The 223,291-nt window shown below is 36.2% G+C and overlaps 15 protein-coding genes, 1 long non-coding RNA gene and 1 other non-coding gene across 28 annotated transcripts in view; 14 read left to right on the forward strand and 3 right to left on the reverse strand.

Annotated features, from left to right (window-relative positions):
- The first annotated feature begins 718 nt into the window (after positions 1 to 718).
- ttll6 (tubulin tyrosine ligase-like family, member 6) lies at positions 719 to 7,502 on the forward strand. Of its 3 annotated transcripts, none has more exons than XM_046853318.1 (15): positions 719 to 834; positions 2,033 to 2,188; positions 2,375 to 2,415; positions 2,543 to 2,661; positions 2,740 to 2,870; positions 2,973 to 3,129; positions 3,229 to 3,372; positions 3,571 to 3,656; positions 3,810 to 4,035; positions 4,179 to 4,357; positions 4,514 to 4,702; positions 4,803 to 4,959; positions 5,296 to 5,514; positions 5,792 to 6,074; positions 6,272 to 7,502. In XM_046853318.1, the coding sequence occupies exons 4-15, from the start codon at positions 2,641 to 2,643 to the stop codon at positions 6,517 to 6,519; spliced, it is 2,040 nt and encodes a 679-aa protein (XP_046709274.1). In that variant the 5' UTR covers positions 719 to 834; positions 2,033 to 2,188; positions 2,375 to 2,415; positions 2,543 to 2,640; the 3' UTR covers positions 6,520 to 7,502. The 3 variants fall into 3 exon arrangements, with proteins under 3 accessions (XP_046709274.1, XP_046709272.1, XP_046709273.1); XM_046853316.1 differs by lacking the exon at positions 719 to 834 and adding an exon at positions 1,649 to 1,802 and having other exon boundaries at positions 2,378 to 2,415; XM_046853317.1 differs by lacking the exons at positions 719 to 834; positions 2,033 to 2,188 and having other exon boundaries at positions 6,275 to 7,502.
- Positions 7,503 to 10,031: 2,529 nt separating this feature from the next.
- Positions 10,032 to 12,180, forward strand: hoxb8b (homeobox B8b). Its single transcript, XM_046853968.1, has 2 exons — positions 10,032 to 10,780; positions 11,029 to 12,180. The coding sequence occupies exons 1-2, from the start codon at positions 10,369 to 10,371 to the stop codon at positions 11,319 to 11,321; spliced, it is 705 nt and encodes a 234-aa protein (XP_046709924.1). The 5' UTR covers positions 10,032 to 10,368; the 3' UTR covers positions 11,322 to 12,180.
- A 2,565-nt stretch (positions 12,181 to 14,745) lies between these two features.
- LOC124388877 (homeobox protein Hox-B3-like) lies at positions 14,746 to 31,916 on the forward strand. 2 transcript variants are annotated; one of them, XM_046853965.1, is made up of 5 exons: positions 14,746 to 15,096; positions 26,302 to 26,390; positions 28,778 to 28,833; positions 30,381 to 30,811; positions 31,152 to 31,916. In XM_046853965.1, exons 4-5 carry the CDS (start codon positions 30,448 to 30,450, stop codon positions 31,778 to 31,780), a joined length of 993 nt encoding a protein of 330 aa, XP_046709921.1. In that variant the 5' UTR covers positions 14,746 to 15,096; positions 26,302 to 26,390; positions 28,778 to 28,833; positions 30,381 to 30,447; the 3' UTR covers positions 31,781 to 31,916. The 2 variants fall into 2 exon arrangements, with proteins under 2 accessions (XP_046709921.1, XP_046709922.1); XM_046853966.1 differs by having other exon boundaries at positions 30,381 to 30,769.
- hoxb6b (homeobox B6b) lies at positions 17,809 to 20,092 on the forward strand. The gene is made up of 2 exons (XM_046853969.1): positions 17,809 to 18,590; positions 19,000 to 20,092. The coding sequence occupies exons 1-2, from the start codon at positions 18,167 to 18,169 to the stop codon at positions 19,251 to 19,253; spliced, it is 678 nt and encodes a 225-aa protein (XP_046709925.1). The 5' UTR covers positions 17,809 to 18,166; the 3' UTR covers positions 19,254 to 20,092.
- LOC124388878 (homeobox protein Hox-B5b-like) lies at positions 20,386 to 22,565 on the forward strand. The gene is made up of 2 exons (XM_046853967.1): positions 20,386 to 21,111; positions 21,609 to 22,565. The coding sequence occupies exons 1-2, from the start codon at positions 20,523 to 20,525 to the stop codon at positions 21,854 to 21,856; spliced, it is 837 nt and encodes a 278-aa protein (XP_046709923.1). The 5' UTR covers positions 20,386 to 20,522; the 3' UTR covers positions 21,857 to 22,565.
- Positions 31,917 to 32,115: 199 nt separating the features above from the next.
- On the forward strand, positions 32,116 to 34,288 carry hoxb1b (homeobox B1b). The gene is made up of 2 exons (XM_046853040.1): positions 32,116 to 33,343; positions 33,460 to 34,288. Exons 1-2 carry the CDS (start codon positions 32,755 to 32,757, stop codon positions 33,792 to 33,794), a joined length of 924 nt encoding a protein of 307 aa, XP_046708996.1. The 5' UTR covers positions 32,116 to 32,754; the 3' UTR covers positions 33,795 to 34,288.
- A 6,403-nt stretch (positions 34,289 to 40,691) lies between these two features.
- Positions 40,692 to 65,071, forward strand: skap1 (src kinase associated phosphoprotein 1). The gene is made up of 12 exons (XM_046854574.1): positions 40,692 to 40,887; positions 41,633 to 41,738; positions 42,548 to 42,573; positions 42,782 to 42,895; positions 54,400 to 54,480; positions 54,584 to 54,667; positions 54,763 to 54,887; positions 54,994 to 55,057; positions 55,855 to 56,094; positions 57,389 to 57,442; positions 57,545 to 57,654; positions 64,615 to 65,071. Exons 1-12 carry the CDS (start codon positions 40,848 to 40,850, stop codon positions 64,705 to 64,707), a joined length of 1,137 nt encoding a protein of 378 aa, XP_046710530.1. The 5' UTR covers positions 40,692 to 40,847; the 3' UTR covers positions 64,708 to 65,071.
- A 1,634-nt stretch (positions 65,072 to 66,705) lies between these two features.
- On the reverse strand, positions 66,706 to 73,794 carry psme3 (proteasome activator subunit 3). 2 transcript variants are annotated; one of them, XM_046854892.1, is made up of 11 exons: positions 73,672 to 73,794; positions 72,497 to 72,529; positions 72,357 to 72,419; positions 72,178 to 72,282; positions 71,995 to 72,046; positions 71,780 to 71,898; positions 71,613 to 71,681; positions 71,332 to 71,399; positions 67,793 to 67,847; positions 67,546 to 67,632; positions 66,706 to 67,443 (listed from the first exon to the last, which is right to left on the reverse strand). In XM_046854892.1, the coding sequence occupies exons 1-11, from the start codon at positions 73,675 to 73,677 to the stop codon at positions 67,363 to 67,365; spliced, it is 738 nt and encodes a 245-aa protein (XP_046710848.1). In that variant the 5' UTR covers positions 73,678 to 73,794; the 3' UTR covers positions 66,706 to 67,362. The 2 variants fall into 2 exon arrangements, with proteins under 2 accessions (XP_046710848.1, XP_046710847.1); XM_046854891.1 differs by lacking the exon at positions 73,672 to 73,794 and adding an exon at positions 73,136 to 73,288.
- On the forward strand, positions 73,402 to 84,202 carry nbr1a (NBR1 autophagy cargo receptor a). 2 transcript variants are annotated; one of them, XM_046854889.1, is made up of 21 exons: positions 73,402 to 73,777; positions 74,356 to 74,418; positions 74,573 to 74,591; positions 74,739 to 74,761; positions 74,881 to 75,063; positions 75,318 to 75,395; positions 75,502 to 75,710; positions 75,835 to 75,954; positions 76,609 to 76,848; positions 77,110 to 77,269; positions 77,422 to 77,670; positions 78,715 to 78,840; positions 78,914 to 78,989; positions 79,104 to 79,214; positions 79,693 to 79,881; positions 79,978 to 80,112; positions 80,285 to 80,726; positions 80,820 to 80,902; positions 81,627 to 81,693; positions 82,971 to 83,073; positions 83,325 to 84,202. In XM_046854889.1, the coding sequence occupies exons 1-21, from the start codon at positions 73,676 to 73,678 to the stop codon at positions 83,502 to 83,504; spliced, it is 2,958 nt and encodes a 985-aa protein (XP_046710845.1). In that variant the 5' UTR covers positions 73,402 to 73,675; the 3' UTR covers positions 83,505 to 84,202. The 2 variants fall into 2 exon arrangements, with proteins under 2 accessions (XP_046710845.1, XP_046710846.1); XM_046854890.1 differs by having other exon boundaries at positions 80,294 to 80,726.
- Positions 84,203 to 85,625: 1,423 nt separating this feature from the next.
- On the forward strand, positions 85,626 to 92,007 carry tmem106a (transmembrane protein 106A). The gene is made up of 8 exons (XM_046854893.1): positions 85,626 to 85,876; positions 86,519 to 86,658; positions 89,602 to 89,665; positions 89,833 to 89,986; positions 90,400 to 90,540; positions 90,665 to 90,708; positions 90,864 to 90,917; positions 91,169 to 92,007. The coding sequence occupies exons 2-8, from the start codon at positions 86,547 to 86,549 to the stop codon at positions 91,284 to 91,286; spliced, it is 687 nt and encodes a 228-aa protein (XP_046710849.1). The 5' UTR covers positions 85,626 to 85,876; positions 86,519 to 86,546; the 3' UTR covers positions 91,287 to 92,007.
- Positions 92,008 to 95,196: 3,189 nt separating this feature from the next.
- On the forward strand, positions 95,197 to 97,447 carry arl4d (ADP-ribosylation factor-like 4D). The gene is made up of 2 exons (XM_046854894.1): positions 95,197 to 95,390; positions 96,178 to 97,447. Exon 2 carries the CDS (start codon positions 96,316 to 96,318, stop codon positions 96,916 to 96,918), a length of 603 nt encoding a protein of 200 aa, XP_046710850.1. The 5' UTR covers positions 95,197 to 95,390; positions 96,178 to 96,315; the 3' UTR covers positions 96,919 to 97,447.
- Positions 97,448 to 112,326: 14,879 nt separating this feature from the next.
- Positions 112,327 to 121,105, forward strand: dusp3a (dual specificity phosphatase 3a). The gene is made up of 3 exons (XM_046854660.1): positions 112,327 to 112,765; positions 115,431 to 115,663; positions 117,256 to 121,105. Exons 1-3 carry the CDS (start codon positions 112,596 to 112,598, stop codon positions 117,462 to 117,464), a joined length of 612 nt encoding a protein of 203 aa, XP_046710616.1. The 5' UTR covers positions 112,327 to 112,595; the 3' UTR covers positions 117,465 to 121,105.
- Positions 121,106 to 128,976: 7,871 nt separating this feature from the next.
- On the forward strand, positions 128,977 to 133,973 carry sost (sclerostin). The gene is made up of 2 exons (XM_046854565.1): positions 128,977 to 129,444; positions 131,607 to 133,973. The coding sequence occupies exons 1-2, from the start codon at positions 129,201 to 129,203 to the stop codon at positions 132,023 to 132,025; spliced, it is 663 nt and encodes a 220-aa protein (XP_046710521.1). The 5' UTR covers positions 128,977 to 129,200; the 3' UTR covers positions 132,026 to 133,973.
- LOC124389232 lies at positions 130,321 to 207,566 on the reverse strand. Of its 2 annotated transcripts, XR_006926536.1 has the most exons (4): positions 207,418 to 207,566; positions 183,363 to 183,538; positions 179,624 to 179,727; positions 130,321 to 131,185 (listed from the first exon to the last, which is right to left on the reverse strand). It is a non-coding gene; the product is annotated as an uncharacterized LOC124389232 (long non-coding RNA). The 2 variants fall into 2 exon arrangements; XR_006926535.1 differs by lacking the exon at positions 183,363 to 183,538.
- On the reverse strand, positions 169,488 to 169,559 carry trnae-cuc. Its single transcript has one exon. It is a non-coding gene; the product is annotated as a tRNA-Glu (tRNA).
- Positions 184,708 to 191,367, forward strand: meox1 (mesenchyme homeobox 1). Its single transcript, XM_046854564.1, has 3 exons — positions 184,708 to 185,657; positions 189,833 to 190,005; positions 190,512 to 191,367. Exons 1-3 carry the CDS (start codon positions 185,177 to 185,179, stop codon positions 190,632 to 190,634), a joined length of 777 nt encoding a protein of 258 aa, XP_046710520.1. The 5' UTR covers positions 184,708 to 185,176; the 3' UTR covers positions 190,635 to 191,367.
- A 9,143-nt stretch (positions 207,567 to 216,709) lies between the features above and the next one.
- Positions 216,710 to 223,291, forward strand: part of etv4 (ETS variant transcription factor 4) — a 24,416-nt gene continuing 17,834 nt past the window's right edge. The window contains exons 1-5 of one of the 6 annotated variants that reach the window (XM_046853371.1): positions 216,710 to 216,847; positions 217,413 to 217,520; positions 218,255 to 218,345; positions 218,545 to 218,592; positions 223,127 to 223,180. In XM_046853371.1, the coding sequence (XP_046709327.1) occupies positions 217,464 to 217,520; positions 218,255 to 218,345; positions 218,545 to 218,592; positions 223,127 to 223,180 (250 nt within the window). In that variant the 5' untranslated portion in view covers positions 216,710 to 216,847; positions 217,413 to 217,463. The other 5 variants (XM_046853372.1, XM_046853370.1, XM_046853373.1 and 2 more) reach the window with 5 other exon arrangements.

Raw genomic sequence — 223,291 nt, forward strand, 5'->3', positions numbered from 1 at the left:
TTAAATGTGATACAAAATCATCACAATTAAAACAACCAAAGACTTAAACTACTTCAGGCTGTGTGCATTAAATTTATTTAATACACAATTCACAATTTGAGTTGAATTACTGAAATAAATGAACTTTTTCAAATTTATTGGGATGCACCTGTATTTTTTTTTTTTTTTAATTACAAAAATTAATAAATAAATAAATAAATAAATAATATATATATATATATATATATATATATATATATATATATATATATATATATATATATATATAGTTTGTGACCTGAATATTGAAAGAAATAGTACTTAAACAGGATAGTGATTGCAGGATTTATTTTGTCATTATTATGAATCAACTACAATGAGTCGAATGGCAGGGGAAAAACGAGTCGGCTCATATAATCTGACTCAGTAAACCGGAATTCATTCCCATCATTAGTTCGCCAACTGGAAAGATAGAGTGCTAGAGTGTTAGAATGTATGTTTATAATATTTATATGTAATCAGTTAATTAATCCGTCATTTTGAGCGCGATTTGTGACCCATCCAATCAATCACATTCGGTCTCGGACATACTCAGAAATATTCACATTTTTCCTCTTCTCTCGTTATACTGTTTGTTAATGAAGTGTGTCAGGTTAGCAGCTAAACTTACCCTAACCCTAACCCTAACCCTAGCTGTTTAATAATACATTTAATACCGACATTCATTAGCTTTAGCTAATTCCAGGATACGCTGCTTACACCGCGTGGCTACGTTGCCATAGCAACGGTGAATACACGACAGTGCGTGCTATCACGGTGCGGTGTTTCCTTATTATGTCTCCGAATGTGATAGAGGTAGGTTGCTTATGTATATTGTAATATTTTTTTTTTTGTTTCTGTTCGTAATTATTTTACAATGACTTTATACACGTTATATATACACACGATAAAACAGGAACATATAACACATTATTGTTTGCCACATGGACTCTGTGAGTTCTTTGTTGGAAGTGACTTTCAAAGGACAAAACTACTTCACTTTAAGTCACCAGGTGTTTACCTATTTAGTAGACTGTTTAATATATTACCAGCTATATTACCAGATATGCACACTTCAGTATTTTAACTTTGTAAAAAAAAAAATAATAAAAGAATAATAATTGATATATCGTGGATTCTCCCTATTTTCTACTTTGTCTAGGTGTTTGTTTTTTGTGTCCTCCCAGTCACCTAATCAAGGCTATTTTATTATAAGTTTTATTCTTGCACATCCAAAATGAAGTACATTTTTTTTACTTTTGAGACGGACATGTGGCTCAGTAAATGTCTTCCCAAGCAGATACAATGACAGCATAAGCTGATAAACCGAATCAACAGAGGCTTGTCATTTTCCGACTGCCTGGAAGACCACTGTCTCCCTGTTCCCAAGCACTCAAGTGTGCAGTGTTTGATCATATGTTTGTTTAATTGAAAATGTTTTAGTTATAGAATGTACAAGTACTAAGCACCATGGGAATTCTACTATTTACATCAGTATCAAAGGGCTTATTGCTAATAAGTTGCAATGAATATTAATTGTGGCTTTTCCTTTTTCTAATAGATTGGTAATGTATTAGAGAGATCGGTATAGAAACAGGTTATACGTGCTTCAAATGAAGCAGGATATTCATCAGTAATATTACCCCTGTGTTAGGTCACATACACCAAGTGTCAAGGGCAGGGTTATCCAGATCACTGGATCGAGATACAGTTACCTAGCACCCAGGCCACCCACAGCTTGCTGGGATGTCCCTCTACAAACATTGTAACTGTAGTCAACTCAGGTCAAGATTACTGTGCTTGTTCATGTGCACCCTATTTTCTTTTGTTCATGATCACTCTTGTATGACTGTAACTTGTGAAAAAAGGAAAAGATGTAACATGTAACAATATTTTAATTTCTTTGTCAAAGATAAGATGAACTTGTTTATCATTAAGCACCTTAATCTTTATAAGAGTCTAAATATTTTTTATTATTTTTTACACTTTTTCTATTTTGCTTTTGGTCTCTAAGTATGGGCTCTGCTTTTGAGGCATCAGAAGCCAAGGACTCTTTTCAATTTGAGCCCAAAGCAGAGCAGAAGGAAGAGAGCTGTGGTGCTGACGTTCAAGTTGGAACCAGTACCACAACCCTTGCTGTAAGCAAAAAGAAGAGGAAAAAAAAGAAGAGGTCAGTTGTTTACATTACTGTAGGCTATTTTTTTTAAAGTTGCTGTGTTAAAGTGTACACCATGAGAAACAGAACAATCATAAGTATGAAAAACCATAGCATATCCTTGTTACTTCAATATAGAGTAGTTCTTTTTACCTAAAAAGTGCACAGGTCTGTCCTTTTGCCTGTCTCCTTTTTTTTCAGATGATTGTGGATCAATCTCACTAACTGTAAATATGAGAGTGGTAAGTTTCACTTTAGATATAGGAGAAAAATATACATTCATATATATTGTTCTCAGATTTTGCCAATAGCTGCTATAATGATAATGATCATTTAAATTGGGTGGCTGCTCTTTCTTATTACACTTAGTGCGTCGTGCTGCCTGCAGATATGGTCTGCGAGAGGCTGGCGAAGGAGAAGACTGGACTTTATATTGGACTGATTTATCTGTGTCTTTGGATAGAGTCATGGAAATGAAGCGATATCAGGTAATTACACTTAGATTTTGTCTTCTGAATGTCTTACTGGTTTTCCTTTACTTATATTACTAATACTTTATTATACAGAAAATCAACCATTTTCCTGGAATGAGTGAGATATGTAGGAAAGACTTCCTGGCAAGAAACCTGAACCGTATGTTGAAGCTCTTTCCGAAGGACTATAACATCTTTCCCCGCACTTGGTGTCTTCCTGCAGAGTAAGTGTTTTGCTTGCACTGTTACTTCCCTATCCATAACATCAGGGGACATTATTTTAGCATCTTAACAGCGCTTTATCATGTTTTACCCATATGTTTCAGTTACAGTGATTTCCAAGCCTACACAAGAACCAAAAAGTCTAAAACCTATATTTGCAAACCAGAGTCAGGTTGCCAAGGCCGTGGTATTTATCTCACCAAGTCCAGCAAAGACATTCGACCAGGTGAACACATGATTTGTCAGGTGTATATTTCCAAGGTACAACATGCATTCCAGGCCACATTTTTTATGCATTTGTCATTCTGTGAATATCCGTTTAAATCAAAGAGCCATTTTGTGTGACCTTTCATTCCACAGCCATTAATAATTGATGGATTCAAGTTTGACTTGCGCATTTATGTGCTGGTGACTAGCTGTGAACCCCTCCGGATCTTTGTGTACAATGAGGGACTGGCTCGTTTCTGCACAAACCAATACAGTGAGCCCACCAGTAACACCATGGTAAAAAAACACTGAGATTTCCCTGTGTATTTTCGAATAGATTGATCAAATTTATAATCATATTGAAAATAAAATTTTTATTAGATTTTATTTAAAATAATTAACTAATCACTAATATTAAGCATCAGGTATACCATAATTTTCAGCATAAATTGCTTAAGAAAGTTGCTCTCGGTCACTCGACTTTTGTTTTTAAAGGATGATTTTTACATGCACCTGACCAACTATGCCATTAACAAGCACAGTGAATATTTTGTCCATGATGATGACAGGGGAAGCAAAAGGTTGTACTTTTTTCCATAATAAATATTTGCATTTACATATACTTAAAAATTCTATGTGCATTGTTTGTGTATTTCTATGTGTATTCTGTCAAAATCTCACAATTTCCACATTTGTTTATTTATTTTTTAATAAAAATTATAATTCTCTCATAGAAAGCTTTCTGTCTTCAACACGTATCTGGAGTCTATGGGTTATGATGCAAAGAAGGTGTGGGAAAATATTGATGATGTGATCATTAAAACCCTCATCTCAGCCCATTCCATCCTGAAGCACAACTATCACGCCTGCTTCCCGAGTCATACATCAAGCAATGCTTGTTTTGAGATCCTGGGTTTTGATGTGCTGCTGGACCACAGGCTCAAGCCCTGGCTACTGGAGGTGGGGTTTCTATTGAATTCTATTTAACAGACATAATAAATAGAAATAATTTTAGCTGGCTTTGCCACAGTGCTATATTGTCTAGTTCTGTGAGTTTTTGTGTTTGTATGCCTATATGCATAGAAAACCATGTGTCTGTATAGGTCAATCATTCTCCTAGTTTCACAACTGACTCTCAGTTGGACCATGAGGTAAAGGACAGTTTGCTCTATGACACTTTGGTGCTGATTAACCTCGGGGCATGTAATCGCAAGAAGATCACAGAAGAGGAGAAGCGTAGGGTCAATGAAAGACTACAACAGAAGCATTCAAGAGAGGCCAGGTACTTCAATGTTAATTGGATACACTGCTTCTGTTACAGTAAACATCAATATCAGTACAGATGATATTCCATATATTCCACAATGCTACTAAATGACATATGCTGCATTTAACATATATTTACTTAGTCTTTGTGTATATTTTGTTTTGTTATCAGAAATGAGGAATTTCGCCAGATGCAGGCGGCCAATATGGAGCAAATGCAGATATATGAAGCCAATCACCTTGGGGGATTCCGTCCAATCTACCCCACAGAAGGAACAGAGAAATATGAAAAATATTTTAAACAGAGCAGCTCTCTGTTCCAGGACACAGCAGCCTCTAGAGCAAGAGAGGAGTGTTCTAGGTCTATCATCTGTTTACACAAGGAATCAATCATTTTTTTTAATTAGGAGTATAACATGAAATTACCATGTTAACTTACATGTGTATGTGTGTTTATCTAGGCAGCAGTTGCAGAAGCTGCGTATGATTCAGGAGAAGGATGATCAGAAGCGTAAAGGAAATTACAAACATCTACAAGGAGAATCTGCAGGAGAAAGAGCCAAACCACGCAAAGTGCAATCTCCCTGTGCACACTTATTACCAAGCTCTGAACAAGATGTAAGTCATTTTTTCATGCCTTTGTCTTATTTGTATAGAAAACTTTATTTAGTGTACTGTAGCCCTAGTAAAGTTAGTTCTTTTCTGGAGATTACATTATTTCATGGTATTTTTCTTTTTATTCTACTAAATCCGACATTGTATTGTTACACTAATCTGCCACTAGAGGGGGCGAACATGTTACCTTAGATGAGTGTCCCAATGAAGCAATGAATAAAAAAGAATGACATTGTTTTTGTTATTTAAATGTTTTTTTTTTCCCATTGCTTAAAACTAAAAAAATAAGTTTTATTTTAATCACAATTTAATGTCAATTCCTGACTTTTTTTTTTATAGCCACAGCCCATGCCACCTCTTCCTAATTCATCAGAAAAGACATCCTTGTGTTTGGACACTTTAAAAGAAGAGAAAGGGGAGGAAGTGGAAGAAGTGGAACGAGTTAATGCACTCATCCAACGAAAAAAAATGCTGCATGACTTGGGTGTGGTTGATAAGGTGTATCAGTTGCTACATGGTGCCCAGTCACAGTCTGATCCCAACAAGCAGCCACATGAGGTAAATGTTACACAACCCTTATGACAATATAAAAAAAAACATCAGAAATGTAGAATTCTAAATGTCAGTGATTGTATTCTAAATAGAAATGATGCATGGACCTATCAACAACATTAATTTGAGATATTCTTCTTCTTCTTCTTCTTCTCTTCTTCTTCTTATTATTTATGTTGAAGTTGTTGTTACTACCTTTAGTAGTAGGATTATGCATATTTTTCCTGTAGCTAAGCAAACATTCTATGACTTTGTGAAATTGATGTGAATTCTATATATCCAGTTGGGATCTCTGACAGAGCTTTGGAGGCATAAACTACCCTGTACTCTGAGACAGCAAAGAGTTCCTCCTGGCCACAAGTCATGCCTGCAGTATTTGCACTCTTGCCACATGCAGCATTGCACACCACTGATTTTGCAAGATTGGAGGCCTTCAAGGCTGGTGCTGAGCGAGCCAACGAGTTTCCAGCATATTGACATGGAAATGACAAGAGCATTAGATGTTGAGCAACAAGCACTTCCCGATCACAAGAAGTCTGCTAGTGCACATCGGGTACCTTGGACAAGTAAGTAAACCAATTGACCTTTAGGTCTGTAAGCAAGATTTTTATTTTGTTTTGCCACTGGTAAGAATTTCAATTGAAACAAAAAGCATAAAGATTTGTATTTATTTTACTTTATGCTTATACAGACTTATTATTTAATTCTCTCTCTCTCTCTCTCTCTCTCTCTCTCTCTCTCTCTCTCTCTTTCTCTCTGGCAGTAGTTACTAGCCCTCGTGCCAGGCATGGCAGTACGAAATCATGCTTTGTTGAGTCAGGGAACCGGGCTTCATTAAACACTATGCAACAGCTGGTTTCAAGGAAACTGTATTACACTCCCATGTCCCCTGACTGTAAAGCCTTGCAAAATCTGTTCGTCGTCTCTACTTCAGCCCCTTTTGTCCCACGTCCAGGCCAACCTTACACTCTCCATAAAGGCCACTGCAAGAAATCGCCACACAGCCACTGATGTGGGACTCCTGCTACTCAAGAGCCCAGCCATAGGGTTATCTCTGTACTGTATTTTAATTCCCAGTCAGTATGTAAATGAAATCATCTAAATGTGTTTCAATATACATGGAAGTCTGTGAAATTCTTTGTTCAGTATTAAAGTCTTGTGTACTTGTATAAGATGGTCTGTGAATGCCTTATAACCAGTATCAGATAAAATGGTTACAAATGGCTTTTTTTTTTTTTTTTGCATAAAATATAATATTTATTTTAATAGACTATAAATAATTTATAGGTGAGCCATCATAATATTCAGAGCTAGAAATAAAAGATATATAAATCATAATTAATTAAACTTAAAACTTTACTTATTGCAATATCTGAATGGATGTGTAGGTACTCTGATACTCTGACGTGCTTATTTATTTTTTGTTCTAACTGTCAGCTAACAAATAAGTTTAAGCAGTGACACTGTAATCAGGTACTTTAAAGCAGAAGTAATCATTATGTTTTGTTTCACCTTTCAGTGAATGTGTTTTGGTTGTTTTTGTGGCACACAATCCAACATTAAATATCACCAATATGAGATTAAATCTTTCTATTAGAAAATGATTATTCTAGCCACAAAACAACAACAGCCACAAACATTTAATAATATGTTTTCAAACATTTATTAAGGAAACCAACAACTTGGAATTTATTAATATAATTTTTTTTTATGTTTTTACTTTTTTTGGTATTGTATTATCCCACTTTATAAAACAGAAACAACTATCTAGCTTATTTTCCGTATTTTGATGCAGCATTATTAGCTTTCTTTCAGTGAAAACATTTTTGATTACATATTATCACTGTGATAAATATTGTTCATGTTATTAATTGTGAAATAAACTTAAACATTATATATTTTTCTGCCAAATTAGTGGGCCAAATTTACAGTTACTGCTGTATTGTTGATTCTTAGCTAATGATAAAAGTTTCCACTTTCTTTCTATTACATAAATAAACCTATTTCTCCTCGAGGTTGTAGTGTGCCTGATTTATTTTTAAGTTTTAGAAGCTAAAATGAAAATTAGAACCATTGCCTTTAGAACACGGAGATTAAATTAAATTTTAAAAAATCATTGCAGATGTTTGTCAGCTGTAATTTCTTGGCCTTTTTCATACACCCGTGTTAGTTCACCTTTTGCTTAACCATACCGGAAGCAAGATTAGATGAGTCTACACTAAGCGTTGTTAATGAAACCACTCCTCATTGGGTTAATTCCTATTTCATTTATAAATGCTTTGAAGCACTAGGCACGTCTTTTTTAATTTGGTAAAAATGAAAATCATTTTATAGTGCACCCACAGTGCACGGAAGTACACACCCGTAAAATCATCCCAAAAGCCCACTGTAAAAACAAGAGTGTCTGGCTTCAAATTTGTTTTAGATTTCCCCGTGGTGCCATGAACAGATCATTTAGTACTAGTCTTCATGTGTCTCTGATAAGCTTGTAGACTGCTTGGGGCTTTTTATCATCTTTTTAAATTGCGATTGTCTGACTAAATTTGACAGGATGATGTCGGCTACTGAAATAAACGCATATCAAGAAATTGTGGTTAACGAAATAAATTAAACAACAACCTTAATAATAATAATAATAATAATAATAATAATAATAATAATAATAATAATATCTAAATTATGCGATTAGTCTGAGTTTATTTATATTTTTAGGAAATCCATGTTTTGTCTCAATCCAATAATAATAAAATCTACACACATAAAACAGTTAACCAAGCAAATCATTTGTGTTTTCTGTTTAGCTATAAGTCAGCTTATTCGTAGCAAATAGATGTAAAAAAATGAATAAATAAGGAATAAGTTATATGTGGGGAATTATATTTTTTTATTATTGTTTTAAAACATTTGGATAATATACTGAAAGTAAATCACTGGTGAAAAAAGGCCTTTGTTGCATTTCATAGTAAAAGTGGTGTTTTATATATATTTTATATATAATTATATTGCTAATAATAATACTAGTTATAATAATTAAAATTAGATCTTAAATTCAGTGCGCTCAGTATGATCCATAACAACGTTGCGACTCGACACGTGTTTTATTTATTTATTTATTTATTTATTTTTAACGACGAAATGCTAAATTATGTAACATGAAATGAACAAAATGATGTTTATTCTTGCTCATTATCATACAGTAGAATACATTATGGAAATTTGTTTAGGGAAAACATTAGGCTTGATCTAAAAATGGCGTGTACCGTTTTGCAAACTAAATAACACATTAAAAACTGTAATTTTATTGACTATTCACTTCACATCACCTTCCACCAAAACTCGGGCCGCCACGCTGGTTGGGAGGAAATTTAAACTTCACCTTTCAGCAATATCCTGGAACCTCTATAGATGATACGACTGAACAAACAAAAACAAACAAACAAACAAACAAACAAACCAACACATAGTTGCTAGTAAAAGCACTTCTTTGGCAACTTCTCACAAATGTTCAATATAGGAAAATGCAATAAACCATACAATAAATTACAAATTGAAACAAAATTTATTCTTCGTTCTCATGATAAATGATTTTGTTGTCATGGATTTCTTGTTAGTTTTCACCACAGCATTAAAGACTTGTCTTCTCCTGTTCCTCACTGCATTTCCATGCTAGTTAGTTTTTACTAATTCTAGCTTTGATCTATGAAACTGCCATCTTTCTCAATTATAACCGTTTTTTTATATAGTCTGTGGCAAAACATAGACTGTGGTAAAATTGCGTCATCTGTATAGTGAGTTGGTTGTGTATTTCCAATCCGCCTACTGGATGCAATACCACTTTTGATCGCATAGCGGCAGCGTTGATCTAAATTCATGTTCAGAAATGAAACGTTTGTCGGATAAAATGTAGACAGGTTAATAGTGATGATTTGAAGATAGCAAATGAACATCAAATATGTCCTCAATTTCCTCTGTTAGTATACGCAGCAACAACAACAACAACAACAACAACAACAACAAAACAGATTTTAAAAAGTCTTATGAATGAATTCCAATTGGGACTATATTTTATGATGTTATTCTGTGAATTTGAACCGGTTATGTTTTTTACCAAACCGCAGGATAAGTATTAACTGAGCAAACAAGATCATTGTGATACTAAAAAAAGAACCGTCATTTCATCGTCAGCATCCTCATAAACGGTTGTATTAAACTGATTGTAATAGTTTCTTGGTGGAACCTGGCTTGGTTGAAATTAGAATGATCATTTTCCAAAACACCTCTGAAAGATCCGAAAGCCATGTCATGTCACGACTTTATGCGTTACTAAGGAGTACATTTGCAGCTGACCAGTCAAATGCATATAGTAGCATAGTTATGGTCTAACAACGGTTTTGTGGTTACAGTATATGTGTCGTATGAGCTCTCACCACTAAAATCGCTTTCCAGCAGTGTCATACCTCCCGCTACCTCCCCTGTACCCACACATCACCAACTCCTTGCTCGCTTTCCCATTTTCGCCCTGTTCACTCTGCAATCACCAGCGCGCGCCGTCGTCTTTTTGGAAATGACGGGGCCAAAAAAAAAGGCGTCAGTAATACTGAAAACGCAGAACTGTTCTGCACAGCTCAGCAGGAGGAACGAAAAACATTATTTTATGAAACCTCGCCACTAAAAAATGCTATTTGATTACACTCGCGGGAAAATTTGTTCAGAAGCCTGAATCTGCACGTGAATATATACGAAACAGTGCCCGATAATTGCGCGTTCCCGTAGCCCGTGTGACTTTAGCCGCTCCTAGAACGGGGCTGATGTAATTGAATGTTTTCATCGAGTTTTTTCTAAAAACAGGGTTTTAAGAAAATGAGTTCATATTTCGTTAATTCACTCTTTAGCAAATTTAAAGGGAGCGACACCATCCGTCCAAACTACTACGAGTGTTCTGGGTACACGCAGGAGCTTGCGGGCAGACCGTCAGTGCTGTACGGACACAGCACAGGATCAACATTTCAACACACTTCCCAGCTTCCGGAGTTTTATCACCACGGAGCCTCGACGTTCTCCCACGCACCGTACCAACACAGCCAGTACCACGGGGATTCCGCCGCGAACCTTCTCGCTCAGGATGCCTTACAGAGACAGACTTTCTTCGGCACGCAAGATGCGGATTTAGCGCAGTTTGGAGACTACAGTGTAAAAGCAAGCTACATTAGTGAGGACTTGGAGAGCGCAGAAACGTCCCCAACGCAGCTTTTCCCCTGGATGCGACCACAAGGTGAGCAGATACCACTGGAAAACCCCTTTTCTCTTTTGATGACACGTTAGAACAGTTGTAGGCCTGCTTATTACCCCCAATTAGAGCTTTTATGACAGGAGAATGAGGCTTTAAACCCCCATCTGGACAGATCGTCAGCTTTTGTTACGCAGAGCAAAGAAATCAGAAATGAGCACGTTTTGAGACATTTGAGAATATTTCAGTTCTTCTACGGCCTACATCGTGTTTCTCTTTTCTTTCTTCCACAGCCACCGGCCGAAGGCGGGGAAGGCAGACGTACAGTCGCTACCAGACTCTCGAGCTGGAGAAGGAGTTTTTGTTTAATCCGTACCTGAACCGCAAGCGGCGCGTGGAGGTTTCGCGAGCGCTCTGTCTGACCGAGCGCCAGGTGAAGATCTGGTTTCAGAACCGGCGCATGAAATGGAAGAAGGAGAACAACAAGGACAAGTTCCCGAGCAGCAGAGCTGAACAAGAGCAGATCGAGAAGCAGAGACGCGAATGCGTCGATTCAGGGAAACCCACGCCAGGAGAGGAGGACTAAGAGGACGCGGAACTCAGAACGCAGCGAAGCCGTGCTCCCATTAGCGTCGAAACATTTTCTGTAGTCCGCTAAAAAGAGAAATCACGTGATGTAAGCACTTGATCTCTAATTAAGAGATTTACCTTGTTTTGTCTAACAAAACAAGGTATTTCTCATTTCATTGCCACTGGGAGTGTAATAATACTACTACTACTAATAATAATAATCATAATAATAATAATAATCATAATAAGAAGAAGAATACAGTGACACTCTTTTTGTTGTTAATAATAAATTCACATAAGTGTAAATATTTGCCTATTTCATTCATTGTAACTCCAGGCATTTTACCTCAGAAATGCCAAGCGTTCATAGTTGGCACCTGTACAGTGTGTGTGTGTGTGTGTGTGTGTGTGTGTGTGTGTGTGTGTGTGTGTGTGTGTGTGTGATATTGGGGAAGTAAACCCACATCCCAGTTCTGTCTATTATGTAGATTATCACTCTAAAGATTGTTCGAGAGCTGATGCCTTTTCACCTTCTGCATGACGTTTCATTTAAATTACCGTAAGATTTTATTTACCACAGTTGTAGTTATTTTATTGAATATAATCAGGGAATAAATAGGCGCATTTACTGTAGTAGTATAGGCTACATAATATGCACTTGTGATGGCTGATTAATTAGAATAGTAATTTATCAGGCTTATCAAATGTCATAAACACTACCTATAAGTATTTTAGTTCATATTATTAAAAGGCAAATTTAATGCGTGACTTACTGTAAATATACCATACTCTGTTGAATATAGTCCTACATAGGATGAGGATATTTCATTGTTTTGAATGTTATTGTTATTTTAATTGTTTGTGGTTGAAGGTGTATGTGGAAAAAGTACAATAAAGATTCCATTTTGTTCATTGTTATTATTTTTGTTATTGCTAGCTCTTTCCCGGGAACAGATAACTCCAATATTTAAAAGAGGAATTGATCTTTAACTTTTAACTTACAACTTCAGAGTTATTATTTAGACCTGCAATTGAGTTTATTGGTTCACCTGTAAGACTTCTCGTCATTAAAAAGTGAATTTATTAAAAGCATCCAATGTATGAAAGTGGTGAAAATGCAAACTATTAATCTTAATAATAGACCTGCCATTATGAATAATTATGCTTTATGATATTTTTAATTAGTATAAATAGATCCACTATTACAATTCCAACTACACTTTTTAACATTACATTTATCTTCAAAACACTGTGCAAATCCCCTTATCCAGAGCGACTAACAAGTGCCTTTAGTTTCTCATATATCTATCATGAAAGTATACTTTGGTGAGTGTCTAAAAATACTCGTTAATTTTACTCTATTTTTATTGTCGTTAAACACAAGAGCTTCGAATAGACTATGATGAATTTTTAACCTTCCTTAAGTATAAAGCCCAAATGTTTAAGGAAACTGTCGGTTTAAACATTGCAGTAGTCTAAACTTTGAGACATTGAACACAAAATCTATCCACTTAGAAGCAGAAGTTTAAAAAAGAACATCACCCCTTACGAAAAGCATTATGTGGCAGAGTTCAAATTAGCAAATTAGCAAAGTTCTTCACAGCTATATTTTTTTCAGCATGTACTTACTTTGTAATATGTAAATATGTTTATTGAACAATGTCAGCAACGGCAACAGATATCACCAACCTATCAATAACTAAAACTATGAAGCTGTTTTATAGAAATGTTGGCTTATTGTTTGAAAAAAGAAGCAAAATTGGATTTAGATGTTATTGTATAAAATGTATTAGAGTGTTAACCTCTAAACTATATAACGTGCTTTCTTGACTGCAATTCTAGAATTTAACGAAAACTGTACTGTGATATTGCTACACGGATAGAAATGTAAAATAAATAATGTGATTAAACACTTTTAAATAAATCTTAAAAAATAGAATATATATGTGCATATATATATATATATATATATATATATATATATATATATATATATATATATATATATATATATATATATATAATTTATTTCTCTGCATATATATGCATATAAAATATAAAATCATTATTTAAGAAAAACTCTCGTCCCAAAGCCTTTATATTGTATTTATATAATCGAAATATAGTATCTAACCATTTCTTATTATGATACAACAAAAACGTGTAAAAAAAAAGTCTATACACTTATCAATTTTAATTGAGTTAAGTAACATTTTTATTTTAATATTTTTTTTACATTGTAAGAACACAGTGTACAAAAAAATATGTTTGAACGTGGATTTTATTTGGATAATACATATTGTTTACCAACCCAAAATGAAATGTTCAAAATGTTATAATCGAAATAGTAATCATCGAAATGTTAAATTTTTGTTAACTAAAAACAAAACTAAAAACAAACAAACAAAAAATGTGTTTATTAAGTCATAGGATATCTGAAGTCTGTTTTCAAATCTGCACTTAGCTTTCCACATTCTTAGAGATCTGTTGGAATTAAGATATAGAAATCAACCAAATACACGTTTGTTAAAGTGGAATTGCATTTAATGTAGGGTTTTTGGAAATTAAGTGATGTACAGTCAGTTTGCAATGCACAAAAGCTTTCATTACTACAGCTATTATACTGCAACCGCTTTCAAATATTTATAAAAAAAAAATACAATGTTCATTAATAAGTTACTCATTTGCCTTATTTTTTAGCCAATTGATGACCCTACACTTTGCGACAAAAAAGGATATTGCCTAATTTTGGAAGGCACTTGGATAGACTGCAAGTCGCTTTTGGGTTATACTGCTTTATTGCCCCAATAAATGTCGGAAATAGTCTAAGTGTTTATTCTTACAGGAAGTCATTGTTTCCGCCAGGCATGTTTAGAGCTATAAAAGGTTTACACTTTCCGTTTGTCTATTCCTTTTGTATAGGAGTCTGCACATTCTCTCAAACCGCACAATCGAATAGATTTGATATTAAACATTTTCATTCCTGTAACCAACTTAAATACCAACGTAATTATAAAGTTTATGTAAAATGCGTGAGACATGCACCAGGTTTATTTAGATTTAAAATTATTATTTAATTTGGTAAATAATACATATGGGATTTACATTATAACTATATATATACACACACTCATTCCTATGGGATCATTTTGTACCGACTCGATATGTCTTATGAATATCTTTTGATTAAAACGAAAAGAGGAAAGATTTCAATTTTAGTCTAGTAGTTTTTAAAACCAGCAGCCTATTTTCTTTCTTTTTTAATGAAAAAAAGATGGCGGCCACCAAGCTACTGTTGGAGCAAAGCAATAAACTCCCAGTTGTTTATGAAAATTTACAACTTTCTGCTAGAACTTTATGTGTGACTCTGCGACGGGATTGGGTAGACGTGGTCACGTGATCAGCTCCCTGTGAACATGAACTTTTTATGATTTCCCAAGTGGTTATAATGCAGCATTCTTTTGGTCAGGGCGCAGTCAGTAACACCTCTGTCTTCGTGTTTACGTTTTTTCGTTGTTACTATTTGGCAGTATAATAGAAATAGTAATTGAATTGATCGGACTGTGTTTTAAGATGGCTGGAGCCTAGCAAGACAGTGCTAGCCGCTTGATTCCTACAGAGAAGTCATGGAAGATTGAATGGATCAGAAATCACAAAACGAATACATATTTGGTCTTTCGTTTATTTGCTATATTTGGATCTTGTCGATTACACGCGGATTTGAAGAATCAAAAAGAAAACCCTGGTTACTTTTGGAAAGCACTCCTGCGAGCCGATGATAAACGACAAAGGTAAGACCTGCTCTAGTCTTCCTCATTGTGATGTTAACCAGTGCATGTGTGTGTTTTATGTAACCCACGATATGATAGGCCCACTATCTTGTGCAGGCATGCTTGCTGGAAAACACTGATATATTTGACTGGAGGTTAAGCAGAACAAAACTGCAGCTGAATTTGTAAAATGGGCTTGAAAGCTTGGACCTAATGTTAGATTTTCAGCAGAAAGGCATTGCATATTTGTAGTTGGGTGCATTATGGCTTTGGGATTGTTCAAATAAACAAAGACACTCAAATTAAATTAGTAATCTTTTTAAAGTTTTTGTAGTTATAAACGATAATGAAAAAGCATTACGGGAATGCCGCATTAAATCACTAAGCTTGATGGCTACTCACCCAAAAAAACAGAATTCTGACCTAAGTTATATCACCATTTAAATACAGACTTAATAAAACAAACAACCAACGAAGACAATAGATTTGAGCTTATTTTTTACAGCTGAATATGACAGATTATTTACAGCAGAGTGATGTGCTGTTGTGAGAAATCCGCGTGATCAAAGCTACAGTAGCCTGCTGATGAGCGGATCGCTGCTGACCGCTGGTGCATTATTTTGGAATGATTATTCGTCACATTAATGTCCCCTTTCTAGGAAAAATGAATGAATTAACGCGCATATTTAAATCCAAAATAATTAATATGGAATACCAGTACTATTTTATTGCTTAGTCACTATTAAGCATTCGGCTCGAATTCGAATATCACAGGATGCAGCCATTTTTTCACTAGTGCATTTTAAAATGCTCTTCATACACACACACACACACACACACACACACACACACACACACACACACACACACACATATATATGTATATATATATATATATATATATATATATATATATATATATATATATATATATATATATATATATATTATACTTTTATTTTCATTTTAAACGCACTAGTGAAAAAATGGCTGTTTTTTGAGGTAATAGTAAGGCAAGAAGTTATTTGGGCTATGAATACTGATACTGAAAACTTGATACTGATATATATATATATATATATATATATATATATATATATATATATATATATATATATATATATATATATATATATATAATCACGTTTCACTGAATTGGCACAATATTACTTCATTTTCTGCTCTTTGGTGCCATCTAGTGACGAAAGAATTGTGCGAATTTGCTCTGTAAAGTAATTGTTTTGTGACGTGATATGAATTTTTGTATTTAAACAACACTTATCCAAGATTTTGTTGTATCACAATAAGAAATGGTTAGATACTATATTTCGATTCTATAAATACAATATAAAAGCTTTGGGACGAGAGTTTTTCTAAAATAATGATTTTATATTTTATATGCATATATATGCACACAAATAAATAAATAAATAAATAAATAAATAAATATTTTTATATATATATATATATATATATATATATATATATATATATATATATATATATATATATATATATGTGTGTGTGTGTGTGTGTGTGTGTGTGTGTGTGTTTGTGTGTGCGAGCTGTTGTACTTTGAATAAGACATTTAATTTATCTAAGCGGTTTTGTAAGCTTCGCTGGCATTATTATGAAATTTAAATACTATTTGGATATTTAATGGATTATTAAAAGAGTCTTATTTGAATTTTTTTTTTTTTTTTTTACCGAAAATCCTTTTTTTTGTGTGTGTATCATTTTTGGAGACATACTGAAGAAACCCATTCTGAAAAAAGCATTTATGGTTAGAATGCACGTCTGATGAAAACGTTGGGGCCTAGGCCTGTTTGTAGGTCGTTGTTAAACTGTAGTTAAGGTTTTTATTACAGGTTATGCACTGTTAATGTAGACAAAATAGACAAAGAAAAGCTTTCGTTTGAGAGAAATAAAGTTATACTAATCCCGATCTGTTTAATATGTGACATTTTATCTCAGATCGGTCCAAATAAACAATATTTTGCTTATGTTTTGTACAGGTCTTTTTAGAGCACTTTATATGCAGTATTTTAATAATCTTCTAATGACAAGGACCTCAAGTAAGAATAAAATGATATCGCAAAGCTGGTTTAACTCAGAACAGTAATTGTTCGTAAAGCTATTTAAATAGATTAGTTTATTGAATTCCAATGCGCTTTGTGCCGAAACCTTAGTGCTGTGTGTATTTACTTTTTAAAGCTCGTCCAATTGTAAAGGTCTTAATTATTTGAACTGACGTTCAGCTAGAAACACGAAAGCCATAAAATACAATTCATAAATTGTTTCTGTGATTCGTGATGAAAAAACACCCAACGTGAGTTGATTGGTGATAGAAGAACCCTTTGTAAAGCAAGACATAGTAAAAGAGACAATCTTATATCCTGCATATCTTCCTATTGTAAATATTTAATTTATTTGAGTTTTTTATAGTAAGTGTTACAATGAACTAAATTACCTAAACACTACAATAAGTAGTTTTGTTCCATTCATATGATTTTATTTTTTTAATCTTTCTTGAAAAACAAACACATTTCTTCATTTCTATTTGGAAGAAATATAGCTTTATGAAGCAATACACTGTCAAAATAATAGGATATTTGCTGGCATGTATGTTAGATCGAAAATATGCTATTTTATGCCTGCTGAGAAGATTACTGAAAAATGTCCATCAGTAATCCACTTTTAGCATAGTGCTTGTAGTGCTTGCCTTATTATTTATTTATTTCAATTTTTAATATTATTTTTGTATGTGTTTATTTGCTTATTATGGAGCGGACACTTGATTACAACAAATGTAATTATACAAATATATTTCTATGGAAATGATAAGGGTTTATATGCACTGGGGACTTCATCCAGTGCAACAAGAGTCCCCCTCCCTAATGCTATTCTATTGGCTGAGATGCTCAGGATTGGTCAGACAATGATCAGCTGGTGCGTTTCCCTACTCGCTCACATTGGCACCTCGCCACCCCCCTTCGGCTAAAACCAAACCTCACATAAAGTAATGGCAAAACACACTTGGACTATAAAACGCAACAAATCATAACACTCGCACAATAACAGTGGCCACCCAATGAGTTCCTACTTCGTCAACTCAACTTTTCCCGTGTCTCTTGGCGGGGGACAGGATTCTTTTCTCAACCAGTTACCGTTATATTCTCCTGGATATACCGACACTTTGAGACACTATCCAGGCGCAACGTTCGGAGCGAGCAATGTCCAGGAAAAGGTGTATTCCAACTCATACTACCAGCAAGCTACCGGAGTGTTTGGGAGAAGCGGTTCAGGCGCTGCTTGCGATTACGCTGCTTCCAGCATATACAGAGAGAGCGAGCGCTCATCATGTCCTCTCGGAGGCTTGGAAGAGTCGCTGGCTCTCACACAGGGGCATAGCAAGACGGAGGTCTCGGAGCACACTTCAGACAATTACTCCTATAGCGAATCCAAGCCCTGTGCCCCTGTTTACCCGTGGATGCAGAGGATGAACTCTTGTAGCGGTAAGTCTATTCTACATATCGCTTATTTGGTCGTATTTCGAGTTCAAATAAACATCTTTTCCATAAACTTTGCCACAGAATGGCACAGTAAATGAATGTGCATCTTAATGTATTGTGAACTTTGCACTTCTAAACAAATTCAAAAGAATCGGCTAATTCTTCTGTAAATGACGAGTGTTTGATTTTTAAAATGTCTTTTTTAAGTTAAATTCAATATTTACTTTTAATGAAAGTATAGAACTGATGATTAAAAAAACAACACTAACAAATAATTAAAAAGCAAAAGCAACAACTATAACAAAAATAATAATCATCCTAATAATAATCATAATAATACTAATAATGTATTCCATTTCTTTGATTTGACTCTGTATTAACCTATTCCGTGTTTTCCACCTCTTTTTGACAGGCATTCCTGGAACCACTGGCCGCAGGGGTCGTCAGACGTACACTCGATTTCAGACACTTGAATTGGAAAAAGAGTTCCATTTTAATAGATATTTGACCAGAAGGCGCAGGATTGAAATCTCGCATGCTCTGTGTCTAACAGAGCGACAGATAAAGATCTGGTTCCAGAATCGGAGAATGAAGTGGAAGAAGGAGAATAAAGTGATGAACTCTGAAAAGACCAGCGAAGAGGAGGATGGTGGAAAGACGGGATAGACGATTTCGATATGCACTGTGTTGTAAATAATAAACAGGTCCAATATTTTTACCCACAGTACATAGGCTATTGTATTTTCATGTAGATGTACGAATGTACCCAAACAAAACGGTTATCTATTTAATGCTTTTTAAATGGCAAAAGCTAGAAACCCTCTCAGGGTTGTAAAACATGCATCTTTCTCGTTTCTGTAATGTTCACCCCGTTGTGTACTGTTTTCCGCCATTAGACAATTTGTTTATTACTTGGCATAAAATAAATGGCTGAATTTTGCACTCTTTTTTTCACAACCTAGAACAGGCTTATAGTGAAGGCTAAGGGTGACTGCTGACATGTTGGACATTCGTATGTTTAAACGTTTTCGTGTGTAATTTATTTTGTTTGTTACGTTTGTGTATGTGGATGCACTGATCTTTGTTAGCAATGCCAGTTTGCCAATAAAATATGTTCAACCACGACTTTTGTACTCGCTTGTTCGTGCTAAAATGTCAAAAAGCAATACTATTATGTAGGATAACACAAGATGTTTACAAATGTCAGATGTATAGTAGAGAAAAGGCAAATCTCGACCGCAGACTAGACGCGAGAGCGTCACTTCACACAATGGTAGAATTGCATTAAACTTAGACCAACTATATATATTTATTTAATTGTGTTTTTAGCGCATTTCATTATTTTTAAATGATTTGGAACACATGAAATACGTGAGGACAATATTGAGAGGCCACGGTTGTCACGGTTGTCAAAACATTCTCTTTCTAAATACCACATTTATAAAAAAAAAGCACGACCAGATTCTTACTGATAAAGAAAAATGTAAAAAAAAAAATAAAATAAATGTGCAGAATTGCACGAATACGTTGTAAAGAATGTAGCCTTATATATAAGTGAAGTGTGCCACTGATAACTGCAAAAGACCTCAGTGCAGGTGTTTGGGCATTTTGCAGTTCTCCCGGTAGGTGACGCCCTCTGCTAACATGGGATGCTGCGCGCAGTGGGGAGGCACCATTGAGTTGAATCTAACGATCATCATTTCGTCATCATTTGTAACCACAGAGCATGAATTACCTCTTGAAGTCATCAGAGAGAATTTACGACTGGTCAACAAAGGCACGTGATGCCCTAACGCGCTCCCATATTTGGCCGCATACTTGGCAAAAACGAAGTACAGTGCATTGCTATAATTCATTTTTACATCATAAATTGGGCTGCGCAGGATTTTAACGACCGAGATCTGCTCATCGAGACGGTTTTTAAAGAATATCCAAATGAGCTCCTATTTTCTAAACTCCTTCTCAGGGCGCTATCCGAATGGGTCCGACTATCAGTTACTAAATTATGGGACTAACGGCGCAATGAACGGCTCTTACCGGGACTCTACGGGCATGCATTCCGGCTCTTTCGGTTACACCTACAATGGGATCGACCTTAGTGTAAATCGCTCTAACAACAATGCCCATTTCGGTACGGTTGGGGATAACGGTCGTGCTTTTCAGAACCCGGGCACGGACACCCGGTACCGTCAAACGAGCTGCTCGCTTGCTTCTCCAGACGCTCTTCCTTGCACCAACAGCGACAGTCTCAACCTGAAAGGCACTACTGGCTCCTCTGACCAGACCACGACCGGGGGCAACAGTGCACTCACCACTAACAGCAGCAATCTCAGCAACAGCAACACACACTTTGCAGAAACGGACGAAGCAAACGTCTCTTCGGAGCCGGAGGAAGGCGCACAGCCTAACCATGCCACTTCATGCACTCAGAAACAAGAACCCGCTGCACCTTCCACCACAACACCCGGGGACGGCCAAACACCACAAATCTTTCCATGGATGCGGAAACTTCACATTAGCCACGGTATAACCATTTCCAATACTTAAAATTATAGATGAAAAATTATACTGAATGAATGGCATCCTGCTTCCAAAATTGAAAAACCAAAAAAACTTCAAATGTAGTTAATTAAAGGATTTATGTAAAATGTTTTATATGTGAATTGCATAAAATATCATATTGTAGCTACACGTTATCAGTTTCTCTCTATTCGCCGTTCCCTTGCAAATTTGCAGCTTATGTAGATGGTTAGAAAGAACACATAGCCTAATATTTGCAACTGTAAAACGTGCAAGCACGGAGAATCATAATATGCAGGAAACAGGTAATTGTTTCGAGGCAATCCCTGAAGTGGTGAAACAAGATTGGGAAATGACTTCTTTTGAATCCAATGTCCCATAATCACATTGCTGCTAAGTGCAGATGCGATAGCGACTCTTTCTGGAGTCTAGCACTCTCGATTTTTTGTTGCTTATTATAACTAAAGGGTATTGTCTTTTTTGTCCTTGTCCGTGCCCTAGATATGACTGGACCTGATGGAAAACGGGCTCGAACTGCCTACACACGCTATCAGACGCTAGAGCTGGAAAAAGAGTTCCATTTCAATAGGTATCTGACCCGGAGGAGGAGGATAGAGATAGCCCACGCTCTCTGTCTCACTGAGAGGCAAATTAAAATATGGTTCCAGAATAGGAGGATGAAATGGAAAAAGGACAACAAGCTGAAAAGCATGAGTCTTGCTACCGGTGGAAGCGCCTTTCAAAACTGATTGCATTTTGTTGAGAATATTCAACTACTGTTATAGCACTGCACCTTTCTGCTTGTCATTATCAGGCGTCATTTCTCTGTGTGACTGGTGTAACACGAATTGTCCACCGTTGAGTATTGTTCTATCTCATATGCCATAGGGCTTCAGTTAACAGCCGCCGTAAATTAAGTGTAAATGCTACGTATCAAGTTTATACTTTCGTGGAAGAAAGCATGTTCCATGTAAGCTATTTGTGCGCAACTTTAAACATGTAAAAGGAATATTGTACAGTATCAACGCGAACTACCTATATCATCTTATAAAAAAAAAAAACCTTTGTTGTATTCTTATGAACTCGTATAGGGACGTCAGTGAAGACTGTTTTCAGTTTTGCAGGACATTTATGCTTGTACCGCGTTTATTACTTTCTTGGATAGGATTGTTAAATCGCGAAAAAAAAACATCCTCTATATTCGCACTTAGGCTACATTTGTGTACTTTATGTTGCATCTAAACATTTCTGGACCGGATTTGGAGTCCATGACGAGTGAAATATGTTTGATGTACAGTTGTGACCAATATTTTATTTGTAAAATGTGAGTGGTGAACGTTCCGTGTTTGAAAAAAAAAAAAGCTATCAAAATGTTTTAACGTTGATATGCTGGGAATTTTGCCAGCCGGCATTTTTTTCTATTTGTGTCTCGATTAAAAATGGGTGATGATTCTAATTTGAAAAATAAAAGTTCTTTTAGTCTCAAGATGCTTTAGTGTCTTTTTGCACATCATTACACCTGTGGGATCGGTTGCCTTCACAGTGGGTCACCACTCGGTCAATTCACACTCCTACTTTACAGTTATTATCCTATTAATATAATCTTCGCAATCTATAGGCACATCAATGGCTGAAGCAGACTAGGGTAAAACAACAAGCCTTTATGTCTGAGTTATAACCTTGACATGGCCACAGGGCGCAGGATTTTCTTGTGTTTCCGATACTTTTAGACAAAACTTTTGCTCACATTGTCATATCACTGGTATATTATAACAAAAAAAAAGAGAAATATTCACAAGAAAATGATTTTTTTTACAGCCTGTGTCCAATAATGACTAAACCTGTGAACTTACCTCTTAAATGGTCAAATCAATTGAAGTATGCTCCTACAAATAGTTTATATATTGTAGTTATTACATCAGAAATACAGCCTCGACTTCCCTAAGTGATTTAATTTCGTGAAGTTTAGTCTATAACATAGACATGTCTTTCTCTGTATTGCTAAACAAGTCACGTGAGGTCCATAAAGTTAGTTTTATGGTTTTGGGGGTTGACAATGTGCGACATAATTCACATTCTTGAATGAAAGTGACGGTTTCACTGCTTCAGCGGGATTCTAAAGGTTGTGGACGGCATGTGATATGCTCTTAGTCAGTTACCTTCGGCCACTCAAAATGTCATACACTCACTTGGCTACTCTCTGTTATTTTCTATTGGATTGGGGCAAGACGTCTCAGAGTAAGTTTACCTTCATTCATTAACAGTCTGTTTGCAAAGAGTTGGATTGTTTTAGGTATTAACAACTGGGGAATAGCCTGTATTTTTATAGGCCCGAAATGTGTTGGTGCACATAGAATAGAAGACTTATTGTGGCATGCATGTCATGCATGCATTTGATGCCATGCATGTTGTATTTTCGTGCTGCGGATATCAGTTATATAATTTTAAATGCTGCGGATATCATAATTAATAATACGTGTTAGTGATGTACTTGTCAACACAGTATTTATCTGAACATCTGTCTCACTCGATTTTGTAAATAAATTGTCCATATGCGCGGGTAAAATGTTAACATTTTAGAAATTGTAACCTTTATCTATCTTTATCCTAACTCAGGTTAATTTAGTCAGAAACAGAAAATCAAAAAGCAGAAAACTTAACTCCGATTTTTCCTGTCAAAAAGGCTGAGTGAAATAACCAATAAGGCATTGACAAAACTTATTATTGTTTATTTATTTGACAATTTCCATTCGAGACTGTAAAAGAGGATAAATACAGTCTTGTATGTGTGTGTGTGTGTGTGTGTGTGTGTGTGTGTGTGTGTGTGTGTGTTTTGCGAAATGTGATGAAACTGAATGGGCAGAAAACATGATGTAACTGTGCCAAATTTCTCGCGATAAACACGGTTACGTGATTCATAACTATTAAAGTCTCATTGTACTCCAATAATGTGTTTTGCATATTGATAGGGGTAATCTGTGAACCGTTCTCATCAATTATTCATGGAGAGGGGATCACAGCGAGGTCAGGAGACTAGTGCTGCACACAGAGACACGCACAGTGTCAAGCTGCCATTACAATAAATGCAGGCTTAGAAATATATGCTTCCATCACATATACCGAGGTTCATAAGAAACCTTTATATTTTTGTTCTATTGTTCATATTTATTGTACAATTTATATTACTGAGCTGAAAATACACAATTTGTATTTTCAAAAATATATTTAATCAAGATATTTAAAGAATGATCGTTTATACTCGATCGTTGTCTATAGCAAAACTATCTGATGTTCATAAATAATTTATTATTTTATATTTTATACAAAACCTTTTACTTTAAGCATAAATCTTCATAATGTAACCAAAAAAACGCCAATGTAAATCAGTGCTAATAGTTTTGATGCTGTCTTTGAATGATGTAACGCTCCTGATTGACCAGCAGAGCTCGCCTTACTCCGAGGTCCCAGTCACTTTGTTTCTTTTTCACTCAAACACCGAGGATTTTGTTGCAGCAAATCCTATTTATATAAACCCAGGCAATTCCAATAGGTCCGGTTATCTGAGACGAGGAGACTGTAACTTAATATAACTTACACATATGAGTAAGTGAATTCATAATAATAAGGAAATTGTAACAAGAACAACAGCAATTAAACTGGCTCTATTATTTTGTATATAAAAAACAAGATAAATAATATTTAAAATGTTTAAGATACAAACAAAAATTAGACATACAGGATTTTTTAAACGCTCTTTTACTATCAGATTAATCTAAGCCACACTGCTCTGTGCATGCTAATGGGATCTGAGTTCAATTTGGGGTCACCTAGCGACTGCACGATTTTTTGCCACTTCACAACAAATGCACATACACACGTCAGATCAGTGAAGGCAAGCTTGAAGAAATATAATTTGTGAAAACTACAGATTTGTAAGACAGTTTTTGTATAAATATACTTTAAACTTTACTTAGGACGTTTTGGATCCCTTAAATTAACACATGATCCAAAACCTTATGCTTTTTGTATATAGCGTTACCACCGAAATAAACAATATCAAAGCGTGAGTATTTCGGATATCTGGATACAGTTGATCGATAATGTTTCGCTTTTTTGGTTGTCTTTAATTTTTTCCTCAATCGATTATTATCAAAAGGATCTCTAATGTTTCCAAAGCAACTCCGTGTGCATCCCCATCAAGATAAACACGAATCAAATAAAAAGAAGTCCAATCTAAATATAACATTGTGAAAATGAATATGCTCACACAGATATGATATTATCGAGTACTCTGATTGTCATTTCTAGCATTATGACCAGATCATTTAATATTTTTTGTTGTTGATGTTTATGATACAGTTATATCTATATATAAAACATAGCTAGGTTTGACAGCTATGTTACTATACTAATAGTAAAGAAATACAATACTAATAGCATGCAGGCAATGCAATTATAATTAAAGCGTCCGTTTTTATTAATGTTTTTTTTTCTGTCACTAACTCGTCACAGGTTTATATACCTCTTTTAGCATAAACTGTTTTGCTTTTGTCTTGCATACCATTCAAATGGATGGCGATATCTGTCATCTATATATACCCTGTAGATCCGAATTTGTGTGAAAAGATCTTTATTCGCAAATTCGTGTCTTGGGGAATATGTAGTTGATCTAAGCTCAGCGTCGAAGGAGGCTGAATTTATTCTGGGCTCTGCGAGTCATTTTCCCCATACATTTGGTTGAATTTGCTGGCTGGCAAGTTTGAAATCCAGTGAAATAAAAACCAAGTCAATTATTTAATTGCAATGTTTTTTATATACCATTGTAAGATTGCTGGGCTGGTGGTGCATTTTTTTTTCTTGTCTACTGAACTGAGCTTAAAGGAGAAAGCCATTACTGTCCAAACAGCCATTAACTAACCAAAAGCAGACATAATAGAGAGGTTGTATGGGACGTGCCCTTTTATTTAGATTTTTCGGTAGCTCATTTTCACTAGTTTGTTTTCTGTAAGTCTTTAAATTTCACCTGCACGTCTTGCTTAACGATAGCGTTAGGGTTTAAACTAGCTCCTCACTGGTCTTTGATTATTAAGTAAATATGAAGTAATTGGGAAGTAGATATTAAGTAATTGGGTTATATTTAGCATGCAATTATACATTTAAAGTTTATACATTCATTTTATACTATTTTTTTCAGGAAACAATTAAAGTGTGGAAAACAGGTGTGAACGATCCTACAAAGTCCCCCACCGAAAAAGAGAATAAGCGAGAAATGTTGCTGCGCAGGTACGTAATACAATTTGTAAATTAAAATTTATCTATCTATCTATCTATCTATCTATCTATCTATCTATCTATCTATCTATCTATCTATCTATCTATCTATCTATCTATCTATCTAGAGAGAAAATATGTATTTTATATATATATATATATATATATATATATATATATATATATATATATATATATATATATATATATGTGTGTGTGTTTTGTTTGCACACCTAGCAGAAATGAGGTGTCAAATTGGTCAAATTTGTTCTAAATAAGATCTGATAAGAGACTATAAAATGCTGGTGATAGCTGACAGTTTTAAAAACAGTAAAAACCAGAATGGGGTTAAAGGGAGTCATCTGTTTATCACGTGATTCGGGAGAATAGCGGATAGTTTTTCAGTTGTCGCTTGGGGAATTCTGAGAAAAAAAAATAAAAGATAATACCAAAAAAATTAAAAATAAAACGGTCAGGTGACCTGTGTGTCATCTGTAAAGGATGCTAGTATGAAGAACGTTTAAGTTGATCTCAGTTAGCAGACTGCATATAAAATATCGCATTTGAAATAAACAATAGGTTGTGAAGCTTACCTATCAACAGAGAGGTTATATGAAAACAAGTTTTATATTCCTGACTAATTACACGTTTTAGACTTGTAATGTAATGTAATTCTTTAGTATGTAATAATAATAATAATAATAATAATAATAATAATAATAATAGCAATAAAATCATTTTATATGTTATTATAACTAAAGTTACAACCACCGCACGATTTATTGCCTGAAACTGTATATTGTCTTTATGACATTTTATTCATTTTCGTCTAAATAAAAGTAAAAAAAAAAATTAAAAGAAGAGAAAAAAAAAAGAATAGGCAAAGGGAACAAAAAGTTTGGGAAGGTGTCGGGAGATATAAAAGGTTTGAATATTAATCATCAGGGGAGGTGCTGTTAATGTTTTAGGTCCAGTGGCTCATATCACTACTAGGATACAGTGACCAATACTATTTTAGGTACCACCAGTAGACTAATACTGACTAAAACCATAAAAAGCTTTAGTCATAATGAGAAGGTTTTAGACGGAAGATGGCACTCCGTAAATAGGCTCAGACTTAAAGGCAATGGATAATGTGAAGTCACCGAATTTTGATTAAGGTTTTTTTTCTTATACAGGTGTAAGGGAGTTCAGTAATCACAGAATAGGATTATGATTGGCTTGGTTAGGTATTAACCCCACGCGCAAACCCACAAACACTGTGGGTGCAGGAGAACGGAACGCAGGAGATTTACTTGAGAGATCAAAGGCCGCCTGTCCAATAACAAATTGATCTGAAGACCACCACTAGATTGCAATTACAACAGACTAGACATAGACAATTTCTGACAGATATCTGGTTCAACACTTTAAAACGTTTACTGATTTTTTTCCGGGAAGCAAATTTGTTCTGCTCAAATTACAGTTTTATTTGATAGACGATTGAATTTGTTTTTATTTTATAGACACTGATATTTTAGTTTGGTATCATTATTATTAGAGATTGAGATTATAACAGACATACAGACAATACTGAATTTACCTACTTATATAACTAAAAATGCACAATGGTGTTTGTTATTATCATCAAATTAAAAAGATAAATTTGGAAAAGAGCATGACGCTATGAATCTACAAGCAACATAAATTCCACGGCAAAACCGAAATTGTGACAAACAGATGTTCTATTCAAACAAAACAAATAAACAAACAAACAAACAAACAAAAACCTGATCACCCAGGCTACTTAAAAGTAAAAAAACATGATTCTACAATATGGCAATAGTGAGACAACGTGATCAGACAATCTCATAAAGCTGGCATTTTTGCAAACAGTCATTGCCTTGTCAAAACATCACACAAAAGTCTATCATTGCCTTGTCAAAATATTTGTTTGCTTCGTGTAAAGAAAAGGGTTTGGTAGTTTTGCTATATGTTCCAATCTGTCGATAGTACTTTAAAACAACCTCCTAATCTTGCTTAATTTTTGTTTGATTCGCAGTTCAATTTGTATCGATTGCTTACTCTAAGACACAGCATTATTTGCCTTGGTCAGCTCTTGCGCTTGAGGTCCTGTGCACCCCTCTCGGCTGTTTAACTATCTAACGATCTGCTATTTCCAGCCTGCTTCAGTGTGTGGAGTTGAAAGTAGCTTACATGAGCGACACATTTCTACCATCCAGTTCAACAGCCCAACAAATTTAGTGGGTGTCATAATATTCATCTAGGTTTTATCTTGTTTTCCATCCTTTGACTAGGTTTTAGTTTTGTTCCCTACATAATTTCAATTTTATGTGAAAACGTTAACATTGTTTAATAATATTTTGGATAACGTGATAAACAATGTATTTCTTTTTTAGGTACTATATTTTCTGTCTGCGGTTCCTCGCGAAGTTTCTGGCGCAGGAGTTGACTGGTGAGTAAATAGAAAGATTTTTATATTGAACTGATTTAACTAAGATGTATTTGCTTGCTACTGTAAGATGATAATTGGTTGTTGCTATTAAAGCTTTCCTGTTTCAGTTCTCCCAGGTGGCAGAGAAAAGATTGGAAAATGAAACCAGTGTCAAATTAAACGTTGTATCATTATATGAAGTTCAAAGAAAATTTTACGAGCAATTAAATAATTAAGTTTACATAATCATAAAGGTCTGTCAGCTAATGTACATTCTCTTATTGTAGTTTATGCAATATATGCAGATGGTAGGTTTAAGAAGCACAGAGAATACGAGGATTCGACTTTCAGGCTTTTTGATCCGACAAGAGATCCTTTGGCAATATTTAGTTTTCGTTTTGATCAGGCACAAAATAATGATGATGCTTAACACTGACTGCTTGTGTGGATTCAGAACAAACCCACAGAAGCGCAATAAGCGAGCAACACTGAAATAGACTCAGTCAGTTTGTGAATGGCGGATATGTCCGGGTGATTTATTGCCGTATTACTTGAGCACGGGTTCACGACGAGTTCAGCAGTCTTTGTTCCTCCTTCAGCGTAGTCGTTCTCTCGTTCTTTCTCCATTTGTCACATTACGACCGAATCTGCACAACTTCTGTCTCCATGAACACAACTGAGAATATGCCTGTCTAAAATGTTTTTTTTTTTTTTATATCAGGGTAAACACTGAATGATGTATGTTATATATATATATATATATATATATATATATATATATATATATATATATATATATATATATATATATAATATAATATAATATAACAACTAGGAATTCTAATTGTCCAATTCTTATTGTCCTTATTCATTTTGATTGCGATTTTAATATAAAGCCGGTTGTTGTGACATATAAACATAAAATATGATGTTAAACTTGATTTATATGCCTTTATAATTTGAGCCCACCTTTTAACTGTTTATACAGTGCATATCTATATCTATTTTTATTTTCGTTGTGTATCGAGTGTAAAGTTAAACATCTGCATAAATGTTTATTTATAATGCATTACTATACAAGATTCTGCCATTTAAAACATTTTACAATACATTATTAATGTAACATAATTTAATTAGGTAGTATTCTTTATTATTTTATTATGATCGTTAAATATAATTTTCGATTTACATGTACTCATTTGGCCAACGTTATGTTTCATGAGCTATAAAAAACGTAGACTGCAGTTTTTGACAATAGAAATATCCAAATAATACCGTAATTATCGTAAATAAATTAGGGATTCGTTTGTACAAAAATTATTGGCTTTTCAGTGAATTTCAGTTTAAGATTGACCTAGAATTATGATGTCTCAAATTTTGAAACAATCTACTTTATCTATTGACATATCTTTTCAGAAAGCATTTGGTATTATACTCACATCCTTGGCCTTTATTTTGTTTATTGTTAATTTATCAATATTGTAGAACAGTACAATATTTATATAAAAAATGTCTGTATATTTGCTCATTTTGTGGCGACATTCCTATGCCTTGTTGCGACCTTTTAGGTCTCCCACCAAGAGGCCTCTGTAAAGAATCTGTCACGTGACGCAAGTTTTCCAGAAGCTCTACACAATGCAGAACAAGACAGACAACATCAACACCTCATTATTGGGCAGTGACTCGTTTAAGGGTGACGACACATTTGGATACAGTGATACGACAGAAGTTTCACTCTCTGTGGAACTGCGGGAAAACGACAGGGGGATGAATGCTTGTACATTGCTGAAGACTGCGATGGATGACACTCGGGACTGCACTCCATGTGAACTTTATCGAGGCTGTACAGAATCACCCCTCCTATCCCCTACAGGACAAACATGCAGCTCCTCAACCGGGGACCTTACTATTGACGACAAGCTGATATTCCCGTGGATGACGGAGTCTATGAAAAAAGGCAAGCAGAAAAGTCATAGCTTCTGCGATGCATCCATTGGTGGTGGGTACACTCGGTTTGTTGTAGTAGGCTTTCTTTATCTCAAGACGTATCTTTATTTAACAATCATAGCAAGACACCACACAGCTCCAAAATGAGACATTCTATCTGAGTGAAATGATTTGATAAGTTTATGGCATGTCACATCACAATCAGGGATATTGGGTGCAGGGCATGAATCCCAGGATTGGACTTGATTGCAACATTCTTGGACTTTTTACACTTAAAAAAAATCAAAAAGACACACGAAACTTTAATTATTAATGATTGGAATGTCCATACGTGCATTTTTCCTTTTTTAATTGTAGATTAATGATTTCTTACTTCGTTTTCTCTGGAGCAGAGAGCCGACCCGATGGCTCAGGTGGCTGTAAAAGGACGCGCACGTCGTACACCAGCAATCAGCTGCTGGAGCTGGAGAAAGAGTTCCACTTTAATCACTATCTAGGCAAACCGCGACGCCATGAGATGGCCAACCTACTGAAGCTTAGCGAAAGACAGATCAAGATATGGTTTCAGAACCGCAGGATGAGACATAAAAAAGACACAAAATTGAAAGGCCCGCCCTCTTCACCAAATGCGTGCCTTCCATCGTCCCTGCAAATGGACATTAGTTCTTCACTTAAATCACCTACAGAGAATTACATGAATCCTCCTTCCGTTAGCAATAGCAGAAATGATGCATGCTGTATGAGCGAGATTTCCAGAAATTCCGAGGGTCATTGGTCCTACGTGCAAAAACACAGACCTTCAAATGACCAATATTCTGCAAGGCTAAATGATGGAAGTAGTTTCACCTTTAGTAGAGAAAGCTTTTATTGTAATGTTGAAGGTAACTGTGAGGATTTTATTGCGCTCTCCGAACCTCAAATTCGCAGACTTGGTTGTCTTAGGTCTCATAATATGACTGGTCAGCAGAGAGCAAGTCTGAATCAGAGAGCATGGCCGCTCACTTACCCCAGTGAACAGTGAAAACAATCATCCGCCTGAATCTCTTTTAGGCACACAAATGCACTTTATTTGCAAGCACAGGCTGAACGTACTTTCATATTACTGCTAACATATACATAAGACACACACACACACACACACACAAACACACAAACACACACACACACACACACACACACACACACACACACACACACACACACACATATATATATATATATATATATATATATATATATATATATATATATATATATATATATATATATATATATGAAAATATAGTATTTAAGGTGATTTCTATTGCTAACCACACCATTTCATCTTGTATTAATATTCGTCATTTAAAATTCGACTTATATGCGATTAAAAAAATTATTAATTATAGCTTGTTTCAATCTTCGTGTGGTCATTTAGTCGTTTGGATACTATAGAAAAATAAAATATCAACAAATATCTTGGATCTTTAAATGCTTTGCTGGACATGGTGCCTCTTGAAAGATTATCACTAAGTAATCCTCCTCGATTTTTTTAAATCAAGGAAATAAGTCTGTGATTGAAATGTTTACATTTGGGCAGGAACTTTTGTGGAAGCACTGTTTATCCACTATTTAACCTTTAATAGCCATTGATTGTTTATTACCTTCCCAAAAATCAGATACATTGTAATGTCGTAAAACTTTTCTCAGTGCTGTGATAGAAAATTTCATCAGGCATACCCTGCAAGTCTGCGTTATCTGATTGATGAGAATGTGCCATTCATGTGTTTGTCATGTAAATACGAGTTCACTTGATGGACACTCGCAACGCCCAAATTACCGCTGTAGGTCACAGACTATTGGTGGATTTTTGGTCACATGATCTGTCACTCAGTTGATATGTAGCCCGACAGAACTTTTGAGGTTTGACATACTGCTTAGAGGTGGTAGGGCACTGGGGTAACACGCCGAGGTTTATTGACCCCCTTTAAAACAATTACTGGTGGAGCATTGAAAATGAATTCGTACTTAGATTACACAGTTTACAGCCGTGGACCTAACCATTTAAATTCAAAAGTTGGATGTTTCGGCCTGGATCAAGAGTACATGCAAAGTGCTTGTGGGAGCACTAACAGTTGCATTGCTGAGGGGCGGCCAGTTGGAGGAAACTCGTTTACACCGTCGCTGCACGAAACTCAAGGCATGAACTATGCGCACCAGGCATCCCAGTCATGCCACATTAATCTGGATCTTGTTACAACAGGCCATCAAGTAAACTATGGCAAGCAGAGCCGATCTCACCTGGACTACAGCCATCAGGCCATTCTCAATCAGGGTGAACAGCACATGTATTTGCCGTCCCCTGGCTTTTCTGTGCTGAACATCGGGAACAACAGTGGGACAGCGGCCGAGTCTAGTTGCAGGCCAGAAGAAATCACTGTGAGTCAATATCCATCATATCCCTACGGAGAAAAAGATCAACAGCACCAGTACGGGACGTACAGCAAATATTCCGGCCTCCATAATGACAGTGACATAAAGAACAATTCCAACCAAGCACAAACTTTCGACTGGATGAAAGTTAAAAGGAACCCACCGAAAACAGGTCAGTTAAACCGTCTTTATTTATTTATCATTTGTCCCATCTGACAAGATAATGTTGTCAGTGGAACCTGTTGGTCGATCATGTGGATTAATAACATTGTGTTTTTCCTCTCACAGTTAAAGTTACTGAATACGGGAGCCATGGACAGCAAAGTATTATTCGCACAAATTTCACTACGAAGCAGCTCACCGAGCTGGAAAAGGAGTTCCACTTTAACAAATACCTCACAAGGGCGCGGAGAGTCGAGGTGGCTGCTACACTCGAGCTGAACGAGACCCAGGTTAAAATCTGGTTTCAGAATCGCCGAATGAAACAGAAGAAGCGCGAAAGAGAAGGAACAGTGCCAGTCATGAAACGAGTAACAGACTGCGCAGCTGGACAAAACTCGAACAGCTCCACCAGCTCATCTCCAGCTGCATCTCCGATCTCAGACTCTTCGAGTGGCAACTGAGGACCTTTAATAGCAAACATTCTCCATATTACAGTTCTAAATAATAAGCCATATTGTGCACCATGGTGTCCTCCAATTTAGCACGGCGTGTGATGTGAAATTAGAAAAGTGTTTTATACGTGCATTGTAAAAGAGCCTGCATGTTTGTATTGGTGTTGCTGAGGACGTCTACATAACTTATTTTTCTGTTACAGACCAAATGTAAAAAAAAAAATAATAATTTTGGTTTTTGTCACTTTTTCTTTTCTGCATGGACATTCTTACTTTTTCATGATGCATGTTACTGCTTCGCAAATGGCCAAAAAGTTTTATTGGATGTATTTAACTATGATGCGAAGCTCATTGTAACACAATTTGGCTTTTTTGAATGAGCAGTTTTATTATTTGCACTACAAATGTACTTTTGGACTCTCGTGTTATATATATAGGATCACAATATTCGTTTGACCTATGAAGTAGTAATAAATAAATAAAATTGTTTTATTTTTTCTGAACTCCTATCTATCATTCAGTTTTTTTACGCACACTGATCCCATGTTTATTGTTTTTGTATTTAGAAGCTATGGAGACTATCATTCTATAATAAAAAGATAGTGTCTTTTGTTAAAGGACATTTCAATTCAGTAGGGCTAATTTAAATCAAGACTAACCCAGTAGGTATAGTTTGACTAGAGGAATGTTGCAGTACACCCCGGGTGGCTTCCTATGACCTTTTCACCCTTACTGTGCCTGCAGGACTTCTAAACATGTAAACACTCCTGCTTGCTCAGTGATATAACACTGAATGGTATTCTCGTTTTACTCATATTTGCCAATGCATGCAGCTATATAGCTAATATTAAAAAAATAATGACTAATAATTGCATAAGAATTTAGTCTGAATCATGGGCATATATTGCTAGTTTAAATAATTTTGTTTCTAGTATATATACTTTTTAAACAATGTTTGATTGCACAATATGGAGCCTATCAAAACCTAGGATGAGAAAATAATAATAATAATAAAAATAATAATAGAAATAGAAAAGAATTAACCAGCCTTCTTTTATGCCTGAGATAACTAAGATAAGATTATAAGAATAAGTGACACCCTTTTTTACTGTTAATACAATAAAACATATGCAGGTATTCAATCTGCCATTTATTCCCAGAATTCTAGGCAGACTTAGATTTGAATGTTTATACTTGAATGAACACACAGTGCAATGCATTCTAGTATTACATGTATATTTATTTATTGGAGAAAATATACCAGTAATATAAAATAGTCATAGATTAACATTTAAAAATTATAAAAAAGAAAAGAAACAGGTACTTTATTGATAGGGCTTAAATGTATATTGGAAACCGACAACCCTGTTTCATTCACTTGATGATTTGATGGACTTGTCCAATATTTGCTCAGGGTGTTGGGTTTGCACAGTTCTTGCCCCAAAAGCATTGCACTGTCAGCACCCTCTTCACTGACCAGGTTCATCCAGAGTTCAGGCCTAAATTAATTCAGTAAGACTGCAGGCCAGTTCAGGAAGAGAGGAGAAGGGTGTCTGACCAAAGGTCAGGGATGATTTTATCATTCCACACCATTAATTCTGCATGTTTAATGTCAATCTTATGTTCATTACTGACATAAAACAGTAAGGCTTTAAAGATTCTGTTAGTAGTAACGTACATTCTACACAACATAATATATACAGTATGTTCTAAATTTATTAGTTAAAAAGTGTGTATAAAGGAAAAATACAAACTGCTTATATCTTTCATTACTGCACACATACACACACACACACACACACACACACACACACACACACACACACGTATATTAGGACTATAAAATGACACACACGTGTATATATATATATATATATATATATATATATATATATATATATATATATATATATATATATATATATATAATTACTATAAAAATAAACGTTAGTTAACTTGTTAAACGTGTTAAACATGTTAGTGCAAATTCATTTTAACAGCACTAATTTTATTCAAAATGTAAATAAATTAATATAAAATAGGCTACATTTTAAACTTCAACACATTTTTCCTGACGTTATTTCTTTACTCAGATATAAAAAACAACAATAAACTCCAATGAAAAATAACTTTTAATCTCTAAACATTTGTTTTACTAAGGAGCCAAGTCTCAAATCAAACAACAAAAAACGGCCTGATGCACAATTATCATTGCAAAAAAAACATGCCATTTATAATAATAAGTTTAATTTATATAGCACCTTTCCCAAGCTCAAGGACGCTTTACAAGGTACAATATTTCAATATATCAAGACAGATGAAATATAATGAACATACATAAACAAACATATTCGTCGGACATTTGCCCAGGACGAAGGATCACATGCAGCTGCATGAGTTAATAGCAGAGACAAACACAGACACAAAAACATACAGGACAAGAGATAGAACACTACATAGCACATGAAACATACACCACATTTTAGAAAAATTAAGGACTCCTAACACATATGCATTGACTGATAGTGGAGGTTGAAAAGGTGGGTCTTAAGCCTTGATTTAAATTCAGTCAAAGTGGTGATGGTTCTGAGTGCAATGGGTAGGGAGTTCCATAGTATTGGAGCAATGACAGAAAAGGATCTGCCACCCGCAGAGGATAGACGGTATCTAGGAACACACCGAAGTTCAGAATTTGAAGACCAAAGTGATCGTAGAGGAACATAGGATGAGAGAAGATCGGAAAGATAGGGGGGGAAAGAGCATTTAGTGCCTTATAAGTAAGCAGTATGATTTTATATTTTATGCGAGATGAGACTGGAAGCCAGTAAAGATCAAATAATATAGGGGTAATGTGGGCAGAAAAACTTGTTTGGCTCAGATGGTGTCCAGTGTGTGTGGCGACACCCTGGTTAGAAGGACCAAGAAGATTGTGTCCTGCCTACAGTCAAGCATGGTGGTGGTAGCATCATGGTCTGTTTATTGAGGGAAACATGGGTTCCAACATTAACTGTGACAGTCTGAAGCAGAACATGATGCCCTTAGATGCCTTTAGAAACTGGATAGAACTGCAGATTTTTAACATAATACTGACCCCAAACACATCCCCAAGACGACAACTGCCCTGCTGAGGGTGACGGTAATGGAGTGGCCAAGTATTTCTCCAGACCTGAACCCTATTTAGCACAATGGGTAAGTTGGAGTAGCACCATGTGTCTAACATGAGGATCCCAGCAACAACCTGTGCAGCTCTTCATACCCAGGAGAATAAAGAAGGATTGTCACTTGAGAAGATATACTATATATATTACTATGTTTTTGTTTGGTTTTTTGAATCGTATAGCTCTCCGTTCCCACTGGATCTGGGCATCAGAGTCAAAGACACAGCCCTATGGAGACTGATGCTCAGCTGCCTGCAGAAGAGGGATGCTTTTCAATAACCTGTCAGCATGCAAGGAAATCTCACACTGCAGTGTTGTATGGTGTGTGAAGACATGGGAAGGACAGTAGGAAGGCAAAGAGAGCAATATAAGCCAGGTTAAGAAGAAAAAAAAAACAATTATGTCAATATCAGATGACAGGGATCCATATAGTGGCTTTTACTTTTAGGTAATACATTGATAAGAGCCATTGGCAGTATTGAGTTTCTATTATGATATTGCGCACAACCCATTTTTCTGTGCACAACCCTTATTTTTACTGATGTATGTCCAAGCTGCAGTGTGTTTGTTTTCTCTGTCATTGAGCCATCGCTCATCACCAGTATAGACAATCTACTTTCTAGCTTTGTGAGATGCCGGGGACAGTCAACAGTCAAGCTAGAAAAGTCACAAAGGTGTTATCAGTGTGAGTGTTAAATTCTGTCAGGTAAAGCTACAATGCTGTGGCAGGTTGAAAATCCCTTGTGTGTTCTCCTGATCTTGCTGGGCACTGGTGTCACAAGGGTTTTTACAAATCAAATGCCTGGCTTGACTTCCTGAGTCTTGTTCAAGTCCTTCTGAAGCATGTCACTCCACAGGGGTAACTGAAATCAAAAGGATAAAAAGACCACTGTATGTTCTATTCACTGGCTTAGAAGAGTGAGTCAAAGGGACATTTTGTATGTCTTCATGCTTTTGACAGACAGTCTGATAAGTAAGGAAAGAAGCCTCATGCAAATAGCCTCCACCCATAGTGGAAATACACATTAAAGGAAGACTTCCTCCTACCGCTTTTTGCCGTCCCCCCTCCAGCTTGTGTTTAGGTGGCTCCGTGTCCTTATATGATGTCATTAACCCATCCCCTTGTTATGTTAGTAACTAATACTGACAAAATGTACAAGGTTTCTTGTATTGATTCTAAGAGTCCAAACTGCAGATGCCAAGCAACCACAAGTGAGAAGGGTGCATTAGTTTAGAAGCATTTGCAACAGGTTTGTAGAAACAGAGATACAGGATAAAGCAGTTGTTTCATGCAACAAAGAGAATTTCTGTCTTACAGGTTTAAACATTCATGTACTGCTTAATTCAAAGAAATATTTGTAGATTGCCATTGTAAAACCATTGCTTTGTGAATTTATTATAAATGAATAGTAAATAAAGTGAGTGTGTGGTAGAAAAAAAACTAATAAGTAATTATAGTTGGTCGAAATCACTGGTTGCCTCCCTAGTGTCTAATGCCAATCTGCCGAAAGAGATACAGGAAGAAAAAAGCCTGGCTCTACAATCAGCCCTTTTCTCTTTTTTTTGTTTTCTGGTGAACAGGGTCCAAATGTTTTAATGGCTGTCACTTTGACCTGAATCATAATTTTATTATATTATTATAGCAGAGCCTCAAATAAAGAATATCTCACAAATGTGTATATTTAAACAGTTATCATTATGGCTACAAGTATCTGATCTTACAATCAGGAAAAATAAAATGTTAATGCTAGCAAATCTTTTTATTATTTAAGTAATTATTAGTAATTACTTGTGTGTAAATATATATATATATATATATATATATATATATATATATATATATATATATATATATATATATGTGTGTGTGTATATATATATATATATATATATATATATATATATATATATATATATATAACTTACTAGCATTAACATTTTATTTTTCCTGATTGTAAGATAAAATACTTGTAGCCATCATGATAACTGTTTAAATAATGAAAACGAGGTTTGTACCATCTTTATATATTTAGATTAAAGACATAGTTCATTTGTGAGATATTCTTTATGTGAGGCTCTGCTATGATATAGATTTATACTTGTGATTTGTGACTCTTTAATTCCATGTCTCTTTTTTCAGCTTTATATATTTATTTAATAGTAATAATTTATTTTGGTGAGGAAATGAAATCTTAATGCAGAGTTGTATTTTTCATTGTAACTCTTGCTTGAGGTTTGGATATTGATAACAAAAACAAAAAAACTTTTTTATTTGCCACCAAGCCTCATAAACAGCAACTCCTTAGTGGAGCCTGTACATTTATCTTTAAGTGTTTGAGAGGTGGCTAATTAGCAGCAAACAGCAGTTTAAAGTTCAAAAGGTCAAGCTTGTAGCAAGAATGAGCCTAAAGCCCCAAATGCACTGAATAGCAAGGAGTGCATTGACATCTTTACTCTAAGAAAGGAGATCTTGAAAACAATTTACAAATAATAATAGCATCTACATATTGACAAGTATTATCCTTAAAGTCTGCCCCTGGAACCTTTAAACTGACCCCAGCTCTAGAGAGGGAAGCATTGCCGTGTTACAGTGTGATTTCTGTGGAGGAGGGTGGTTTACTCAGATGAGAGAGCCATGCCCCCTCCCCCAAGTGAAACGCAAATGAAAAGGAATGCCAAGATGAAAAAGCATGCGTCTCCAGATAAGCAAAGAGAAGAAAGGAGTCAACGAATGGCAAAAGAGCTCTCTTGGGGAGATGAGAGGTGCTGATGGCAGTGTTGGTGGTGGGAGATCATAGCAGGTTCCTCTCATCAGCCCTGGCCTGTGTTTGATACTGAGTCTTTGTCACCCTTTCAGCTGTGTATTGTTGGGCGGTGTAATCCTGGGTGGATTACAATGGCTTCTTCCTTTCATATGGCCATGCCCAGCAGGCAGGAGGCAGTGCTCATGGAGGGCTGGGAGGCCTTGCTCATTCCTTCACCAAGAGCTGTAGCTACAGGGACAGGGAGGAAGGGGTCAAACGGTCATGTCCTTCTCTAAGAATGCTACCCTCTTTGCTCTATTCAGTTTTGATTTACCACCCAGTATCCACTGTATACCTGCATAAAACACCTTCGAGCAATTCACAGTAGGCTTCATGACACAAAATCTTTACAGGTTTGCTGAATTACAAATAATGTTCTTGTAAGTTATAAAAAAACTAGAAAAATACAAAGCAATATAAAGAATACATTCTCACAACACTTTACATGGAACATTAAACAGTTGGTATAAAATAATTGGATTATATGTAGCATAACAGAAAAACAATAAACATGTCTAGACATTCTGGGTTATAATTAAAACACAAAAGCAAATAAATTAAACATAAAAAAAACATGTTGCTTTTATAGGCAACTTAAATAGAAAATGTTTCCCATAGCTAAAAAAGCTTTACATTTACAATAATGTTTCGGTAGAAAGGTTACTAGGTCACACTTGCAGTATGATACTGCTTTAAACAATTTATTTTATTTTTAAAATTACACATATTCTTTACGGTGCAGCATTTAAATACAATGTCATATCTAGATTAATATATTGCATTTAAAAATACCAACTGCACTTTAAGAAACAAATTAGAATAATTTATGTTTTAGCATTTAACCTTAGCTGTTAGCTGTTTAGCTGTTTGGATTTCCACATTTGTTTAACAAAACTAGTTTCAGTTTCAAACCACAGATGAAATGCTGTGCTCTTCCTTGAACACTCAGAGGATGTCTGTGTTGCCACACTGAGTAGTGCCATTTGGTAGATTGAAGAGACAGCATAGTTACTCAGAACTTATATTCTATAAAGAAATAAAAAAACACAGGATTATTCTTCATTCAATTTTTTCACTGGAGTTTGACATTCAGAGAATTAATGGGAACGATTTCTGATGACATCAGAAGGCTTCTCGAAGGTACTGCCTCAAGCGATTACTAGTGTTTTATGATTGTGCTTTTGTCAGTTTAACAAGTAAATATTGCACTTTAAAATTTGGCTTATCAGTGGGCATGATTTACATCTCTAATAATAAATGTTGTTATTTTTATTTTTATTTTTTTTTGCATTTGGTAATGCTGTGAATTGTTAAAAAACATTTACAAAATACACGAAATGTAAATTTTTTTTTAAACAATGCACACATGGAACATAGCAAACAACTTTTAGAAACTATTTTTTTTCTGACTAAATAGTTGATTAAATATTTTCTTTTATCTTTTATTTTATAAAAAAAGATTTAAATTAGGATAAAGCTGTTTAAACCCATCTTAAATGTATGGCAATGAGCCATACCGTGTTATTATTGGATATTAAAGAGGATTACATGTACAGTTCAGTTAGACCTTTACAGTTTGACACTTTAAGATTAATATCTTCCTCATTCAAACACAAAACCACTGTCAGATGCACACACACAATGGTATTTTGCAGCATTTGCATTAACCGGTTTTGGTAACGTGCTGGCTGGAAAGGTTTGCATATTTTCTAGAGATACTATATAAAGGCAAAAATGTATACCACATTGAAAACATAGTTTGCTTTAATATCAGCATTTCAAAATTGTGTTTTGTTTTGTGCCATCAGATAATCTGTGTATGTGTGTTTGTGTGTGTGTGTGTGTGTGTGTGTGTGTGTGTGTGTGTATGAATGGTCTTTTTCAGATTGTGAGCTTTTTGTCTCAGGTATTTTGCAGGATGAAAACCTCAGCAGACATGCTCAAGAAAAAAGAGAAATACTACTAAACAACTTTCGAATTGTTCACAACAGGTAAGACCTTTCACTGTATTGATCTCTTCTATCATCAACTCCCAATGAATCATATAAACGTGTATAACAAACTTTTTTCACCAACATGACCATCAGTATAAGGATCTAAAAAACTTATCATAACTTCAAAAATGTGTTCCCACTAGCAGTAATATGTTAACTCAGGAAACTCATATCTGGTATGTTTCTTGTAGAGTGAACATGCTTCACTTCCCTCTGCTAGCTTTGTGGTTTTGTTGCACGCAGGTAAAAAAAGCATGCTACATTTTCCACTGTAGCATGGTTCCACTAAGGCACTGAGTTTTACCCAGAATTAAGAAACAAATAAAACACTACACACTGTGTAATTATAACAGATGCAAAGCAATGAAAAGGACTAGTTCACAAGAATAGATTATATAAGATAAATATACATCACTGAAGCATCAACAGAGCGTGTTTATCACATTATTTTTTAAGTATTTAAAAATGTTTAAAATGTGGTTCAATTATTTCAAATAAGTATTAGTTTTATAGGAGTAAATAAAAAGAAAATTATACTACATAATATTACACAATTGCAAGAGAATGATCTAAAATAGTTCTAGATTGTATTTCTATGACCTTTCTGTTATTAATAAACCCTACATTAAATATTATTAATTGAATCAATAAACATTACAAGTCCGTTTAGACGATTTTTAATTATGATGACATATCGCTGTAAACTCATTTATTTAAAAATAATACCATTTTTTAATAATTGTGATTTAATATTTTTCTTCTAATTATTATCTGTAATTATCTTCAATTATTTCTTTTCCCCCCAGAAATCCTCAGGAATTTCCATACAGACGTGAGTTAGCATGTTTTGTCATACTTGTTTACATGTTTTTCAGACACAAAACTGTATAAACAAATGAAACGATGAAGATCATATAAGTCAGTATTGTAAAAAAAATCTATTAAAACTTGATTGATTCATGTTCCTCTTATTTAAGTATATAACCCATATGTTTGTGTCTAATCTTCTAAAAAATCTCAAAAAAGTTCTCTTTCTTCAGCTGATGTCAGGTATGAGGACAGTTCAGATGACAACCACAGTAGCTTGGGACGCTCTGCTCCTTCTGATGATCAGTCTGTCCATTCAGACAATCAGGAGGACACTGCGCCTGAATGTGAGTTCAAGCCTCTCCGTGTGTTTGTCTTTTCTTAGGCTTTATATAAAATTTATGACTCATATAAATGTGAGTTTAATGCTTAATTGTTTTTTATTTTAAAATTAAGCAATGTCCCTGAATCACCATCTCTCACAATTTTTTTGGGTTCTCACAATGTGTTCAGTTGTTTGAAGGAAGAATGCAAGAGCAGATCAGTTACACTAACAGACATCAAAACTGTATTGTTCTGTATTTAGTAAATAAATTACCCAACATCTAAAATTGATGTGAAAAAACTTTGAGCTTGCACTCTTGAAGAGAAGTTTTTTTTTTCCATTATATACATGCATGTGTTAAACTGCATGTGTAACCAGTTCATAATGGAAAAGTCGTGCAAAATGTGGCTAGTTTCTTTAAGAACTTTAGGGAGCAATATCTTTGAAGAATGTCAGTATTTCACTGGGCAGAGTGATGATAAACTACAGTGTGGCGGTGTGTTTGGTAACAGATCACCCTCTAGTGGATTCCCACGTCGGTGCTATGTGCCAGTTTACGATACGGAGAAGAAGATGTGGGGGTGGGGATGTGGGGGTCTGTCTCCATTGCCTTAGTTAGCCTCAACAGAAAAGGGATGCAGAGCATCCTCTAGTGGTAGAAAAACACAATCGGTGTGATTGAAGTCTTCTATCTGGCTCTTTGAATGCCAGTCCTTCCTAGGGCATGACCATGATTGTGATCAAATTCAAAGTGTAAAAGGTAAAGGTTATCATAAGCAATGCAGAGAAAGAATGATATAAAGCATTCTGGAAATTGTCAGGATGTTGCATCTGCCCACACTCTGGTGCCCTGACTGCTTTTTATCTCCAGAAACCAGTTTGCACCGTGGTTGCACTTTTGCTCCAGGCCAGAGCCATGACTGATCATCATCCCCAATTTCTCTCTTACCAGCTGGGCCTGAAACCCAACCCTATACCTGAGGGGCTGTGTCTGTTCCCCTTTTCCCGATCACTCATCTGCCATTGCTATTCTTTAAAAGGAGATGGTCGTTTCAGGGAGAAAAACATTTATTTCACTTCACACACTTCACTGTGTAAAAATATTCTCGCTATTACCAAATTATAAATTTGCAATAATTTGCAAATCTAATGGTCAAGGATTATTGTTTTTTCTTGTCCAAAAAAAAAAACTCATATGCATACAAAGTTCTGCTCACAGAAGACATAAAAAGTCTTTTTGTGCTTAAATATATATAACCTTATAAGCCTATAAAAAACGAATTAATTGAAGAAATATTTTTAAAGATCATATTAATTTAGTGCACCCATTTTTAGGAGCAAAAGAAGGAAACTATGTGATCTAATATGGCTGCAGTAAAAGGAGTTTAAGGGTAAGGGGACAAAGCTTACGTGGAGAATCACATCATGACACTCCTTTAATAAAGATAATGACCAAAGGGGGCAAGTGCAGTTCAGGGTTCATGTTTAGTTCACCAATGGGGACTCTTATTCCAAGACCTTTGAGGAAACACTGAATATTTCATTTGCTTAACTATGGGCCTTCAGCTCCATTTTAGTACTGAAATTCATATTCATTTAATTTCTCAGAGAGAATAAATAGGAAATTCCTTACATGCTTTTTATTTTTTCAAAGGAACATTAAATACATCAATAAGTGATATGAATTGGGTCTTATTCTTTAAAAATAAAAAGTTTAAAGGATTTAAAAACTCACTACAGAATGAGGCTTATATTGGAGAGTAAATATAATCCAGATATTCCATTCAGTGATGCCACTATGTCATTTGTATGAGGAGGAAGCTGAGAGAGTCTCTAAACCAAGGGGAGAAGGAGGGAGCTTGACTGACTGGCAGGAGGAGTCAGTGTTATTTCATTTAGCAAATACTGCCTCCTCATCTCCAGAGAGGATCCTGACACCAGATTTGTTATGGCTGACAGGAACAGATGGGCACTCCATTGTCAGGGCGCCTGTCTGTATGGTAATGTGAACTAAGTTTCACCCATAGACTGCACGTTTGACCCGGCTGTGCATGCAGCCTCTCCACAGACCTTGTCTGGATGACAGCAGTCATGCAGGCGTTTAGGGACTCTGTCATACAGTAGAATTTTAGCCAGACAACTGGCATATATTTGGGGACACTGTATTTTTATTTTTTATTTTATTCTGATCTGGAGATAATAAATTAAACATAATTTTGATATTTAAAATTAATTATCTAAAAATATGTTCAAATGTCAGCTTAATCTGTTTTTAAATCTTAAGATGATTTTTATACACTACCTATTTTGGATGGCAGTTATATGCCAGAATTAGTTTGTATGGTTAGAAACATTGTGGTCTGTGAGTAGAAATGGCTGGGTGGTATCAGACACCGCACATGGCCAGAGCTCTTTGTGCTTGCTGACTGATTTATGTGTTGAAACAAAAGCTTCTGCTATTGCTGTTATCTCAGCTCACAGTAGCCAAACAGCAATATGGAAGAGACCAATCAGAAGGTAGGAATGGAATCTCAGTTGTGCTAAATCTCTATCACAAATTAGATAGAGATGTAAATTAGATTTTTTTCAGGGCCATACTGGGCCTAAATTAATGAAGATATCGGCTAGTAGATTGACTTTTGTAATTAATCCTTAGCGAACTTAAGGAGGTTTTGTCAAGGTGTATTTGTTACACTTCTGTTCTTACAATTTTCATGCTGCTTCCCCAAATAGGTGGAAATATAATAGTGGATATTTTGCACCTTGAATGACCCTGGTGTGTGCTCATGCATAGTGTAGTAAACTTTAGTTGAGAGTGTTTATCTGCAGATCCTCAGCCTTTCAAGGTCTTATGTCAACCTTTAAAACATACTCTGTGAGTATCCAGACTTTGAGTGGAGCTTCCTCCCTTCTGTAAACTTTTGACCCCTTGTGTTGTGCTGGTCACTTCATGACCTGTCTGACTATGTGTGGCAGCATTATTGACTTGCACCTCTATATCGCCAGTGTAGGAATAGATACCCTTTTCACTAAGAAGTCATTTGCTAGACTGTAAAATTTCACCGCAGAAATTTTCATCTTTGCCATCATCCCACTATTTAGTTTACAAAAATTTCCCATACCTTAATGATACTTTTATGCTCCTATTAGCATGTTGGGCAATAAAAGCAAGCTGTTTCACGTTGTTTAGATATCTGTTTTTTATTTCAGACTATAGATCTGGAATCTAAAACACGTTCAGAATCTGAAATATTTTATGTATATCAATGCTCCTGCCACATAGGTTCAAAAGTTCAGAGGCTGTTTTGCTGGTAAAAATGTGGAAATTTCCCCTCCCTCTCTTTTTATCTTTCGTTCTCTCTCTCTCTCTCTCTCTCTCTCTCTCTCTCTCTCTCTCTCTTTACTTCCCTCTTTCCCACAGACACACACCACACACTTTTTCCGACAACTTCACCATTTTCTTTCCCCCACTCATACCCACACAAGGGGATTTTTAGAATGGAGGTGGTTATTGTTTTCATTAAGAAAATGAAGAATGGACATTTATAGAAATTCCTATTCATTTCAGTGGTTTCTTAAATTTTTTTGTATTTTTAGAATACATAAGATAAACTGTCCATTGTAAACAAATGTAAACTGTCCAATCCACCATCAGTGCCTAGCCTGACCCCTCCCCCCATCCCCCCCTTTGCCATCTTGCAAATGAGAATTTGATTTTTCTCTCCCTTGGATTCCATTTCTGGTGATTAATGAAGTTTCAATGCAAGGCCCAGGTGGCCTGATGCTTTCTTAGGGAAATAAATGAATACTGTGGAAGTGTGTGAGTCTTTACATACACTAGAAAGGCTCTGTGTTACCAATTTTCTCTGCGTGTCAGTTTTAAGTTTTTCCTCAGCATCACTATGATAGTCACTACACTGAGTTGAGATTGTACGGTCATGTTTCCAATTGTGGGTACTGTCTTTCATTGCATGCTGTTATGCTGTTCCTCATGTATGAATTAAGAATATATACTGTAATTTAAAGTACTAAAATATTAAAATGTACCAAATAAAATGTTCTCAAATTTGTAATAAGTCACAAAATGTACATTAGGTAAAACATTTTTTAACTTTATTCAGATAATGACTTCTATTCCAAAGTATAATCTAAGATGTAAAGAGACTTCTAAGAGGTAAAGAGACAATTATAGCTAAGGTCCCTGTGTTATTGAGTTTATTTACACTTAATAATACAGTATATGAAGGAAAAGACAGAAACTTTTTCATAAAAGTAATATGACATCATCTAACACTTTGTGCTCAGAATATTATAAATAGATTGCTGCACTGGAAATAGCAGGCTATGCCAAAATAGAATCAAAATATTTGGTTGTAAACCTCACTACGTTCTGCAAACCACGTCATGTGTGCTGTTTGTCAGAACATTCAGGACAATAGTATATGGGTTGGACGCCACCATGGTGGTGCAGTGTCAGTGTATTATTCTGCCATATCTTTTTTTGGACGAAGCATAGACAACTGTGAGAGACCGAGGTGAAAAAGTGATGGTAGTATCAGGCCTGAGGCTTTTTTCCGAAGAGTGATTCTTCATGCAGAGAGAATGGCTGGCTGCTGGCCATGAGCTCGACCTAGCCAATACAAACACTTCCTTGGAACTTCCCCATCCTCCTTAATATTTTCAAAGCAGCGCCAGTGGAAGCAAACTCAACTTGCCTGTAACCTTTCACATCTGTCCTGGAAGACAATAAGATACATGATATAACTAATGCATAGCCTAGTCATGAGTGGAGGATTAGCACTCACTTAGCGTTTCGTCGCTCTAATCTTAAAAGCAGCGCGCAGTTGTGTACATTAATGTTGACTGAACCTAAGCAGGCACCTAGTCAATAGTCTTCTGCCTTCTGCATGCATTAGCGAGCAGGACGGAAAAAAAGCTGCTGAATGGAGAAGAGTTTGAACAATCACCAGATTCTGATTATTTCGGCAATACTATTTCCACTGACAATGTCCTCTTGTTTCAATCAAATATAGGAATATTTTAAAATGACTAGAATAAAAGAATAATTATTAAAAGAGTAACTAATTGAAGTTCAAACGGTTTTGAATTCATTTAGAAAATGAACAAATGTATAAGAAAATGTAATAGGTCAATTATAAATACGTAAATATGACCAACATTTATTCAGATACAATCTAACATTAAGTGAAGTGAATAAAAACCCATTCTATAATTATCGCCGCAACTACAGAAAGAAGTGTTTTTTACACAGCTGCATGAATGTTGTGAAGTTCAGTGAAGGCTGAGCTGAAATTATAACCCGAAAACATTAGCATATGAAAAGGACTTAGTTCCGAATTGAGCTAATCGTCTTTGATGTTTTGTTTTAATAACAAAATAAACAGTAATTATCTGTAGAAATACTAAGGACCCTACTCAATCAACACTATTTTACATTATAGGATTTATTTTGCACGTTGATGACCCGCTTTTTAAAATAATGTTTTAACACAAATAAAATAAAAATAAATTTGTGTTACTAATGTTACTATTTGTTTTTATTTGCTTTATTACAATTTATGTATTATTTAACGTACTTATTATTATATATATATATATATATATATATATATATATATATATATATATATATATATATATATATATATATATATAATAACTACTACTAATACTTCTACTACTACTACTACTACTACTACTACTAATAACATTAATTGCACAATTCAAACGTTGAATAATACACACACACACACACACACACACACACACACACACACACACACACACACACACATATATATATATATATATATATATATATATATATATATATATATATATATATATATATATATATATACGTATATTCATTACTTTATTGGCACATTCCGGGTAAAATATATCTGGTAAATTTACGTGCTGGTCAATGTGCAAGGACGGGTTAGCAATTTATAATATCCATGCTGACCACATAAGGACGAAATTAAAATACTGTGTCGGTGGCCTTGAGCCGGTGCAGGCGCGGGCCAGCGGTCTGTCTGTTCCTCATCAGACAAACTGGAACGCGCAGGATGGTAACGGACCCGTCTCGCGCTCTGACCCCGACACACATTCCCTCCAGGATTATTGAGTGTTATCGCGTGTCTTTATTTACCCTCTACAGACAAGCGACACGCGCATGCAGGCTTTAGGCTCTGTTTAGTTATACTCTCACATAGCACTCATATTCCATCGTGTAACTATCATCTTCTTACAGGTGACAAAAAAAAACCGTGATCAAACACACACACACACACACACACACACACACACACACACACACACACACACACACACACACACAATACAATTAAATGATTTTTAGTTGATTTTACTGTGAATATCTTTTTCGTACATTCATGTTGAGCAATACCTGTTTTATAATTACATTTTGCCAATCATATTTAATGAACAAGTAACAGAAACAAACTCAATAGGTGTTAAATAGGTGACCTGACTACACCCCATCCTATGATCAACATAAACACTTCTGATAAAGCTGAATATAATGATTTGGATGACATTGTTTCAAATAATATACAAATAAATCAATAATAATATTGATGACGATAATAATAATAATAATAATAATAATAATAATAATTAATAATAACAATAATAATAATAATAATAATAATAATTAATAATAACAATAATAATAATAATAATAATAAGCAGAAGAAGAAGAAGAAGAAGATGGAGAAAAAAATTAAATAAAAACACCATATTAGTTTTCAATAATTGAACATTTTTAGACCTTTTAGACATTTTCCCTAAATGTCAAATTAAGGAAACATTTAATGTAATTTTTTTTTATAGATTTATAAATTGTAGTGAAATCAGAGTTGTTGTTTTTTTATTATTATTATTTTTAATATTGTGGACATTAAATTAATTCTACAGTTTTGTCAATTTTCCTGAATTTTGGAACATAAATCAAATTATGTAAAAGTACAGTGTGGTATTTGAAAGGATGGTATTACACATTGAATAGACATTTTAGGGCTTAATCTTTATTTGTGTGTGTGTGTGTGTGTGTGTGTGTGCCCTGTCATAGCTTAAAGTTAAATCTTTTTTATTCACCAAAAGCTGCGAGAGAAAGTAGTTTTGGCATTACAATGTTTAGGTGTGAAAATATTTACATTACTGTAATCTTAAGTTGGTCTATTTTTCTATTCTTGTTGGATCCAGACTTAATGATATGTGTGCATTATGTACAATGCATGCAAATTTGGTGAATAATATATTTTTCAGTCACAACACATCAGTCCATACTGACTTGGGAAAAAGAATGAAGATTACAAATACCTCCTGTTGTGGTTTTCATCCAGGCATTTATTTTTCTCCCCTTTATTATTTAATTTTTCTGTGTCCATCGCTGCTTATCTGGGCTCTGTGGAAGCAAAGCTCTGGGACTACAGCCTTGCATTTAATGAGAACAAATGTATCAATTTGCTCTTTGCTATATGCAGCTAGAGTATTGGCATTGGCGAGGGGATGTAAGGATGGCATGAGTGGATCCTTTTTCCTAATCAAGTGCAGTGCAGGAGAGTGCAGCAATTCCACTCTCTCTCTCTCTGATCAGCATTCCTCCCCAGCCTCTGCCTCGGCCTCTAGGGACCTCAGCGCCTTCTGTTTCACCTCATCACCAGAGTTCAAACTGAGGTCAGCCACTGGACCTGTACTTTCTTTGGACACAACTAAAGACACACAGAAAAGCCAGTGACTCGGTGGGGAGAACTACCCTCTGACTAAAGTTTGGGATATAGGATTTGTATTGGTTAAATTCCCTGTTTGAATTTAATTACAAACCTGCTTCAACTTAATTTAGTCATTTTATAAAATTAATTTGGGCTTTATCAGGTTGATGGACAGGAGTAAATAGACGTATACCATACTGGCCCACACAGGAAGACCCTCAGGCTCTACCCTCAGACTTTTATTAGATTGGTTTTCCTACATTAAACTCCTTGCTGATGTTCTGCAGTAATATAAATGTATTACACACAGCACAACTGTGACAACAACACCTCGTCAAATGATTAACTGAACTGTTACCTCTCCATATGTTAAATAGAAAAGTATCCTATTTGTAACCTTTTTTTACCTTCTAGTGACTGCTATGGTTTTTTTTTTATTGTGGTTTTTTAAATGATGTCCCAGTTCTATGTGTTGGGTGACTGTGGGGCAGTCCCTATCTCTTTCATTTAGAATGTCCTGAAATGAGTGTACAGCATGACTGTGTCATGTTTATCACATAATCTATTAAGATAAATATATAAAAGTGCTCACACCTACATCTTCCTTCCTTGGTTTAACACAGCCTCCTGATTGACTTGTAGCCAAAATGAAGTGGAAAGTAATGGCTAAGTATATTAACTTCCTCAGGTCACAATAACATCAATCACATTTTATAGCAGGATTAACAGCTGAGCTCATAACACCTTGCAGAGAGTATAATAATAAGTAGATGAGAAGCACTATTACATTTACAACTTAACTCTGCTGAGTGAATGCACCTCAGAGCTTTTCCAAAAGAACGTATTTGGTCTGCTCAAAATATGCTATTTACTGAAGAATTATGTTTCATAGATTTTGGTATCTCTCTTTGTCATTGATTGCATTTGCTTTTAATGCCATTTCATTCTGAATGGTCTATGCGCCTGAGTGCGGAATGAGTTCCTAAAGAACAATAACTGAGACGTAAATGCCAGGTAATTCATAATGGTATGATAGGGACGATGTGACTCAGAGCTGTGCTGCAGCTGAAAGGCCAGGCCACTGGCTTTAGCTTAGAGAGAAAGCAGAGCTCCACTAGTGCAGTGGCACTGATAAACGCAGCCCTGCGTGGCTCACTCGATGCCTTACCGCCACCAATCTTCCCCTGCCACAGAGCAGTAGCAGTGCCATGCATCACGTCGCCATCTCTGGCAGCAACAGAGAGTGCCCGCGGGAAAGTCATTAGCTTTGTCTCGCTCCCTCTCTTACCTCTTTCCTTTCCTCTTCGGTGCTCTGTTTATCAACCAGTGGACCAACAAACCTGCAGACAGTTCAACCACAAAAGTAGACGCTGGACTTAAATGAATATGTTATTATATAAATATAAGAAATGTATTCTTACTCTATTCTGAAATAAATTCTCACTTATTCTATAATTTTACATGAATTCAGTGTATAGGAATCAACTCATTTAATATAAGTAAAGCTCATGCAATTGTAACAAAATTAGAATACTATAATGCATTAATTTTCTAAATAAATATGAGACTGACTGCCATCTGACTTACATAAAGGTATTGGATTTAGTTTCACATAATGGAATAAAAATAAATTCAGGCCTTGCTGGATTAAAGTGCTGTTGAAAGCATTGATGTCCTGAAATATTAATATTTAGCCCTAGAATATTTTTAAGTGAAAAAGCTTAACATTTCCACTTAAAAATAGCCAAGACAGAGCAAAAACAGAGCACTGCTAGTGGTAAAATAATTATAAAACAACACTGTTCTGAATTATTTAATATGCAATTTATATTTAAAGTGAAATTATTAGGCACTTTAATTAATTTAATTTAAATTTTTTATGAAGTCTTATGACTTAGTTCTGCAGTGTGTGTGTATTTGTTTTATTTATTTAGTATTTTTAATAGTAAAGTCTTAAAACCTGAGTAATGTTATATATCTGGCCCTCATACAATCTTGTACTTAGCACTTGTATAGTTGGCTTTGACTGTTCTTTGTTGTCAGATACAAAAACATCACCTCTAATTGGTTTGTGAAGACTAGGTGTCTGAATTTGGATACTGAATTTAGCCAATGGGAATCTTGCATGGATGGGTGGGATCAAGAACAGACCACTGAGTCTTCTTTTCTTTTGTCTAAAAGCGAAATTTTAGGTTACACTGCTACCCTGTGGAAGAATAAAAGAACATAGGCCTCCACAGTCACCCCTCTCTTCTATCAACTGAAAAGACACTAAAGGATTTAGAATGCCCTAGCCCTTACCTTTAATTCATTGCTCGAGGTACAGGGTGCCACTGTATGTGCTGATCACTCTAGACTGTCTTGTCAGTGGGTGTGTGAAGATGAGAGACCTTTCCATGTCATTTTTAGCCATTCTCATCTTTTCTCTGTTTATACTATATCTGCTAAACTATTAACACCGCTTGACCCCTTAGATAAATGAAGAAGGGGAGGTGTAGATGGATGAGGGGATTAAAAGGTGTCAGAATAAAGGAACAAGAGGAAAAAATGAACAGAGAGGAGGATGGATCATTTGGTCGACTAAGGGCTCTTTTTGATGTTGATATATCAAGCTAGCTGTGACAAACATGTACTGCAATTGTATTTATGATGACATGGACATTGGTGTGTGTGTACAACAGGCTGATGTCTGAGTGAAGGTGCCTGTGAGTGTTCAAGTGTCAGGGAACTTTGTTTTCATCTGTCTGAAATCCAGTGCCAGTGAAGACATTTTTCATGAGACTATGTAATTGTGTCAAAAAAGGGCAGCCTTTACAGGTGTTGCGTATTCAGTTAGATGATTTTAATGTGTTAAATTTTATTTATGGAAACAATGAATATCACTTGGCCCCATGCCATCACCACAAGCTTATCGGGTTGATGTAATCTTCATTTTGACAAGGGATTTATTATGGGGATGTTATGAAGTTCACTTACCACCTACAAGTAACTTTGGAAGTGCAAGCTCTTTGAGGGTTTCTATAATACACAATGCACTATAACATTCAACATGTCACAGGTGATACATAACCCCCATTTAAAGAATAGTATCCACTGTCATATGTGCCCTAAAACATGGGAGCATTTAGAAATAGAGTTTAAATCAGTCTCATGTTCAATTCAGAGGCCCTCTGTGGTGGTCCGAAACTGATGAAAGGTAAAAACAAGAATAATTTTAGCTTTGTGTACCATCTGTTATTAGAAAGGACTTCTACTGTGTCTGCCCAAAAACATAAGATTGATTTAACACTATTAAAAAAAGCTATGTATAACACATGAACCAGATGAAATATTGAAATTCAAATATATTGACTGAAATATTAATATTAAAAATCACTATAAAATATTAGAAGTAGGAGATATAAGCATGCAGATATTTGATAAAGAATAGATCTCCTGACACTCGTACTGAATACTTCTTAATAACCGAAATTCCCACATTAATCCCCCTATAGTTGCTCAATTGATTACCTAGACTGGACCACTCTATATCTATTGATCCATTTTGTTTCCCAAAGCTGCAATAAAATCTCTAATTCCTGACAAGAAATGTGTTTACATTGTCTGAGTTCAGCTTTAGAGCTCTCTGTTGGCCTTCTACCAGGAGAGCATTGTGCTTGGAAATCTGACATAACAACTTCTGATGCACCATCTTGTTATTAATAGCATAAAAAATGCTGTTACATTAATCTTATTGAGTTTTTCCTACTCGGTTGTCCTCATTTAGATTTTGGAGATATTCCCATAGTGGCAGCACAAGATCTAAGTAATATTCTGAAGCAGGGCTATCTGGAGAAAAAAAGACGGGGTAAGAAAAAAAAAAATCACAGGATTGTCAAATAAGTGAGCGATTATGACGTTTGTTGAATGCATACTGTAATTTACAATTGTCCTTTGCATTCATTTACAAGATCATAGCTTATTTAGGATGGAGTGGCAGAAAAGGTGGTGTGTTCTGAACAATACCATATTTTACTACTTTGGAAGTGAAAAAGGTATGTCCATTTCACTCAGCTGAATTGTTTCGTCGTGATATTTAATGTGGTCATAAAGATTTTTATGTTTACTGTTACAAATTTTATAATTCCAGACAAACAACAGAAAGGATCGTTTTATATTAATGGCTATAGTGCAGAGCTGGTATCCAACTTGCGTAAAGACTCCAAGAAAAACTGTTGCTTTGAGATGAATGCTCCAGGAAGGCGTTCCTACCAGGTTTGTCCAACCACTCTTAAATGCCATTTTGTTTGTTTAGAGCTATGTTGTATTATTACAGTGAGGCCTGCTTATTTGCTCCTTCAATTGTGCCTTTTTTCTGCAGTTCACTGCTAGCAGCCCCCGTGAGGCAAGGGAATGGGTGGACCAAATAAATTTTGTCCTAAAGGGTAGGTTACACTGGGTGCATGATTCTCTTTTAACCATGTAAATACTCTACAATACATTATGCTGAATAATTTTGCTTGAATGCAGCACAGCCTTTTTATAAATTTTGATCAGGACAATTGTACAATGTCAGTGTTTAAAAGGGGATATGCTTTGCTTAAGACTGATGCTTATAAATACCTTTCTGAGCTCAGCCAATCAGGTGCTTTGTAGACCTCCTCATAAAGTATGTCATGCAGCTCCTGAGTCCCACGTGTTTCACTCTGCCTCCTCTTCCGCGTAGCACAGCGCTCTTTACGGGAAATTGATTAGGCTGTGCTTGGGCCATTTTTCATAGACATTGATCTGGCCCTGCTTGGCATCCAGGCAGTGAGGATGTGATAGCCTGTGTTACAGAGCTCAGTCACCTGCAATCAGGTCCCATCTCTATCTGAGACAGATCTGGAGCATGGCCACAGCTCTAAAACGGGCTCCTTGTGAGTCTCTGATTTGCGGGAAGTAATGAACACCTCTCAGATTGTTTATACTCTTCCTACTTACCTTGGCCATACAAAACTGTAATTTCTATCATTAACCATAATATACACCAGTATGTGTTGGCAAATTTGCTTTAGAAAAATATTACATGGTCAATATTTGTGACAATCATGAGAGACACCTCCCCTTTATTCAAAGAAGATATTTAAATATGTTTCAGGTGATTAACATTCCCATGATTTTTTCTGACAATTCTGAGAATTGTTTGTTGATCTTTTTTGATGTTTTATACTTTTCATCTTGTCTCTCTTTATAAATGTAGACCTGAGTTCCAGCTTTATCCCCTTTGATGATGATGAGGAAGAGGAAGAGGAGGATGAAGAAGAGGCATATGATGATATAGAAAGGGCAGGAACTCCACCACCACATCTCGGGCAGGTTTCTACTGCTGCCTTGCCTCCACCACCACCACCTAGTGGCCAGGAAGTGAAGAAGGACAGACCAGGGGCAGTAAGAGTGGATGAAGAAGAGGAGGAAGAGGACATCTATGAAGTGCTGCCAGGTACATAGCTGTTTCATCAGTGTGCTAAACCAATAGGAAACATTAGAACACTAATTACTCTTAAGAACCATATGAATGAAAGGAAAGGTTTTAGTTTTAAGGAACCCTATCTGAATAGCAAAAGGCTAACAGATCATTTGGCACCCTGTCACAGTCATTCCCATGTGCCAAACTAAATATGGGGAGATCTGCTACCCCAAGATGGGACCAGCAGTCAGACAGCACTTAGGGAGAGCCCTGAGCAGAAACACATCAGTCCTTAGTGCTGTCATTTTCACCTTTCTTAGCCATGTGTGTACTGGAACTGAGCTGCCCACAGATGGTGGATCAAATGACCATCTCTCTCACCCTTAATCCATCTCTCTCTTCAACCTCCTGTTCCTCTAGCAATGAAAGGTTTTACAGTAATATCTTTAAAAGATATTATGTTATGAGAGTGCAGTGTTTTTTCAAAGGACTAAAAGGTGTTGGAATGCTAAGCTATCTATTGAGCCATTTTGTTCAATGTAGTTTTTTTCTAGTTTAATTTATTTAACTGCACTTGAAAAATAAAATCTTGGTTGGTATCATTTCATAGATCAGGGGATTGAATTTACTCTACTGGCATTTAATACTACCAAATGGAAAGAATTGTAATTTTTATTGTAAATGTAAGCATATAATTTTGTTGATCTAGTGGCAAATTTTAAATTGATTTTTTAAATTGCACATTTTCAGCTTATATATTACAATAGAATGTAACTACATGATAAATTATTTGGTTTAAAAAATAAAGCTATATTTAATAGTCCAACTGTAAAAAAAATTCATGAGCGGGCATGAATTCTGCCCCCCCAACACACACACGCACACACACACAATTCCTGGAAGTGGAGGGCCGATTTGTGCTGTGGGAAGTATAAGGTTGCTATGTGGTGGCTTTATCGGCAGGCTGACAGGGTGAAGATAGATGTGGGAGACAGGCAGCAAGGCTATCATTGTCACTTCACAGACCAAGAGGTGCCACACCCTAAATCAATGCTCTGCCTTTCCTGACATACTAACTAAAAATTCAGAATGGCATCTTCCCTATCATCAAAGCTGCAAACATTTTTTGATAATTGCACTTTTGTTCTATAATTCCTATGGTATGGCAGGCAAGTACACTGTGGTGTTCAAGTAATTTAACATTAATTGACATGAACTGAATTTTAGTGTTAAACTTAAGAAGCACATATGGACCATTTACTCTTAAAGTTTGGTTATGGCCTTCTTTTCTCATTTTTTTTTTAAATGGCTTCTGGCACATTTTTAGAGGATGAGCTCTCTGACCAGTCTGATGAGAGCACGAAGAAAAGGCAAAGAGCAGGTGAGAAATGTTTATCATGCTGTCTAGACCTAGTGCCTTTACCAAAAAAATAAAATCATGAATGTGTTTTAATAGTTGTGTCTGTTGGTGTTTCCTCATCAGATCCATCATCAGATTACGCCAATTACTATCAAGGCCTGTGGGACTGTGAGGCAGACAAGCCAGACGAGCTTTCATTTCTTAGAGGAGACCTCATCTACATTCTAAGCAAGGTCAGTTTCTTTGCATTTACAAAACTGCATGCAAACAGATTTTGCACTTATTTTATTCACACATTAAACTCACTTATTAAAGCCTTTTGAGGCTTTTTGCTTCAGTCCATTTTATATATTATACATTCATATATATATATATATATATATATATATATATATATATATATATATATATATATATATATATATATATATATATATATTATATATAATATTATAAATTACTTTGTTTTAGGCACCTTAGCAACCTTATTTATTTCACTCTGGCAAGCAGTAGACATATGCTACATGGTTACCAAAATTAGTTTATTAGATTAGAAAAGATAATGGATATTTTTAATGTAATAAATTAAATTCATACATAAAAAACCTGTATGTACATGTACAAGGTTCTATGAAGCATAATATGTTGTGTGCAATAATATATATATTTTTGTATACACAAAATTTTTACTTTTTACATTCAACAGAACAATAATGTCATAAACAAATATACATGCTAAAACTGCAGAATAATATATTCTGCATGTGTTCTTGCAAGGTTCAAGCAAAAGCTTGTAAAGTCAGCACTTTTACCTTGTGTGCCATGTTGAGGTATTGTTGTGATAACACTTTTTTGTCACTGGTGTAATACTGCTCGATAGCTAGATTCCCAGTAATGGGCTGTTAATTCATTACAGGGGTTGTATCACACAGAGTCAAGTGTTTAGTCGTGCATGACTTCTTATTTAGTGCATTCAGCATCTAGTGTTCTATAAATCTATAGCTTACATCTTACACACGTACTGTCTCAACAGCATACACAGGCTAGCTATTTTACAGACACTGGAAATCAATGATTTAATTTCCCCCTTGACTCTCAGTAAGTCAAATGCACAACATTTTAGAAAAAAACATTATTTTCTTATTCAATAATATTGAAGCCTTTTGAATTATGTCAGGTGTAAGTGAACAGTTTGTGATGAATTAAATAGACACAATCTGTGCAATAATAATGAAACATTATAATACCTGACATCTACATAATATTAAACACAATGCCATATTTTATATGCACTCTGTTGCTTACCTGTAGTTCTCATTATCATGAAATAGTGCGTGTATGAGTGTAACTCTCCGATCATCCATTTGAATTAATTACCAGAGCCTATACAGATAATTTATTTTCCGTTTAGTTTATGCTGGAGTTTAGACTGTGGGATTGTTTCTCCAATCTGTTATGATTCTGTAAATGCATTTTCATGTAGATTTATGACATTCCACCTGTAATTGATCCCTGTGGTTCATCACATAATCTTTTATTAATGGTGATAAAGATCCAAACGACCAGATTATGATTTTTAGCAGCAATTCCTCGACCACACGAGGATTTCCTGCACCTCCGAGTTGTTTTAGACCAGGAAGGTTTGGTGTTTTTGTTTTACGAGTGCTTGCCTGGACCATTGACCTCAACACATGAATTATGGGCGACTGGCTAGAACTCCAGCTTACCTCTAACAGTCTCCCTCATAAAGCAGTGCATATAAAATAAGAGCGCGTAAATTCTGCTGTCCAGAGGCGTGGAGGGGAGGCCGTGTGTATTTGTGTCAACGTCGAGCGTAATTACGAGGTGCTAAAGACATGAGAAGTGCTAAATCACTGGTGCTAACCAACAGGTTTGTACTGTAGCGCTATGACTGATTGCGCAGAAGTAAAGCGCACCGAAGAAGCATCGAGGAGCGCAGTAGTAGTAGTTTTCTGACTTACAGCAGAGCAGAGAATGTGAACTCAACATGTTTTCTGATCAGTTATTATCGACTCAAATGTTTCTGCAATGCATGCGTGTCCTTAAAATGGCTGTGCCGCATCTGTAAATAGGTCAATAAAAGGGCGCGCGCGTAGAAAAAAAACTTTTTTTCACACCCCAGCCATTCCGCCATGATGAGTTCTTATATGCAAAAAAATATGAAAATGTTTTTTTTTTGTTTGGTTTATTAAAATTCGGCACAGGAGTAAAGGGTATTTGTTTAGAGAGGTTTTCCCATCTTTTTTTTCACTTGGAAATCAAGTGTATCAAACAGCGTCCCAGAAAATCGCGCGTAAGATGATAATTACAATTAGGCCTAAGCGCGTGCGCCTCTGTGTGTGTGTGTGTGTGTGTGTGTGTGTGAGAGAGAAAAAGCGGGGGTCTGTATGTTCAGCCCTCCGGCGTCGTAAAGTATACGAGCACGGGGAGCCTGCGGTGGCAGAATAAACAAACACGCCGAGCTGCTCGCTCATCTGCATCCGAGTTTCATTTTCAATCTTGCCCCGATTAATTCGCCGGAGTTAATTTTGCGCTGCGCTGCGCTGCTCAGGGCTGCTCGGCTGTAAGAGTCCCCGAGCTTCGCCTTCAGCGGCTCCCTCGCTACGGTACAACATGAAATAGTGGCCGAAACCAACATCCATCTGGCAGCGTTAAAGCAGCCTCGCCGAACCTCAGCACTGGAGAGAATGGCCACTGATGGCAGCAAAGCATGTTCAGGGCTTTTCTTCTCCCCACACTAATCACATCGCACTTGCGTTTCTAATCTACAAACGCGCTTTTATTTGTCCTTGTGTGATTGCAGTTAATTATGGCGCTCAATGGTAGTATGATTCATGATAAAAAAAAAGGATATTGCTAATTGCAGCACATCCTGCTAGCGCAGTTTTTATGGTATAAAAATCAATTAAAATGTAAACAACTATATAAAAAAAAAAGACAGAAGTTGGAAAAGTTTAAGGAAGGATTGTAAGGGGAGCATGACCTCACCGGCATTACTTTCTCTGTTCTTTCTACAACCATCCCATTCTCCAGCATTCCTGTCATCTAATTTATGTCTCCCAGTTTCAAAGTACACGACTTTAGAGGTCAGACTCAACACATGCCTGAGTTCCCAATGGAATTCCCGTAAAAATCCTGCAATGAGACATGCAAAGATTTATAGCTCCAAAGATGTAGGCCAAACTTATCCAGGAACTGTTTAACATGCAGGACACCTAACAGCACTCTCTTTCAGTTCCCCATGCCTTTTGAAGCATGCACTGCACTTTCACACCAACAATCCTTTCCACCCTCGAGTCATAAAATAGGCTGGAACGCTGGACTAGACAGAAGCCTTAAGTGTTAAGCTGCTCAAACTCTGTTGGCAAGACTTGTGTACACCAGTGACACCTTCTGGTTAAACATGGACATTTCCTTCACGTAACTCGTGGCATCCATTTACAAGTTTTACATAATTATTAGCCAATACGACAAATAAATAATACAGGTTTACCTCATTGTTTTATTTTTAAATTTCTTGCCAATGTTATTTATTTTTACAGAGAGGACAAATCTTACATTTATATTCAATCTACAAAGTACTCAATATGTTGTGTCCTATCCCTAAACCTCACCACAGAGCTAACTTGCAAAGCACGTGTATTATTTATTGGTATGTGAGTGGTCACTTCTCACTAACTGTGTCTGTGTGAGACTATTTTCTCCTCCCCAGTGGGTCATATCTTCACCAGCTGCAGAAAAATGGAAGCTCTTGCTGCCCTAGCACCCAGGGGGTCATTCCTACAAAATGTCTAAAGAAAAGGAAAAGGGTGCAATAAAAAGGAAGGAAAACCTAAGGAAAAGAGACAGGGGGCAAGCAATAAGACGTTGTGTGTGTCCACACCCTCCTCTTGCTTTTTCTCATTCCCTCACACACACACACACACACACACACACACACACACACACACACACACACACACACACACACACACAGACACACAGACACACACAAACAAACAAAAAAAACCCCCTGCTTTTATTATTGCAATAGACACCAAGCCACTATATAGACACATTGGGCATTCTATTTACCAGCAGAATCAGCTGGGGGTGAGTCTGGGGTTCTGGGGTCATGCAGAAGGCAACGGTCATCTCCCGGTCAACTACAGTAGGTCATTATTCAGCCTAAGCCAATAGTCCAGAACTGCATGGCGGCAGCCCCCTCCCGTTCTGCCTAATTATTATAAATGGAAGGCCACATAAACAGCCATCATTACAGGCACTCAGCAGCATACACAATCCACTTTAAATGCCTATTAAGTTAAAGAGCCATCAGTAATCCCTAGCGTACTTTTACAACAGCAGCTAGTTTATTTGCTCATCCACAGTTTTGATCATCATTTTGCACTATCTATAGTTGAATAGCCACGAATGTAATAGATTATAAAGATTGGCAGTTTTATCTAAAGTATGGATCGTTCTTTTAATTGTTGCTTATCAGTGCACACAAAAGGTGCCTACATGTGTAAAATGCTATTCTACATGTGTAAACTTTCACATTTTTAAATGTGGTAACTTGTTCTATCTGTGATTGGAACTTAACATGCATTGGTTACTGATTAACTGATTAGGATATAATTACATGATGAATGCTTTAAGAAACCAGGATATCACCGCAGGGTATTTATTTTGTTTGGTTTCACTTGTTCTGTGTCAAATATTGCGGCAGCGTGTTCATGCTCTTTATAATGACAGCTAGAGATGCTCTGCAGCCTGGGTGTGTGTACTGCTGATACACTCCAGTGCATGACAGCAAGAGAAAAAGGAGAGGGAGGGTTAGATGAAGGGGAGGGGGGAGCAGCAAGGCCTGAACGGCGGGTTCAGCGGCAGGGCAATGAGAGACTTCCTGCGCTCCATCACTCCCAAGGCGTACCTCAGTCAGCTGGTGGCCTGCGGCACAGGCCTCATGTCTCATTCTTATTAGCATCTCTCCTGCCTCCTAAGTGTGTATGTGTGTGTGTGTTGCTGAGTGCAAAACAGGCAGAATAGGTAAGAGGGAAAATAAAGTAAATAATTAAAAGATGAGAAAGAAAGGACACTTGAGAACTTAAGGTGCCAATGATAGAATTTAGGGAAGATGATAAAGAAAAACTGTAGAGAACCAATGAAAAAACACAAGAAGAAAAGAAAATGGATTAGATAGAAAATAGATATAGAGTAATGGAATAGAGGGATTAATAAGAAGTCTATAGTCCATATCTGGTTGTTTGGCTACATTAATGTTTTAAACACATGAGCTACTCTTCACCTTGTCATATGCCATATGACATTTCTCTAGTTAAGCCGCTCCTTTTGAAGGCATCATTAGCTGCCAGTCTGTTCCCCGGCTGCCTGAGAGTGATGGACCCATTTGAATACCAGCGCTCGCCAGCCCCCTGAGTGAGAAATAAATGATATCAGCCACACGCTGCAGACTGCAGGTGTTGCCATAGCAACACCCACTCTCTGCTGCTCCCCGTGCCAACCCCACCCATCTCTGAAAGAGCAGTCACACAGAGGTCATCGGCAGTGCTACACTGTTTCTTTCGCTCATACCACCCTAAGTGGCACACTGGCATTTTATAGTGTATGAGGTGTGCCTACACACAGGTCAAAGTGAAACACACCTCTCCTCCTCCACCACTGACATGAGGATGTGATGGATTTGTTCATAAGCCCTTCAAGCTTCTATCTGGTAGTAAATAACAATAGAATTACAAACAAATTCACATTAAGATGAGCCCATCATTCTATATTGTTTCTCACTCAAAAACCTCTTACTCTAAGATGTGTGCACTGTTTCCAGTAGATTAAAACAGTAGATGAAAAAAAGACAAAAATAAGACATGAAAGAGGACTAGCATGATTGAATACTGATAACTGTCAGAGAAATATAGTCTGTCTTAGCTTGAGTCTGCCTTAATTTGAGTAGTTGTATAAACCTGTGAAACCTCTGTAACAGAGGTATAATATAAATGTATATTAAAATGGTGTGGTTGATAATCAAAAATTTAAGAAGAGGTAAAATTAACTTTGATTCATGTCAAGACGGAGAACAGCCCTGCAGCAGCGCCTGAAAAGAGAGTGGGTTTATTTTTGTTCTTTTCTCTCAACTCTGTCTGCCCTGCAATTTCACTCACATTCAATCAACTTTGGTTAGATGCTCTGAAACAAAAGTCTCGAGTTCACAGAAGTCTCATATGCATAGGCAATGCAGATGCTGGTAGCCCCATTAGATTATTCCCCTGCTTGGAATTCATTCCTCCTGACATCATTAGAGCAGCTCGTCTACATGGGCTGAAGACTACATTAGGCTTGCGGCGCTGTGTGTGAGGAGATGGTAATTAGTTCCCACTCTCCTCTGCAGGCGCTGGATGGATGACAAGCTCATCACATCTAAATGTACTGCGTGTGCTTGTGGAATGCTAAAGCACTATGAACACAGTCTAAGTCTCTCCCTGTCACTCCATGTTTCCATGTTCACCAGCCATCACATTGATAATATCAAACACCTTTGTGTCCATTTGTCAAAAGCCTGGACTGGGACTCTGTCCACTAGTTGCTCATAAGTGCCAGGAACCTTGCCTTGCTGGAGTCTGATTAATAACTGGGGGAACACATAGCCTAGCTGGAGTAATGAGAAGTTTAAAGCCAATAACTAATTAGGTGATCAAACTGCTTTGCTCAGATGTTGCCCAGAGAATTTGTCTAGGCCATCAAACTGAAATAATTATAATACCATCCTAATATCACCATGCCTGCCTTGCATCACATTTCTTCTCACATTAATTCCCTGATGTGAAGTTTAAGAGAAAGACGTGTTGCTACATACATCTGGAGTAAAATCCATATTAGACAAGGCTGTATGTATAACTAAGTGTGTGCTTTGTTGTCATGACTAGCTCCAGTCTGATATGCGTTTCACAAAGGTCTGCCGCACACTGTTCATATATCATGGAGTATATTGCTAAATTGCCTGGTTTTCCTTTTGACAATACAATGCATGAGGCTCAATCCTGGGATTGATTCCTCGCCTTGGTATATATACAGAGATACACGCACACACACACACACACACATATATATATATATATATATATAAATAATTCACCTATATATTTACCTCCAGATGTGATCTGTTTCTTTTCTAGGAGTACAACATCTATGGCTGGTGGGTTGGTGAGCTGCATGGTAATATTGGTATTGTACCCAAAGACTTCTTGCACCCTGCTTACATTATTTAAATAGTTAAAGTATGTAAAGCCCGAGTTCTAAGTCATTGACCTTGGGCATTCTTAAAATCTTAAACATACAACGCAGATAAAATGTCACTGACAATTACTACGACCTATTGAACAGAAGGCCCAAGACACACAAGAATTCTAATAAACAGCATTGTCTGTGTTTGCAAACCAAAACTTTTAAATAAGTATGTAGTGACTATGATAGCCAACACCCTCTCAATACTGACATCTGTTGACAAAAGAAAAAATATAACAGCAGGAAGTAAATATTGAATTATGTCTGTTTTTTAATAAACAGTTTTGGTCCCAAAAACGGTGTAAAATTGTCTCAATTAATTATTCTCTTTTTTTCATATACATTTTCTTGAGAATATATTATTATATACAGTATAACTTCCATGTAGTATACCTCCTCAATGAAATGAAAAGGGGGGCATTTTGAAAGTGGATCCTGTGTGCTTCTGTTTATGAAGCTTATATGCCCCAAATTTCAACTTGTTCAGCATTCTGAAATTCTAATCATGGTAATAAAGAGTGCTTCCTGTCAGCTTAAACCAGTCTGGCTTCTTCTTCTTATATTGTTTTCATCTGCAAAACTGCTGCTCACTGATTTTTATTGTACCATCGTATGTGAAAACCCTAAACACTCAGCAGTTTCTAAAAATACTCAAACTGCTAGCTATTGTCAAAATCACATTTGTAATATTCTTATGTTTGATAGTTACGTTAATTACAGAAACTCATGACTTGTATCTACATGATGTCTGTGCTACTGTCTAATGACAATTGCACACATTAGGTGTGCCAGATATTACATCTCCTGATATAATTATCTACCAATGTATTATTATAATTAATTATAACAATTTATATATAATTTGCATATAAGCCATCAAATAAAACTTATATAAAATACTGTGCATATAATGCCATCAAACAGTCATCTATAGTATTTCTTTCTATAAAAAATTCTTTATATAATAACATACTATGCTAGTGGTATTTATGCCATCTACTGTCCATAAGCTGAATTGTTACATTCTGTTCTTGGCAACCGAAAATGAGCGCTTAAAAAATAGTTTAAAAATTATGGGAACCCTTAATTATCACATATAATACAATTTAGTTAAACTTCAGTGACGTTAATTTGTTCAGTTAGTAAGTATAAGCGATGGCATATAAGTTTCATCTGCTTTGGTGCAAATAAAAGTGCCAACACGTAAACAGCTAAACAACCCTCGAAGGCATTGCAGGTGGTGGCCACAAAATTGCAATCTCCTTATTCTTCCTCACGGATTTGTCTCTAGTTTTGCATTTTACTAGGATAATTGTCATTATTTGTAGCATGAGGCAGTACCTGCAACCCAATCAGGTAGCCCAGGTCCTCAAGGATGGCACATCCATACCTGCCAGTACAAGGGGGTTTTGTGCAACTCACAGCACATTTCCAATAGCATGCAAGAGATTCCACTGTTACACTAGAAGATATTTTTCCGTTTGTGTGCCCTGTTCTATGTATAAATATTAGACAAGTTGTGTGACAGACATGAAAGAGTCTGGAGTGAATGCAACATAGGTTCCTCCTAGTGCATTACAATATCCAGCCTCACATGGCCAGAGTATAGAGGCAAATTCTGGATGCCAAAGGTGTTGGTCATTGACTGGCCATCACATTGTTCACATATGAATTGCATTGAGAAGCACTGGTCAGGTCTGGGAGGTGATCCCCAAAACACTATCTGCTATCTTATTAGGAGCATACCCAGACATGGTAAAGGAAATCCATGCAACTTTAATTGTTGGTGTAATTTTGAATATTTCGTTAATGATAAGATCCAAAATGCAAAGTATAGTGTTCCCTCAATTGTTTTGAGCAGTATATTTTTGGAATGTTTTCCTTCAGCATGCTTGGTTGCAATCTTTAGTTTTAACAAATCCTTTTACTTACTATTAATCTGGTCAGGAACTAGCGACTATGTAATCAATAAAATCAACACATTGGAAAAAAAATGACATTTTTATTCAGCAAAACATCTTTTTAAACCAGACAAAAAATAAGAGCCATTTGAAGCTTTGGAATTTGGTGGGTCAATGAAGATGAAAAATAAAGTAAAATATACCTGCATTGCAGCATCATGAAATAAGATCTATATTCATGAATGTAAAATGATTCAGAAGTACAGCTGCTCATCTTAGACTTGAACAGAGTGAAATAAGTAAAATACAGCATTGATAAAAACTTCAAACTTCAGAACTCAACTGGAGAAACAGATTTGTGTCTTACATCCACATCAGTCACTAAACTGAGTCTAAAACATGTAAAATGCCTTAGAAACTCCATACCCCCAAACAGTGCTACTTTGCATTTGGTTTGGTGAAAGATAAAAGAAACCCCAACGTTAAAGATATTTGTTTAATTAAATAAGAAAAACAACTGAGGCAAACTCCTCATGATGCACATTCAGACTTTCCATACCTTAACACTGCCCACTTGGAAATGGATGGAGATTATTTTTTTTTAACGGTTTAAAATAATCTTATATTACAGTTCTGTTAATGGCCTGATTGAGCTGGCCTGGTTTTAAGGGGTTCATAGTGGCATCAGAACCAGTCCAAAAGGTTCCAAACTAGCTAGGAGATCAGATGGGGGCATTCTTAGTAGAGAGCATCTGTATTGCTGCTTCGTGGTCGTTTTATCTTCTCAATGTTCTTCAGGATCATGTCATGCAAAGTTACCTGTGAAACAAGTTTAAACTCTTTACTGGCAATGCACCACACAAAGCCACATCTTGAGCATGAAAGAAAATGCTTTTTGGTATTTATTTTTTCCTGACTTACATATTGATTTCTCAGTTCTGAGACTATAATCTTGAGACTGATGTACTCCTTCTCATCAATCTCTGTTACCGTGCGCCTGTAGTCCTCCTGTTAAATACAAACAAAAACAAAACAATATAGCCTGCTTACTGGTGATGCAGCTTCTGTTTTTATATGATCATTATCATTTTATCTAAACATTTAATAACATCAAATCACTTACACACCTTACACAGTTTATAAGAAAAAAAAAAAAGTTACAACTTACCACATGTGGATATTTAGCGATTTTGGAAACTAGCTTTGCTCTTGTGATGTAGTATCTGCATAAAAGAAAAATCAAAAGCACTGCCTGTTCAATTCGACCTTTAACTGTGACCAAAATTTCACAAAAAAAGTTCTTATTGTGGACAATTCAAATATGTGCATGAAAACACCACCAGCCAATTATACTTATATGAAAATCCATATTACAAATAAAATACAGTGGTACCTTGACCTACGAGTGCATTAATGTACGAGTTTTCCGAGATACGAGCGGTCACTCGGTAGATTTTTTGCTTTGTTATGCGAAAAAAAAATTGAGGTACGAGCTCGAGACGCCGCTGCTAAATGGCGAAGTGAAGCCAGAAAGCGGAGATTGTGACGAAAATTAAGATAAGCAAGAAAGAAAAAGTAAAAAATGTAAAGTTTATGGATACGTAGTGTACAGCAGTGATAGCAAAAAACGAGTTTTCCCTCCGCCTCCGCTTATAGCCTCTACAACCCCCATCCTCCCCCCTCTGCCAGCGTCTTCGTTAGCTCAAATCGTCTCATCTCCAAGGTAAATACACTGCGTAAAACCTTATTATATCTTTACATACTCTTTCCATTATGTTTTTTTTTTACAAGATTTGTTATTTAGAAATTTATTTTCCTAATTTAGACAGATGAAAAACAAAAACGGGGTGTCATTTTGAGGGTTGGAACGGATTTATGCCATTTTAAGTATTTTCAATGGGGAAAATTGAATTGATGTGCGAGCAAATTGAGATACGAGCTCGTCCACGGAACAAACTAAACTCGTAGTTCAAGGTACCACTGTATAATATAGTATCTGTGGTACTGTCACAAATTGCCTCAGACAATAGTTCATGCTACTAGCACTGAAAAGGAGATGAAATAATGACAGCAAAAACAAAGCATTAAATTAATAATAATCAACAGACAGTTGGGGGAAAAAATACAGAAAGAAGAGATTAGATTAAAACAATTCATTTACTACAGTATCTCACAAAAGTGAGTACCATGCCTCACATTTCGGCAGTCTTTAGTACAACTAAGGGACAATATCCAAGCTTCATTTATATAGAATTTTGAATATGTTTTAGAGTAGCAAATGTGCAGCAATACAGAATTACTGTCCTCTAAAAATAACAACATACAGCCAATATTGTGGAAATAACGGACAACAAATGTGAGTACACCGTAAGTGAGCATGTCAAAACTGTATCCAAAAGTGTCAATATTTTCTGTGAGAACCATTGCCATTCTTAACTGCCTTATCCTCCTAGGCATAAAGTTCACCAGAACTGCACAGGATGTTGCTAGATCCTTTTGTACTCCTCTATAATGACCCCATGAAGCTGCTGGATTAGACATCTGGCACTTCTCCACCTTGTGCCAATAGGGCCAATGGGTCTTTATTTTGTTGGAAAACTGCTGTTTGGCCCAGTTCCTAAAGAGAGGGCAACATGTTCTGCTTCAGAATGTCACATTACATGCTGGAACCCATGTTTAACTCAATAAACTGCAGCTCCACAGTACCAGCAGCACTCATAACTCCAGACCATGATTCTACTGCCACCATGCTTAATTGTAGGCAAGACACAATTATCTTGATAGTCCTCACCAGGGCGTTGTCACACATGCTGGATACCATCTGAGCCAAACAAGTTTATCTAAGTCTTATCAGACCACAGGACATGGTTCCAGTTATTCATTCTCTTGGACAGGTTGTCTTCATAAAAGTATTTGCAGGTTTTCTTGTAAGCTAGCTTCAGAATAGGCTTCCCTATAAGCCGACATCCATGCAAACCGACTAGTTGCAGTGTGTGCCGTATGGTCTGACTGACAAGCGGACCTTCTGCTGGCCGCACTTGCGCACCGGTTTTCTTTAAAGTCAGCTTCTGCACATGGCACACAGCACAAGGAATCAACTTGTGAGTGACTCAACTTTGAGAGACCCTTGTAAAGCCTGTCCCAAGTGGAACCCGTCTTGGAAAACCTCTGTATGACCCTGGATAATGTACTGTAACTTAGTTTCAGTGTGTAACTGATCTTCTTATAGCCTACGCCATCTTTGTAGAGAGCAACAATTCTAATTCTCAAATCCTCAGTTCTTTGCCATGAGGTGACATGTTGAACATCCAGTGGTCATTAGGAGAGCATTGAACTCAAAGCACCAAATTCTAACAGCTATAATACAAGATACACAAATTTGTATGGTCCTGTCCAGCAGACAAAAACATTGCATGACAAATAGGACATGTGGCTTTGCATGCATAAACAATGTACAGCTTTTATCACTTTGTGTGCACTCACATTTTCTGGCAGTTATTTTGACAATAATGGCTTTAAGCTTAGTTATTTTCAGAGGACAGTAAATCTGTACTGCTATACAAGCTGCATACTACTAAAAAATATTCCAGTTTTATTTCTACAGTATTGTTCCTTGAGAAAATATAATAAAATGAAAATGGTTGCTGTTCTTCACTGTATGTACAAATGAAGTGTTCTGGTTGCTTGACAATTGTATGCTGTGTGAGTAATTACAGGAACCAGGAAAATAGATATATATAGGCAATAGATTTTTTTCCACATAATTACAGAATATCTCTGTGGGTCAATGTTAAAACACATTGTAAAAGACATCTAGCATTTCCAAAAAGTGCATCTACACCTGAACTTTTCTTAAAACAGCTGCAAATATACAAATGGGATACGCAGAACTAGAGACACATCAGTGTTGTCAATGCAACAGCTACATAGACATTAGGCCATAGACAACAAATTGTCCATAATCATTACAGCAATTAACCTTGCTATCACAGAAAATACAGAAACCTGAAATATAGAATTAGGCACTCGAACATGGTGACTGTCACAGTGTGGTCCAGGACATTTAAAACTATTATTAATTTGTAAGGTTTTTTTTTAACACAAGTAATTATAACCCACCAGCTGATCAACAACCTGATACACATGCAATCACTTTATAATAATTAAAATAAAAATACAGAATACAGTAATCCTCTGCTTTACCGCGGTTTGAATTTCACGCCCCCGGTTTATCTCGGAATTGCATTTGCCACATAACTAATTTGTTTAGCTAATTTTCCCAGTCTCTCGCAGATAGCACGATAAACCAAAAAACTTCTAGGAAGTTGTTTTTATGGAGTAAAATTTTTACTCCATTTTTATTAACAAAAATATAATTATTAGTTATAAAATGAAGTAAAATGTTAATACAGTACAGTACTGTATACATAAAACAACATTTTTGGGGTGCCGTCTATTTATCGCGGGCGGTTTTAGAACGTAACGATAAACGGGGGATTACTGTATAAATCATTAAGCCTTAGGCCATTTACCTTCCAATAAATAGCCATAATGCAATGATAATGTTCAGAATGTGTTAGTTGGTTCAAATATTATAAATGGATGTTTGTGTTTTGGGGATTGTGACCTTTTTTTTAATCAGTAAACATTAAAGCAAGTGAGCATCTTTAGATTTAATCATAAACAGAAATAAAATTAGTCAAGTACCTCGATATCTGGTCCAGATAAGAGGCTGCCTCTCCCTCAACCGTTCTGAGCTCAGCCACAGTCTCCTCCTGTATGTAGTAATGCTAGTTAGTGAGTAATGACCCTTTCGAGGCACATCAGGCAAATTGTTTAATAAATTAAACTTACAGCATGCACATTCCACAATCAAACTATCTACACAACTGTAAAAATAGACTTCTGCATTACAATTAATTTTCTGTTCTACTAGTGCTGACCTACTCCATGTTGCATTAAAGAAAACCACAATGATTGTCTTATACCTGGATTGAAACACCAAAATTGTTGCCATCTTCTATTCTTGGAATCAGCAACTGCACCCACATCTTGACCTAAAACATACACAAGTAACATACAAACAGAATCATAGATTATTACACAGAAGCTTTTGTTATAATAATGTAAACTGCTGAAGAGAACATGAACCTACAGTGTTGCATTTCTCTATGAGGGTTCTGATCTCAGGCTTAACCTTCTCGATCAGCTCCACCAGCTTGCCATTGCTTTTCATCATTCCACCAGGCATTATATACACCTTGGTCCCACTAACTACAAATGAGAAAAGATTGAATGTTAGTTACAAGAGTAAAAAAAAAAATCCCTAAAAGAACCCCAACATCTCAGCTGTCACACTGCAAACCTCACCTTTGTCATCTCCTGGACCATCTTCAAGTTTTCTCTTTTTGGCATTTTGTTGCTGTTAATAAAACAATAAATAATTATTTCCTCTTGCAAACAATTAAACAGATAAACATCTACAGTGACTTTGTACATTTTCTTTTTAAAACTCTCAAAAGCTTGAAGAATTGAATAAACAAAATCTCTTACTCCCTCAAGTCCATCATGAATATCTGAAAGCAGAATTGGGTCTGGCACAGCCAAATTTATCTCTGAATGGATTTCTTTCAATTCACGGATATTTATTACAGGATCCTGAAAATGAAGAGAATTTAGAGTTATACGTTATTAAAGTTAAGAGCTTAACTTTACATATCTTAATATCTTACCTTTAGAAAATGGTCCAATTCTAATAATTTCTTAGGGAAGAAATTTGCCACCAGATCTTCTGCCTGAATTTAGAAATAAATTTAATGTCAAAGGCAACCAATAGAATATTTCCTTGTTATTCCTGTGATCTGGGACTTACCTCTGATGTGATTCGTTCCCTGAAAACATCAACCTATAGTGAAACATTAACGCATTAATACAAAGCATTAATGACAAGTTGCTAAATATAAAACAAATAAAAGATTAAAGTGAAACGTGGTTAGAATCTGTGTGTTCTGTCCGACCGGGAAGGCTTTATCTGTTTGGTCGACTTAATTGGTAGCTAAAAAACTCAGACTACATAGTGTACTTTAGTAGACTGTAACTAAAATCCAAATGTACGACTGGCTATCTAAATTAGCTTTTTTGACGACAGCAAATGAAGGTACAGCTTCGTTAAGCGAAGGGGCTAGTCAGCTAATGAACACCAGATGGGCTGCCCTGCTATACAGTCTTCATGCACAATAGAAATGTTTACACATTAACTCATCTATGCGACATCACAAATATATGGGTTTAGATACGATCAAACCCGCAATCTGGAATAGTTTATTTTTTTTAAACTAAACAGTTATTAATGATTGCCGGCGGGAAATGTAGCTAACTAGCTTTAGCTTGCTGAATGTATCACACGCACACCGGCTTTGCTTGCTACAGTTTGTTAGCCTGCTAACGGTCGACAAATATTCGGCTTAGCGCTTCAGCCTAAAATATATACAACTGAACCTGGCCGACTTACCTTTGATTTGATTTCACTGTCCACCTTTAAGAGTGAAGACATTTTTTAAATCAATAACGGAGAAAAGCTACAGATTGTCTTAACAGCATTAACGAACAGTGTGGCTTTTACTGCTGACTGTCAGCCACAAGGTAACTCATGCGCTGCGAGATGACGTTGAAAATAAGCGACTCGGCAACGAGGCGCGTTCTACGCATGCGCAAAGACGACAGCTCGTCTTTTTACAATAATTAGACCTTCACGTAAAGACATGCCAGATACAACTACTAATAATATGTACATGACATTATAACATTGTTTTTTACAGTGTCATTTCCTACCTTACGGTTCACTCTCGCATATAACGAAACAAAGAATAACGTAGGGAAGGAATGACATATTTCCTGTTACGTGTGCACGGGGGAGTGTACATGGTAAACGATGTAAACAACAAGAGAGAGACTAGACAGACAGGGCCGATTATAATGTTGGCGTTAACCATGTTTAATTAAATTGTTGTAATCACAAATTGGATATCTCGTGTCATTTTGACTGACCATCATGAATCACCCGGTTACCGTCAAAGTGAATTTCCGTGGGAGCGTGAAGAAGTTTCCCGTCGTGGATACAGACAAAGCGCAGTGGGAGACAGTAGAGGCCTGGGTAAGCTGTCTTCATGAACCTACTGTTTGTGCTCGGTTACGTATCTGAGACCACAAGCGAAAGCGCCTACTACCGTCCTACATGCTATATTATAATCGTGTATCACCGTAAATTGCGTATTATTTAGTACTGTTTAGTACTGTAGGATACATGTTTGGACGCAGTCACTGTCCTAGAAGGCCGAGACCGCGGTCTGCATAAACAGACTAGTATTCGCCTCTTAGTTTGGCGTGAAAACATGGAAAAAGGTTTAATTTGCAGTGTAAAGAAGTTCTGGAAAAATTTCCACGTAATGGCGTTTGCGTTTTTATTGCCATCTGGTTCGAGTCAAACTGATCTGATGACTACATAATCATGACTTACAGTAACTTGGATTGTTTATTCTAAATGCTACACATGTATATTGTAATAATAATAATAATGGTGATGATGATGATAATAATACACATCTTTCTTTTTATTTTCTGTTTGTATAGCATCTTTTGCAAGCTCAAGGTCGCGTGCAGAAATCAGTCAATAAATGGTGCTGATTGGTTACTTGCTTGGCTCATTCCACCATTCTTTTTTATTACCCTTAGATCAAAACAACTTTCGGCTTATGTCATTTTCAAGCTAAATATTTTGACGAGGACAATGAAGAGGTAAGCATTTGTCTAGTTGTTTCTGTCACATTTTATTATCCACAACATTTGTGATCAAGATTCCTTTCGTTGTCATCAAAAAGCAATAATTAATTTGTTATTATTGCATTGGAATGTATTGTCACTTAATATTCTTGTACACTTTATTTGACAGATATCCATAAACAGCCAAGGTATGTGAGTACACCTGGTTTGTATGTCTTTTAATGTAAAATGTATTTATTTTTTAAATGTATTTTTGTATGGGGATTGCTGAATGTATATATGTGTATATATAACGAACATCTATGCTAACAATGCAATGTTTTTTTTTCTATCAGATGAGTATACAGAGGCTTTAAAGGTAAAAACTGGTTTTATCTTGTTGCATTTCCTTTCAAATATCAAGACCATTGCATATCAACTTCTCTGAATAAGGCAACTGTCATTAAATTAATCGTACTTACAACATATTAAATTTAGAGTGCATTTAAGCAAGCCAACCAGCTACACATGAATGTGTATAAGATGAAAGGCCAGGCTGAAGGTGGGCCTGTTAAAGCTGAAGTTAAAGAACTCAGAATCGACCCCAGACCAGCTCCACCATATCGTGCCAGAGTAAAAATGGCAGACAAGGAAACCCAGGTGACCCCCGAGCGGGACTCGGTGAGAACTTATGATTTCTGCAGAATAAAGCTCATGTGTCAATTAAAAAAATTAATGTGAAACATTTTTTACTCTTAACATTCTAACATCTTGTTCTTTTTTCTGTAAATCTTACTAACACAATCTGTAATTATTCTGTCTTGTGTTTTGAATTTTTTGTTCATTTTGTTGATTAATCTTTGCATCCCCATTTTAAACTTTAATTTGACCATTCCAACAGTTTTTTAATACACTGATAATGTTACTTTTGTTAGGTGATTGTGAAGGAAAATAAAGTAAATAAAGTTGAAGAAGAAGCTGTCCCTGCATGGTTCAAATCTTACATGGACAGAGTATGTGCACTTTATTCATGTCTTTTCACATGGCTGTGATGTCACTATTCAAAATTTATATTACGTTAAATTGAATTTTTAACAATTTTCTTCCCGGTCTTCCCAGTTCAAAGATCAGGTAGTGAGGGAAGTTGTGGACAAGATGTGTAGTGAATTTTCTGGCCAGTGCTGTACACACAGAGCCTCTGATCCCCCAGAAGAGCCCAGAACTTCTGGGACTCAGATGGCTGTAGTAAGTTCCACAACACAGAGGACCTCAATACCTAACTGCAGCAGTTGCAAGGGTCCAGCCACTGGTGGAGGATATCACTGCAGGTGTGAGAGTATTCTCTCAAAGTCTTCTCTCAAAATATTTGTCAGAGTCAGCACTGTTTCTTTCTGTTTAAAGTGCCATTTAATCTGAGTAGAATAAAAGACCAATTTTTATTCATTTGTTTAGCGTGTGTCCCTCTTGCATCTTGTGTGAGCCATGCAGTCACAAACATGACCCCAGCCACAACCTGAAGAGAACACGGACCCCGTTGTCAGTCCCAGAACGTGGAGTAACTCCAGAGCCCAGGTCAGTTAAACAGCTCAAATAGCTCATTTTTTACAAGGTAGTGATTTGTAGAGGTCAACCGATTTTACTGATATTGATAGTTAGGTTGGATCGCACTTGCCGACAACCGATTGTTTTTAAAATAGATACTGGGCAAATAAAATAAACACACAACATTTAATGCAAATAGTACTGAACTTTTTCACAAAAATGAATAAAAAAACTACTGAATCATTAAAATGTGCTAAATAAAATATTGAAAATATTAATTATATTCTTAAACTTTTGAGGAAAATTGGACAAGTATTCAAACTGAAACTAAAAGAAACACTCCAAATAAAAATAAAATAAGCAAAAAAAAAACAAACCAGAAAGAATAAAAAGACTTAACTTTAACAGTACATGGTATCATTGACTGGAGGCTGCTCTCATTCTGTATAATGCAACTCAAAAAACTAAACTGTCGTTTAGATTTCTGCCGATCGTTCCAGCAATCAGCTATGGACAATTATTCTGCGAAACCGATGAATCAGTCAACCTCTAGTGATTTCCTTTCTTTCTGTCAGGGTTTTTGTAATAATAAAAGTGAATATATTGTAAAGGTATATCCTTACAGTTCTCATATGAGTAGTGATATGACCTATGAGTGATCATGTTTGTGCTTTGTTTTCACAGGTTCTTGCGGCGAGGAGACAGGACTGTCCGCAAGGCCGAGCGGCAGCGTCTGAAAGCTGAGCGTAGGCAGCTGAAGGCCGAAGTGAAGGAGATTAAGAAGAAGCTGCGTTTGGAGAAGAGAGGCCTGCTGTGGAGTGGAGCCACCAATGGCACTAGCAGCTCAGGTCTTGGCCCTGCTCCTGCCTCTGCTCCTGGTGCAGCTGCAGCCCCGGGCCCAGAGCCTCAGGCCTCCAGTCCAGAGTAAGGGCCATAGTGAGAGGGCTCAGGGCTGGGTGACCTACCGCCCCAGCCTAGAACAGTCTTTATCAAGATTATCTCATTGTCTGTTATAGTTGCGTTTATCGCTGGCAAGTGGATGGAACTACCTCAAATGCACCCGCTGCCTTTATTGTATTGCATCGTTTTTTAGGGAAAAAAAAACTTTTTTTTGCTTTGAGCTTCAAGAAAAAGACAGAAGCTGAGTCAAAGCTGTACTCACAATGCTCTGTACACTCAAACCAGGGGTCCCAAGGTCTCCTGCTCCACCTTGGTGCCCACAATGACAGCCTTGTTTCTGGATGAGAATCTACCAGACGGAACTTGTCTGGAGCCTGGCACCAAGTTCATCAAGTACTGGAAGATGAGGAATACTGGCAACATCAGCTGGACATCAGACACAAAGGTATGTTAACAATGAAATATATACGTTTAGTAAAACAATATCCATGATTTTCATATTGTAATGGTGCACATCACATGCATTCACTTGTTCTTGTGTGAGTTTTGTTTGTGTTGCCTTGCTTGCATGTGGGCCATGTATATTTGTCTTAATAGCTGAAGTTCATGTGGGGAAACCTGGCATTGGATTCACAAGAGCAGAAAGAGGTGGCAGTGCCCTTCCTCAAGCCAGACCAGGTTGGTATGGTGAGTGTGGCATTTGTGGCACCCATGCTAGAAGGCACCTACACCTCCCACTGGCGCCTGGCACACTGCGGGGTGCAGTTTGGCCCCAGAGTATGGTGCAGCATCGTGGTAGTCCCCAGCTCAGGCCAGAAACTCAACTCTCACTCAAGCAAAATATTTGTGAGTACTTTTACTCTTTCTTATTAACTTAATGAGGAACTAAACTGGGATCCAAAAGTCTGAGGCCACTAGTAAAAATGCTTCAACTTTAATGCAAAAAATTCTGTTCTATTTTAAATTGATTTCAGTTTATTAATAACATTTCCTTATTAAATAATTTTTATATTATTTCATAACACTATTTAAGGTAACAGACAGCAAGTGCACTTAACATCCTATCAAACTGCTAGCAGCAGATTAGTTTTTAGAGTATAGAATGTCCTTGTTTTCGACATGGACTAAATGGGCCATTGACTTGATAACGGCAATGGTTTTATCTAGGGCTGCAACTACGATTATTTGAATAATGGATTAATTGGACGATTTTTGTATCAGATTTATGCAGTGGTGTACAAAAAATATGCATTGGTGTACAAATGCATGAGCATTCGCTGAAAACACAACAGTGACTAAAAATGTAATCGTTTATTGCTGTTGTTATTTGCCGCTTTTAGATTTAGTGTTTGTTCGCACCATTTTAATTGAATCCATCACAATGTCACGAGCGAGGTGATTGCGCAACCTGATGATTGCAAGTCACAACAGAACAGATCCAGTGCGACTCTCCCGAAGTTAGCAAACAGTTACACAATAGCACTTCATTAAACTATACCATTTTCACATTTTCACATGATAATATGTTTCGCCTTAATCCGTGACACCAGTGTCTTTTCTCTTCTTGCTGCTGGTTAACCATATACGTTCCACCATTTTCAAGTGGCTGTGTAATCTTACCATCATGCTAAGCCATAACTTGAACTGCCCAACTAATTTATAACAGCAATCATTGATAACGAATTTCATTATCGATTATTATCGATTTTATCGATTGGTTGTTGCAGCCTTAGTTTTATCCAAAGATTTTACTGGATGCACCAAGATTAATAACCATAATTAAAGATTTAGCAAAATCATACAGTTTCCTAAACATTTTCCATTAATTTTATTGATGCAACAGTTAGTCCATGATTTGGCCAGTATTAATTATTTTTTTTTGCGATACAGATGAATAAACACAGTGTTTTAGGAATTGATGGGATGTGCTGGACTGGCTCTAGAGATGAAACTCGGGGGTCCTCCGGCAACAAAAGAGAGTACTACATTCCCTCAGTGGACCTTCTCACAGCACAGGTGTGTGATCACTTCTAAATCGGCTTCTGTCCATGTAATATTACTGTAATAAACAATTCTTCTTTTATTATAGGATCTGCTCTCTTTTGAGTTGCTGGATATAAATATTGTCCAAGAGTTGGATAAGGTCCCAGCTAACACTCCAGCTGGTATGCATTACATTAGTGATATTTAGCTATTTCACTGTGGGGTAAAGTAGAGGCTCTGACGGGCAACTGTTTTATTATGATTGCTAAATTTGTATTACATTTTTTGTTATATAGATATGACTCCATGCATGTCCCCAGTGCCACATTATGGACATACATTTGGAAAGCATGGACTGGGCTTGGTAAAAGAGAACATAGAATGCACAGGCACTAAAAAACTCCAAGGTAACGAAAGTTTTTATTCCTACTTGTAGTTCTCAGTTTTTATTCTTTCTTGTAGTTCTCAGTTTTAGTCCACAAGATGTCCTCCTTAAACATTTGCAAAGTTTAACAAAACCTTGTAATTTCAATATCCTATCATACAATTCTGAGATATGAATTCAACGAGACCCTCAATAAGATTACAAAAAATTAAAAATTAAAAAAATTATAAAAAATTATAAATATATATATAAAATGTTATTTATTTATTTATTTATTTTTTTTTTTTTCCCCATACACTTGTGTGTTACGCTTATGCTCATGAATGTGAATAATGAGTATCAAAATATATAATAAACATTAACTCATCATAACTCACTTCTGAAGAAAAAATGCCTAAAACAGTATTATATTTGTATGATCTCGATTAAATTTTCTGAGTTCTCTCAACATAAAGATAATGCTAAACATTGTCAGGGCACATGATTTGTGTGTTTGTTAGTTGTGCAGCCTCAGATACACTCTGACAATTTGGATCTTCAAGTTCATGATGAAGGTGATGATGACATCAGCGGGACTCAGTTTGTCTGTGAGACTGTGATTAGGTCACTCACGCTGGAGGAAGAGCCTGAGCTCAAACCTCCACGACGGGGTCGAGCCAATCACAACAGGCCTGAGCGTGAGAGCAAATGTGAATATTATATATCAAAAAGTAATTAATTTTATTCCATAATATCTGCTCAGAAGAAAAATACAAATATGTCTTTATTGTCTGACTTTCTTGCAGATCATGACCCCACACCAGTAAATGAGAGGTCCTTGATAGAGAGGAATGACAGACCCCTCTTGCCGACCATTAAGAGGCCAGAAGCTCCACCCCCAGTCCAAGTACCTATTATACTTGAGGAGCCTACTATCCCAGGTGAAAAAATATTCCTTCCATTTCACAGTGGGAGCTTGATTTCAGTTTTTCTAAAAATAATTATTAATTATGCAAAAATGCAGAGACACTCATTCTTAACACTTCATTCATTTGTCCTTTAAGTGCTTTTGATATATTTTGAAATAATTTATGTATTCTCCCAACAATGCAGCTTTTTCAGAAATGTTGATTGGCTCCAATGAAAACCTGTACACTGACCCTGCTGCTCTGGAGGAGAATGAAGGAAAAAAGGAAGATCATGATAAAGAGGAAGAGGCAGGAGAGTGGGATGAGGTGAGCAGCCAGGCATCCTCAGCCTCTTCAGAAGAGTACCTTGTTGTTTTGCCTGACTGCTTTGATACCTCCAAACCACTGGGAGATTCTCTGTACAGCTCAGCTGTGTCCCATCCTGGAAATACCTGTAATACAGAGCCTGAGAGAGCACAGGATCAGACTACTGCTGAGGGGGAGGCAGTGGAATCAACAGCCCTAATGCAGAAAAGCGTGAACAGGTTGCTGTGCACTTCTCAGCTACTGAACACTACTCCACTAATTCCTGAAGTGGCACCTGCACCTGTCTTTCTGTCACCACCCCCTACTCTTCGTACACACAGGTCAGAACTATGTGCATTTTAAGCTTTTCATTAGCTTAAATCAATGTACGTGACACTGATTTTTGTATATTGTTCTGATTGTTTTTTTATTAGGTCAATACAACCTTTTGTGACTGAGATTAGAACACTGGAATCTGAGGAGAACAGATCATGCCCACCTGAGAACAAAACAAATGGTCAGTTCTTGGATAAAAGCATAAGTAATAGCCTCTCTATGACTGTCTTTTTTATTATTATTATTATTATTCTTATGTGGAATCATTTATGTATTTAGACGAACATTTGTGGAACATTTTTTAACATCGTATTTCACTTTAGTTCCCATTTGCTGTTATATCATCCACTCCATTGGGCATTCCATGAGAGATGTCCCATTACTAGATTTTGGAGTGTGGTTTTGGAGATTTGTACTCATTCAGCTACAAAGGTGTTAATAAAGTCAGATACTGATGTAGGGTGAGGAGGCCTGGAGTGCAGTCAGCATTCCAAATCCACTCCAACTCCATGTAAATCTTAATTGAGAATGAAGGGAAATATTAATGCAACCAATCTAAAGACATCCTATACAACTGTGTGCCTTTAATTTTGTGATAACAGTTTGGGGCCGTGCCAAATTTGGCTGGAAAAGTCAGGTATACCAATTCTTCTGTCCATATATTGTATCTATTTCCAAGAATACATTTTCTACCATTTAATAGTTAATCAAACAAAAGCTTAAAAAGTGTAAATATTTGATCATTTTTGCCTTGATGAATCCTTACACTTATACACAAGATTACTTGCATTTATCAACATGGAGTTAAAATTACATTTTTGTGACACCTTTTTTGTAAGAACATTGCATTTTATGTTTGACTCTTCATAGTAATGTGTCTTGTGATTTATGTCTCTGTTTCTCAGGATTAGGATCAACACATCTGGAGTCCCATGCCAGTGCCTTTGAGTCCTGTAGCTCTCAGGATCCCAGGTAAAATTCCTCACCACTTACACTTTTATCAAGTAATTACATGATAACACACATATTATACCATAAAACATAATTATTCTTTATGGCAAATCCTCTCCAGCTGGTTTGGATGGAGACCATTGATGGACAGCCACATTCAGGTCTCTCCAGAGATGTTCAATAGGGTTCAAGGCATAGCTCTGGCTGGGTCACTATAGGACATTCACAGAGTTGTTCCCAATCCAATGCCTGTGTGCTTAGGTTTGTTGTCATGTAGAAAGGTGAACCTTTGGCCAAAGCTGAGGTCCTGAATGCTGTGAAACAGGTTTTTATAGAGGATATCGTGTTACTTTGCTCCATTCAGCTTCCCCTCAACCCTGACCAGTTGTCAAGTCCCTCACAGCATGATGCTGCCACCACTATGCTTCACTTTTGGGATAGTTTTGGGAAGGTGATGAGTGGTGCCTGATTGTCTCCAGATACATTTGGAATTGAGGCCAATCACTTCAATCTTGATTTCATCAAACCAGAGAATTCTGTTCCACACAGTCTGAGAGTCCTTCCGTTGCCTGTTAGCAAACTCCAAGAAGGCTTCCATTGGTTTTGCACTGAGGAGAGGCTTCTGTCTACCCACTCTGCTATAAAGCCCAGATCGGTAGAGGGCTTCATTGATGTTGTCCTTCTGGAACTTTGTAACATCTCCACACAGGATCTTCAAAATTCAGTGAGAATGACCATCTGGTTCTTGGTCACTTCTCTTACTAAGGCCTTTCTTCCCTATTTGCTCAATTAGACCGGGCGTCCTAGTTGTTCCACACATTCCATTTAAGAATTCTCGAGGCTACTGCATTTTTAGGAATCTTTAGGGTAGCAGCATTTTTTTTTTAGCCTTTTTCCAGATAGATGCTTTGCAATAATCCTGTCTCTGAGCTCTGCAGGCAGTTCTTTTGCAAACATTTCTAGAATTCTGTTTTTGCTTTGTTATTATGAGTATGGATTAGTGAGAAAAAAAGATCTATCTGAACGATTGTAGTATCTGCATAAACACCTGAAATACTTGTAAACCAAGTCCTGAGTTTGGGTTTGTAGCAGAAATGAAAAACATGCCTATGCGTGTCACTAATGCTTAAAAATAGAATGCAAAAAGGAAGTAGCTCCAAACTCATGTTCTTCCTGCATGCTATACAGACAGACATTTCTCAATACGAACACCACAAACTGGTGTTTTCTGTTTTTCTTAATTTTATACTATGGGTTGATGATTACTCCTTGTAAGTAATTGTTGCTTTTGTTTGAAGGCTACGTCACGGTGGCCTCACTGAAGGACTGGTCAAAGGGGCTCTCTCTGTGGCAGCATCTGCTTACAAAGCACTTTTCACAGGCCAGAGCAGTTCCACACAGGTACTTACATTCAGCAACTTGACACCAATTTGCATCTGTTTTCACTTTTTCATTTCTTATATCCACATGCAGAAATATGTGACAAAGTAATTAATATTATGACAAAAAAATTCATACTTTTAGGATTTATGTTTCCAAGAATTTTGTCTTTCTTAGTGTCCTTTGGATGAATACTTGCTTTGTTGACACAGGTTCCATGTACACTCTGTACCCTCCTTATGAATTACCTTTGCCATTTTTTTCCTCTGCAGCGGCTCAGTGCCGATCCAGCGTCTAAAGAAGCCTCATTGATAGCTGTGCTACAGGAGATGGGCTTCGGTAACAAGCTTCTAAACCAGAAACTGCTGAGGAAGCATCAGTACAATCTGTTGGATGTGGTCAATGAGCTAGTGCAAATGACCGACAATGAATGGTACACAAAACGCCATTAAAGATGGTAGAATTATAACCTCGATAGGTATGATACAGGAGGTGTCTCTAATATACTCAAGTTGAGATGTGATTCTTTTTTAAGTCAGGGGTTTAGTGGTTTAGTGTAGGACTGTTTTTATTTAACAGTCCATCCACAATTATCTATCAGAGCGACTATTCAGTTGTATAGTTTTCGATTATATGTTTTTGGCACATTATGAATGGAAAATCTCAGAAATTAATCTATTTGTCTGATTTATCTATATTTCTTCAAGCACAGTAATGTTTTAACACATTGGAAACTTAAATGTGCTTAATCACTTTAATAGGATACAAAGCCTAGTCAGAGATATTGCCTTGAGATTGTCATGTGGTTGGTAATAATACTTTTACAACTCTTTACATTTGGCAATCAGCTGTAGGATATTAAAAACATATTCAGTATTTTATGCGCTTTGTCACCGTGACCTCTTTGATTTCAGTTTGAGTAACACTAATTACTGTAATGTTTAACCATGTGACACTGAGGTGGTGGTTTTCCAACACATAAAATGTGCAATGACTTGTTGAATCATGCTTAACCTAGCCAGTGATTGATTGAAATTTTGCTAGACAACAGGTGTTGGTTGTCCTCTGTGTACTAACAATGTGATCATGGAGCTAATGGCTTAAGTAAATGTGGTTCTTGGTGTCCAGGAAATAAAGCATTCCATATTCATTTGGGGTCGCATTTGATTCATTTTTGTTTTACAAAATGAGGATCAACGAATGCAATATAAAGGAAATGATGCTGCTTTTTTGCTCTTGCAACAAAATAGTTTGTTTTCTTTTTTAAATATAGCAGTTGTTATTCTTAGTAGCACAGAAAAAAATTAATTAGTAGTTGATGTTCATATTAAAGACATGAAAGAATTATGCCCCTATGAAATGAAAGTTCGGGCTCATGTCTTTTTCCCCCTGTAGTCAGCTTCCTGTTTTAAATGATATGATCGTGTGTCCTGTTTTTCACTCAATTTACTTCACCCACAAAATATAGAGGAGAAGAGAACTGAAGTGAATTCTCGTTTTCTGCTGCTGATTGGGGTTTACTGTATTCAGTGTTTTATTTAATCAAATAGAGCTGCAGAATAGAGGTTATCATATAACAAGATTTTTTGCTTGATTTCTCTGTCCCAGTTATTTTTTACAGAATAAAGCACTTGCATGCACACAGACACTTCAATAATTTGTTTAACTGCTTTGAATCGTTTAACATTCAAACAATACCATGTGGCATAAATTCTGTGCAAGCCCATTTTATATTTTGATATTTTAAATCAAGATAGAAAGAAGAACCGAGTGAATTTGAAAGAGTTTTAGTTTTTGAACTGAATTACAAAAGTGTTGCATGTATGGTCAAACATATGACTAATCCTCATGCATTAGTGTGATACACAAACAAAACAAGAACTGTTTTCCAGGTTACTGTGAATAAACCATTGTATGCAAGAACAATCTGTCAATATTTTGATGAGAAATATAGTAAGGTTGTATTACTAGTATTAGTAGTTGCAATAGTACATGTGCACAGTTTGAAACCACATGCATTGGTCTACAGAGATGTGTAGAAAGCCGACATGATGAGACACACTTCACCTTGTTCTTGCAAAGTAGGCAAGTTGCATGTGTAATGTACACCAAGATAACAAAAGCCTGACTGCAGTGAGTGAGGCGGTATATTAGCTTGTTATCTTGTCTCTTAGAAAACTAATGAAGGAAGTGGTGGAAGTGAATAATTGATCACTTGAAAGGTGAAAATACCTCATGTGCTTTACCCAGGGGATAACTATAGGCAAATTCTTATACTACTATCCTCAGAGTAAGCACATCTTAACCCAACTGTGCTGGGATGTGGATGTGGAGACATGGCCTTGACGATTTTTCCATTTAAATTACACTTCTAGAGCATTTATGTGGGGTGAGGAAGACTGAGACTATGTCGAATTCTTCCTCGACAACCTCAGCAATTGGACTTTGCTTTAAGCACATGGGCATTTTTATGGCATGAGCTGAAACACATTTGAGTAAGTTCATTCCAATGAAGAGAAAGTATAATGCTACAGCAAATTTGGCAGATTTGAAAAAGTAACGTTTTTGAAAGTGGAATGAATGTAGTTTTGGCGAACATTCCGGAAATTGTGAGTAAGCAGTCATACTGAAAGCAGCCACGACGCGGCCACCAGTAAGTCACACAGCAGCACAAGTAGGAAGAGACTGCGCACTCTGAATCCGTCTGACAAAGAATGCGGAATAATTTAAATTTTCATGTAAACAGGAATAAAGTATGGGTTTAACCAACACTTATGACCTGTTTTGAAGCCAGCGGACTGTGTGTTTAAGAGCTGGACAAGCGGTGAGTGTAAAAGCTTGCAAGTGTTTAAACATAAGGAGATCATTCTAATGAAAACTGGCGTGTTAAATACAACGTTTAATACTGACAACATTATAACTTGTATTTTGTGTATAAAACAGCTTGACCTTCACATTCAGTATACTGTATCTTTAAAGGTTTTTTATGCTCCAAGAAACTAAAAACGTGATTTGGTCAAGTAGATATTTTGGGGTTTTTTTTTTTTTGGGAACTGAAACCTCGGGCTTTGTATTTACCTTAAAAACAAATTTACACAATGACTGTTTTTGCTTTTTTAGTATAAATTGCAATTATTCAACCAAGTGACTGTGGCTTGGTAGGCTCAAATATGCAGGTGGTGAAAATTTGATATTCTACAAAATGCAGTTCCATGCAGTTTAGGAGAAAAACAACATTAGTTAACCAGAGGTCAAAGTTTTCCACATTTCTAGATTTATAGTTGCCTGTAAACATTTTCAACTCATAGTCTAGTAATCTATATTTTTCACAGCCAAAATAAAAAAATGTTTTTTATAAAAAATAAATTTGAGGTCCAGGAAGTATGAACATTGTTTTCTGATGAATCTTTGAACATCTATTTCTTTGTAGACCACAGTTTTGTAAATTACAGTCATATTATTTCAGCCTATCTTCAGAAAATACAGCAGATATAATGACCCACAACAAACTGAAAACCTCCAGGTGGCTGGACTATGGCAGCGTCACAGCAGAACTCCACTGGGAAACGTGTCCTACCTGCCAAGGCTCAGGACGAATACGTAGAAGTATGCTCCAAACATTGTGTTTAGTAGTGTTTACTTTTAGCTTAGTATAATTTCAATATAAAGTTATGGTAATTAAAAAGCAATATTTTCCTGCAGAGTTCACAGTATCATGTAGGAGCACATGCAATCAGTATCATAATTATGAGTACCTTGGTTAATATATAGTTTGTATAATATACACACATACATACATACACACATATATATATATATATATATATATATATATATATATATATATATATATATATATACACACACACACTAACTAACTAACTATATATATATATATATATATATATATATATATATATATATATATATATATATATATACACACATGTACATACAGTGGGGCAAAAAAAAACAAGTATTTAGTCAGCCACCAATTGTGCAAGTTCTCCCACTACAAAGAAAAAAGAGGCCTATAATTCTTATCATATGTGCACTTTAACTATGAGAGACAAAATGAAACAAAATGATCACATTGTCTAATTTTTAAAGAATTTATTTGCAAATTGTGGCGCAAAATAAGTATTTGGTTAATAACAAAAGTTCATCTCAATACTTTGTTATATACCCTTTGTTGGCAATGACAGATCAAACATTTTCTGTAAGTCTCCACAAGGTTTTTACACACTGTTGCTGGTAGTTTGGCCCATTCCTCCATGCAGATCTCCTCTAGAGCAATGATGTTTTGGGGCTGTCACTGGGCAACACGGATTTTCTATGGGGTTAATATCTGGAGACTGGCTAGGCCACTCCAGGACCTTGAAATGCTTCTTATGAAACCACTCCTTCGTTGCCTGGGCAGTGTGTTTGGGATCATTGTCATGCTGAAAGACCCAGCCACATTTCATCTTCAATGCTCTTGCTGATGGAAGGAGGTTTTTACTCAAAATCTCACGATACATGGCCCCATTTATTCTTTTCTTTACACGGATCAGTTGTCTTGGTCCCTTTGCAGCAGGACAGCAAGCAACAGCCCCAAAGCATGATGTTTTCACCCCTATGCTTTACAGTAGGTATGGTGTTCTTTGGATGCAACTCAGCATTCTTTCTTCTCCAAACACGACAATTTGAGTTTTTACCAAGAAGTTCTATTTTGGTTTCATCTGACCATATGACATTTTCCCAATCCTCTTCTGGATCATCCAAATGCTCTCTAGCAAACTTCAGATGGGCCCGGACATGTACTGGCTTAAGCAGGGGGACACCTCTGGCACTGCAGGATTTGAGTCCCTGGCGGCGTAGTGTGTTACTGATGGTAGCCTTTGTTACTTTGGTCCCAGCTCTCTGCAGGTCATTCACTTGGTCCCTCCGTGTGGTTCTGGGATTTTTGTTTACCATTCTTGTGATCATTTTGACCCCACGGGGTGAGATCTTGCGTGGAGCCCCAGATCGAGGGAGATTATCAGTGGTCTTGTATGTCTTCCATTTTCTAATAATTGCTACCACAGTTGATTTCTTCACACCAAACTGCTTACCTATTGCAGATTCAGTCCTCCCAGCCTGGTGCAGGTCTACAATTTTGTTTCTGGTGTCCTTTGACAGCTCTTTGGTCTTGGTCATAGTGGAGTTCAAACAAGTGCCATTAATACTGGTAACAAGTTGAGGACAGAGGAGCCTCTTAAAGAAAAAGTTACAGGTCTGTGAGAGCCAGAAATCTTGCCTTTTTGTAGGTGACCAAATACTTATTTTCCACCATAATTTGCAAATAAATTCTTTAAAAAATCAGACAATGTGATTTTAATGATTTTTTTTCTAATTCTGGCTCTCATAGTTGAAGTGTACCTATGATGAAAATCATCTTTTTAAGTGGGAGAACTTGCACAATTGACTAAATACTAAATACTTTTTTGCCCCACTATATATATATATATATATATATATATATATATATATATATATATATATATATATATATATATATATATAAAATGTAAATAAAATGAAAGCAAAATGAAACTTTTTTCAATGAACACCATCAGCATGTATAGTGGAATCTGCATAAAAAGAAAAGCACAAAACCCACATAAACATACTGTTTTTCCATTGATGCTTTAAAGCTATGTTTTGGGACATTAAATGATTGCACTGAAGAAAGTATCAAGATCCTAAACCCTCTAGGCATCTGCTCAGGGGCCAAGTATTGACTGTATTTTATTTTTAATAAAAGACAAGGACCCCAGACATGCATTTAAAATAATAGACAAATATTTGCAGAACTACAAAATGATAATTTGTTGTGGACAGTGTCCACATTTGTTCTCTAGGGAAAACCTGAAATCTAAAAAAAGGGACTTTTAAATAGGTATGTCTAGGAATAAAAAACGTTCTTTCGGCTTCTCCCATTAGGGGTCGCCACAGCGGATCATCCGTATTCGTGATCCGCATGTTTGATTTGACACGTTTTTACGCTGGATACCCTTCCTAACGCAACCCTCCCCATTTATCCGGTTTGGGACCGGCACTAAGAGTGCACTGGCCTATGCAATTCTAATAAGTATGTCTAGGAATATTTGAGAATAATGAGCATAAAAATATAAATAATCTTTAAATATTTTCCACAGAGAAATCAAATATACTTTTAACAAGCATTTCATCTTAATATTTATTACTGAAAGGGACAGTAGATCTTATTCTCAAAAGGCTTCACCCAGTATAGGGCATTAAAATAGTGTAAAAATAAAACAATATGACATCCACATATATGAGACCATATCTTGTAAGCAATTTTATTCATTTATGCTTATTTTCATGATGAGTGCCAATAATTCTGGAGTTGATTGTATATATGTAATTGGACATACTTTAAATATATAATCACAAAACAGTGTGTGTAGATCTATGGGTAATTCGTTTTTTTTTTGTGTGTGTTAAAGAATAAATTTCTAATTTATGTTGAGCATTTTTTTAAATGTTTATAATCTCTGTGTTCAGGTGAAGAGGCTCAGCTCGTGGCAGTTATTCCATGCTCTGACAAAAGGCTGAAGCCTAGTCGTACGTGAGTGTCACATGAGGATTTGATATACCTGTTAATAATATTCACTTTTTGTCGAATGCACTAAAATAGTACAATAAATACATGTGTTAGCTCAAAAGAACAACTGTATTATCATAATATGCTTCCTGCATTTGGCAACAAGCTAATAATGCATTCTGTTTTTGCAGGAAGCTGTACGTGTGTATCTCAGTTGCGTTATGTCTTTTGATCTGTTTCCTGATCCTGTTCTTCTTATTCCCTCGGAGTTTGGTCTTAACTCCTGTAACTCTGCAGTCCGCTCTTGTCTATTTCACACCGAAAACTGTTCAGATGACTATCACAGTATGTAATTTTATTTTATTAACAGAGATCCCAAATTTAACTTTAGCTACATAACACTCCTGCCAGTGCATGGCATAACTTTCAAATGAAATAATTGTTCTCTCCACTCTTCTAATGAACCTATTCTTCTAATATGTGCCTAAAGGAAGGCACATGTTAGAATTATATGTACAAGTATATATCTTTGCTGCTGTAACAAAGAAATTTCCCCACTGTAGGACGAATAAAGTTATATCTTATCTTATCTCTTATCTTAAAGTGACTTGCCTGATTATAAAACAGTAACTATTCAAGTTTATGATGTCTGTTAATTATAATTAATAACTAAAATATACTTTCATTGTTACTGTATTTTTGTTTTTATGAATCATTTTGAAGCATAAGCACCTAAAAATCTGCTGTCCATTTTGTAGAACAAACTAAACATCAGCAATCAAAACTTTGTCAGCACTCACGCTCATGATCTGGATCTACAAATTTTGTTTAATGAAATTGTAGTTGGAACGACCAAAGTCGAAAATGTGACCACAGTTCTCCCTCGTTCACAGAAATCGGTGGGTTTTTCCTATTTAAAATACTTAAAGTTAAAACATTTACAAAACAAGTATTGAAAATATTGGCCATAAGCTATCATTATTATAACCATTAACTGACTTAAATCATTCTTCCCTTTTGCAGATTAATGTTGTGACTAGTGTTATCATTGAAGATGAAGGTCTGGTGTAAGTATTATATATTTATACATATTAATTATATATATATATAATAAAAAAACACACAAACAGACAGATGCATGTGGTCACATTCTCAAGCTGCATAGTGATAAAGTTGGTGACTGTAAAATATGATTTCTTTGTTATTCATTTTTTTCCCCCAGTTATTACTGTCAGCCAAGTTTCCTCCGTCCCCACACTTTGTATATGCAATTGCAGTAAGTATCCATTTTGCCCCCTTAGCATTGAATTTATGCACAGCTTCACAAATACTTTTTGAATTTGGATATTGCTTCTGGTTTATGATTTAAATTATATTTTGCACTATATAAATGACTGCATGTTCTGGGCTCATGTATATAGAGGTACTCTATGTTGTAAAGTGGTATAAAACAATAAATGTGGTAGCATGTAATCATGTGACATGCATGCAATAAATGCTTAAGCTGTAATTCTCTGTTCTCCACAGAATAACTGTAAAAGCCTACTACATGTCACATGAGGAGCAGCTCTCGTTGGATACATTTGAGTTTATAGATTGTGGAAAAAACACTACCATTCCTCATCCTATACAACAATTTCACTGACATACTGCCAATAAAGACAAATCAACATAACAAAACAAATGGCAGATCGATAGCAAATGCCTAAGATGATCTTAAAAATGAACATTTGGGATCAACCCTTTTAACTGATGTAGATTACACATGAACTTTTAAGTACAGTCAATTGTAAAAGGTGTATTTTCTGCTTCTGATGCTTGAGGACTTTACGTGTAATTAATCTTCATCGTGAAAGTGCCTGTGCTTATTGCACTTATCCACATACTGTCTTATAGTTAAGATTTACACATTTCATTCAGTGATTTATATTCAAAAGCACTGGTCAGAGTTAAAGTGATTCCTGGGAACATTGGGCACGAGGTGGCAATACAGTCTGGATGAAATTCCAGACGATCGCAAGATTTGCACTTTAAAATTAAGTCATTTTGTACAGTTCTTATTTTTTTAATTCTAAAGGAGATCAGACAAAATAATGACAGTGAAATTACATATTATAAGATTGATTCATCTTTAATAGTGTTAACATTGTTAGTAAAAAAAATATGTAGGCTCAAAACAGTTTTTATTTTGATTTATCTTGTTACATCTACATATTGTTGCTCTGGAACAGTGGTGAGATTGGTCCTCCACATCACCACTGTTGGGAATACTGTGTGGACTAAACAAAAAATACAGCCATTGTTTATATAGCCATTGCTTTTACAGATATTAAAAACTTATATGATTCATTAAATGCATGAATGTATTTAATTTTGTGGTGTTTAATTACAGTTACTCAGCCCCCTCAATTATGACGGATTTATAGGACACTTTATAAGTCAGCAATGATTAATTAGCTCTAATTCTGTAATCATAGCCTTATTGAAAACAGCATAACACAAGTAATGATTAATCTTACCGTGAATCTGTTTTCAATCTTGGTGCTATATTGCTCTTTTGCAGGTTGACAATGGCAGCTGATACTTTTCTCCACCACTAGGGGTTCAAAAAAGGCACATTTGAGTGTATTTTGCTGTTAGTCTGTCAGTTGCAGTAGTAAATTAACAGGTTCTCCAGAATTATTGACGAAAAAAAAACAATAAAATTTTGCTTTGTACACAATGACATTTAGAAATTTGCTCTAAACTGATTTTGAAGAACTTTTTAAAAAAGGAAATTTATAAATGCAAAAATTTTTTTTTTTTTTACCTATTCTGAGGTCATATGACATCAAAACATGCAATTTGGTTATGTTTATTTTTTTTTTTTTGTTGCATAAAGGAACTAAATACAAAAAAAACCGTGATGAATATGGTGGAAAAAATGTTTATTTGAGACTGCTTTGTGACTGGTGGTTTAGGGGATCATGAAGAGTAATGGCATCATGATTTATTTAAGGCTCAGGATGGTTCAGATCAAAAACTGAACCAAAATGTATCTTTTACTCGAATATTTTATTTCTAAATGTCAGAGTGGACCATCATCCCTCTACAAATATCTCCAATTGTTATACATTACGAGAAAAAACTGAAAGTGATACTATGGTGCACAGGTAGTTCATGAGAACAGAGTCAAGTAGCACTGCGACATCATACTGCATTCTGTATTTGCAAACCTGTCATATGCAGCGGTGCTGTTTTCACTGCTGACACTGAGGGTGTTAGATTAGTCTCCCTTGGTCCCTTTTCTGTAGCGCCTTGCTTCTGTCTGTCTTCCTACAGCACCAGCAAAAGATAGGAACCATTACTAGAACTGCATGCAAACATTTGACATCAGTCTTTACACAAGAGATCTACTTTTAAAGCCCTTATTATAGCTACACAATGTAATAAACATTGTGCAGCCCATACAGCATGTAATTGCACAAAAATTCAAGAAATTATCTGAGGACGTTATTCCACTTAAATGTAATAATTTAGTGAGACTATATTTCATGGCCACACTTTGTTTCTATGTTTGTATGCAGATATTATTTGACGAAACTAATAAGAAAAACATGTTTGATTATGTAGACTGAAGATCTCTTTTATAGCTATTAGAATTTGTTTTTAAACAGCTTACTGTGAGACACTGCTTGGCTTTAGTGGCCATCCTGCGGTCCAGCACCATCTGCCGGCGGCGAGCCTCCCAGTGCATCGCTGACATCTTACACCACCTGATGAAAGACCTGAGAAGGAGATTTATGTGACCAGTCAGCAGAACGTAACATGAGAGCTTCCCTTTTCTGATTAGTGTAATTCAAGCGGTGAGAGGTGTCCACAGATAGGACAAAAAAAAAAGAATAAAAAAACAGACTGAATTTTAGTTATCTGATAATTTGCCGACTCAGTGGAAATGTTTTAATTAATCTTAGGGAATCATTTACCATGGTTGAAATTGTTTTTATCTTGCGAACTTCAGTCACATATGAAGGCCATTACAGCAATTAATATAAGCAATAGGTCAAAGGATTTAACCCTTTTAGGAATTAGTACAGGCGTAAGTTAAGAAAGAAATGAGCATGCAATGCAGACTGCCATCTTTAATAAGCATTGTTTAGAAGAATAAAGCTTACCAACATTAGCCCTTGCAGAGACAACACACACTTTGGACTTCACTGACCTCAATGCTGCAGTGACGCCTGATGGCTTGTGCGTTCCCTAGCAACTTTTCTGCAAAACAGAAGAACTAGTGACACAGCAACTGCTATGCCACAAAATCCAATAAGTATAACAAGGAATAACAGCGTTAGTACACAGTCCAAAAGATCCACACTGATCAGATTTTATTAGAGAACTATACTAACTAGCAAAAAAACTATGCAAAAACAAACAAAAATGTCCATTTTGTCATGTTAATAAATCATTTGTATTGTTTTCTTTTTACTTTGTAATACATAATATATTTTCAGACCTGGTGATATGAATAAAAATATAAGATTCTCATATCAAGGACCATTATACAATATATAAAACATTTCACAATATAAGTTATCCAACAAGGTTACAGAACCTTACTAAAGTGCTGTATTGAAGCTTCATAAAGAATTGGTAAATTAAGTTTGATAACACTTATGTAATGTTTATAAAAACTATATTTTTAAACTAAAATAGAGGTTATGATATAAAAAATTCCAATAAATTCTGGTGCTTCCATTCAGGTTCATTTAGTATGCAGGTATTAAAAAAAGCTCTCACAGTAGATATCAAAATACTGATGTTTTAGAGAAAGTGTATAGATACTTTTTCACAAGGTAAAACTTATCATATAAGCCCAGCCCAGAGGAGGGACATGGGGTATATCAGTAGGAGAATGCTGAGGATGGAGCCACCAGGAAGGAGGAAAAGAGGAAGGCCAAGGAGGAGGTTTATGGATGTGTTGAGGGAAGACATGCAGGTAGTTGAGGTGAAAGATGCAGATGTAGAGGACAGGGGTATGGAGTATGGAGAAGGATGATCTGCTGTGGCGACCCCTAATGGGAGAAGCCGAAAAAAAAAGAATTAAGCAATCTATTGTTAATTTTTAAAAATGTTCCTCAAGCAAAACTACTATTATAAATAAAGAAACATAAAAATATAGCTGGATATACAAATAACTAGGAAGCAAGTAAGGGTAACAATTGAATCTAAAAATTAATCTTTTTAACAACATCGTGTTATTATGAGAAAACAACAAACAGATAAATAAATAAACAGGGGAAAAAAGCATACCAAATTAACAAACTTTCCAAAACCTTTTGATTAGATTTGTTTTAGAATCCCTAAATTAAGTATTTTTCTGAATTATAAAATAATGTTAACGTTTGTCGAAATTATTTTGACATTTTGAACATACAGTACACAACTAGCAAACATACACAGCTTGAATATTCACAGCTTGCAGATATACACGCAGCTACCTGCAGGAGGCGCAGTGGAGTTAGTTTTTGGTCGTTGAATCACAGAGAAATCAGTAGAGCGTTAGGCGGCGCTATGCAAACACATACAGTCAGTTGGCCTCCAACTGCCTCCTTCTGTATTCTCTCCTGACGGCCAGAGGAGCAGCTTATGCGCATTGAGGTGTACAGAGAAAATGACTGTTTTGAAACGAAGACTGGATTTGAATGTCAGCAGTTCTCTTGATTAACATGTCAATGCACGTGTCGTTCAGGAAATATTAACCGCAAATAAGGTAAGGAAGTGAAATCTGTAGCTTTGATTTGTAAAAATGCACGCAAAAAAACAGCGCATAGACTGAATTTAGCACTGCAGTGTTGTTGCGTCTGGACTATAGGATGTGATGAAAATCTAAATATTTACAAGGGGAAAATAAAATATCTAACAGCAAGCTCTGTGCCAATGTAATCTTCTCATTACGTGTACCAAGATAGAAAACTTCGAGACTTCCTTCAGTCTGTCTATGAGGATGATGAAATCCAGTCTCTGCACTCTGAAAAAAGCTGCTTCTAGGATTCTTTAAATGTTTCTCTCTCTCTCTAAACCGAACTTTAAACTAACGAACCTTTAAAGCTTTTTAGATATGTTTAAAAATGATATTTGGGTATTTTTTCTAAAAGTGCATGAAAAGTAAAACAGACAGTTCCTAGAGTCCCAAGGTCTGGTAGCAGTTTACATCTACAAGCAACCTACTACTCTGTGGGCTGTGTGGACTAAACCCACACTTTCTATATTATAGAGAGCTGTAAGTTGTGTATTTATAGCTTTAAGACATATTTTACATATATACATGAGACAATAACATAGTTTAGGCACAATAGACCATGTTTAGCCTAATTATTATATTTGTATTCTTTTTTTTTTTAAACATAAAAAGACTTAGCGTACAGATTTTCATAAAAAAAATTTGTATCTTGGATGAGTTTCAAATGTGTTACTCTTAATATTTAATTTAAAAGTCTGTTAAAAGCATATATTAAGTGCATCAGATTGTAACCAGTTGTTGTGTTTGCTTTAATCAGGTCCAACACTGTGCTTCAGGATTCATTGCACCGTCTGTCTGCTTCCAGGAGCTTTGAAGTAGGTGCAAATGCCCTACACTTAAAGCTTAATAGTCAAGTCTGCTACGTCTCACAGGATAGTGAGAAAATCTGACTGCAATGGGAAATCAGCTGACAGAAATGTCTTCTAACACTCCGTTTTTGCCCAACTTTCATTCCCTCCACGTGGTGGTCATTGGACTGGACTCAGCGGGCAAAACGTCCCTCCTTTACCGACTTAAATTGAAAGAGTTTGTCGATACTATTCCGACTAAGGGCTTCAACATGGAGAAGATTAAAATGCCGGTGGGCAATGGTCGAGCCATTACTTTCCAGGTATGGGACGTGGGTGGTCAGGACAAACTACGGCCACTGTGGAAATCGTACACACGCCGCACTGATGGCATGGTTTTTGTTGTGGACTCTGCTGAAGCAGAGCGTATGGAAGAGGCCAAGGTGGAGCTTCATAAGATTACACGCACGTCAGAGAACCAGGGTGTGCCTGTACTTGTGCTAGCCAACAAGCAGGATCTTCCGGTTGCCCTGCCTGTTACTGAGGTGGAGAAGGTTTTGGCTGTACATGAACTGAGCACCAATACCTTTCACCATGTGCAAGGGTGTAGTGCTGTGGATGGCCAAGGCCTTCAACTGGGCCTAGAGAAACTGTATGAGATGATCCTTAAAAGAAAAAAGGCGGTGAGGCACAGTAAGAAAAAGCGATAAGCAGCTTAAGGACCCCCATTAAGGCACAGTTATTTTGCTTGTGAACCTCCACAGCAGTTTCTGCTTTATTGGAGGATTTTGCTTGGAGCAAATAAGGCCTTCCAGATGGTCTTGGAGTGAAAATGGCTTTGACCTTTATCTGTCATGCAGTATTGAACTGCTTTTCATAGTATTTTCTGTGCAGCTGCTGTTTATATCTGACGATAACTATAGATTGAAAAGTCTAATATCAACAGAATTTAAGCCCAGGCCTTTTGCTCATAGGTGTTTCCTCCCTTTAGGAAAGTGACTGAATTCAAGACTGTCGTTTAGCAAAACATTGTTTTGCTTATAGAGAATTTTACAAAACAACTTTATTTCTTTGCTGATATAACAATTGCCATATTAAAATTTGTATTATGCTAGTGGACTCAATGTTCGACACATTCTTTTCCAGTGAAGATTTAGTACAGAAACCTATTTGTTTTTGCATTCTGTAAATAGTTTTTTTTGTAATGTTGAAGAATGAATAAATTATAGATGACTCTGCCCTGAGATATACATTGAAGAAATATTTCTCTTTGCAAGGCTAAACTTTTGGACTCATGCACGATGTACTGTGTGAAACTCTATAGGAAATTCTAAAGTTTGTAGTATTAAAAATATAAACTGAGCTTCTGGTCCGATGGTAAGCCAATGATCTGATGCGTCTCTTTATATACAGATTTCTATAAAATCATTAGACCTTAGATGTGCAGAAGTTATTTTTCTTGGACAGTGCCTTCAGCTTGGAACTTCATCCTATTTAAAACATTTAATAGATTAAGCCTAAATGCACTGGTGTCCCTAAGTAGAGTAATATTACAAAAATAGCAACTGTCCCAAATTTATTTATAGACACGGTGCTTGCGATGATGTAATTTATGACCTGTAAGTTTGTCACAAAAAACGATTTAAGAGATGCACTAATAATGTTTAGTGTCACCATATGTCTGAATGGAGACACTTTAAATCTCAAAGCAATATATTTTGTGCAAAATTATTAGATGGCAATAAACAAAGACATTAGATTACTCCATTTTTTTAAATGAATCTAGTATTACGTCTAAATGTTTAAAATATTGTGTTATATTTATTCATATACTGACTTAAATAAAATAAAAGCATGAAAGAACAGCAGCTGGATATTTCTTAAATAGGTGAGATATTACTGTCTTCCAATGACCATCACAGTATGAACAAATGGTGTGATGCCCAACCCCCATCAGAACATGGATAGACACTAAATCCATTTATTTAACTTCCAAGTGAAGCAGCTGCGTCAGGCCTGATTGGATTAATTAGTAATCTGGTTTTGGGCTAAACCAAACCGCAGTGGGGAAATAAAGCAAGATTGATTTATTGAAGTATGGCTTTGGTTTATTTGCTGAGGCAATGTTAACGGACGTCTTGGACCATTAAGCAAAGTGTATGTAACATACCATCTGGGTTTCTTTATTCATTTCCTATCTGAACATAAATTGCTTTTCCAAATCATATACTTTTAAGTATTTACACATGCCTTATGTACAAGGGAGTAGTTTTAATTTTTCTGTTTAAACATTTCAGTACAACTGAGAGTTTCTGCTATCACAGCATCACCTCCATCAATACCAAATAATCATCAGCCACAATGAAAGAAACACCCCCATCTACTGCTAATGTTTTTATTGATTGCTGCAATCTTTACCGCAACCTTTGTTAAAGCCAATTTTTGTGCGTCACGGTGACTTCTGGTTGTGGGAATTTAGAGGAGAAGGCAGCTGAAAATTGGTACTGCTAGACATAGGAACAATGGCATTTCACTAAACCAGTTCTCGCACCCAGCAATGTTATCTGAAGAATGTATGATAAGAGGCACAACACCCTGCAGAGCTGCTTAATTAAGAAGGACTGTAATGCTGAAAGAAACAGTGACACTTTCTGTGTTAATTTTGTAAGTTTTGCTCCAAAAAATGTAAATTAAAAAGCACTACAGTCATAAACATTATTCTGAAAGGTCTGAAAGATTAAGCAATACTTGATAGCAATTTCAGTTCCAGACTGGCCATAAAAGATATATAACAAATTCTTCAAGGGGCTTCCAAACAATTTGTGATTCCACAAGTCAGTCAGCTTTAAGAGTTTCATACGTACCCCCGAGGACTATTGTCTTAGCTTGACCAACATTTTCTGCGCTATTATACAAGGAATACTATGGGAGCTGACCATCAGTAACCTTGTGTAAACATTTTTTCAACAGTACAGCTGATAGCTTTGACTAATTGCTATGCAGAGGGGGATTGAAAAGCCTGGTAAAAACTCTGACCTCACTGTGGAAAGAGAGAGAGAGAGAGAGAGAGAGCATGGCATACATGAAAATCTTTCAATATATCAAAAGGCATGTCTGTCTCTAGTGCAGTTGGCTAGTGTTGCTCTTCACAGCTCTAGTGTCCCTGGTTCTGTCTTGAATTTATGTAATTGTCCACATGGAGTTAGACTTGTCTTTTCTGTATCAGCCTGGGTTTTCTCTAAGTTCAACACTTTTCTCTTGCCTTCACAAACATTCTGATAGGTGAACTGCTTACTTTTAATACCAGGTGTCACATCTATGGTGTATTTATGGTTGCAACACCATACTGACCATTTGTTCCTGAAGATACAAGTGATCTTAAATATTATCTTGATGGAGGGAATACAAATAAGAGAGGCAGTTTCTAATGGATTAAGAATGATTAAGATATTCAATCTTATTCTGTCATCTGTGGAAGATGGAGTCATTTGAATTTATGCCAAAGGGTTACTTTTTGTCTGTGAATTTTTTTTTATTGCTGTTTTATATTAACAAAGAAAAGCCTTCAGAGCTAAAATCCAGGCTTCACGTAGATTACAATATCACAAAATGAGTACATAGGTAATAATAGAGCTCCCATCTGCAGAAAGGTTATGCAAATGGCCTCAATGTAAACCTGTAACCAAGGGTGACCTCTAAGCTTTTCAAAAGTTGTTAATTGTCTTTGTGCTTGTGCAGTGGAGGACATAGTATATTGCAGGGAAATACTGACAGTTTCATTATACCTATTGAGGTCTCTCAAGGTAAAGTTAGTTTTACTAGACATGCCATGCATGCATTTGTATTTAGAAATATACCTTTAAATGCTGAAGGCTCCACATGAGTGAATAGGTGGATAAAAGTGGATGCTGGAAGGTTTATTGCTCTGCTGTTGCTGTCACATGACAGAGCCTTGTCTAAATAGTATTGTTTTCCTCAAAGCCATAAAGCTGCTACCGTAGCTGAAATGCGAGCTGTTCTGGAAACAGAAAAAGGCAATCAGTGGGAATCCCAAAGCCAGAGACGGTAGGTCATATATCTATGTGCCAAGGACCTGTTCCAGAAGTCCAATGCAAAAAAAGCCCTCTGCCAAAATATTCAGGCTGTGAACAGGGAACCTTAATCATGAGGTGGAGTTAGAGTGTTCACTGTATAATTACTGTGCACTAAAAGGAGAAGTTTTAGTATTGAAATCTAAGACCTACAGGGTGTGGCAGTCTGTTTCCTTGTTCTTTTTTTTATGTCGGGGATAGCTACACAAGGATAGGCTTTGGAAGCAATTTGCTTTCTCAATAGAAAGTAAATGCCTAAATGTAAACTACGTACTACATTAATTAATTGAATCTACAAAATCAGCAGATACAAAGTGGTGTTACTGTAGGTTTTTGTTGGCAAACCTCAGAGGCTCTATGAATAAAACGGCACTAGAGAATACTATTGTACACTATCAATAGACTGTGCACCTGCAGACTGTACTAATGTATCATAGAATGAAACTGGATTGCCAGCCTCTGAGGTTTCCTTTTGTGCTTTATGTCCAAATAGAACACAAAGCTGATTTTGCAGATTTAGCCCTAACATGGGGATGCCAATTATGTGACCTGTTTGAACATGAAGCACATTTTAAGCTATATTTCAAGACTTATTACAGAATAAGACTATGAATGTAGAAATCAATAAGTGAATGACTACATAACAATTACCACAAATACTTTAACTTATTCGATTTTTAAATATAAATTATGAACACAGATTGTGATTAAGCTAAATTCTTATGATGTGTTTGTGTAAATAAGGATTCTTACTTAAGAGTCTGAATCCTCATTAGTAGCGTTTCAACATAAATGAAACAGTGTCTGTAAAGACTTATTGGATTCATTAAAGCAATGAGAGCCATTAAATTTTAGCTGTGGGCCCTAAATAACCCGAGGTGAGAATCTGACTCAGCTGATCTTCAAGAATCTTAATGAAATAACCTTAATATGGGTTAGTATTGCTTTCCACTCTTACTATGCAGATATTCAGTGCACTATAAGAGAAGTCTGATAAAAACCATATGCATGGTTTATAATCCATATAGAATATGTTACTGCATAGGCCTTCCCATGCTAAACCCACCTCTCTGTCTGGTCAGCATTTGTAATGTGGGTGGGATCTCTCTCACTCCTCCACACTGCTCTTGGTAAAATGCCCCATACTGATAAATATGCCTCTGTGGGAGAGTGAAACACTCTTCTATCCTTGGCAGGCAGTTCCCTCCGCCCATGCAGTAAGATCCCTAAGTTTGCAAGTATACTGTACACTGTATTAAATCTGCCTTCATTACTCAGCCTTCCACAGGGACTGATGAAGCACATCATATATCATGTGACACCATGTGAAGAGAGAAGACAGTGTGTAATGCAAGTGTGTATCCAAGCCCATGTATGTGTGGGAGTTCAATTAGCATTATTTGCATATTCTCTTCTATAAGGGAGTATATTTACAGGGGAATAATGAACATTAACCTGTCATCTAAACAACCTCTATATAGTTATAAGCTTAATTACAGACTTCTGTTTAAGCGTAATACTTCCTGATCTCAATGAAGGAATTTTTTTCTAAGCTCAATTTTTCAGTCTTCAAACAGGTTTGGCCGAGAACAACAAGCACCCTCCCCAAAGATTCGATGGCTATAACATTTTTACAATGGCACTTGGCAGACTCACAAGGTGAGTGCTCAAGCAGTAGGGGGTGGGGGTGGAAGCTGGGGCAACCTGAATCCATTCAGTTTGCCTAGTCGATGTGCCTTAAACTAGATTTAGAGAGACAGTCATCTGCTTTGATTCTGGCCTGAGAAATGGCACCACCCTTTGAGTTCAAAGTCATTCACTGAACATGACTGGATCAGCTGTGGGCAATTATTTCTAAGGTTTCTTTAAATGAAGTAAACTTCAAAGCACAAAACATTACATTCATTCAACAGTTAACATTTCTTTAAACCCATTGATAGTAAACACATTTACAAAGAGCACCCATAAACCAATCACAGCAGTTTCTTTTTTGTTTTTTAATCACTTGGTTCTAATGCTGTCTATTAACACACGTTATACTGCTGCTGTTCATTTCCATTTTTTTGGGGGGGCAGCTCATTCTGCAAGAACTTACAAGTGTAGTTCATGATTCATACAATTGCTTTATTCTGTAAGTACCTGCAGGGTTTGTTTCAAGTCTGGCAATGTCTGTTGTTTATTCATTAAAGATGTGCATCAAATTATTCAAGTTGTTCTTGAGATCCTCAACATCAAGTTGAACATACTGTATAGAGAATAAATTCTCAGCAAGAGCAATATGCAAACTGAGAAACACTACTACACATGCTAAATAGGCATCCAGTAAAATATTTATTACTGCCAAAAAAATAACAGACTGGTATTTATTGGATTCATTATTCATTAAAATCTTATATGCAAAATATGACAAATATTTAAGCATTTCTATTTCAAATAAAGCAATAGAAAACTAAAGAGATACAAACTTCAACCAAGTCTTTAAAATACAAGTAACTTTAATAAGTAAGTGCTTCATTACTCTGAACAAACAATTCAGTATCAAAATAAAGACTCCAATCAGAAACAGAATCCAGAGTTGTAATGTCAAAACTTCAGGCTTTATTCCAGCAGAATCAAAGTCAGACCGTTCCATGGAAGTGTCCAAAGTTACAGCAAAAACACAACCTTTTTATACTTTCTTTTATTACAGTCTAGGTAACAACTCTCTTTCTTATTTGTCAATGGTTACCGCATATCATTTTCTATTTGACCACAGGTACATCATCTGCCACCATTATCTCCTAAATTTATTATGCTTTCTCAGTATAATGATTTAATGGTGGCAAAGCCCTTTCATCTTAAAGAAAAAAGAAAAGGAAATCAGGACGTGGCAGGCCTTGCACCTGCACTGGCCAGTAATTAAACGTATAAAACTAGAAACAGAACACAGTATTAGGCTAGCAACGGAATTACTGACGATAAATGAGACTTATGCTATCGGTCATTTGCACACATTAATCACTTACTGTAAATATACTGAGTACATTTTGTTCGGTTATAGTGAGTGGTGCAAATAACACAAAGTAATAAATAAACAAAAAGAAGTACCAATGTGAATGTGAAATATGATACAATAATTAATAAGAACAAAATTAAAATAAACAAAAGAAATAATAAAGGCTAGCAAATCTTTTTTTTACCTTCACATTTTACAGCTAAACCCACTAAGAAATCTTTGTCCAGTCTAATCCACACAGGTCTGGTATAGGTGCAGGTTTTCATTTCTGTCCAGCATTAACCACACCAGATTCCACTAGTTTAATCAGTTGATTTTAGTTTGGATGAAACTTGCTATATGAGAGGAACACTTCATATTATTTACGTTACTTTAATCAATTTAAGCTGAAACTTGTTACGTATGTCATTTGTTAATCATTTCATCACAGATAAAATAATTATAATTTTTACCTGTTGCAAATAGCAAAGGCATGTGACCCACCCGTTTGTACCTGTCATAGAAGTATGACATTAAAGTATGACATGCAGTTTGACATGCTTTAAAGTTTTAAGTATGGCCTTTTGCCTCATTCCAGGTTAGATCACTCTTTTTGTATCAAGAACATGTTTTGCCAGCTCTGCCCCCTCTCTTTTTCTCTCTCTTTCTCTCATTCTGGCTAATAACAGTCACTAAAAACGTAAATACACAAACAGAGACAGTAGGTGAGAATCCTCACATGTACCTGTTGGTTCAACCTGCCAAACCAACCACACTCCCACTTCCACAGCCACATATATAATTGCTGATTTGATTCTGAACAACAGCATCATTTTTTGGCTTAATGTTTTCTTTTTTTTATTTTATATAATCCTAGTAATTTATATATATATATATATATATATATATATATGGTTTCATTTCATCAATGTTATATTTTTTGGTTGCTGAAAAATGTATCAATTCCTAATTTTTTTTACGCATTGATTACTGTAATGCTTTGCTTGTTGAGGTTTCGAAATCTATATGAAAGAAATAAAAGGTTGTTCAAAATTCAGCTGTTGAGATTCTGACTAAGACCAGGTCTGGTGAGCATATTTCTCCAGTTTTGGAGCCATTGCATTGGCTCCCTGTCAGTTTCCGGATTAATTTTAAAATTCTAATGCTGACCTAAAAAGCCCTACATGGTGCGGCACCTCATTATTTGATGCAACTTTTAACTGTCTACACTCCAAGGCAAGATCTCCGTTCCTCCGATTCCGGTCTTTAAGTTGTTCCCCCTACCCCTTTATGCTCTATAGGTGATCAGGGTTTTTCCTCACATGTTCAAAAGCTGTGGAATTCTCTCTACACTGAGATTAGACAGGCCAAGTCTTTTACTGTAATTGAATCTGCTCTTAAAACTCACTTTTTCAGGATAGCTTTTATGTGACTTCTAATTTTTTGTGATGTATTCTGTGAATATTTAATTATTCTTCTTATAATAATTATTCTCTAATTATTTTTTTATTAATTCTCTTATTATTACCATTATATATATATATACACACACACACACACACACACACACACACACACACACACACACACACGTATATAATGCTTGAGATGCTACTTTTGAAGGTGCTATATAAAATAAAGATTATTATTCATATTCATATTCATATTCATATTCATATTCATATTCATATTATTATTATTATTATTATTATTATTATTATTATATTCATTTTTCAAACAGAATGTTTGAAAAATGAATGTTTTGCAATGATTTGCAGGACAGGAAACATTGTTCATGTACAAGCTCAAACTCTGTGCCTATGGTTCTAATTCTTGGTTGACATGAATAGAACCTGATGTGCTCTTCTGCTATTTTTGCGCACTATTCTGTGTAAATGCTACAGACTTCCAGGAGATTAGCAGTTTCTGAATGCTGCATGCTGCATTCGCATGGTGTTGATGATGGCAGAAGATTGGCTGATTAGATAACTGCATGCATGTGCAGGTGTACAGATAAGTGTATGCCGATTAAATATTTTGAATTTCTTGTATTAAACAGGACCCAGTGAGCAAACAACCTTGTACAGATAAATTTTACATTTAATTCTTTGTAACAATGTTTACAGATTATCTCTGTAGAAATTGTGAATTCTTTTTAGCATTTTTAATTTGTTTTATTTTTAATAAAATTAGGACATTTTAAACATCAACACAGGATGTTAGTGATGTCAGTGGTGCCACCAATCTCTATGACCTGCATCACCGTATCCCACTCCTCCTGCTCTGTTGGTTCAGTCTCCTACAGAATGTAGGTCAGCATTAATGTATGCAGCACCTGTGCCTGTAAGAGCAGTATTAGCCAGGTCAATACTGCTTTAAAACTGTTTTTATGTATGATTACACAAAAGAACATAGAAACTCAAAGTCACAGTGACACTAGCTCTGTTTAATGAGGCCAATAGCTTGCAGCTTCGATCACTAGTGTTTTAGAGGTGAATATAAAGGTCACTGGGGATTGTGAGATATTACTGAGGTAAAACACTGCCGTATGGCACAGTGAAGAAGAAACGAACAGCAGCACTAAAGTGTGCAGCTGAGCTCCCTAGGCAGCCTCACACACTGCATTGCAGAGAAAGGGGGGGAGGTAAGCACACACACTCAAATGCACTTCTCTGCCTCAAAATCAGCAAACCTTTTCATGCAAAATAGTGAATGCAATGCTTTAGTTAAATTATTAACACTAAGATTATTCAGAAACTTAGTGTTAAACCACTTGGCTTAAATCAATCATAAACAGTGATTTAATTGCTAAAAATACTTGAGGTAAAATATGAAATGTAAATAGGATGGTTTTAATAATTAACACTAATCAGTCAAGTCAAGTCAAGTCAAGTTTATTTCTATAGCGCTTTTCACAAAAGACATTGTCTCAAAGCAGCTTTACAGAAATCAACAGTCACTGTGAATGGTGTGCATTTATCCCTGATGAGCAGCCATGGTGACGGTGGCAAGGAAAAACTCCCTTAGATGTTATGAGGAAGAAACCTTGAGAGGAACCAGACTCCAAAGGGGAACCCATCCTCATTTGGGTGACATCAAGAGTTTGATCATAAATCTTTCAACAATACAGAACTCTGGAGAGTGAGAACTAACATGAGTATTGGAGTATAAGATTATAAGTAAATGTTCTTTCTACAGTCTTTGGTATAAAAGTAGGAGCTACTGAGCTCAACATTTGTGATCATCACAGATCCAGCAACAGCTTCTCCATGCCAGAGCCTTTAAACACTCCAGGCGGTCCAATGTCAAAACTCCACACATGTAGTGGGATCCAATTGGCACTGGTACGTCTCTAGATGGTTCAGGATGTTTGCGAGTTCGGCATCTACTTCTTTAAAGTCCATAATCTTCACGAGGTGGGACGTGACTGGAGCTGGCCAAACCTCAGGAAGCCTCGGGATGGGGAGAGAAAGAGAAGCAGTGGAGAGGAATTAACGTAGCTGCTGTTCATGATATTAACAGCACAAGTTGATAATGTGCATGTGATCAGATGTTCTGGAGCACAAGGTTATGATGTGATGTGTGTTATGTGTAGGCTTTGCTAAAAAGATATGTTTTTAATCTGCACTTAAACTGGGTGAGTGTGTCTGAACCCCGAACACTGTCAGGAAGAGTGTTCCAAAGTTTAGGAGCTAAATGTGAAAATGCTCTACCGACTTCTGATTGGAGATTTTCAAATGTGTGGAATTTCAGCAGAATTTTGGTGGATGTCTAATCATGACCTGAAACTCTGACCTTATTTAACACCCAAGAATAAGATTAAGCAAATGCAGTCCTGGTCTGTGTGCGAAAAGAAAAGATACACCCAGGGAATGCCTTTCGTTTATTGACTTTAGATAAGCTAAACATACCAGACTCATCCATTTTACTCCATCAAACTTGTGTCTGTTACTTGAGAAGTTGTTTTAAACACTTATTTTGGCATAACACCTACAGCATACAGTAAATAGATGGATTGGTCGGCTAGATAGATAGATAGATAGATAGATAGATAGATAGATAGATAGATAGATAGATAGATAGATAGATAGATAGATAGATAGATAGATAGATAGATAGATAGATAGATAGATAGATAGATAGATAGATAGATAGATAGATAGATACTTTATTTATCCCAATGAGAATTAGATAGATAGATAGATAGATAGATAGATAGATAGATAGATAGATAGATAGATAGATAGATAGATAGATAGATAGATAGATAGATAGAGACTTTATTTATCCCAATGAGAATTTCACAGTTTATGTTTAAGTTTAAGTTTAAGTTTATCCACAAACATGCAATAAGGCAAGCAATAATACTTCAAAATACTAAAAATGTAAAGGAACGTTAAAGAAAGGAGTAGGGAAAAATGCCTCTTGCTATGGATCTTTTCCAGAACAGGACTAAGGCAGGAGATGGAAAATCTTTCTTCAGGCAAAGTATAGTAGTAATTTATGCAGCAACAGAGGTCGCCCAGCTTCCCTTAGGTTGCAACTTAGTGCAGAACCATTCAATTACAATAAAAAAAAACATCTGACACGTGTCTCTCAGAAGAAAATGCCTATTTTCATCTGCTCAGTAACTGCAGTATGCATGTGCAAGTGAGCAGGGAGCTGGGAGACGTGGCAATGGCAGAGGAGTAAAATCTAAAGATAGGCACACCACAAGGTTAGCACACATACACACACTGCAGCTCTAAGACCTACTGAGTGGACAGAATGAGGGCTTTTACAAAAGATGCTGATGGAAAGACTGGGCTCTTATAGCCAGTGGCAAAATATAAGCAGAATTTTTATTCTCTCACTCAGTGAAATTACATGTTCAATATTTAACAAATCAGATTAGAATATATTAGATCAGATTAGATTAGATTAGATTAGAGCCATTAAGAAAAGGGAAGTTCATTTACTCAAGATAAGAAAAATAATACTATATTATAGAAAATGGCAGATGTTAAAGTTAAAAAGCTATATGTTATTATATAACAAATAAAGCTTTAACAAAATCAGTTTTGTTTAAAAGAGATGAAAAAAGACACATAAGTATATATAATGTGTAAAGATGATCATTGGTTTGTAATCTGCCCTGATTACCATGTTCATAGCATGTCTGCCAAGTTTTTAAGTTTTTAACCAGTTAACCACAGACCGCAACTCGGCTGGAAAATCTGCACTGCTCCAGTTTTGCCTACTTTGAACAGCATCTTCAGAACAATTTAGCTTTTTACTAAATCCTGTGTTTTAGTGCAATCAGATAAAGACAGCTGTGTTTGGATGGTTGTTGTGTCCATAATGGAAGAGCTAGTAATCTCTTTGGCAGTCTTAAACTCACTATGGTACAGTATTATGAAAAAAATAAATATCTAAATATACATTTATGTTTTCCACATTTAAAAATTGTGTTTACTTAATGTTCATCTGTTAAGTGTAAAAAAACAAAAAAAACAACTGTTGAGTAATATTTGAGTTCAAAATGTCACACAAAACAATACAGAACACAAGAAACACAATAACATTCTCCACAGTGAGAATCTTCATGAGCTCGGTCCTTGAATTACATAACATTGCTGTACTGAACCACTCACAGAGTGTTCAGGGTCAGTGATCTCATGAGGCTCTGCAGATGGGGCCACAACTTTGAGGCCAAAATGAAGGGAACCGTTTCTTGTCAGCTTGCTTTCAGTATTTATAGTAGCTTACCACAGTTCAGCACACAGTGATTAATGTCTTAACTGACTCCTTCTCATTTAAATCAGCATTTTAGTGCTGTAAATAATCAGACTTAAACTTTGATTTATGACAAAGAAGAACATTAAGACACCAGCACCCAGTGGATGCTGATATAAATGGGCTTGCTGGGATAGGTCCTGTGTCATTCAAGGATAAAATATTAAATTATATTATATATAACATATAATATTTTTAGCATTAAACACAATTTTTTCAAATGGATTCTTTGGGGATTTTTGTTCAAATCTGTCAGGTTCTCATAGAGTGCAACACACAGTTGGAAAAGTATTTAAAATGTATTTTGCTGAAAACAATTGTGGAGAACAATTAAAAATAGCATGGAAGTTCAAATTAATATTTAGAAATGCAAATTCACCTTTGTACATTTTGAAAGAACGAAGTATTACATATAGGTAACACTATTACATGTATGTAGTAACTATCAAAATTATGAAAAATTTTAAGTCTATAAAGAATTTAGAGCTAGTGTTAAGTTGCTCTTGCTAAAGTGATCAGTGTCAGTCATTGCTTTTGACCCTCACACATCTCAATGGTGAATATTTAGACAACCCAGAAGTCTCACAAGATCATAAAAATTATTTGCTGCATCTCTAAATATAGATACATATATACTGGGACAGATATTGTGCTTCTCTTACATTATAAAGTCAGAATGCAGCACTGATAAAGCTTAGGATTTCCTGTAACATTGCAGCTCCAGGGCAATGCTCTACTTGAAATCCACTTGTGTAAATAGCATGGGGGGTGAAAAGTGTTAATGCCACATACTGTATACTTAAAATTGTCGTTACCTTATGCATGGGTTTCAAGAATAAAGCCGCAATTAAAATAACTAAAACTGCTATATAAAAAAAAACTAAAAAACATATTTGATTACCTCATGATGTTTGCATTATGAACATGTGGGCCGCTATTTATAAAGCAAACAAAAACACTAAACAGGGATACAGGGATACATTACGTCATTTCAATGACAAACATAGAGTTTCTTGACCTTGCTTCTCTCTCTCTCTCTCTCTCTCTCTCTCTCTCTCTCTCTCTCTCTCTTTCTCTCTTAAAGCTACTCAGGTATGCTCTTAATATGGGACATATGTGGGTTGACCAGCAGATGGTTTATTATGCATGAGTCAGTGTTGTTGAGTTGATGTCTGTGCAAGTTAGATTGTTTTACAAAGGCCATTATTCAAGGACTGTTTCAAAGGGTACCAGAACAAACTGCAGTTAAAGACAACTGTTCAGGCAAGAATTATAGTTATATCCCTGCTAACACTGCAACCTATATTTAAAATCATATTACTAACAACTGCATACATTTTTTATATGCAGGGGGGATATACTGGGTGTTAATTGGGCAGGAGAATGAGAAGGAATGGAGAGAGAGAGAGAGAGAGAGAGAGAGAGAGAGAGAGAGAGAGAGAATGAAAGAGAGACCCCTGCTGCTCAACAAATAACAGTAAAAAAGATCTACAGCCTTCTAAATATAAGCTTTGTGTACAACCACAATCCATTTAAGAAGAAGGCAATTAGATTTTCCCACAAGTCTGTTGTAATTTAAGCCATTCTCTGTGTGTTTATGCTTCAGTTTGGCACTGTCAGTTAAACAAAATGCAGATTTCTTTCTAAAGAACAGATCAGTAGAAGGCCACATGAGACCTTAAATCTGAGATCAAGAGCAAGCCGATCAGCTGTCTATTGACATATTTTCACTGAACACATTGAACAGTGATTTTAAGTAATAATTTTGCATAAAAAGATTATTTGAAAAATGTGCACAAAATAGCCTGCAATAGAACACCTTTCAACCTTACCAGCGTTAACTAAAGTCTTGAAGGATTAATGTGAGAGTGTCGCCCCCTTATGTATAAAAACAGAATTGAGCATTGTCTTGTCAAATAAACAGTGAAGACACAGAGGCAGTGTAAAAGGGTCCTTATAGATAAAACATATTTTAAGTTTTTATTTAAGGGCAAGGTGCAGATGGAGAAAAACAAAATAAAGTAATTTTTCAACTTAAACTGTTTTAATAAATCATGCTAACTCAAAAAATATATATTTTGGTGTGGCAAGACGGCAACAAAAACGGCATAGGAAATTAAACAGAGGGGCTATCAGAATAGACACTTGACTATAGTGATTTTCAAGAGTAACTTAGTACTAGGCAGCTGACAGTCAGCAACAGACAATCATCCAGCATACAACCTTGCAGTTTGTTTTGAGCAGGTTTAGACATACCTTTATTCAACTATGTTGAATACAGCAGATGTGTTTCCTGTCACCATTGTCACTGTGTAAACACAGAAGAGCTAATATACTGTATTTATAACCAGGATTATAGGATTCAGTAAAGATTCCAGGACAGTAAAGGTTTTCATCTAAAAACACAGACCAGATGCATACATCTTAACATGCATTGTGTTCTTTTTGCTGCTTAGCACTGATTCTACTGTACAATATTCATATTTAATTTGGGCAACTGAGACAGATAATATCTAAAATAAACTAGTATAAACATTGTTTTAGATATATATCTAAAATATCTTACAATAGAAATGCATCTGTATACACACAGACCTACACTTTATTTGCAGAAACATATTAAAATGAAATTCTGATTATTTGCTGTAAAGCAGGACTTTAGCAGTCACTGGATACTTTCAAATAATCCCAGACACAGACTTAGCAATAATGCTATTAACTGTCCCGCCATCTTCTTTGTTCCCTGACCCTGGGCCAGTGTGATTCCTGGAGCAGGGGACATCCATTAACGTGTTGCTGTTCCCAGAACTGATTATGAGGAGCGATAATATCTACTGTATGTGGAGATAAATGGGGTAGTGAATGTGCAGCTCTACAATCATGCAACCATCGACGAAGGCAACCAAATCAATGGAACATCTCGTTATAGATATCCATTTATTTTCAGTTGTTGATCACTTAAAAATAGTATTTCAAGAAAATGTGTTAAATGTAAAGGATGTAGATGTAAAGAACATTTTGCATTTTGCTACTTCTATCGGGTGTTGGGGTATAATCATTCTTAAAGAGATTGTTTACATGTAAAAACAGAAATCATAGGACAAAGGTGATCATTCGGAATAACTTTGCACTGATTGCACTGACTCTTTGCTCTAGGAGACACATAAACCCAAACCCTGCCAACCCTAATAAAATGCTTCTGCACAGCATAACAAAGCCACGGATTTTCCTTTAATTTGTCACCCGTCTGTACGTGCTGGTGTGTGACTGGCGCTCGTGACACACTGGTCCCTTTAATGGCGCGCTCGTAGACTTGTTCGTCGGCGCGCGTGCCGCTCTTGGTGTTTCTCCACCACTTTCTCTCTCCGAAGTGTCTAAGCGCCTCGGGCGAATCGGGGTGTGTCTGCACAAACAAGGAACCCACCGAGCGCAAACCACCACCACCAGTGGAGCTAAAATTCAAACAACAAATAAAATATGCAGCATAATGAAAAACTGACAAGCCGGATCTGACACTTGTTTGGCTTTGGAAGGCATCTAGAAAACCATGAAGAAGCTGCACCACAGCCCCGCCAAGCTAGCGGCGGAAGTGCGCGTACCAGAAGGCGAGGCTACCGTGCAGCAACTCAACGAGCTTTTGTCCGACAGCAGCGGATTTTACAGTTTACCGGCGCAACATTTCAACGAGGTGTTTCCTAGGATTTACATAGGAAATGCGTAAGTTATGGCGGCCTATTGTTCTGTTCTTATCGGTGGCACTTTAACCTGTGTTTACATTCGCTGCAGGAGCTGCAACTGGCAGGTAGACCCGGGTTTTTTATCAGCCTATTTGAATTTTGTGCTTAGATAAGACGCTGTGAATAGAATAGATCCATTAACATAACCTTTCACTATCAGTCTCCAGGCAATGGCACTGAAAGAGTTAAACCACTGCTCTAATCGTGTAGGTTAATTGGTACATTTTCTTTTATTGAGATGGAGCAGTGTTTTACCCAAAGCCTACTCTGAGTGGAAACAAGGTATCATTTGTGACTCTTATTTATAAGCATTTATGAGCATCCTCATCGCTTATATCCAGCCTTCTTCTTTTATTTATTTATTTCTTTTTTAAAGCACCAATTAACCATACTAAAAAAAACAACATATCACTTTGTGCTTGTCGAATTTCTCATAATAACAACAAAAAATACTTTTAGTGCATCAGTATATAGCCCACTCATCCTATATATTAATATTATACTGTTAATGTTATCTTCATTGTAGTAAAAATATTCCAAAAAGTGGATTAAATTTAATAATACCAACAATTTCCTTAATAAAAAAATGTATGCAATAATATCCGATTTGCATTCATGCCTGATTACACACACCAGAGGCATCTACAGGCATGAGAAGTGGTTTTGCGTGTATTTATTGCTTTCCAACAATGTGGATCGATTCAAGGTTTGATGTTCCATATATCATCTGTCTTAGCTGGCCAAAATCATATGACCAGTGTACAGAACATCCAGTGCTATGTAGCAAAAAGAATGTGGTGAATGCTAAATTGGATGTATAGATGGGAAGGAAAACGTCCCGAATAAATTAAAATCGGTTAAGGAACTGAAAACGCAAAGACATTGTGCTGTAATATCAGTGGGATTATGTTGTTTTATTCAGATAGTCTTTATTTAGCTTTGGAGAGTTTGGTGTGATACAGTTGTGAAAAGGCCTGTTTACACTTTAAGCAGACCAGAATGTGATTTGTTGAAAAGGTCAGTGAAATAAAGTTTCCTACATTTATTTATTGAAATTAGGTTGCTGTGGCATGAAGTGTAAAACAGCCCTATAAGACATTCTTTCATAAGTGAATGGTGAAGGTGGTATGGATTTTGTTGAAATAACCCATGTAAAACTGAAGAAATATTCCAATCGGCTTTTGGAATTGGAAGAATTTGTGTGTGTGGGACGTTTCTACATTCATTCTACTCAAACAAATTAAATTTGACATGACACACTAGTGCACAAACAGAGTTTTAGATGATAATAACATCTTGTTTGTTCACCTTTTGACAATATTATGTTTAATATTTTCTCTAAATATGGATTTGAACTCAATTTGAGTTCAGTCCTTTGAACTACCCCTGCTCCTGTAGATTTCACATGGCTAGAGATTTTGTAATATTTTGCCCGCTAGGAATTGTGACATTTTCAGCACACATGAAAATAGAGTGACATAACTTGATGTTAAAACTGAATAAAGTAAGAAAAGCATGTTTTAACTAGAACAGGTATATAGAGGATGTTTAATGGAGTGGTCTCTGTGCCAGGCACGCTTCACCTCTTCGTGAGGATTCTATTAATAATGTATGTGTAGAGACTGCAGTAAGCTGTGGGTGAGGGAGCACAGCAGGCCAGCGAGAGGTATGACTGCAATCTCCTGCAGCTTTGGATGGATAGATGAGTTCGGTGTGAGCATTTGATTGATGGGTTTTGGGGATTAGATCAAGTTTCACAATTCATCATCCAGGTAGAGTTCATAACCCCTTCACCTATTAATTAATAATAGGAGGTTTTGTCATTTTCTTTTTACCTTTTGTAAGTAAGTTAATGAATGGTTTTGGATAGAAGCAGACTTTATTGGTAAAATCATGAAGCAACCGACTCATTATTTCCTCATTCATCTATCTACATAGCAATTTATGCATCTATCTGTATTACATCATGCTCCTCTATAGTATATGGCCGAAAAAAAAGGAGCAATATAAAAAGCTGGACTGGGTGCAGATAAAGATAAAAGTGTAGCAGGTGCTAGAGCAGAACAGAAGCAATGGAACAACATGATGACCTAGCACTCCACTCTGCTTGTGACTCTTTTCTCTTCTCTTGCTTTCTTTCTTTACCTCAAAGCCCTATTCTGGGCATGGTGCTCAGAGTCTGTGGCTCTTTATATGCTTTTGGGCAGCAGCCAAGATCTGGTTGCTGTGTCTGTAGTGGTTTAGAACACTGCCATCCCCTGAGGTTCAGTAACATGGATTGACATCTCTGCTGTCTAAAAGTGGCTCCACGATTTATTCCTGTCAGGTTCCAGTTAATCATGGCAAATAGTGCGGGGTGGAAGAAGCTTTTCTGTCTGGATTTTATAGTATGCCATGAACACCAAGCAGCAAGATCACCATAACAGGACTATTACAATACCATTACATAAATATATAAAAAGTATTAATGTGCATGTGTCTGAAAGGAAAAAAGAAGATGCAAAAGTTATTCATTTTTAATGCAGTTCAGTTAGTGAATGTAGCTTTTCAGCTGTTTTATTTTTATTGGACAGGGCTGACTGATTTTACATATAACATTATCAGAGTTCCTGTGGATAAGGTGAAGTTCTCCTTCTGCTTGTCAGGTTTGTGGCCCAGAATGTGATGCGTCTTCAACGACTCGGCATCACACACATACTGAACACAGCAGAGGGCAACTCCTTCATGCACGTGAACACCAACTCTGAGTTCTATGCAGGAAGTGGGATCACATACCATGGCATAAAGGCCAATGACACGGAACAGTTTAACCTCAGTGCCTTCTTTGAGGAAGGGGCCGACTTTATTGATAAGGCTTTGGCACACGCAAATGGAAAAGGTATGTCACAAATCGTGATTGTAAACATTTTTTTATAAGCAACATCTTTCTCAATAGACCCTATAAGTAGTTCCTTTATAATTATGTCTATAAATATTTTTGAGATGTATTTATTTTATAGCTCACATTGTAGCTCACAAGTGCAGAATACCGGGCATTTCTCAGCTATATTCATTGTTTTATAAGCTGACAGCTAATTATTGTTTCCTTGAAAACTAAACAGTGAATTGATGTACATTTTTCCCAGTGAAAAATAATGTAATCATCTAAACTAAGACAAAGACAAGGCACAGAGCACTTTATTTTTTTATTTAAATATTATGTTACTTTATATAAAATTTTGATTCGTCTTAATTACATTGTACAAATTAACTTTAGCTTGCTTTTGGGTACCATTATATACAATTTCAACCTATATATAAATAAATAATGTATTTATTAACTTATAAGATGCATACTGGATATATTTTATTTATTTATTTGTTTATATACATAGAATTTGTTCTCTCAGGATCATGTTTTATGCCATGGATTTTATGACATCTGTGACAGAGCAGAAGAATGATTATAATGCATGAGGCCTTCTGCAGATCCTCTCTGTCAACAGAACCGAGACATGTTAAAAGACAATCTTTTAAATGAGAATTTAAGCAAAAATAAAAAAAAGATTCTCTGATTAGGTGCTGTACTCCTGCCCTGTTTCACTGCTCACATTCGTGACAGTTGTGTTCAGAGAATGTTCAGTGACATTCTGTGAACAGACTGGGTCACTGAATCTTAATGAGACTGGTGGGTATCAGAGCACTAGACACACATTGATCTTTCTCTGGAGAGAACATCTGCTCAGGGTTGCAATTACATATGAGACAGGTTATAGTAGAAGGTCACCGATAATAAGATCACGTTGGGTTCTTTTTATACCTGATTGTTTCATGGTTCTTGCATTTCTGTTGCATGTTGATTGAGTTTAATCATGTCCATTTATACTTGTGATATGTGTCTACAGTGAGCTAGACTAAAACCTAATGGTTGTATCAAATATAATGAGCAAATAAGCTCATTCCACTTTTCACAAGAGTCCTTTGTCATTTCTTGTGTGTGTCTAATTTGTTTTGTTTTGTTTAGAAAGGAGTCAGAGTTATTAGCAGTCAAAGAATGTATATTAATAGAGTGTATTGAGAGGTATAGAGATTAGTAAATGGTGTGTCAGACCTCTCAGAAATAGTTTTAAATCTGTTTTAAATGTATGTATCGAGTGGATAACCCCTATCCGATCTAAGCTCAATTCTCAAGACACACAAAAGTGTAAAAGTGTATTCTGCTATACTCATGTATACCATAGTCCTAGGAGAAAATTAAGGGGGCTATGGGAAAAGAGAGACAGAGATTGATTTTCAGATGCTTAAAGAATCTGCAGAATAAGCATAGTAGGAGTTTGTGAGGGGAAGTTGCAGGGGTATGGAGTACTCGATAATACATTTATACGTTTGGGCATACATGTATGTGTTTTTTGTGTGTGCTGTATTCTGACAAATATTGTCTTTCCTATGATTGTGTGCAAAGCTACCTCCTTTACTCTGCTCTAACTTTAGGAAAAGTATATGTTCACTGCCGAGAAGGCTACAGCCGTTCCCCAACGATGGTTATTGCTTACCTCATGCTGTACCATAAAATGGATGTGCGAGTGGCGACGGCTACAGTAAGGCACAAGAGAGAAATCGGGCCCAACGATGGCTTCCTGCGCCAATTGTGCCAACTCAATGACAAGCTGGCCAAAGAGGGCAAGCTGAAGACTAAATGACAGATGGCACATCTGTGACTCCTCTGGCAAAGAAAAGATCTTACCAGGCTAGCAGCCAACTTCTTTCTCTCTCTCTCTCTCTCTCTCTCTCTCTCTCTCTCACACATACCCCCCCCCCCCCCCCCACACACACACACATAAATACCCATAAAAATATAAATAACTAAAAGTCAGATATGTTTTAACAGAATTGCTACATTTTTAGCCTTGAATACACACACACACACACACACACACACACAAACACACAAACACGCAAACACGTGCACACACACACACACACACACACACACACACACACACACAGTCAGTGTGTAGGTCTACAAAATCTAACTATGAGAAATCTTCTGCTCCTCTCCCTTTTTTATTTGATCCCAATTTCCCACAGTAATATATGTAGCCACATGCAAAATACTTCTATTTAATATATTTTACAATGTATACAATTTATATTTTGCAATATATGACTTCTATAAAATATTACAGTATATTCCATATACATGTGGAGTGTAAAACACTCCTGCTGCCATCTGTTTGTATGTCTACCATCTTTGGAGCTTTTTCGCCCAATTTGCATACAATGGTGAAATTTTAGAGCACAGTCACACCAATGTCTGCCACTGCCGGATTTTTCACAATGATCGAACCCATTCCATTTTGTATAAGGCTGTATATGGAGGAATTTCAGAAAGTAAACACACCTCTGTAGAAAAAGCACCAAATTCAAAAAGAATGAATATTTATTTAATTAATTGCAGCTAATACTGATATTTCTAACAAAAATAAGGTTTAGACCACTGACAGGGTATCACAAAATTATTTTTTATGACAGCACTGCTTTTTTTTTTTTTTTGGACACATGAAGTTAGTATTCTTCAGCTAACACCGATAAAATGGAAATATCCGTATTAGCCATGATACAGTGAAAAACAGGAACTGCATAGATGTGAAACGTCAGTTAAACCTCTACCAATCCAGAATAGCACCTGAACATTTTATCCTGCTCAAGATCACAGTGAAACTGTAGTATAACCATAAAAATCCATATGTTTGTATGCTTGCTTATATAAATCTAACTACCCTATATCATGCATCAAATACAAGGTCAAGCCATGCTTTATATAGGGCATTACTAGCATATATACTGTATTCTAGTAAACTACTTTAAGCCAATCTTATTATTGGGTCTTCCTCATAGTCCTGATATATCGAAAGTAGGATTACAGTCAGGGACTGTACAAGATGATTAAAATTGAGAGCACAAAAGAAAGACCTGAGCATCATTAGTCCACTGAGTGAAGCTCACATGTTACATTCAAAGCCCAAGGGGTTTTCTTGCGTATTGTAATGATTAAGGACAGTCATAATTCACTTAGAACACACTATAAAACTAGGCCACATAAAACCATAGAGCATTTTCTCTTCCAGTAACTCCAATTTCTATATTTATATGCAATGCACAAATATACATATTCATATAGATTAATAGTTAGGTGTTGACATATATGAATGTATAATAAACTGTATGTGCATTACTATACAGTATATGTTCTTAAACTATTATCCAACTTATTGTAGCCATGATTCATATCATGCTAACACACATGGCCAATATTTAAAGAACAAAATTATAATAATCATCTACAGCAGGGGTTTTCATCTAACAGATCAGTGTTTATAACGGCAAAGGAGTTAATTGGATTGAATTGTAAAAGCTACAAAAACAAAAGAAAAAACATGACTTCTGTAGCAGTTTTTGTGTCGTGTCTTTCTGACTTTTCGGCAGCTCAACATACCAGATGTTAGCTAGAGACAATAATTCAACAAGCAGATTTCTTATTTATGAGATAAGAGATAAGAAAGCAGATGTTCTTGAAGATAAGTGTTTACTTTGTTTTTGTAGAGAGAATAATCATTTCATGCAAGCACATTAAAAAGTTGGTATTCTCTACTATGTAAAAAAATTATTCAAGGTTAATATTGAAAGGTCACTCGAGCGCACTTTTATAAGCATGACATAATGTAGTTGGACCTTTGACCTCAGCTGGACCTTAGCTGAATACCCCTGCTCTAAAATTTCAGGTATTATTTTAAAACGTTTACAGTTTTTTAAAAAGCTTTTAAACCACTATAAGCAATCACATGTATTTTTAAATTAATTTTTCTTTAAAAATCTTGATTATACTGTACGTAAGAGGGCAAAAGTCTGTCTTCACAGTTAACACTGTCACAGGCTACCTCAATGCATCACCGCCATCTGTCCTGTTTAGTTTTTCACACCAGTGTTCTGTACCATAATGTCTATTTTAATGCCAACAAAATTGTAATAAGAAAGTACTAACCTTAAACATTCCTATATTGTATTCTGGAGACATATGCTTTTTAAAACCTAACCTACTGTAGATACTGAAAACCTTCTGCCGTTATAAGAAAAATATAGTGTACTAATGTGGATGCCAAGTAAGTATCCCTTCTTAAAAGTTTATTATGATAAAAATGTGTTTTCCTCGATTATTCAAAGTAACTCTCTTATAATTAAGACAAAAAAAAATCTTCTTTCACCATTAGATATGTGTATACAATAAAAAAGTATGACAGAATGGTTACCACTATTTAATGGACGCAAAATATTCAGATGTGCTATTTCTTGACCAAGAGCCCAGCCAGATCTGATACTTATCTAAGTAAAAATGAATTAGTGAAGAGATACACTGCCACCTTCCATAGAATTGTCATTCAGTAATATTTAATATAGAAATGTACTTTAAATGTTTGAAGCTGGTAATGAACTGCTGTATGGCTTAATGATATCAAGAGTGACTGTAATGCTGCTTGGTAATTTTTTTATGTAATAATATATGTCTACTATAGTGGTATATTGTTTTGTACTTAAAAGGATTGCTCCTAGGATGGTCGATGTAAACCAAACTACTAAATGCTATGCTATATTTAAAGAGCTTATCTGATTGTCTTACCTGTGGTCTGCACTGATCTTTGCTGATGAATCTAATCAAAGTTAGTATTGTATACATACAGTATTTACTGATCAGCACAAGTGTAACAATGTTGTGTATTGTCTGTACTTTTGTACTTTTTAGAAGTTGTCCTGTCTTACATACTCACACCTACACCAACATGTGTGTGCATACACTTTAGAGTTATGTGTTTTTCATGCTCTGTTATTCCAGAATGATTGTACTCAAATAAGAATCAAATAAGATGACCCCAGCAGTATACTGTAAAACATAGTTACAATGATGTTATTATATACTTTAATATGTTCTTCAGTTGGTTTTGGCACACATTTTCACACTGCCAAATAGTTGTTTGGATTGACACACATGAGGCACATCTCAATCTGTGTTAAGTTCAATCTATGTAAAAAAAAACAACAACCCAAAATTAAACCTCTTATGAATAATACACTGTAGAAGAGGGAGTAGGACATACAAGCTGTCCTGTAATCCCACCATAAAGCCTTACTTTTAAAGTACTCACTCCACAAAGCAAAGCATACAGCTTATTACAAACACTTTATATATTGAAGTGCACTTGATTTTAAATTACTGATGTGTTTCCTGCTTTGGGAATATTGTATTTATGTCCAGCTGTTGAACAATAAATTGCTAAATTAAAAAATATGTTTTGAGCTGATTTTCTTACATTTACCATACATTATTAATTAAGCCCCTTTCTGCCCTCATGTTTTAAGTTTTCATCCTACATTTTTTAAACAGTATACATAAAACCATTTATAACAATAGTTTATATTGTGCTATTTCCAGGCCTCATATTGTTTAGTGCCATTTATAATAAGCGCTTATTCTTTTTTGGTTTCTGTCAGGCAGAAATGAGCATGAGAAGAGCTCATTTCTCATGTAGGTGGGTGTTGCGTGACAATACACTATTTCTAGAGCATTACTTCCCTTTGCATGTTGCAACTTTTTTATGTGGGCCTTTGATTTCAGCAGATGGAGCAGATGAAATATTGCTCACAACAGCCTTTAATTACCTCTGGTAAACAGGGAATACATTAAAAGAAAGGTCATTGGTCATCATTCTTTTAGAAGGCCAGATTCGACTTGATACAGGAACAAAAAAATAGTTGAGCTCACCATATCTTATATTTACTTTAGTGTTCATATGTTAACCATTAAAAGAGGTTTTAAGGTTTACAGTGCGCCTTCAAAGCTTTTCAGATGCAGACAACCGTTTTGCTTAATGAAAAAAAAAAAACGAGGATATGAAATAGCAATATTTAAATTTAGCAACCCAGTCTTTTATTGCAGATTTAAAACAATACGCCTTCCAACCAGCAGATGGAGACACAAGCTTCAATAAAACCTTGTTACTCATACTTGCCATGAATTGATGAAATGTCCCATGAACTTGCTGCACCACACATGCACACACATTTAGTACTCAAGACAGCATTCATTGCAGGTTTGCATTACTGTTTCCTGATGATTTGATTCAAATGGACTTTGAGGTCTTTCAGTTTTTACACAGCACACCTGCATAAAGGGGATGAACTGGCCGGGCCTCACGCGTCCACGAGGATCATTGAAAATGCTCAAGTCAATTGGCTTGACAGTATGACCGATCTCGTTTTCCATGGCCTTGTTCATGCTGCAATTACCTGAGGCCAGCTGTGGCCTCCTTAGAGAGCACTGTCTAGAGGCCTCCTCCCTGTCACCCTCCAAAGACCGGAGACATGCTGGACATCAGAGCCAGAACTGTGCGGGAAATAATGGAAGAACACAAAGAAAACACTGGGGCAGAACAGTATAGGCTGAGGAATTCTTCTTCATGCTTCAACTTTGACAGCCTTGTGAGGCCTCCAAGTCATGACCTAAACTACATGTCTTTGAATTATAATGAAGATGCGTTCAGCCAGTAAGCATTTATAAATATTTGTCATCATACAGTGACAGTTGGCTGCAGTGCTGTTTTTGTCTCTAAGGAAATATCTGGGCTGAGGCTCATCACATTGGAGTCTGATAAGAGGACATGCTGCCAGTAACACAGGAGGGAGCTTCATAATTGGCCTTCATCCCCATTAGTTACCTCAGGGGGTCTGTGTGTGTGTATTTCAAACAGAAATACACACACACACACACACACACACACACACACACACACACACACACACACAGATTTATTAAGATCAAATGTGTAGTGTAATGTAAATTACAATGTTTGGAGAATCACATATCCATGTTTGCACATGTTTGTACATGTTATAATGCTTTGTGAATATGTTTATGATCAGTCTGTCTTTTCAAAATACCAAAGTAGCAATTAAGAAAATAGGCTCAGATGTATAAATACCAAAAAACAAACAAATAACTCATTTACAAGAAATTATAATTTTTTTCGTCATACATCTCAAATGTCTCTACTAAATGAGAAGCACATGATTTTTTTTTTTTTGTCCCATTCTGCAACACACTCCCATTGTGAAAACTTAAGGAAAAAAGGGGAACATCTGCAGAGCAGTGCTAATTATTGGGAAATATGGGGAGAGAATGGGCTTGGAGTGGATGGGCTTCAGATCCTCTTCCAAGCGTCTGCGCCCGCAGTGGTGTTGCTCGTTTCATCTCCGTGTGCTCTGTTGTTTTACTGCACTGTGACGATCCTGCAAGCCTTTGCCAAGTACGCCTGATATTTATTAAGGAACTGTCATGTCAGAAACAGTCAAATATGTCTGCATGGCTCTTTGGGGTCCAAGTCAGTTTGTGATACTGGTGGGAGCACTTGTATTTGGAACATAACAGACTGCGCTTTTATCTCTTTACTTTAGAGAACGTCTGGCCTGGTTGGAATCCTTGTAATTCTTTCAATGTTTTTTCTTACATTTTTTCTGTGAAATATGCCTGTATTAAAAGGTAGTAATAATAGACTCCTACAACCGTAATGCAGATTCACAAAAAGCACAGATTGATTAATGCAGGAGATCAAACATAATGACCTTAAATTATCCACAGGCACAACAACCACATGAAACAGGATTTTCTTTCGCTGTGTTACATTAAAACATACAAAGCCTGGACTGGAAATATGCAGTAAAAGTTGTGAGTGATGGACAGCACGTCTGTGCACTTTTGCGCACACTTAATATTAGAGATTGGCTTGGGGGGGGGGTGTTAGAAATTAGAGAAGTAAATAATAAGAACAAGGTTTTATACACAGATGAGGTAATATACTTGTTTAATCTGCCCTACTCTGCTATATTATCTTGTATATTACATGTATCATAAATACATGATTACGGTGGAGAATGTGTGTTTTTAAAATACGTTTAAACATTTTTAACATTTCAACAAACATTTCAATTTTTGCTGACCTGTAAACATATAACTCAGTAATAAGAACTAAGGCCAAATATAACTTAGGATATAACAGTGTAAACATTCTGAGTCGAAGGGCCTACTGAAATAGAAGATGCTGTGATGATATATTTATTATTTCAAAATAACCTCTCCCATTAGAATGAATGCTTCAGACTCAGGATTCTGGGCTTTAGTCAGTGTATAACATCAATTCTTTGACTTTATCTTTAGTGAATGTCACATGACAGATCCATGACCCCATTTATTAGCTCTGTTTATAATTAGACTTTATTGGGTTACACACCTGAGGCAGGATTATTTTCACATGCTTGTTATCTAGTTTTATAAATCCTGTAAAAAAAAAGTAAACTTGTGAAGTGCTTTCAAAACAGTGCTTGAAATATTTTCTTTTTAGCTCCCTTGGATAAGCCACATAAATTTCTGCATGTGCACCAGATGAAGTTGTTTAGGCTTTCATGGTTAATTAATGCCCCTTCCTCTGCAATTCTGGGGAAAATATGACATTCCACATGTGTGCTGTTGCACCTTCCTGTCATCAAAAGTACACGTCAGTGTGTACTGCATTTGTTTTCAGCTGGCCTTGTTGATTGTGAGTCATAGTCTGCAAAAGATTATGTGCTGCTGAAACTATAGCCAAACTGTTGGACTAGCAAACAAGTTCGCTACAAAAATGACACCCAATGAAAGTAGCAATAGTAGGTCAAGCACATCATATTCACTGACACTTAATTAATTAAAGTTTTTAAACAGGATGTTGTCTGTAATATCCCTTTTCAGTGGATATCCTGTAAACTACATTAAGTTTTTCTTGCTGAAAGATTTACAGCTTTAATTTTCTGATTGATGAAGTACAAGAGCACAATTTTGCAGTCCCAGTCGAGACTCACAATCCGACTTTACTGACACGCTTGTTCTTCCGAACATCACTCCAGTGTGCAGCTAATAAAGCAACTTCAGTGCACCAAGGACATTTATAAACCTCATGGATATTATTGCACTGAAACCATTCCATTATGGCTCGCCTGTACTACACACACTCACACTTACACACACACACACACACACACACACACACACACACACACACACACACACAATACACACAAAAGCATCTTAACTCCCCATAATAGAAAGGGTAAGCAAACATGACAAAGATCAGATGATGCAAAGCACCAAAGTACATGGGAATTTCAGGGCGTGAGAAATGTTTCTGTGTAAAATCACACTTCAGGATTCTGGACTGGTACAAAACAATGTGATCTGGACTTTAACAATGTCAGAGAAAGTCTCGATGAAAAGAATTTTTTTTTTTTTTCATGATTTTTGGGAACAACCCCAAACATTTTTATTTTATAAAAACCTTCTTGCTGTAAATCCCAGTGTGGATAACATTTATGAGTCGAAATAATCTAGAAAGAGGTCACCCAATTATTTAGAAAAAACCCAACGTTCACTCCACTGTGTGTTCTTTTAGGAACAGTTTGAGGACTTGCACATTTGGATTGGATAATTTGCTAGCTAATTAGAGAAGCTTCTAAGAATAGCACCTGTGGCTTCATTTGAGCTGGCAAAGAGAAATCAGGGTGTTTACACATGGAGCAGGTTTTGAGGTTTGCTGAATTCCACAGTGAAACCACAGCTGAACTAAACTCAAATTACATGTAGCACAGATTGAGGAAAGAAAGATGGCAAGAATTTTGCTTTTGAAATTCTGCCGATCTGATTCTTTTATTTCCTTTTATTGTTTATTTTTTTAAATACTGAGTTGAAAAATGTTATGAACTCTTTTGTGAGGCTATTTGACAAGCATGCGACTTGATGATTATATACATAATTGTGGTACAGGAGCCAAATACATAAATGCTTCGACCAACGTACCCTGGATGAACTATATTGCTTAATCTGTAGAACAGGCAAGTAGACACAAATTATATAATATTAGTTTCATGGTTTCCATGTGCTTGATGGAAAATCAGCCTTCAAACTTTTGGAACATAATGTAAAGTCAAATAAAATATTCCAGAATGTTCACTGTCCAAGGGTCGAATGTATTGCTTACAAACACACCTGGTATAAACACAGAAATCCCAATTGGAAAAAAAAAAAAAAGGGAAAAACATTCTACAATCATTTTTAGTTAGATAATATTTAAGCATTTAAAAATTACTTTGAAAGAAAGTGTATAATATAGAGAACAAAAGTCATTATATCATGAATAGTTTAAGATTCAACTGAACACTTTACTTGCAGTTTATTGCAGATATTACATTGCTGTAAACACAGATTTATAACATTATATGTTATTCAGAACAGTCACATATTTTCCAAGTTTTTAACCAAAATCGGATATCATGAGAAAACATGCATGGAACTTGTTTTAACTGCAAACTGTGGGATGTATAAAAAGTGTGCCAGAGAGCAGGCAATCATTGTGGAAATATAGTGGACAGTGTAATCTTTCCCTTCTGTCATGATGACAAGACTAACAGATGAGGAGTTACAAACACTCTCCGTTTTCCTTTCAGTGTCTGATTTATAATATGAAACACAGGCACTAATATTTTGCCTTTACTTTTCTAAGCTTGTATCTGATCAGAATCAGGAAATTTCTGAGAAAACCATCTGATCCACAGTACGTGTTTACATGATTATTTACATGTTTTAGTTAAATAAATAGAATGAAACCTGCATTACAATTCCTGTCATTTATTTTATTAATCAGTGTGTGGCAAAATGTTTCTTCTTAGGAACTTTTGCTTGTTTGGGCTCCCTCAAGGGGGCAGTATTTGTACAAATGCGTTATCTTGACTGAGATGATGAGATAATACATCTACGCTTGGGTTATGCATTGGGTATATGCATTAGGACTTGATAGTCGAGGATTTAATAATATATATAAATTATTTATTTAATAATTTGATATTTAATAATTAATATATAAAGAAAAGATCAGCCAAAACACACACACACACACACACACACACACACACACATATATATATATATATATATATATATATATATATATATATATATATATATATATATATATATATATATAGTAGTGATTACCAGAAGGTATATATTTTATACAACATTTATCTGTGACATTAAACAGTCACCATCCTATTGACTAATAACCTGTGGGTTATTGTGTGGTTCAAGTTCAAACCACTCAATGAGGTTTTCTCATGTCAATAGAATAGAGATCTCCAGTTTTATATTATATATATATATATATATATATATATATATATATATATATATATATATATATATATATATATATATATATTTAAGTTAAATTAATACACACAAATTTACAGAAAACTGCAAATATATTTTATGCATATGTAGTACAATTCTTGATATTGTAAATAGTGTACTAAATCTAAATACAAAAGTATATATCAAAATATTATGTAAAAAAAAACATTGTAAGTGAATGAAAGGTTTCATTTGAAAGAATAACTAAGGTCATATTGCCATTATATATAATAAAGGTAGTAAATGTTTCCAGAGAAAGAGAAAGTTTCGGACAGTCGTCATCAGCTTCTGGGGCAATATGAGGTCAGTCAAAACATCAGTTGGTTTATATAGTCCAGAAGCTCTATGACTGCTGTTCTGGATGCACTGGGCAAGTTGTTGTACATGTGTTAAGAACTTTTTTGTCTTTAGTCAGAACATGGTACAGTCAGCACACATATCTCAGACAACACACCACGGTGACCATCCTAATACAGACAAATTGCACCTAATATACAACAATTGTATTATATATTAAGCAGAATTGGCAGTTTCAGTTATAGAAGATAGAGGGGTTATAGGAGGTAGACATTTCATGTGGATGCAGTTAATACAGTGCATTAAATAGGGTGGGAAAATTGTGAAATGTAAAGAGCAACAATGTATAGTAATGACATAATTAATGAATAATATACTTTATAGATAGCATTAAACATTACAATTTATTGTTAGTATAATATAATGTTTATTAAGAAATCACCATCATATGTAGTAGGCTATAGTTGATGATTTACTGGTCTTGAGTGGTCTTGAGAGTTTTTTGTTTTCTTTGGATGAGGTTGCCCCAAACCAGATTGTGATAGCAGATGTAAGGATGCTTTCTAAAGTCACAGTATAGAATTGCAACAGAAATCTTGGGATATATGGAATTTTGCAAAAAGCTGTAGAAACTACATTTTTGCTAAGGTTTCATGTTGATGGATGATGTATGCATCTTGGGAAACTTGGGACAAAGTGACATTGCTCACTGATGAATTACAGATGTGTGGGCAGAGGAAAGGTGTCAGTTTCCTGAAGATGGTGTGATTTTAAGAGCATTTAGAAAAGAGCTTGAGGTTGTTCTGACAACACAAGAAGGCTAGTTATTAAACCTTTTGGTGGCACTTTGACTTTTCACCACTGTTGATAAGATAAATTACAGTAATATCATCTGCAAATTCACAGATGCAGAGGAATCATTTGTGTAGATCACATATAAGAGGGGTGAGAGGATGCAACCTTGTGGTGCTTCAGTACTGAGTAATTGGAGTTCAGAAATGTTCCTACCAATACTCAAACTGCTTCCTGATGAAAAGGAAATTTGTGATCCATGTACAGTTGGAGCCAAGGACTTGTAAAGTGATGAGTTTTGAGTTTGTTGTTGTTGCTCATGGACAATGAACAATATTAACTCTGAGCAACAATCTACCAAGCACATCCTATTGCGGGTCTAAGCGCTTTAAGTTGAAGTGAAACCTGATATTATTAGCATCTTTTACAATTAGTTGATTCTGTAAGCAAACTGAAGTGGACCCAGATCTTAAATATTGCATTTGAGAAATCCCATCATAATTTTAAAGGTGTTCATGATAACACAGGTGGGGGGCTAATGGTCTGCAATTATTAATAAGGGGGAACAGTGGAGTAGAGATATCAATAGAGAAGTAAGTGAAGATGTAAATCCAAATGTAAGTGAAGCTGTTCATGGAGATCTGAGTCTAGATGTGAGTCTAAATATTAGTACAGATGTGAGTCTTGTGTTAGTGGAGATTGGGTGCCAGTGGGCTGCCATGGGATGCCATTATGGGCCTCAGTAACCTGAGAGAATAAAAACCTGAAAGGTTTTCTTCAATTCTAGTCGTGCTCCTCCTCCTCACATCTGTGTGTGTGTCTGTGTGTATGTGTGTATGTGTATGTGAGCGGATCCTCCCACTGCGCCGGGCCGCTTAATTATGAGGCTCGCGCGGAGCCTGAGCTACTTAAACGGCTCCCGGATGGCAGAGCTCAGAGAATTCAGTGAGGTTCCGTCCTGCTGAAGTTTGCCTCAGTGCAGTGTTAGTGTGGAAGTGTGTGAGCTTGCTTGCAGTGTCAGTCAGCTATGCAGGTGAACTTGGTGGTGATGTACCGGAGCGCGGTGCTGCTGCTGCTGCTGCAGGGCTGCCTGAGCGCCTCCGCCGGAGGATGGAGAGAATTAAAGAACGACGCTACGGAGCTGATCCCGGAATACACCGGTCACACAGCTCATCCACAGCACCAGCTTCAGCCATCTAACCACTACAACAACACGATGAACGACGCCAAAAACGGGGGCAGGAGACAGTCAGCTAACAGTCCTGCATATGGCAAGTATTTTCTCCAAACTTTTCTACATGTTAGTATTCAGATTAGAAGGACTCAATTTAAAAAGTGAACATCGCATCCGTTCAGTTGAACGAGTTGCATTTATATACATTTTCTTTCTTTTTTTTTTTTTGCTGTTTCAATCTGCTTCATATATCACGAATTTCATAAAAATGTGCAGCGCTAATTAGTATAAGGAAGAGTACAGGTGGGTCTTTACATCACACCCAAATGTTTCGATTTAGTGTAATTGTTTTGAATTCAGTTTTAAATCTATGTGACGAATTACAAATATAAACTCATTCACGGTTTGCTGCTTCAGTCTGGATCGATAGAGTGTTTGAGTTTTGACCTAAACTCTGTGACAGAACTTGGCTTTTGTGGTCTCATACTGGAATTTCAAAACGTGTTGGACCTGAAATGTCAGAATTATTTTTTACTCTGCAGGCACCCTTTCAAATCTGCTCCACAAGGAATATTGAACTCTCTGTTTTTATTTTAATTTTTTATTGTTTGTAAAATCATGGTACTTAGCTTTGCAAAATGTTTCCAGTTCAAAACCTTGCTGTTGTGGGGTTTAGAAACCTGTGGGTCCTTCAGAGGAACAACTAAAAAAACTAGATTTTCAGAGTAAAAACTGTGCCAATAAAAACTGAGTAATCATAATTAGTTTCTTAAAGTGATATTATAAAACAAATTGACACATTTTCTACTTTTTCTATTATAACTACAACAATAACCCTTGTGAAATCTACATATAAAAGCCTATAGCGCAATTCACAAACGGGTTGGCTGTCATCATGGCTTTATATATATATATATTTTTTACACACCATTACCTTTTTTCTCATAGATGGAATATGTGTGCTATATCCAAAGTGATATTATTTAATTAAAAATAAATGGATTTGAAAGTTATTATGTGGCACTGGACATTTATTCATTGTGAGGAATCATGCAAAGCTGAGTTAGAGGAATGTATTAGTCTGTGTTGCAATCAGGTGATGCACTGATAACTCAGTGTTTTGTGTGATTTCCGCTCTGTTACACAATTAGTCAAGGTCCAAATAACTATCTAATTGCATCAGTATGTTTCCAAGCAGAATCAAATAGAGTTGGTTAGAGCATTTCTTAAGGGTATTTTAAAATTGTTATTTAAATGCAATGGTGCTTTAGTGAATGATTCCCACCTGTGCTTAATAGACCCTGTGGTAATCTCTGTGCTTCATGATCTTTTCAGTTGAGTTGTACAATATTGTAGTGTTATAGTGACTTTTTGTTCAACTAATGTTTCAATGTGGGAGTTACAGAAGCTGGACTATTTATATAAATATGATATGATTAATACATAATATCAAATATATAGTTTAATAGAAAAAAAATGGAAATTTTCAACCCTCAAAAATGTAAATTCAAGTAATCTAGAATTTTTACTTTTAGTAAACTAAAAGTAAAAAACATGTACTTGAGTATACCGTGAAATAAACAAGAAAAATTGATATTTGTAACTTTATCTGTAACTCTAGTATTTTAATATGGTCATAAACAGAATTAAGTCAGAAGATAAACTAAATGGACCATCACATACCCCGTGTCCATTTCTGAGAGGTGGGGTGTAAGCAGTCTATAGCGGACAGTATGGGGTCATGATGAATATGCTCACCTCTCTCTGGCTGACCTCCAGTTCCTTCGCATTTAAAGGGGAGCGGAATCACTGAGCCTTTATAAAACAGATCGGGTTCTCTGAGAATAAGAAGAGGGAAAACATGAACTCGTCACACACATAAATCTTTTGTTGTTTCTTTTAAAGTTGAGCTGCAGTAGAAAACAAATTCCTCTGCAGTATAATTTCTTGAGCTCACCCTTCCAGTATCTTGTATGGAAAGGTACCATGGTGTCACTAAAGGTTGAACAATAGCTTTCTGATCTTGGCCTCCAGCTGAACAACTTTAAACTAAATGAATTCACATTCCACTTTACAATAATGCATCAGGATTGGTTTCTGTGAAGACTTGCATGGGAACTTCGGAAATCACAGAATAGTTCAATTCTCTACTAATAATAAAACCAATACTTATAATAACAAAACATTTGACTAGAAATTTTATGTAACACAGTTTCCGGCCTGAGCTAACTATCTCTTTTGCTTCCTGTCAATGTGTAGAAGCCTCTGAACTGAGCTGCCGAGAGCTGCGTTCTACTCGCTACATCACCGATGGTTCGTGTCGTAGTGCCAAGCCAGTGAATGAGCTTGTTTGCTCAGGCCAATGTCTGCCTGCTCATCTGATGCTTAACTCTATCCTTCGAAGCAAGTGGTGGCGCAGTGGCTCTCCGGATTACCGCTGCATTCCAGCTCACTACCGCGTGCAACGTGTACAGCTCCACTGCCCCAATGGCAAAAGTCGGACCTACAAAATCCGAGTGGTAACCTCCTGCAAGTGCAAGCGCTTCACTCGCCACCACAACCAGTCAGATGCCAAGGAACCGACTTCTCAAAGAGTACATCAAAACAAGAAGCGTGCACGACTCCAGCAAACACGGGGCCGAAGCAGAGAGCCTACTATCAGCAGCAACTCATACTGAGAAGCAGCCCTCCATGTATGTGAGCTCTTACAAAGACTCTGTCTCTCTCACACACACTCACATACATACACACACAATCACATTTTGTCCAAATGAGAATCCAAAACTTCAAGGGAAAGAAGACTAAATAGAGATACAACCAGCCTGAAATATTTGCATATTCAACATTTATAGAATGAAGTCTTCAAAGTTTTTCATAAAGTCACAAATTTTGCATGGACAATTAAACTTAAATGAAATGCAATAATCGAGATGTTTGACAAAAGAAAACAGGAGGACTGTTGGACTTTTGCTTAAACTGAAGTTTGTAGTTGTGGGAGATCAGTGTTGAGAGTTTGATGGTTTATATTGTATATTCACAGTATTTCTGTGGAGGGCTGGTGATCTAATTTTCATGAAGTTTATTATAAGGGTGATCAGGATTACAATTGACACCAAAGTTAACAAGCATAACCATGACCAAATCCTACATCAGCGATGCTGCAAGCTTATGGCTGAGGTGAATGTTTGTATAGCTGAAATGAAGTCATCTCTTTCGGGTGTGCTGAAGCTCATGATCCAGCTGCCCAGGAGTGCTGGGCTCAGAAAACGTGCTGCTGGTGACACTTTGCTGAAATCTAGCATTCTTAACCCTGTTCATATGCAAGGAACTCATCTGACAAGCTGTGGTGCTGAATTCCCACAGCCTTACCTTTCCAGAAGAGACCTTATAGGAGCTGTCAGCTGGAGCGAAGCCCACTGTCAGCATCAGAAAGTGGGAACGGTTGTGTCAGCACTTCACGAGCTGAGTCTGTTAGAGCCAAGAGCAGCACACACTGTTTCTCTGTCCTGTCTTAATTACTAAATAGACCCATTCCTGTGTTTAGGATTTGAGTCATAAAAAGCTATTTCCTCTAGACGTGGTCAGTTCCTGTTTGTTTGAATAGCAAAAAAACGGGGCCCACATGCATGTAGGAATCTACAACAATTGTGCCTGTTGTTACCTTAGGGACAGAGCACTTTTCTACACCGCCCCCGTTCTCTGGAAACCATTTGGAGCTTCTTGGCCAGTTGGAGTAACTAAGTAGCGTTAATGGTTATCTAATTGTAATAACAGTGAGATTTAAATGCGAGGACATTAAAACAACAAACCGCATGTACAACTGCAGGTAATCTCAGTATGGCATTTAATTATAAAAGCTTCCGTTATGTTGTGTACAATGTATAAGCTTTACAAATGTGCTGTGAAATTAATTGGAGATTGAATTCAGCTCTGGATGAAAAAATGACCTGACAGAATGACGATGTCCTCCAGCAAAGCTGTGAAGCAGTGTGCTTTTAACAACTGGAGTTGCATCAATTTCTCAAACATCCTTAGGGGAGCTTTAAGAGACAAACATGAAATACGGGACTGAACTCTGGATGTAAGTGCATTTTGATATTACACAGGATGTACAGTAGGAGAGCTATGGAATCCCAAGCCAGACATTTGCCTGTCACATCCAATCCAAGTGTCTCGCCTCGAATATCTAATGAAGAATATTTCACTCATGTCCAGACATTGTTCAACTCCAGATTTTTTTTTTGTGGCTGTGGCTTCCCCTCTCTCTTTTCTATACATTATTATCCATGATTGCTTCTTTTTTAATTGTATGTTTGAAAAAGAAACTTTTTTTCTTGTAATGTATGTTAAAATGCCATGTTTAACCAGATTAGGCAAAGTGTACTTATCTGGTCTATTGATGTAAAGCCCTTAAATGAGTACTGACTGGAAGGATTGCAACCCTCTCCAGTCCTGAAAGAGACTTTTGCATAGAATGAACTGTATATTTATTTTTTAATTTCAAACATTTAAATTATTTATGCAACTTCTTTTTTTAATATAAAATAATAGCCATTATACTTCTATATGAAATAATAGCAAATTTCCTAACAGACAGAGAACACAAATAAAGTAAGTCAAAGTATATTTGAAAGGCAGTGTGTTTATCATTCTTTTCAAGTGCTCTGATGAATTCTATCTCCTTCATGCTAAGCCTGTCTCTCAGTGATGCCCTGATAAACAATGTACTGCAATCGGGGAACGGAGGTTTGGTTGCACTTTGGAATGTCAAGCGGGACGTTACAATAGACGAGAGAAAAAGAGCTTGCACAAAAGAATTGTTATGTCGGATGTTTTTGGTTCAGTCACTTTTTGTTTAGTGCGGTGAAGCTATACTTTAGCTATAGACAAGCGTAATGCTGTTTGTTTACCTAAGCCTCCTTCATACCATAAAGGGCACTTTTCTAAGCTCACTTATTCTGGACAATCTCTGTGTTTGTCATGTTTTTTACATACCTGAACACTGTGTACAATTGCTCATAAAGGAACTCCCAACGCATGCATAACCATGACCAGTCTACACAGTACACACAAAACAATCAGGTGTTTATGTGGAATATTATACAAATGTAATTTATGGAATTTTTATATGGAAGAAATAAAACATAGATGGATGACAAACACGGACAAATTATTCTCAAAAATAAATCATTTTCTTTAAAGATGCCAGTGTTCTACAACAGCCATCTAATTTCCTGTGATAATCTTTTATAGCCATTTTCAATATCACAAGCAAGCTGTATCCACACTTACAACGTGTGCTGTGCTTACACTCAAAGATGCTGGCAGGCATTGGGCTTCCTCAGTAATTCAAGAACAAGCACTGGCGAGTAGCACAAGACTAGTACCTTAAGATATTGGTGCTGACAAAGCAGCTGTCCTGTGTTATGGCACCGTAACTGAGTAATTACTCGGCAGCAACCTGGCACAGACTTTCTAAACCAGAGGGTAGGCAGAGGTGTGTGAGAGGTCAGAGGAGACCTGTTCCTCAGAGTGTATTTAACACTTTCGTGGCTTCTCTACAATGTCTCAAACACATTCAAATCAGCCATTAATACCAGGTGTCAATGTAGTCAAGTACGGCTTCAAAAGTAAGAAACATACGATAAAGATTTGATCAGTCAAAGTATACATTAATTTGCAATTAAAAACAGGTACATGCAAATAAATAGTAACAAAATATCATAGAAAATAATACTAAATGTAAATACCAAAATATAACTTATAGAGAAATATCTTAAATACAATTTTTTTTAAATCTGTTTACACGTACATGTCGTCTCATGTAAGTCTGTGAAAGTATGAATAAGCAGTAATCACACAGACAGTGTTGTAACACATGATCTGGAAAGTAATTGTAATTGTAAAAGAGGCAAAAGAAGAATAAATATGAGCAAATTGAACTTTGAATACTTGAACTGATGTGCAATACAGTAGGCCCATTTATATTTCATTATGTCATAACTGCTTTTAATAATAAGTATAAAAGATTATTTGTATTTTTTATTATCAAATAACACTTTAGGAATGTTATTTTTGTTAATAGATAGCTGGTGATATATTGTGATTCAGTAAGTATTATTTTTGTTACTAGCTGGTGATATTTAACAGGTTTATCTGATAACACAAAGTACAGGAAATATCTAATAAGCCAGTTGCTATCTGAAGTATGGAAATAAATACTCAATGTTTAATCTCTCTCTCTCTCTCTCACTCTGACTCTCAACCACAATGATTTCACTTCATACAGATGTACAAATTGTTACATTCGTACAAATCACATTAAATGTTCTTCTTTATCTCATTAAACTTTTCCTCGTTCAGTCTAAGTGAATGCACATTGTTGTTCATCTACACAGTCCTGTAGACCACTTTTATGTAAACCTCAGTCTCTTCTGCACTTAGCTTGTCTGCATGTCTGGTAGATGATATTGCTTTCAACTGCATTTTTAAGGGTTACCATCTCCTTTGATCTTGATAATACTGAGATCAAATGTCTCATCTCTTCAGCTTGCACACAATTAGTGTTTGATTGTGCTCAGATGCCAAGAGATTATTTACCAGACCCAAATGAAAGACAAATCAATTAAAAATATCAAGTATCGTCGTTTAAAGATGATTGAAAGATATTAGTGTTAGTGCGCTGCATTACACAGGCAAAGAACGTTTGAACCTTTAGTGTTCATCACTCGTACAGCAATAATAAACATAAACAGATGCTTATGGCATGCAGAATGTCTCGTTTAGATCAAAATCAAAAGCCTTTAAATGTTCCCATCAAGAACAGTTACACATCAGCTTCACTATTCTCTTCTGTCTTCTTTATTCAAGTCATAATTTTGGAAATATTTACCAGGAATTTGAGATTCTTTTGTGTCCCTGTTTGTCCACCTAAAACTTTGAGTCAAGGTACTCCAGAAAAAGATCTCATTTCCCCAAAACACATGGAGCTATGAGAGAGGAATTCAGAGAAGGATGTTTGTTCTGCACTAGACTTATCAGGTCATGTGCACTAATAACTTAGAACAAATCTAAAGCAGAGCTGCACTTGGCATGGAGATATGGAAAGCACAAGTTTAACTAATTTGGAGTCCTCTATGGTGCACAGCGCTGTGGGGATATTGTTACAATTCAAAAAGAGGGATGTTAAGCAAGAGTAGGAGTAAGAAAACTTGGGTCAGGGCTGTGGAGAGACTGGGGCTCCTTAGTGTGTCCTATAGCATTATTTTCAACACACACAAACCTCCAGAGACTACAAATTGTAATCGAGGCTGAGTTCCTGGTGCCCAGAGGAACAAGAGACCACACTTAAGCAGGGTGCACATCAATGGCCCATAAAAAATGGCTATGTAGGAAACACTAGGGGAGCGGATGAGTGCAGGGATGGACGGTAGCACGTCACGAGCCAGCAGAACCCAATGAGCCACAACTGCCTGAGCCAAGTAGAGGAATCCAATGAAGGTCAAGCTTGCATAGGAACAATGTCAGCAGCAGAGTGGATATGGGCAGTCAATATTTGAGAATAACAGTAACCACAAACAACGGTAGAGGTCTGAGTCATGTAATACTTGCCTCCATTTGGAATCAATAAAATGAATATCCAAGACCAAAACATGCAGATCCTCATACAAATAAATAGGCTCAGTTGAGGCACAGGGGTTCTGAGCAATCTGTTTTTGTGAAAAGCAAGATAACATTCATCATATTATACTCTACAGCTTTTGCCAACAGGGTGTTGAGTGCTGGCTCTAGACTATAGTTTGTTTGTTTAAAAGATTACAATTCATCCAAGTCAAACAGACACCTTGAACATTTACCCTGCTCTGACAATAAACACATGCCAAATGGTTTGAGAGCATGTGTTTGAGATTCCTGTATTCATGAGGGGGAAATAGAGGCCAGGTAAAGGCTAGCACATGTACATATGATGTCACCTTGTACATAGCAATTATGTATATGATATCACAGGCTGCCTGTTGGGAGTGTGGTCTGCAGAGAAAATTGTGAATAGATGCTTATTAAGATATACACCTATTGAGCTGTGACTTAACTATACCTCTTGTTTTGCTTCAATTCAGTGATGGTTATAAGCATACAAAAGAAACAAAATATATTAAATAAATGCAGAAAGACAAAAGATTTCTGAAAGGGGGAAAGTCTCCAGAAAAGAGGATTTTGTATTTTCTGCTTTCCAAGTAACATAACAAGTAACGTTTTTGTCTTTTTAATTTCATGAGAGAATAAAAGGAGAAGCTTGTAAGAGAATTACAGTTTGTATGTTTAGTAACATTAGAAAAACCAGGCACTAACTTTTTTCACAGATGTCTCACAACATTAAAAGTAACTATAGATGTTTAAAAAGAATGGCCTTGCTCAAAATTTTTACATGTTAGCGAATCATAAGAATGATAAGAAAAATAATAAACTTAGGGGCATACTGTCTATATATGATTGGTTGCTGTTTGTACAATTTTTGAAAATGGTTATCATCTGGTTTGCCAAAATGTTCAAATTTTCAAGTGTTTTTCAATTAGAAAGGAGAAAAATTGATCCCTTTTATCTAATGAACCCTTAAAGAGCCCTAAAGTTAAAGTTTGTACCAACAGTCACCTACATCAGATTCTTATTGGCTTTTTGACTTATATTTCTAGGATCTCTGAGAAGCTTTGTGATCAGTTTGGCTTTTTTAGACTTATCACATGAAGAAGATATCCTCTAGAATAGAAATCACAAAAATAACTTTTTGTTATTTGCTTAAACCATGCTCTATACTAAGGCTTAAAACACAATGTAATATATAAAGCATGCTTAGTAAATAGCATAAACTTTTTTTCATACAAGCTAATTATAAATTGGTATCTACTAGCAAATAACGTAATCAAAATATGCAAAATGTTTGCTGCGGAAACTTTCTCAGAAAGACAGCTGTGGTATGGCAGTTACTTGCCAGTTACAATGTAACATATCAGATATTAAACTTATTAAACAGGTAATAAAATTGCTACATGCTGTTTCCGGAATTTTTTTTCTGTGGATCATCAAAAATGTAAAAGATTTTTATCTTTGTCTGTTCATGACCTCTATTCCTCCAGAGGCCCTCACTTCTCTCTCTATTTAATGGGCACTAGAGAGAAGAGCAGCATTTGTGCTCATTTCACATATTTATACTTATCATATCAAGTCCGCCAAGTTTATGTTTTTGAACGGGGAGGGAGGAAAGGAGGGCAAACAGCCCATTTTACACCACTGTGGAGGAGCTCTACAGTGAAGGAGCTCCACAGTGGGATAATTATAGCAACAGATGGCCCAAATCCCATACACCAGACAAGGAATATTTTGCACCCCTATAAAGAACAGAGAAGGAAAAAGACACAAGATACTTATCATACTCCCCAAACCATAGTCAGTTCCAAAATAATGTAATGGTCTTAAAGGTAAGACTTTAGTCTAATGATAGTTTGTTGTTATTAAGCAACCATGTTAAATCTGGTCTTATTGATTATGGAATGCCTAGACAATTTGTGTTTTCAATAAGGTGTTTTATGGGGGCTCATAAAAGATCTCAGACATGAAAAAATCAGAAGCAAATATTCCTCAGAGAAAAAAAAATTTAATAAGTCAAAAGATTAAAGATTTCATGAGCATGCGGTACACACAACATTCCAACTAACACTTGTCCTAATACACTATTTCGATTTCACATGTAATCAGGCATAATTTAATTGTATGAAAAACTGTATGTTATATATTATACTGGGCTATGAATCTAAATGTGCAATGTAAGCACTACACATGCGTGGGGGAGTGGTAGCTCAGTGGTTAAGGTGCTGGGTTACTATTTAGAAGGTTGGGGGTTTAAGCCCCAGTATAAGTTGCTACTCTTGGGCCCTTGAGCAAGGCCCTTACTCCTCTGTGCTCCAGTGATGCTGTATCATGGCTGACCCTGCACTCTGAGAAATCTGGGATATGCGAAGAAGGAATTTCACTGTGCTGTAATGTATATGTGGCAAATAAAGGCTATTCTATAAAAATACTAACCAAATACATACAAATATATCAACACAAAAAGGCGGGGGAAGTGAAAAATGTGAAAATGTAATTGTGTTGTCCTAGCATACATCACTTTCCACACATTTAACATTTAGGTTATACATTAAACATAAAAAAGAACAGCATATAGTTAAGCATCTTTTATTTAAAAAAAAAAAAAGGATTATCATATTTCTCTTATGACAGTCATAATGTTAGCAATGATAGAATTTATAATAGTCAATCAGTAAAGATGCTCCTAGAAATAATTCCAAAATCTCAAAATAACAAATGATCAGTTTATGCTTCTTATATGCAGACGATGAAGATGATTAAAAGTCCTGACCTGTGTTTTAGATTTAATGCACTTTAATGGTCCTCAATGTGGATAAGCATGTCATGGTGGCTTTTGCATTTGCTGAATAAGGCTGTTTCATTCAATACAAACCCCTTTTGCAGAAGGATGGGGAAACTGATTAACAGGCTTTGCATCCTGACTCTCCCAGTAGGAATGCTCCTGCACTGCTGAACACTTCGGACGAATTTGATTTAATTCTGACAGGATTTGACTGAACTCATTTGAATCAGGTTATATTTAAGTATGTGTTTTTTATATATATACAGTAGCAAGGACATTTTGTAAAATGCGAATGATTATTTTAATACAACATGATTAATTACATATTATTACATATACTGTTTATAATGGCCTATTCATTGTCACTAATTGTTTTTTCAAAATCACTTTGCACTGATGGCAGTTCTGCATGTGCATGTTTATTACATTACCTTATATAGGACCCAACTCAATCTGGAGTCAGCTATGAAGGTAAGTATACAAACCTAAAAACATCTTACACAGTCACTACTTACAATGAGTCACTTTTTTCAGTCTAAAAACGCATACAGCAATGTGTGAGCATGCAGCAGGTTGTCTTGTGTACTAGCTAAATTTAAATCTCTCTTCTAACATAGTCTTGACACTTTATTAAATTCTGGTTCTAAACATAAACACCTTACTCTCCTGCTATCTTTGACAAGAAATAACAAAGAGTTAGCTCCTTAATATGAGTCAAACCGCCATTCTTGCACCAGCCAGGATCATGATTAGAGCTGTTTGATCTTTTCTGATTAATTAAAAAAGAATGCAATGAGTTGGGGTTACTATGGAAATAAAGCAGTAATGGTGCAGCAGGTGTTGGCCCCTTGAGCGAGGCTGTGAATGGAGCTTATGCATAGCTGCAGAGGTGGCTGTTTCCAACATTCCCTCTAAACCACAGCTCACATGCCACACATTCTTCCTGACCACACAACTGGAAGGGCACAAAGGTCTGTCATGGGAAAACTTAGTCACTTTACGCATTTATTGGACAGCATGCTGAACCAAAATAGGTTTAAAATACTGAAGTAAAAAAAAAAAAAAAACCTGACTGACAATGTCTTGAATCCACACAGATTTGTTATAGCTAGAATTTTATAGTTGGTTGAAATAAGGATATATGCAATTTTTAATAAACCTGCTCTAAGAGAGACTGTTTTAAGCCTCTAAACGACTAAGCCTGGCCGTGCTCTAAAAGACAAGCAGAGCAGGAATGTCCTGCTGATGCAAAGTGAAGTCACACAAATCATGAGCATAAACCTGGTTAAGCTCATGTAGGCCAGTCTCCTGAGAGGCGGACAGCTTCATTGAGCACTCATTCTGGGATCCATCAGGCCGTCTGGAGGACTGGCTGTGTCCCCACTGCTCTGACAGCCTCTATAAGTCTGCAAAGAGGCAGAGTGTAATGCTGCTCCTGCTTCATTACTCTGCACAGGTGCCTCCGCTTCCAGCTGCCATGTCCATCATCCACTCCTGATCTTGATTCCTCCTTTATACAAGGACACTTTTACTGTAACACTCCCCAGAACACTGCTTTATACCCACCGATGTCTTACAACGCAGAGTGTGATTAAGTGAGCAAAAGGTTCAAGTGGATCATATTTCACAACAAATGGGAGCAAAGGGTAATGACAGAGAGATAAGACATTAGCGCTGCTTGGTTGAAAAAATATTTACAGAGCAGTCTTGTAACAGTGCAGTTTTATAACTCGTCTTTGACTTAACTTGGCATGTTTTGAATATATCTTCTGTTTCTATCAATTTAAAAGATTTGTGGATGAAGGAGATGATCTACTTGTCAGGTGCTGTAGAATAAAAGAGAAAATGTAAAACAGAAACAGAATCTTTCACCAAATCAGGACATGTTGAAGAATACCTCTAAATATTTGTGATCCATTTATTTCATGCTTAGCCAACGCCTTGGCAGGACATATGAGTGAGCTAACTCAGCTTCACTTAAGCACCAAGCCAACACTCTATTTCACCACTTTGACTTTTTGCCCATACATTTTCCTTTATACTGCACTGGAGGGACACAGGGTCCTGGAAACACTAGCACGAACGTCTAAACATCTGTCAGAGGAAAAGTACTCTCCGGTCAAAACAGACAGCTCATGAACATGAGTTACAACTATTCAGCTTATGAAAAAAGAACAATATCAAGAACAAGAATGCAAGAACAAGGTCAGTTATCTTAAAAATAGATACTTTAATAGAAATAAAAACTACAAATATTTCGTTACATGCTTCAATTCTCTGTTGTCAGCAACATCTTGCCAATGTCCATAAATTTAGTGACATTGTAAAAAGGTAGCATAGACAAGAAAAGGAGAAAAAAAAGCTCTGATAGACATTTAGTAAAAATGTAAAATACCCTAAATAGGCCAAAGTTAATTTCTTTTATTTTTTAGATAGACCAAAGATTTTTTTTACTTCCTGCGTCTGATTCATACAGATTTAATTCAAAACTAACACAGAGACTAATTGGCAAATGCATGTGTTTCTGTTTGGTAAAAGTCTTTTTAAATGATCTAAAAATTGATTAGAAAAGATGTTGCTAGCATAGTAGCATCAACAAAGATTTTTGACATTTGATAATTGTTCTTACATCATTAACATGTTGTATTTTTTCTGTTTGTATTTTCTTATTAATCTTATCATTTATTTATCAGCCCAGTCAGGGTCATGGTGGATCCCCTCATTCACACCTAGGCTAATCCACCTACTGGCACATTTTTTTAAGGTTGAAGAAAACCAGAGGATGCAGAGGAAACCCACAGGCATATGAAAAATATCTTAAACACAACACATACACTAACCTAAGCTCAGGATTACACCAGAGCCCACAAAGCTGTGACAGTGATATCTGCTGCACAACCAAGTCATTCAACTGGTATTAATCATTTGTAAAACTATTTTATGATTTGCTAAAGTACATAAAGCACTTAAATCAGCATCAGTAAATAAATAAAATGACAAATACAATTATTTTGGTTACTATAATATTCAGTTTAATAAAAGCCGAACTAATTTGAAACATTCTACTTCTAATTATAATACAATACATATATAATATGCAGATATTTACATTTTCCCTCAATTTTATATTAATGAATAAAACAACATCCTATAAAACAAATTACAGTCCACAGTTTGCAAAACAAAAGATTTTGTAATTCTCATTAAGTAATCTGGCAAAAAATGATTGTTAGTTAATGGATGTGCTGAATGCCAGCTTGCAAGTAAAAAACATATTAGCATAAACCTATTTCAACATCAATCTCTTCTCCATCTTAGGGGACCTATCCATGCTCATAAATAATACACACACATAAGTACTGCAAGTTAGGTGGCCGGTTCACACTCACAAACATAAATAATTCACAGGATACAACTTTACACCTAAGTGCTCAGTCAATGTTTTTATTTGCGCCACATTAAATTTGTGCATGGAAGTAATTGTGAAATGCTGTAATATCCATTAGGATCTGAGGTGCCTCCAGAAAAATACAGCTCAGTGTCTCAGAAGTGCTGAGTGAGCGGACAGATGGTGCATAAATTAGGATGAAAAGACATCGGCAGGTTGACCCTCTCAGTCGAGTGCTTAATCTGTAGCCAAGAGAGATTTTATTTTCCTTGAAAGAACAGCACGAACGAAGGGACAGAAGAGTAGGGAAAAAATCCAAGGGACTCATTTCATTAAACCAGTGGCTGGCTATTCTTTGGAGTGTTTCTGCATCTGTTGCTATAGATTTTCCAAAAGATTGCTCTGTTTTTCCTAGATGCTTAAAACACATTAAATTGAATCTCTGTTGTTAGTTATTTGGAGACAGGTACTCTGTGTACTTTACTTAAAAAATGAACAGCATAAAAATTTACATACTTTATGTCTGTAATAAGCAACATAATCAGAGATTCTGAGTAGTGTCCAGGTCAGACCGCTGTTCTCTCCATCTCAATGACAAATACAGATACAGATTGGCACAACCTGCCAAAGCCTGTTCACACACTCTTTTCCTGAGCAGCCTGAAGGGAGCATGTTCCTGGACACACACCTGCACCTGTGCTATTAGCACGTTCATTGTTAACCCAATCTGGCCCACGATCTATTCCCAATCTCTGTGAACTCTGTGAAACATTTAACTGTCTTGGACTGTCTCTGGAGAGCCGATTAAAACAGCCTGCTCTCTCAGCTGTGTTCACTGCATGTCAGAACAGACCTGTTTTATAGGTTCATTATGGTGAGGGGGGTGACATATGGAGAGTGTGTTTTACTGCCACTGGCTCCAGGGACTACAGCGCTTCGCATTGTAGAGGGAAATGTTCTGCATTTGCTGTCTTCCAGTTTATGTTTTTGTAATGCAAACAGGGCAGATAAATAGGTGCAGAGAGGTTCATGTCTTCTATTTGTTCTATTCAACAGTATGTATGTAATGCCTAACGTCTTTTCCCGATGTCGGTAGAAAGGCTATGACCGATAAAGGCACCAATAACCTTTACTGTATATAACATTTTATGATTTGGCTGATACAAAGTGCTATAAGGATCAAGTGAGATGCATAGACTTAAAGACTTATTGACACATTACTCTTGATGAAGGGATAATCTTGTTAATTGGATAATAGACTTGATGGACATGATACAAGTCAGCACATACAATATAAAACTGATTTATTTTAGACTGCATTGAAACATTTTCTCAAGGGTCAGACCTAAGTTACTGCAAAATCAAAAATGCAAAAATGCAATGATTTTCTGCACAAAGTCCAATTAATCTCTGAAAACTGTATTATAATCATATTATTATGCTTTGTTTATTTTTTTTTTTTAAGTATACAGAAACAGGCCTATAAAATAGCCTCAATTTGATAAGAATCACAATGTGTGTCCACTTGTTAAGTTTGGGACCACATGCTATCACATGCCCTCCCTCTGGTTACTGTAATTCTGTATTTCAATGACTTTGATTGAGTTCTTATTGCCTTTTTGTGCAGCTAATTTACCTGTGTTATTACCATCTGGTTATGCCAAAATACGATGTGGTGAGACTGTGTAGGCACATCACATGAAAGTCAAATTTCACTAATCACTAACATCTGTTTATTTCTACCGCTAACTAAAAAATTTCACACCCAGGAACTTAAAATAAAAAAGGTGTGCTCTTTTTTATTTTAAGTTCCTGGGTGTGAAATTTTTTTGAAACAGAATTAGAGAAGAAACTGAAAAACAACCACAACCCCACAATGTGGAATAATGAAAATAAAACTTATATAGAAAATGAAAGCCAGATAAAGATCACTTCATCAATATGCTGGATTAAAATGTTTGAAATAAAAAGAGCCAATAACAGACGTGACACGCTATCACAGCTAATCATCGAGTCAGAGCTTGTTAAAGAGCTGAAAATGGATGATTTGAGTATGTGCATATGAGGTGAAGCACAAGAAGTCAGTTGCTTATGGTAAAATTCTAAATATAACTTGCTCTTCTTATACACTCATATTGGATGGGAAAGTGGTAATTTGTGTTTTTTTTTTTTGCATGTGTTCATCTGTAGGTGGTCAGAAATCCATGCATTGAAGTTGGGTGGAAAAGGGTGTTCTTCTGAAATGATTTTTCAGAATTTACTTTTGCCAAGTAGATAAGTGCAAGCATGGTTTATAAATAATAATTGGAGGAATGTCATGTAAAGGTAAAAAAATATGTTTTTGAAGTTTTTATTTGTTCACAATAACTATGTGATCTCAAATATTCTCAGAAAGTTTATTAGCAACCAAAACAAATACAGTAAATGTTATATAAAGTATAACAAGAATACTTGTAGGCTAAATCATGTTATGGGTGCAAAATAGATTAATACTACTCTGTATTTTCCCACTGCAGATATGAAATGCTCCACAAATATTTGTTATGGCAAATATAAAAAAATACTTCTCTACTTACTTTTTACTTTCCTAGTAAATCAGTGTATATGTTCTTGCACTCATAACCCTTTAGTAAATCAGAGCCTGTTTTTTTGCCAGCAGGGGGAAAGATTTCTGAGAGTTGCCCAAACCAAGACAGACTTCTAATCCTGGCTTGTGTCAACCTCATCCAAAAAGTGCCAGCATGCAAGTATATAAATTTGTCTTTTATAGGGGATTTGGTGAGAGGTAATCCTATCCTCTCAGCTCTGTGCTTATGGGCATAGTGGCACAGGGAAAGGAAAAGATGGGTAATGGAATATTAAAATAATTATCTGACTGCAAGTGATCAGCATTGATGTGCCCTTAACTGTCAAACATGAGGTAGTATCAGGCTTTTTTAATATAATCCATATATGACTTATAAATGATTGGGGTTTGCTTTGCAAAAATCAGTTCACTTCATACAATAATGTTGAGAATTGAAGATTTTTAAATTGCTTGAAAATCTTCACTTCATACAATAATGTTGAGAATTGAAGATTTTCAAGCAATTTAAATCTTGGACAGAGTTATAGACAACATAGTGAAATTCAAGACTTAAAGTGATTTATGTCCACTTTATTTATGACATAAAGTGGTTAATATAATAAAAATGTATACATTGCTATATGCTAAATGTTTATCATTTTAGTGTCAGTTTTCAGTTTTTAGCTCAGACAGATAATATATAACCAGCATGTATAAATTAATTTTTAAATTGAAAATGATTTGATGACCAAAAAGGTAACATAAAGCATCTATTGCATTTGTTTATTTATTTATTTTTTTTGTTTGTTTGTTTGTTCATCCGTTTATTTATTTATTTATTTATTTATTTATTTATTTATTTCAGAAGTTTTTCTTCTCAGAACTTTGACATAAATTATATTATGAGTATTCCATGGTTCCATGTTTTAGCCTATAACTCAAAGTGGACTATAATATGCAATGGAGGTCATGGTGGGTTTAAATCAAGTAGATGCCAATATAAATTTGCAATACCCTCCTCAGAGTTTCAAACCTAATAGAGCATTGAAATTACATTTGGTTGGGAACATGAGAATATGTAATAATGTGTGTTTTTAGCAATTGCATTTACCATCTTCTACTTTAATTGGTCTGGCTTTAGAGTTACTTTTCTTTTTGAGTTGAAAAATCTGTATTTAATCTGTCTTGGTCAATGAATTTCTGGAAATAAAAGATGGCATTATTTAAGTGAAGGCCAAGTTCTGAGTTGCTTATTGAAAGCTGAAATTCTGATTGATAATCTAAAACCTTCTCATATTGTCAATTTTTGGTTGCTTAGTTCTCAATTTCAATACCTTTTAAAGGCACTGTATGTGTTCCTAGCTAAGATAGACTTAATACAAGAACAGATGACATTGGATATGAGGGACAGTTAGGATAGTTATAACCAGGCCTGAGAACTCAGACAAATATAACTGTATCCTTGCAAATAGGTTGCTTGTGATGCAGGAAGCTAATTGGAGTGCCATTACAAGTCAAGTATAATTTTTATGAGAAAGGTAGTACAGTGTGGTGTGCAGTTAGTAGGTTTTTGAATGTTGACATTACATAAGCATAATGGTTTTATATGATATAGCATGTAGTTTAGTTGCATGTTTTGTTTGCAGGCATTGTATAGTTCAGGGGTGGCCAACCAGTCAGAGACCAAGAGCCACATTTTTTACTGTGTTACCGCAAAGAGCCACATCATACACATGGGCACACATGAACATCACCCATCCCTTCCTCTTACACACACACACTGACTCACACACACAAACTCTCAGTTCAACCAAGTCCACAATCAAAAATATAATAATTTATATTAGCATTTTTCTTTTACTATGCATGTTGCTTAGTGGGACTTCTGGCATTCCAGGTCAGAGTGCAACTGTGATTCCATAGCCGTGTTAATGTCCAATATTCTGTGTTCAACAGTGTGGCAGGACAGTTGGACGTCTGATAAAATGCGTTTTAGTTTGTCGTTTTCAGAATACAAGAAATTCCTGGTCGATGTTAGCATGGAGTAAGCTGAAGTGGCGCTGAAGACTTGAAATGCGCTACTGTCGCCTGACATAAGGCAGAATGACTTGCCATTATGTTCAACATAATAAATATAAACTCTCCCACTCTGTTAAAAACGTCCTGTGTTTATCTTCCTATTTTCCTTTTGTTGTGCATTTTTCCTGCCATTTTGAGAGCTAAATTGACACAAACTATTTACTTAAAATTTAAGTAAACAATTTGCATATGGAAGTTTGTGTTTGTGTTTTTTAATGTGCGTCTTTGCTTCGTTTGAGTTCAATACGGTATTTTCGTCAAATGCACATGTGCATGAGATGAAGTTTCCCAGTAGGGGCAAGCTCATTTAAGTCTTAAAAATAGTGCATTGAACTCAAGTGAAGCGAACACGCACATTAAAAAAAAACACAAACACAAACTTTGATATGAATGTAAGAGAATGTAATGAATGTAACTTTATAGTTTTTACTATTATATTTATAGGAATTCTTATTTAATTACAAGTAAATACAATGAAAGTAAATAAAATTCTACATTTAAATTAAAGTAAATTACATTTCAGTTATCTTCAAGTTTTGTACACAAGACAGTAACAAAAGGATTTTTTAAACATGTATTTTGTGTGCATTTACAGATGGCCATGTCCTGGTAATGAAAGTGCTTGTGGTCAACTAATAAGATTCTGAATGAATCAGATTTTTTAATAATTTATGATTTATTGTAAACCACTTCATACAAGTTCATGCAAAATACATGGATTACTTCAGTGTAATACAAGGATTTTTACAGCCCCATAAAACCATGGCGGACTCTACCGGGTGATAAGGCCATGCTTGCTGTTTTTTTGTATCCTACAGAATACAAAACCTTTAGAACAGACTGCGTAATGTCTGTTGGCCTTCTCAATTTGGCAAGCGGTGTATTTTGAAAAAGAAACATATCAGAAACAAAGTTCTGGATGAAGGTCAATTTCCATGTTTTTATCACCAAATGATAACTATATTTATGCTATACTTAAACAGCTAAGCATAAAAATAGCATAAACCAGGTGTGTGTGTGTGTGTGTGTGTGTGTGTGTGTGTGTGTGTGTGTGTGTGTGTGTGTGTGTGTGTTTGTGTGTGTGTGTGTGGTGTATGGGTGATGTTTTATGTATGACCCAGGCATTCATGATTGCAGCTGACACGTCCGGAAAATCACTATTCCTGAGATCTCAAATCAGACTTGTTGCCTTTGTTCCAGCTGAGCTCTGATTGGAACCATGAACTTAATTGTTAAATGCACTTTGTAACCACTTTCATGTGTTGCACAGGAAGAACAGGTACAAGCCTAATCTAATAAAGGCACAATAGAATTGGAGAAGATCCAAGCCAGAATAGGGATGAGCAGAGCTCTTGCTGCACATGTATGGGACAAATCCAGTTAGAAGCATCTGTGCTGCTCTACTGGATTTCTACACTCTGACTATATAGGACCACATGTAAAATATAAAATGACCTAAACAATTTCAGCATAACTATACAGTGGTTACAATTAAATATGCAGTAATAAAATACTATGTACAGTGTGTAACAATAAAAGGTCAGATGAGCATCATTGATAACATTTATGGCTTATGTTCATGCTTAGAATTCCCCCATAATTATTTTGAAGTTTGCCCAAATTAGACCAAAATCAACCAAGTGCTCTTTAAACATTCTCAAAATGCCACTCTAAAAGCATCTGTTATTGATTTAAGCAAACATGGTTGTTTTATAGTTTATTTTTTTAGACAGTGGCCCTCCAGTGCACATGTGAGACATAGGACAATTCTGATTGGCTCACAGCAGCAGGGTAGTGATTTAATCCATTTCTGAGGTACAGTAGAGTGATATGCATGATCTGGGGGTAAGTCTAAGTACCTAGTTTGCACTATGGCTCAAAAAAGTCCATGGACCCACAAAGTTTGAAGGTCAAGACCGTAGCAATAAACGCTGAGTGTCTGTCAAACTCACTCACTCACTCACTCACTCACTCACTCACTCACTCACTCACTCTGTTTTTCTAAATAAGGGCATGTTGGGTCTATCCCTAATCAGGAATAGTCACATGTGTAAATCAGGGAACCAAGAGGAGTATTCTTGGCAACTGTCTTTATCTGATAAAAGGAAGTATAACTAAAATTCCTAAATAAGTTGTTTCTCAAGTGCAGAGGAAGTGTACACAGTACCAGCAGCCATGCAAAGCCACAGGAAACTCCATATGTCTGTCCCCGCTTAGGCATTTACAAGCATGAAAAGGTTTGCTCCCCTATCTCTCACTTTGTCTTTTCCTGCATTTGTATGACTTTGTTTTGAAATCTGCTCCTTGTCACTTTCCCTTTCTTCTTTTTAGGTCTGTGGTATGGTGATGTGGTCAGTAGCTGACATATGACAATGGTCTGAAACCCTTAAAGACTCTGTGTGTCAATAACCCCAAAGAAACCACACCATTAATTTTCCTACGTTCCTGCCAAAGTGCTGTCACTCAAGTAGCTCTTTGATGAGTGATGGATAAGAAGCCAACTTTTAAATGTTCTTAAATGTTTCCTGCATATCTTTTATTTATCATGGCAACAAATAATCTTTCTTATCCAACCAAAGATCTGATCTCCATTTTGTAAAATAATAATTATCACATCCTCCCAGTACATTTGTTTATGACAATGCATATTGCTAATTGCTCATTTTATGTCTTATTTCCATTTTACATAGCACAGAATTAGCTTCATAGCATGTAAATAACATTTATAATCACTAAAGTAGATACAGGTGCTTAATGCTAATAATTCTAAAGTTTTGTGCTTTAGTTTAATGTCTGCCTATAAGTTCCGGTATAGCAAAGCCTATTCATGGAATGTGTTTTACCTAGTAAACCTACAGTACTGATTACAATTGAATAATTATAGCATGACCCTATTCTGAAAGAGGCTTAATTTCTATTTTCATTTGTTTTAAGTTGTAATGAGAACAATGTCTGCCTAAATTAAAAACAGCGCCTAATGTCAAAGGCAATTATGTGTCCTGGTTCAGTTTTTATCTGTCAAATAGCGCAGATATTTTGGGGGCTGAAGATCAAGGAAAGAACGGGAATTCCTCTTCATCATCAGATCAGTGGTTTCCTCAGGAAAACTTGGAACTGAATCTGACCCAGCCCACTAAATATATTGTCTGAGAGACGCTGCCAGTTAAAGCTGTATGGGGTTAAGTTTACTCCTGACAGCTTCAGCTGACTTATACATGATGCATGCATGCAACATATTCTAAAGATTTCAGAGTTTAATAATCCTTTGTAGCATGATATTTTTCAAACTGATATTATGCGCTGTACTCAAGATCCTATCATCATGGTTGGCATGGCCAGAGAGACATGTCACATTCTGAAAACAACCTAGCAATAAATGTTTAATGGACCCAGGTAATAAATGTTTGATACGTTTTGCACTTTCTATTTATTTAAAAAAATATTGCATATCACTCTATTCGCAACAAAATATACCAAAAATCCTTGGTGATCTGTCTAAGGGGCGGTGCATAATATTTATATAAAAATTTTAAATAACATTCACCTAACAGATTCGCTTTAACTTGTATTTCACTTACATTTTTCACATTAATTATATTCTTTAAACTTTTAGTTTAAAAAAAAGAGTTGTATTGACTGTACATAATGGTTAATATTGGGGATAGAGTTTTCCTAATATACTTCCAAATGGCTTTTTATCAACCTAGTTTTTTTCTTTGACACAACCATTGGAAATTGGATTCCTCATGCTCAAGATTAATTTGTGCAATCAGAGGGCATAAAAGCGTGTCATTTACAAACAATCGCTGTCAGCTTAAGTAATGTTACTCGTAAACTGAATTATTTTATCACCTCACACATTAAAGATATAAACAAACTGATCTCTCAAAATCAGTGGAAATTGCACTGGAGCTTTTGAGTAATACTGTTTGTCCAGGAGGTTTTCAGCCACTTTTTCTTTTAAATTGGCCATTTGAGACATGATTATGGTATGCTTCCAAATTAACTTACAACTTGGTTTATTTATTTATGATCGTGCTAAAATTACTTTCCCCATCTCTGTGCAGTGCTCAGATCAGGTCCTAGATATCAGAACGATGCTTCCAAATTTATTGTGCTCTAGGTTGTGGTGCACAATTTGGTTACTTTTTTAATTACAGCTATAGACTGACCATGGGAAAGTGCTGACTAGAGTAATAAAACATGGATGCAGTGGTGGGAATGGGGTACTACAAGGCGGAATAGCGTATTATGGCTGGTGTTTTCCAAGACAACTAGTCTGTTCATGCGATCCAAAACATGTCCATATTTTGAAGAACACTCTCTAATTATTATTTTACCTATTCATTGTGTTCTTTGGAGAACCACCAACTTTCTCTAACTAAAAATTTAAAGATCCTACAAAGCATTTCTGCTATTTTATTTTCAACTCAAAGGTATTTGTTTTAGACAACGAGATTAAAAAAAAAAAAATTTTTTTAGGTGTTTTAGTAATTGAATTTTCACTGAGTTTTCTCAAATTACTTAAAAACTGTTTGCTGATGGTGTTTAAGCTCTAATTTCTCATGCTCCTTTAAAGATCATAATGAATCCCTTTTTACTTTTTAACCAGCTTCCTGCCATAGTACGCAACAGTAACAGTGATTAAAAGTCAAAATCAAGCAATGCCAAGTTTTTGTGCCACTGTTAAAACAAGATTAAAGAACAACAGCACTGATTGTTTCTTAAATAAGCAAAACGTATTGACTAAGACAAATGTGTTTTTCTCCAGCAAAATTTCCAGCTGATACACAACATTAAGCAATTCACGTGAAACACAATGCCACAATACTAAAGCAAATTGTGGTTTCAATTCTTCTTTGATCAATGTTCAAAGTAAAACATTTATTATTGATGTGGTGAGATAGAGTCATCTCAAGCAACCATCACAGCATCAAAGCTGGGGGGACAAAATGGTTCTTAAATGTGTTGAGTTTGTTTGTGTAAGTGTGAGCGTTCGATATTTTCCTCCTCCTCGACACTCCCCAGTTGGAATGCAAGATGCTTAATGAGGTGCCTGTTGAGTGGTCGTGTGGGGAGGCAGTTTTAATTTCTATGGTTTTTGCTCTCTCTCAGTGCAGGCTGAGTTCAGGTCAAACCTGGAGGAGGCCAGAGCAAGCAGAATGCTGGTCCTGGCAGAGGTTGCTGGGATGTTCTTTGAGGCATGTGGAATGCTGGGAAGAATCCTCCCACCAGCCCCAATTCCTTCTGAATTAGAAAGCACTGTGGGACTAAATCTATAAATCAACATTTTATGACTTAAGCAAAATTTACACAACAGGCTGTGATTCTCCAGCTAGATTAGTTTCATTGAACAGTTTTATACATTCCGTAAGAACTGAACTTAATAAAACAGTTATGCAAAATGACAGCAATCGTTTTATTGGTAAATGCAGGAAGCCGTGAAGGTAAAATAAAACTTGATATAGGAGCCCTTGATCCTGAGTTTGAGAGACAAATAGCCACATGATGCAACTCAATCCTTGATCGTTACAGTAATGAAAAAATTGATTTTTTTTTATTTATATTTAAAATGCATGACAGAGCCTGAAGCAACAAAAAGCATCTTTGCTTATTTCTGTATTTATATTTTATCTTGGTTAGAAATATGGTCAAATGGTTATCATGTTATAACCCAGTACATTCCCCTCCATTCTCACTCATACAATCATGCTATGAACTAATTAAAATTGGTTCAGAATATGTGCACCACAGCAGTAAGTGCACCTGTTTAGAAAGAGATCCTGGGGCAATAAACATTTATGGTTGGTTTTAGATAAAATTAAAGAGTGAAACTCTAATTTTGCACCCTGCCAAATTAAATAAATTATAAATAAAATAAATTAAATCAGACAATGGGGCAGACACAAGACACTGTTGAGAGAAAAAGAACTAGAGAGTTTTAAAAAGAATGGCTTTTATGTTAATGTAACTGCACACGCACAGAGGACTGTGTACCAAAAGGCAATGACCTTCTACAGTATTGAATCATAATAAAATGAGACATCAATAGCTTGAAAAGCAATGCACAACGAAAGGAAATGGCTGTGTGGCATGTACGAGGCTCCATTGTAAGCCGAACAATGGCAACAGTAAACTCTTGGTGATGGAACATAAATGACACATCAGGTTAAGTATATAATGCTGTGTGAGCAAGTTCATTGGTTTCCAGAAACACTGTTTTTGGTGGGCCAGGCTGTGACAAATAACAGGCTATTTGTGGAAAGATCCTTGTTAATGTGGAGTGAGCTAGACCAAAAGTTACAGTGCCACTGATGCAGCCTTTTCTTGTTTTTGTCTGATTTAATTTGCTTACTTGGGTGGAGCAGGCTTAATCTATTCCTTTCTTGACAATAGGCAAGTCAGGAAACTATAATCCCTCAATATGCTTGTCTGCAATGAGGTATTCACTATACTGGAAACAATCCTAAAAAATGGCATGGGTTAAATCTTGCTTCTATCCCTCTCCTCAGTCTCTTTCTCTTTTTCACATTCCAAAACCAGAGATGTATCCATCAGTCTTCAAAGTCTGAGTCGTGGTAATGTGTACAGCACATGCGTTCTAGTTCATTCAATTGGCACCTTATAAGTCAACCTTGCACTGGGACTAAGCTAAAATGCTGCCATAAAGAAAATAGATTTAAGGTGGGGTTCCTCATTTTGGCAAAATCTCCAAAGAGAAAATAACACTAGAAACAGTACATCAGTACTTCTCCAAGTGCAATGAAGAGTATCATTTTCCCCACAGCTAGCAGACCTGATCTAAATAAACAGGTGATTATCAAGGCTTTAAGGACTTTCTGAGTCAAGTCAAAATTGCTATGTCTAATATCTGGGTGGGAAAGCACTACTAAAAATCTTATGTAAATTCATGTAAAAGATCAGACTTGTCATGGATTTAGGTGCTTTAATTTTTGTTCAGGAGGTTCACTGAAAACTAATTATAACTAGTATCAAGTAATGTACAAATCCACTAAAAGTATGCATAATTCTGATATACATTTCCTTATTAGAATTAGTGCTGAAATATAAAATTAAATGATTAAGTACAATTTCTTAAATTCCTTCTGCTTTAGATTATCTGCATGGAAAATCTCTCCAGAACTGAATTTAAGAACTCTTACCATCTTTAGAACATGATAAATAAATATTTAGCACACTTAGGAACAAAATCTTATGATGATGGAATCTCCTGCAACCATGCGGAGGACTAGAACTTGTTGCATAAATCTATACAAGAAAACTATACAAAAATCTTAAATGGCCTACAGCAGTTTTATATATATATATATATATATATATATATATATATATATATATATATATATAAATGCTATTTTTAGTTTTAAGAAAGGTCAGGAGGTTTAAAAAAAAATACCTAAATGTGAAGTTATATTAGGCCTATAGTCAGGTGGTCATACTTCCACCAGGAAGTAAAAAGGGGAGAAAATTACACCTCTAGTGAAGGCAATCAAAGCATATGGAGTGAATCTAACTAAACTCTGATCTAGACAAGCAAACAAATGTTTAAATGAATATGCATTTTCAAAGAAATTTGTAGACTTTCCAGTGCATGTCAATGCAAATGTAGATTACAATACATTAAAACATTCTCCAAAGGGGATAAAGTAGTTGCATTATTTAATTAAACGTACTAGCCACAGTCATGTTGAACAAAACGGGTTGAGGAAAACACAGGCCTATAGTCACTTCAAACTGCTTTTATATCAAATTTCTTTTACCAGTACTGACTCAGTCTGAAGGAATTGTATAAAAGGGTATATCTTTTCTCTCTTAAAGCTATGAACACAAAGCAAAGACTATAGTTTCAAAATATGTCATGAAACGGAAGGACCCACCCAGGTTTTACCTGAGCCCCATTCACAGCAAAAAAAAATAAAAAAAACAGCAAGGCTGCAAAAGGATATAATCACAATTAAATAGGAAACAGGGTTGAAAAATCCATACAACCTGCTATTAGTGCATGTGTGTCATTATGCTGCTGTGTCATAGGGTTAAAACTTAAAAAAATGCCTTCTGCATGTTAAAGGTCCCTCTGGCAGTATTTGTGACACACATAAACATTAAAGGATTTAAGTGTTTTAAACAATATCCAGGCCTACAAAATGACCTTAAGAAAGGGCTTGAAAACCAAAACCAAATGAAACAGCACACCCTCTCCTCACCTTTAAATTAGCATGCTGTAAGTCAGACCAGAGCGGCTTTTGCTGAGTTAATTGTCTCTGACTTGCTGTGCTTCCCCTCCAGAAAGCTGGCTTGATTGCAGTCGATATGCAAGGGTGTTGAGAAAAGTCTGGCAAGCTAAGTGACTAGCATAGGCCCCAGGTAGCATTATTCATAAGGCTGGACTTCTGAAGAATGTCCTCATCCTGGCCCTTTAATACAGCGCTCAGCCCAAGGGAGAACACAGGCACAAATTACAAGACCTTTATCACTTCAAACGTCAAGCAAAAGGAATGAGCTGGCATAGAAAGAACTTAGAGTGTGAGCCAAGTTGAAGCAGAGGATCTAAACAGAGGATATAAAAGGGGATAAAGTGTTTAGGGAGAATTATATAATAATATACACACGTTTTCGACACCTGACCAAAACACTCATAAGTGAATCTTTCCCAAACTGTTGCCACAAATTTGGAAACACAAAATTGTATAAAACATCTTTGAATTCAGTACAGATTCCCTTTACTGAAACTAAAAGGCCCAAACCTTATCAAGCAGAACAATGGCCCTCTGTATACCTCAAGGGCCATGAAGGCCAGATTTGCCAAGGTTGGAGTGGAAGAACTACAAAACAAGACCTTAACCCCACTGAACATGGGGTAAACTAGAATGCTTAATGCACCACAGGCCTCCTTGCCAGACATCATTGCTTGATTTTACTAATGCGCTTGTGGTTGAATGGGCAAATTACCACAACCACGATCCAAGATTTTGTGAAAAGTGTTCATAGAAGAGTGTGGATCTATGATCTGCATGCTGTGCAAACTTCAAAATATACTTGCTGGTATCTCATTTTCTTATGCTTAGCTTCCATTTCCATTCAAATAAAATTCTTACCAGAAAATAATACAGGCTTATAAAGGATCCCATTCTGATTAGCAGCAGCACTGCATTTCTTGGTATATTTAGTGTATTAGTGTCTCCAGTGAAACCATTTGATGGTTCCGGAATGTAAGAAACCTAAATAAAAGAAATCTAATAAATTATAATTAGGTGGTTACTATTGTCAACTATAAACAATGATTACAGATTTCAGACATCACTTTGAAAGATGTTTAGATCTTACTCAGTCACATTGTATAAAGCTTACTCATCAAAAATACTTGTAAAGAAGGTCAACAAAGCATTTTGTTTTATTCACAGATGGTCAGTTAAAACATATAAAATGTTAAAACAGAGAAAATGTAAAATTTTAAGGAAACATTGGGTTACTGCATCATGTCTAAAAAAAATAATAATAATAAATTGTGGTTGAAAAGGCACCATTGTAATAGATATTACAATTTAAGATTAATAAAGCTTAGAGCCTTTGTCTTTTTAACATAGAGAGTGAAAATGCAGGAACACAAAGTATAGAAAGAATTATATAAATTTAAAAAAGGCATCAGGTCTTTCAATGATGTGCAGTTGGTCTCACAGTCACATGTGCCCATGTGGAAACAGACAGATCACAAAGCCCAGAATATCAGTGATGAAGAACAGGCTCTTGTCTCAGCTGGTAAGGATGTTAAGGGATGAGGCAGCTTCAGATTGCACTGAAGGCAACTTCAAAAACATAATATAATTTTTGTATTTTAGTTTGACCAGCTACTGTTTATAAAGTTTTAATCTCAGTACTTATTAATTATTATAAAATTTCAACATTAGATTCAACACACACATGCACACACACCTAGACCTTCATTGGTATCCTACCTGAATCAGTCCACCTCTTAGAAACCATTGATATAATATAGAAATGCAGAATAACAGACAGGCAGTGATATTGAATGCTATTACTAAAGCAAGAAACCCAATTAACAGAAATCAATTAACTCTTTCACTTTAGCCACAGTTGCGCTGCCCACATACAGCATCACTAATGGATGCGTCAATACTAACCTCATAAAATGACCCCGGGTTTTCTGTGCATCATTGAAAATTTTTCTTGGGCATTATGGTTTTCTTGGGCAAATGTGTGTTTTACTTAACAATGTTTTCTTGAAAAGTCTGTATTGTAAATGGTCTTGTAAGTGTATGTGTGACCAAATCAACTTATCCTCTGTCTGCCATTGTGGAACACGAATATATTTGAGCTTGAGCAGTTTCCTACAGATGCGGTTTGCAAATTCTAGTGAGCTCTCTGAATATCCAATCAAAGGGTGTAAAAATGCCGTCATGATTGGACGCCTTCTAGATGGCCTCAGTTCACAATCTAATTGGTTAAAGCAATAGCCTTCAAGCAACATGGATTTTAGGCTAAATGTGTCCACAGTCCTGACTGTAAAGACTCAAAGCAGAAAGATATAAATCTGATTTGAAATACACTCCAACATAAACAGACACTCCTTGCAGCAGTGCACCTGAGAGAAATGCTATGAAATAAAGAGATTAGAATATTGGGAATCATTTGATGCATATTCATGGACAAAAATATAAGTCAGTCAAACATAAGTCAGTGATTTTGATAGAGTTTAAGCCAGCAGAAAAAGCCTGCAACTGATATATTGTATATAGTATTAGGTAAATACAAAGTAAATTCTATCATCTGTGTGTAATCATTTTTGCCAAAGAAAATATACTCGAATCAATACACTCTACTAAAATCATTGAAAAGTAATTTTGTGCTTCAATCTGAAGGTCTTTGGGTCTTTCTTAAATGTTTCTTATTTGTTTTTCTGGCAGAACGCAATGTTCTATCTAGAATTTAATAAAAAGTAATTGTTCCTCTACCAATATATGTATGAATTATTATTACATAAGGTAAAGATGAAGAGATAATCTGTTACTGACTTTCATTACAGTTTGTTCAGGTCAGGGTCACAGTAGTTCAATTTCAGAGCACACACATTTACACCTAGGGGCAATTTGTCAAAGCCAACACATCTACCTGCATGTTTTAAAAGGCACATGAGAAACTCAAAGGAAACCCATATGGACTTGGGGAAAAGGACCCAAGACTGCAGATCCAGTATCCAGTCAATGTGCATGTGGATGTGACGTTGGAACACAATTTGCTATATCACTGTGCAAGCCTAAAGATAAAAATAAAATAAAAAATAAAAAAATAAACAACACCATAATTTTTCTCATCAAGTATCAAAAAGCAGGGATGCCCTATTTTATTCCTGGTGATCCTACACTCTGTGGAAATTCATTTCCACCTGGCTTTAATATTCTGATGCTGTTGGCTGTGCTTAACTGGATCAGGTGTGTTAGATTAGATCAGGATGTTAGCTTATACCTTGATGTATGCTGGTAGATATTTAGAGGAAAGACTGGGTAGACATGCTCTTGAGTGTTTAAGGGTATAATTGATATTAGAGCTGGACTCAAGACTTGGGAAACAGCTATACTGTCAGATCAGACATGCAGCTAAAACTTCAAAAATCAAAAATTCTAATTAAAGACCTGCATTAGCTTTTTCTCTCTCTTTGCACTTCTGCTTCCACACCCACACCCACACACACACACACACACACTCACACACACTCATGCAAACACACACACCACACACACACCACGCATACACCCACATTCCGATACTGAGCATGTCAATTCCTATCCCAGTACCTCACAAAAACAGCAGGGGAAGAGAAATGTCAGTGAATTGGATGACCTTGAACTTAATATGCTATGGACTTTTTCACTTGTCAGTCACAAGTGTACATGAGCAGGTTTAGCATATGCAGTGTTTACAGAGCGTTGTATATACAAGTGTGAAATTTCACAGAATTCCAACAGCTTCGTTTGTCATGAGAAAATAACTGAAGCTGAAAAAGACAATAACAGACAGTTATTAGCACATTGGTTACAGCACTGAGGCAAGTTTTCTCTGCACAACAACAAAGATACTTCTGCTGATAATGTTTAAAATCGCGTAGTGTTCTCTCTCATTACCTACAGTCAGGACAGCTGGGGTGACATAATCAACACAGCAAATGAAATCAAGCTTTTAAAGAATGAGTATTCTAGACAGTATTGATCAATTGTCATTTAAAGCCCGAACTGGGTTTTGTAAAGCTTCTATAATAGGAAGCCTCTAACTGTAGCATATATAAAATCACTTCACAAACTGAGGAAATTATTTAGCATTATTTTAAGCCAAATATTTAATGTTTTTATTATTTGACAGTAGGGATAAACAAATGCATCATGAGCAGTTCATGTTGTATACAATAACAGACAGACATTCCCAACACACTGTGGTCTGGGTTGGCAGTGAGGCTACTCGCCTGAGCCACATTCTGCACAGATTAGCCTTGGCATGGAGCAGAACACTACAAAGGAAAACCCTGTCAGTCTTACCCACAAAGCCATTGAATACCACAGCTCATTCAACCTTAATTTACATCTCTTTGAATGAAGCTAAGCCATTTGCAAACTTTAATATATGCTTTATGTTAAATTGAACAAAAAGGTAACAGAAGTTACCACATTAGTAGACTTCTTGCACACTTGCATGATTTTACTATAAACAGAATGCTAGTTCACTTTTGCAAATGGGGTTAACCTCAAAAGAATACAATAAGAAGACTTACACAAAAGAGACATATGAAAGCACTTTGATTGTAACTTAATTCCAATGCAGTTACTTCCACATTCACCAGGGACATATGACATAACCAGAAAACAGGAGATGAATGTTAATCCTTGGGGCTGATAGAAAGTTGCTTCATATGGTGCAATTTATCATCCTGCAACAAGCCACTCAGAATTTATCATGACCAGAAAATGAAAGTTCTTTGGCTTCTTGTGATTCATCATGTCTGACATTCTTAAATCTGCAAACGGAAAAAGCAATGCATCACAGACAAGCTGATCTAGGCCACTTTAAGAAACCATTAGTGAAGGGAGTGATGGTGCTGATTGTGGCAGGGTCGTTTCCTCACTCAGACTCCGTGAGTTGCTATTTACAGAATGCTGATAATCACTCAGACGCCAAACGCTAGCCTACAGATACATATCATGGAATGGCCCAAGGCTTTTACACTTGAATTGCAGTAGGGCAGACATGCTCATGTATCTCATGTAAAGAAACAACTGCATTCATGCAAAAACTTACAAAAGTGCATAAAATGGACAAATCCAGAGATATAGAGTGATGGGAGCTCATCAATCACACTTTCTCGGGGGGTTCAACATGACCAAGCTTAATGTCCATTGTGCAATCAGTCTTACAAAGCACTCCAATATTGGTTTACAGTCCCAAGACCTTAGTTTGGCTTGGGGCTGTACCTAAAGGCTCCTCAGCAAATCAAAGTTGTTTATAATGACTTTTTGACTTGTGAAGGAGTGCAAAAGGCAGAGTGGGAAAAAAAGAAAGAAAGAAAGAAAGAAAGAAAGAAAGAAAGAAAGAAAGAAAGAAAGAAAGAAAGAAAGAAAGTGAGAGAGACAGACGTAGCACAGATGTGACTGCTCTTTGCTTTTCACATTACTGTGGCCTCTGCATGGTTGGAGCAAGAACTAGGCTCTCCATCCATCATTTCTTCTTACACAGTCAGATCAGGAAGGGAGCAGGACCCAGCGGAGAGCCTGACACCATGCAGCTTTATCAGTGTTACATTTCCAGTAGTTCAGTTAAGATGAAAAAAATTAAACAGTACTGGTCCCATGTTATCCAATCTAAATGACAAAACCAAATTTAAAATACTCGTGGTAGAATTTGGCAGGCATCGAAGAATTTTTGATCCACCAAAACAACATTAGAGCATCTGATTACACTGAGGCAAGAGAATCCAACAAGTATTACTGCTCCCTGAGATGTTAATCCAATCCTGAAATAAGCACCCTAACTCCAGTTCCCTCTGGTCTCCTCTTCTCAGGGTGACCCTATAAAGCTTTCTACATGACTCAACAGATGAAACACTCTACTTTAAGAGCATGGGGAGCGACTTGGATGCATTGCTGTACATTGTCACATCTGCAAACTATAATAAAAAAGTTGTTTGAAATGAAGACCTTTTTTCCACTGATATTCACTAACAAAGGACAAACCATGTCTTTTGAAAACTGAGGACATTCGAATTGGAGGCCAAAGAGGGTTTAGCAGAGTATTGTATTTTTTAACCTTACTTAAAAAAATTATTTATTTAATTTTAATAAATTATATTTAATATATAATATCAATATCATTTCACACACTGAAGAGTTTATAACACACCAAAGTACATCATGGCCAATGGCCAGCAAACAAGTTTCATATAAATGTTAACAAGTGTTTGATAAAGGCAATGTGGCAAGTAGATCTCTCATTCTCTTGATCTTATCCTTCTGATCTCATCCTCTATCACATAATAAGCATGTAGCAAAGTTTTTCTTCCCAGAAATATAATGAAACCCTTTCATCTGGCTACTAAATGCAGGAGTGAACATGACATGAACATAATTAATGATGTTGCCACATAGGGTATGTTGTGAGTACAATTAGTCAAATAGAAGATGATAGTGGGTTCTCTGGCTTCCTCTTTATTAAGTCTTTACACCCCCAGAGTCTGTCTTCTGCCCAACATACTCCCACACACTCAACTCATTGGCCACCCAATAAAATGCCCATATCAGATATATCTGTTGATTTAATCTATAATTTACTTTCATTAACTTTTAATTCTGTGCATTTTATATTGTTTATTTTGTTATTTAGCATATATATATATATATATATATATATATATATATATATGTGTGTGTGTGTGTGTGTGTGTGTGTGTGTGTGTGTGTGTGTGTGTGTGTGTGTGTGTTATTTTTTAATCAGAACTGCACAGTTCATTTAGTTAACCTAATTACTCATTTATCTGGCCTACCATTCACCACAGAATATCTTGAGAAATGAGTCAAATTCAAATTGACTGGTGTGATTTCAGTAGACCATTGAGCACTAATGCTTGGAATTTGATCAACCAAGGGCATCTCAGTAGCATAGTGTGGAGAAGATTTTTCCAGACTTTGCCCTGTCTAGTTAAATGTCTCCTCCTCATGCACTGTTGCTTTTGTTGTTATCAGTGTGAGAGCATGTGTGACATTAGACAACTTCCCCTTCTCCATTCAGGCAAACAAAAAACCCTCAATGGATTCATAGGCACTGAACCTTAATTAGAATAATAGTGGTGGTACATCTAAATGAGCACAGCAGAGTCATGTGGGCCTTTGTTTATGTCTGCGGTGCAGGGTAAATAGGCTGTCATTTATCACGGCTCGTGTTTGTTGTAGAACGCAGCTCAGCGGCAGATCTTATCTCCTCAGACTGGGCCATTCACTGACTGCTGATACTTACCACAAAACAGCCACCCCAACACATACACTACATCCTCCAAATATGTCATACTGTACAAGCCATTGGAAATCCAGACACATTTTACAGATTCCCTGCAGCTCACTGGTACTCGTCTGATAGAGGAAGGGGCGGAATCATATCAGGCTTGATAAGCTCCTTTATCGAAGATTATACACACATTTCAAACACATTTTGCCCAATTATAAAAGCAATTAAAGCCATTCACATGGGAAACTTTGTTGTCCTTATCAACAGGAAATGTTTCCACCTCACGCCATTGAGTGTGCTGAAACGAAGCACTGAGGTCATACTCTAGAAATCTAGAATTACACTCAATATTTGCTTTAGTATGAAGGATAATTGCCATTCATCAATCTTTAAATACTAACTTGTCTCTTTTAGAGTACAAAAATAACAAAGTATATTAGCATATTACAAATATATCTAATCTGGTAGGTTGTATATGTGAGGCCATTCTAAGAACTGTTTAGCATTATGAGCACCTATAGCGTGTTTTATCAAGGAATTCATTCACTCTTTCCCTAGCAGTGAGATACATGAAACTGGGAAAGACCTTTTCAATGATCCTAGGATCCTATCACTCACTGCTGAAATATACTACACACAACAAAAACTCAATAAAAGTGAAGAGTCTGTGTTCCACAAGCTTGTCTGTGTACCATGCTCTCTGCTTTTTGCTGTAAAGAATGGATGCTGCAAAATGCAGACTAGAAATCGCTTTCCTTGTTTCTGAAAATTCCCATCATAATGGGAAGATCCTCTTATGTCAGCATGAAACAAAAACAATAGTAGCATCTAATGTGAAGAGCAGAGAGGAACAGCATGATAACAAATTTTGGACTCAATACTAGGTGCAGTTTCGAGATTTTTGTATGAGTATTATTGTCTTAGAATCTCCCTAAAAGACATAGACACATGTAGACTATAAAGGTTATAGTTATATATCTATTTAAACTACAAAAAGTAAATCGAGTAAATGGTAATATACAAACAAATACTATGATACAACATAAAAATAGGGCTATGATTGGTTTTATACCCCAGTATTTTAATCACGTTTCCTCAAATTTAGGGAACATAACAATTACACACATTTTAGGTCACTATACATTTCTTTTGGCACATCAAGTAGGGCCTCTACTTTTCAAACCTTTGATCGGAGACAGATTCATTTAATCTTTAATTCACTATATTAAAATATAGTGATATTCAATACAGTACTGGGCAAAGGTTTTAGGCAGGTGTGAAGAAATGCTTAAAGTGAGAATACACTTCAAACACTTCTACAGGGACTTAGATTAGAGTCAGGTGTATGATTAACTAGTTATACGAAGCAGGTTCTAATGATCATCAATTTCATATGTAGGTTAAAACACAGTCATTAACTGAAACAGAAACAGCTGTGTGTAGGAGGCTTAAAACTGGGTTAGCCACACTGCTATTTATGCCGGGCACACACTGTGCGATTTTTAATTTTAAAAATAATTATTGCTTGTCAGACTGTACAAACATGATCCCCATGTCACACTGTAGGATTTCAGTTGTCATAATGTCACACTGTATGACAGTCAAAAACTATACCAGCAAAGTCTTTCCCAGGCAAAAATTTCAAAGCATACTGGTGTTTAAAGATGTGCTGTTCAAGCTATTTTAAATAGTCAAGCAAATCTGAGGACTGTAGATTGTTGACTGCCGTGGTGGCCAAGGAAGCTTAATGCAGCAGATGAAAGATACATCATGCTTAATTCACTTCGACTTTGGAAGATGTCCAATGTGCCATCAGCAAAGATTTGGTAGAAACCAATGAGGTACAAGTACACCCATCTACTGTCTAGAGAAGTTTGTCCAGAATTGGTCTTCCTGGAAGAATTGTGGGCAAAAAGTCATACCGCGGACATGGCAACAAGGCTAAATGACTCAGATTTTCACAAAAACATAAATACTAGGGTGCAAAAAAAAAATGGCAGTAGGTGCTCTGGATTGATGAGTCAAATTCTGACATATTTGTTTCTAGCTGGAGTCAAGTTGTTTGCTGAAGGGTACGATAATGATTGTCTGCAGGCTACAGTGAACTATGGAGGAGGTTTCTTGCAAATTTACAGATTTCATCAGGATTAATGGTGTCCTCAATGCTTAGAAGTACGGGCAGATACTTATCAATCATGCACTACCATCAGGGAGGCATCTGTCCGGCCCCAAACTTATTCTGTGGCAGGACAACAAACCAAAAATACAGCCAATGTCATACAGCACAGAGAAGAGTCCTGGAAGTGATGGTTTGGCCCCATAGAGCCTTAAAGATCTTTACATCATCAGGTCTGTCAGGGATTATATAAAGAGACTGCAGGATTTGAGACAGCCTACATCCACAGAAGATCTGTAGTTAGTTCTCCAATATGTTTGGAACAATCTACCTGCCAAGTTCCCTTTAAAAACGCTGTGCAAGTGAAGAATTGATGCTAAAGGGTGGTCACACCAAATATCGAATTGATTTGGATTTGTGTACTGTTTATTAACTTTCTATTTTCTTAATTACTTTGCATCTTGTTGTATGACCACTACATTTCTGCTCTCAAAGTCTTCTTTGAATATTGGGTTGTAACATCTTCACTCCTGTCACTACAATCCTCACTACTGTTGGTTATTTTTTTGTATTTTATTTTTTTTGTATTTGGTGTCTCTGTTTTTCATCACAGCTCTCCCAATGTTTCTATCATCAACTGTTATTGTTTTCATAGGCTAAATAATTTTGTTTCTGTTGTTCACCAGTGGTTTCTTTTTTTCACAACATTCCAAATTGCTATATTGGCTATGCCCAATGTTTTTGCAATGCTTCTGATTAATTGTTTTACCTTTCTCATCTTCAGAATGGCTTGTTAAGACAACCATGCAGCTATCCTTTTTAACAGCAAATGTAGTATTCTTATGTAAGCACAATAAGAGTAAAGAAAAAGGAAATATGACAGTGCAGTGGTGTATGCGAAATGTGTAAAGTTATGAAAATAAGCAATTTTATTAGTTGTATTGTTTTAGGATTTGAATGTAATAGGTGTATGTAAATGTAAAATTTAAAATTTCAGGGAAGTTTTCAACTGTCTAACCTGGAAAATATTGGGTATATTAGTGGGGAGCTGATGTTGATCAGATTTTTACCAGGTTATTCATGTTTGCAGAGGCTTTTCTTTTCTTTTTATTGTGTAATTAATTAATTCTTACGCATCCAAATTAATATGCACAATTTGGTTTGGTTTTTATTAGAAAACGTGCCAGAGTGAGTGCTGGTCAAATTAAATGAAGCATTGAAAGTATCAGACATAGAGTCAAACCATTTACAATGTCATAGTATACCTCTCTAGAGCCTCCTGATGATTGTTTGCAAGAATGAAAGGGGAAAATGGAAGATTATCCTAGCTCTCAACACCTGTCATCTCCAAAGTGTTAACAAAAACAAAGCTTAATGGTGTGATAAAGAGTGTTGACAGAGCCAGAGGCAGTTGTATTTTAGCAAGTTAATAGGTGTTTCTTAGAACTTATCTCCTGCACTCTTGTACTTCCTCCTGTTTGTTGCCTTTTATTCCTGTTTCACTGCTCCCACATACAGTTAAATCACCTTCTCCAGGTGTGAGTGTGTGTCCTCAGTTGTACCCTGAGTACATGGGGAAGGTATGAACCCCCATTGCCCTCCACTGTGCCCTGAAGGTTTCTGAGACAGGCCAATTAAAAGCATATGAGTTGAGGCAAACTCTGTAACCAACTTTTGAAATATGAACCACAATGAACTTAGGGTAATGTCAAATGTGTTGTAACCACCCAATAATACTTTAAAATACAAAGAAGACAAACTTTGCATTAAAACTATTTTAATAACCACTGACTTGAGTCTAACAGAGAGCCATAGCATATACGATCACAGCTACACATATATCTGTGATTCTGGTGCCAGACTTTAGCTCATGAAAAATGATGTAGCTTGACAGGTATTTGGGGACCAATTTCCACTTGAGTTGGTCTTGATACCTTGACATTTCTTTTTCTCTTGTGCCTTTTCTGTCTTCCTCTCTTTTAAATGCTCCTGCAAAGTTTTAGTTTGGGAAATAAATCAAGGTGATACAATAAAAAAAAAGCTGCAAGATTCTTTAGCAGATCCTGCAGCCAAATCACCCATGCTCATTCTCACACTTAAACACAGTTTCATACACACATTCCTGTATGCAAATACACACACACACACACACACACACACACACACACACTCACACATGGACTAGCCTAAAATATGCAACTGCTATACACACATACTCACCACCCAAGCTCTCTGTTTATTTATTTTGGGTGTAACTCTGAAACCATGGTGCTGGATTATACATCACTTCATCTTTAATTTCAAATGGCACAAAGACAAACAGACCCCACTTTATATTATTCTTTGCCTTCCTTACTTTCTGTCTTTGTCTCTCTCTCCCTCTTTTTCTCTCTTTTCTTCTCTGATTATAGAGAAACAGATTCTGTACAACTAATCACACAGTGCAGAACTAGTGAGCTCAGCTGTTCCACTGAACAGGCCAAATTCGACTCTCTTGCACAGTCACCTTCTCATTCGCTTCCTCTTCCTCTTGATGAGGTAGAACTGAGTGCAGATTTATCTAAACTCGAAGTCCAGCTGGGTCTGATCACACTCCAATATAACCTCTCTGAAAACTTCTCTATTTCATACTATCTGTGCTTCTATGCATTATAATGGATGCTGAGAAGGGTGACATGTCGATTTTCTCTATGAAACATAAAATTCAAAGCCATAATTATTTGACATATTTGTATTTATGGTCTCCCAGCGGCCACTGGTAAACCAGGAAACATTACATTTTCCTAGTGGGTTTTCTAGGAATCTCAATGTCCAAAGTTGGACACACAAGGGATTTTAAAGAAAAACAATTAGAAAATATTAGCTTAACAGGTGTTCTTCATCACTCTTTAAGCACCTACTATTTTTTTGCCATGTCTCATGTTTAAGTCTATTCTCCCTGTTATATATCAGGGCCTATTTCATACTTGACATACAAAATGCTAAATATCTACAAACTACACCATGAGTCTGGTGCAGATTTTTACCATTGCTGGTGCAAAAGATTGACCAGGTCTCTCTCTCACACTCACACACACACACACACACACACACACACACACACACACACACACACACACAGCTTGAAAGTAAAAAGCATAATATACTTAAAATAAATGAAAGAGAAATGCTGGATAGACTGAATTCTGAAAATGCTCATAAAGTGCCATGAGCTGATTCCGTATATTGACATCACTGTTATTATTATTCTTTTTTTTTTTATTTTATTAATACCACATTTTCTTACAGTTTGGTATTTGACCAATTCCCATCCACTATCCAAGCACAGAGAAAGCAAATACATGCTTTTCTCAAAACACATGAAGTCAGCCTTTTAAAATCTGCTGCTAATGTGATATCACAATGCAGCTGAACAAACTCAGAGGAACACACCAACCACACATTTTCAGCATACATGAGCTTAAAATGCCTTCAATTGGTTAGTATAGCTTTAAAATAATGCCCCCCAAAAGCACCTGTTTATCAAAGATACAAACTTATGATCTTCATATGACAGGGTGTTTTTTGTTGAGAAAAGTACAAAAATTGTGATTTTTAAATAATTAAATAATTATAACCTTGTAACATGAGGAACTAAACATGGCTTTTGCAGTTAATATAATTAGATTAAACACTACCTACTGGTTATTACAGATCTGCTTTCTTGGTGAGGCCCCATCACTATGCTTAGGGCTGGGTGACATTGCAGAAAAATAATATAAAACAAATTTAGGTTAAGATTTTCTATTTATAATTCTATTTATATAATGCAGTTATGAGACTGTAAATTATATTTTAAGTATATAAGGTTTTTTATTTACTTTATTTAATCTGTAAACTAATACTTTCTTTCGGCTTCTTCCTTTAGGGGTCCCCACAGTGGACCATCCGTATGTTTCATTTGGCATATGTTTTTACGCTGGATGCCCTTCCTAACGCAACCCTCCCTATTTATCCAGGCTTAGGACCGGCACTAACGCTTGTGCAACCCTAATGGCTGGGGTTGGTTCCCTGACCGGGGATCGAACCCGGGCCGCAGCGTTGAGAGCGCCGCATCCTAACCACTAGACCACCAGGGACCCTCTTTATTTAATCTGTAGATGTGCAAAAATATTACCAGGACCATATAATAACAAATAAGGCTGGCAGATTCTTTCTTTAATAACATATATAAAGAAACTTTATAGAAACCCCTATTGTCTTACTATTTCCTATAGATGGTGCTGTTACTATTTTCGAACAGCGTAGTAAACCTTTTTTAAAAATTGTCTTTAATTACACTAAATGCCACAACTAAGAAGTAATTTTCTCAAATCTGAGTTCCCTATTCTTGGAAAGATGTCAAACTAACATGGCAGCATACAAAAACAGAAAAGTAAAATGTTCTTTAAATGAGATATACTGCATGCTAAAGAAGTATTAGCTTTATATCAATGAACATGCAGACATACATGTTTGTTAAATCTAAAACATTAGCCATACATTTTTCTGTGGAAAATAGTACAGTACAGCACTTCTTTGAGTTATTTTTTGGAGGTGTTCATTTTCCCACTTCATCTGTCTAATGTGCTAATGTAAAAAAAAAACTAATTCCAAGAAGCAAATTACTGCTTAGGATGTAATGCAGCATTTATTTTAAAATATCATATTTTAAACTGTAAGAACTATTAAACTTGTTAATCTAACTTTTCAAACCTGTACCAATTCCATAGTTATGAAATGATATTTGAACCTTTCATTTGCTATGAGCTCAGTCCTCTGCAAATGCTGTTTGTTTATCTTGGCTTTTTTTCCTTCAAAGCATGCTGTGTTTGGGAGTAGTGCAGGCAGTATGAAGCATTTATCAAGTTATGATGATGGTGTTTTTTCCTTTGTATGGGTATTGGAAACATTCATGTAATATTTTATTTATGATATATATATATATATATATATATATATATATATATATATATATATATATATATATATATACTTCTGAAAGATGATGAGAGATCGGGAAGACAACCCCTGAAAACGTTGAAACCGTCTGGCAACTTGTGCATGATGATCGTGGGAAAACAATCTACATGATCCTCATCTTCCTCACTTTCGCATGCACCCTAGTCCTGCAGACTTCACCTCCTTCCTGAAGATGAACATCCAGTAATCGCCATTTTGAGACCATTGCAAAGATCCATTACGAATTGCAGAAGATGCTTGACATGCTTTGAAAGAAAGACTTCCAGGACGTATTTCATTGGCGTGGACACTGAGAGCACTGTATTGCTGTACAAGGGGACTATTTTGAGAGTGATAGTGTGTGAATGTAGATAAATAAAGTACTTTCTTGTAAACATATATGTATTTGGACATTGGACAAGGGCATTAGTAATGTCCGGTATGGAGGTAAAGTAAAGAGACCTTGGGTGGAGTCAGCATTCTGATTCATCCCAAAGCTTTGTGCAGTCCACTCAAGCTCTTTCACTTCAAACTATGTATACCATATCTTCATGGAGCTTGCCTTGTGCACAGGGATATTGTAATGCAGGAACAGGTTTTTATGTTTTCAGGTTTTTCCATTCTTTTGGGTTGGTCACACAAAATTTGGCATGTGCCCTCTTTGTTGTATGCCTCACCTTATACTTAAGCTTAATGCATGACCTCAGAGGGCCTTTTCTTTTTTGACACCAAGTGACTCAGACCAAGGAACTTTAATCCAAGTGACCTTGAACCCTGTGTGTGTGCTCTGAGCAAGAATACTCTTCTTTCAGTAAAACCATTAAAGGATTACCCTGTTTTACTTGTTGCTGTGGTTTTTGGGTTTGGAGCAAATTGTTATCTTCCAATTACACTGTCGGGGCTGAGGCTGAAATACATGTAGATTTTGCATTAAGATGGATGTTCTTCACTTTTGTCTATACAACAGTGTTAAACCTGAGGAATGCTATTATTAAGCAGTCTAAATGAGGAATATGTTTTGGTCGCTTTGTAAGTCTAATAGACACATGCATCATGACATGGGCTGCATTTTGATTAACAACATCATACCATGAAGTCATAAAAAAATGGGTGCAAATGTGCAGTGTTGTGATTACACAAGCCATTACTGTGCTGTGTAAAGGACTGAAAAAATTATGATTGAAGAAGAACTGATTAGACCAGGGCAAATGCATTGTAAATGTAGTCATTTTAACAAAACTCTGTTTTATCATTGCAATAAAAATGTTCTAGGATATCACAAAATGTTTATTTTTTCCTCTGTTTGTTCTGTAGGTAAAATTAATACATAAATGATCTAGTTTGCTATTGTTCATAACTGAGGTGATGGGTCTTTTGATGAATTTTTAGAATGTTATCAGAAAGTATAGTGAAGAGGACTTCAAAAAGTAAATTTTCTGTGTAAACAGCATGATTGGAAGTCTGTAATTACACTGGTGAAGATAGGGAGCGAGAAGAGATTTGGATGAGTGGACCTATTCCCTACAGATTCTTCTGAATGCACATCCACACGCATTGCACACGCATTACTGAAGAGAATAGAGCAGAGCAGAAATACATATGGACCAAAAAGATTTCATAATAGTCCACTGATAGAACCTTGCAATCTGTTCCACCTATCTAAACATTAAAGTGTTTGATGTAATAATACATGAAGAATATGAAGAAGTGTCTGTCTGTTTTTTTTGAAAGGATGCTTTATTTAATAGGGCTACTGCCAGAAGTGGTCTGGAATGGTCATTAAGGTCTTGATGCAGAATGGAAGGAATACCATGCTGCGTTTTAAATATTTAGGCTTGCCTCTGAGACCCATAATGCCCTGTTTATTTTTTATAAATCTTTTTTTTTCAAAACCAGGAATAAACAGACTAGGACAAAGACAAATTGTGGTGGTATGTGCCTAAATGTATGTGTTTACTTCAGTCCTGACAGAGAGAGAGAGAGAGAGAGAGAGAGAGAGAGAGAGAGAGAGTACAAATAAGGAAGGAGAGATTAAAAGAAAATGATAAAGTGAGAAAGAGAGGGAACGAGAAAGAGAAACAGGGAGTTTCTCTTGGAATTTTGCCTCTTGCTGAATGGTCATGCTAGAAGAGTTTTAATCTCTCCCTTAGCCCCCTTGCATCTCTTGTTCCCACTCTCATTCATGCCTGGCCCAGTTCATCAGAAGACTAAGGAGAACACTCAAGCCAGGTGTGAAAGAAGACATTTTGCACTCAAGCACAAATTTGCTGGTGCTGAAAAGCAAAACCATCTGGTGAATAGCCGACCGAATATGACAGTGAGAAATGTTATGGGTGTAGAACATGTGCTGAGTCCAGCACTTTGCTCTATTGTGGCAATGCAATACGCTGTCACGATAAAACTCTTGCAATCACTGGTTGTTCTTAGTGATGCTGACAGATTAAACTGCCTATGCCCATGTCTGTGCATAACATCAACGAATAAATTATATTGCAGCTTAAACAGTGCTTTGAGTGAAGAACCACCTGCAGTGTAGTATTAGTAGAGTAAAGCTGGTGTGTATGGCAATACAATTGAAGAGAAAGTGCAGAGACTGAGGTCATTCGCTCTAGCTCAGCAGTCCCGTTCAGGAAACAGGCAAACACCTGTTTAAATGTTTCACAGGTCAGAGGTTTCATTGCAAATACATAGCAATATTGTTTATGGGAGTCAGCATGGATCGGGAAAAACATTTAAATGCAACATTGCCTGGGACGTCCTCTGAGAAAATAGCTTATGGTAGGTCAGCACTACATAGACAGAGCAAAGCAGAGGTCCAATGAGAGGACACAGCAAAAATCCAACATGACCAGCAAGAGCCAGAAACATGCCTGTATGAATTACAGGATTTAAGGAAGGATTTATATGGTGAATCTTAGGAAAATGTATCTCAATTTAATACACAACCCCTGAGAGAGGAATTTTAGGTTAATGTACAAGGCAGTGGTGGTGGGATCAGGGAGGAAATGACAACTATTTCTCTATTTTTGCCTTCTCTCTCTCTCTCTCTCTCTCTCTCTCTCTCTTTCTCTCTCTTTCTTTTCCTCTCCCAAAAACTGTAATACGATACTTTACTATGATCCACAGAGATTTACCCTGTATCTTGTTTAACCCCAGCTCATAGCCAGACCGGAACTGCAGGGCATCTGTCTGCCAGCTAATGGCCCCTAATTGTGCCCTAATAGAGAAAGCAATGCAAAGGCAGAAGGAAGAGAGAAATGCAGAGGAGAGAGAGGGAAGAACAGGAATAGGAAGGGGAAAAGGGCAATTTAAGTAGAAAAATATTAATGCAATCAAGGCAATTAGTGGCTTTGGGATAACATTCCTATGGTGTAGACTGTTTACTTTCGGGGAGAACGGCGGAATATGTAAAAGTGCTGAGCTGTGGGTGTCTGTCCATTACAATACAACAAGCATGAATCTCCCTTCTTTCACACGCACACACACACACACACACACACACACACACACACACACACACACACACAGACACACACACAGTATGTAAATGCAAGTGGCATGCACCGACACTGAAAAAACCTTTATAAACACTAAATTTTACACATTCGATACATACACCACTACACTACTAGGGCCTGTTTTAATGATAAATAAAGCATGAAATTACAAATGTGGTGTTTGAAATAATGGATGAATGGAAAAGAACACATAGTTTGGAAAATCTATGTTTTAAGAAGATTGTGGGCACAAGAAAGACAGTGGGCGAGAGTGAGGGCAGTTTACAGCGATGAGGAAAAGGGTGCGAAGAATATTGGCATTTAGGTATTTGTTAGATCACGTGGGTATATTAGCTGATAGACAATCTGCTTCTGCTTTTTGGAGAAGACTGCTTGAGTAAAAGGAGGTGAGTGGGGGAGCATGGAACTGCACTTATACAAGCTCTCAGATACACACAAAGCCATCACCCACTGAGTCTGGACACCACACATAAACTGAATGTTGGTTAAATACACTACATCTATGCATAAGACATTCATGAACTTATTTATGTATATATGTGAGTATATAAAAATCCAGGGAGTAACTGATTATAGTTCTGTATTAAGTGTACAGGTAATAAAAAAACTTTCTGAGCAGTGCACAAATTTTCCAGAGACAGAACTTTGGCCCAAAGTTCTTTATCAGCTGTGCAAACAATGTGTTTCTAAAGCTGTAGAAGAAAACGCCAGTTAAGATTTTAATACAGTCTGTGCTAATGAATAGAAAGCCATTCTAATGCATCAACTTTAATATTTGCTGAATTCCGTCCTGAAAGGCAGTGCTCACTTTCAGAGTGACAAAGTACACATCCACAGGCTAGAGGGTGTGGATTTAAGGGGTCAACATACATGGATGTCCCCTAATTGGCTCCTACCAAAGATGTATCCGGCATGCCCCACTGGACTGAGACTATGGTCTAGACTTAGGAGAGACTGGACAGATTCTATCTCACTGCTGGCTTGGAAATGACTGAGGAGCTGGAATCTGGTCTACACCAGACAAAATTGTTCTAAAAAAATCGTATTTAAACTAATTCTGAAACTACTGAATTTATCAACAAAAACATATGCACCAAAATTACTGATACTCTTAAAGAATATTAAAAGAAATGCAGATGTAACAAGCAATGCTACTCTCAACACCTGGAAAGCTCAGAAGGGAAAAGCTGTTCTTAGGTCAAACTTAGACATATGTGGGCTTCATACAAAAACGTGAAAAAAGAGGCTATTTTGGAGATTTCTGGCCTTGGCATTATATGCTGTTCTTAGACTGAGAACATAGTTGCCATAGTAAAGCATAGCAAAGGTGGCTACACACTAATTCAATAATTAGATAAATCAGTAGTATAGGATATGTGTGCAGGCCAAACAAATTACATCTATCACTATTTTCAAAATACAAGTCACACAGTTTTCCCACTTTCCAACATACAGAAAATGTAAAACAAGATCTCACTATTATTCATTTGATTTGTTTATTGGTACCACCTTCCAGTTACTTATGCCACACAAAAATCTATAGCATGCACTAGTTGATACAAACTACAAATGGGAAACAGGGATGTATTTTGGCTGCTGGTAGACAAACTTTATAGTTTTTAGCTTTGCAGAGACCCCTGAAAAAAGAAAATATTTGTAAGAACTTGCATGTACAAAATGGAGCAAAATACAATACAGTGCAGTGGAAAACTGTCATATAACTTCTAGTTCTGAGCTGATTTATGGACATGTGTTTACTAAGGCAGTTGTTTAAAACTGTACTCTTGTGTGACGGTAAGAGTATCTGCGGCCTTGAAACAATATGAGATGCAAAAATGGCTAAACTGTGCATGAAACAATGCTCAGGAGAGCCTGGTGCACCCAGCTATAGTGTAGCTGTATAAATCATTTTCTATTAGTTCTCAATGGTTTTCTCCTCCATGCTGTCAATAAAATGTTTTTAATAACAACAGTAAATAAAATATACACAATATGAACAAAAGTTTGTGGACACCTTGATCATAAATATGTTTTTTGAATATCCAATTCCCTGTTTAGTCCTCATTTGCTGTTATAATTACCTCCACTACACTAGATTTTGGAGTGTGCTTGTGGAGATTTGTGCTCATTCAGCCACAAGGCTGTTAGTAAACTCAGGTACTGATGTAAGGTAAGGAGGCCTGGGTTGCAGTCAGTGCTCCAAATAATCCCAAAGGTGTTCAGCAGGGTTGAGGCCAGAGCTCTATAGTAGCTCTAATGTAAACCATAACCATATCTTAACACATCGAGCTCCGCTATGTGAACAGGGACATCAGGTTTGGGACTCCTAATTTAAAGCTAAGGGAGAATTCAATGCTACCACATCCAAAGACATCCTCAAAAACCATGTGCCTCCAACTGTGTAGTAACAGTTTTGGAAAGAACTGCATGTGGTTGGAAAAGTCAGGTGTCCCAATATGTCCATATAGTGACTGTAGATGCAGTAAACAATTCACTATCCGTTTTAAAAAGAATTTCAGCTTAATTAAGATAACATTGTGTTTCAAGTGTGCCATTTAATGTGTATCCAGCATCTGGATAAATAAGTGTTTAATGACATCAAATAAAATATTTAGATTTGTATGTAGATTTTTGCTAGTGTGAGTAAGTAAAAGAAAGTCGTAGAGCATCTACCAGTGGCTAGCTGTAGTACTGCACTTACAATTTTATTACCATTAGGGAAATGGGGGCAAATCTTAGCATGATTTCTGTCCCACAAGTGTCAATATCCTCACATTACATATACTTAGATTTATTTGTAATAAAACTGAGGACTACCAGATCTAGCATATGCCCTGTGTATTCTTCTGAATGTGGTATGTGAAATGTAAATAAATATGATGGAATGTCATGGAGTCAAATAAAAAAAGTTAGGGTCATTCATTGTCTATGAATAATGACAGAAATGATTTTGGCCAGTTGAGTTTAAATTGAATGCAGATGTTCTTATGCAAACAGTTCTTGGGTGGTGTAATCTAGGTCAACATTAGACACAGGGGAGAATAAAAACACGGTTTCAACATCGCCACTACTGCAGGGAGCATACAGTGTGTTATGTATCTGTGTTTTAGGCTTTTAAGTCCATAAACCTGACAATAGTGTGAATAAATGTAATCCCTGGTGGAGATCCAGGTTGTAATGAAGCAGCAGATATAAAAAAGCTCTTACAGACACAGTTTTAAAGCAAATGGTTCAAGGTCATGTTCAGTGCAGGATAAATGTACAGATTCACCAGAACAACAATTATATCACCGTTGTAAACTCTATATTTACTTACTGTGCTTAAATTCAGGAGCCCTCCTTGTTCTATTCTTGGTAGTTTTCCCTGGTCGTACACTCTCAAGATTTACATTAATAAGGGCTAAAACAAAGGTTTCAACACTTATGTAACCCGAAACCAGCTTGGCAAGGCAATTCTACATATATGTTCTTTAATAAAACAGCTGTATGCTGGATGTCACCCCATCCATCATATGTTATGGACATTTATCATTTTGTTTGATTTCACTATCCTGAGGCACTGCATTCTGTAGGAAATCACATATTTAGTAATAAATCATGCATCACTGCAACACATCCATTCTTAATGCCTGAGGGCGGCACAATGATGCCAGATAGAAAGACTGCAAATATGACATACCAAAGTATCTGACATATTAAACTTAAAGTCATAATACTTTATTTTAAAAGTGCTTAATTTAAAGTGTCAGTGTATCCGGACATTTTTTTTTTTACAGTTTTGAATGAAAGTGTGTAGAAAGCACACTGGTAAACACACTACTCACTCAGAGATGGATAGAAATCTGCAAGTGATTTGGCCACCAGCTGCTTTTACAGTATTACACATGCCTTGCTTTAACTGCACATTGTGCTACAAGATTTGGAATAGCAGTGCAAACAGACCCACAAAAAAGCATACATAAACATGCTATCTGAGCCTGGAATGAATTTAAGATGGTCTACAAAACATGTACAATAGAACCATTAAACATCAATGCCGAATTTTCATGGAGGAACACTAGCGCATAGGCTAACGTGAAAATATAGGTTCAATTGGTGTCCACTAGATGGAGCTACGTCCATACATTATATATTTGCTTATTGACTTACCGGCCAATTATAGGAGGAAGTTAAGAAGAAAAGATAAACAAATAATACAAATAAAATAATGCATTACACTAAATGTTTTCCACATGTAAATTACAAAAATGCAGAAACAGCAAGCACACTGCCGTTGTCCTGACTTATTGCTGTGGACTGGTGCAAAATATTTAAATTTTAAATATTGGGGGAAAAAATCAATATGATCCTCATAATCCAGAAAAATCATATCACTAAAACTGCATCAGCGTCAGTCACACAGCCACAAGATTCAGAAACAAATTTCACCTTGATAGCAATGAGTAATTGCCCTGTGATATCCCACACCTATCTCTTCATCTGACCCACAAAACCCTGTGGAAAGGTGCAGATGAATTTACTCTGAACTCCGAACATTAAACCAAATACTGCTAAAATGGTAAATCTCCAAAAACAAAAAGTTTTGTACAAAATTTCAAAGTTTATTTATTAATTATTATGATTTTACATTTATATTAACCCATTACCTCAGTCAAGTGTAGTTATTCTCCATATCAATTTTAGTGCAGAAATCAAGGTCAATTTGGAGTTACCCAAACACCCTTGCCACTAAAAACATAGAAAAGCCCAGATCTAATCATAGCAAATTCCCACACTTTTACTTGTAGAATTCCCAAACACCACCCTAGCGGGTAGACCCAACTGCCAACTATTTCCCTGCCTCTGGAAGAGCTTGGCAGAGGGAAGCAGCGGCGCAGGCTGATTGAAAGGCTTCCGAGAATTCTCTGGAAGTGTGGGTCTCTGTGCAGGAGACAGCTAATGGATTTAGCAGGGCAGGTACACAGAGCTCCTGTGGCCAGAGACCGGAGCTGTGCCAAGTTTACTGTTGACATCTGGAATGTCTTTCCTCCCTTGCTCTTTTCGTTTGATTGAAGAGTGACTTTGATTAGCACCTAGAACTGCCTCTTATTTTTTAGCCTGAATCGTTATTGAAATCCTCCACAGCTTCATGCTTCATTACTGATAACTCTTATTTCAGCAGAGTGATTTTTGAAATGATGAACAAAGTTTAGTCTGCAAAGACCACATTTCAGATTTTCCATATGGAGAAACTAGAGAACTAAAAGAATGAATTGATTCTTTAGACAAAACAATTGCATTGAAGTTGTGTTACAATGCTTCTGTAAGAATCTAGCAGGTAAAGTCTAGGCAGATTTATCAGATAACCTTATTCATCATTAATCTTACTTGAGCTTATTAAAGTGATAGAGAATTGTAACCAACTAAAGATATTAACCATATAAATACATGCTGCTTTTAAAAATTAAAAATTAAATTTGCATTAGGGACATCTAGTAAAGATGATGACATAATATACAGTACATATGGAATTTATTGTAAAAAATTAAATGACAAAAGAGAGAATAACGTGCTTTCTTCCAAAACAAACCAAACCTTGGCATAATGCTGCTCCAACCATATGATATTCATATGCGGAGACGAAAAGACAGCTAAGAATTGATGAAATGGAAACTGACCAGTAATCCATGATGGCCCAAGCATACCTGAGAGAACGTGATAGATGCAGAATCCTAGGATGGAGCTGATGTGGCTGACTGTCAGGGACAGCAGGCCTCCAGAGGCAAGATCATTCTCTGCAGATGTTTCACTGAAGGCAAAAAAAAAAAACCCACAACCATGAAAAACACTTCACAAACCATCATCAATTTAAGATGCATGTAAGACTCCCTGAACCAGATATACTAATTCAACAAACAGAACACATTAGACCTGAAACCACAAGTGCCCTGAGAATTCAGATGCTGGAATCTAACATAATGCTCACATGTGTGTAGGAATGACAGAGATGACTTGGGATTCACAAGCCAATTCACCATGCATGCATGAAAGAAGGTGTGTGTTTGTATGGATCTTTTAAGTAAACTGCATACTTGTCTGATATGGGAGGAAGTGTTTGCAGAGGCAGTTCACAATCAGGATATTTAACAGGCTAGTGCTTAATCCTGTGAAGCCTCAGGAGAGTGACTGAGAGGACGGTTCAAAGAGTAGTTTACACTGCAGGAAATCTGGCTCTGGGCTGTTTTGGGACAGGACAGGAAGGTTTTCCGCAAAAACAGTTGCTAGCCATCCCTGAAGACCTAGAGACACTCCCCTGTGCACAGTAAACACCTAAGAAGAATAAAAGATCCTTTTCAAACATTTGCAATGTTTTGATATTAGTAGATAATTATAATCGAATTTCTTCTTTAAAAGAACTGGGTAAGTCTATTGGTTAGATTTTCACCACAAGAGGGAAGCAGGAATTTGTTTTTCACCTTGTGAATCAGTATTTCTCACTCCCCAAGAAGTCATATATTTAAAAAGCTGAAATGGTTTAAAATATCTATCTATCTATCTATCTATCTATCTATCTATCTATCTATCTATCTATCTATCTGTCTATCTATCTGTCTGTCTGTCTGTCTGTCTGTCTGTCTGTCTGTCTGTCTGTCTGTCTCATCTATCTATCTATCTATCTATCTATCTATCTATCTATCTATCTATCTATCTATCTATCTATCTATCTATCTATCTATCTATCTATCTATCTATCTATCTATCTATCTATCTTTCTGTCTGTCTGATCTATCTATCTATCTATCTATCTATCTATCTATCTATCTATCTATCATCTATCTATCTATCTATCTATCTATCTATCTGTGGAATTGTCTGTGGTTAAGCTAATTACTACTATATGTTGAAATATCACAAATAATCACTGAACAGAAAGTAAATGTAATTTGTTACTGCATTTAAGTAGCTTTTCAATACTTTACTGAAGTATTTCCATTTGAAGACACTTTAAGTATAACTTTACTACATTTCAAAGTCAAATATCATACTTTTTTCTCAACTACATTTTGTGAAATTAGTTGTTGTTTTTATTTATGAGTGGATAAAACTGCACACAGCAAGCCACCAATCAGGGTGGAGAGTGCACTCTGTTTTGAACTTGGTTAGATTGCTGCTTGGTGGTATCTACTGAGCATGAACATAGAGTTTAGCATCAGTTCAACAGCAAGCAGAACATTTTGAGAGAAATAACACAAATAAACCTTAAACCGAAACTGCCTGCTCTCAAATCCTGTTATATTATTTGATTCTAAATGAAATTGTATAGCTTCTAGGGCTTGATCATTTCAATAGATATCTATTCTATCAATAGATCGGTATGTGTAAGAGTCTTTGCACATAAACTGATTTGATTAAACAAGAGCTAAGAGACCAAAATGATAATTAAGACATTATAGTCATAATAAATCATTGTATACTTAAGTACATTTGAAGGCAAATAATTGTGTACTTTTACTCAAGTGAGAGTTTAAAGGAACACTTTTACTTTTACTGGAGTAATATTTTACTTACTGTATCTGAATGGTTTGTGTACTTCGTCCACCACTGCATAGTCATATATTCAAAAAGCTGAACTGGTTCTATCTATCTATCTATCTATCTATCTTTCTGTCTGTCTGATCTATCTATCTATCTATCTATCTATCTATCTATCTATCTATCTATCTATCTATCTATCTATCTATCTATCTATCTATCTGTGGAATTGTCTGTGGTTAAGCTAATTACTACTATATGTTGAAATATCACAAATAATCACTGAACAGAAAGTAAATGTAATTTGTTACTGCATTTAAGTAGCTTTTCAATACTTTACTGAAGTATTTCCATTTGAAGACACTTTAAGTATAACTTTACTACATTTCAAAGTCAAATATCATACTTTTTTCTCAACTACATTTTGTGAAATTAGTTGTTGTTTTTATTTATGAGTGGATAAAACTGCACACAGCAAGCCACCAATCAGGGTGGAGAGTGCACTCTGTTTTGAACTTGGTTAGATTGCTGCTTGGTGGTATCTACTGAGCATGAACATAGAGTTTAGCATCAGTTCAACAGCAAGCAGAACATTTTGAGAGAAATAACACAAATAAACCTTAAACCGAAACTGCCTGCTCTCAAATCCTGTTATATTATTTGATTCTAAATGAAATTGTATAGCTTCTAGGGCTTGATCGTTTCAATAGATATCTATTCTATCAATAGATCGGTATGTGTAAGAGTCTTTGCACATAAACTGATTTGATTAAACAAGAGCTAAGAGACCAAAATGATAATTAAGACATTATAGTCATAATAAATCATTGTATACTTAAGTACATTTGAAGGCAAATAATTGTGTACTTTTACTCAAGTGAGAGTTTAAAGGGAACACTTTTACTTTTACTGGAGTAATATTTTACTTACTGTATCTGAATGGTTTGTGTACTTCGTCCACCACTGCATAGTCATATATTCAAAAAAGCTGAACTGGTTCTATCTATCTATCTATCTATCTATCTATCTATCTATCTATCTATCTATCTATCTATCTATCTATCTATCTATCTATCTATCTATCTATCTATCTATCTATCTATCCGCCTGTCTGTCCATCCGTCCGTCCGTCCGTCATTTATACAGCCGTTTACCTCTTACTTCTACTGCTGCTACACATTTTGTGTTGTAGGACTTAAAATTAAAAATGTATACAATTAAAAAAACGTCATGGGTTTTAACACAATTAGAATGTTGGAGCACATTATTATTATTATCTAGTAATAGAGAAGAACTTTTGAAGAAAGAAATATTATATTTTATTCTCAATGTGTTCTAGTGGTGATTTCATGGTTTTGAATTAGCTTTTATTAAAAACTTTGTTATTTAGCTACTTTAATTTTTACTGTTATTTGAATAAAAAAACTAATAAACAAAAATATTTGTAAAGCTATTGCAAACAGCATGTGTGTAGGGCCTGGTGTGCTGAGTGAAGTGGACATCAGCAGGGGTACAGCAGGTCCATAGGCACCTCAGGGCTCCCGCAGCTTTTTGACCCCAAACTATGGTGACCCAGCTTGCTCATAGTCCTGCCTTCATCCACTTCATCTTCTCTGGTGTCATGAAGATGGATCAAACGAAAACATGAAAACACTCATTGCCCTGAAACTGGCCTACCAGAGTGACAGCAACAGGTTTCGTTTTGGGGTGTTCAACGTATGACTTACTTCTTTCCCTCCAAAAATGTGTGCACAGACACAGACACAGACACAGACACACACACACACACACACACACACACACACACACACACACACACACACACACACACACACACACACACACACACACACACACACACACACACACACACACAGATATACAGCTCTCCCGCAGATGGCCTTTACTAACCACAAATGTTGGGTAACCCCAGACCCCTGCGGTTATGGCATGGCCCACAATTCCAGTAAAAAGGGGGATGCTTCATGGCTCAGATATTCGCTGGCTAAAGGGAAATAGAGAAGATTTCAGGCTGACCTCAGCCCCTTAAGGCTCAGCTGAAAATTCTCCTGGAGGTGAGGTGAAGGCTGCATACACAGAGAACCAAGGAACAGTATGAGAAAAATGTTGGAGCAACAACCACAATTATTTACAAATAGCAATGTAAACATATAATTTCCATCATTCTCAACAAGCTTGAGCCCCGGAGATGAATCCAAACCTCAAATGTGCTGAAATAACAGAGGAGACCGCACAGCAGCTAAAAGCAATGAGTCAGTATAAACATTCTCTAATAACTCGGACTGATGCAGTAGAAGAGCCCAAGGCAAAGAATGTGAGGTAATGGTCCAAACTATGTGCAGAAATAACAATTTTACCACATTCACAAAATGCAATGGCACTTTGTGCTTAAATGGTATCATTTTCACTGATTAACAGTGATTAACAGTGATAAGCACAATATGCCTCAGATGATAAATCTCACCTGGGAGGGGTGGTGGAGATCTACCATATGCTATACTATAATAAAATCATACCCAAATATTTACACATTGCCAAAATATGATAGAAAAACACAAATATTTAAATAAATTATGGGAAGGACAATAGTAATATTTTGCTCTAAATTGGGAGAAGAAATGTGCTTCACCTTTAACTAATTACACATTCTAATTGTATCTTCAAACCATTTTTGGAGCTTATGAGTATTAAAATTAAATTGAATTTAAAGAAATAGATGTATACAAAAACAGATATATACTAAACATATTTAATCAATCATATCATACATATTAATGTTAGTATTCAGTCAGTGTGACTGAAATGATTCTGAAAATGTTGTGGTTATATTAACAGAGTTATATGTACATTTTATTTTTGCTTTAATTTGTGTGGAAAAAGCACCTTCATGTGATTTTTTTTTGCCACTGGCACTGATGCCTTTCACATTATGATCTAGGGGGTTCAAAATAAAATAACAATCAAAAAAATAGTTTTCTGAGGAGAACAAAAAAAAGGTTTGACCGATTGTGGGTGTTCATTTTATATTTTTCAGACAATGTTCCTTTAAAAGCTTGTGCCTGGAAATCCCATTAGATGTGCATATAAAATTCACTTCATGATTAATAGTAGATGAAGTGGGGCTGGGTTGGAGGGTACCAACATGTGGCCTGCAGGACTCCTCCTCTGCAAGCTCACGTTACACTCCATAAACTTGCCACTCTTTCCCACCTAAGCATTTAAAAGGGAGGTGGGATCACTTGACAGGAATGCCTCAGAACTGTGAGAGTGGCCTATGCAGCTGGGAGTGGATACATTGGGATAACCTTAATGCTGAATGAAAGGGTGTGAGAGTGTGGGACACAATTTTTTCACATACAACACTTTAGGGGAGCCCAGGAGTGAGAGAGAGAGGAAGACACAGAAGAAGATGCTGCAGTGACACCACTGTTGGAGGGTGCATAACCTCACACTTTGTGTTTACTTATTGACCAACATTCTGAAGCAGTGGAAGAGAAGTTTTGTGAGTAAGTGCATAATTTGTTAGGACTGTCTTTGCAAGATGAAGCTTTGTGTGTGAAAACAAACGCTAAAGTGGACATTTCCCACATCAACTCGTGTCAGCGGCAGCCAACTGCCTCACTGAGGGACTTCTGTATCACCCTGAGTGTGTGTGTGGTGCTGTTTGTGTGTGAGTGATTTTAAGCCTTCATTTCTGATTCAGCATGGATCAACCAGCTAGCAGCTGTATGCGGAGCTCTCATCCTGGCAGTGCTCTTTGGGGTTGTGCCAGAGCCCCTCACCCTGCCAGTGTCTCTGGAGGTGGTCTACAGCCCTACCAGCAGGCCTCCTTCTCCCTGCATCAGAAACCTGATTTCTTGACCTACACAGACTTCTCCAGCTCGTGCCTTGTGCCAGCACCACACTCATACCCACGAGATGAGAGACTCTACCAGGAAGCGCAAGGCATGTACCAGCGAGCAGAGTGGCAGTTCAGCCCATGTGAGCCACGTGGCAGGGGCCAGGAGCCTTGCCATACAGCAGCTGTGACAGTTGGAGCTTCTGGAGGAACGGACATGGGCAGTGCAGGAGCAGACAGGCTGCCCGAGACAGTAACACCAGGTCCAGAGGGAGATTACTCACCTCAAAATATTGCCACAACTGATACAGAGAAGAAGAGCTGCAAGAGGAAAAGAGAACTCACAGGTAAGTCTTATGCTATGGAAATCTGTCAGTTCAGATACAACAAATGTCTAACTAAAAACCAGGTGAATTATCAAGTATGATGCAAAATCCCTGATCAATATTTCATGTGTTTAATCCCTATCACGCTAAAACATATTTAAAATATTGTTGTTAAAAGATCGGTCTTTTAAGAGTTCATAATGTCAAACAGACATGTGGAAACTCCTTGCATTCATGTGTTTAATGCTCAAACCCCTTAATGTTTATAAAATCAAATACATGCAAAAAGATACAGATCTAATCTTTTATGTTCTTTTGATGTACAAGATACTTTGAAATATCACATGATTCATTAGAAACTGCATAAAAATGTATTAAGTTCTTAAGAACATACAGTAGTGCAGTAGCTGACTCCAAAATTATAAAGAAATCTAATTTCTATGCAGGAAATGTAAACAGCTCACACACCAATAAATGCAGTAATCGCAATTTAATGTATAATGTGTATTTTTGCTGTATAATTATTATTATTTAATTTCTTTTGCTAAATACCTCATTTTAAAATTAATAGTAATATTCAAAACAAATTCAAATTCAAAATGAATATTAACATGCGACAATCTTTTTAAACGATCACTTAAACGACTGCATATTTCAATTTATGCTTAAAAACATGAAGCCATTGTTATTGCAATATGGTTGTTTACCTAAATGCCATAATGCTTTTCCATGAGGAAGTAATTATTTCACATTGTGTAAAAAAACAACAAACATATAAGAAGAAGAATATTGCACCTGCCAGAAGAAAACACTGAAGAGGACTATATAATTACATCCTCGTACATGAAAGCCCCAAGTTTTTATATATATATATATATATATATATATATATATATATATATATATATATATATATATATATATATATATTTTTTTTTTTACAGGAAAAGAAAATGACAAAACGTATAGATACAGATGTAGCAGATGACCCATAAACCATAAATCTTTCTATATTATTATTTTGCAGTTTCCTTTTATTGTTTAAATTCTTAGGCACTTAGCTAATGCTCAGATGGCCACAGCATTGTTTTAGTTCAATATCTATATTTAGATTATTGTTGCCTGTACAAATATGTAAGATTATATTAGTGCCTCAAGTGTACCTATGAATTAATAGGCTAAAAAGACAGCCATGAGGAAGACAGTTAACGCTAAATAGGAGCCTATAAGCCAAATAATAAAATTCATCTGATAACAGTGATACAGCAACTTACCTCACGTGTTAATTACTGAGGTAATAGAGCTGATACTAATTCTTGGACATGCACATGAGTTTAATAATAATAATAATAATAATAATAATAATAATAATATTATTATTATTATTATTATTATTATTATTAATATTAGTAGTAGTAGTAGTAGTTGTAGTAGTAGTAGTAGTTTTTCTAGGTGTATTATTAATTGTTCTCTCTTTTAAAAGTAGAAATACCTGGTGTTAATATTCCATCATATGAAAACAAATTATAGGACTGTAAATTTCATTGCTCCCCATGATTATGGTTAATCAAATGTTATAAATATAGACATTTAATAGCTGTAGAAGTTAGTGGCAACTCATCCTGTTGCGTGCTATTCAGAGCGAAGAAAAATAGAATGTCAAATTTTGTGGCACATCTGGAACAGGCATTAATTCCAACCTCTCCATGGAAACTGAGACAAGGCAGCTTTTCTGGAATAAAGGAAACTTTTCAAATATAAATATATTTCCCAAATAGCACTTGAATGCTTTTGTAATTCGGTAGCCAAAAAATGCAAGACAATATTATTTTCTTTGAAACAATTGCAAGTGGTTTGTAGAAATGATTAGACGAACTCCATCCTGACGTTGTGTATTTCCTTTATATATCCATGTCTTATGACTTCATATACATTAATAATATCTGCTGCCTCTGTTTTGGAGTTACCTTAATGTAACCCTCACTCACTAACAGTAGAAACATGCCAGACCACATCTGTAATATAACTTCCATATGATTCCACTCCTGCATTCTTACCTACTGACATTTTCCTGTCATTAAGCGGTAACAAAATCCTCTCTGAACACACTGTGGAAATGGCTGGAGGAAAGTGCACCATTCGAAAATTTATTCAGAGTTAAAAGTGAAATATTCCACATACAGTATGTGTGTATATGACTGCTTTGTATAGTTGGAAAAAAGTACAAAAAAATATAAACACATTGCATGAAGTGGTAAGTGCTGACAAGATAATCACTACCAGCTCTTTTTGTGTCTGGGTTTTTACATCATGTCACAACACTTGCTGATTATACATAATTGTTATCAGATATATTATTTACTAAAACAATAATAATAATAATTTTAGTATCACAATGTTATTGTAATTGTTAGTGATTTTGAAGTGACGGGTATAGGAATTAAATAGGATAAAGTGGTAATTATTGATTCATATATAACAAAATGCATAGTTATTGTAGAATGTAAAATCTAAATTTTTCCTTATCACTCTTTATTTTGAAGACTCCTGTTTCTCATGTTACTTAAAGCATTTTCGAAATCGACAGTGTGTGATGTTATAGAAAACAAACTTGTAACAGTGGCTTTAAATGCAAGCTGCAAAACCAATTGGGCGTTGTTATTTTGTTGACTTTACTTGCAGACTTATTTGGCTTCAATTGGACCAACAATTTGAGAGCATGCCAAATGTCATTTGTCCTCCAGGCTCCCTGCTGATGTTAGGGCTGTTCACTTAAACTTTATAGGTTTTTGCTGGGGAAATTTATTGCAGACTATTTGGTAGACGCGCACACACATACACGTGCACAATATGCCAGGTGTTTCTCCCCAACCTGCTACCACATGTCCATGTACTACTTGTGTCAGTGTGTTTAAACAAATGGGATTCTAAAAATAAAATGAATGGACTGTTTTAAGGCAACACAGTTTGCCACATTGCTGTTGGCAAATGTTCTGGCTCTGCACACCCACATCTGCCTGTATGAGTGCAATTTATTTCACAATCAGACTGTGTGGATCTGGCGAACACCAACCACAAATTCTCACTTTGACAAATTATAGACTTCTTGGACAGTTTGCGTCATTTCTTGGTGGCACTACTGATGCTGATCTATGATCCGGGAGTTAATTGAGTTCGTAAGACTTTGAGGGTGCAATCCATTTATTTGACGAACCAATTCATTTGTAATGGAAAGTGTTCAACCTGCCATGTCCTCACATGCTGTTTTAGGTATTTTATAGACAGCTTGACAAAAATCAGAGTCTCCACTTTCCCACTTCATAGCAAACTGAATGTTCTGTTTCTGCTCCGTTGTGGGTTGTCAGATTATGTTGAATTACTGTGGCAAGAAGTGCAGAGGGCATGACAAGAACAGCCTACACACACACACACACACACACACACACACACACACACACACACACACACACACACACATACACACACACACACACACTACATAAACAGATTTTTTTACACCCGGACATAATAATAATGAAGTTCATTAATTGCTATAACTATACCTAAATTTAATCTTAATCTCAGTAACAATGGGGACTCTTTATCTCTAGGTTTAGTTATGTTCATTCAATAAAATATTTTTTTAAACAAACAAACGCTATTGATCCTTGAACCAGAATGAAATTTCACCAAACCAAATTTCTCTAGAAGATTAAAAATTGTGGTCAGTTTATCTGATCATTGTGGGGACATTTGGTCAAATTATTACTGTTATTACAAAAACATGCCCATACACAGACTTTTGCTTTACCCATCTAAATCTTTGTTCTTTTATTAGCAATTTTAACAATGTTTCGGTGCATTCCTTTCTAATGTGAGACCTCTGTAGCCTGTTTGGCATGCTCCCTACCACCCTGACACACTATAACGTGTTCCTCTGATCTCCTCCACCTTTTGAAAGTGTGTGGCCTGGACAGGTCACAACAACCAGTAAATATATCGTAAAGTGGGAGTCCTTTACACATGATGTGTGAAATGGAGTTCAGCCATTGGAATGTATTTAAATGTGTCATATCTTATAAAAATCGCTCTGTGGTACAATATTTTCTGAATACACATCCAAATATAAAAAGTACTTATTATAAATGCCTAACACCTTAGCCTTAATGACTTTTCCTCTGATCTGCACATTTTAGATATTCAGGACCCTGGGTTTAAGCCTGACTCAAACTGCAAGGCAAGGAAGGAAAGGACAGCCTTTACTAAGGAGCAGCTGAGAGAGCTCGAGGCTGAGTTCACCCATCACAACTACCTGACTCGCCTGCGCCGCTATGAAATTGCAGTTAATTTGGACCTCACTGAGAGACAGGTACAACACTTTCCCCTGTTTTATACTGCCTTGTAATCCATGTCAATTTCCCCAGCAACTATACATTTTGCATGAACAGACTGAATCAAATAGTAAATTATTCACGCTTATAAAGCCTACTTAACACTACACCAGACTTAGTTCTGCCCTAAATGCTTTTCTCAGGCCAACACACATGTATATGCACATGTACACACACTTTATGCAAGATCCAAAAACAACTCCAGAATCTTACTCAATTCCTCTCCATATATCAACTCCCAATATATTTGATATTTCTTGGCCTTTTGCCCAATTTTTTTTCTCTCAGATAAATGACAGTCAGATTGAGAAATGGGAATATACTTTAAAATAGTGTGGGAACAGATGGCCTAAGCTTCTCCGGTCATGATGAGCTGGAGGCCCAGAGGTCAAGTCACCAGAACAGTTAGATTGTTAGATTGTTACTTTATTACAAAGCACATATATGAAACATTGTTTATAGTAATGATGACTATTATTTATAGGTGAAAGTGTGGTTTCAAAACAGACGTATGAAATGGAAGAGGGTGAAAGGTGGTCAACCTGCTTCCCCTCATGACCTGGAAGCAGATGAATTGGATTCTGCAGCCTCACCCAGCTCAGAGTGATGACCCTGACTTCCGCCTTCACATAAAAACACATCCAGGAATCCCAGGCTGCTATGGAGTGGCCATAAATATGAAATGAATTTAACATGATGTCAGGTTTTTCCACCGCTCTCCTCACACATCCAGATAAGCGGTTTTATAAACTTTTTTTGGAGGACAGCATTCTCAAGGGCCACTGGTGTGGACAAGATACTAAAGTGGAACTCAGATATTCACATAATCCACTCAAACTGAGAAAGTCATACCAGAGCACATATATGTCAAACATACATATGATCCATATTCGTTGTTCAAGTTTCACCTCCAATGATGACACTATGATGAAATCATTCTGAAAGTTTTTAAAAAGTCTGTTACAGAAAAACAGGATCACTCAACATCTGAAGGATGCTCAACCTATGCCAATGCACCAGACATTAATGTTACATTTTTTTGTTTTTATTGTAAGTCTTTCTGTCAATTTGTTTTTAAAATATACTTTTTCTATTGAACCGTTGTTTTCAATCACTGTTGTAAGTCTTTTGTTTCATTGAATGTAATTAAATTTATCAAACACAGATGTTGCATATTGGAAAATGCAAAAAGTTAATAAATCACTAAAAAATGAAAACAAATGCAAATGTTGAACTATCATTTGAAATCATGAAGTTATCCTTCTTAGATTTCACTAATACACTCTGTATATCCTGGCATTTTTGTTCAGTAGTCTCTTAAACTTCCCAGACAAATGTATATTTTGAAAGCTTAAAGAAATAGAATAAAAAAAATATATATTTATAGTTCACAATGGACTATAATATAACTTTATGACTCATACTTCTTGTGCCAAGAATGACATTTAAAGCAATATATTACCATTTGTATGGATGAGCTGAGGATGTGTGGTTGGATGTGTGCTATGGATTTCTAAGTCTTTCATCATTTATGACAAATATTTTTTTCCAGTGATGATTATTTGCAAGTGTGAGATATTGGATTTTGTTTTGGTTAATATATGCTGCAGCATGTATTAGCTCTTTGGTTGGTCTGCATTGTATTTCTTTTGACAAGTATAAAAATACATGAAAGGTACCTGCCTGAAGGCTTTTACTGTACCTAAGTGTTAAATTGTCTCTACATACATTTGGCTTCAAATGTAGACTTGGCTTTCAGTCTAGTTTTAACGGAAGCATCTGGTTGGATACAAGAATTGATCTGAGCACTGACTGGAATTCATACAAGCTCATGTGGGAGTCTGACACACACCAGAAGTCTGGCGGCTGACCACTGGCGAAGGGCTAAAGAGAATGTGGGAAAAAATAGGTGGGTATGGGTGCAAAGATGACTTCTCAAGTGCAGGATGTTTTTGAAGCAGGTAGCCAGTCATCTAATTTCCTGCTTCCCAAAGCAAACAGTGGTAAAGCATCCAGCATCCAGTGCCTTTACAATGGTGGGCCTATACTCAAGCCGTCCAACCAAACAAAACTGAGAGGTGCGTGGCCTCTGTACTGGATTGGCATAGGAATGGTTCCGTACGGACCCACAGTAGGACTTAACTTGTCCAGCACTCCTGACCCCAGTCAACCACAGCTGCTTTTAGCCCATCCTTCTGTACTTCCTCTACATTCCACTCCTATGAGCACTATTATTGTATTAGCAGTAATGGCTGTCAAAATAAACTCAACCCATAAAGCATAATTATAGTATTAGAGCTTCTAATGAAAATGGACATATAGTGGGTAGCGTGTTCATTTACACCTATGACATTTTCAAAATAAATACTCTTTTCTGAAAACATATATTAGATCGCCCTGTTTAATGATAAAAAAATAAAAAAGCTTAAACAAGAAATAGCTTTTTTTTTTTATTGCTAAATGAATTTGAAGAGAACAAAGATTTCAGATATATACACAATAGCATATGCTTAAATAATTTTTTTCTACTAACATGATAGTTAAAAAAAAAAAAATTACACTGTATAATCATATCACTAAATCAGTAAATCATTCAATGAGGTTAAGCTTTTATGTTTCTACTTTATAGTGTAAATTAAGGTCTCTTTTGAGCCATGGAGCAAATGGGAAAAGGAGACCATATTCATGATTTTTTTAAATTTCTAAAAATGAAATTTTGGCAATGAGAAGCCAACATTAAGTGTTCAATTTTATATTTGTTTTTAATGCTTTATTATTTAAAAGCACTTTATTTTTGCCTTTTTTTTAATGAACTGTGCCAAATTCTTTCTTAATGTTTGGAAAGTATTCAAGAATTCTGACACAGTCACATAACAAAAAACATATATCAAAATAGCTATTCGATTGTTATGCAAATGTGAATAACCTTAAATCTGACATACTTTCTAATTTGACATTTAGTTTTTTACCTTAATGGACAGTATTTCTTTTCTAATGTGTTTGTGTAGTGAATGACACAAATACTGAACCACTGTCTAATAATTTATAGGCTGCAAACTTCCATTCTCAAATTACACTCTTGCCCAATATTATTTCCGGTCTGCATCAGAGTCATTGGAACTGTATTCTTTTCAATGATCTCCCTTAACTAACAGGAACACTGGACTATATCAGGCTAACAGGATTCCCTAATCGTTCATTTCAGATGCATGCCTGCTTCTCATTTTTCTCATCTGTAGTGTTATTTTAAGCAACCTGCAAATCTCTTTCCCCTTCCCCCCCACTGCAGTATGAGCCCTCACACAAGCAGGAGAAACCTCTGGATGGGAGGAAAGCAGCCCAAAGGAAATGTGCGATGGTTTCCGCATGGCCTCCCAAGACAGCAGTAGCATTAAAAAGAGGATGGAAGGAAAATTTGTGTGCTTCCTGGTTTGTGTAGTCCTGTATGTAAATGCATGTTGCCTGTTTAACTACGAGTACATGTGTGCATGGCTGTTCAAACAGATTGCATGTGTGTGTACATGTAGGATGTGGTCAGTGGATGTCTGAGGCCATCCTCCCCCAAAAGCAGCTATAATGATTAGTGGGACCCCCAGGAAAAATAAATCTTGCAGTTCCATTGCACAATCAGTCAAGTTGGGCCATGGATGCACAGCACAGCACAGTTTTAAATTATGCGAGACTTCCTGTAATGCTCCTCTGATGGAGCCTATAGTTGAAAGAAGCAGGAAAGCATGAGGTCAGTTTGACTAGACAAACTAGATGTTCCTACCTGCTGAAGAAAACCTGCTCTTGCATTACAGTAAGTAAGAAGAAAGCATGTCCTATATGTTCTAAACCAGCAGGTTTTGTATGGCACAGAAATATAAAACAAAGTAATTTTTATGGTTATAAATGTCATCAATAAAATCAACAAGCAATGTATTTTTTTTTTTTAAATTTTAGATCTACTGTTGCTTTTTAAATATAAACTTTGAACTTCCTCTTTTGTCTGTTTATGCATTCACTTAATAGTTTCCAAGAGTTCTAGTGTTCTTAACATGTTCTTATCCTATGTAAAAAAATATTATTTTGGTAATTAAGTCAAATGTGAATAATAATTTGCATAATTTAACTACCTCTCCAAGAATCTTTTTAAATCATATGGAAAAAAGACCAAACATTTTGTCTGTCTGACTAGAATCTTTCACCTCCATTCACTCGGTTGCTCTTTACAGACAATTGTATAGAATTTTAGACTACCAAGAGGAGCAACAACATTTTTTATAACCTATTGACTGGAGACTGTAAATTCTGGGTGAAAGGCACAATATTACTCTTTCCCTGGTGAATCACAGCAACCCAGCCAATTGTGAGTATGTGTAAGCTTATGTATGTAAAAGAGGGTAAATATTCAGTTCAATGTATTCAGTTGGCTCCATGTAGGAAAATGCAATGTATAGTGGGTTTTATAATTGGATACATTTGCAGTTCTGTGTATTAGGGATCACTCACACCAAGCCCTAAACTCCATTAAGCACTGAGTGCTACTGGAATGATTGCTACTGAGTGCTCCTGGACTGTTTCAAGAAGCTCTCTCACTAGTGTCTGTCTGTCTCGCCATGTTTGTCTCTCCATGTATCACCAGGTGCCCCAGCAGCCTGAAAGTCTTTGCATAAATTTTGTCTGGTCATCTGATCCAGTGTTTGCCCATTTTCTTTAAATTCCAAAACAATTGGGACTGACAGATATAGGTGCTGCTTTATGGGAGACCCCGTTGAATGAAACAGAACGGCTCTATAATATAACAATATAGCACTGCTCTCTGTGCAATATTGCACCATGGCTAATCAATAAAATAAACTACTGTGCATTAGTTTTGTTTTACTGCCCCTATTAAATACCAGACTTGGCTTTTGCACTACATTTTCTGAGAGTTTGTATGGCTGTATGGCTGTATGTCTCAGTATTCTCTACATTTCTCTCAAAGTTATGGCCACTTCAAGTAATATTTTATTTTAAACTAACTGTAAATTCAGGGTGAGCATGTTTTAAGATGCTGTCTGTATGCCATGTTATTTAAAATAGATTTTAGTCGATTTTATTCATTTGCACCCACTTGAGCCCAAGGTGTGTCTGAGGTCTGGTTTGAGCATGTATGCCAGTGTAAATGGCCACCAAAGGAGCTACAGTTCTGGGTCAGCAAAAGAACTATCACTCAGCTCAGTAAATCCATGGGAACACTTCAGCTGTGGGAAGTGACCGTCATGCAAGACCCGCATCTAAAAATAAAGCGTGACCATTGTGCACACACACAATTCATACACTGTGCTCAAAGGTCATATAAGTAAGAAGATGTTTTTATTTGGCAAGAATGTTATTGAGTTATTACAAAAACCTTGACTGTTAATTAAAATTGCCTCAAACTGACTTTTTGTACAGATCACTTAGTGATTTCAGAAAAGATGTGCTAATCCCGTCTTGCTGTTTAATTATGTTTTATTATTTTGATATATGTATTTTTATTAGATAATCTTGATGTAAAATGATAAATCCATATGTTTCTCTTACCTTGTGCTCAGTGTTACTGGGTTGATTCCTGCTTTACAATGAATCATAACAGCATAGAGTTTGGTGAAGATAAAGGACTGATTGTATGTAATACATGTTTGAAGAAAGTGTGTTCAACCTAATTATTTTTATATATGTATTATAAATGAAAAAATAGAATTCATTTTCACTAACCCTTCCATCAGGCAGAAAAATGCTGGATAACTGCAACAGGTGTGCTGGGAGCTGGCAAAATTACTTTCTTGGCTGAAGGACTGTTTTGAGGAATATCTTTTATGCTACCCTACTGATCCTGTACACATTTTGACAAACTTATATTAGAGTTAGTTTTATCCACAAGACCAGAGCTGATATGGATCACATTCGACTTCATTTCCTCCCCTCTACACTTCCCTCCAATTCCTCCTTTTCTTCGCCCACAGTCAGACTTCAACTCCCATAAGGCCCTGGGGGAAGAGCTGAGCTGTGGCGTGACTGGCTGGGATTTCTGGAGCCTTGGCTTTAATATTCTCCTTCCCCTACTGTCTTCCATCAACAGCATGTTCCTGGGCCCGGGCTTGAGTTACAGTCTGCATCTCTGCCTCCGCCACGTGGGAGGATGATTTCTAACACATGGACCTATGTGTTCATCAGACAATGGAGGTCCTGTCAGTGTCTGCCTTTTCTCTTGTTCTCTCTCAGGGATTGTGGAGTGCTGATGTCACAGCAGTAAGACTCATTCATTTTAGACATACATACACTCTACAGCCACCAGGATCACCAATACCACCCGGGCAATAAGCTGTCTCTCATTAGCACCTGCTTTCACAGGGGTGTTCTGTGGCTTGGGTAAGCCACTTGGTCTGGGTAAGATTAGTGTAGGACAGCAGTAATGCCCTGCTTTTGTGTCGCGCTCACGTCTGCAGTACACCGAACTCTCTGGTACAGACACAGATAACCTTGTTGTCACATTGACGTGACTGGCACGGACAATGCGTGGACAGCCACACTGGCACACTGCCCAGTATTAATCATCTGGAAGAAAAGCTTAAGCAAAGTTGAAGCTTTATAGTAAAACTGCAATTTAAAAAAAAAAAATTGTTAATTAATAGGTACATGTATTGTGGTTGGTTCTGTTATAAAATTTTATGTGGTCAACTTATATATGACCTGCAGTAAACAGGTAACCACAAACTATGCAGAACCAGATTCATAGTTTTTGTTTTTTTTAAGTAATGTGATGTCATAATTTATGCAATTTCTTCTATAACCTCTGATTTTGTTTTCCTCATTGGCAATCAATTCTAGTGAATAAATCAAATTTTCCGGTGTCTCTGTCTCACCAGCATGCCTCCCTCTTTTTTTAGTACCATGGCCACCAGCTCTGTTTTTGCTAATTTGCCTTCCTGCTCTATTCACTTCCAGATGAAGTCATAGAGATTTGATCCAACCAGGCAAGTAACTGATTAGTGAAACTGTATTCTTCAGCAAGGTTAAATGCCAGGAGTAGTGCTGGTGAAGTCTGTTCTAGCATCGGTTAAATAAGCTTTCTCTCTGTTTGAAATGAGATATCTAAGAACATTTAGAAGCACACACTGTGTGCAGACTGGAAACACAAGAGTCCAAGGTCAGGAGGCTTGCTAATTAGACATATCTCAGGTTGTGTGATCAAGAACAGATCAATTCTATGATGTACAGTAACATTCTTTGTAGAATTTGAGAAATTCATCAGCAGAAACAAATTATATACTAATTTGATTAAAAAACTTTTATCATTGTTTATGATTATATATTTCACTATCATTTCAGATATTTACCTGAAAAACCAATGCACTGCTCTATATGCCTAATCATTTTCAGAATCCTGTAAAATAGTAACATTATTTTTTATTGTTTTCCACAATGTACCAGACTATATTAATTCTGTTTGTTTTTAAGCTTAAACCTATCTACACCATAAATCTAAGAGACAGACCTGATGCACCTGCGGAGTGGGTGTAAAGATTTCCCAGCCGTTCAGTTCACATCAGCAGACATCAATAGCCAGACAGACAGATTATGCGACAGAACTTCCAACAGCTGTATGAACTGCTGATGGACTTACACTCCTAATCCCACACAACACTTGCTTTGATATGAACTTGCCTTTGATTCACAATTCAGAAGCCCCAAAACCATGGTAAGGAACAATACTAGCCAGTTGTCGGCTTTTGACTAGGCCATCAGCCCTACTTGCACCTGCCACAAGCTTTCATTCTCTCCATCCATCTAAGAGAAAGACAGGAAGTCTACCCTCACTGCGATTACGATGAAATTTGCTGGCGTCTGAATTGGACGTCTCATCCAGAATTCCAGATCTCAGGGTGAAAACCAATGCCGAACACGTTATTAGCTTTCTCCAAAAAAAATGTGCCTGCATGATTCCAACCTGAACTTCCGTCATGTTCATTTCTCTTTTACTCATTCTTCTTTTTCACAAAAGGGTTGTTTTTTTCTCCTCAGAATCTCCTTCTTAATCTTTTTGGTTTGACCCTTTTGGCTTATAGACAGTAAGTCCATTTAGCTATAATGGCCCTGAACTCCTTCAGTCTACTCTCTCCTTTTCATCACTCTCACACAGCTTTTCACAGCTCAAAGCAGCTGGCCTAGCCACTGACTCCACTGAGCTTTTGCAGAGGTAAAAGAATGGGGTAAAATATTAAACAAAGAGAAATCAGGATCACTAAGTGTACAAAGTTTGATCTGACACATTGTTGAAACGCAGCTTAACAGTCTAAATGTCTGAGTATAGGCCCCAAAAGCCTTAGTATTCTATGCGAGGCTAGAATTTGAAGCTAAATTATATAAATAGGAATGATAATGAGCAATGTGAATGGAGGCAATACTTTTTTAAAGAGGCAAACCTCAGTGTGAGCTACTGTTTTAAATGTGTAAACAAAGTATTAAGATGTATATAATAAAAATGTCAGCTAAAAAACAAAACAAATGATATTGTATTAAGTGAAAACTAAACCTTGTACGTAGGCAAGTTGAGCAAATATATCTCTTTGTGAGATTGCTAATAGAAATTTGACAGTTATAACATATTTATGCATGGAACAATTATTACTTTGGGAAGTAGCTTTAACAAAAGTTCTAGTGGTTTTGCTTAAAACTTTTATATTTATATTTTATTCATATTGAAACTAAAATTATTTTATCACCTACATTGCATATATAGTATATATATATTGCCTGAGTGTTTTTCCTATTATTATATTATTAATATAATAACTATGATTATTATGATTATTATTATTATTATTATTATTATTATTATCGTTATTATAATAACGATAATAATAATAATAATAATAATAATAATAATAATTTGTATTACATCATATATTTCTGGATTTCGGGAAAGTATCATCAAATGCATTTAGTTTTGGTCTGGTTCAGTTTTACTGTTCAAAGTCACAAGCAAAAAAATAAAAGGATTCACATCATCAGTTTATTGCAACATCAACACACAGAAGCATCCACGAATGAAATAAGGTGCTGATTTAACAGCCACCACTTGAGGGTGAGGGACTGCTGGTGGACTGCACTCATAAAGTTGAGTATTTACTTGGCATTAATATGACCATGTTTTATGTCATCTCTGTTCTCTCAGGGCATGCAGTCAGACATGTCTGAGACTAAACATGTGGAAAGGGAGCCCCAGTCACCCACACCTCATCTTGACCCTTTGTAAAAACCGGTAGACACTTTGGAGGAAATGTGATCTTCAGCAAAAACAACTATGAAGTCAGATCTTTATTTAAGAAGTTGGGCGGCAGATCTCTGATATCCCAAGTGCTGGTGTATGGGGGTGGGGTGGGGGGTCATGACAGGAGTGGTGGGGAGGGGGAGGTGAGTGGGGTCTGGGTGAGGTTTACACCGTTGTTTTCTGAACGGCTGCCAGGAAAGTTTAATGGCTTTGGAATTTGGACAGGAAAAAAGTGGGTTGGAAGTTTCAGAGGAAGCAGGGATTTGTGGCTCACGCAGCACCTCTGTTTGTGTTCTCCTGGACTGGCTCCTCTTAGGCCACTGTGAGGAAGAATGTCAAGCACTTTTCCACAGATCAAACCACAGCCTCAGGAGAATATACAGCGGCGACATGTATGCCATGGTCTGTCTACCTCCACCCCATCTGCACAGACCTCAGCATATACACACAGATGTACACAAATACACTTAAACATACATAAATATGAATGCGCAGTGTGAGAAAACAGCAGTGGGATGCCAACACACTCAAACAGATTTGATATCTAAGCATAGACTAATATGAAAAACAAGGACAAAAATCTACTTTCCAGTGTTTGTTTTACTATATATAAAATGTTAAACTTTTTTAAAGCTAATTAGAATCCAGCAAAAACTTTGCAATGGCTGTGAGAATCTGAACCACAGACTTATACGTTTAGTACAAACCCTCTGCAGTTTCATTTTAAAAATGATGTATGAACAGTACATGTTGCCAGATAGCTTGTCAGTCCATAGAGATTATGGTAGTTATGGTAGTTTTATTTTAGATTCATCTGAAAAAAAAGCTGCAGCAGTTTAAATCAAAAAAGTAATTAAAATATTAGTAAAAATAATAGAAATGTGTATTTCTTTTTTTTTTTTTTTGGGTGGGGGTTTGGTTAACAAGTTTAGAATCAATTCTATTTTCAAACTACAAATAGATTTATTTTACTTGCTTTTATTTCCTCTTAAATGATAAACTAAAACACTATTTCTTGGCTAAAACTGTTAACCGGCTATGATTGTATGTCTGACATAGCAGCTTCTTTAAAAATTATTGGAATTATTTAATAATGCTTCTCTAGTGAGCACATGTATTATAGAGCATCAACCGAAATCTAAATACATTTCATTTATATTGACTAGTATTTTTTAACCTTCTAATTTGTTTTTCTTTGGGTTAAAATGTTATATCACAATGACACTATAGCTTCAGTCAAGTCAAGTCAAGTTTATTTCTATAGCAACAGACATTGTCGGAAAGCAGCTTTACAGAATTGAACCGTTAAGGTGAATGATAAAATGTATTTATCCCTGATGAGCAGCCATGGTAACTGTGGCGAGGAAAAACTCCCATAGATGTTATGAGGAAGAAACCTTGAGAGGAACCAGACTCAAAAGGGAACCCATCCTCATTTGGGTGATATTAAGAGTGTGATTATAAATCTTTAAACAATACAAAACACCAGAGAGTGAGAACTAACATGAGCACCCGATTGTAAGATTGTGAGTAATGTCCTTTCTACAGTCTTATACAGTCATTTGAGTTTATAGAAAATAGGAGCCACTTAGCAACTCATAAAATATCTCAAAATTTGCGATCATCATAGATCCAACACCAGCTTCTCCATGCCAGAGCCTTTAAACACTCAAAGAGGTCCAATGTCCAAAGTATACATGAAGTGAAATCCAAATGCCGCTGGTACGTCTCTAGATGGTTGGGGATGTTTGTGGGGTCAGCATCTACTAGTTTAAAGGTCCACAATCTTCATGAGGTGGGACACGACTAGAGCTGATGCAACCTTAGGATGCCGCGGGATAGGTAGAGAAAGAGAGGAATTAGAGGAATTAGTGCAGCTGCTTAAGAGGCTGGTAATGTTACCAAACAAGTTATGAGTATGACGGCATGTTTCTGAAACCACACAACTTTAACGCTGTTATAGATGTACAGACATGTCTGGAGTCTATCTAACAATGCACATAACCACTGACACTCTCTTGGAATGCCTCCGAGCACATAATCAATATGTACTGCATCTCAACTAATTACCTTTTGTAATAACCTTTGCAAAGAGATAAAATTCCCACTAACCACATCTGGCATTTTCATACTAAATTGATTAATTCAGTAGAAATAACTCTGAAATTTTATTTGGCTATTAAAATTGCTTTTGTCATCCCAGCATCATATATATTGCCTACAGAAGCCTATAATAAGTATTTCATGTCACTTTAACACCGACTGTAATAAGCACCCCATGAAACCCAAACTACATGTGTTTCTTATACTTCAAATTCCACTCTGGAAGAAGTTGGGGTAATTGTGAGAACAAACGAGTGCCTCTGAGATGTCTCCAGTCACTGTCACTAGTAATCAGGCCATTCACCCCACTCCCTATCACTCAGTCCACACCTCTGTTTAAAATAAAGGGGAAGTTGTATGCAAAACATTAAAATAACCATGATTCTGGTATATTACAGTATCTGATTAAAAAAAATGACATGAAAATGACATAATACATTGGCAGAGCAACTATTTCTATCTATCATCCAATACATTATATATATTATATTATGAGAGTATATCACTACATCGCTCTATAACCCAATGCAATACTCTTTCCTCAGCCTGATCTTTTAAACCTGAACCGACGGCAACATCAACCAGAACATACTGGCTTCATTAAGAAATAACCTGAGCAGATATTGAGACTCGCAAATACAAGTATCAAACTGAACAAAAAATATGGGAAGAAGAAATTTTACTTAGCATTTGTCTGTTAGAAAAGTTCACATCTCAAGTGACCAAGCATTAAACTGCTCAAAAGCAGCAAGTGCAATTGACTATGATGGGGAGAGGGAGTGAGCGTGGCTTTTCAAGCAGTTTCCCACACATCTGTGTGTAAAAACTCTGCCCTCATTCAAACTCTGAGATCAGCCTCAGTTTAAAAGGTGTGAGGCCAGACGCCAAAAGCAGAAACAAAAACAGATGAAGGAGGAAATGCCTATGGACAAATGGCCTGAACGTGAGATGACAGACAGAACATAAAACCCTTGCCATGTTACCTGAGAAAGGGAGAGAGGGAACAACCTTCATAACACTCACACTGTCACTGTGAAAAGCCCCCTGCTAAGTGAAGAGTACAACGTTTAACACCTGGGCTTTGGACGAGAAACAAACATTTGACTCCATAATCCTCTAAATAAACACAGCCAACACTCTGGGACTCAAAACAGCTTGAATGTTGTCTAACTAACAGTGAAGAAGAGTAGAAACTTATGAATACAAACAACATAGAATACATTATTTCTTCTGCCTGCAATCAGTGATTTTGGTCATTGTAGGGTTCTCATCACTTGAGTAGCAAGGTAGGAATGCTGAAAAAATGTAGTATGCAGAAGTCCAATTGTTTACTCTTAAAATTTATCCTCAGAACTACTCTTAAAAATTATATATCTGTCATTTAAATGTCTCTGTAGTTAAAGAATAATTCAAAGTAATTTTTAAATAAATAACTGAGTATTTAACTTCTAAAAAGAAAAGACAATATAACATAAGGCAGGTTATAAATTAATGGGAAAAAACAATATAAAGTGTCTTAGAAGGCTGTTGGGAACAACATGCTGGAGTGGACAGTATGCCTTGGCATAGATTCAACCCATCTCTGCAACTGTAATGAAGTTATGAGTGCCATTCTTTTAAAATATATATCCTCAAATGCTGTGTTGATTAGAGTCATAGAGATCACCGTCTAACTCCTCAGTCCACAATCTCCTATGAATAATCATAGAGTTGAAATGTGGTGACTGTCGAAGCCATAACATATAAGACACATCAATTTCCTCATCAAATCTCAGTCATCAAAAAGTCAGTGAGCCCTTGTACACTGTGTATGAGGATACTGGCATCCTGGTAGAAATATTACAGAAGAAATATGATCAGTCAGAGTAACTTAAGTAATGATGTGCATTTGCCCCTTGCGAAGGAAAAATTTGATTTAAACCATGCAAGCAAAAGTTTCCCTCCAAGTATAACAGAGCCACTTAACCATGTCACTGTAGGGGTCAACCTATATTGAGTCATGTACCACTCTCTTGGTGTGTCACACATGGACTTGATTACTTTTTTAATACATATAATGAAAATGAAATAGAACAGAAGATGACTTATCTGATTATCTCACTTTGTCACATCTCTGTAGACCATTGTGTGTGTATTTTTGCATCTGTAAATACTGAAATCTGTAATTTTCTTTCTCATTTAAGGTTAATGCATTGCATTTCTACTATTATATCACTCTATGTAGTTGTTGATGTAGTTCTTGCTGAAAGTGAGATCACGTTTTGCATTGGCATTTTTAACAACAGTTACTCTTCTATATTTCCTTACAGCTTTTAAAGTGTACATTCCACACCAATGTACAGTCTTTCTATAGAAGAAAATGCAATTTCCAGGATATTGTGAAATTATTTATTTATTTCATAAACCACTTCATCCTAATGATGGTACACCCAGAGCCTATCAAATGAACACTGGAAATAAGGTGAGAATACTCCCTGGACAGCAGGGCACCACACACACTCATGTGTTTGTGCATCTTTTAGGATGATGAGCTGAAAAACTGAACATCTGATAGAAATCCACACAGACAGAGGAAGAACCCTCACAATTGTAACCTGAGCTGAGGATGGATTCAAGGATCCTGGAGCTGTGAGGTGAGCAATGCTACCTGTTGCACCACCCTACCAAGTGCAGGCAGATATCACTTAATACCTCAATTAACTAGGGGCAGAGTGGAAAGAGACTGGGTTTGGATATTATAAGATTCTACTTGATATTGGCCAGTGGCAATGTGACCATAGGAACACTGTATTTTTTTACTTGCTGTCACCAATATCGAGCTAGACTATTTATACATGCTAAAAATCAATAGAGGATGTTTAACTGTACTGGTAAAATCTGTACTCATTATGGTTCTTTATCAAATTATTTTTAAAATAAATAGGTCAACTTACTGTATATAGAAAATGTTTAAATACTAACTCCGAATTGTTAACATGAACTGCAATGTGTTAGGGTGAACACACCATCCCCCCATGAGATCTTGGGGCAGGAATTTGTTCTGTGTTGCGGCGTTTTGGCTACCTGTAGCTGTGCTCCCAAAGCGGCCTGACTTGGAATAACGTGGCCTGTTTACTCAGCTGGTTCAGGGGAAAGAGGATGTGTTCAGGGCCTCATTAATCACGACCACTTCGGAAGAGATAAACAGTCAGAACCCAGCGGGGGTTTTGACACTCCGGCCTGGCCTGAGGGTGCAAAGGGAGATGGTGCAAAGGGGGAGCATGATCTCTTCTCACTACCCTGAGAATGTCTAAACACTCGCTGAACAACTACACTAAACTATAATCTTGTGTTAATAATCCTAGACACAATAGCTTGTCATTTGACCCTACAATTGTGACTTACCCAACCTTTTCAAACAAACAAAAAAAAAATACACTGGAAACTGTTAATTATTATCATAATTCATAATGAATTGTTCTGCAAATTACATTTTTTATTTAAAAAGAGAGGGTGACTTTGTTGTATGTTTTGGTATTAGTTTTTAAATTGTGGGTAGATCATTGGATTCTCAGGAAAATGCTTGAATCCTTACAAAAGGTGATTTAAAAGTCTATGAATTGGGACCATTTTAAGCAACAACAACAAAAAAACATAGTCTATAAGTAGAATCCAAATTTAGAAATATTTTAAATGAAATGACCCAGATTTATAACTACAATAATACCTAAATAATACCTGGAATACCTCCATTCATATCAATGGATATTGATTTATATGACTTTATTCGATATTACACTCAGTGTTATTTTCTTGAAGTTGTTGAGCTTTGGTAATATGGCAGAGATCCAACTCAAAATCATTACATGTGTAAAAAAATGCTACTGTGGCAAAACAAATTAGAATTCAACAATGTAGAAAACACAACAAATTCCAGGTGTGAAGATTTGCGTTCTTGAGCTAATCAAAAGCACAGCAGATTTATGGAAAAGCATCATCTGTGATAAAAAGAAAAACCCAAAAAACACAGCAACAGATTGAACTATATGAAGGTCAGTCAAAATAACAAAGAGATAAATGAGTTGTGGTTAATTAACATCAATTCCAGTACAATGGGAATGATTGCAGTATATTAATACTACTATTTAAAACCTTTCTGATCTTTGCCAAAATGTACATAAGAGAAACAAAATATAATAGATTAAATTTCCGTGCAGCAAACAGACAAATGTCATGTGGTGCAAACATGTATTATTCTACACATCTAAGCGTTCGGCAACAGTTAAACAAGATGCAGCTGAAATCCTGCCGCCTGCTTTACAAAGAAGGCTCTTGTTATTACCTACTGGCCTTCAACACTTCATACTAAGCCCATATGTTTCTCTCCAGCAAAACTTTCACTCATCTTTCTGGTCCATATTTCACTTGAGACATGCTGTGGAGGAGGCAGAGAACAAGAGGAAGGAAGAGAAAAGGCAGACAGCCTGGAGAGGAAAGAAAACGTTAAGAGAAAGGTAGAAAAATGAGTGGTGAAGAGGAGGCAATGTAGAGCATAAAAACATTTTCTTCAGATATTCGAATGAAAGAGAGGTTCTTTTATTGCTTAAATCTTGAAAAATATGAAGAAGATTATGTTTCTTTACTCAAAGAGATTTGCTGCAATTTAAATGGGAGTAATATGGAATAAAAAATGTGCATTTGTGTGCATGTGTGTGCGTGTGTGTGTGTGTGTGTGTGTGTGTGTGCGTGCGTGCGTGCGTGCGTGCGTGCATGCATTTACACCACCCTGAGGTATAACTGGTTTTGATAGATTTGGAAAGGATAAAGTATTTCCAGTCTCTCTGGATTTCACCACTCACGCTTATAAAATATTTCTAAATCCCAATAAATCCTATGACGTGGGAGTCTGTCCATGTCTAATTACATCAGCTCTTACTCTATACAAACAATTTGGCTGCTAATTTTCTAAAGACAAACCACTTATATCACAAATAAGTTTAAAAATGTGTATGATGTGTGTGTTTATCAAAACATAAAGGACAAGCAAAAGGAAATTGTGTTATTAATTCTACTACTACTACTAATAATAACATTAATAATATTTATCAATAGAAATATAATTATACTCAATAATATTTTTTTAAAATAAAATCTATGCAAAAGTTTGATTCTCATTCGTTTGATTCTTGTAAATGTGGTGCTGTTATTTCACTAATAAACACCAATTAGTAATTCTATTCCACTTGAATGTACAGTTCATCAGTAGGATTAGTGTAAACTGAGAGCTTTTCTGCCATCTAGTGGAACTTTCTCCAACCGTAAGCTGTTTAACATGAATACACTCACTGTGAAAGTAATTATCAGCAAGAAGATCATAGTTTAACATCTTTACCAACATTCTTGTCATATAGATATATACTCTAGTACTAGAAACTAATTACATCTGATCAAAATTGCCTCTCTCTTTTACTGTGGACTTTCTGTGTAATAGATCAATAAAATAAAAGTTAAATAAGTTGGACGAAAATACATTTTTAGAAGAAATAATTGGATTATAAAAAGAAATTGTCTTTTATCTGTTATTTTATAACCAGGGGCAGGCCTGAAAATAAAAGTCTGTCTGAATGTAAATGCTTCCCAGTTCTGACCACTCGGTGGCGTATGTTACACATTTTCTAAATATCTAAAAAAAAAAAAAAAACAATCAGCTTGGAGGAATTCTCGAGAATCAGTGTGTTTCCGTACCGTGATTTTATTCACATGCATGCCTGCCTTAAACTGGACAGTCTTACGTTTGTGCCAGTTCAGAAAAATGTGCTACTTTCCTGATGCCTGTTACATTAAAAACACCCGAAACATAACACACACAAATACCTTTTCATGTCTTATGTGCAGAATTCCTGATGCCCATATGAAAGTTTGTTCATACTACTGTTGATCTGTTAATACTGTCGTCCCGTACTGTCATTGTGTTAAATAACCCATTGGACATATTGTGCAGTTAAGGGGAAACTAGATATCTACCCACCTCATTGATTGCCCAGAGCTGAATAAGATGCGTTGGGTTGGTGTAAAGGTGATACACTCCACTATTCTGATCAAGGGTCACAGGATACGGTGACTGAGATTCACCTTGGCACCATGTCCTGGAGTATGATACTGCAAAACTCGAGCCACCTGACACCCAGGGCTTTATGTGGAACGAATACAATTCACCTGAGCTGTACCAAATTTCATCACATGACCTAGTCAATTAATATATGACCATTTCGGTGCACCAGTCTTTACAGCAAGGTGACCCAATTTTTTAAACAGTGTCTAAATGGCCTCCGTGTAGCAATAATAATAATAATAATAATAATAATAATAATAATTGTTTAGCAGTTAGTAAAAAAAAAGTGAAATACTATTCTATACAATACTATACTACAGTTATAATGAAATTAATATAAATAATGACAATAGTAGTACAAATGAGAAAACTATATAATACAATTTCAAACAAAATAACATAACATTTCAGAAAAAGAAAAGAAAATGAAATTCTCAGTTAAATATTAAGGATTATCATTAGATGATCTTCTAACATGAATCCCCCCACCACCAAGGTAAAGTTTTATACTGTTTAAGCATTTTAGAGTCAATTCTATAGAAAACAGAAAGTCTGTGGATTAATCCAAAAACTGGTTTAATTTATCTTGTTTGTTTTCATATGTTTGCTGCTGCATTACCAGTTGTTACTTGTTTTTGGAATTTGTCCATATTCCTGTGAGCAATGAATTACAATAATCAGAGAATGATAAAAACATTGACGGTTGTAACTGGATAGCATGGGGAAAATTATATGATCATGTTAGACTGCCAAAATCAAATGACACATGATTGCTTTTTTTGTAATTAATATTTCCAAATACCATTGAACAAGCCATTGTATAAGCTCAAGCAATCTCTATTGTGGATAATGGTCATAAACAACACTTGTCATCTCTTTAGGACTGATGTGTTATGACTAAATGTGGAAGACTATATAACAAATGCTGTAATTCAAACTCATCAGCACCTCAGAGGGATCAAAGAGGAATGGCACATGCTATGATCCTTTATACATATATATATGTATTTATACAGGATGGATTCACACCCAGCCAACACTAAAGCCTTGTGTGTGATTGATGAAAATGGATTTAGTTTTTTTTAGATTTACAAAAAAATAACCATTACTAAACCAGTCACACTAAAATAGTCACAGACCATTGCCCATCATTTCCTTTTTTGTGTAAACCCATTTTCGGGGTCACTGACCCTTGTAATATACTCAGTGAGCCATTAATAGGTTCCCTTTAAAATGACTTTAACATTGATCAACATCACCCCTAAGCTGGTTGGGCATGGAATGATTATCAAGGGCATTTCATTAAGAAAACTCTAAAATTAGAGCCTGTGCAAAGTAAAAATCTGAGAGACAGAAAGACTATAGGACATGTAATGGATGGGGAAAGAATGAGCAAGAGAGAGAGAGAGAGAGAGAGAGAGAGAGAGATGGATTTCTACTCACCTGCTTGCTTTTTGCCTCTGTTGATCTCAATTAGGGTAAAGAGGAAGGGAGGGATCCATTGCTCTAATGTAACGAGATTCCCAGCTAATCAGTGACTTTCCTGCGTTATCTCAACCATCAGGACACTGGGGAGGATGTGTAACTGAGACAAAGGCTGATGTCATGTTGTGATAGATAAACTAGGGACAGAGCAGAAAGAGAGGATGGCCAAGTTTGTATATTATATGATTCTCTATGATATTGGTTCATGTGAGTGTCACTTCTTATATATAACAGTGTATATTGTAAAGTAGATATAAAGAAAGAGCAGTAAAGCTATCTATATAATCGGTATGTGTGTGTGTGTGTGTGTATGTGTGTGTGTGTGTGTGTGTGAGTGAGCGAGTGAGTGAGTGAATGAGTGAGTGACTGATAAGCTTTAGAATGAGGTTTCAGGTAGGTGACAAAACATGATAGAGTGTGCTCATCTAAGTTGAACCTGATGAGTCTCTGTTACTTACTTTGGACTGAAGGTGTCCCTTACACTAGTCCACTGTGCAGGGTGAATGGAAAAATGATCTCATGCTACTGACTTCATCCTGTGACATTGGGCAGAAGTCTGACATCAGAGTGTACCTGCTTTCAGTGTTGAGGTGGAGAGACATGTTTCTTATGAATAATTTGTAACGGCATGAAAAGCAAAGTGGAAACAGGACATATGGCCATGAAAAGAACCAAAACACACATTTTACGTATGGTAAATGTAGCCTTATTTTATTTATGCCAAGCAAAACTCTGGGGTAAACACAGTAAATAAAATAAACCCTGTAGGAGTTAGACAGTGGTACTTGTTTTACATGACTATTAGTTATTAATCGCCAATTTAAGATTTGCAGTAAAGTTTTGCAGTAAATAATTATAGATCTAGGTTAGTTAAAAAAAAACTTAAGGACTTAAAAGTTGGTATTAGTAATCCACTGACCTGCATAATAAAACATATTAATAAATATGTCTAAAAATAGATTTATTTGCTTAAAATAGGATGGCTACAAATGTAAGGAAATCATAATTTGTGATTATTTTGCAAAAACTGTTATTTACAAGGAAAGGGGTATTAGTTAACATACAAAGGAATCTAAAAAAATGTATTTAATGCTTAATAAATAAAATACTAGAGGAAGAAATGATTATTTTTTCTTTTTAAATGCAAAATTGCGCATTGCTTTAGAATCATTTATGATTTGATTACAGCTGTTTACTGCTGTATATGTGCATGTTTCTCTGGGGGCTCTTTTTAAGTGTCACTGCAGGGCTGCTTGGTTGTATAGTAAATTTCACAAAAATGTAAACAAACTTAAAACATTTTTTTCTCCTAGTCAGATATATGCCATTGTACTTCTAATTCCGGTTTCTAAATCACAATCAATGGACACATTTTATTATTGTGGATGACTCCAAGTATAAAAGCACACATGCATGTATAGCACTTTTGATTATCTGAGCACTCACACAGCACAGGTTCCACATGCCTCTCTGATCATAAAGATCAGTGTACATTCCAGCTGCCTCTCATCTCCGCCATCAACTTTTTACAGGCCTGTGTGTAATATGATAAGGGATTCACACCACTGTTCACACGTTCCCCACACTGTGATTTACAAGGTTCAGAGAAAGTTAATGTGTATTATTTTTCTGTTTTAAGAGATTTACGTGGAAAACATGGAAAATATGGATCAAATTGTAAAAATGCTAAATCAGTCACTCTACATCCATCTCTGTTCATTAAAAAAGTAAGAACATCTGTGTTCAAGCTGAAGTTTATCAGGTAACACATAACTGAAAAAATCCAAGCTAAACACGAAGGCAGATTTGTTTGGGCTTTCAAACGCCCCCATGTCACTCCAGAGAGAAATCTTTACTTTGTTTATATAGCTAGGTTTATAGGGCTTCAGACTAATTGCAACTTGCAATTGGACTGATTTAGCAGTAATCCACTCAGAAAACATAAAAAAATATAAGAACAGAAAGGAAATCCTTCTGTGTGATTGTGTGTTATAGTATTAGAACACATTTCATGGATATCCATGTCCTTTTTCATGAAAAGAAACTCTGTATCTAGATACTGCTCCAAATATTTGTATCTATATGTGTATTCAAAGTTAAACTTGATGTGGCAGTGGCTTAAATCAAACCAAACAAGTATAATTTAAATCACTGCACGCCTGCAGTGACCCAGGCAGTTTGATGACACAGCAGAATGAATGAATGAATGCCCTAACACGATCTTTATTTATCCCATGAGCTTCATCTCTGACTAGTTGCTTGTGAATGTAAAATCCTCCAACAAGCGTGGCTTTAATGCGCTTTATATATACACATTTATTCTTAACCTGATGCCCTGTAAATCTTTCTGGCAAGCTTTTCTAAACTAACTTAAATATTTGTCTCTGTTAAGAACATATTAGTAGTTTATTAATATTAATGTGTTCATATTTGGTTACAACTTCAACATGCTATTATTTGAGCTTTTCTGTGTGTTAGCTATGTAGTTCAACTTTCTATTGGTTTGTTATTTTTAATGATTGCATTGTAATTGCAGGATCAATTTACAGTTATGGTAGACAAATATCTAAATATTTATTTATCCATATATTTAATTATGTAAATAAATATGAAATAAATATTTGATTTTTATTGTATTTAATTTATTTAATTTGTTTCTTACTTTTTTGCCAAAAAAATACATCCAAACCAACCCTGATCTAGCAAATCAGATTTTTACCATATGTTACATACATGTAATCTTGTTTTGTCCTTAAATGGACATAAGTTGGAAAACAGGATGTACCCATTTGTGTCAACACATTGGCAAAACCAACAGTTGAGTTTTAAACAAAACGAGCAGTGTTAGGGTTTAACAACACCCCACTGTGTGACCTCAGTACTGTAATATCTCTTGATTTAGTTTCTCTTTATAATCTTCATATGTGGGGGGTAACCAGGGATACTGAATTAAAAGTGGGGCATTGTTTCTGATATATAGTCTCAGCTGGGCTGGTGCAGCTGTGTGGGCATGAGAAAGCCTTTGCTAAAGGGTAGGCATGTAAAGCAGGAGTCCATTGTGCCAGTTTTACTGATCTTCCATACCGCAGAGCTTACAGAGAGACCCTGACTTTAACAGGGAAAAGGCCTGTTGACAAACAAGCAGGCCTCTGTGTGTAGCAGGATGCTGGGCTGCAGGTGCTCATGCCATGCTTGGACTGATTCGTGTAGGGTTTCTCAAATGCCAGCAGAGACATTTCCTGCCCAGTTTTACACACAGACACAGACACACACACAGACACACACACATACACACACACACACACACACACACACACACACACACACACAAACACACACACACACCCATACACACCCCCACACACTCTCACACAGGCAACCAGGCAACAACCAACCACACAGCAGGAATGACTAACACACAAACACCCATCAGCACAACAAATACCTACATATGCACAAGCACGTTTAGGAAGACATTCAAAACACAGGGAGAACAAAAGAGATAGAAATGCTTATACAATACACACACGGACAGACACATTCACACACAAACAGAGGCACACACAGACACATACGGTGATAGCTGATATAAAGAACCCTCATACTCAATTGGTTATGTGTTACACAGTGCCAGGCATTTAATAGGGACTGGTGAGAAATCATTTATTATGGGTGGGCGTAGGCAAAAACAATGTGACATGCAGACTAAGTGCCAAAGGGTATAAATCTGAGTGCCTGACAATGGCATACAACCAACCACAGACAGCCACAGCTAGAGATTGGCTGTGCACTTGACTGAGGTCAGGGCTGTTGCATTCTTACTAAGCTGCTGCCTTGTGAATTAGATGAAAAGAATAGTTGTAATAAAATTATTTACTCTCCATTTATGGAAAGACACATTTATCAATTGGAAGTGTCAACATAAAAATATATTGTAATGTTGTTAATGATAGCTATTGATCTAAAATCTAAAGGTATTCATTTGGCATTTTATATACCAGGCTATGAAAAGTTCTCTTGTCCTCAACTTTTACTTTCAATTTCTTGTTTGTTTTTCATATGCAAGTCTAAACATAAGACCGTGGCCTTGATTCAAACACAACAGTCATTGTATAAGATTATGTTGATGTGAAATTCATTCCGTTGACATCTGAAGGAAATCAGAGTAGACATGGGCATGCACAATGCAGGATACAAGGCCTAATTTGGCAACATGGCATAAAAAGGATGTCAGATAAGTTTGAGGCCAAACGTTTTGCAACGTTTATTTTTAGTCATTGTATGTAGCTGATGTTTAAAGGAAAAGTTCTCAACCCACCCAAGTGCACATGGCCTGTTCCCATTTTTTACACAATGAAAGTTTGTAGTGGGATTTCCAGGCAACATAGAACCATGGGTATCTTTACAAAATGTATACAATTACGTATACATATACATTTAATCTATGTCCCAAAAAATATAAGAAAAAAAAAATTATTCAAGATCCAATAAGTCTTAGTTATCTGAAAATTGTTCTTGCAATACTACTAATAAAATACTCTCATCCAATTGCACTGCAGACTGTCATATATATATATATATATATATATATATATATATATATATATATATATATATATATATATATATATATATATATACCCTCATATCTGTTTTTTATATCTGATAATGATCCTTTACTACTGTATCTCAATTTTGTATTTTTTTTATTATTGTTCTGGGAAATGATCAGCTTTCCATACTGCGCTGACCATCACAGAATACAATAGAATAGAATAGAATAGAATAGAATAGAATAGTGCATATGCTTGTTAACTTCCTTCTACTTAATGTTGATAAGATGGATGCCCTTTTACTAGGACCACATGCAGCCAGATGTAAACTTTTTGATTACATAGTATCACTGGATGGTCTTTTTTTTTCATCATGCTCAGCAGTAAAAGTCCTTTGTTTGATTATTGACTCCAGTCTTTCTTTCAAAGCTTATGTAAAAAATATTATTTGGGATAGCCTTTTTCATTTCTTTTCATATTTATAGGTTGGTTTATTGTAACACCTCACTGTCTGGATGCTCTAATAAGTGCAGAAAAAAGATCCAGTTAATCCAGAATGCAGGAGCAAAAGTCTTTACCACAACTAGAAGATATGTGCACATCACCTCTCTCTACTCTACACTGGCTTCTCATAAAACTGCATTTATTATAAAATACCACTATTGAAACATAAAACACTGAATTGTCTCGTGCCGCACTAACTGCCACACCTACTTCAAGCAAAAAGTACAGGTTATTTAATCATCATAATTGGTGAAAACTACAGTGTATATGTGTGTGGAGGCACAAACTTTTCCTCTTAATGCTTAGGACTAAGTCACAGTCTCAATGTTTAAATTTAAGTTCAAAACATTTTTGTTTAGTCAAGACTTCTATAAATATGTTTGTTTCTTATGTAAAGAAATGGATCTAGAGAGTTGTTTATAGGGTATTTTGGTGAACTGTAGTGTTTGGATGCTGTCTCCCCCATACTTTCACATGTCCATTTTTGTTAATGGTGATATGGCTGATTGCTTTATGTCCTAGCTTCCTCATGTCTGTGTTAACGTCTGGCTATGCCTTTTAGTTATGTCCTAGTTGGTCATGTCAGAGTCCCTGCTTGCATTCTGATCACACTGTAGACTGTATAACTAATATTCCATGTTTCTCTCTCTCTTTCTCGCTTCATCTCATCTCTCACTCTCTTTCTCTCTGTCTCACTCTGACAAGCTACACATGTTCCTGGGGTACAAGTAATTCTGCCCTTTTGCTCTCTGGACCTGCCTAATCCATCCTGATGACGTACTTCTGGATAGAATTCTTCTCAACTGGAAATCTGCTGCTGCCGAGGATGGCTCAGAATGAACAGCCTTTTTATTTGGGATAAACTAATTTATGAATTTAAAATGTATATTTGTGATCTATTTATTTTTGTTAAGCTGCTTTGGGACATTGGTCATAGTTAAAACTAAATGAATAGAATAGAATAGAATAGAATAGAATAGAATAGAATAGAATAGGATTTAAAGTGATTTTTACAGAACGTGGTTTTGCAAACTTAACCTCCAGTAAGCTAGTAAAAAATCAAATAGATGATAAAGGTTTAAGGCCACAACATAGATAAATGTGCAGATTAGCTGAAGTAACATTCATAAGATGCACATCCAACATTTAAAGAAAATTAAGTGGTTACAGGTAGTCATCGACTTACGACCTACGCAACATACGACCATTCGACTTTACGACCACAATCGCTAGCCGCGGCGTACGACAGTGCGTACCAGCTTCCGGCATAATTTCACAGTACTGTACATATAGCCTACTCTACTTATGACCTAATCGTGTTACGACTGTCGTACGCCGCGGCGTTATCTGTCCCAATCGTGGTCGTAAATCGACGACTACCTGTATTTGACGGGATAAAAAGTGAACATATGCTTCATGCCTTCCACAAATGGCTCAGCTGGGGGAGATAAAGGGAATCTCCTTAGGAGGTCAAAGTGCAGAATGCTAACCTGGTGCACTCTTTAGCTTTAACCAATAAAAGTTTTTTTTTTTTAAAGGAGCAAAGCATGAGTTTCAACATCCACATCTTTGTCAGCAGGTTTGAAGTGAAATTAGCAGAGCTGATAAGATAAAATGTGAGACATGCACTGTGAGATTGTTCTTCCTAAATAAAACACACAGTGTGCCTTTCATGTGATTTGGCCAAAATGGTCGACAGCCTTTTAAATGTAAGTGAAATTAACATTTAAGTTTAAACACAGGGCTTAAGTCTCAAGTTGTTTAGTCATGTATTGTGACTGAGTAGCTTCATGGAAATAACTCAGCTTTGCGTCAGCACAATATAATAGCATATTAGTCTACTCAAAGCTGATTTACTGTATTTACCAGAATGTAACCCTGAAATGGAAACAAAGGTTACAAAAAAAAAGTCAGTACTCTGAAGGGGAACCTTCACAACAGAAAATCGGTGCTTTGTCAAATCCATACTTAATATGGTAAATAAACACCAGGAAGTAGGTAAAATTAGATACAGTTTTATTACATCATATTTGTATATTAAACATGGATTGCAAACAATAAAAATCTCTTGTGGCTACACCGTTCAACCCTTTTCTCCTGCTGTGGGCATTCAGTTTGAGTCATTTGAGACTTTCTTTTAAAATGTTTGTGCAAACAGAGAACTACCAAAACACAAAATACGTTCAGTAACGTTTTACAAGAAAAACACTTGTAAACACTTCTTTCGAATCTGCTCAAGTTAATTAAAAAAGGCACAAACATCCTAGGGCTAAATGTCATTTGGAAAAGCTTATTAAATATGAATTCTTTGTGAATGTTCTTAATCTCTATTGACACTAAGTTATTGTCAGTAAACAAGATTAGTTAATGCAGTACAGGTTCGCTGAGGAAGAACTGATTTTTTTTCCCAGCAGTGTCTGTTGTTAATAGAACGAAAACAACTCAGGACATTCATGCCAGGGCAAGTTTTTTTATGAATGGGTTTTTCCCCCTCCCTCCACTTTCTCCTTCCTTTTTGTGAATGAAAAACAACTGCAAAAATTCTAGAAGCAAAACCTCTTGGGTTCTCGGACGGGGATTGGTCAATAAGATGCAGGCCCCGCCTCAACGTTGCTAGGCTTTGATACAGTTTCAAATCTGATTGGTGCAAAGGAAGGCGTTGAGGTTTCATTCATAAGTAAGACCATTCATTAGGACAAAGGGAGAAATCTGAGCTCTTGAAAGGGGAAATTCACCAATCAGGAAGCTTTACGACTGAGCGGACATCCGAAAGCCAGAGAAGTAGCTCCTGAACCAAATGAACAGTAAAGAAAACAGTAAACGTTTTTCATTCAATTATTTAGCGCTGCGTGTGCCATCGAGCCACGTGAATACAACATGTTATGGTTACAACTGGTAATACAGTTCACATCATGGAAAGTGAATAACATCTAGAGCACGTCTTGCAGCCACAATGTAAATATATAAAGTTTCGAAATGTTTCAGCTGTTTCCAGTATATGTTTTATTCGTGCCGTTATACACAAATTATATAAAATTCAACACAGATATTAAGTTTTAAAAAGAAGAAAGAAACTGATCAGAAAAAGGCGCATGATTTGAACTTTGCTTTAACAGAAGCATGATATGTCGGTGTTACCTGGCTGCATGCCGTTTAACTATCCACGATAGGGTTTGCGAGGGCTGCGTGTGTGTGTGTGTTTTTGTGAATGGAGCTCATTACGCATGCAGCCTTCTGGACGCCCCATTCACAACTCCTGCTGTCTCTCTCTCCCTCTCTATCACTGTGTATGGTGTGTGTGTGTGTGTGTGTGTGTGTGTGCGTGCATGTGTGTGCGCGCCTGTGTCCCATTGCCTTCTCTCCGTGCAGGCTGCTCTGATTCTGCTCCACACAGCCTCAATGAGCGCGAACGGTTAACGCATGGATTGTAACATGGATGGATATTTAGATCAGCAAGTGCCTTACACTTTAGCTAATGTAAGTACATCTTTCTGAGTGTAAAGCTTTGGGGAATGCTCACTGCTGCTGCTGCGCTCTCTTTTGTGTGTGTGTGTGTGTGTGTGTGTGTGTGTGTGTGTGTGTGTGTGTGTGTGTGTGTGTGTGTGTGTGTGTGAAAGAGAGAGATAGAGAGAGAGCTGCGCAGCACTGCGATGGAAAACTGCTCCGAGTTGGAACCTAAATAACTTACTGAAATTGATGTATTACTTAATGATTATAATCTTTTTAGAAATGTGCCGTTGTTTTGTGTACAGGTCTAATTTAACTCTCGTAATTTGTTCAAAAAAGTTGTTGTTTATAACTGGAATAATGGTGCGTGTGCATGATGATGATGACTCTCCAGAGAAACTGGCTCTTTACTAACTACGTGATGGTCAGTATGAAACTTCAGGGATTTTTTAACTACAGGATCTCAATCAATTCAAATAACCAAATAACTGAATTTTTAGCTATTGATTGTTCTGGGTACTGTTATAGAAACTAATTCTAGGTCTACCTAATAGAAGGCTTTTCAGCAATCAGTGCATACTACACTATGGATGACTTCAATGTTCATAATTGATATGTAAAATGGATTATGTACAGTATTCAAGTGATACATGGCCTACAAGTACATTATGACCATCGTGGATGTGTGCATTGTGTAATTCTTTTTTTTTTCCTCCATGTGTATGTATACATTTCCGCTTACATAATATTGCTGATGTTTCCAGAGGTCGCAAGGAAATGGGCCCCTAAATAGACTGTTGGTGGCAGCAAAAAGGAAATACATGGACACCGAATTACCCCCTCAGGAATCTGAAGGTAAAGTAGCAAGCAAGTTTAGGAAACTTATCGTAGGCATTAGACTCATGATGTACATGTTTGATTCATTTTTCCCCTAGAGAGTAAAAGAAACTTAACAATCCAATAATTTTTTAAGAGTTTATATTTTGCCTGATATACAGGTGCTGAATTGTCTGCTCCAAAGTACTGATATATGTTTTTTTTCTACATCCTGTAGATCTCTTTCAAGATTTAAGTCAGCTTCAAGAGACATGGCTCACAGAAGGTGAGATTGGCATTTTTTGTGTACTGTCTCCATTGCTTCTGCTGGCATTTAGGTAACATCAAGCATAACCTGGGTATAGTGGTGTCTCCTTGCTTTTGGGTGAAGAAGGGATTAATTATATACCTAAAAGGAATGGCTCCTTTGATTAGATGAATGGCTGGATAGTCCAACATAGAGTGAAATGCGATCTCCTTGACTCTTGGCCAGTGTCTAGTGTCCATTTTATCTGAGAGAAAATGGGATTTTAACTCTGGTATGAATTTGATATCATATTGCATCTCACCCAGCTTGCTTCATTATTAATGGACTTTTGATCATGTTTAGAGAATGTTTGATTCTACATAGATTTTTAAGCTGTTTCCTCAGTATATTAAAGGTGGTACTTTGGCATCCTGCTTGAACATTTGTTTAATTTAGTCTATAGTGGATGCTTACAGTTAATGCAAATAAATAGCATCACAACAAGACGGTCGGGGGACAAATAGGTAAAATGGCTCGGCAGAAGCACAACAGTATTCTGGTTAGTGGTAAACACTTAACAGGATGTTAACAGAAATTAATGTTTTGTGAACAGAATGATTTATTTTATTAACTTATTTTATACTATACTATTTGACCCTGTATTTAATGAATGCATAAAAAATGACCTAAAGTTATTTTAGACATGATCAACTCATTTTCTAAATCACAGTTTTCACAAAGTATAAATGTTATACAGTAACATTAACTTTGTGAATGTCAAGTACATAAAGAACAAACTAAACTTTGTTTTAATGTTAAACTATCAGGTGGTTCAGGACAGCTTATTTACATGTAGAAGGGGGTTGAGAAGGGAACACAGACAGAGTGCTATTGTAGTTCAAGGTCAATTGCCACATGTCAAAGTGAAGCTGTAATTAATACTTAGAGTGATTAATGCTCAGTGCTTTGAAACTGGGAATCTGGGACTTTTAACTGACTGTGCTTTATGCCTCACTGTTCCTTCTCATATTATTTTCTTCACTTTTTGTTATTGCAAAAAAAAAACTAAAAGAAAAACCATTTAACGTATACAATTTCTGTTTGTCACCTTCTCTCAAATCTACTTATATATAAAACCAAATGTAGTTAAAACAAGATAAGGCATAGAAACATATCAAGTTCATTATATAATAATCAGAGAGGGAGTTCTTTCGCTGTGTATGAAGGTGAATTATTATACAGGATTTAACTGTGAAGTTGACACTTCACAGTTAAATCACAGGATCGATACATGTAACGTAAATGCCATTTGCTTTAGTAAGTGGAAAAGTTTTGAAAGTATATTCATCATACATGCAATATATAGAAAGAACTAACAGACAACTTAAAATTCTTTAGAAGACACAAAGGGGTCTTTTGAGTCTATTACTCTTCTCAGGACAATTTTGTTTGCTTTATTTCAATTGGATAGGTTAAACAGCTTTATTATCAGGTGATTGCGGTTGTAGATGATTCACCACGCTGTAAAAACAGCGGCTTCAGGGCTTTTTCTCAAAGGGTGAGAGGAAGAGCGAGAACAAGTTCAAGAAATTTGTGAATGGGGAAGCTTGTCGAGTCTTGTTATTAGCCTTTTCGCTTTAAGAAAAACCTCCTGGCTCCTCCCAGGATCTGCCTGACCCAAAAAAAAAAAAGTCATTCAACCTCCCTCAGAGAAAAAGGAAACATGTCTCCATGCTTGCGCAGACACACTTCCAGTCTTGTGCTGACTTGCATTTCAAAACCTTCAACAAGACATTCCTGGAAGCGAACTGACTCAAGACACACACGTATACATATACAGAGAGAGAAGGAGAGACAGGAAGATTGGGTTAGGATCCGGTTTAGCTCCAGAACCTAGTGAGCTAGAGGCACTGATGCCCAGACAATTCTTAATGTTTTTTTTCCTTTACACATATTGCATGTGTTCCTTTTTAAGGCACGTTGAAACTGGCTTGAATGATTTATTGTTTGATCTGGAGGACCAAATATTGGCTCTGACTCATGAAAAACAGCTTTGCGCTTCTCCTCAGGGCAGAAAAGAAGAAAACTTGAGTGGGTCTAATAGAATTACACTACAGCAATGGGATGGGACAGTATGTAGGAAATTCATGTAATTTATCTGAGCATGCTTGAGAGAGAAACTTCACAATTTTCGTCAAAAACAGATGGCAGAATAATCTTCAGTTTCATTATTAAACTTTTAGTTTCCCTGTTTAAAGTCTAGTGGATGAAAAAAAAAGAAAGATGGCATTAGACCTGTAAGACAGTCAGACGTTTTCTTTAAGTATGAGTGCTGAGACTGTCTATTAACTATGTCTTTTTAATAGAAAGAAAAGTCCTGGAAATAAGATCTTTCCATATACGTAACTGTGTAAAATTCTTAACTGAAGGGAATAATACATTTTTAGTAAACTTACATAGTAAACTTTTTTATAACCATTTATTTATTTGTACAGTAGATCAGAGAGATCCCTGGCCTTATAGATTGATACTGAATAATAACTCTGACACTCTTGTTTACAGTCTAGATAAATGTGGTAAATGTAAGCTTATGTCACACAAATTTGCATTCCTCTTAAAGCTCAAAATAACAAAATTCTGGCAGTATTTGTATTGTACTGAGAGATTTTAAATTGTATTTTATGTTACTAACTGTAGCTAATAGATAATATAATAAAGCACTGGCAATGCAACAACAAAGACAGCAATCTTCAGTCTATTGCATTTCTTAGTAAATTTGGGCTAAATGTGATGTTAATCTTCATCCTACCTGGGCTGCATATCAACAGAGGGCCACTGGCTGAAGGTCTCCATCACCCCCACTCCTCTTTCAGACTCACTGGAGAGTAAATGAGTGTGTTGTGTCCAGAGAAAGGCATGTGGACTGTGATAATGGCAATGGTGCACCTGCAACCACAAAAGATTATTTTGCATAACAAGTATGTCTGCGGATCTATTCAGATTCTTAATTGGCAAAAAAGTAAATCACAGTGAATGATGATTTTGTTCCAGTAAAAAAAAAAGAACATAGTAATGATTCAGGAAAGCCATCCAAGTCATGAAGAGACTCCAGTTTCTGTTCAAGAGTTGTTAGAAATGTGATTGAAGGTCAGTTTGGGAGGTGGAAGCTGAATTATTTTGGACAATTCTTTATCCTTGAAATAATGATTAATTATTGATCCAACAGTGGCTTTTGGAATACAAACTTTGCTTTACTGCAGACTACTTATACATTTTATAGCACATTTTTAAGAATATATAATTGCAATATAAGACTTGTGCTCCAATTCTGTGTTGACTTTATTTTATATGACTTTTGAATATACAGAAATGTATATTCAATAATATTCCTTTTTTTGTGTAACCTTTTTTCTACTAAAACAATTTTTTTATTCTCACTAATAATGTCTACAGTCTCTTTGGAAAACATTTAGATTCTATTTGAAATAAAGGCTGTCTTTTCTTATGCCATTGCAATTGTGAAATTTATTTTTTAAACTCCTCTTTCCTCATTTTTAAAGCTTCTCTCTTCAACCATTCTTAATTGACCTTAGGAGTCAGCCTTCATAAAACATAAAGCAAGTGATGAATTCCAGAATCTCTTCATTGAACTGACCATATCAACATTGTCAGAGAAATGTCTCAGTGTGGGCGTAAGCAGAGAGAGACATTAGACATGAACCCAAGCTCAGCACATCTCTCCACTTGTTATTTTGCCTGAACACATGCTGAATGAGATTTGTTCATTTGTTCATTAGCTACATCAGTCAGTTTAGAAAGTCCATCAGCTGGATAAGACCAGACACTATGATGTTGTGAGACAGATGGTGTTAGGCAGCTTGGACATCGGTTCCAGCTCCTGTATTGATCCACTATCAGTTTGGCTCAAAAAGCTGCATGACTGTCATTCAGCAACACACCTCTTTACAGATTCAAAATGCCTGCTAAGAATAAATTAACACACATGCGTTGAAATGTGGCTTTGCTGATTAGTGAATTATGTATGTATGCAAAACAAAACAAAAAAACAAAAAGGGTGATTTTGTTATTTCGCTCTTTACTGTTTCTGTAACAAAAACTGACATATTTGAAAAAAGAAACATTGAGTCCTGTACATTTGATGGACTCATGTAATGATCAAACTAAATCACACACATGCACACGCAACGTTCAACTGAGGTATTGATCTGCTGATGGAAAAGTGCTGGCACAGAGGAAAGTAGAGTTGAAGGTCACATGGCTGTCCAGAGGCTATAACTCAGGTTTCACCCAGATGAAGATGAAGGGAAAGACAGGCCAGCCTAATGGACACACTTAGTCTATTCTCTCATACTCAACAAAGGCTCTGTGTAGAAACAAATTATGACTCTGGTCCTCCACCTGCATTGTATGGGCAATGCAATACAAAATCATTTGTAGAAGCATATCATTCACAATCACACAATTGCATTTTTGTCTTTTGTAATGTGTAATATGTTTTGAAAGTTGATGTCCCAGTAACAAGCATGTTTTTTCTTTTTTTTTTTAACAACAGCCCAAGTACCTGACAGTGATGAACAGTTTGTTCCTGACTTCATCTCAGAAAACTGTAAGTAAACACCCTTTCAAGACTTTTGCCCATATGCAAATATAATCAAGTGGCAGGTTTGTGTTGCTGTGACTAGGTAGGGTTAGGGCAAGTGGAGGGGGGTGAAGTGTG

Source organism: Silurus meridionalis, chromosome 7, assembly GCF_014805685.1.
Source record: "Silurus meridionalis isolate SWU-2019-XX chromosome 7, ASM1480568v1, whole genome shotgun sequence".
Lineage (NCBI taxonomy): Eukaryota > Metazoa > Chordata > Actinopteri > Siluriformes > Siluridae > Silurus > Silurus meridionalis.

Excerpts from the sequence above, each read along its gene's own strand:
- LOC124388877 (XM_046853965.1), top strand. The coding sequence starts at position 30,448 with ATGCAGAACAAGACAGACAACATCAACACCTCATTATTGGGCAGTGAC. Across the intron at positions 30,812-31,151 it reads CTGCGATGCATCCATTGGTG|AGAGCCGACCCGATGGCTCA; the intron begins GTGGGTACACTC and ends TCTCTGGAGCAG.
- hoxb6b (XM_046853969.1), top strand. The coding sequence starts at position 18,167 with ATGAGTTCCTACTTCGTCAACTCAACTTTTCCCGTGTCTCTTGGCGGG. Across the intron at positions 18,591-18,999 it reads GAGGATGAACTCTTGTAGCG|GCATTCCTGGAACCACTGGC; the intron begins GTAAGTCTATTC and ends TCTTTTTGACAG.
- skap1 (XM_046854574.1), top strand. The coding sequence starts at position 40,848 with ATGGGAACGATTTCTGATGACATCAGAAGGCTTCTCGAAG. Across the intron at positions 41,739-42,547 it reads TTTCGAATTGTTCACAACAG|AAATCCTCAGGAATTTCCAT; the intron begins GTAAGACCTTTC and ends TTTTCCCCCCAG. Across the intron at positions 55,058-55,854 it reads AATAAATTTTGTCCTAAAGG|ACCTGAGTTCCAGCTTTATC; the intron begins GTAGGTTACACT and ends TTATAAATGTAG.
- hoxb1b (XM_046853040.1), top strand. The coding sequence starts at position 32,755 with ATGAATTCGTACTTAGATTACACAGTTTACAGCCGTGGACCTAACCAT. Across the intron at positions 33,344-33,459 it reads AAGGAACCCACCGAAAACAG|TTAAAGTTACTGAATACGGG; the intron begins GTCAGTTAAACC and ends TTCCTCTCACAG.
- tmem106a (XM_046854893.1), top strand. The coding sequence starts at position 86,547 with ATGACCCACAACAAACTGAAAACCTCCAGGTGGCTGGACTATGGCAGC. Across the intron at positions 86,659-89,601 it reads CTCAGGACGAATACGTAGAA|GTGAAGAGGCTCAGCTCGTG; the intron begins GTATGCTCCAAA and ends CTCTGTGTTCAG. Across the intron at positions 90,709-90,863 it reads ATTGAAGATGAAGGTCTGGT|TTATTACTGTCAGCCAAGTT; the intron begins GTAAGTATTATA and ends TTTTTCCCCCAG.
- dusp3a (XM_046854660.1), top strand. The coding sequence starts at position 112,596 with ATGAAGAAGCTGCACCACAGCCCCGCCAAGCTAGCGGCGGAAGTGCGC. Across the intron at positions 112,766-115,430 it reads AGGATTTACATAGGAAATGC|GTTTGTGGCCCAGAATGTGA; the intron begins GTAAGTTATGGC and ends TCTGCTTGTCAG. Across the intron at positions 115,664-117,255 it reads GGCACACGCAAATGGAAAAG|GAAAAGTATATGTTCACTGC; the intron begins GTATGTCACAAA and ends CTCTAACTTTAG.
- ttll6 (XM_046853316.1), top strand. The coding sequence starts at position 1,765 with ATGTCCCTCTACAAACATTGTAACTGTAGTCAACTCAG. Across the intron at positions 4,703-4,802 it reads GCAAGAGAGGAGTGTTCTAG|GCAGCAGTTGCAGAAGCTGC; the intron begins GTCTATCATCTG and ends GTGTTTATCTAG. Across the intron at positions 5,515-5,791 it reads CCAACAAGCAGCCACATGAG|TTGGGATCTCTGACAGAGCT; the intron begins GTAAATGTTACA and ends CTATATATCCAG.
- sost (XM_046854565.1), top strand. The coding sequence starts at position 129,201 with ATGCAGGTGAACTTGGTGGTGATGTACCGGAGCGCGGTGCTGCTGCTG. Across the intron at positions 129,445-131,606 it reads AGCTAACAGTCCTGCATATG|AAGCCTCTGAACTGAGCTGC; the intron begins GCAAGTATTTTC and ends GTCAATGTGTAG.
- arl4d (XM_046854894.1), top strand. The coding sequence starts at position 96,316 with ATGGGAAATCAGCTGACAGAAATGTCTTCTAACACTCCGTTTTTGCCC.
- meox1 (XM_046854564.1), top strand. The coding sequence starts at position 185,177 with ATGGATCAACCAGCTAGCAGCTGTATGCGGAGCTCTCATCCTGGCAGT. Across the intron at positions 185,658-189,832 it reads GAGGAAAAGAGAACTCACAG|ATATTCAGGACCCTGGGTTT; the intron begins GTAAGTCTTATG and ends TGCACATTTTAG. Across the intron at positions 190,006-190,511 it reads TGGACCTCACTGAGAGACAG|GTGAAAGTGTGGTTTCAAAA; the intron begins GTACAACACTTT and ends TATTATTTATAG.
- psme3 (XM_046854891.1), bottom strand. The coding sequence starts at position 73,177 with ATGTCTTCACTCTTAAAGGTGGACAGTGAAATCAAATCAAAG. Across the intron at positions 72,283-72,356 it reads AATTGGACCATTTTCTAAAG|GATCCTGTAATAAATATCCG; the intron begins GTAAGATATTAA and ends CTTCATTTTCAG. Across the intron at positions 71,899-71,994 it reads TGGTCCAGGAGATGACAAAG|TTAGTGGGACCAAGGTGTAT; the intron begins GTGAGGTTTGCA and ends TCTCATTTGTAG.
- nbr1a (XM_046854889.1), top strand. The coding sequence starts at position 73,676 with ATGAATCACCCGGTTACCGTCAAAGTGAATTTCCGTGGGAGCGTGAAG. Across the intron at positions 78,990-79,103 it reads CCCAGCTAACACTCCAGCTG|ATATGACTCCATGCATGTCC; the intron begins GTATGCATTACA and ends TTTGTTATATAG. Across the intron at positions 80,113-80,284 it reads TGAGGAGCCTACTATCCCAG|CTTTTTCAGAAATGTTGATT; the intron begins GTGAAAAAATAT and ends CCAACAATGCAG.
- LOC124388878 (XM_046853967.1), top strand. The coding sequence starts at position 20,523 with ATGAGCTCCTATTTTCTAAACTCCTTCTCAGGGCGCTATCCGAATGGG. Across the intron at positions 21,112-21,608 it reads GAAACTTCACATTAGCCACG|ATATGACTGGACCTGATGGA; the intron begins GTATAACCATTT and ends TCCGTGCCCTAG.
- hoxb8b (XM_046853968.1), top strand. The coding sequence starts at position 10,369 with ATGAGTTCATATTTCGTTAATTCACTCTTTAGCAAATTTAAAGGGAGC. Across the intron at positions 10,781-11,028 it reads CCCCTGGATGCGACCACAAG|CCACCGGCCGAAGGCGGGGA; the intron begins GTGAGCAGATAC and ends TTTCTTCCACAG.